This window comes from Salmo salar, chromosome 02, assembly GCF_965601325.2.
Source record: "Salmo salar chromosome 02, fSalSal1, whole genome shotgun sequence".
Lineage (NCBI taxonomy): Eukaryota > Metazoa > Chordata > Actinopteri > Salmoniformes > Salmonidae > Salmo > Salmo salar.
In genome coordinates, this window is record NC_138292.1 from 15,217,501 (window position 1) to 15,452,500 (window position 235,000).

General features: G+C 43.9%; 11 protein-coding genes and 1 non-coding gene across 20 annotated transcripts in view; 5 read left to right on the top strand and 7 right to left on the bottom strand.

Moving 5' to 3' along the window:
* LOC106585480 (collagen alpha-1(VI) chain) overlaps positions 1 to 28,124 on the top strand; it is a 59,856-nt gene extending 31,732 nt beyond the window's left edge. For 2 of the 3 annotated variants that reach the window (XM_082960176.1, XM_082960179.1), the window contains exons 17-34: positions 23 to 85; positions 226 to 279; positions 702 to 737; positions 1,430 to 1,555; positions 1,722 to 1,784; positions 1,889 to 1,951; positions 2,064 to 2,114; positions 2,262 to 2,297; positions 17,002 to 17,064; positions 17,219 to 17,284; positions 17,466 to 17,501; positions 18,039 to 18,075; positions 25,789 to 25,922; positions 26,008 to 26,114; positions 26,213 to 26,399; positions 26,599 to 26,770; positions 26,868 to 26,897; positions 27,055 to 28,124. In XM_082960176.1, coding sequence (XP_082816302.1) covers positions 23 to 85; positions 226 to 279; positions 702 to 737; positions 1,430 to 1,555; positions 1,722 to 1,784; positions 1,889 to 1,951; positions 2,064 to 2,114; positions 2,262 to 2,297; positions 17,002 to 17,064; positions 17,219 to 17,284; positions 17,466 to 17,501; positions 18,039 to 18,075; positions 25,789 to 25,922; positions 26,008 to 26,114; positions 26,213 to 26,399; positions 26,599 to 26,770; positions 26,868 to 26,897; positions 27,055 to 27,662 — 1,932 coding nt within the window. In that variant the 3' untranslated portion in view covers positions 27,663 to 28,124. The remainder of the gene's footprint in view (positions 1 to 22; positions 86 to 225; positions 280 to 701; positions 738 to 1,429; positions 1,556 to 1,721; positions 1,785 to 1,888; positions 1,952 to 2,063; positions 2,115 to 2,261; positions 2,298 to 17,001; positions 17,065 to 17,218; positions 17,285 to 17,465; positions 17,502 to 18,038; positions 18,076 to 25,788; positions 25,923 to 26,007; positions 26,115 to 26,212; positions 26,400 to 26,598; positions 26,771 to 26,867; positions 26,898 to 27,054) is intronic. The other variant, XM_082960177.1, reaches the window with a different exon arrangement.
* Positions 28,125 to 36,892: 8,768 nt separating this feature from the next.
* Positions 36,893 to 113,614, top strand: LOC106585489 (sodium bicarbonate cotransporter 3). Of its 5 annotated transcripts, XR_014380094.1 has the most exons (26): positions 36,893 to 37,038; positions 70,103 to 70,184; positions 80,161 to 80,304; positions 80,495 to 80,633; positions 80,898 to 81,058; positions 81,177 to 81,365; positions 85,994 to 86,103; positions 90,343 to 90,500; positions 90,678 to 90,765; positions 90,897 to 91,043; positions 91,216 to 91,316; positions 94,265 to 94,439; positions 94,564 to 94,697; positions 100,050 to 100,295; positions 102,279 to 102,384; positions 102,626 to 102,787; positions 102,954 to 103,067; positions 104,730 to 104,891; positions 106,241 to 106,492; positions 106,751 to 106,819; positions 107,153 to 107,326; positions 107,522 to 107,653; positions 107,738 to 107,820; positions 109,098 to 109,205; positions 110,061 to 112,096; positions 112,252 to 113,614. XR_014380094.1 is itself a non-coding variant. In XM_082960166.1 (25 exons), the coding sequence occupies exons 1-25, from the start codon at positions 36,994 to 36,996 to the stop codon at positions 110,140 to 110,142; spliced, it is 3,363 nt and encodes a 1,120-aa protein (XP_082816292.1). In that variant the 5' UTR covers positions 36,893 to 36,993; the 3' UTR covers positions 110,143 to 113,614. The 5 variants fall into 5 exon arrangements, 4 of the variants coding, with proteins under 4 accessions (XP_082816292.1, XP_082816295.1, XP_082816293.1 ...); XM_082960166.1 differs by having other exon boundaries at positions 110,061 to 113,614; XM_082960167.1 differs by lacking the exon at positions 36,893 to 37,038 and adding an exon at positions 43,148 to 43,379 and having other exon boundaries at positions 110,061 to 113,614.
* On the bottom strand, positions 98,318 to 99,588 carry LOC106585583 (complement C1q-like protein 4). The gene is made up of 4 exons (XM_082960202.1): positions 99,364 to 99,588; positions 99,166 to 99,216; positions 98,877 to 99,005; positions 98,318 to 98,812 (listed from the first exon to the last, which is right to left on the bottom strand). Exons 1-4 carry the CDS (start codon positions 99,416 to 99,418, stop codon positions 98,487 to 98,489), a joined length of 561 nt encoding a protein of 186 aa, XP_082816328.1. The 5' UTR covers positions 99,419 to 99,588; the 3' UTR covers positions 98,318 to 98,486.
* A 12,438-nt stretch (positions 113,615 to 126,052) lies between the features above and the next one.
* LOC106605966 (sialic acid-binding Ig-like lectin 15) lies at positions 126,053 to 127,728 on the bottom strand. Its single transcript, XM_014201990.3, has 3 exons — positions 127,556 to 127,728; positions 126,761 to 127,156; positions 126,053 to 126,562 (listed from the first exon to the last, which is right to left on the bottom strand). The coding sequence occupies exons 1-3, from the start codon at positions 127,608 to 127,610 to the stop codon at positions 126,141 to 126,143; spliced, it is 873 nt and encodes a 290-aa protein (XP_014057465.1). The 5' UTR covers positions 127,611 to 127,728; the 3' UTR covers positions 126,053 to 126,140.
* A 3,172-nt stretch (positions 127,729 to 130,900) lies between these two features.
* Positions 130,901 to 145,110, top strand: cklf7 (CKLF-like MARVEL transmembrane domain-containing protein 7). 2 transcript variants are annotated; one of them, XM_082958650.1, is made up of 10 exons: positions 130,901 to 131,026; positions 131,442 to 131,837; positions 131,956 to 132,309; positions 132,408 to 132,476; positions 133,032 to 133,076; positions 133,166 to 133,264; positions 133,372 to 133,410; positions 133,582 to 133,654; positions 134,651 to 134,700; positions 140,771 to 140,948. In XM_082958650.1, exons 1-8 carry the CDS (start codon positions 130,984 to 130,986, stop codon positions 133,644 to 133,646), a joined length of 1,110 nt encoding a protein of 369 aa, XP_082814776.1. In that variant the 5' UTR covers positions 130,901 to 130,983; the 3' UTR covers positions 133,647 to 133,654; positions 134,651 to 134,700; positions 140,771 to 140,948.
* A 5,738-nt stretch (positions 145,111 to 150,848) lies between these two features.
* LOC106586319 (CKLF-like MARVEL transmembrane domain-containing protein 6) lies at positions 150,849 to 159,141 on the bottom strand. Its single transcript, XM_014173492.3, has 5 exons — positions 158,990 to 159,141; positions 158,475 to 158,602; positions 152,961 to 153,137; positions 152,684 to 152,782; positions 150,849 to 152,469 (listed from the first exon to the last, which is right to left on the bottom strand). The coding sequence occupies exons 2-5, from the start codon at positions 158,595 to 158,597 to the stop codon at positions 152,305 to 152,307; spliced, it is 564 nt and encodes a 187-aa protein (XP_014028967.1). The 5' UTR covers positions 158,598 to 158,602; positions 158,990 to 159,141; the 3' UTR covers positions 150,849 to 152,304.
* A 12,266-nt stretch (positions 159,142 to 171,407) lies between these two features.
* Positions 171,408 to 185,812, bottom strand: LOC106586326 (cytoplasmic dynein 1 light intermediate chain 1). Its single transcript, XM_082960145.1, has 13 exons — positions 185,694 to 185,812; positions 185,445 to 185,518; positions 179,152 to 179,268; positions 178,756 to 178,986; positions 178,378 to 178,547; positions 178,029 to 178,122; positions 177,657 to 177,792; positions 177,403 to 177,514; positions 176,886 to 176,945; positions 176,641 to 176,685; positions 176,350 to 176,440; positions 174,449 to 174,559; positions 171,408 to 172,293 (listed from the first exon to the last, which is right to left on the bottom strand). Exons 1-13 carry the CDS (start codon positions 185,780 to 185,782, stop codon positions 172,214 to 172,216), a joined length of 1,410 nt encoding a protein of 469 aa, XP_082816271.1. The 5' UTR covers positions 185,783 to 185,812; the 3' UTR covers positions 171,408 to 172,213.
* A 1,301-nt stretch (positions 185,813 to 187,113) lies between these two features.
* On the bottom strand, positions 187,114 to 191,816 carry LOC106574261 (H-2 class II histocompatibility antigen, E-S beta chain). The gene is made up of 4 exons (XM_045719035.2): positions 191,015 to 191,816; positions 188,433 to 188,705; positions 188,025 to 188,306; positions 187,114 to 187,911 (listed from the first exon to the last, which is right to left on the bottom strand). The coding sequence occupies exons 1-4, from the start codon at positions 191,076 to 191,078 to the stop codon at positions 187,730 to 187,732; spliced, it is 801 nt and encodes a 266-aa protein (XP_045574991.1). The 5' UTR covers positions 191,079 to 191,816; the 3' UTR covers positions 187,114 to 187,729.
* Positions 191,817 to 192,095: 279 nt separating this feature from the next.
* LOC106574265 (H-2 class II histocompatibility antigen, A-Q alpha chain) lies at positions 192,096 to 193,913 on the bottom strand. The gene is made up of 4 exons (XM_014150051.3): positions 193,528 to 193,913; positions 193,187 to 193,450; positions 192,768 to 193,049; positions 192,096 to 192,578 (listed from the first exon to the last, which is right to left on the bottom strand). The coding sequence occupies exons 1-4, from the start codon at positions 193,583 to 193,585 to the stop codon at positions 192,448 to 192,450; spliced, it is 735 nt and encodes a 244-aa protein (XP_014005526.1). The 5' UTR covers positions 193,586 to 193,913; the 3' UTR covers positions 192,096 to 192,447.
* A 2,710-nt stretch (positions 193,914 to 196,623) lies between these two features.
* On the top strand, positions 196,624 to 196,696 carry trnat-ugu (transfer RNA threonine (anticodon UGU)). Its single transcript has one exon. It is a non-coding gene; the product is annotated as a tRNA-Thr (tRNA).
* Positions 196,697 to 197,214: 518 nt separating this feature from the next.
* LOC106596175 (INO80 complex subunit C) lies at positions 197,215 to 200,238 on the bottom strand. Its single transcript, XM_045719034.2, has 5 exons — positions 199,892 to 200,238; positions 198,799 to 198,915; positions 198,575 to 198,686; positions 198,294 to 198,361; positions 197,215 to 198,124 (listed from the first exon to the last, which is right to left on the bottom strand). The coding sequence occupies exons 1-5, from the start codon at positions 200,108 to 200,110 to the stop codon at positions 197,993 to 197,995; spliced, it is 648 nt and encodes a 215-aa protein (XP_045574990.1). The 5' UTR covers positions 200,111 to 200,238; the 3' UTR covers positions 197,215 to 197,992.
* A 19,699-nt stretch (positions 200,239 to 219,937) lies between these two features.
* LOC106594804 (polypeptide N-acetylgalactosaminyltransferase 1) overlaps positions 219,938 to 235,000 on the top strand; it is a 124,128-nt gene continuing 109,065 nt past the window's right edge. For both annotated transcript variants that reach the window (XM_082960198.1, XM_082960197.1), the window contains exon 1: positions 219,938 to 220,581. The gene's annotated coding sequence lies outside the window, so the exon portion shown is untranslated. The remainder of the gene's footprint in view (positions 220,582 to 235,000) is intronic.

Sequence of the window (235,000 nt, forward strand, 5' to 3'; positions counted from 1 at the left end):
TATTTTACCTTCCTGTCCACAGGGAGAGATGGGAACACCTGGGGAGCTAGGGGTTTCTGGAGTGTCTGGAGCCAACGGAGCCAAGGTAATCAATCAATTTATCAATTTATCAACTAATCAAATCAATCAATTAATCAATCAATAATTTGATCATTCAATCATCCATCCATCTATCACACAGGAGAGCTTTTCTGTGTGGCTGTATTGTTTCATCTGTGTCTGTAGGGGGAGCCTGGACCAATGGGAGGACCTGGAAATAAGGCTGACCGAGGAGACGAAGTAAAAACACCACTACCTCAATAACTCTATCGTCAATAAGTTGCAGATTTTGATAACTCTCATATGTATAGGTGTATTTTTTTATAGATGAATGGAAAAATGATGCCGTAACCAATACCGATTGGACAATGACATTTGAACATCTTGGCCATGTTCTGTTATAATCTCCACCCGGCACAGCCAGAAGAGTACTGGCCACCCCTCATAGCCTGGTTCCTCTCTAGGTTTCTTCCTAGGTTTTGGCATTTCTAGGGAGTTTTTCCTAGCCACCGTGCTTCTACACCTGCATTGCTTGCTGTTTGGGGTTTTAGGCTGGGTTTCTGTACAGCACTTTGAGATATCAGCTGATGTAAGAAGGGCTATATAAATACATTTGATTTGATTTGACATCAGGCACCTGTCCACCTTTCTGTGTTTTACAGGGGGACTTTGGACCGTCTGGAGCGCCAGGCACAGAGGTTTGGAACTCAGCTAGTTCTAGAATCAATGCAATACCAGGACCAGGACGAACACTGTCCACATAATCTGACACAGGAAGACACATATCTTACTAGATCACTGAACATCAGGGTTCCCCAACTGATGGCCCGTGGGCCGAATTTGGCCCGGGGGTGGTTTTATTTGACCCCCCAAGTTTTCTAAAAAATAAGTGACATCTTTTTATTGTTGGACACCAGGAAATCAGCTCCAAGGGAATTTAAGAAATCTGTTCCCAAGTATTCACACGCATAATAGAGAGAAACATGTGATTGAATACAAATGTAAGCAAGGCTTCTTGGGGTTAATTTGCAGTCCATTTGTAACTATGCTCCGGCCACCCGACAATCTGCTCAAGAAATCTAGTTGATGATCCCTGCTCTACATTGACTAAATGGCTGAATTAAATAGTTTTATCACTGTCAAAGAAAACACATTAGTATATAATGAATCAAAAAAGTTGGTTTAGCTTTTGTAAACACTTTATTCGATGTTTACATTATGGTAAAATGGCCTTGTTGACCAATGGGAAGTTGCTGTTTAGCTGAACATTGCTGTTCACATCCAAGCTGGTGACCTCTCTCTCTCTCTCTCTCTCTCTCTCTCTCTCTCTCTCTCTCTCTCTCTCTCTCTCTCCCCCTCTCCATCTCTCTTCCTATTTGTCTCTCTTAAGGGTGTAGGGGGAGAGAGGGGACGGAGAGGTGCTCCAGGAATAAGAGGTGGTCAAGGGGAGACGGGTGACCCAGGCTCTGCTGGAGCACAGGGTCATGAAGGTCAGGCTGGAGACGTGGGTTCACAAGTGAGTGTCCCTCACAGGCGTGTGATCATGTGTTCTTTCTTATATGGTTCCACCAACACCTTCTCGGGGAACAGGCTAGCTCTCTCATGGGCTATTGCTAAATACAGGTCGATGTTTTACCTCCAGTCATTGTCCCACCCCCTCTCTTCATTTCTTCCCCCGAAAGGGTCTGAGTGGAGTGTCTGGGCTCAAAGGGTACAGAGGAGAGCCGGGTTCTCACGGACCTGCGGTACGATGGCCAGTCATTTAATGATTTCAATGATGACACAGCTATACCACGTGGTAACACATGAAAACTACAATACATGTTTTGACCAGGGTCTCTCCCCCCAGGGTGTTAAGGGCCCCAGGGGGCCTCCAGGAGCACCGGGAGATGCAGGGCCCATTGGGAAAAGGGTGAGTGACTTCTGGGATATGGGAGAACAGAACGTTTGTATTGAAGAGGTAATCTGATTTATCATAAGGCTAATATTCTGAATACACAATATTATCTTGATTCTCTCTTCAGGGTGATGATGGAACACAGGGAGAAGGCCAACCTGGATATCCAGGGTTCCAGGTCTGTATTTCTTCAGCAGTGAATTTCTGAAAAGTAGGCATTCATGTTTTTATTCTTAGTTACAAGTATGATTTATCAACATTGTTTGGACCAAATGTCCATGGACCTCATTTGCCTATTTCAGATTTTTCTTTCATCTTCTTACAGGGATACCCTGGTCTGAGAGGACCTGCAGGTTTAAAGGTCTGTCTGTCTGTCTGTCTGTCTGTCTGTCTGTCTGTCTGTCTGTCTGTCTGTCTGTCTGTCTGTCTGTCTGTCTGTCTGTCTGTCTGTCTGTCTGTCTGTCTGTCTGTCTGTCTGTCTGTCTGTCTGTCTGTCTGTCACTGGGAGGGAAGCTAACAGTCTAATGCCTAATTACCCTGAATCCTTCATAGTTTTGTAGCCTTACGTTGGGCCCACAAAGTGAAGAGCTTCAGTATGTATGTGAGAGCACTACAGTAATTGTATAAGGTTAAGTTCACATCAGGTAAAGCTGAATCCCAATTATTCTTTTTTTTCAACTTTAGACTGGATCAGGGTTTGGAACCAAATTATTTTCCAATCCTTTCATTCTGAACAGAAACACTATTCTTTTTGTTCCATTCCACTGTTATGTCCAGAAAAATAAAGATATGAACCGGTTGTCACGACTCCTACCGAAGGTGGCTCCTCTCCCTGTTCGGGTGGTGCTCGGCGGTCGTCGTCACCGGCCTACTAGCTGCCACTGATCCCTTTTTCCTTTTCTGTTTGTTTTGTCTAATCAGTATCACCTGCTTCTTGTCTAGTGTGTTAGTTGGGCTATTTAAGCCGGTAGGCCCGCCTGCTCTTTGTGCGGGCTTAACTTATTTTCCCATTGTGTTTCTGTGTGGGATTCTCCTGTTGTTTTGGGCATTGTATTTTGTGCGCGGCACGCTTGTTCATTGTGCGTAATAAAGCGCCTACCTGTACGTTCTGTCTCCTGCGCCTGACACCGCACCCACTACGCCCAGACCGTTACACCGGTTTAGTTTAGTAGATTACTTTGTCAATCAGTGTGGATAGAGCATGCAAACTAGTTGTTTACATGCATGGTGGACAGGCAACTGTAGCCTATGGCGACTGAAATTTTGCAGGTGGCGAGAGAGCGAGAGAAGGTTGAGGAGGAGCTTGAAGCGCTGGGCATCTTGTTATGACATGTGTTATCTGAATTAGGTCCACAGAATTATACCTAGGAAGAGGAGCTTCTATGGAGGAACTTTGAATGTCCTTTGAGCTAACAAGCTTGTGTGTGCAGAGCGGCAGCAGAATTAAAAACACGTTTCCTTTTTGTAGTTAACATATCCATTGTGAAACGGGATAACTTGGCCTATAGAATCCTTAACTAGTATTGTAAAAGTTAATTATTCTCCAGCTAATTAAATCTCTCTCCCTATCTTCTGAATCATGCTTGTAACGTCAGTACAGTATCCTATGGTAACGTCAGTACAGTAGCCTATGGTAACGTCAGTACAGTAGCCTATGGTAACGTCAGTACAGTAGCCTATGGTAACGTCAGTACAGTAGCCTATGGTAACGTCAGTACAGTAGCCTATGGTTACGTCAGTACAGTAGCCTATGGTTACGTCAGTACAGTAGCCCATGGTAACGTCAGTACAGTAGCCTAAACACACACACACACACTGGTAAGGATTTTCAGCTTGCAGGTAGACACTGGAAGAAGTTTCTGAGTGACAGAGGGAGGACTTTGCATTTGTGGGACTAGAAAAAAATGCCTGGAACATAAAATAAAGTTATTAACCGGTTCCCATGCTTTTAAAATAACAATTCTGTTCTGGAACAGTATCGATCACTTTCACTCCCGGTTCCGTTTCTGTTCCTTGAAAATGTTTTCGGTTCTATTCCCTGAACTGGTTCCAACTCCTTGTCTGGACCAATAAATTTGGATTGCACCACTAGCCATTGACATCCAAACAACACCTTGGCTTTTATCAACAGCCAGACCAGTATAAGTGTCTTTGAGGAAACAGTGACTCTGGCATATGTATAAAGTGAAACAACTCTCCAATTACTCGAGCTGTGTTAAACTTTTTAGTCAAAGTTTCAAAGAGCAGGCATGGCGCTTGTCGTGGAAATTTCAGCACTGAGAGAGACTTGGACAATTATTCAAACACTCATCTTTATTCAACATCGATTAATTATTGCAATAATGAAACCGTCGACCGCACATCCTAAGTTGTGTTGCCAAGAGCTTAACCTTTACAGAAATGCAGAGTTGTGTGTGTATATATAGTAGACCTAAAAATGCTGTCATGGCTGGCTCCACCCTTCCCATTCAGACTAAGGGCCATCCTAAGCCACTCTGGGTTCATCTCCTGGTCATCTGCCTCTGGTGTTGTTTTAACCCCACCTTGTCTCAGTTTCCCAGATGCCAGGATACTTAGGAATACTGAGGCCTTTGTTCTGCTCCTCCAGGCTATCTCTATCCCGGCTAAACATACACCATATATTGTCTATGGAATGCAGGTGTCACGACTTCCACAAGTCGTTTCCTCTCCTTGTTCGGGCGGTGTTCGGCGGTCGGCGTCACCGGTCTTCTTGCATCGTAGATCCACTTTTAATTTTCCATTTGTTTTATCTACACACCTGGTTTCCATTTCCCTCATTATTTGTTGTGTATTTAACCCTCTGTTCCCCCCATGTCTTTGTGTGGGATTGTTTGTTGTAAGTGCTTGTGCACTTGTTTACTGGTGCGCGTCGGGTTTTTGTACCCATATTCTGTTGTACTTTTATGCCGTTGGTTTTTGGATTAAACTGCTCCGGCTACTATCTAGTTCTGCTCTCCTGCGTCTGACTTCCCTGCCACCAGTTATGCACTCCTTTACAACAGGCTCAATCAGACCGGAGACATATGTCTCATATGCACCACTAATCATAAGAATAGGAATGTGGCTGTTGGTTTTTATCACTGAGATATCCATCAATTATCAGCTCAAGCTATCTCTAGTAAAACCATAAGCCCAGATTAGCTGCAGGGTGCTAGAGTGGAGACCATAAAACACAACATTAGCAGGACAGAAATATGTTACTATTTGTTAAGTAAATAATTGTTAATTATCCAACAAATGAGGTAAATACGTGAAGTTTTTCTCAGGCTCATTTGTCCATGCCCATTTCATTATGAAGCAATGGGAACTTCAGTCTTCGCAGCAGCCCATTAAACTCAAGAAACTGTCTGACACGTGATGGTCCTGCCAGTACTACTCACTGTGGGCAGTGCAAAAAACCCTCCCAGCCATCATTGCAACCGTAAAGGACATTAAGTCGCTTCGAATTTTTAAATTTCAATTACTATACAAAATTCTTGCAACTAATAGAATGTTATATATATGGGGGATACAATCTTCCCAGCTCTGCAGATTCTGCTGTGCGGAGGCAGAGTCATTAGATCATTTATTTTGGTATTGTCCATATGTAGCTCGTTTTTGATCACAGATCCAGGAATGGCTGAAGAATTGCAACATTTGCCTAGAACTAACGCTGCAGATAGCAATACTGGGTGATTTGAAAAGCCATAGTCAATCAATAATATAATAATTATTTTAGCAAAAATGTTTATTTTTAATTTACAATCTGTAGAAGCTATGAGAATAGAAAGGTTCAATTGTTTTGTGAAACATCACAGCACAGTTGAAAAATATATGGCAAATAGAAATCCGAAATGGATGATGTTGAGAGATAGATGGGAGGGGTTGAATGGAGCTGAAAGGTGGGACTAATAACAAGATAAACATTGTAAAACATATGGGGTCTGTAAAATGTATATAGGTTCAGAACTTTTGTGAAATAGCACAGTTACAAATAGAAATCAAACTGGATGGACATCAGAAATAGAGGAAGGACTAAAAACAAACAAAAAAGAACTACCGTAATTTCCGGACTATAAGCCGCAACTTTTTTCCCACGCTTAAACAATGACGCGGCTAATATATGGATTTTTTCCGCTTTAAATTTTTTGTTCTCCAAAAAAACACATTCTGTGACGTGCTCAGTTTTTTGGCGGCATGAAGCTTTCATTAGACCAATGAAATTGCCGAACGGGTTAAGGTCAAACAACTTTTTTTGTTTACTGTTTAGATTAAATCGAGCGCTCTCAAACTTCCCATCATTCTGATTACGGTAGTCATTTTGTCACCCTCATCATGGCAAAGACACGAAGAAATGCATATGATGCAGCTTTCAAGTTGAAGGCGATTGATCTGGCTGTTGGAAAAGGAAATAGAGCTGCTGCACGGGAGCTTGGTCTTAATGAGTCGATTATAAGACGTTGGAAACAGCAGCGTGAGGAATTGACTCAGTGCAAAAAGACAACTAAAGCTTACTGCTAATTTTTTTTGTTGTTGTTACAAGCCGTGTTTCGTTAAAGCCTATTTATTTCTGTTACAAGCCGTGTTTCGTTAAAGCCTGTGTAAAGTTCATTTGTTTCAATGTACCGGTAAGCACCTGCGGCTTATAGACGTGTGGCTTATTTATGTTCAAAATAAAATATTTAAAAAAATCAGTGGTGCGGCTTATATTCAGGTGCACTCAATAGTCCGGAAATTACGGTATTGTAAAATAGACTGTGTCTGTAAAATGTGTATAAGATGAATAAATTGAAAGTAAAAGCAAAAGTGTTTAGTAGTTTACTCCAATTGGGGGGGATCAGTGGTAGGGTTTGCGGGGAATAATAATAAAGGTATATTCTTTAAAAAAGTATGTATGTCTATATATGTGTATATGTACGCATGCGTGTATGGATATATATTTTTACCCAAAAAATATAAGGGGGATTGGAAATGATGCAGACAATTACATTGATGGAAGCAATATTCTTTCCGCAATATTAAGCTGATCCTAAAAATGTTTTTTAAATTAAAATTTAAAAAAAGGACATTAAGTCGCAGCCAAATTCACGCAGATCGACTGACGCGCGGTCATTACTCACACTCATTGATGCTCAATTCATCCTCCACCGTATCCTGTTTGAGGATCTGTTCTGCACAGCAAAGTTCATGTCTGACACTCTACAGTCCCCTGATCTTTTGCCCGAGACTGCCACTGACCTCGCACACTCCGTCATCACGAGCTTTAAAGAAATGCGCACGGAGGACTCTTGGAGAGCCATATGGAGCAAGGCAGAGGCCCTGTGCGCAAAAGTCGATCTCGCCGTTCAACCGCCGCTGCCCCCACAAGAGAAAAGACAATCCCAACATCCTCGCCATCTACAGGACTTTATAGTTGAAGCTCCAATTCAAACCGAGCATCCATCCATGTCCTCTCCAGATTAACTCCGAACGTCCACGTTCTACCCTGTCATTGACCGACTGGTGAACGAAATGACCCAACACTTTTCCACAGAAGCAGGTACAGTTCTCATGGGAATGTCAGCTCTCAACCCCAAGCATGCCAGATTCCTTCAAAAGGAGAGCCTTGTGCCCATGGCACAGCACTATGGAATCAGAGAGGACAATCTGCTGGCGGAGGTGCACCAAGTGCGCCGGCTCTTGGAAAGAAAAAAAGAACAGGGGTCGAAACAGTTAGCAGCACACTGGAGTTCCTGTCCATGCTTAAACCTGCCAAAGACTCCTTCGTGGACATCTATAAACTTGTATGCATATCTGTCACACTGCCAGTAACCTCCGAGTTATGTGAGTGCAGTTTTTCCTGCATGCGGCATGTAAAAACCTACATGAGAAACAAAATGGCAAACCCTCGACTCAGCAACCTTGCCTGCCTGTCCATACACGCAGAAAAAAACAAGGCTCTGTATGTCCAGAAGATTATAGACTAACTTGTACTAAACCACAACAACAGACGCATCGTCCTTCTATAAAACAACACTTGGTGAGTAACTGAAAGGCCTTTTAATTGACAGAGCGCGCCTGTCCGGTGGTGGGAACATGATTCAATCACACTGATCTGGATCTGGATGGAACAAGAAGACACCTGCATATTGTCGGCCAAACAAGGGGGTTGGGGGCAGCAGAGAAGGCACAACAGAGTTGATAAATATTAACAATTGATATGCTAAACCTTTGCACATGAACGCTCACTCATTCGGGAACAATTGCAATCAATATATATTTACGCTCAGTGTGTCGTCGGGATCTCTGTTGAAAATTTTGTTTCTGTTGGAGAGTCTGTCCGTGTTCTATCTCTCTCGGTTAGAATGGATCTTTCAAAGCGACATTCATTCATGTCGTTATAGAATGGATGTTTCGTCGGTCTTCGCGTTCAATGATACCGAATTTCTAGCTGCAGACTATTAATTAATATCAAAGACTTGTTATTATTCTGTCGGTTTCGATAGTCTAAAAGTTTAACCATGTGGTATGGTTAAACTTCAGTAGAGGGATGCATGGTCAAACCTTGGCTCTCTCTTCTGAGGTAAGCTGGTCTGGTGAAAGAAATTCTGGGTGGGGGTTTTATACTGAACATAGAAAAGCCTGTCACATGACGCCTTGTCCTGTCTGTGTCCCTGGGGGCGTGCCGATGACTTAGTTAAGCTTTTGAACAGAAATACAATTCTCTCACATTAACATCAGTACATAGCATCTCAACATATTCCAAATAGCTTTATCCTTATTAATACATTTGATACAACCATTTAGATGTAAGTCCCATAGCTGAGGCTATTATATAAACATTATTATGGTAATATGGCTGATATTGTCTCTCATGGGTTTCATAAAATTGTACCAAGCAGACCAGTTCGTAGCTGGATTCTTTACCGATCTTTTATACCTTCTCCAGAACATAAATGTCGTTCGGTTCTCCAATTCTGTGAGGTGGAAGAATCCTTTGTTCTCTCCATGAAAACACCCTGTCTCTTTACTGTGGCCTGTTAGGCAGGACATTCCCTTTGGAATTTACGACCGCCTTCACACAGCCTTGTGTCAGAAGTATAGAGGTCGGGGGATGGTGCATAGAAAACCCAGAGGGCAACGTCATGACACTACATTTATATTGAATGTGCTGTGTGCCATATCTGCTTTTATTGAAGAAACGAGAACTCTGAAGTCATGAAAATCGACTATTTTCTTAGCATCCCCCACGTATTGGTCAAGCTCCCCCTTAGCACCGGGAGAGAAAATCCTGGCGCCATGCCTGTCAAAGAGAGATTCAAGTGATCTTGAATCATGTCCTACTGGTACTTAATGAACCACAGGATCGTGATTGCGCCGACAGAGATGGTCGCCTCGCTTGTATTATTTCTTACACTGTTACCCCAGGAAATCTTAAGTCTTATTACATATAACCGGGAAGAACTATTGGATATAAGAGCAATGTCAACTTACCCACATTACGACTAGGAATACGACTTTCGCGAAGTGGATCCTCTGTTTGGACCACCACCCAGGACAATGGATTGGATCCCAGTAGGCAACCCAAAACAATGGCGCCGCAGAAGGGGCAGACGGAGCGGTCTTCTGGTCAGGCTCCGTAGACGCGCACATCGCTCACCGCTCCCGAGTATACTACTCGCCAATGTCCAGTCTCTTGACAACAAGGTAGACGAAATTCGAGCAAGGGTTGCCTTCCAGAGAGACATCAGAGATTGTAACATTCTCTGTTTCACGGAAACATGGTTCACTCGGGATACGTTATCAGAGTCAGTACAGCCACCCGGTCTCTTCACACATCGCGCCGACAGAAACAAACATGTCTCTGGTAAGAAGAAGGGCAGGGGTGTATGCCTTATGATTAACGAGTCGTGCAGGGGCGGAAATCCCGGGGAGGACGGGGGGGACACGACCCCCCCCCATCCTGGGAAAAATATGATGATGTAAGTTAGTGCTTCAAAGTCCCTGTGATAAGGTTAGCGATAAACTGAAGTCCAAACTGAACAGAACTACACTCTCTTCTACCATTGTCTTAAATATATTTAATGGTCTCGTTGCAAAAGCTAAATTGTCGCAAGGGAACTTTTATTTATTTATTTTATTTCACCTTTATTTAACCCGGGTAGCAAAGATTATAGCAAACACCACTGAAACTGAATTGGTGCTCGCTCACTTTGCAAATTCAGCTATTGTTGGAAGCCAGCCAATATGAAACAAACGATTAAAATGACAAAAGGTTGCAGCATATGTTGTGTAAATGGTGAACTCATACAGCTGTCAACTCTTGTCATTTTAATCCGTTTCACATTTGCTAGCTACCTTTTAGATCGAAGCCCATATAGAATGATTGAAGATGATAGAAGCCCATCTCCTACTGTAAATAACCTACACACTGTGTGTGTAGCCAGCCAGCCAGCCAGGTAGAAAAATGGCAGAAAAATAAAAGACGGACATCAGAGTATTTTTCAATACACCAAAATGCATAGTAAGAACCCTAGTAGCCTAATATCTCAGACTAGTTGATAAAATGTTCATAAGAAAGAAATGAAATTCTAATGGAAATGTTTCACAATGATGTCATTAGGCAGAGCAGGCAACAGATGGCACACAGACAGCAGAGTTGGGGACATATATGCAGGGACAGACTGGCAGAGACAGGGACTCTCAGGTAAGTTTGTTGAGTCTTTGTTTGGCAACATTATGAAAGGTTCTCAATTTTTTTTACTTGTAAAATAGGAACATAATTGGAAAATGCCATGGATACCCCCACTCTCAACTTAAACTGGTGACTGAACTAAGATTTGTTAAAGGCAATGGTATTGCTGTTGTGATTAGTTGTGTAGTTTTGGGTACCGGTAGTTAGGAGTACGGCAAACACCTTATTTCTTTGGTTCCTCAATATACATTTACCATATTACAATGTAGGCTATGTGTTACAGCACTACTTTTGGTGTCCCCCTCAGGAATTGCTCTTGAGAAAAGTTAATGTAATTGTCCCCTCCAAAGTGGATATCAGATTTTCGCCCCTGGAGTCGTGGTGTGATCATAACAACATACAGGAACTCAAGTCCTTTTGTTCACCTGACGTAGAATTCTTTACAATCAAATGCCGACCGCATTATCTACCAAGAGAATTCTCTTCGATTATAATCACAGCCAAGCAGACACCTCGACGGCCCTGAAAGAACTTCATTGGACTCTTTGTAAACTGGAAACCACATATCCTGAGGCTGCATTTATTGTAGTTGGGTATTTTAACAAAGCTAATCTGAAAACAAGGCTCCCTAAATTTTATCAGCATATCGAATGCGCGAACCAGGCTGAAAAAATTCTGGATCATTGCTACTCCAACTTCCGCGACGCATACAAAGCTCTCCTTCGCCCTCCTTTCGGCAAATCTGATCACGACTCAATTTTGTTGCTCCCAGCCTATAGACAGAAACTAAAACAGGAAACGCCCGTGCTCAGGTCTGTTCAACGCTGGTCCGACCAATCTGATTCCACGCTTCAAGATTGCTTCGACTACGTGGACTGGGATATGTTCCGGATAGCCTCAGACAACAACATTGATGTATACGCTGATTCGATGAGCGAGTTTATTAGCAAGTTGTCACGTCCTGACCAGGGTTATTTGTTATTGTAGTTTGGTCAGGACGTGGCAGGGGGTGTTTGTTTTATGTGGTTCGGGCTATGTATTTAGGTAGAGGGGTGTTTGGTTTATGTGGTTCGTGGTTTGTTAGTCTATGTTCTATGTTAGTGTATTTCTATGTTCTGTCTAGTCTATTGTAGTTCTATGTTTAGTTAATTGGGGTTGGACCTTCAATTGGAGGCAGCTGGTTATCGTTGCCTCTGATTGAAGGTCCTATAATTAGGAGTTTGTTTGTCATGGGATTTTGTGGGAGATTGTTTCTTGTTTTGCGTTATGCCTGACAAGACTGTCTAGTTCGTTTGTTTTTGTATACGTTGTATGTGTTTTCCTTCTTCACTCAAAAAAAAGATGAGTATACATTTTCCCGCTGTGTTTTGGTCTACACCCTACGACACCCGTGACACAAGTGCATCGGTGATGATGTACCCACGGTGACTATTAAAACCTTCCCCAACCAGAAACCGTGGATTGATGGCAGCATTCACGCAAAACTGAAAGCGCAAACCACTGCTTTTAATCCTGGCAAGGCGACCTGGAAACATGACCGAATAGAAACAGTGTAGCTATTCCCTCCGCAAGGCAATCAAACAAGCTAAGCGTCAGTATAGAGACAAAGTAGAGTCGCAATTCAACGGCTCAGACACAAAACATATTTGGCTGGGTCTACAGTCAATCACGGATGACAAAAAGAAAACCAGCCCCGTCGCGGACACCGATGTCTTGCTCCCAGACAAACTAAACAACTTCTTTCCTCGCTTTGAGGACAATACAGTGTCACTGACACGGCCCTCTACCAAAACCTGCGGGCTCTCCTTCACCGCAGCCAATGTGAGTAAAACATTTAAATGTGTTAACCCCTGCAAGGCTGCCGGCCCAGACGGCATCCCTAGCCGTGTCCTCAGAGCATGCGCAGACCAGCTGGCTGGTGTGTTTACGGACATATTCAATCAATCCCTATCCCAGTCTGCTGTTCCCACATGCTTCAAGAGGGCCATCATTGTTCCTGTTCCCAAGAAAACTATGGTAACTGAGCTAAATGACTATCGCCCCATAGCGCTCACTTCCGTCATCATGAAGTCCTTTGAGAGACTAGTCAAGGACCATATTACCTCCACCCTACCTGACTCCCTAGACCCACTCCAATTTGCTTACCGCCCCAATAGATCCACAGACGACGCAATCACAATCACACTGAACACTGCCCTAACCCATTTCGACAAGAGGAATACCTATGTAAGAATGCTGTTCACCCTGGGTCTCAAACCCGCCCTGTGCAACTGGGTCCTGGACTTTCTGACAGGCCTCCCCAGGTGGTTAGGGTAGGAAACAACATCTCCACCCCGTTGATCCTCAACACTGGGTCTCCACAAGGGTGCGTTCTCAGCCCTCTCCTGTACTCCCTGTTCACCCATGACTGCGTGGCCATGCACACCCTCCGACTCAATCATCAAGTTTGCAGACGACACTACAGTGGTAGGCTTGATTACCAACAATGACGAGACGGCCTACAGGAAGGAGGTGAGGGCCCTCGGAGTGTGGTGTCAGGAAAATAACCTCATGCTCAACGTCAACAAAACAAAAGAGATGATCGTGGACTTCAGGAAACAGCAGATGGAGCACCCCCCTATCCACATCGATGGGACAGTAGTGGAGAAGGTGGAAAGTTTTAAGTTCCTCGGTGTACACATCACGGACAAACTGAAATGGTCCACCCACACAGACAGCATGGTGAAGAAGGCGCAACAGCGCCTCTTCAACCTCAGGAGGCTGAAGAAATTTGGGTTGTCAACAAAAACACTCATAAACTTTTACAGATACAGCCCGACAGGATGCTCTCGATTGTGTATCACCGCCTGGTACGGCAACTGCTCCGCCCACAACCGTATGGCTCTCCAGAGGGTAGTGAGGTCTGCACAACGCATCACCGTGGGCAAAGTACCTGCCCTCCAGGACACCTACACCACCCGATGTCACAGGAAGGCCAAAAAGATCATCAAGGACAACAACCACCCGAGCCACTGCCTGTTCAACCCGCTATCATCCAGAAGGCAAGGTCAGTACAGGTGCATCAAATCTGGGACCGAGAGACTGAAAAACAGCTTCTATCTCAAGGCCATCAGACTGTTAATGTAACGGCCGTCGAAGGGAGTAGACCAAGGCGCAGCGTGTTTAGTGCTCATCTTGAAGTTTAATGAAGAAATAGAACACTTACAAAAGAAACAAAATGACAGCCAACAGTTCCGTCAGTATTCCAAACTACTAAACGGAAAACAACCACCCACAAAATCCAAAGGAAAACAGGCTGCCTAAGTATGGCTCCCAATCAGAGACAATGATCTACAGCTGTCCCTGATTGAGAACCATACCCGGCCAAAACAAAGAAATACAAAACATAGAAAAAAGGACATAGAATGCCCACCCTAGTCACACCCTGGCCTAACCAAAATAGAGAATAAAACCCTCTCTTTGGCCAGGGCGTGACAGTACCCACCCCCCAAAGGTGCGGACTCCGGCCGCAAAACCTAAACCTATAGGGAAGGGTCCGGGTGGGCATCTATCCGCGGTGGTGGCTCAGGGGCGGGACGCAGACCCCGCTCCACCATTGGCTCACCCCACTTAGGTGGCGCCTCTGGATTGAGGACCCTCGCCGCCAACCCCGGACTGGGGACCCTCACAGCGGGCCCCGGACAGGCGGGCGACTCTGGGAGCTCCAGACTGGCGGGCGACTCTGGGAGCTCCAGACTGGCGGGCGACTCTGGGAGCTCCAGACTGGCGGGCGACTCTGGGAGCTCCAGACTGGCGGGCGACTCTGGGAGCTCCGGACTGGCGGGCGACTCTGGCAGCTCCGGACTGGCGGGCGACTCAGGCACCGGATGCGCCAGCCTGGGGAGACATGCAGGAGGCCTGGCTCTGGGAGCAGGTACAGGACTCACCAGACTGGGGAAACATGCAGGAGGCCTAGCTCTGGGAGCAGGCACAGGATTCAACAGACTTGGGAGAAATGCAGGAGGCCTGGCTCTGGGAGCAGGCACAGGACTCACCAGACTGGGGAGACATGCAGGAGGCCTGGCTCTGGGCGCAGGCACAGGATAGACCGGGTCCTGGAGACGCACTGGTGGTCTGGAGCGCACGGCCTGCACAACCCATCCTGGCTGCATTGTCACTGTAGCCCGGCACGGGCGAAGCACTGGCACAGGGCGAACTGGGCTGTGCTGGAGGTTGAGGGCTGCCGTGCGTAGAGCAGGCGCAGGGTAGGCTGGACCTAGGAGACACACTGGTGGCCAGATATGTTGAGCAGGCATACTCCTTCCTGGCTGGATGTCCACTCTAGCACGGCACTTGCGGGGGGCTGGTATCGACCGCACCAGACTGTGCGTGCGGATGGGCGAGACCGTGCGCACTTCCACATAGCACGGTGCTCTCCACGTCAACCGCTCCCCACGATAAGCACAGGGAGTTGGCTCAGGTCTATTGCCTGACTCTGCCAATCTCCCCGTGTGCCCCCCCCCCCCAAACCTTTTTGGGGCTGCCTCTCGTGCCTGCCTTGTTGATTTGCCTGTTCCTCCCAGTATCGCCGTTCCGCTTTAGCTGCCTCGATCTCCCACTGCGGACGGCGATACTCCCCAGGCGTTGTCCAGCGTCCTGCCCCATCCAGGATCTCCTCCCAGGTCCAATCCTCCTGTCCACGCTGCTTGGTCTTCTTGTGGTGGGTGGTTCTGTAATGGCCGTCGAAGGGAGTAGACCAAGGCGCAGCGTGTTTAGTGCTCATCTTGAAGTTTAATGAAGAAATAGAACACTTACAAAAGAAACAAAATGACAGCCAACAGTTCCGTCAGGATTCCAAACTAATAAACGGAAAACAACCACCCACAAAACCCAAAGGAAAACAGGCTGCCTAAGTATGGCTCCCAATCAGAGACAACGATCTACAGCTGTCCCTGATTGAGAACCATACCCGGCCAAAACAAAGAAATACAAAACATAGAAAAAAGGACATAGAATGCCCACCCTAGTCACACCCTGGCCTAACCAAAATAGAGAATAAAACCCTCTCTATGGCCAGGGCGTGACAGTTAAACAGCCATGACTAACATTGAGTGGCTGCTGCCAACATACTGACTCAAATCTCTAGCCACTTTAATAATTAAACATTGGATGTAATAAATGTATCACTAATCACTTTAAACAATGCCACTTTATATAATGTTTACATACCCTATATTACTCATCTCATATGTATATACTGTACTCTATTCCATCTACTGCATCTTGCCTATGCCGATTGGCCATCGCCCATCCATATATTTATATGTACATATTCTTATTCATTCCCTTACAATTGTGTGTATAAGGTAGTTATTGTGAAATTGTTGGATTACTTGTTAGATATTACTGCATGGTCGGAACTAGAAGCACAAGCATTTCGCTACACTCGCATTAACACCTGCTAACTGTCACAGCGGTCGATGAAAGGGGACCAAGGCGCAGAATGTAGAGTGCTCATTCTTACTTTATTTTATGAGAACACTTAAACAAAAGAACAACACGACAGCCAACAGTTCCATAAGGTACTCAGACAAAACGGAAAACAACTACCCACAACCCTAAAGGAAAAACAGGCTGCCTAAGTATGGCTTCCAATCAGAGACAACGAAAGACACCTGCCTCTGATTGGAAACCATACCCGGCCAAACATGAAAACCAACACATAGAAAATGATAACTAGAACAAACCCACATAGAAACAGAAAAACCAAAATACCTACATAACAACCCCCCCCCCCCCTGCCACGCACTGACCACTCTACTATGGCAAATGACCTCTTTCACTGGTCAGGACGTGACACTAACCATGTGTATGTGACCAATCAAATTTTATACGATTTGGATACAAGAGAAATTTGGAAGTTTTTGTTCTGGACTTCACTCCACTTATGGAGAGACACATAACACACTGACTTGTCACCTACACTGTCTGTAATACACAGTCATCCTCAGGCATGTGTTGCAGACGTACAGTTATTATTTCAGAGTTAAAAAAACAGCTGGTTAGCAGTGAGAAGTTGCTGAGAACTTCTTGAGAACTTCCACTGAAATTCTCAGGAGAGAAATGAAAGGAAAGGAAAGGAAATGAGAGAGAGAGAGTAAAAACAAAACCCACAGCATGACAACAGATGCCTCTTACAAAGGGAAAATTCACTTCAGCTGGTTTCCACTATAATTACATACATCAATCACTTTAGATTGTTTTTTCATAATGTGATTATTGATGAGCTGGGACTTTCCTGAGAATTTTTGTGGAAGTTCTCAAGAAGTTCTCAGCAACTTCTAACCATCTCTCTCTCTCTCTCTCTGTCTCTCTCTCTCTCTCTCTCTGTCTCTCTCTGTCTCTCTCATAGGGAATCAGGGGATTCCCAGGGCTGAAGGGTGATGTCGGCCTGCCAGGTGATCGCGGTGATGATGTAAGTTGACCTTAGATTAAAGAGTTCAGCACTGTCCACTGCCACCAAAGGGCCAAACCAGGTGCATTGTAATCTCCGTATGATATAAATTGCCTAGCCTAGCATAGCTTATACCTATTTGCTCAGTCATACGCCTTCCATATTGATTCCACAGAACGACCAGCCAGGTCGGGGAGGCCTCCAGGGGCCAAAAGGATACCCTGGTCTCACAGGAGAGAATGTAAGTTCCACAACAACATTGAGTTCACAGTAAATATTATGGAACCACAGCTCTGAATACATAGTTAACATATTTTTCTACTTTTATTATGACCAATGCTGTATGAATATGTTAAGTAGTACCTACTAAGTACCAACGAAAATCTGCTATCTGACTCATGGCTTCCTGTCCTTCCCTACAGGGATCACCAGGCCCAGTGGGCCATCCGGGGGCAGACGTGAGTAACTCTTAAATAATGGAGCAATTGTGGGTGATGGGAAGGAGCCAAATTCCAACACACTTTTCATCACTGTTTGTGTGTAATGGGGGAGTGCAGGAATAAGAGTTGAGGAAGGTTGGGGCTTGGAGCTCGTAGGGATGGGAGAGTGTACGGTGGGCTGGTTTGATGACGTTGGTCAGAGGTAAAAAAGTGACCTCCTCTGTTCCTCAGTCATAGTGTGTGTGTATTAAACTTTGTCATCGTGATTTGTGTCAAAAAGGTCAGCAGTCAATACTGCTTACACTGAATGACAACTGTGTATATTTCACTCCTGTACATAACAGTCACAGACACACACACGCATGTATGCACGCACACACACACACACACACGCATGTACGCACGCACGCGCGCGCACACACACACGCATGTACGTACACACACACGCATGCATGCACGCACGCACGCACACACACACGCACACACATACATGGAAATGGACAGTCACAAGATTCTCCTAAATCTCCCTGTAATGCATTTATCTTCCTGTCTCAGGAATGTGAGATCCTGGAGGTCATTCAGAAACTCTGCTGTAAGTATATTGAGTGCTCAAAATTCAGTCATACTGGTTATTTTCCAGATTAACGTACTGCTGTGCCAAACATGTTCCTTTAGTGAAACAAATTTTACTCAACATAGATTTAGAAGACGTATCAGTGAGCCTGAACACAGTCCCAACCTCTACTGTTAAAAATGTACCCTGCACTGTCTCCTCTGAAGGCTAAAAGACGACTAATACACGACTAATACACAGTTTATCTTCCTAGCTAAACAGTTCATTTGAAGCAGCATTTATCCTGGGTTGAGTTTGGGACAAACTTTGTGAAAGAGATGCAAGTGTACACACACACAATCACTTAAACACACATGCAGGCAGGAAGGCACGCACACACACTCGAACACACTCACTTACACACACATATGCAGGCACACACACACTCAGGGACACATGCAATTGTGGAGGCAGTTGTGGATGTAATGTAGCTATAATAACTCTGTATTTCAGTGTTTGTTGTGTATGTTTGGAATGCAAGTGTTTTTACAGTTTTTTACAATTGCTAACAAGAGTTGACCTATACTTAAGATTATTTTTCTAAACTCTTAAGACAGCAACACACCTACATCACTGTCACAGTTGTCGTCGGGAAAGGAGGACCAAGGCGCAGCGGGAATGTGGATACTCATATCTTTTTAATAAAACACGCAAAGCATCCACAGGGAAAAACAATACTCACGACACGAACAATGTGGCAGGCTAAACAAAGCAGTGCTCACAAACAACTTCCCACAAACTACTAACAAACACACACCCCTATATAGGACTCTCAATCAGAGGCAACTAGAAACACCTGCCTCCAATTGAGAGTCCAGCACCCAACCCTAAACATAGAAAACCTAACTAGACAAAAATGCAGCAATACAACCTAGAACATACAACCTAGAACATACATCCAAAAACCCAGGAACACATAAATCAAACACCCCTCACAACACACACAAAAACCACCACCATACAAAAACAAACATCCCTCTGTCACGTCGTAACCAAAATACTAAACCACTACTCCCTCTGCGGGTCAGGACGTGACAGTACCTCCCCCTAAAGGTGCAGACCCCGGAATGCACCTTAAAAAAGAAAACACAAAAATCCCCAATACCCCAACAAAACCAAAAAGCAATACCCCCTAAACAATAAGGGAGGGAAGGGAGGGTGGCTGCCGTCAACGACGGCACTGTGCTACACCCTCCCTCCCCAACCCACCTATCCTGGAGGTGGCTCTGGTTCCGGCCTCCTGCCCTCCAGGTTATAGGCAGACTCATTGGGGTCCGGGTCGTAGAGAGACCCCTTCGGTTCTGGGCAGACGGGCCGCTCCGGCTGATCTGGGCAGACGGGCCGCTCCGGCTGATCCGGGCAGACGGGCCGATCCGGGCAGACGGGCCGATCCGGGCAGACGGGCCGCTCCGGCCGGATCCGGGCAGACGGGCCGCTCCGGCCGGATCCGGGCAGACGGGCCGCTCCGGCCGGATCCGGGCGGCTCCGGCGGCTCCGGGCAGGCGGGCGGCTCCTGACTGGCGGGCGGCTCCTGACTGGCGGCTCCTGACTGGCGGGCGGCTCCGGCGGCTCTGGTGGCTCCTGACTGGCGAGCAGCTCTGGCGGCTCCTGACTGGCGAGGCTGGGCTGACGCACTAGATGCCTGATGCGTGGGGTTGGTACTGGACGTGCCAGCCTGGAGACACGCACCTCAAGGCTAGTGCGTGTAGCGGGAAACACTGGACCGTAGAGGCGCACTGGCGGTCTCGAGCGCAGAGTTGGCATCACCCCTTCAGGCTGGATGCCCACTCTCCCCTGGCACATGCGGGGCGCTGGTACTGCGCGTACCGGCCTGAAAATACCAGGCCTCACCATAACAACTACCCCAAAGCACGGGACCTGTCCAGTCTGTTTCTGTCCAACAAGGGTACGGGGAGCTGGCCTGGGTCTCCAACCTCACCCCGCCAAACTGCCCTTGTGCCCCCCCAAAAATGTTTTATTGGGGCTGCCTCTCGGGCTCCCTTATCCGCCGTGTTCCCCAGTCCTTGCCAGAATTCCTCCGCTGCTTGGTCCTGGTATGGTGGGAAGTTCTGTCACAGTTGTCGTCGGGAAAGGAGGACCAAGGCGCAGCAGGAATGTGGATACTCATATCTTTTTAATAAAACACGCAAAGCATCCACAGGGAAAAACAATAAACAATACTCACGACACGAACAGTGTGGCAGGCTAAACAAAGCAGTGCTCACAAACAACTTCCCACAAACTACTAACAAACACACACCCCTATATAGGACTCTCAATCAGAGGCAACTAGAAACACCTGCCTCCAATTGAAAGTCCAGCACCCAACCCTAAACATAGAAAACCTAACTAGACAAAAATGCAGCAATACAACCTAGAACATACATCCAAAAACCCAGGAACACATAAATCAAACACCCCTCACAACACACACAAAAACCACCACCATACAAAAACAAACATCCCTGTGTCACATCCTAACCAAAATACTAAACCACTACTCCCTCTGCTGGTCAGGACGTGACAATCACACAATTAGCCAAATAGTACATTTTCTGCTCAAAACCACATTTTGTTAATTAAATAGCAACTCTACATTTCATAATGCAAAAAAAAATGTCTCTACTGTACATACACTAACTCTATCAAAACACGGCAAACCCGACTCAATACAGTATCTAATCATTTTGTGAAAACACTAGCACATGTTTTCTATCCAAGAGGAACGTGTAGTCAATCATAACACAATGACTTTCAAAATACTAACAGTTGATGGCATTACAAAAACTGCATTACTCTTCATGTTTCAGTTCTTACCTGCAGACATTAGACAATATGAAATCCATTGTTTTTTATAATTCAGTTTCCTTTTACTGTAAACCACTCTACATTTTTTGATTGAGTGTCGAATGTGTGCATTTTTGGCAACATACTATCTAAAAGTGAATGACTCATCTTTCATAGAATGTAAAGTAGAAAAAAATTGTAAGTGACAGAATTGCTGCAGTAAAAGCTTTATTAGCAACATGAAATTGTTGCCAGTGATCAACAAGAAATCCAACATACATGGCCTTTGGTTCCAAATGTGTAAAAATAAAACACAATTATAGTAAAAAAAAAAACTGTCACGTCCTGACCATAGAAAGCTGTTATTTTCTATGGTAGAGTAGGTCAGGGCGTGACAGGTTTTTTTTCTAGTTTCTTTATTTCTATGTTGGGCTTTTTTGGGATGATCCCCAATTAGAGGCAACTGGTCATCGTTGTCTCTAATTGGAGATCATACTTAAGTAGTTGTTTTTCCCACCAGGGTTTGTGGGAGATTGTTTTTGAGTTAGTGTATGTTGCACCGCTTCGTCACGGTTTGTTGTTTTTGTTCTTTAGTTTATTTGTGTATCTTGCATAGTTTCACAGTTCAATAAAATTATGTGGAACGATACACACACTGCACTTTGGTCCGCTCCTTCATATGACAAACGTGACAAAAACACTAAAATTCAGTCCTGTTCTAATCTATATGATCATTAGCATTTGGCCACATGTTCTCGTCCACATCACCTCTTATGTCGTCTCTCGCTATGCACCTTGGATAGAAACGCTTGGCATGCCTTATCCACCCCTGGCAGTCTTCAGCTGAGATGTCTCTGCAGCCGGCATCTATTGCATCCAGAAGGGACATTTGGTCATTTCAATTTGTAATTTTTTATTTAACCTTTATTTAACTAGGCAAGTCAGTTAAGAACAAATTCTTATTTACAATGACGGCCAACCAAAAGGCAAAAGGCCTCCTGCGGGGACGGGGGCTGGGATTAAAAAAATAAAATATTAATATAGGACAAAACACACATCATGACAAGAGAGACAACACAACACTACATAAAGAGAGCCCTAAGACAACGACATAGCAAGGCAGTAACACATGACAACATAGCATGGTAACAACAAAACATGACAACACAACATGGTAGCAGTGCAAAACATGGTACAAACGTTATTGGGCACAGACAACAGCACAAAGGGCAAGAAGGTAGAGACAACAATACATCACGCAAAGCAGCCTCAAATGTCAGTAAGAGTGTCCATGATTGAGTCTTTGAATGAAGAGATTGAGATAAAACTGTCCAGTTTGAGTGTTTGTTGCAGCTCGTTCCAGTCGCTAGCTGCAGCGAACTGAAAAGACGAGTGACACAGGGATGTGTGTGCTTTGGGGACCTTTAACAGAATGTGACTGGCAGAATGGGTGTTGTATGTGGAGGATGAGGGCTGCAGTAGATATCTCAGATGGGGGGGAGTGAGGCCTAAGAGGGTTTTATAAATAAGCATCAACCAGTGGGTCTTGCGACGGGTATACAGAGATGACCAGTTTACCGAGGAGTATAGAGTGCAGTGATGTGTCCTATAAGGAGCATTGGTGGCAAATCTGATGGCCGAATGGTAAAGCACATCTACCCACTCGAGAGCACCCTTACCTGCCGATCTATAAATGATGTCTCCGTAATCTAGGATGGGTTGGATGGTCATCTGAATCAGGGTTAGTTTGGCAGCTGGGGTGAAAGATGAGTTCCCAGTTCCTCGTCCAGAGCTTCCGGCGACAGTTCCTCGTCCAGAGCTTCCAGCGACAGTGCCCCGTCCAGAACTTCCGGCGACAGTTCCCCGTCCAGTGCTTCCGGCAATGTCCTACAGTCCAGAGCCTGCAGAGCAAGGCCCACAGTCCGGAGCCTGCAGATATGGCCCACAGTCTGGAGCCTGCAGAGACGGCCCACGGTCCGGAGCCTGCAGAGACGGCCCACAGTCCGGAACCGCCAGAGACGGCCCACAGTCCGGAACCGCCAGAGACGGCCCACAGTCCGGAACCGCCAGAGACGGCCCACAGTCCGGAACCGCCAGAGACGGCCCACAGTCCGGAACCGCCAGAGACGGCCCACAGTCCGGAACCGCCAGAGACGGCCCACAGTCCGGAACCGCCAGAGACGCACCTCAGCCCGGAACCGCCAGAGACGCACCTCAGCCCGAGGTCTCCGGCGACGCACCTCAGCCCGAGGTCTCCGGCGACGCACCTCAGCCCGAGGTCTCCGGCGACGCACCTCAGCCCAGAGCCTTCAGCAGTGGTCTACAGCCATGAGCCTTCAAGGGGGGTGGGCAGGTTAGAATGGGGACTAAATCCGGAGCCTGAGCCACCTCCGTAGTTGGAGGATTGGGGAGAGGGGGTGTAGCACGGGAGCCATCGGTGACGCTAGCCACCCTCCCTTCCCTCCCTTTAAGTTTGGGGTTATTTTTTTTATTTTTTTTTGTGTTTCGGTGCATCCGGGGTCTGCACCTTTGGGGGGGGGGGGTACTGTCACGTCCTGACCAGTAAAAGGGGTTGTTTGTTATTGTAGTTTGGTCAGGGCGTGGCAGGGGGTGTTTGTTTTGTGTGTTTCGGGGTTTTGGTGTATGTTCTATATTTTCTATGTGTTTCTCTGGGTTTTCTATTTCTATGTTGGGGTTTTGGAATGACCTCCAATTAGAGGCAGCTGGTTGTCGTTGCCTCTAATTGGAGGCCATATTTAAGTGGGTTAATTTTCTCTTGTGTTTGTGGGTGGTTGTTTCCATGTATAGTCTGAGCACCTTACAGGACTGTTTTTCATAGTTTGTTTGTATGAGTATTTTTTCCTTTCTTTAATAAAAGAAGATGAGCAATTTCACCGCTGCATATTAGTCCGATGATTTCTCCTCCTCAGACGACAAACTTTGTGACAAGAGTTTTGAAAATGTGACTACAGATTGGACAAAAGGATGTTAGCGATTGTAAAAAAAACATATGACTATTTTACACCATATTAAAGACAAAGAGTCTTATCTAACCACATTGTCCGATTTCAAAAAGGCTTTACAACGAAAGCAAAACATTAGATTATGTCAGGACAGTACCCAACCAGAAATAATCAGACACCCATTTTTCAAGCTAGCATATAATGTCACAAAAAGCACAGCTAAATGCAGCACTAACCTTTGATGATCTTCATCAGATTACACTCCTAGGACATTATGTTATACAATACATGCATGTTTTGTTCAATCAAGTTCATATTTATATCAAAAACCAGCTTTTTACATTAGCATGTGACATTCAGAACTAGCATACCCACCGAAAATTCCGGTGAATTTACTAAATTACTCACGATAAACGTTCACAAAAAACATAACAATTATTTAAAGAATTATAGATACAGAACTCCTTTATGCAATCGCTATGTCCGATTTTAAAATAGCTTTTCGGCGAAAGCACATTTTGCAAAATTCTGAGTAGATAGCTCACCATCACGGGCTAGCTATTTTGACACCCACCAAGTTTGGCACTCACCAAACTCAGATTTACTATAAGAAAAATTGGATTACCTTTGCTGTTCCTCGTCAGAGTGCACTCCCAGGACTTCTACTTCAACAACAAATGTTGGTTTGGTTCCAAATAATCCATAGTTATATCCAAATAGCTGCGTTTGTTCTTGCGTTCAAGACACTATCCGAAGGGTGACGCGCCGGCGCGTATCGTGACAAAAAAATTCAAAATATTCCATTACCGTACTTCGAAGCATGTCAAACGCTGTTTAAAATCAATTTTTATGCGATTTTTCTCGTAAAATAGCGATAATATTCCGACCGGGCGACGTTGTTTTCGTTCAAAGACTGAAAATGTAAAATGGACTCTTCACGTGCATGCGTGCGCCCGTTTCATTGTTCTCAGATCGACCACTATCCAAATGCGCTACTGTTTTTCAGACAGGGACTGCAGAGTCATCATTCTACGTTCTGGCGCCTTCTGAGAGCCTATGGAAGTCTTAGAAAATGTCACGTTACAGCAGAGATCCTCTGTTTTTGATAAAGAGGCTATAGAAGGCCAAGAAATGGTCAGAGAGAGCACTTCCTGTTTAGAATCTTCTCAGGTTTTGGCCTGCCATATGAGTTCTGTTATACTCACAGACACCATTCAAACAGTTTTAGAAACTTTAGGGTGTTTTCTATCCAAATCAAACAATTATATGCACATTCTAGTTTCTGGGCAGGAGTAATAACCAGATTAAATCGGGTACGTTTTTTATCCGGACGTGAAAATACTGCCCCCTATCCTAAACAGGTTAAGATATCAATCAGGGTGGATCTTGACTTAATGTCTTTGTTTTTCTCTTGTAGCATGCTGTGGTAAGTTCCTGGACCCATACAAAGTTTTAGCGCTTAACAGTTACACATGGCATTATTTTACATCCTTGCATGACCTTCAGTTTCAATTTTCAAGATTCAATTTCCCTCTGTATGCCAGTGAGAGACTCTGAGAGGCACCAAATTACATCCACAGCATGAATTGTAAAAAGTCACATAGATATACAGATGTACAATCTTAATTTGAGAATAATCCTGCAGCAACAGGGAATGTGAATTATAATGTGGATTATAGTTAACTGGGATTCTTCTGTAGGGGTTGATACATTTTTCATTAGGGCAAATCAAGTCTGACATTCTAAAGTGTAAATTACAAACTTTAGAAGCCTTTTTAAACCTCGAACACACTACAAGTTTGCATTTCCTGCTGTGCAGGACAATTTTCAGCAACAAAAGACTGATCAAATTAAGATCCTTCATCTGTACTATTCATATGGTGTATGATGCTCAGAATATATCATGATATTATTATAATGATAATGTAACTGGCATTCACAGTGTGTGAGTGTGGTCCGGTGAAGCTACTCTTTGTACTGGACAGTTCAGAGAGCGTTGGGCTGCAGAACTTCACCCTGGAAAAAGAGTTTATAATTCGAATCATTAACAAGATTACCAAGTTCAGCAAAGACAAGGTGGGTGAACATTTGTCCTGGCTTCCCTGGGTGAGAGAGGGGCCTTAACTAAATGTTGTTTCTCTGTGTGTGTTCCTGTTTGCAGAAGGAGCTAGGATCACGAGTGGGTGTAGTTCAGTACAGCCATGACGGCACCCGGGAGCTGGTATCTATGGAGGACCCCAAGATCACCACAGTAGCACAGCTCAAAAGGTCAGACCAGATAAGAGTCAAAAGTCCAAAGTACAGCAGTTACCTGATATCAGTTGACTGACTGACTAACTGTTGTGTTTGATGTCCCATACTTGCAGCTCGGTGAGAAACATGCGCTGGATTGCCGGTGGTACGTACACGGGAGAGGCGCTGGATTTTGCCCGGCAGGCATTTGGCAGCTCCCAGCTGGACCGAAAGGTGGCCGTAGTCTTGACGGACGGACGGTCGGACACTCGCCGGGATGCCAAACCGCTGTCCTCCCTCTGCTCTGTGCCCAATATAAGGGTGAGGGATGGCAATGGGACTGGGCAATGGGATGGGGAGAGTGGGCATTGGGCTGAAGGACATGTATAGGTTGGGGGTGAAGAGATGATGTCAGGACTAAGGGTCCATTTCATTAGACATAAAGAGAACCATCTCTCTTTCCTCCAAATCCGCCATTTTGTGTCAAAGCCTCAGTATGTCCTCCCTCTTGGCTCCTCAGGTGGTGGGCATTGGCATGGGTGACATCTTCAGACGGGCGTCATACGCCACCATGCTGGAGGAGATCACCTGTCTGGGCACAGCCTCACCTGGACTCTACCTGAAGATTACAGACCACGTGCAACTGCTGGAGGACTCCTTCTTCAACAACGTTACTGGCTATATCTGCCAAGGTAGACTGTGTACAGGCTAGCTCTAATTTACAATATCAGGAGCTAGCTACATGCTATGTTCCTATGCTCTCAACTAAGGTCTGGGTTGTGTTTACAGATAAGAAATGTCCTGATTACACCTGTCCAGGTAAGACTGCTCCTCTCCCTTGTTTTTATGGTCACAGTTTCCTATGGGTTACAATACGTTATTTATTTAGCATTCAGCCTAGTACTGCAATTTAAAGATTTTGTGGAATGTATCTGATCCCCAACTGCTGTTCTAAAATAGTCCACTCTTCCTCCAGCCAACTTCCAGGAAGCTACAGACATAGTCTTCATGTTGGATGGCTCCTCCAGTGTGGGCCAGGCCAACTTCTACAGAGCCAGAGAGTTTGTTGAGAACATGGCCGCCAGGCTGCTGTCACAGGACCGGGGAGGGCTGCTCCGCCTGTCCGTCATGCAGTACAGCGATGGGCAGCAGCAGAGAGTGGAGGTGCCCTTCACTGCCAGGTTTGAGGATGTGCTAACGGGGCTAGCAGCTACGCTCTACATGGACGGGGCCACCGACTTACCGGCTGCCCTGGCCTTCCTGACCTCCACCCTCCAGAGGGAGGGCCGCTCTGCTGTCCCCAGGAAAGTGGTGGTGTTCACGGATGGCAGGTCTGTGGCCTCTGCCCGGCCTGCTATCCCCGGAGCCGCTGCCGCCGCCCTGGCAGAGAACACACAGCTGCTGGCAGTCACTGTGGGCGAGGGCTTTGACGAGGCAGGCGTGTGCCAGCTGGTGACGGGACAGGCGAACGGGTTTGATTACCGCGTCGTGGATAGTCGTGTCCACCGAGTGGCTCTGTACAGTGACCTGGCCAGACGGGTGGTCATGCAGAGCCTGGCTAGAAAGCTCTCTAAAGCTCTCTGAAGCTCTCTAAAGCTCTCTGAAGTTCTCCAAAGCTCTCCGAAGCTCTCTAAAGCTCTCTGAAGCTCTGTAAAGCTATCTCAAGCTCTCTGAAGTTCTCTAAAGTTCTCTAAAGCTTTCTAAAGCGCTGTAAAGCTCTCTAAAGCTCCCTGAAGCTCTGTAAAGCTCTCTGGAGCCCTGTAAAGCTCTCTGGAGCTCTGTAAAGCTCTCTGAAGCTCTCCGAAGCTTTGTAAAGCTCTCTGAAGCTCTCTAACGCTCTTAAAGACCACCCTACTACTGAAATGTTTATGAATTGTCCGGTTGTGCCATGTATTAGGCCATTAAGAAATTAGATAGATATGGTGCACATTTTATACTTTTGTGTTTTCCTTCTGCCTTTGAGGGCCTCCTGCTTTTCTTGTGAAATAAAATGAATATGTTTGTCATAAGAAGCACTTGGGTAGATTAATAAACGTTACGGTGTAAGTTTGGTGATAAGATGAACAGTTTTCTTTTGCTCAAATTTGCTGGAGGTCTTGACAAATGAAATATTGGACAAACTAACTAGCTAATTCTGAATACAATACAATTTATTATTTTCAAATATATGCAGGGCCATTTAGTGAAAGAATTACCCAGACATGCCAATAAAATGCACTAGAGGGCAGTGTTTATGGAGTGTTGAGAAAAGAGGGCTGAGTAGATGAGCACTAACACATTTGGAAAATACTGCTATTCTGTTCTACATAGTGATTAGTAATAGTTGTAGTAAATAGTTGTAGAAGGACCTTTCACAGATCGGTCCAAAAAGACACTAGGCTTCCCCTCGTACTCCGTACTTATCTGAGGGCGTTGGGCTTCTGACCTCAGGATGTATCCAACTTCAGCACCATGGACATAGTTAGAAAATCAGCTGTTTGAAATCCCAGATGCCAATCAGTAAACTCATTAATTCCCTCATGAAATAGCATGTATTTAGTATATCTGGCTCCAACTGAGAATAATAAGAAGCAGGGATCATGAAAAAGTTGTATTGTATATAGCTATGTTTTGTTACTGTGAAAATTAATCTGTAATGAAAACAGGTATAATGATTTTAGTAACTGTAATGATCAGTGGGTTCCTCTATCTCAGAAAGCCACATCTGATTCTCACTGCTCTTCTTCTCTGTCTCCTCACTGCTCTTGTTCCTCAGCTCCTCACTGGTCTTCTCTGTCTCCTCACTGCTCTTGTTCCTCAGCTCCTCACTGCTCTTCTGTCTCCTCACTGCTCTTGTTCCTCAGCTCCTCACTGCTCTTCTCTGTCTCCTCACTGCTCTTGTTCCTCAGCTCTTCACTGCTCTTCTCTGTCTCCTCACTGCTCTTGTTCCTCAGCTCCTCACTGCTCTTCTCTGTCTCCTCACTGCTCTTGTTCCTCAGCTCCTCACTGCTCTTCTCTGTCTCCTCATTGCTCTTGTTCCTCAGCTCCTCTGCCACCCTAATTCCTGCTGAGAAGCAATTGACTTTCTTGGCTGTGGTCTCCAGAGAGATCACCTGGATCCTCTTCATGTCTTTCCTGCAGCGCAGCTCCTTCAGCTTCCTGTAGTAGACCCTGCAGTTGAAGCCCTCCATAAAGCCCAGGGTGATGTGTGTCTGCAGAGAGGACAGGCTGGGGTAGTACCACAAGCAGCTGGCACACTTATACAGCAGCTCCCCATTGAACTTCTCCAGGGCAGAGGAGGCTCTGAGGAAGCGGAAGTCCAGGTGGTCCGTGAACGACGGCTCCTTGGGCTCCACTGACCTACTGCCTCCCTTCCTCACCGTGTGTCTGTAGGAGATGTCTGCTGGCTTCAGGGGAGGGCAGAGAGTGTGAGGTGTTTTGGAGCCAAGTATACTAGGGGGTTCTGCTGCTTTTAATGCCTGAACGTGAGAAGGACTCCACTGGGTACCTGGTGTTAGAGAAAGAATAGGGTCCTGCTGTCACGCTATGGCAATCCTGATTCATATTTACTAAAGAATTATTCAAATGCTTTAGTTTAATTTATTAGGATCCCCATTAGCTAGCTACTGCACATGTAGCAGCTATTTTTCCTGGGGTCCACATAAAACGTACAAATACATTACAAAGTACACAACAGAAATAGACAAGAACAACATAATATATTACATTCAATTCAAAATATTTGTTTACAAATAAAATAAGAGTTTTATATAGGAAAGACACCAAGAGACAACAAAAATACTATCTACACACTATTTATATATCCATATTCATTCTTATATACAGTATAGTTAAATTACAATATCTCTTTTGAAAGAGGAGAGGCACTTTGATACAAGATGTTTTCAATATCTGTTTTTTAAAGCTGAACTTGCTTTTTGCCTGAGTAACCTCTGGTGGCAGAGCATTCCACAATGACATGGCTCTATACAAGCATTTTGCTACACCCGCAATAACATCTGCTAAGTATGTGTATGTGACCAACACAATTTGATTTGATTTGATACATCACTGAGTGATGCATTAAATCTGTTTTTTGTTTGGATACTGTGAAGATACACCATAAAGGTGTGTATGGTGGGGTTTGTATGTCTGTTTGAAGTATATGAAAAAATATTATACAAGAGCTTAGCCATTTTCAACACATAAATGTTTCTTAAGAAGACTAGAAGAGAAGTAGTCAATTTCTCCTCAACCCTCAACCATGAAAGACTATCATGGTATACATCTGCAAAGTGGTATTGTATAATGGTATCCATCTGCAGAGTGGTATTGTATAATGGTATCCATCTGCAGAGTGGTATTCTGTCATAGTATCCATCTGCAGAGTGGTATTCTGTCATGGTATCCATCTGCATAGTGGTATTCTATCATAGATCCATCTGCAGAGTGGTATTCTGTCATGGTATCCATCTGCAGAGTGGTATTCTATTATGCTATCCATCTGCAGAGTGGTATTCTGTCATGGTATCCATCTGCATAGTGGTATTCTATCATAGTATCCATCTGCAGAGTGGTATTCTGTCATGGTATCCATCTGCAGAGTGGTATTCTATTATGCTATCCATCTGCAGAGTGGTATTCTGTCATGGTATCCATCTGCATAGTGGTATTCTATCATAGTATCCATCTGCAGAGTGGTATTCTGTCATGGTATCCATCTGCAGAGTGGTATTCTATTATGCTATCCATCTGCAGAGTGGTATTCTGTCATGGTATCCATCTGCATAGTGGTATTCTATCATAGTATCCATCTGCATAGTGGTATTCTATTATGCTATCCATCTGCAGAGTGGTATTCTGTCATGGTATCCATCTGCATAGTGGTATTCTATTATGCTATCCATCTGCAGAGTGGTATTCAATCATGATACCCATCTGCAGAGTGGTATTCTATTATGCTATCCATCTGCAGAGTGGTATTCTATTATGCTATCCATCTGCAGAGTGGTATTCAATCATGATACCCATCTGCATAGTGGTATTCTATTATGCTATCCATCTGCAGAGTGGTATTCTATTATGCTATCCATCTGCAGAGTGGTATTCTATTATGCTATCCATCTGCAGAGTGGTATTCAATCATGATACCCATCTGCATAGTGGTATTCTATTATGCTATCCATCTGCAGAGTGGTATTCAATCATGATACCCATCTGCAGAGTGGTATTCTATTATGCTATCCATCTGCAGAGTGGTATTCTATTATGCTATCCATCTGCAGAGTGGTATTCTATTATGCTATCCATCTGCAGAGTGGTATTCAATCATGATACCCATCTGCATAGTGGTATTCTTGGATCACAAACCTATAAATAGGCAACCAAGACACATCACAAACATATTTGGCAAGATTACATTTTAGGACAGAAAATCAACCCTGTAATATCCTTTTCTGACATTAAATTGTAGTGTTGTGTAATCACACAATAGGATATATCCCGTTATCTAACCCGGAAACACGGAACAGAACATCAAATCAATTGTTGTTGATTTAACGCTGACAGCTTGGTCCACTTTCCAAGATTATTCAGGTTAAAATAGGACAGCCTGTTCACAACCCTATTGGTTTGGTGTGGAGGTTGTTTCAGACCCTAATCCACAGTCTAGAGTATAGATTATGGCTGTAGGCAGGAATCATGTACTGGTGACATTAAGAAGCAGTGGGCAGAGCGTTTTGTGTTAGAGGGACTGTCACACATTGTGACTCTTGTGAAGAAGCTACATAGCAGACAGACTAACAGAAACAGCACAGCAGATAGCACAGCATGGCAGCCTTTGTCTCGGTGAGTTCCTCTCTTCCAGGCATTTACACAACTTTGTTGACTCTCAATGCTTTGATACAAGCATTGTTTGCGAGTTGATCATTTGGGAGTGTGGTAGCAGATTGTTGAATTGTGCTAGGTAAAGAATGTATACCTTGTTTTATCGTTTCCATGGGTAATTTAAGGAATGTCTGATAGAAGAGGAAAATAATTTAGGGCTAGTCTTATAATTTAGCAATGTCTTTCTCTTTCCACAGAGACAACATATTACTGTAGGCTACTGTAACACTTTCTGAATGTATCATGTTTTTATGTATGACACAAATACTATGCATAGAACCAAAACATATAGTTATTATAAAAACACAAGTTATTGTCGCTAGTATTTTTATAAACTATGCAGAGAAAGAGTGAAACACTGTTCTCCATAGAAATGTCATAAGAACATTTGTGGGCAACATAATGTGATGATAGCCTTTAATCCAGTGTGCAACATACAATAGATTCAATTTACTTACTATGTTGTCTCACCTAGCTATCTTAAGACGAATGCACTATCTGTAAGTCGCTCTGGATAACAGAGTCTGCTAAATGATTAACTTGTCAAATAAATAAGGGTGTTCTGGTTTCGCAGTGGGGCTATGATGCGCTTGATGCTCTCCAGACTCTAGAGAGCTGTCCTGATATCCTATTGGTGGAGGGAAGTAATTGACAGTGGGCTAGGGCCAACATGTGTGTTATCACATCTGAATTTAGCCTTGTGTTCTTTATGGAGAGAGGCCTCTAGGGTCTTGGTTTACTTTTAACCAGGTCTACATGACTTTCATTATTACAGGGAGAAGCGTGGCCTGGTTTTAATTATTTGTTTATCATCCTCACCCACTTACTTTCCTCAACGTCCTTCTTTGAATCTCAGCATGTCTGTAACGCTGAATAGCTAACCCCTATGGCAGTGTCTTTTACATTGACCTCTGCCCTTATTTACCTCTCTCTCAGTTGGCCACGTGTCACCACTGCAGCATATCTTCTAGACATGGCCTTGCCTACAGGGAGTCCATGGCGGCTCTATCCAGGAACGTCATGGCTCCCAGTTACACCAGGAGGCATAGTTCACAGGCTAGAACCCTGCCACTGCGAGCTAGGGGAAGACTCATCACCCAAAGGCCTGTCGGAGAGGCCAAGCCTCGGCCTAGAGCTCCAAGGTAAACATCTTACTCTATTACCTAGTAATATAGAGATGTTTGGGGTTAATGGCGCATATTTTGAATTGTTGAATTTAATAGAACTCATTTACAGTGTATCTTTAATATCACCGTTTTTTGTTGTTGTCCGCAATTAAAATGGCATAAAACCTTTAAACTCTCTCTTCACAGGCCCAATCCTCCAGAGTTCATTGCCATATCTTCCTCCAAGCTGGCCGGCATGAAACATTTTGTATTTGTGCACCTAAGGAAGCTCTTTTCATTGGGTGACACCCAGAGGCGCAGAAAGAGTGGCCTGAAACTTTTCTCCTGAAGTATTGCAAATATAATTGGATGGTAAACATCAATGGGCTTGATGATCCACAAGGTGGCGCTCCAGTAATTCAGTAGGAAAAATAAGTGATGGAGGAGTCAGCAGGAAGATGCTCACTTGTCAAGACTAAGACATGCAGGGACTCAGACCTCCCTCACCTGAGAGAGATTGAAGTATGGTGACTTCTGGCAGTATGGTGACTGCAGGCCTATACCTTTGGCAGGAGTCTCTATGGCGACCAGTAGCCATGTGGGTGAGATGGTTCTGGATGGAATGCAAGGCAATATTTTTGCAACACTTTTTAGCTTTCTATATATTTATTGTTCTGAGGTATGATCTGCAAAATCAGACATACTATTTTATTTAGTCACATGGTACAACACTTGTATCAGTATCAACTTTTAATGTGATTAGGTTTTTGAAATATAATTGAAAGTCTGTAGAGTCATATGATATCGTTGCCTCCAGCTCAGGCCAAGAAGGAGCCATTGCATATCCTGTTTAACAGTAAGTTGTATTGGATCAAGTGTGAGCTTAATGACTGTATTATTATTGTTGTCAAATGTTTAATGCAATGTTATAAACATGTACAGCAGTATAATATACTCGCTTGTTTAGATATAATATACAGAAACTAATCTAATAAAGGCTTAAAAGCTATTTGGGTAAAAATAAGTTTTAAATGTTTCAAGTTTTGTTTCAAATTATTACTGAACCTATTCAGACAGGAGGGGGAGCCATAGGACAGATGCTAAAACATTGATTTGGCTCAACCAAAATGGTAAAGAGTCAATGTGCGGGGCCACAGGTTAGTCGAGGTAATTGAGGTAATATGTACATGTAGGTAGAGGTAAAGCGATAATAAATAGAGAGTAGCAGCAGCGCAAAAACGGGGGGGTCAATGCAAATAGGGGGGGTCAATGCAAATAGTCCAGGTAGCCATTTGATTAGCTGTTCAGGAGTCTTATGGCTTGGGGGTTGAAGCTGTTAAGAAGCCTTTTGGACCTAGGCTTGGCGCTCTGGCACCGCTTGCCGTGCAGTAGCAGAGAGAACAGTCTATGACTAGGGTGGCTGGACATTTTGGCAATTTTTAGGGCCTTCCTCTGACACCGCCTGGTATAGAGGTCCTGGATGGAAGGAAGCTTGGCCTCAGTGATGTACTGGCCATACGCATTACCCTCTGTAGTGCCTTGCAGTCGGAGGCCGAGCAGTTGCCATACCAGGCGGTGATGCAACCAGTCAGGATGCTCTCGATGGTGCAGCTGTAGAACATTTTGAGAATCTGAAGGCCCATGGCAAATCTTTTCAGTCTCCTGAGGGGGGAATAGGTGTTTCCGTGCCCTCTTCACCACTGTCTTGGTGTGTTTAGACCATTATACCAAGGAACTTGAAGCTCCCAACCTGCTCCACTACAGCCCTGTTGATGAGAATGGGCCATGCTTGGCCCTCCTTTTCTTGTAGTCCACGATCATCTCCTTTGTCTTGATCACGTTGAGGGAGAGGTTGTTATTCTGGCACCACTCTGCCAAGTCTCTGTCCTCCTCCCTATAGGCTGTCTCATATAGGCTGTTAACATACATGTTAAACCAGGGATGGTCTTCTGAGCCATGGCTGGCAGTTTTTCTTGTTTTACTTGTCCAATAGTACTACATATCTTCATTTTTATATGTTCAGAAATTACATTTAAAATTATATGTATTTTTACTAAAATGTTAAATTATTGTTTTAACTAGGGTCAACAGGTGGCTTAAATATACATTTTGATCCAACTAAGGTCACCTTTGATGTTCAGAGAGCTAGCAGGTATTAAGTCACCTCCAACCCCTAGTGAGCGTTTCTAATGCCACAGCATCACTTCCAGTAACTGGCTATAGAAATAACCTGAGACCAAATTAAGGGGATTACAATGTTTACAGACTCTGGACCTTTGGTCCCTAGAGGGTTGCCCTCCAGCATGTGGGGACCAGTCTTATTAATCACACACACACACACTTGTATTGCCATCCTGATTGATCATTGGGAATGCATGCGGCAGCGGACATCTACGTCTGACACGTCTGAAGTGGTTTCCATATCAGTGGTTAATGTAATGACATTCTTTTTCCTTATCTGGTGCAATGGAATGGAACCCTGTATCACAATATCTAAACTACTCTGTTTACAATGTCCACGAGATGATGATGATGATGATGATGATGATGATGAGGACTATGACAATGATGAGGATGACGATGATGACGATGATGATGGTGATGATGATGATGATGATCAACAGTAAACATGCATGTCTTTTCATGGGACTAAAAATGCTCATTTGACTTTTATATGTAGGCACTTACCTTTTAACTTTCTTAGAACAGCTGTGTTTACTCTGAGGTGACACAGCAATTGATTGTTTATTTGTAAGCCACTATGAGCAGATATTTCATAACAGAGTTAAAAAAAAAATGCTTTTCAATGAGTATTTCTCAAATACAAACCCTGTTTGACTATTCTAAAGAGATTCAAACTTAAACCTTGGGAACAATAATGATCTTGAAATATTGAGGTAATCTGTCAGAATTATGCTACCAACACAAACATCAGGGGGCAAACTCTACATGAATATGAATCATTTAATCTCTAATAAGCTCCTTACAGGCACCACATACATGTAGTTACTGATGACAGATTCCCACCATACGCACCTTGTTAGAGTGGCTTTAGGAAGCATACTTACAATAAATTCAACGACAATCTTGGAAAATCAAATCAAATCAAAGTTTATTTGTCACGTGCGCCGAATACAACCTTACAGTGAAATGCTTATTTACAGGCTCTAACCAATAGTGCAAAAAAGGTATTAGGTGAACAATAGGTAGGTAAATAAATAAAACAACAGTAAAAAGACAGGCTATATACAGTAGCGAGGCTTTAAAAGTAGCGAGGCTACATACAGACACCGGTTAGTCAGGCTGATTGAGGTAGTATGTACATGTAGATATGGTTAAAGTGACTATTACTTGTAATGTATATAAAGTGCTGTTCAGATTTTCAAAGGTGGGGTCAAGTGTCTCAGAAAACCAATAGGAGTTCACTATTTTGCTTACAATCATATGAACTCATGGGCCAAAAGGCTTGACAGTAAAACCAAAGATAGGCTATATAGCTAAATCAATAGCCTTGGCATGGATTTGGTAAAACAATGCTTTTGACCAAACAAGAAGAGCATTTGTGGTTATTTGCTGGCATAATTCCATTAATCTGGTGGAAGTTCACAGATACAGCATCATACTTTTAGCGCAAAGTAATGACCAGACAATCAACACAGCATCCTTGCTCTTTCACCAGCCCCTCCGGGATAGGCGTGTCGTACACGCCCATTTGTCTTTTCTACTCTTATCATTGGTCAAAGGAAACCGGCTGCTTGGATATGAAAGGAGAACATAAACTGCCAATCAAAATAGGGCGGGTTATGCTCAGTATGTAAAAATCGCTACGTTAGGTTAGTAAAAATGCCAGTCAGTCGAGTTAGTGTCGGTGACACGTCAAAAAGGGTATTTCGGTATTCGATATTCAAATTCTCCCAGAGGATAGGGGACAGAAATTTGGACAAATGGAAGAAGAGGCCAGTGAACAGATGCGACCCCTCTTGACATCCGTAAGTAACAAGTCGTGGTCACGTTTTTTGTTTTGTTCACCTTTTTTAAAGTTTCTGGAAATTACTTGTTAGCTTGGTGGCTAGCAGTTCAGTTGAGGGCGCATTTCTCAAGAGAAAGGAATGGGTACGAAATGGGGGTGGGGGTTCAGTTATGCTTTGCCACCAAGGCATATCGAGATGGAAGTAACAATAAACATGTAGTTAGCTAACTTACAATAGGAAACAACTTCATTGCTGTTACTTAATACGTGGTATAAACGTGAGAGATAGGTATGCAAATATGTTTTCCTTTGTAATTGTTGTTGGGTACCATGTGTGTGCCAGGAAGTAGCCTATATGTCGTCGGTCTCTAGCGATGATTCAGAGGCAAAGGGTGTTGAAACTGAGAGGAAAACCTTTTATTGTTAAGCGGACATGTGCGTGCGCCCGGGGTGGTCAGAGGGTATCACCTCGTGGACTCCCAATGTCTCATGTCTCCCCCCCCTCTCTACCGTAGCTACAGGACGTTTACTGTAGTTAAAACTTCTTATGGTACATTTCAATGTTTAAATCCATCGTTTCATCACTATTGGATCCCTGACCTCAAATGATTTTATTGAAGATACTGAGTTCTCTTGAAAGGCAGTTTACCATTGTGTCACATGGGGGTATTTCCCTGTTCTCCTCCTGACATTCGAGTTCAGCAGTGTCATATTCATTAATTGTTTTCTGTTGCAAAATGTTTTGCTACAGTGTGCCCTAACGAGTAAGACCCTGATGATAGTGTGCAGTTGGGAGAGATGGTGGTCCATATCCGGGCCAGAACTTTGTTGAGCTCTGTGCCCTTTTCTGTCCCCCTCTCAATATCAAGGCTCAATATTTCCCAGTCTCTGTCATGAGTCTGTCTGTGTGCGGTCATGAAGTTAACCTACCAAATGCTATCTATATTTACAGTTTTCTAACAGGGAACTAGCCTATTCCTTTAAGTCCTCTCCCTCTCTCTCAGCCTGTGTATGTTTATAGCTTGGCTGTATCACAAACTGAAAGCCTAGACAACACTACTGCATGAGTCCATGGCTAACAATACAGCTTGTAGTCCTAAAACCTGGAAATGAGCTACCTCTGGCTTGTTCATCCATGGGGAAAAATGAATGGCGAAACAATAGGATTTTGCAATAAAGGCAGAAAATAAGGTCTGAGGTTAATACAGGCTCAGGAGATCTGATGTGTTTTTTTTCTGAGATCATAGCAATCAGTTAACATGACCTTTATTAATGATGAAGCCTTTATGTGCTTTGTGTTTTAAATTTACATTAATTCACAGTGACATTAGCTGATGAAGATTCTCATAGAACAAAACATATAACATCTCCTTAACCTGTGTTTGCAACAGACCCTTCGGCGTTTATCCACAAACCCTCCAAAAACGCCATTCAATTCCCCTATAGGCTTTGTTGAACAAACCAATGGCAGAGTTAGTGCCCACAGAAAGATGCAATTACCATTTTTCTCAGTACAGCCACACATGGGCTATAGCCCAGAAAAGATCCCATCTGGAAACATAACCCCACTTGTACTAATTAAGCCTAGGCCTAGATCATAGGGTCTGTTGCAGACATGTCAAATCACTAATAAAGAACAGGACCAGACTTGTTATAAACCTACACATAGTCAACACTTGAGTAAAAAATACATAAAACAATATGTTTTATTTTCACATGGTGCAATTGCAGTGAAATGTGTTATCAGGGTCAGCCATAGTAGTACGGCACCCCTGGAGCAAATGTAGGTTAAGTGCCTTGCTCAAGGACATGTCTGACAGATTTTTTTCATCTTGTCCGCTCGGGTATTTGAACTAGCGAGCTTTTCGGTTGTGGGACCAACGCTCTAACCTAGCTGAGTGGGTGTGGTGGGGAATTATAATCCCATTTCCAACACTTTGCCATGTGAATGACGCAGCACCTTTTCTTAGATCATATATTCACCTGGTTTGAATATAGGTTGCTATTGGTACAGGCTGTTATATGGGCGGCAGGTAGCCTAGTGGTTAGAGCGTTGGGCTAGTAACCGAAAGGTTGCTAGATCGAATTCCTGAGCTGACTAGGTACAAATCTGTTGTTCTGCCCCTGAACTAGGCAGTTAACCCACTGTTCCTAGGCTGTCATTGTAAATTAGAATTTGTTCTTAACTGACTTGCCTAGTTAAATGAAGGTTAAATAAAAAAAATTGCAGACAGATAGTAAAACGATGCTGCCGAGTACAGGTAGTTTGTGAATGAGTATATAAATCCACTGTATTCTGCCTCCATGGTGATGCTTTCTGATTATGTTTGTGGGACGCTTCCTTGCTGTGTAGACTCTGGAGCGTCAAATCTTTCTTATTGCGTGTGGACCCTGACCTCTAAACAAAACACAACAACATGACAGCGTGTGTGGGGCATGTTATTTAGTATCACTGTGATTGTCTTTAAAGTTGAAGTGCTCAATGCTGTCACGTGCAAGACAAAGATCCATTACAGACGCTGTCTGGACTAGACATTGAATTATCAGACTAACTCTGTGAGATTTGAAGTAGTCTCCATCTCTTAACATTGTTGATATGCTGACTACCGTAATTTCCGGACTATTAAGCGCACCTGAATATAAGCCGCACCCACTGAATTTAAAAAATATATATTATTTTGAACATAAATAAGCCGCACATGTCTATAAGCCGCAGGTGCCTACCGGTACTTTGAAACAAATTAACTTTACACAGGCTTTAACGAAACACGGCTTGTAACAAAAATAAATAGGCTTTAACAAAACACGGCTTGTAACAAGAAATAAAAAAATGAGCAGTAAGCTTTAGTTGTCTTTTTGCACTGAGTCAATTCCTCACGCTGCTGTTTCCAACGTCTTATCATCGACTCATTAAGACCAAGCTCCCGTGCAGCAGCTCTATTTCCTTTTCCAACAGCCAGATCAATCGCCTTCAACTTGAAAGCTGCATCATATGCATTTCTCCGTGTCTTTGCCATGATGAGGGTGACAAAATGACTACCGTAATCAGAATGATGGGAAGTTTGAGAGCGCTCGATTTAATCTAAACAGTAAACAAAAAAGTTGTTTGACCTTAACCCGTTCGGCAATTTCATTGGTCTAATGAAAGCTTCATGCCGGCAAAAAACTGAGCACGTCACAATGTGTTTTTTTTGGAGAAAACAAATTTAAAGCGGGAAAAATCCATATATTAGCCGCGTCATTGTTTAAGCCGCGAGGTTCAAAGCGTGGGAAAAAAGTTGCGGCTTATAGTCCGGAATTTACGGTAGTTACTAGCAAATTACAAGGCACAAGGCTGCTTTATTGTAGTGGGCATAATCTGTGATTGCTAATTCTATACTACAAAATTGACCCTTTACACCTCTGATTTGGGTCAAAGGTGTTGATGTAAATGGTTGGGTAAGTAGGCACATGTCTAGCCCTTTCTAAAGGGAGCTTTGACACCGGGAAGCATCATTGTGTCTGTCTGGAGACTCAGCAGCTCTGGTGCTGGCAGGGCTGAGCAGACAAAGGCAGGGGTAAAGCCAGCTGACTGACACAGGCACACACTGGGAACGTCAGAACTCACTCCCACACACTGGGGACTGGTGGACACAGTCATGAGCTCAGCAGGTTGATGCCTTACTGCAGTCTGGTACCCTGGGCTCTGGGACTGGGACCTCCCCCTGCAGCTTGTGGCTGCTAACAGGACAATAGCAAGAACCTCCCCCCTCCTGGTTCAGCTACACTCCTGACTGCACTGGAGCTGCTCTATTCGTCACCATGAGAGAACAGAGAGCCAGAAGCCTTTGTGCATGTTTATGTCATAACATAGGCTACATGCTCAGTCACAGACAACTCATATTAGGGGTCAAGTCCTCTGTACTGAAAATGTATGCCATGAACCATTTGATAAGCATTTGTGTTCTTAGGCCACACTTCCATGTCAAGGAGCTAGCGAAATGTGAATGAGTTCTTAGTCCTGTCTGGAAATGGAATGATCATGACATCACCTGTTTACCATTTGAACACTTTGTTTTCCAAACCTTCCAAGTTCCAACCCCTTCTGTGAGGACAGCCAGGGGTTCATGAACTTTGATTTCTTGTCCAGTCTTTTCTGCCTGAGGGCCTCCAGGAAGGACACTAGAGCAGGGCTTTCCAACCCTGTTCCTGGAGAGCTACCCTCCTGTAGGTTTTTGCTCCAACCCTGTTCCTGGAGAGCTACCTTCCTGTAGGTTTTTGCTCCAACCCTGTTCCTGGAGAGCTACCTTCCTGTAGGTTTTTGCTCCAACCCTGTTCCTGGAGAGCTACCTTCCTGTAGGTTTTTGCTCCAACCCTGTTCCTGGAGAGCTACCTTCCTGTAGGTTTTTACTCCAACCCTGTTCCTGGAGAGCTACCTTCCTGTAGGTTTTTGCTCCAACCCTGTTCCTGGAGAGCTACCTTCCTGTAGGTTTTTGCTCCAACCCTGTTCCTGGAGAGCTACCTTCCTGTAGGTTTTTGCTCCAACCCTGTTCCTGGAGAGCTACCTTCCTGTAGGTTTTTACTCCAACCCTGTTCCTGGAGAGCTACCTTCCTGTAGGTTTTTACTCCAACCCTGTTCCTGGAGAGCTACCTTCCTGTAGGTTTTTACTCCAACCCTGTTCCTGGAGAGCTACCTTCCTGTAGGTTTTTGCTCCAACCCTGTTCCTGGAGAGCTACCTTCCTGTAGGTTTTTACTCCAACCCTGTTCCTGGAGAGCTACCTTCCTGTAGGTTTTTGCTCCAACCCTGTTCCTGGAGAGCTACCTTCCTGTAGGTTTTTGCTCCAACCCCAGTTGTAACTAACCTGATTCCTCTTATCAACCAGCTAATTATTAGACTCTCAGGTGTGCTAGACTAGGGTTGGAGTGAATCTACAGGACAGTGGGGTTGGAGAGCCCTGCTTTAGAGACCATACTGGGACAAATCAAAACCAAATGTTAGTCTACTAAAAGGTGATTTATGTAAAAAAAAAAAAAAAAAAAAGTTTTTTTCAGAGAAGTGAATGCACAGAATGAATTCTACAATCACATCTTTCCTATCAGATGTAAATTGGGTCTCTAATGGAATTTCTCTGACTCACACAGACCTGCCTCATTCAGGATGTCACTATGGTCGGAGGCCCCTTGACCTGTTATTACACTGTAGTAGAGGCCTGAAGGGGACATCTTTGTATTTTCAAGGTCTATTGAGTTATGCCTGGTGTATTAAGGTTAGGCTATGTTTCCCACAGTGGAGGCTGATCTCCATCTGTCTCATTTGGTTCTTCCTCTGACTGACTGTTTTCACTTCCCTGTTGAGTACAGTGAGTTATGCAAATTAGTCTTACTGACTTCCCTCTCTCGCAGACGGCATACAAACACTTAGAACGGAGTGGGAGATAGGTAGCAATTGTATGGTTTTCTGTACGACTCATCAGCAAGTGACTGAACCCGCTAGAAGATGATTCACACTATTTCTATTTTAATCATAAAAAAAAAAAATGCATTGGCAGTGTTTAGACAGGCAGCTAATTCTGATCGTTTTTCCACTAATTGGTCTTTTGAGTAATCAGATCAGCTCTGAAAACATATTTGAAAAGATCTGTGATTGGTCAAAAGACCAATTAGTGAAAAAAATATCAGAATTGGGCTGCCTGTGTGAACACAGCCATGTTCACCCATGGTGATATTTTTTGCTCCTTTCAAAACACCAAAAAGAGCTGACTGACTTTTTTCTGCATCGTGTTGAACATCTCCCTCACACAGACTGTGTGTCTGCCGGTCGGTAAGACCGTCCCTGCTATCAGGAACTGAATAATTAAGCTATTGAGACTGGACCCTGAGGAACTCCATCCCCCTCTCTCACGCTTTCTCTCCCTTTTGACTTCAAAAGCCCCCTAAAGCCCTCCTCTTTTCATCTACCTCTTTTAATGGCCAACCCCCACCTTTATCTCTCCCTCTCTCTGGTGTGTGTGTGTGCCAGACCGACAGCAATTGGTTGAAGGGAGACATTAGAAAAACACAGAGCCTGACTGGATTGGTTGCTGAGCGAGCAGCCGGTTAATAGAGTGCATCGGTCTGTCCCTTTTTTTTTCTTCCCCCCCCCCCCCCATGCACCTCTCACTCTTTCTTTCTCCACCTCTTCTTCACACTTGTGGGGTGGTCTTTGGGAGATACATGGCTATCTGGAGGCATAGATTCTGAAATGCACATAAGCACAGTGGAAGCTTAAAACCTAGGATACATTTACATTCCTACCCCTCCAGTAAGAACAGAAGTTACCCTGCCTGCGGTGATTCTTCCCCGTTATGGAGAAGGGGGAAGGAGAGCATGTGCTGCAGACGGTAAGTCTGTTTATATCTGTGAGGAGAGATGAAGAGTGATCGGGGCAGACAGGAAGTAAGAGGGGAAGATAAACAAGAGAGGTGGGTGGCAGTAGTGTGAAACGGAAAATAGTTTCTATTCAGTTTGGTAGGTTTTGCTACATCCTTGAGTCTGTTTCACTACCTTTTTTTATTTCACATTTTTGTGTGTGTGTGAACTATCCTTGTGGTACCAAGTCCTCACAAGGATAGTAAAACAAGGACATTTTGTCAGTCCCTATGAGGAAAAATGCTAATTTAGGGTTAGGCGTAGTGTTAAAGGTTAGTTAGGCATAGATTTAGGGAAAATAAGATTTTGCATGGGAATCAATTCTTTGGTCCCCACAAGGATAGCAATACCAAACTGTGTGGCCTCAATGTATTACTTTATAGGTCTAGATTGCAATCTACAAGTAGCCAGGAGTTTAGTGGGTTCATGTTGCGTTTGTATCCATTTCTTTTCAGCTGATTGTCCTAAAATGGAACAGGGGATTGAGTGAGAACAAGAGAGAAGCAGTTTGAGTAACTTGGCTGGTTTACTGACTAGCATGATACAGCACTTGTTTCACTGTGAATGGTTCAATGTGAGAGTTTGAAGATATTACAGTAGAGATGACAGGTTGTGTGTTTGCTCGCCATTTGTTCATATTCTGATATCTCAGCTGGCTTGGTGGTGATGGTGTTTTTCTTTGCAAGCCTGTATATCATTATCCTGATCAAAAGTAGGGTAAGTGGCGGGTTCACAGAATGTTCAGAAAACGTTCAGATTAGGCATCAGGAGACTGTCATCAGAAAATGGAAGGGAAAAGGAACACCTAGACAGTTGCACAACTGAATGCATTCAACCAAAATGTGTCTTCAGCATTTATCAGAGAGGTGTGGGGGGCTGCCTTAATCAACGCCCATGTCATCAGCGCCCGGGGAGCAGTTGTTGGTTAATTGCCTTGCTCAAGGGCAAAACGGCAGATTTTTTCCAGTTTGCTGGCTTAGGGATTCAAACCAGCAACCTTTTGGTTACTGGCCCAACACTCTTAACCATCAGCGTAGCAGTAGAGTAGAACGACTTTCATGTTTTCTTCCGCTGTTATTTTTCTCAGAGGGGTTTACACCTACAGTTTTGTGTATTGGCCTCTTCAGTGTAATTGCGATATGGGTGTGTTTAGGCCTATATGAGTCGTATATCACCCAGGCCTACCCAGAGTGGATTAAGTGTCAGCAATAGCAGCACCAGTGGGTTGTAGCCTGGAGACAGAGCTAAAGAAAGCCCCATGGGTTGTCCTCTTGACTACTTGACTGAAGCAGAATAGAGGGATGTTACAGGGGCCAGTATCTCATTCATAGGATGTTACATAAACTCATAATCTCTCATTCATAGGATGTTACATTCTCTCATTCATAGGATGTTACATTCTCTCATTCATAGGGCGCTACATACACTCATCTGTCATTCATAGGGCGCTACATACACATCTCTCATTCATAGGATGTTACATACACCTCTCAGCACGAGGGACTTTACATAACATACGGTAACCCATGGGCACTAAAGTGACGTTCATAGCAGCATGTCAAATTTGGTGTCAAGTGAAAGCTTAGTAATTTATTAAGTGAAGGTATATATTAATTGTTTGACCATTTTCCATCCTGAAAATGTGGAATAGGAAAAGGATCTGATTTCTGGTGAAACAGATGGAAAATGGGTCTTAGAAAACATCTACCAAGAAGTCTTAAAAAGGTATTAAAATACTGTGTGTGTGTTGCATTCAAAAACTATTCAGACCCCTTGACTTTTTCCACATTTTGTTACGTTACAGCCTTATTCTAAAATTGATTAAATATATATATATTTTTATCATCAATCTACACACAATACTCCATAATGACAAAGCGAAAACAGGTTTTTTGAAATTCTTGCAAATGTATTCAGACCCTTTGCTATGAGACTCGAAATTGAGCTCATGTCCATCCTGTTTCCATTGATATTTTTTATTGAACCTTTATTTGACTAGGCATCATCCTTGCTGTTTCTACAACTTGATTGGAGTCCACCTGTGGTAAATTCAATTGATTGGACATGATTTGGAAAGGCGCACACACCTGGTGTGTGTGTGTGTGCATATGTGGACACAACCTTTCAAATTAGTTGATTCGGCTATTTCAGCCACACTTGTTGCTGACGGGTGTATAAAATTGAGCACACAGCCATTCATTTCTCCATAGACAAACATTGGCATTAGAATGGCCTTATTGAAGACCTCAATGACTTTCAACGTGGCACTGTCATAAGATGCCACCTTTCCATCAAGTCAGTTTGTTACATTTTTGCCTTGCTAGAGCTGCCCTGGTCAACTGCAAGTGCTGTTATTGTGAAGTGGAAACGTCAAGGAGCAACAACGTCTCAGCCATGAAGTGGTAGGCCACACAAGCTCACGGAACGGGACCACCGAGTGCTGAAGCGCGCAGCGCATAAGAATTGTCTGTCCTCGGTTGCAACACTCACTACAAGTTCCAAACTGCCTCTGGAAGCAACATCAGCACAAGAACTGTTCCTCAGGCGCTTTATGAAATTGGTTTCCATGGCCGAGCAGCCACATACAAGCCTAAAATCATCATGCGTAATGCCAAGTGTCAGCTGGAGTGGTGTAAAGCTCGCCGCCATTGGACTCTGGAGCAGTGGAAATGCCTTCTCTGGAGTGATGGATCATGCTTCACCATCTGGCTGTTCAATGGACGAATCTGGGTTTGGCAGAGAACGCTACCTGCCCCAATGCATAGTGCTAACTGTAAAGTTTGAAGGATGAATAATGGTCTGGGGCTGTTTTTCATGGTTCTGGCTAGGCCCCTTAGGATTTCCCTTCACTGGAACTAACTAGAGGTCGACCAATTTTATGATTTTTCAACACTGATACCGATTTATTGGAGGACCAAAAAAGCCGATACCGATTAATCGGCCTATTTAAAATATACTGCTCAAAAAAATAAAGGGAACACTTAAACAACACATCCTAGATCTGAATGAAAGAAATAATCTTATTAAATACATTTTTCTTTACATAGTTGAATGTGCTGACAACAAAATCACACAAAAATAATCAATGGAAATCCAATTTATCAACCCATGGAGGTCTGGATTTGGAGTCACACTCAAAATTAAAGTGGAAAACCACACTATAGGCTGATCCAACTTTGATGTAATTTCCTTAAAACAAGTCAAAATGAGGCTCAGTAGTGTGTGTGGCCTCCACGTGCCTGTATGACCTCCCTACAACGCCTGGGCATGCTCCTGATGAGGTGGCGGATGGTCTCCTGAGGGATCTCCTCCCAGACCTGGACTAGAGCATCCGCCAACTCCTGGACAGTCTGTGGTGCAACGTGGCATTGGTGGATGGAGCGAGACATGATGTGCTCAATTGGATTCAGGTCTGGGGAACGGGCGGGCCAGTCCATAGCATCAATGCCTTCCTCTTGCAGGAACTGCTGACACACTCCAGCCACATGAGGTCTAGCATTGTCTTGCATTAGGAGGAACCCAGGACCAACCGCACCAGCATATGGTCTCACAAGGGGTCTGAGGATCTCATCTCGGTACCTAATGGCAGTCAGGCTACCTCTGGAGAGCACATGGAGGGCTGTGTGGACCCCCCAAAAAATGCCACCCCACACCATGACTGACCCACCGCAAAACCGGTCATGCTGGAGGATGTTGCAGGCAGCAGAACGTTCTCCACGGCGTCTCCAGACTCTGTCACGTCTGTCACGTGCTCAGTGTGAACCTGCTTTCATCTGTGAAGAGCACAGGGCGCCAGTGGCGAATTTGCCAATCTTGGTGTTCTCTGGCAAATGCCAAACGTCCTGCACGGTGTTGGGTGGTAAGCACAACCCCCACCTGTGGACGTCGGGCCCTCATACCACCCTCATGGAGTCTGTTTATGACCGTTTGAGCAGACACATGCACATTTGTGGCCTGCTGGAGGTCATTTTGCAGGGCTCTGGCAGTGCTTCTCCTGCTCCTCCTTGCATAAAGACGGAGGTAGCGGTCCTGCTGCTGGGTTGTTGCCCTCCTACGGCCTCCTCCACGTCTCCTGATGTACTGGCCTGTCTCCTGGTAGCGCCGCCATGCTCTGGACACTACGCTGACAGACACAGCAAACCTTCTTGCCACAGCTCGCATTGATGTGCCATGCTGGATGAGCTGCACTACCTGAGCCACTTGTGTGGGTTGTAGACTCCGTCTCATGCTACCACTAGAGTGAAAGCACCGCCAGCATTCAAAAGTGACCAAAACATCAGCCAGGAAGCATAGGAACTGAGAAGTGGTCTGTGGTCCCCACCTGCAGAACCACTCCTTTATTGGGGGTGTCTTGCTAATTGCCTATAATTTCCACCTGTTGTCTATACCATTTGCACAACAGCATGTGAAATGTATTGTCAATCAGTGTTGCTTCCTAAGTGGACAGTTTGATTTCACAGAAGTGTGATTGACTTGGAGTTACATTGTGTTGTTTAAGTGTTCCCTTTATTTTTTTGAGCAATATATATATTTTTAAATGTAAATGTTTTTTAACAAAAGTATATATATTTTTAACAATTTTTTTTTTTACATTTAAATATATATATATATTTGTAATAATGACAATTACAACAATACTGAATGAACACTTATTTTATCTTAAAATAATACATCAGTAAAATCAATTTAGCTTCAAATAAATAATGAAACATGTTCAATTTGGTTTAAATAATGCAAAAACAAAGTGTTGGCGAGAAAGAAAGTGCAATATGTGCCATGTAAGAAAACTAACGTTTAAGTGCCTTGCTCAGAACATGGGAACATATGAAAGCTGGTGGTTCCTTTTTAAAATGAGTCTTCAATATTCCCAGGTAAGATGTTTTAGGCTGTAGTTATTATAGGACTATTTCTCTCTATACGATTTGTATTTCATATACCTTTGACTATTGGATGGTCTTATAGGCACTTTAGTATTGCCAGTGTAACAGTATAGCTTCCGTCCCGCTCCTCGCTCCTACCTGGGCTCGAACCAGGAACACATCATGCATTAACATCTGTATTAAAGGCGCAGCGTCCTATTTTCAAATGTTCTCAATTACACTTTAGAAACAAATGCATGCAATTACTCCAATGCAATTATATAGAATAGAGTAATGACTTGCATTGCTAAATTATACTACACAGCTTTTTAATACGTCTTAACAACCCAAAAAAGCCTAGTACTAGCTGAAATATAGAGAACATGCCAAGCTATAGGCCCTGCATGACCTCAATGTATGGAACTGCACCATGTCCAGGACAGTATAAATTCTGGTCGGGACAGTAGATTTTTGACCAACGGAAAAAAGTAAATGTTGGACTCTGGCCACGGAGTGGTGGCGCATAGGCAGTTTACTGTGCTTTGATTGACGAACAAGAAGCTTGACTAGTTTATAAAAGTTGACGAACTAACTGAGTAAAGTTGATCTTGTGTATATCCCTGCCATTTATAAATCCTATAACATAGTTATATATCCATGGTATTGCATCGGGACAAGTCAACTAAAGATGTTGTTTTTATTATCGATATGAAGTCCATCAGGACTTGCCAGGCAGTGACGTTAAAGTGAGTGACTCGTCAGTATCCTAACAAATTGCATTGTTAAGAGCGCTGCTCATTTGTCTCCCTAATTTGCATACTGGTATGCTTTTTTGCGATGTATGTTCAGATAAATGATGAATACATTAGATAGTGAATCCTCCTCACTGCAGGAACAATAGGTAGGCTAGTGGAGAAATGGCCTCACTCTAGTCCAAATGATGATAAAGAAAACGGATTAAATTGTTTTAAAAGTGAATGATACCTATATGGTATTTTCTAAGATATTCATTATAGGTCTACTGATTTTGTGTCAACGATGGAGTAGTCGACTGCTGCTTTCCACTGCCCATGTTTAACACCTGTTTCATTCTCCAATCATACCTGTATTGAAGATAGCTGGGAATTTTCTAAAAACCTGTTTTCGCTGTGTGTTAATATATAACAAAATGTGGAAAGTCGAGGGGTCTGAATACTTTCCGAATGTGCAGTATATCCCCCACATGTCAATTGCTCATGCTGACTAACCTTCACACACAATACCCACCCCCAACAGACACCAGTTAGTCACCCACACCAACCTCTCCTTACTAATAACTATGCTTTTCTCCAATTTAGACTTCAAACTTAACAATCAATCAACTAAGCCTCCAGAATACAGAGAACTACAGAAGATGTAGCCTACTTCTAATACGCCAACTATGACAAAACACAGACCATGTTTATGCCTTGCTTCAGTATATTTATTTTCTCGTCATGGAAAGATTTAGCAAAGGTGACTTACACTAGTTCCTTGTGCTGAGCTTGATGTTGATGCCCCTCCTGTTGTTGATGGGATTGGACGATGTAAATAGAACACACAGTACATTCGGAAAATATTCAGACTAGAGGTCGACCGATTATGATTTTTCAACGCCGATACCGATTATTGGCGGGCCGCCCAAGGCCGATACCGATTAATCGGCCTAATTTTTTTTTTTTTTTTTTTTTATTATTATTATTTTTTTTAAATTTATTATTATTATTATTATTATTATTATTTTATTTTTTATTTATTTGTAATAATGACAATTACAACAATACTGAATGAACACTTATTTTAACTTAATATAATACATCAATAAAATCAATTTAGCCTCAAATAAATAATGAAACATGTTCAATTTGGTTTAAATAATGCAAAACCAAAGTGTTGGAGAAGAAAGTAAAAGTGCAATATGTGCCATGTAAAAAAGCTAACGTTTAAGTTCCTTGCTCAGAACATGAGAACATATGAAAGCTGGTGGTTCCTTTTTAAAATGAGTCTTCAATATTCCCAGGTAAGATGTTTTAGGTTGTAGTTATTATAGGACTATTTCTCTCTATACGATTTGTATTTCATATACCTTTGACTATTGGATGTTCTTATAGGCACTTTAGTATTGCCAGTGTAACAGTATAGCTTCCGTCTCCCTCCTCGCTCGAACCAGGAACACATCGACAACAGCCACCCTCGAAGCAGCGTTACCCATGTTAGAGGAAGGGGGAAAAACTACTCCAAGTCTCAGAGCGAGTGACGTTTGAAACGCTATTAGCGCGCACCTGGCCAACTAGCTAGCCATTTCATATCGGTTACACCAGCCTAATTTTGGGAGTTGACAGGCTTGAAGTCATAAACAGCGCAATGCATTGCGAAGGGCTGCTGGCAAAACGCACGAAAGTGCTATTTTGAATGAATGCTTACGAGCCTGCTGCTGCCTACCACCGCTCAGTCAGACTGCTCTATCAAATCATAGACTTAATTATAACATAATAACACACAGAAACACGAGCCTTAGGTCATTAATATGGTCGAATCCGGAAACTATCATCTCAAAAACAAAACGTTATTCCTGTTACATTGCACAACCTTCAGTGTTATGTCATAATTACGTAAAATTCTGGCAAACGAGCCAGGCGGCCCAAACTGTTGCATATACCCTGACTGCGTGCAATGAACGCAAAATGACACAATTTCACCTGGTTTATATTGCCTGCTAACCTGGATTTCTTTTAGCTAAATATGCAGGTTTAAAAATATAATTCTGTGTATTGATTTTAAGAAAGGCATTGATGTTTATGGTTAGGTACAGTCGTGCAACGATTGTGCTTTTTTCGCAAATGCGCTTTTGTTAAATCATCCCCCGTTTGGCGAAGTCGGCTGTCTTTGTTAGGAAGAAATAGTCTTCACAGTTCGCAACGAGCCAGGCGGCCCAAACTGCTGCATATACCCTGACTCTGTTTGCAAGAGAAGTGACACAATTTCCCTAGTTAAAAGAAATTCATGTTAGCAGGCAATATTAACTAAATATGCAGGTTTAAAAATATATACTTGTGTATTGATTTTAAGAAAGGCATTGATGTTTCTGGTTGGAGCAACGTGTACTTACGCAATTATATGCAACGCAGGACAGGCTAGATAAACTAGTAATATCATCAACCATGTGTAGTTAACTAGTGATTATGATTGTTTTTTATAAGATAAGTTTAATGCTAGCTAGCAACTTACCTTAGCTTCTTAGTGCATTCGCGTAACCTCGTGGAGTGCAATGTAAAGCAGGTGGTTAGAGCGTTGGACTAGTTAACCGTAAGGTTGCAAGATTGAATCCCTGAGCTGACAAGGTAAAAATCTGTCGTTCTGCCCCTGAACAAGGCAGTTAACCCACCGTTCCTAGGCCGTCATTGAAAATAAGAATGTGTTCTTAATACATTTAGTATAGTTTTATCTAAAAAGGATAACTTAATGTTTCACTTTTTATTCGATCTTGACCCAAAACGTATAGCAGGTGAATAGCACGCTATTTTCATGCTTAAGTTCAAGGTCAGAATACGCATAGAGAAAAGTGCATTAAATAGGGAATTGCATTCCATTTAAGCGCACTGAACTTCAGGTCGGAATGACTGCAATTGAATTGGCTACAATGGGAATTCATAGTAGTCACAAACCAATTGTGGGTCACCTGCTAGCTGTCCTCCCTTCCACTGGCATACTGTTATGTTTTTTTTCTTTGTCACGTGGTGGTCAAAGCAAGAGTGTGAAAAACCGTCTGGACAACCTCTCTCCCTCTCGTTAATGCCACCTCTCCCAGGCCCCCCCCCCCCCCCCCCCCCCCTTTCAATTTAATGTAACCAGCCGTCTCGCCCGCTGCGGACCGACGCCGATGGACGTTGAAAAGTAGTTTTTAAATTTGGTCAGTCTGAATCTGTCTGTCTGTTACTGTATAAACATGTGAAGAGTACAATTTACTGTATTGAACTACACTGTGTACAAAACATTATGAACACCTGCTCTTTACATGAGACTGACCAGGTGAAAGCTATGATCCCTTATTGATGTCACTTAATAAATCCACGTCAATCAGTGTAGAAGAAGGGGAGGAGACAGGTTTAAAGAATTTTGTTAAGCCTTGAGACAATTGAGACGTGGATTGTGTATGTGTGCCATACAGAGGGTGAATGGCCAAGACAAAATATTTAAGTGCCTTTGAATGGGGTATGGTAGTAGGTGCCAGGCACACCAGTTTGTGTCAAGAACTACAAGGTTGCTGGGTATTTCACGCTCAACAGTTTCACGTGTGTATCAACAATGGTCCACCACCCAAAGTACATCCAGCCAATTTGACACGACTGTGGGAAGCTTTGGCGTCAACATGGGCCAGCATCCCTGTGGAACGCTTTGGACACCTTGTAGAGTCCATTCCCCAACGAACTGTTCTGAGGGCAAAAAGGGGGTGCAACTCAATATTATGAAGGTGTTCTTAATGTTTTGTACACTAAGGTGTGTATACTGTACTGAACTATGCTGTGCTGTAGTGTGATGGCCAAACTTGGCCGTCTATGATTGGTGCAGATTTGGGCCGGACCAACCAAATTTGGTCTTGTTTGGGGGCAGAGTTTATTAGAATAATAGCCAGTGTGTACAATAATACCCAAACATGCTAAGGAGGATACTACATGTTTCTACTTTTGGGTACCTATTAAGGATACATCACCATGAAGAGAATGACAATTTATAATTATACATTTCTGTATAGATCAGGGACTCATGATGTTATTCCACTTCACTTACTGTAGTTGAAACTCAATGTATCATCATAGCTGACAGCCCATTCTTTCTGCAGACATCTTTGAATATTAATTCTGAGTGGATATTTAACGTGAGTTTTTGCAAAACGTGGTAAAATAAAGATTTTACCGTCATTCTGTTACCAAACATTTGCACAATTTTTCTCGAGTAAATGTGTTTTTTGTAAAATTTTCAGTGGAGATTAGGGATGTAACGGTACAGGTATTCTTACCAAACCGTTCGGTCCGCACTGTTAACCCCAATTAATACATTTAAAAAAATGTATTAATAAGTCAATTGAGTAAATCTGAGCTCAAAACGTTTCAGGCTCTTCCAAAACAACTAGAGCCTATATGCATGTTGTAATCAAAATTCAAATCTTAATTGTTGGGGTCGATCTTAAACCTGAATCCTCTGTTTAAATCTCCAGTTTGGGAACATTTTGGCTGTAAACGTTAAAGGTAAAATAATAAAACGTTAACAGTATCTCGCCACGCTTAACAAGAATAGCCTAGCTGCCAACACCTCATGTTGACAAATGTATGCCTACATCACCCCAGTACACTGGAGCAAGATGGAAATAAACCACAACACAACATCGCTTCCCTTCTGCATTCAAGCAGCCCTTGGCAGCTGACTGACCAGGCTAAATAAATTAGAAGAGCCATAGGTAGGTTATGTTTATATTTTTTGTCTTCGGTTTATAGCTGTGGATATGCACCCATTCTTGGTGTTTGAGAATGGGGGGTTTCAGCACCTTGTCCTTGAACCATGTTTACGAACTTCTTTTTTTTTTTTTTTTTACTCATTTCAGCAAACGGGTAGGCCGAGTACCCTCTCTGTAGAAACAAGCCAAAGTTTTCAATGAATTGGCCAATGCATCCTGTGTTGCGCTTACTTAACAGTGACAGCCCATCACATTACCCCGGAAAGGGTGCTTATCTGGCACTAATGGAGGCAGTGACATGGTGCATTTTGTAACCAAGATGGAAATGAAAATTTGCCACATACGACTGAGGAAAAATACACTTAAATGGCGCCGGACAAGAGGGCAGACGTTTTACGTGCCCCCAACGTGTTTCTTATTAAAAAAAATGTATTTTTATTTGCATTGTTTAACTTCATTTTTTTTAAACTTATTTTGTACATAATGTTGCAGCTATCGTCTCTTATGGCCAGAAGTTATTTTCGGTCATCAGGACTGCGATTACTCAACACTGACTAGCAGAATGCTTTTTTTTCCCTTTAACAAGTCTGACGAACCCGCCGTGAACGATATACTGCTTTCTTGGGAACAGACCCAGATCCCCGTGATTTGTGTGAAGAGGCAGAGAAAAAGGGGCCAGAGGGCGGGCTGCCTTCTGAGAATTCGAAGGCGATCGAATAAACCCCTACTTCCTTCCATTCTGCTAGCAAATGCGCAATCTTTGGACAATAAAATGGATGACCTACGCAGAAGATTAAACTACCAACGGGACATTCAAAACTGTAATATCTTATGCTTCAGAGTCGTGGCTGAAAGACGACACTATCAACATACAGCTGGCTGGTTAACCGCTGCAGGATAGAACAGCGGCGTCTGGTAACACCAGGGGCGACAGACTATTTTTGTAAATAACAGCTGGTGCACGATATCTAAGGAAGTCTCGAGCTATTGCTCGCCTGAGGTAGAGAATCTCATGATAAGCTATAGACCACACTATCTACCTAGAGACTTCATCTGTATCGTAGTTGTTTACATACCACCACAGTCAGAGGCTTTGAATGCGCTGTATTCCGCCATAAGCAAACAAGAAAACTCTCACCCAGAGGCTGCGCTCCTAGTAGCCAGGGACTTCAATGCAGGGAAACTTACATACATTTTACCAAATTTCTATTAGCATGTTAAATGTGCAACCAGAGGGAAAAAACTCAGGACCACCTTTACTCCACACACAGAGACGCAGACAAAGCTCACCCTCCATTTGGCAAATCTGACCATAATTCTATCGTCCTGATTGCTGCTTACAAGCAAAAATTAAAGCAGGAAGCACCAGTGACTAGATCAATTAAAAAAGTGGTCAGATGAAGCAGATGCTAAGCTACAGGGCTGTTTTGCTAGCGCAGACTGGAATATGTTCTGGGATTCCTCCGATGGCATGGAGTACCACATCAGTCATTGGCTTCATCAATAAGTGCATCGATAACGTTGTCCCCACAGTGACCGTACGTACATACCAGAAGCCATAGATTACAGGCAACATCCGCACTGAGCTAAAGGCTAGAGCTGCCGCTTTCAAGGAGCGGGACTCTAATCTGGAAACATAAGAAATCCTGCTATGCCCTCTGACGAACCATCAAACAGGCAAAGCGTCAACACAGAACTAAGATCGACTCGTACTACACCGGCTCTGACGCTCGTCGGATGTGGCAGAGCTTGCAAACATTAGACTACAAAGGGAAACACAGCCGAGCGCTGCCCGGTGATACGAGCCTACCAGACGAGCTAAATGTGAGTAAGACCTTTAAACAGGTCAGCGTTCACAAGGCCGCAGGGCCAGACGGATTATCAGGATGTGTACTGCGCGCATGTGCTGACCAACTGGCAAGTGTCTTCACTGTCATTTTCAACCTCTCCCTGTCCGAGTCTGTAATACCAACATGTTTTATGCAGACCACCGTAGTGCCTGTGCCCAAGAACGCTAAGGTAACCTGCCTAAATGACTACCGACCTATAGCACTCACATCTGTAGCCATGACGTGCTTTGAAAGGCTGGTCATGGCTCATGTCAACACCATCATCCCAGAAACCCCAAACCCCCTCCAATTTGCATACCGCCCCAACAGATCCACAGATGATGCAATCTCTATTGCACTCCACAATGCCCTTTCCCACCTGGACAAAAGGAACACCTATGTGAGAATGCTATTCATTGACTGCAGCTCAGCGTTCAACACCATAGTGCCCTCAAAGCTCATCACTAAGCTAAAGACCCTGGGACTAAACAGCTCCCTCTGCAACTGTATCCTGGACTTCCTGACGGGCCACCCCCAGGTGGTAAGGGTAGGTAACAACACATCCGCCATGCTGATCCTTAACACAGGGGCCCTTCATGGGTGCGTGCTCAGTCCCCTCCTGTACTCCCTGTTCACTCATGACTGCACGACTCCAACACCATCATTAAGTTTGCCAATGACACAACAGTGGTAGGCCTGATCACCGACAACGACGAGACGGCCTATAGGGAGGAGGTCAGAGATCTGGCTGTGTGGTGCCAGGACAACAACCTCTCCCTCAACGTGATCAAAACAAAGGAGATGATTGTGGAAAAACAGGACCGAGCACGCCCCCATTCTCATCGACGGTGCTGCAGTGGAGCAGGTTGAGAGCTTCAAGTTTCTTGGTGTCTACATCACCAACAAACTAACATGGTCCAAGCACACCAAGACAGTCATGAAGAGGGCACGACAAAACCTATTTCCCTCAGGAGACTGAAAAGATTTCGCATGGGTCCTCAGATCCTCAAAAGGTACAGCTGCACCATCAAGAGCATCCTGACTGGTTGCATCACTGCCTGGTATGGCAACTGCTCGGCCTCCGACCACAACGTACTACAGAGTCGAACGGCCCAGTACATCAGAGGCCAAGCTTCCTGCCATCCAGGACCTCTATACCAGGCGGTGTCAGAGAAAGGTCCTAAAAATTGTCAGACTCCAGCCACCCTAGTCATAGACTGTTCTATCTGCTAAAGCACGGCAAGTGGTACCGGAGCGCCAAGTCTAGGTCCAAGAGGCTTCTTTACAGCTTCTACCCCCAAGCCATAAGACTCCTGAACACCTAATCAAATCAAATGTATTTATATAGCCCTTCTTACATCCGCTGATATCTCAAAGTGCTGTACAGAAACCCAGCCTAAAACCCCAAACAGCAAGCAATGCAGGTGTAGAAGCACAGTGTCTAGGAAAAACTCCCTAGAAAGGCCAAAACCTAGAGAGGAACCAGGCTATGAGGGGTGGCCAGTCCTCTTCTGGCTGTGCCGGGTGGAGATTATAACAGCACATGGCCTAGATGTTCATAAATGACCAGCATTGTCAAATAATAATATTCATAGTAGTTGTCGAGGGTGCAACAAGTCAGTAACACAAGAGTAAGTGTCAGTTGGCTTTTTCATAGCCGATCTTTGAGAGTATCTCTACCGCTCCTGCTGTCTCTAGAGAGTTGAAAACAGCAGATCTGGGACAGGTAGCACGTCCGGTGAATAGGTCAGGGTTCCAGCAGGTCTGGGACAACAGGTCTGGGACAGGTAGCACGTCCGGTGAACAGGTAAGGGTTCCATAGCTGCAGGCAGAACAGTTGGAACTGGAGCAGCAGCACGGCCAGGTGAACTGGGGACAGCAAGGCGTCATCAAGCCAGGTAGTCCTGAGGCATGGTCCTAGGGCTCAGGTCACCGAGAGAGAGAAAGAAAGAAAGAAAGAGAATTAGAGAGAGCAAATTTTAAATTCACACAGGACACCGGAAAAGACAAGAGAAATACTCCAGATGTGAGACTGACCCTAGCCCCCCGACACATCAACTACTGCAGCATAAATACTGGAGGATGAGACAGGAGGGGTCAGGAGACACTGTGGCCCCATCCGATGAAACCCCCGGACAGGGCCAAACAGGTAGGATAAAACCCCACCCACTTTGCCAAAGCACAGCCTCCACACCACTGGAGGGATATCTCCAACCACCAACATACCATCCCAGGACAAGGCCGAGTATAGCCCACAAAGATCTCCGCCACGGCACAGCCCAAGGGGGGGCACCAACCCAGACAGGAAGACCACGTCAGTGACTCAACCCACTCAAGTGACGCACCCCTCCCAGGGACGGCATGGAAGAACACCAGTAAGCCAGTGACTCAGCCCCCGTAATAGGGGTAGAGGCAGATCATCCCAGTGGAAAGAGGGGAAACCGGCCAGGCAGAGACAGCAAGGGCGGTTCGTTGCTCCAGCCTTTCCGTTCACCTTCACACCCCTGGGCCAGACTACACTTAATCATAGGACCTACTGAAGAGATGTGTCTTCAGTAAAGACTTAAAGGTTGAGACTGAGTCTGCGTCTCTCACATGGGTAGGCAGACTATTCCATAAAAATTGAGCTCTATAGGAGAAAGCCCTGCCTCCAGCTGTTTGCTTAGAAATTCTAGGAACAATTAGGTGGCCCGCGTCTTGTGACCGTAGCGTACGTGTAGGTATGTACGGCAGGACCAAATCGGAAAGATGGGTAGGAGCAAGCTCATGTAATGCTTTGTAGGTTAGCAGTAAAACCTTGAAATCAGCCCTTGCCTTAACAGGAAGCCAGTGTAGGGAGGCTAGCACTGGAGTAATATGATCAAATTGTTTGGTTCTAGTCAGGATTCTAGCAGCCGTATTTAGCGCAAACTGAAGTTTATTTAGTGCTTTATCCGGGTAGCCGGAAAGTAGAGCATTGCAGTAGTCCAACCTAGAAGTAACAAAGGCATGGATTAATTTTTCTGCGTCATTTTTGGACAGAAAGTTTCAGATGTTTGCAATGTTACGTAGATGGAAAAAAAGCTGTCCTTGAAACAGTCTTGATATGTTCTTCAAAAGAGAGATCAGGGTCCAGAGTAACGCTGAGGTCCTTCACAGTTTTATTTGAGACGACTGTACAACCATCCAGATTAATTGTCAGATTCAACAGAAGATCTCTTTGTTTCTTGGGACCTAGAACAAGCATCTCTGTTTTGTCCGAGTTTTAAAAGTAGAAAGTTTGCAGCCATCCACTTCCTTATGTCTGAGACACAGGCTTCTAGCGAGGGCAATTTTGGGGCTTCACCATGTTTCATTGAAATGTACAGCTGTGTGTCACCCGCATAGCAGTGAAATTTAACATTGTTTTCGAATGACATCCCCAAAAGGTAAAATATATAGTGAAAACAATAGTGGTCCTAAAACGGAACCTTGATGAACACCGAAATTTACAGTTGATTTGTCAGAGGACAAACCATTCACAGAGACAAACTGATATCTTTTCGACAGATAAGACCTAAACCAGGCCAGAACTTGTCCATGTAGACCAATTTGGGTTTCCAATCTCTCCAAAAGAATGTGGTGATCGATGGTATCAAAAGCAGCACTAAGATCTAGGAGCACGAGGACAGACGCAGAACCTCGGTCTGACGTCATTAAAAGGTCATTTACCACCTTCACAAGTGCAGTCTCAGTGCTATGATGGGGTCTAAAACCAGACTGAAGCGTTTCGTCTACATTGTTTGTCTTCAGGAAGGCAGTGAGTTGCTGCGCAACGGCTTTTTCAAATTTTTTTGAGAGGAATGGAAGATTCGATATAGGCCGATAGTATTTTATAATTTCTGGGTCAAGATTTGGCTTTTTCAAGAGGGGCTTTATTACTGCCACTTTTAATGAGTTTGGTACATATCCGGTGGATAGAGAGCCGTTTATTATGTTCAACATAGGAGGGCCAAGCACAGAAAGCAGCTCTTTCAGTAGTTTAGTTGGAATAGGGTCCAGTATGCAGCTTGATGGTTTAGAGGCCATGATTATTTTCATCATTGTGTCAAGAGATATAGTACTAAACCACTTTAGTGTCTCCCTTGATCCTAGGTCCAGGCAGGGTTGTGCAGACTCAGGACAACGGAGCTTTGGAGGAATACGCAGATTTAAAGAGGAGTCCGTAATTTGCTTTCTAATGATCATGATCTTTTCCTCAAAGAAGTTAATGAATTCATCACTGCTGAAGTGAAAGCCATCCTCTCTTGGGGAATGCTGCTTTTTAGTTAACTTTGCGACAGTATAAAAAATAATTTTTGGATTGTTCTTATTTTCCTCAATTAAGTTGGAAAAATAGGATGCTCGAGCAGCAGTGAGGGCTCTTCGATACTGCACGGTACTGTCTTTCCAAGCTAGTCGGAAGACTTCCAGTTTGGTGTGGCGCCATTTCCGTTCCAATTTTCTGTAAGCTTGCTTCAGAGCTCGTGTATTTTCTGTATACCAGGGAGCTCGTTTCTTATGACAAATGTTTTTAGGGGTGCAACTGCATCTAGGGTATTGCGCAAGGTTAAATTGAGTTCCTCGGTTAGGTGGTTAACTGATTTTTGTCCTTGGGTAGGCAGAGGGAGTCTGGAAAGGCATCAAGGAATCTTTGGGTTGTCTGAGAATTTATAGCACGACTTTTAATGCTTCTTGGTTGGGGTCTGAGCAGATTATTTGTTGCGATTTGCGAACGTAATAAAATGGTGGTCCGATAGTCCAGGGTTATGAGGAAAAACATTAAGATCCACAACATTTATTCCATGGGACAAAACTAGGTCCAGAGTATGACTGTGGCAGTGAGTAGGTCCAGAGACAAGTTGGACAAAACCCACTGAGTCGATGATGGCTCCGAAAGCCTTTTGGAGTGGGTCTGTGGACTTTTCCATGTGAATGTTAAAGTCACCAAAAATTAGAATATTATCTGCTATGACTACAAGATCCGATAGGAATTCAGGGAACTCAGTGAGGAACGTTGTATATGGCCCAGGAGGCCTGGAAACAGTAGCTATAAAAAGTGATTGAGTAGGCTGCATAGATTTCATGACTAGAAGCTCAAAAGATGAAAACGTCGTTGTTGTTTTTTTTTGGGGGTAAATTTAAATTTGCTATCATAAATGTTAGCAACACCTCCGCCTTTGCGGGATGCGCGGGGGATATGGTCACTAATGTAACCTGGGGGTGAGGCCTCATTTAACACAGTAAATTCATCAGGCTTAAGCCATGTTTCAGTCAGGCCAATCACATCAAGATGATGATCAGTGATTAGTTCATTGACTATAACTGCCTTGGAAGTGAGGGATCTAACATTAAGTAACCCAATTTTGAGATGTGAGTTATCACAATCTCTTTCAATAATGGCAGGAATGGAGGAGGTCTTTATACTAGTGAGATTGCTAAAGCGAACACCGCCATTTTTAATTTTGCCCAACCTAGATCGAGGCACAGACACGGTCTCAATGGGGAAAGCTGAGCTGACTACGCTGACTGTGCTAGTGGCAGACTCCACTAAGCTGGCAGGCTGGCTAACAGCCTGCTGCCTGGCCTGCACCCTATTTCATTGTGGAGCTAGAGGAGTTAGAGCCCTGTCTATGTTCGTAGATAAGATGAGAGCACCCCTCCAGCTAGGATGGAGTCCGTCACTCCTCAACAGGCCAGGCTTGGTCCTGTTTGTGGGTGAGTCCCAGAAAGAGGGCCAATTATCTACAAATTCTATCTTTTGGGAGGGGCAGAAAACAGTTTTCAACCAGCGATTGAGTTGTGAGACTCTGCTGTAGAGCTCATCACTCCCCCTAACTGGGAGGGGGCCAGAGACAATTAATCGATGCCGACACATCTTTCTAGCTGATTTACACGCTGAAGCTATGTTGCGCTTGGTGACCTCTGACTGTTTCATCCTAACATCGTTGGTGCCGACGTGGATAACAATATCTCTATACTCTCTACACTCGCCAGTTTTAGCTTTAGCCAGCACCGTCTTTAGATTAGCCTTAACATCGGTAGCCCTGCCCCCTGGTAAACAGTGTATGATCGCTGGATGATTCGTTTTAAGTCTACTACTGCGGGTAATCGAGTCGCCAATGACTAGGGTTTTCAATTTGTCAGAGCTAATGATGGGAGCCTTCGGCGTCTCAGACCCCACAACGGGAGGAGCAGAGACCAGAGAAGTTTCGGCCTCCGACTCCGACTCGCTTAATGGGGAGTACCGGTTGAACGTTTCTGTCGGCTGAATAAGCGACACCGGTTGAGCTTTCCTACAGCATTTCCTTCCAGAAGCCATGAGAAAGTTGTCCGGCTGCGGGGACCGTGCGAGGGGATTTATATTAACGTTACTATCTGTACTTGCTGGTGGCACAGACGCTGTTTCATCCTTTCCTACACTGAAATTGCCCTTGCCTAACGATTGCGTCTGAAGCTGGGCTTGCAGCACAGCTATCCTCGCCGTAAGGCGATCGTTCTCCTGTATATTATGAGTACAGCGACAGCAATTAGAAGGCATCATGTTAATGTTACTTAGCTTCGGCTGTTTGAAGTCCTGATGAACCATGTCCAGATAAAACCTCCGGGGTGAAAAAGTTGAATGAAAAAAGTTGAGTGAGGGAAAAAGTAAAAATATACGGTAATGAAAAAGTAAAAACCGTGAAGTAGCAAAGTAAGATCGGCAACAAAACGCACAGCAGCGTAAACAAGTCTGCAAGTTGTCTGCAATCAAATGGCTACCCAGTCTATTTGCGTTGCCCCCACTCCGCCTCTTTTACACTGCTGCTACACTCTGTTGTTATCATCTATGCATAGTCACTTTAATAACTCTACCTTCATGTACATATTACCTCAACTAACCGGTGCCCCCGCACATTGACTCTGTACCGGTAACCCCCCCCCCCCTGTATATAGTCTCGCTATTGTTCTTTTTCTGCTGCTCTTTAATTACTTGTTACTTTTATTTATTTTTCTTTTTTTAAACTGCATTGTTGGTTAGGGGCTCGTTAGTAAGCATTTGTTGTATTCGGCGCATGTGACTAGTAAAATTAGATTTGAATGGCCCTCCAACTGGTAATTACTAGTGCGAAACCAGTCTTTAATCCTGAGCACCCACTCACATACATACATTTTTGTCATTTAGCAGAAGCTCTTATCCAAAGCGACTTACACTAGTTGAGTCCATACATTTTTCTTATTTTTCTCCCACATGGTGACCTCTGACGTCACCCAGTAAGGAAATGGCCTCTAACAGCATTTTTTGGCAGTTTAATAGATTGCTTTTTATAATTTTTTATAGTTTGGTTACAATAATGATAGCTGTACTTTTAGTTTATGGTTGACGCAGCTTGTTAGCCATTAGCCAATCAGCGTTTCTCAACAAGTTCAAATGACATGAATGTATTCAGCTGGTATTTCCAACATCACAACTGGTAAATTCCCCACCTCCCACATGGTTACAAACGCAGCATCAGAGTGGAAACTTGAGAGGCCCAACATAACAATCCTGTCACAAGAGACAATGCCAAGAACATTGTGAATGGCATTTCATTTTCCTGCTGTTCTGAAACCGATCCAAACCATGACCCTAAAACCGCAATACGTACCGAACCATGAGAACCCTTATTGGAAATTGTTAAAAGTAGTCCTTGTGCATAAAGTTGTATGGTTTGTTTAACTTTACAATCAATGTAATTTTGTTGGCATACTTTTAAAGTAACATCCGAGTCTCTGTGTCACCGTGGAATTACCCAGACTTGTCAGCCCTCCAGACATTATTCCCAGAAGAATGCTCTGCTTCCTGGGCCCTCGCCCTCCCATGGATTGTCTGACTGTTTGTTTTGTGCCACCATGGAGCATAAAAATGTTTTTTTTTTTTTTATGTGAGAAATTTTAAACCGATGAATAGAGTCGTCTGCCTTGATTGTCAAAGCCATCTGTTACCTTCTACATGGTTATATATATATATATATATATATATATGGGATTTTAATTTAACCTTCATTTAACTAGGCAAGTCAGTTAAGAACAAAATCTTATTTACAATGACTGCCTACCCCGGCCAAACCTGGACGACGCTGGGCCAATTGTGTGCCGCACTATGGAACTCCCAATCACAGCCGGATGTGATGCAGCCTGGATTCGAACCAGGGACTACAGTGACTCCTCTTGCACTGCGATGCAGTACCTTGGACGGCTCTGTGTTTGGATGACACAGCTGTCGGATCACAGGGCACATGAGGACACTTTGGATTCTGACGGTAGCTCACTGTAGCTTATTGCTTTCACTTTCTTCCTAGGGTTGGGTGGTATCCAGATGTCCATACCTTCATGCCATCCTGGGTTATATGGTATTACTGGTAGTGCACACAAGGGGCGCTATTAAAAACATTTACGTAGAAAAAGCCCCAAAACGTCACTTACCAGAATGCTAACAAGTACTAAGGACTTCTTATAGAGGATGCTAGGTAAGTGCTAATGAGCGCATGCAAACATTTACTACTAGGACAGACAACCCAGCTCATAAAGTTATGCAAGTATCTCAAAACACAGTTTTCAGCATGCACAAAACAAATGTTAGGGAGCAGGGATCTTAATCCCGGAGGAGATGTTCTCTGCTGCTCTTACCAAGAAGCTTGATCTTGCAAGCTAACATGTTAGCCACTTAGCTAACGTTAGCAAGTTAGCAAAACCCACCTGGAGAGAATTTATTTGGCACATATTAACTTAATAATTATATATTGCACCAGTCAAAAGTTTGGTCACACATACTCATTCCAGGGTTTTTTTTCCTTTATACTATTTTCTACATTGTAGAATAATAGTGAAGACATGCAATGAAAAACACATGGAATCATGTAGTAACCAAAAAAGTGTTATATTTTGTTTATTTGAGATTCTTCGACGTAGCAAGCGTCCATATGTGTTATTTCATACTTACTCTACAATGTACAAAATAGTAAAAATAATAAAATCCTTGAATGAGTAGGTGTCCAAACTTTTTTGACTGGTGGGATGTGTTTAGGCTGATTGGCAGACCCACTTTTTTTTTATTTGACTGGCTCGCTGGTGGTGTTGCTCAGTTTACAGTGCCTTCAGAAAGTATTCAGACCCCTCTTTCAACATTTTGTTACGTTACAGCCTAATTCTAAAATGTATTAAATTGTTTTTTTCCTAATCAATCTACACACAATAGCCCATAATGACAAAGCAGAAACAGGTATTTAGATGTTTTAGTTTATTTTTTGGTTATTTTTTATAAATTATCAATGACATTTACATAAGTATTCATACCCTTTACTCAGTACTTTGAAGCACCTTTGGCAGTGATTACAGCCTCGTCTTCTTGGGTATGACACTACAAGCTTGGCACACCTGTATTTTGGGAGTTTCTCCCATTCTTCTCTGCAGATCTGCTCAAGGTCTGTCAGGTTGGATGCGGAGCGTTCCTGCACAGCTATTTTCAGGTCTCTCCAGAGATGCTCAAGTCCGGGCTCTGGCTGGGCCACTCAAGGACATTCAGAGACATGTTCCGAAGCCACTCCTGAGCGCTGTGGAGCAGATTTTCATCAAGGATCTCTCTGTACTTTCCTCCGTTCATCTTTCCCAAATCATCAAATTTTATTGGTCACATACAGTGAGGGGGGGAAAAGTATTTGATCCCCTGCAGATTTTGTACGTTTGCCCACTGACAAAGAAATTATCAGTTTATAATTTTAATGGTAGGTTCATTTGAACAGTGAGAGACAGAAAAACAAAAAAAAATCCAGAAAAACGCTTGTCAAAAATGTTATAAATTGATTTGTATTTTAATGAGGGAAATAAGTATTTGACCCCCCTCTCAATCAAAGATTTCTGGCTCCCAGGTGTCTTTTATACAGGTAACGAGCTGAGATTAGGAGCACACTCTTAAAGGGAAAAGACACCTGTCCACAGAAGCAATCAGATTCCAAACTCTCCACCATGGCCAAGACCAAAGAGCTCTCCAAGGATGTCAGGGACAAGATTGTAGACCTACACAAGGCTGGAATGGGCTACAGGACCATCGCCAAGCAGCTTGGTGAGAAGGTGACAACAGTTGGTGCGATTATTCGCAAATGGAAGAAACACAAAGGAACTGTCAATCTCCCTCAGCCTGGGGCTCCATGCAAGATCTCACCAAGTGGAGTTGCAATAATAATGAGAACGGTGAGGAATCAGCCCAGAACTACACGGGAGGATCTTGTCAATGATCTCAAGGCAGCTGGGACCATAGTCACCAAGAAAACAATTGGTAACACTACGCCGTGAAGGACTGAAGTCCTGCAGCGCCCGCAAGGTCCCCCTGCTCAAGAATACATATACATGCCCGTCTGAAGTTTGCCAATGAACATCTGAATGATTCAGAGGACAACTGGGTGAAAGTGTTGTGGTCAGATAAGACCAAAATGGAGCTCTTTAGCATCAACTCAACTCTCCGTGTTTGGAGGAGGAGGAATGCTGCCTATGACCCCAAGAACACCATCCCCACCGTCAAACATGGAGGTGGAAACATTATGCTTTGTGGGTGTTTTTCTGCTAAGGGGACAGGACAACTTCACCGGATCAAAGGGACGATGGACTGGGCCATGTACCGTCAAATCCTGGGTGAGAACCTCCTTCCCTCAGCCAGGGCATTGAAAATGGGTCGTGGATGGGTAAAGTGACTAGTGATCCATTTATTAAAGTGTTCAGTGATTGGGTCTCAATGTAGGCAGCAGCCTCTGAGTGACTGCTGTTTAGCAGTCTGATGACCTTGAGATAGAAGCTCGATCCTGACTAGTCTCTGTCTCTGCTGCTGAAAAACGTCCCCACAGCATGATGCTGCCACCATCTTTCACCGTAGGGATGGTACCAGGTTTCCTCCAGACGTGACGCTTGGCTTTCAGGCCACAAGAGTTCAATCTTGGTTTCATCAGACTAGAGAATTTTGTTTCTCATGGTGAGTCCTTTAGGTGCCTTTTGGCAAACTCAAAGCGGGCCGTTGCGCCTTTTACTGAGGAGTGGCTTCCGTCTGGCCACTCTACCATAAAGTCCTGATTGGTGAAGTGCTGCAGAGATGGTTGTCCTTCTGGAATCCCATCTCGACAGAGGAACTCTAGAGCTCTGCCAGAGTGACCATTGGGTTCTTGGTCACCTCCCTGACCACCTCGCCTTTCCAAATCTTGTCCAATCCACTGAAGTTGTAGAAACATCTCAAGGATGATTAATGGAAACCGGATGCACTTGAGCTCAATTTCGAGTCTCATAGCAAAGGGCCTAATACTTATGTAAAATAAGATATTTATTTTATTTCTAAAAACCTGTTTTCGCTTTGTCATAATGGGGTATTGTGTGTAAATTGCTGAGATAAAAACGGAATTTAATCCATTTTAGAATAAGGCTTTAACGTAACAACATGTGGGATAAGTCAAGGTGTCTGAATACTTTCCGAAGGCGCTCTACATAAGTGCACACATTTTGATTCTGGCTACTGGTCTAGCAAACTAGCATAAAACACCCTAAATATCCCTCCACGTTGGATTTGATAGGTACAAAACAGTTAACAATATCCCATGTACAAATGCAACAATCTATATCTTCCCGACGAATGTCTTACTTTTTGGGTGCAGCAACCTACATTTAGTATAACCTAATGTTCCAAATCCCATGTAGCCTAGCTTTTTAACTGTAAAATAATTATGGATTGATTTATTAGCACCCCAAGTGTGGCACGTGGACTGATTTACATCTGACCTCCAGACCGGCTGCCCCCCCGTCACCCCACATGCTGTTTAATTTGTGTGGGTGCCCACCCACCCTTTTAAAGCAGCTCTCAGGACACGCCCACAGCTAAAAATAAGAAAACAACATATATTTGGACCATCCTCCTGAAAGCAGATGCGAATTGTGAACACGTGTACTTACACACATTCAAGGACTATTTGGGCACCCATCCAGACTGTCTGCTCAGACATGTAGGACTATTTGCGTTCACTGCCACCTCGATACCCCACTCCAACCACCCAGTCACCACCCAGTGATTGCAGCAGGACCTGGGTGCTCTTTAGTTGGAGGGGTTCTGCCACTCTGCGGAGTCTGCCAGCCATGGACTTCTGGGGAGATATTGTCAATTTGAAGACCACCACAACAGCCAAAGCTCCATGTGAGTGGTATGTGTGTGTTCTGGTCTGTATTGGGAATAGGCATGTGCTTTTTTTCATAGCAGTGTGGTTTTTAATACTGTTGAGTTTTTTTGAGAGCCTATTACTGTACCAGGGACGGAAGAGGTAGGAACCCAAATAACAAGTAAACTATCTCCAAAAGTTAAACCCACTGAATTACTCTGAAACCATCGTCTTTTAGCCATTTCAGTAGAAGCAGCACTTGCTAATTGGGTAGTTCTCTAGAAGTTCCTTCCATATGGTTTAGCTAGCAGGCCCAGCAACTGTACTAGCTAAATCAATAACTTTCCACTTCATGAACTTATTGCTTTATGTTCTAATGCAGCACATTCAAGCTTTAAAAACCATGAATGTAAAAGTGCCGTGGGGCAGAAGTTCAGAGTTGTACTGACTGGATTGTTAGTGCTTTGCAGAGCAGTAGCACTGGACCACATGGCTTATTTCATCATCAGGAGGTTGCCTGTGTGTCTAATTATATTTACAAGGCACACCTTGGTTCTAGAAAAAAGGTTGGCAGCCATTTTTAAACTCTGAACTCTGATGTAGTGCCCTGAAATAGTGCACCACTTCTAGAATAGCCATGAAAATGACAGGTCAGTCAGTGGCATCTATCATATGTGACAGGAGGCTGATCTGCCTAGAAAGTTAGTAAAACGTTGCCAACTGCCACTTAGTTTAATATGTCTGAGTTGGTCTCTAATAAATAGACCTAGAGTCTACTTCAATGAGTTCAATAAGTAGTAGACTAAACCTAATAAACCCAACAGGTTGGACTTACTTCTCTTGGGTTTATTGCTGTTACAGAACAATTGTCCCTTGTTAGGAGGAGTATGCAGAGTGATGTAGAGACCAAGAGGAAATGCAAGCTGGAGAGATGGATAACACAAACTTGTAAAGTATAAGTAACTAAAATCGAAACACTATGCGTCTGTGTCGTGTGGCTAAGACAGCCTGTCTTTGGAATCGAGGCGTGCTGGCTTGTGCCCAACACAAATATTTACCTCAGCGCTTACCCCCGCAGGTGCTGTCCAGCCGCCTAGGCTTTATTCAGCAGGGACATCCCTCTGAGTCATTCCCCTTGGCTATAGCGTTCAAAGGCCTTTCTCCTGTTTAGGCTGATACAGTAGGATACACTGTCTCTTATAATTAATCTAACCTAGTAGGTGTAAGAGAAACACCTGACACTAGATCCCCCTACATATTGGTCTTGACGAGAAGAAAAAAAAACTGTCAGGAGGTTCTCTTCTGCACTGTTCAACCAATCCAGTAAATATGGAGGGGTTAAGATGGAGTGTCACCTTGTTAACATCCAAAAGCTGAAGTCTCGTCACAGACTCTTTTTCCTTTTCCCCTGAAAAGCAGTGGTAATGGCATCTCCCATATCAACTGAACGATGACAGTTTGGAGTTGTTCTTGTACGTGGTGTAGTTGTATGGAAAATGCAGGGTCGTTCCCATGACTGTTTAAGAGGCTATCAGAATATACCTATGATTTCTTTGTTGGGTCCAGTCTTGAAGCAGATGAAACTCTACTATTATACTATTGCCTGTGTGGTCTTAGTGAGATGGCTGGATTAAGTAGTCCTATTGAATTTGACTGCTGTGTTAAAAGGTGTAACCTAATAGGAAGTGTAAGACCAAGAACAGGAAGTTAACTTCACACGGCTCCAACTGTCACCCAATGTGACCTGTATTACCCTCTTCCATTGTGTATCTCTGGTGCTGTGCTGCGTCGTCAATAGGAGTGACTACGTAGGCCCACGTTTTTTTTTAAAGTGCCTCATTATTTCCTTCCTACCCACTAGTGTCTAGGTTGTTGAACAATTCTTTCAATGCTTAAAGATGCACTATGAAGAAATCACTCCGCCATTTCCTGGTTGCTAAAATTCTAGTAGTTTGCCTAATTTCAGTTTGTGACAAAACAAGCAAGTATAGTGTAGAGAATCATTGTACCATCTAAACTGCTGTGAAAGATATATATTTTCCATAACCAAAAGTATTGTTTGCAGCTGGTGTGCAAAACCGAAAGCAAAAGACACAAAAACTAAACTGAACAGGAAGCATAGAGCACATGGACCATATCTACCGCTTCTTAGACTAGCTTTTAGTGAGAATGACAGATCTATAACTCACATTTCTATGTGAATTTTGTCAGGTCTCCCCAAAAGTTACATATTGCAGCTTTAAAACAACTTGTTCTTTGGGAACTATGAAGATTTAGGCTATTGAATTAATAAATATCCTTTCTCTCTGCATCTCCACCATATGTACATTCTGTTCTCCTTTTTGTGTTTTGTTTCAATCTGCCCACTGAATTTGTATTTCTCCTTGTCTCCAGGGGAACGATGATGAGGCGGTGGTGGACCTGGGGAAGACGAGCTCCACCATTCACACCAACTTTGAGAAAGAGGAGCTAGAGAGTAAGTCTGATTTTAGTGTTTATATATACACACAAAGTATCACATGGGCCCGGATCCTATTCATGTTGACAGTATACACTGAGTACACACGGAGCAGTATCAAGGAGGCCCATGTGTAATGCCATTGTTGTATGGCCATAGGACAGAGGGGATTCTACAAATGCATGCTCTCACTCTCATTCACACAGATGTGTTTTTACTCATGCACTGTAATATCATGAAAAATCCAGAGTCACGTTTGTCTGGCTTGGTCTGGTAATTGAGGTATGCATGACTTCCACCAACATTCCACTGAGCTCTGACTGCAGGGGAAAAGCCCTGGCACAATTTCCAGACTTTATAGGATCCACAATGGAATTGTAGCTGCATCCCCTCCCAAGAAACTGTGTTTGGGGAGACCAGGCTTTGTGAGGTGAACTTGAATACTAATAACTTGTAATCCCTGGTTAATGAGGTAGAGAACTGTGTAACTGTTACGGGTGTGTACTGGAGGCGAAGTCAGGTGCAGGAGAGCAGAGTGTAGTTAACCTCGCTAGGGTAGGGGGCAGTATTTGCACGGCCGGATTTAAAAAAAACGTACCCGATTTAATCTGGTTATTACTACTGCCCAGAAACTAGAATATGCATATACTTGTTTGATTTGGATAGAAAACACCCTAAAGTTTCTAAAACTGTTTGAATGGTGTCTGTGAGTATAACAGAACTCATATGGCAGGCAAAAACCTGAGAAGATTCCTTACAGGAAGTGCCCTCTGACCATTTCTTGGCCTTCTACACTCTCTTTATTGAAAACTGAGGATCTCTGCTGTAACGTGACACTTCCTACGGCTCCCATAGGCTCTCAGAAGGCGGCAGAACATTGAATGATGACTTTGCAGCCCATTGCTGAAAAACAGTAGCGCATTTGGATAGTGGTCGATCAGAGAACAATGAGACTGGGGGTGCGTGCACGAGACGACTCCATGTTTTTATTTTTTCATCTTTGAACGAAAACAGGGTTTCCCGGTCGGAATATTATCGCTTTTTTACAGCGGTTGACATGCTTCGAAGTACGGTAATGGAATATTTAGAATTTTTGTCACGAAACGCGTCGGGCGCGTCACCCTTCGGATAGTAAATCTGAGTTTGGTGAGTGCCAAACTTGGTGGGTGTCAAAATGGCTAGATGGCGAGCTATCTACTCAGAATATTGCAAAATGTGCTTTTGCCGAAAAGCTATTTTAAAATCGGATATAGCGATTGCATAAAGGAGTTCTGTATCTATAATTCTTTAAATAATTTATGTTTTTTTGTGAAGGTTTATCGTGAGTAATTTAGTAAATTCACCGGAAGTTTGCGGTGGGTATGCTAGTTCTGAACGTCACATGCTAATGTAAAAAGCTGGTTTTTGATATAAATATGAACTTGATTGAACAAAACATGCATGTATTGTATAACATAATGTCCTAGGAGTGTCATCTGATGAAGATCATCAAAGGTTAGTGCTGCATTTAGCTGTGGTTTGGGTTTATGTGACATTATATGCTAGCTTGAAAAATGGGTGTCTGATTATTTCTGGCTGGGTACTCTGCTGACATAATCTAATGTTTTGCTTTCGTTGTAAAGCCTTTTTGAAATCGGACAGTGTGGTTAGATTAACGAGAGTCTTGTCTTTAAAATGGTGTAAAATAGTCATATGTTTGAGAAATTGAAGTAGTAGCATTTCTAAGGTATTTGAATATCGCGCCACGGGATTCCACTGGCTGTTGAGTAGGTGGGACGATTTAACATGCACACTTTTAATTCCGGTCCAAACAACATGCCCAAAACACGGAACAATAAACAAAAGTCTGGCGCGTAACAATACACACAACATCAAAACAATTTCACACAAAGACATGGAGGGGAACAGAGGACTAAATGCATTCAGTGTGATTAGGGAATGAAAACCAGGTGTGTATGGAACAAAACAAAACAAATGGGAATATGAAAAAAGGAGCGGCGATGGCTAGAAAGCCGGTGACGCCGAATGCCACCCAAACAAGGAGAGGAGCCGACTTCGGCGGAAGTCATGACGGTACCCCTCCCCCCTTGACTCGCGGCTCCAGCGGTGCGCCGACACCGGCCTCGGGGACAACCCCGAGGGCGAGGCGCAGGGCAATCCGGCCGGCGACGGTGAAACTCCCGCAGTAGTTTGGGGTCCAAAACAACCGGAACCCAGCACCTCTCCTCCGGGCCGTACCCCTCCCACTCCACGAGGTACTGAAGGCCCCCTGCCTGATGCCTCGAATCCAGGATGGAACGAACAGAGTACGCCGGGACTCCCTTGATGTCCAGAGGGGGCGGAGGAACCTCCCGTACCTCAGATTCCTGGAGCGGACCAGCCACCACCGGCCTGAGGAGAGACACATGGAACAAGGGGTTAATACGGTAATCAGAGGGAAGCTGTAACCTGTAACACACCTCGTTCACCCTCCTCAGGACTTTGAATGGCCCCACAAACCGCGGACCCAGCTTCTGGCAGGGCAGGTGGAGGGGCAGGTTTCGGGTTGAGAGCCAGACCCGGTGCGAACACCGGGGCCTCAGTCCGCGCTGGTCTTTTGGCGTAGCGCGGCTCTCTGGAGGTGAACATGGGCGCCCTCCCATGTCTCCTCCGCGCGCCTGAACCAGTCGTCCACCGCAGGAGCCTCGGTCTGACCCTGATGCCACGCTGCCAGAACCGGCTGGTACCCCAATACGCACTGAGAGGGGGAGAAGTTAGTGGAGGAGTGGCGAAGCAAGTTCTGTGCCATCTCGGCCCAGGGCACGAACGCCGCCCACTCCCCCGGCCGGTCCTGGCAATAGGACCGCAGGAACCTGCCCACATCCTGGTTGACTGTCTCTACCTGCCCGGTACTCTTGGGGTGAAAACCCGAGGTGAGGCTGATCGAGACCCCCAGACGTTCCATGAATGCCTTCCAGACTCTCGCGTGAACTGGGGACCCCGATCGTAACTTGGAACCCCTGGTTAATGAGGTAGAGAACTGTGTAACTTGGAACCCCTGGTTAATGAGGTAGAGAACAGTGTAACCCTGGTTAATGAGGCAGAGAACAGTGCTGGAACCCGGTGGGTGGCGGAACCCTGGTTAATGAGGTAGAGAACAGCTGGCCCGGTTAATGAGGTAGAGAACAGTGTAACCCTGGTTAATGAGGTAGAGAACAGTATAACTTGGAACCCAGGTTAATGAGGTAGAGAACAGTGTAACCCTGGTTAATGATGTAGAGAACAGTGTAACAGTGTAACCCTGGTTAATGAGGTAGAGAACAGTGTAACCCTGGTTAATGAGGTAGAGAACAGGGTAACCCTGGTTAATGAGGTAGAGAAGAGTGTGAGAATGTAATGTGTTAGCTGCGCCCCCACCCCACCCTAGTTCCAGCTCTAACTACATTACTGTGGATTATCCTGCAGCTCTGGCCTCCACTAATTTAATAGTCTGCTCTTTCACTCCCCCCCTTCATTCTTTCTCACACTCACTCACTCATTCTCTGTAGAACACTACAACTCTTTCACTCATTCACATAATCACACAGTTGGTACAGGCAGACCCAACCTCCATGTTCCCCTTCTGCTACTCTGTCCCTCCTCTCTCCTAACCCCTCCATACTTCTCTAAAGTAATATTTACTTGTGTTTTGTTATACATCATGATCATGTTCCCCCTAAGCTGTGTGTGGGTGCTCCACTTCCCAGGACTGCCTTGCAGAAGAAATACCAGCCTGCGCAGAGACTCACGAGATTTAACTTCACTCTGCTAGTTTCCCTGTTAGTTTACACCAACGTTTCTCTCTACTGTAGGAATTGTGACCAAATCGACATTTTTAAATGCAACATAATGAAATAAACCTAACTATGCAAGACTGTCTGAGATTGTTTTAGGCAGATCGCATCAGAGGAGGATTCTATTCCATTGACCAGCACGAGTAGTCGTGAGTAGCTGCGCTTGTTTTGAGATCATAGCGAAGAGCCGCATGTAGCCACATGTGCACATTTGTTCATGTCCTTTGCTAATTAGTGTGTTGTTAGCCCAGTTATAGCAAATTCTGGTCAGCAATGGGGAGTGATAGGTGATTGCTTCCTACAAGAGCACAAAACATATTCACTTCTAGCCATCTTTGAAAAGCCAGTCAGGTAAAGAGTTTTTTTTTATCTTAAAGGGGCAGTGATGTATTTTGAGACGGGCTTGGATAAGCTACGTAGTTAGTAGGCAGATGGTAGCATACATTTTGTCTGACTCTGTAATAATGGTAATAATATGAGTTCTGTTATACTCACAGACATCATTCAAACAGTTTTAGAAACTTCAGAGTGTTTTCTATCCAAATCCACTAATAATATGCAAATATTTGACTCTGGGCCCAAGTATTAGGCAGTTTACTCTGGGCACGCTTTTCATCCAAAAAGGAAAATACTGCCCCCAATACCTTAAATTAATTTCCAGCGCTGCACAAGTCTCATGGAATGTAGGCTGACATGGACACCACCAGGGCGCACGAGGCTGCGCCCCCGGGCTGCTACTGTAGGCTGTATCATAGAACACCCACAGGGCGCACGTGGCGCTGCCCCCAGGGCGCTACTGTAGGCTGTATCATAGAACACCACACAGTGGCTGCTACTGTAGGCTGTATCATAGAACACCACACAGTGGCTGCTACTGTAGGCTGTATCATAGACACCCACAGTGGCTGCTACTGTAGGCTGTATCATAGACACCACCAGGGCGCACGAGGCGCTGCCCCCGGGCTGCTACTGTAGGCTGTATCATAGACACCACACAGTAGCTGCTACTGTAGGCTCTATCGTAGAACACCACACAGTGGCTGCTACTGTAGGCTCTATCGTAGAACACCACACAGTGGCTGCTACTGTAGGCTCTATCGTAGAACACCACACAGTGGCTGCTACTGTAGGCTCTATCGTAGAACACCACACAGTGGCTGCTACTGTAGGCTGTATCGTAGAACACCACACAGTGGCTGCTACTGTAGGCTGTATCGTAGAACACCACACAGTGGCTGCTACTGTAGGCTGTATCGTAGAACACCACACAGTGGCTGCTACTGTAGGCTGTATCGTAGAACACCACACAGTGGCTGCTACTGTAGGCTGTATCGTAGAACACCACACAGTGGCTGCTACTGTAGGCTGTATCGTAGAACACCACACAGTGGCTGCTACTGTAGGCTGTATCGTAGAACACCACACAGTGGCTGCTACTGTAGGCTGTATCGTAGAACACCACACAGTGGCTGCTACTGTAGGCTGTATCGTAGAACACCACACAGTGGCTGCTACTGTAGGCTGTATCATAGAACACCACACAGTGGCTGCTACTGTAGGCTGTATCATAGAACACCACACAGTGGCTGCTACTGTAGGCTGTATCATAGAACACCACACAGTGGCTGCTACTGTAGGCTCTATCATAGAACACCACACAGTGGCTGCTACTGTAGGCTGTATCATAGAACACCACACAGTGGCTGCTACTGTAGGCTGTATCATAGAACACCACACAGTGGCTGCTACTGTAGGCTGTATCGTAGACACCACAGTGGCTGCTACTGTAGGCTGTATCATAGAACACCACACAGTGGCTGCTACTCTAGGCTGTATCATAGACACCACAGTGGCTGCTACTGTAGGCTGTATCGTAGAACACCACACAGTGGCTGCTACTGTAGGCTCTATCATAGAACACCACACAGTGGCTGCTACTGTAGGCTGTATCATAGACACCACAGTGGCTGCTACTGTAGGCTGTATCGTAGAACACCACACAGTAGCTGCTACTCTAGGCTGTATCGTAGAACAGCTATTTCTATGTTAAAATGTTACGGGATGCCTTTTCCCCATAATGCTAGGGCACTGTGACGATGGTCCTATGTACTCTGTCACATAAATCTAAAACCTTTGATAAAGGACCAGACATGGTTTATGAGAAGAACATTTATTTATTGATGATATTGTGGGGCAGCGATGTTCTTTATGTTGGTCGATCATCCGTGAACGAGAAGTATCAAGCGTTTTGAGTTTGGCACGCCGGGATTGTTTTTTGTTGTCTCCTGATTTTTAATATAGGCTCTTTCTGGTCATACATTTGGTGATACCAAGTTCTAGATACAATGTGATAGTTTACAAATTAAAACGTGAAGGTAGATGGTCAGAAATGTGTATGATTACCTTGTATGTCCTCGTTTTGAAGAGGGTTCTGTTCATAGTTAATGAATGGTATGGGTGGCGCGGTAGGAGCTTAAACCCGGGTTGACGTACGTTTTTATATCCCAGATAGTATTTATGCTATGATGCGGTGTTTCCCAGCCCTAGTCCTCCAGGTCCCCCAACACTAAACGTTGTTGTAACCCTGGACAAACGCCTCATTCAGGTGTGCTTGTCCAGGGTTACAATAAGAGTGTACTGGAGGACCAGGCTGTATCCCAGCGTTGTCCGGGTTTGGCCGGGGTAGGCCGGCATTGTAAATAAGAATTTGTTCTTAACTGACTTGCCTAGTGTCGTGTCTTTGGGTTACCATTAAACGGAAGATATGTTTATCAATTAGCTCCCTGTAATTATTATCACGTGATTATACTGATTAATTGTAATTTACTAGGAGATCGGGGCACCAAGGAGAATATTCAGATTACAAAGCTATAATTTTCCTAATATAACTTTCCTGTACTATAATATTCTATTCTATTATAGTATAGGCAGATTATCTTCTGGTTTAATTGGTGTATTTACCTCTAGTCCAGTCTCATTCCCAAACGTCGTAAATTGTTGTATCTGCACGAACCCAGTCTTTACTAAAATCATCCATACATCAATTGTCTTAAAATCATTTATTTACTACACTAAGTAATTAACAGAAAAACATACAAACAGCAACTATCGTCACAGAGAATTGGTATAGTAATGTGCCCTTGTGGGCTAAACAGGCAGGTCGGCCTGTTGAACAATGGATCATAAAAGGTCAGCTGTGGCACACAGAGTTCATTAATATTAACAATTGACAATTGAAGGCTCACTCATTCGGGAACAATTGCAATCAATATATATTTACGCTCAGTGTGTCGTTCTGATTCTTGTTGGAGAGTAGTTCTGATGGAGAGTCTCTCTCTCGGTTAGAATGGATCTTTCAGAGCGACATTCATTAATGTCGTCATCGAATGGTTGTTTCGTTGGTCTTCGCGTTCGATGATATAATTTACTTAGCTGCAGACTAATAATTAATATCAAAGACTTGTTCTTATTCTGTCGGTATCAATAGTCTAAAAGTTAACCACGTGGTATGGTTCACTTTCAGTAGAGGAATTAGATGGTAGAACCTATGTGGCCACGGAGTGTAGGCCTGGTCTGAGGAAATGTAAATCAGGGGGTGTTTTATAGTGCCCATAGAACAGCTTGTCAAATGACGCCTGGTCCTGTATGGGTCCCTGGGGGCGTGCCTATGACTGAGTTAGATTTGGTTACAGAAATACAATTCTATCACATTACATCAGTACATAGCATCTCAATGTCTTACAAAAGCTTTATCCTTATTAATACATTCCATACACCCATATGATGCAAGTCTTAAGCTAAGTCTATTATATAAACAGTTTTATGGTAATATGGCTATATTGTCTCTTCTGAGTATCACAAAATTGTACCAAGCGGATCAGTTCGTAGCTGGATTCTTCACCAATCTTCCATACCTTCTCCAGAACACAAAATGTCGCTTGGCTCTCCAATTCTATGAGTTGGAAGAATTTCCTGTGTCTCTCTATGGGCCATGTGGCCAGAGACTCTCCTGGAATTTTAGAGTTTTTACGACCCTTTACACACAGGGTCGATTGGGTGCAAAAGGGAGGGGTCAACTGTCCTCCCTGTACCAAAAGAGGCCAACGTCATGACACTAGTTAAATAAAGGTTACACATAAGAAGCCTGTCCTCTCATTGTTTGTGGGACAGGACAGGGGACAGGTCATCTTGCTGCCGGGTTTTGTTTGAAGAGCTCTATTTGATCCAGTTTATTATTTTCTAAATACTTGTACATTTTGTCGGCTGTTATTATCTTCACTTGCAAATAAAAAGTCACTCTGGGCAAGAAATAATGTTCTTCCTTGTTGCCTCCTCACTGTAAAATCCTACCGCCAGGTCTCACAGCCACTCTGGTAGGACTGCATTATGATCCAATGGGCACGGTAGTTTAACCGTGGCCATGTAGGCTAACTTAAAGCGGGTACAGCCTCTGTGTTCACAGTAAACGCATAACTGAAATTTGCTCAGTGCCGGAAATAATTTGAGGCAGGGAACATTGATCATGAGCCTGCCTAAGAGCCTAGTCTCACAAGTCAGACGATTGTTTCTGAAATGTGAAAGACAGGAAATAGTGAGTTTTGGTCTCTAACTACTGGTTGTCTATAGTGGGAGGTAACAGGTGTTGACGTCAAACTGTATTGGTCACGTGCTACGTAGACCAGGTTTAGACTAACAGTGAAATGTTTAATTACAGGCCCTTCCTAACCACACAGAGAAAATAATAATAGAAAAGTAAAAGACGTAATAATAAATCCACAGTGAGTAACGTTAACTTGTCTATATTCAAGGGGCACCAGTTGTGAGTAGATATGCACGGGTACGGGGTAGGCCTACATAGTAATTGATGTGCACTGTGTCTCAGTGGAGACCTTGGCAGCCTGCAGGAGACCTGACCCCAGCCAGCGGCAGTGTTATGAAGACAATTGTTTATCTACTGGCTGTGTGCGTGCGTGGCCCAGGGACTCCTCCTACTGCGCAGAACATTACAGCTGACAACCCAGAGGTGCTAATGGAAACCACAGAGGAAAACCTCTGACCTGAATGTTATTTATTCCTAGGAACGCCCAGAGATACAATAAAGATGTTAGCTGGAAGCCTGGAACAATAACGATTTTAGTTATATTATTAGGGTTGTTGTCTGTCTGTCATCCATGTAAATGGAAGGAACTAAGTACTTTTAGACAGGAAACCCTGCAGGGGTATCAGCTGAGTATCACAGACCTTTCTTAGCTGATCCAGACACCAGAGAGGAACTGGGGGGATTAGGTAGTGTTTCTCTCTATGCTATGCTTCCTATGCTAGGCTCACAGCTCACCTTTAAGTGTGGCACCCATAGCATGGGACAATTTATTTAGGGAGGTCACAACTTAAGTCTTCAGAGATTTATCACTGCTAAAAACTCCCCATGGCTCATAATAGGGAAAGCATTTGAAGACACAGGCCCCCACTCACAAATACTAGGTTTTTAGTGTGATTTATATATTTTTAATTCCCCCATTGAGCTTAGTGGGCTATGCCATATTACATGTATGTGACAGGGGTGTGATGAAGACCCACCATGCTGTAGTCCTCCCTCCTGGTCCATTTATCTGCTCTGTCCAGACTGACGTCAGTAGTATGCCATCCAGAACGGTTTAACGCTCCCAGCTCTCAAAAGATAAAGTGTGTTTATAAGCACAAAGAGCAGGCTACATGTCCTTCTCCTTTCCCCATGTCCTGACAACGAGCAGCGGGTCTTAGGCAGTGACGTCCTTTCTATCCATTCTTAGCTGCTGTCAGAACGGCACGTAACTCGTCCATTCATTTAACGCTTCAGGTATGGCCACTTGACACGGTAGAAATTGAGAGGAGGATAAGAGGGAAGGTTTACCATTGTGTGTGACGTACGTAAACAACAGACAGGAAGACGTGTGTGTGATGGTAACTAAAGGGTGGCTGCAGTGTATGAAAACAACTGCATTTGTCTCATGCCATTTTGGGCCTGTAAAGAAAGGCGGTCTAAAGATTGTAGAATGCTGAAATCAGACAATATGAATTACGAAGAACCGTATTGACAATTCAGATTTTTAAATGCACAGTGTATATACCCAGCCCAACTGCAGATAAGACTATTATACATGATAGACCGTGATTGACCATGTCTCTCTCTACCCTGTTTCCAGGTCACAGAGCGGTCTATGTGGGTGTCCATGTTCCTCTGGGCAGAGAGACCAAACGGAGGCACCACCGCCACCGCGGCCACAGACACCACCGCAAGAGGAGAGACCGCTCGGACCGTGAAGATGGACGAGAGTCTCCTTCCTATGGTAGCTAAGACCAGTTCACTCTCCCACCTTAACGTCTGCTTCATTCACTGTCCTCAGATCAGCTCTATTGCCATATCTCCATTCTCCAGCCCTGTTTCCTATACCAAACCTTTTACTGGCCTTTTTCCACTAATATTCCCCTTGGTTGTACTACATTACCCATCTTCCACCTGTACCCCCTGTGTTTCAGACACCCCATCCCAGCGGGTCCAGTTCATCCTGGGGACAGAGGATGATGATGAAGAGCACATGCCCCACGACCTGTTCACTGAGCTGGACGAGCTGTTCTTCCGGGACGGACATGTCTACGAGTGGAGGGAGACAGCCAGGCACGACGCACACCCTTCCTCACTACTCCTAGTGGATGTTTCCTCATCCAACCACATCAACAACTCCTTTAATCGGGGGGGGGGGGGGGGGGGGGGGTGTGTGTGTGTGTGTGTGGTGTGTGGTGTGTGTGTGTGGTGTGTGTGTGTGTGTGTGTGTGTGTGTGTGTGTGTGTGTGTGTGTGTGTGTGTGTGTGTGTGTGTGTGTGTGTGTGTGTGTGTGTGTGTGTGTGTGTGTGTGTGTGGTGTGTGTGTGTGTGTGTGTAGGTGGTTGAAGTTTGAGGAAGACGTGGAGGATGGAGGGGAGCGTTGGAGTAAGCCCTACGTAGCCACGCTGTCTCTACACAGCCTCTTCGAGCTCCGCAGCTGCATCCTCAACGGCACTGTCATGTTGGACATGAGAGCTAACACTATTGAGGAGATCGCAGGTGAGTGTGTATGTATGTCTCTGCGGACATTTTACTGTGTGTGTGCGTGAGTCTGAAAGTTGAATAAAGCATGTAACTGTTGAATAAAGCATGCAGTCTACCCTGTACACCCCCATAGACATGGTGATAGACAGCATGGTGGCGTCAGCTCAGCTGGAGGAGGGGTTGAGGCAGAAGGTGAGGGAGGCCATGTTGAAGAGACACCACCACCAGAACGAGAAGAAGCTCAGCAACCGCATCCCTCTGGTGCGCTCCTTCGCTGACATCGGCAAGAAACAATCTGACCCACACCTGCTTGAGAGAAACGGTGAGGGCCCTCGCTGCACCTCGCCTTTTTCCTCTTCTGCTCTTTATCCCCTCATTTCAACTCTTCTATAAAAGAATGGTTTATTTACACCCTTTTTTACTGCAGTTTAGCCGTGTTTTGACAGATTGAATGTATGTACTTTGCACATGTTCTTTTATGAAGTGGGTTGGGTCTTTTTAAAGAAGTGTCAATTGGCTGAGGTAATTGAGTGACAAGACGATGGGCAAGATCTGATTGGTGCATGGGCCTTTTACTGGCATGTGATTTTCCCATCATGACTGTTCTTGAACACTGCAGTGATGAGTCTGAGTTTGTTTTGTGCACTGGATTGTGTTTTCTCCTGGAAAGATGGTTTTGTGAATAGGTTTTTGTGTTGAACTGTTGTAATAGGCTAATAGTTAATAACTTAAAACCAAAGTAAATCTGTGCACATACCATCATGTAGAAATTAAATCACAGTTGAAGATTATTGGTCAGCTTCCCCTTGGTTGTGATTGGTCCGTTTGAATGACCTATAGTATATCCTTATTAAAGTGTGATGTAACCGCGGCATTTATTGCGTTTCTGTAACATTGTTGCAAAAGGTTGCTAAACAATGTTTTTGTGTGTGTTCTGAACATGTCTGCTGCTGTTTGTGTGCAGTTGGCATTATGACAGATGTTAATTGATCTCGACTTAATCTCTCCTAGTTTACTGCGGCTCCATGTACGTTGTGCAAATGTTCCATGTGACGTTTTGGGATGTACTGAATATGCCCCTGCTCTTTGTCTTTGACTTCCAATAACAAGACACTTCCAAGGCCTGGGCTTCGTAGCATGAAGAACATCGTTCCCAACACACATTTAGGATTTCTACCCTTCTTGATTTATTTTTCCCTCTTTCCTTTTTCCATCCTGTCTTCTCTCCTTTCCCAACTACCCTTGCCCCCTCCATAGGAAGTCTATCCACCTCCCGCCCCTCCCTCCTCAAGGGAGTCCAGGGGGTCTCAGTTCCTCAGCCGCTTCCTGCTCAGCGCCAGCGCCCCCTCCTCCCCCCTTAGCACCCCCCAGAACACCCCGCCCTAGCCAGATGCAGATCCCCCACCCCTCCCTGCCTGTCCCCCACCCCTCCTCTGACCCAGACCCACCCCTCCCTGCCTGTCCTCCACCTCTCTGACTGACCCAGACCTAGACCCAGAGATTGGGTTAGCAGCTGGTGAGGGTAGGAGCTGGAGTATCCCCAGTGTGGTGGTCCATGCTCCAGATGTGGAGGAACTGAGGCTCCAGTCCTGTCTAGTCAAGGACCACAAGGAGGAGTCTGAGGGTGCAGACCCTGCCCGCCTGGTGCAGCTCCTCCCCCCACCTCCATCAGGTTAAATATCCTGCAAATAGCATGAAACCCTCCCTCCACACCTTCTTCACCTTACATTATCTGACCCCTCTCGGTCCTTAACATTGTATGTGTCTGTCTGTGTACGTGATTACTTGTGAAGCACTTAGAGTACATTTCATCAAAATAAAACCAGATGTTTTAGGCTTAGTTCTAGTGAAACACGGCAATTCTGGTCTTCATTTCCACAGTTAGTTGCAAAAGGGCTATATTTTGTTATTTTGATTTACTATTAATCTCATTCATCCCAGCGGTTACATCACACCTTCTGAAGGTTCCTCTACGTCATCTCAAGGGAGTGGTTCGGTATGAAATACACTCCCTTCTGGATGTGCTTGGTGGTACCACCTCGGCTTACTATAAAAACAGGTGCCTTATTTGGCAATGGTCTTGGTAAGTGGAGTGTGCCAATATATATTTTGCATGACGCTTCCTTGACTAGACTACTGACGTTACACAAAATTCTTGACCAAATTCAACGTTTTTGCTTACCGTTTCATGCATCTTTTACGAAGAAAAAAAAACATGTAGGCTATGAGGATTATACGTTTATTTGTAGCTACATCCATTGTTACAAGAAATAGATGACAATGGCTCATAGTTCAATGGTTGTGAGTTCTAATCCCACATGGGGCAGAGATGTGTACAGTTGAAGTCATTAAAACTCGTTTTTCAACCAGTCCACACATTTCTTATTAACAAACTATAGTTTTGGAAGGTCGGTTAGGACATCTACTTTGTGCATGATTATTTCACTTATAATTCACTGTACCACAGTTCCAGTGGGTCAGAAATTTACATACACTAAGTTGACTGCCTTTAAACAGAAAATTCCAGAAAATGATGTCATGGATTTAGAAGCATCTGATAGGCTAATTGACATAATTTGAGTCAATTGGAGGTGTACCTGTGGATATATTTCAAGGCCTACCTTCAAACGCAGTGCCTCTTTGCTTGACATCATGGGAAAATCAAAAGAAATCAGCCAAGACCTCAGAAAATAATTTGAAGACCTCCACAAGTCTGGTTCATCCTTGGGAGCAATTTCCAAATGCCTGAAGGTACCACATTCATCTGTACAAACAATAGTATGCAAGTATAAACACCATGGGACCACGCAGCCATCATACTGCTCAGGAAGGAGATGCGTTCTGTCTCCTAGAGATGAACGTACTTTGGTGCGAAAAGTGCAAATCAATCCCAGAACAACAGCAAAGGACCTTGTGAAGATGCTGGAGGAAACGGGTACAAAGGTATCTATATCCACAGTAAAACGAGTCCTATATTGACATAACCTGAGAGGCCACTCAGCAAGGAAGAAGCCACTGCTCCAAAAAAGCCAGACTCCAGTTTGCAACAGCACATAGGGACAAAGATTGTACTTTTTGGAGAAATGTCCTCTGGTCTGATGAAACAAAAATAGGCTGTTTGGCCATAATGACCATTGTTATGTTTGGAGGAAAAAGGGGGGTGCTTGCAAGCCGAAGAACACCATCCCAACTGTGAAGCACAGGGGTGGCAGCATCATGTTGTGGGGGTGCTTTGCTGCAGCAGGGACAGGTGCACTTCACCAAATAGATGACATCATGAGGAGGAAAATGATGTGGATATATTGAAGCAACATCAAGACATCAGTCAGGAAGTTAAAGCTTGATTGCAAATGGGTCTTCCAAATGGACAATGACCCCAAGCATACTTCCAAAGTTGTGGCAAAATGGCTTAAGGACAACATCAAGTTGTTCCATCAAGTTCATATTTATATTTAAAAAAAAAAAAAACATTTTACATTGGGGCGTGACGTTCAGAAAATGTATTCACCCCAAAATTTCCGGTGAATGGGCACCATAATTTACAGAAATACTCATCATAAACGTTGACAAAATATATAACAATTAATTAAAGAAGTATAGCTGAACTATTCCTTTATGCAACCGCTTTGTCAGATTTCAAAATAACTTTACGGAGAAAAGCACATTGTTCAATATTCTGAGTACTGAGCCCCAAGCTATTCAGTTAGCCGTCCAGCCACGGCATCCACAAAACGCTGAAATATGTTACAAATATTATCTTACCTTTGCTGATCTTCGGCTGAATGCACTCGGAAGGTGTCCCACTTCCACAAGAAATGTTCGATAAAGTCCATAATTTATGTCGAAATAAATCCGTTTTGATGGCGCGTCCAGATCACCATTCCAAAATGCATCTATCCACCGTCGACGAAAAGTTATAAAGTTCCCTCAGCGTTTGTAGAAACATGTCAAACCATGGTTCACAATCAATCTTTTAGGGTGTTTTTAACGTAGAATTTCGATAATATTCCAACCGGACAATAGCAGATTAATTACAGAATAAAAATGGCTAGCCCTGCAAGAGCGCGCACGAGGTAAGTCAATGACCCCAGCCCGACCACTTACTGTTCCGGGTATTATTCAATCAAATTGCATTGTAGAAGCCTCAAACAAGGTTCTAATGACTGTTGACATCTAGTGGAAGCCTTAGGAAGTGCAATATGACATCACAGACACTGTAGTTTAGATAGAACATCATTTGAAATGACTACAACAATGTGAGGTCAAACTTCCTGGTTGGATTTCTCAGGTTTTTGACTGCCATATGAGTTCTGTTATACTCACAGACATCATTCAAACTGTTTTAGAAACTTCAGAGTGTTTTCTATCCAAATCTACTAATAATATGCATATCCTACCTTCTGAGTCGGAGGCAGTTTAATTTGGGTACGTTTTTCATCCGGCCGTGAAAATACTGCCCCCTATAGTGAGGAGGTTAAATGTGCTGTCTAACTGGACCATGTGGTGTATCTTGGCTGACTGATTCAGTAAGAAGCAGGGGATTGATGCAGACAGGCAGGGCCCCATTGGAGCACATTCCACCACTAATCTCCCTCTGAAACCTTTCTGTCCAACTCCAGCCTCCGTAGGGTTGTTCCTGTAAACACAGAGGATGTCTATGGGTGTCTACCTAATTGACCCCCCCACTGTTTAGTTATTTCTACCATCTCTAATGACTTTGTTGTGATACGTGGAGTTTCTCACCCAGCATGTACAGAGCAGCTGCATGTCTGAACAAACTCTCAAACTCAGAGTCACACATACATAGCCCCCCCGCTCTCCTTCTCAGACACATAATTGTGTATGTCTACAAATTGTACCAATTCCCCATTCATAACGGCCATACACACAGTTCATTTTTACTGTTCAATTGACCACTGGTTTCTTCTACCCCTTCCTCCCCTTGGGCAGGCCTCCTGGCGTCCCCCCAATCAGCTCCTGGGAACCTGGAGAACAGTAAACCGAGTGAGAGCCGCATCAGTGGAGGAAGCAGAGAGAACAGCACTGTGGACTTCAGCAAGGTAACGTCTCTCCTCCCACTGCTGAGCAGTGTGTAGACCCACGGTCACGAGGACAGACAAGTAGAGCTCAGCTACCCGACATTATACATTGGGTTAGGGCCTTTTTTTATCATTAACTATGGTACAGTCAGGGCTCGTGTATCACTAAATTGATCACAAACATTTTGAAGCTGCCATTTGCTCATGCTCTGCTGTGCAATAGTCATATCTGACAACGATCATAACATGGTGTCAGAAGTGCTTCAACCTCATCAAATATAAGACAGGAGAGATTATTTCACAGAAAATAATGTTCCTTGAGTTTTGTTAGTGACAAAGTAGCTAACTGCTCTGTCATGTCTCGTCATTGAGCAGCCCTAGCAGAGCCGTTGCTATGGATACTCCCTCAGAGCCGCCATGAGCAGAGTGCATGCAGAGCGAGCTGCGCGCAGGGTGAGAGTGACAGAGCAGCTAATGGATTTACTAATGGAGGAAGTTATTTTTGGTTTCGGTCAGGGACGGGGCTTTAATTTGGTTGAAGCAATCGGGCCTGGGTAGGACCTGAACGTCACAGCATAGGTAGGGCTCGGGCTTAAAATTCATGCCTATGCAGGGCTCTACAGAGAAGTCAATATGGCAGCCGCTGGCTTCAAAGCCTCTGATTGGCCAATTCATAGCATCAGAAATCCAGGGTTTATACAGTGCATTCAATAAGATTTCAGATCCCTTGACTTTTTCCACATTTTGTTACGTTACAACCTTATTCTACAGTGAAATTATTTATTTTTTTAAATCCCTCAATCTACACACAGTACCCCATAATGACAAAGCAAAAACAGGTTTTTAGAAATAAAATAATAACTGAAATCACATTTTACATAAGTATTCAGACCCTTTACTCGGTACTTTGTTGAAGCACTTTTGGCATTGATTACAGCCTCAAGTCTTCTTGGGTATGACACTGCAGATCCTCTCAAGCTCTATTTTCAGAGATGTTCGATCGGGTTCAAATCGGGGCTCTGGGTGGGCCACTCAAGGACATTCAGAGACTTGTCCCGAAGCCACTCCTACATTGTCTTGGCTGTGTGCTTAGGGTCGTTGTCCTCTTGGAAGGTGAACCGTCACCCCAGTTCGAGGTCCCGAGCGCTTTTCGAGCAGGTTTTCATCAAAGATTTATTTCCTTTGATCCCAACTAGTCTCCCAGTCCCTGCCTCTGAAAAACATCCCCACAGCATGATGCTGCCACCACCATGCTTCACCGTAGGGGATGGTTCCAGGTTTCTTCCAGACGTGACACTTGGCATTCAGGCTAAAGAGTTCAATCTTGGTTTCATCAGACCAGAGAATCTTGTTTCTCTTTGTTTGAGAGTCATTTAGTTGTCTTTTGGCAAACTCCAAGTGGACTGTCATGCCTTTTACTGAGGAGTGGCTTCTGTCTGGCCACTCTACGATAAAGGCCTGATTTGGTGGAGTGCTGCAGACATGGGAGAACCTTCCAGAAGGACAACCATCTCCACAGAGGAACTCTGGAGCTCTGTCAGAGTGACCATCGGGTTCTTGGACCAAGGCGATTGCTCAGTTTTGGCCGGGCGGCCAGCTCTAGGAAGAGTCTTGGTTCCAAACTCCTTCCATTTAAGAATGATGGAGGCCACTGTGTTCTTGTGGACCTTCAATGCTGCAGAAATATTTTGGTACCCTTCCCCAGATCTGTGTCTCAACACAATCCTGTCTCGGAGCTCTACAGACAATTCCTTCGACCTCATTGCTTGGTTTTTGCTCTGACCTGCACTGCCAACTGTGGGACCTTATATAGACAGGTGTGTGCCTTTCCAAATCATGTCCAATCAATTGAATTTACCACAGGTGGACTCCAATCAAGTTGTAGAAACATTTCAAAGATGAATTTCTAAAAACCTGTTTTCGCGTGGTCATTTTGGGGTATTGTGTGTAGATTGAGGTAAATAATGAATTAAACGTGACAAGTGGAAAAAGTCAAGGGGTCAGATATACAATGCATTCGGAAAGTATTCAATCTCATTTGAAATAACACATGGTGGTCCTGGATACTGAACAAAGGGACTGGTTTCTGCTCCTTGGGGGACTGATGGGTATGAGAACAGTGTATTATGAGGATGATGTTATAAAAAGACATCATGGATCCAGATTGGACCCTAGCTGAGTGAGCTGAGCTTGTGGTGTGATCTGAATGAAGTTGTGCCCCTGTTTGTCCCGCCCTCAGCAGACTTGCCACTGTAGTTGTGGTTCCCGGGGCGGGGGTGCCAGGAGGCCTGCAGTAAGTCCTCTCTCCTGTCAATCACTGGCCCTGGCCAATCAGTGCTGTTGTGTTGTCCCTGGCTGATCCATGAGACTGCGTTGTACCGTGACGTGACTGTACGTGGCATGTTACCTGCCAGTGCCGTGTGTGTGTGTGACTGCAGTGTTGTGACTTTTGATCTGTCTGTAGTGGTCTGACCGTGGTTCAGAGAATCTGATGTTTTCATTATCTTTTTTTTGTGCAGCAGTACGGCTGTCAGCAGCACAGATATAGTTCCAGCAGCAACCACACATATTCTATGTGATTTATTATTTATTAGGTGTCCTGTTTGATGTCATCGCTTCTGAAGGAAGCATCCATAGTATAGTGTAAGTGGGTAGGGTCCATGGTGTAGGGGTAGTGGGTAGGGTCCATGGTGTAGGGGTAGTGGGTAGGGTCCACGGTGTAGGGGTAGTGGGTAGGGTCCACGGTGTAGGGGTAGTGGGTAGGGTCCACGTGGGTAGTGGGTAGGGTCCACGGTGTAGGGGTAGTGGGTAGGGTCCACGGTGTAGGGGTAGTGGGTAGGGTCCACGGGGTAGTGGGTAGGGTCCACGGGGTAGTGGGTAGGGTCCACGGGGTAGTGGGTAGGGTCCACGGGGTAGTGGGTAGGGTCCACGGGGTAGTGGGTAGTGGGGTAGCGTCCACGGGGTAGGGGGAGTGGGTAGCGTCCACTGGGTAGTGGGTAGGGCCCCCAGGGTAGGGTCCACTGGGTAGTGGGTAGGGTCAACGGGGTAGGGAGTAGTGGGTAGGGTCCACGGGTAGGGGGTAGTGGGTAGGGTCCACGGGGGGTAGTGGGTAGGGTGCACGGGGTAGGGTGCACGGGGTAGGGTCACGGGGTAGGGTCCACGGGGTAGGGTCCACGGGGTAGTGGGTGGGTCCACGGGGTAGTCGCTAGCGTCCACGGTGCGGGGGTAGTTTGTGGGTAGCGTCCACGGTGTAGGGGATCAGGTACCCCGTCTCCTTAACTCCTGATCTATACACACATCCTCAGTAACTGACCATGTTACCAAAACACACGTCTTATATTTTTCCACAGTTTATAACTGTTGAGAATTTTGTAGAAATTTGGCAAACACATAATGTAGGGTTGGTACGGCCTGAAATCTTGGAAATGTCCTGGAATTTGACAATGTTTTAGAAAATGATCAAATCTGAAAAGAATAATTTTTTTTGTATTTTATTTGGGCACATATATTTTTTATCAATCACATAAAAATCAGCCAGGATCGGAACATGACACTTCAGTGCATCTGTGTGTCATCACCTGCATGTGTACCAGTGGGCCATTGCTCAAGGCCTATAAAATATGATAGAAAACAGTAGGTAGCCAATTCAAATCCTGTAGCCTGGCTAGTTCTCTCTCTCTCTCTCTCCTCTCTCTCTCCTCGCTCTCGCTCTCGCTCTCTCTCGTTTCCTCTATATGATCTTTGATATATTGAATGAGCTAATTATTGGATAAAACCTTAGCAACATTTCCACCAAATATGTTTTACATCAAGGGAGGTCAACCATCCTCCAGGAGAGCTAATGAGTGAAGGCTTTTATTCCATGTATTATTTTAGTCCTCTAGCAAAACATATATTTTAGAAATGAGCTGCTCGACCGGACCTTGATAAACTGACTGCAACGTGTTCAAACAGGGCTGTATCAAAAGCCTGCACACCCATCAGCTCTCCAGACTGAGGGTTGACCACATGTGTTTATACAGTTGCCTAACAGGGATTCTACTTTGTGGGGGGTTAAGTGCCTTGCACAACGACAGGAGATGGTAGACTACATGGGATCAGAGGGCAGCCTCCAAGTGTTGATACCACATTTCTGGTTTAAAGTCCTGAAATTCAATCTGTCTAAATGTGTATGAACCCTGCATGGCCAATACAATTCAACTTCAGGAACATCCAAGAAGGTATTCTTCCTGTTTAACCCTGTGACCTTCAACCTCCCAGGTGGACATGAACTTCATGAAGAAGATCCCTCCGGGCGCGGAGGCTTCCAACGTGCTGGTGGGAGAGGTGGAATTCCTGGAGCGACCAATCATAGCCTTCATCAGGCTGTCCCCCGCCGTGCTGCTCACTGGTCTCACTGAGGTGCCCGTACCCACCAGGTAACAGTGTGTACATGCACTTATCTGAATCGTATGACAGGCATTTAGTTATTTTGACTGTGAAGGAGTTATGGCAATAGACGACAATTTTGGAAAAATCTATTGTGTGTTGAGGGGGGTGTGCGGTGGTGTGTGCTTGGATGGACTCTGATTCTATCCTGCTCTCCTATTGCTCAGGTTCCTGTTCCTGCTGCTGGGTCCGTTTGGGAAGGGTCCTCAGTACCACGAGATCGGCCGCTCCATCGCCACGCTGATGACAGACGAGGTGAGGAGCACTACAACACAGCTCTGGATTGGTCTAATTTCAACCTTGGCCAATCACCGATTGGTCCCATGCTGTGACGTCAGAAGCAGTGACATGTCGTTTGAGAGACTGCTGTTGTCGTCCTGTGCCAGGTCTTCCATGATGTAGCATACAAGGCCAAAGACCGGAACGATCTGCTGTCGGGGATAGATGAGTTTCTGGACCAGGTGACCGTCCTACCCCCAGGAGAGTGGGACCCTACGATACGAATCGAGCCCCCCAAGAGTGTCCCGTCTCAGGTGAGGGATCTGGACGAAGATGTTGGTTGGCTGCTATTGAACGTGTGAGACATGCTGATGGGTAATATTGTAAGAGAACCGCTGTGGACACGGTGTGTGTCCAGTACGGATGGTTAGAATGTTGAGGGCTGTGCAGTAACCTGGCCTGTGGGGGGCTTTTCTCTCTACACAGGACAAGAGGAAGATGCCCTCATTGCCCAACGGCTCTGCCCATAATGAGTCCTTCAAGGAAGACCAGCACCAAGCAGGACCAGAGCTACAGAGGACAGGGAGGTGGGTCTCTCTCTCACACACAAACACACACAATGGGTTTTCTTTAATCCCTTTTGATGAAAAGGAGCTGCCAGACTGAGTGGTCACCTTGGCAGCTCATTATAAAAGCATTATAAACATGAAGAGAGCTGTTCACTAGAGGTCTGGAAAGTCTTTCATGTGTCTGATGTAGAAGCTGAAGAGGTCTAATGCAGCCTTTCATCTAGCAGCACTTCACCAGTACTCCACCACCCCACACACACCGTCTACACACCAGTACTCCACCACCCCACACACACCGTCTACACACCAGTACTACACCACCACACACACACCGTCTACACACCAGTACTCCACCACCCCACACACACCGTCTACACACCAGTACTCCACCACCCCACACACACCGTCTACACACCAGTACTCCACCACCCCACACACACCGTCTACACACCAGTACTCCACCACCACCACACACACCGTCTACACACCAGTACTCCACCACCCCACACACACACCGTCTACACACCAGTACTCCACCACCACACACACACACCGTCTACACACCAGTACTCCACCACCCCACACACACCGTCTACACACCAGTACTCCACCACTCCACACACACACCGTCTACACACCAGTACTCCACCACTCCACACACACACCGTCTACACACCAGTACTCCACCACTCCACACACACACCGTCTACACACCAGTACTCCACCACTCCACACACACACCGTCTACACACCAGTACTCCACCACCACACACACACACCGTCTACACACCAGTACTCCACCACCACACACACACACCGTCTACACACCAGTACTCCACCACCCACACACACACCGTCTACACACCAGTACTCCACCACCCACACACACACCGTCTACACACCAGTACTCCACCACCCACACACACACCGTCTACACACCAGTACTCCACCACCACACACACACCGTCTACACACCAGTACTCCACCACCCACACACACACCGTCTACACACCAGTACTCCACCACCCCACACACACACCGTCTACACACCAGTACTCCACCACCCCACACACACACCGTCTACACACCAGTACTCCACCACCCCACACACACACCGTCTACACACCAGTACTCCACCACCCCACACACACACCGTCTACACACCAGTACTCCACCACCCCGCACACACACACCGTCTACACACCAGTACTCCACCACCCCACACACACACCGTCTACACACCAGTACTCCACCACCCCACACACACACCGTCTACACACCAGTACTCCACCACCCCACACACACACCGTCTACACACCAGTACTCCACCACCCCACACACACACCGTCTACACACCAGTACTCCACCACCCCACACACACACCGTCTACACACCAGTACTCCACCACCCCACACACACACCGTCTACACACCAGTACTCCACCACCCCACGCACACACACCGTCTACACACCAGTACTCCACCACCCCACACGCACACACCGTCTACACACCAGTACTCCACCACCCCACACACACACACCGTCTACACACCAGTACTCCACCACCCCACACACCAGTACTCCACCACCCCACACACACCGTCTACACATCAAGCCAGAGCTAGCCATGAAACAGGGTTAAACAGTCAGACCGTTCACTCTCCAATAATACTGAGACCACACCATAGTGTATGTCTAGTTCATGAAAAAGATCAGAAATATACTAGATTTCTTTCTGAATCCTTACTTTTACTACCGTAATTTCCAGACTATTGAGCACACCTGAATATAAGCCGCACCCACTGAATTTAAAAAATATATATTATTTTGAACATAAATAAGCCGCACATGTCTATAAGCCGCAGGTGCCTACCGGTACATTGAAACAAATTAACTTTACACAGGCTTTAACGAAACACGGCTTGTAACAAAAATAAATAGGCTTTAACGAAACACGGCTTGTAACAAGAAATAAAAAAATGAGCAGTAAGCTTTAGTTGTCTTTTTGCACTGAGTCAATTCCTCACACTGCTGTTTCCAACGTCTTATCATCGACTCATTAAGACCAAGCTCCCGTGCAGCAGCTCTATTTCCTTTTCCAACAGCCAGATCAATCGCCTTCAACTTGAAAGCTGCATCATATGCATTTCTCAGTGTCTTTGCCATGTTGAGGGTGACAAAATGACTACCGTAATCAGAATGATGGGAAGTTTGAGAGCGCTCGATTTAATCTAAACAGTAAACAAAAAAGTTGTTTGACCTTAACCCGTTCGGCAATTTCATTGGTCTAATGAAAGCTTCATGCCGGCAAAAAACTGAGCACGTCACAATGTGTTTTTTTTGGAGAAAACAAATTTAAAGCGGGAAAAATCCATATATTAGCCGCGTCATTGTTTAAGCCGCGAGGTTCAAAGCGTGGGGAAAAAGTAGCGGCTTATAGTCCGGAAATTACGGTAACTGGTCTTCAGTTGTGCTTATTTCATGGGAACTACTAAGTAGAGTTGTATTGTGCAGCAGTTACTGTGTAATGGCATTCTGCTCAGTGAAGAAGTTAGATAGTTAATAACTATGGCATTAAGGGTGACATCACTTTAAAGAGACTATGTAGGCTTTGGACATGCTGTTCTTGACCCCTCTCTGAAACATGACCTGTACAGGAGCTGTGTGTGTGTGTGTGTGTGTGTGACGATCATTTATGTCTCCTCAGCTGGCACGGTTTCCATTGTCGGGCTATATTCCAACTGCCTACTACACTTAGTCTGTCCAGTTTGAGTTGGCTCTGATTTAGAGTTGTCCCCAATGTTAAAATTAGGCTCTGATTTAGAGTTGTCCCCAATACTAAAGGTGCAGAGATGATATCACATCTCTCTAGCAATTAAACTATTATTAAAACTCCCTCACTGGCTTCCCTGCTCTCTTACGTCTTCCCTCTCTCTCTCCCTCCCTCCCTCTCTCTCCTCTGTCAGGATCTTTGGGGGTCTGGTGATGGATGTAAGGAGGAAAGCTCCGTTCCTGTGGAGCGATATTAGGGATGCTCTGAGCCTGCAGTGCCTGGCCTCTGTACTGTTCCTCTACTGCGCCTGCATGTCCCCTGTCATCACTTTCGGAGGCCTGCTGGGTGAGGCCACCAAGGGAAACATCGTGAGTGATGTCACCAGAAACTAATGGGAAATATTGTGTATTTGTCTATAGTTATTGATGACTTTGCAATAGAAATGTGTAATTGCTCACCGTCTTTGCCTAATCTCCCATCACTCTCACCCAGAGTGCGATCGAGTCGTTGTTCGGGGCGTCTCTGACGGGCGTGGCCTTCTCCATGTTTGCGGGCCAGCCACTCACCATCCTGGGCAGCACCGGACCAGTCCTGGTCTTTGAGAAGATCCTCTTCAAATTCTGCAGGTGAGTGTGCAGGCTACTGCTGGAGCCGTGTCCCAACTGTCTCAAACACCTCCTCAGGGTTCGTATGGTCATGAAAATCCAAGAATTTGATTTAACTAGGCAAGTAAGTTAAGAACAAATTCTTATTTACAATGATGGCCAAACCCTAACCCGGACGACACTGGGCCAATTGTGCGCCGGCCTGTGGGACTCCCAATCACGTCCGGTTGTGATACATCATGGAATCGAACCAGGGTCTGTAGTGACGCCTCTAGCACTGAGATGCAGTGCCTTAGACCGCTGCACCACTCAGGAGCCTAATAAAAGTTGTGTAATTTTTAAATTGTGTTTTCCAGGCCTGCAAAAGTTTTGGAAAATGATAAATTCTCAAAACGTTTTTGAAAAGTCATGGAAATTAATTTAATAATTTCTGTTAATGTAATTTTTTTTAGGTGCCGTTTTAAAATATTTTATCAATCAAATAAAAATCTATATATCAGCCAGGATCAGAATGACACTAGCATGTTGGTGTTTGCGAGCATCATCTGCATAGTGCTAGACTAGTGGGCCGTTGCTGAAGAAGAGCGAGACAGTCGGACATTACAGCAGCAGGTAGGCCTAGCCAATAAAATATGATAGAACAAATTAACTAGGGAGCCAATTCAAAACATGTCTTCTATCCTCTGGTTAACTGTTTAGCTATTATTAGTCTGTATGAATGTTTTCGTTATCTCCCCAAAAACGTTCCACCGATTCTCGCGAATAAGGCCATACAAAGTTAATTAACTTTTTTGAACAATTCATGATTCATTTAAACAATTCCAGTTTGGCTAAATAAATGATTCACTTTGCTATTGTATTAGTTGGGATTTGGTTCAATCGTGGTGAATTGGATCATCTGAATTAAAGTAATTATTTGTGAATAGTGAACATTAATTTTAGAAAATATATTAGATGTAGTTTGTCTTTTAGATTGTGGCTGCAAAACTTCCTGTTGATTTGGGCATCCAATGTATGGAACAGCCTGCAAAGTAAACACTTCTTCTAAGATAAATATGACTAAACGGCTGAATAAAATATTTGTAGCCTACCATTGCCATTTGATCTTTTGATATATTGAATTAACAAATGATTTCAAAAGGCATAACACTTATTTGGTTGTAATGTTGCAATGTTTTACATCAAGGGAGGTCAACCATCCTCCAGGATAGCTAATGAGAGTGCAGGCTTTTATTCCAGTCCCCCTCTAACAAACCATTAGAAATAAAATGCTCCATTGGACCTTGATAAATTGGCTCTGATGTGTTTGAGCAGGGCTTGATCAAAAGCCTGCACTACCAGTGGCTCTCCTGTCCTAAGGGTTGACCACATGTTTTATACAGTTTCCTAATAGGTATTCTAAACTCAGCAAAAAAAGAAACGTCCTCTCACTGTCAACTGAGTTTATTTTCAGCAAACTTAATATGTGTATGAACATAACAAGATTCAACAACTAAGACATGAACTGAACAAGTTCCACAGACATGTGACTAACAGAAATGGAATAATGTGTCCATGAACAAAGGGCGGGTCAAAATCAAAAGTAACAGTCAGTATCTGGTGTGGCCACCAGCTGCATTAAGTACTGCAGTGCATCTCCTCCTCATGGGCTGCACCAGATTTGCTAGTTCTTGCTGTGAGATGTTACCCCACTCTTCCACCAAGGCACCTGCAAGTTCCTGGACATTTCTGGGGGGAATGGCCCTAGCCCTCACCCTCCAATCCAACAGGTCCCAGAAGTGCTCAATGGGATTGAGATCCGGGCTCTTCGCTGGCCATGGCAGAACACTGAAAATTCCTGTCTTGCAGGAAATCACGCACAGAACAAGCAGTATGGCTGGTGGCATTGTCATGCTGGAGGGTCATGTCAAGATGAGCCTGCAGGAAGGGTACCACAGCGTTGAGATTGCCTGCAATGACAACAAGTTCAGTACGATGATGCTGTGACACCGCCCCAGACCATGACGGACCCTCCACCTCCAAATCGATCCAGCTCCAGAGTACAGGCCTCGGTGTAACGCTCATTCCTTCGACGATAAATGCGAATCCGACCATCACCCCTGGTGAGACAAAACCGCGACTCGTCAGTGAAGAGCACTTTTTGCCAGTCCTGTCTGGTCCAGCAACAGTGGGTTTGTGCCCATAGGCGATGTTGTTGCCGGTGAGGACCTGCCTTACAACAGGCCTACAAGCCCTCAGTCCAGCCTCCCTCAGCCTATTGCGGACAGTCTGAACACTGATTGTGTGTTCCTGGTGTAACTCGGGCAGTTGTTGTTGCCATCCTGTCCCACAGGTGTGATGTTCGGAAATACAGATCCTGTGCAGGTGTTGTTACACATGGTCTGCCACTGCGAGGAGGATCAGCTGTCCGTCCTGTCTCCCTGTAGCGCTGTCTAAGGCGTCTCACAGTACGGACATTGCAATTTATTGCCCTGGCCACATCTGCAGTTCCTCATGCCTCCTTGCAGCATGCCTAAGGCACGTTCACGCAGATGAGCAGGGACCCTGGGCATCTTTCTTTTGGTGTTTTTCAGTGTCAGTAGAAAGGCCTCTTTAGTGTCCTAAATTTTCATAACTGTGACCTTAATTGCCTACCGTCTGTAAGCTGTCAGTGTCTTAACGACCATTCCACAGGTGCATGTTCATTAATTGTTTATGGTTCATTGAACAAGCATGGGAAACAGTGTTTAAACCCTTTACAATGAAGATCTGTGAAGTTATTTGGATTTTTACAAATTATCTTTGAAAGACAGGGTCCTGAAAAAGGGACGTTTTCTTTTTTTGCTGAGTTTACTTTGTGGGGGGGTTAAGTGCCTTGCTTAACGACAGGAGATGGTACATGGGATCAGGGAGCAGCCTCCCAGTATTGCCACATTACGCTGACGACAGGAGATTGTATATGGGATCAGAGACTGACTTTTTTATACATAGAGACGCCACCAATTGTTGGTTGATGAACATGTTAAAAGTCATGGAGACGTCATGGAAAAGTCATGAAATTCCATGTGTCATAATATGAACCCTGCCACTTTCTCGTCTCCTTTCCTTCCTCAAACACCTCCTTCTCTTGTCACCTTTCCTTTTCTTGTCTCCTTTCCCTCCTAAGAACACCTTCTCTTGTCTCCTTTCCTTCCTTCGTCTGGAAGGATTTGATGAGCAATATGATGGGAACCTATACAGCCCAGCACGAACATCAGATTTAAAGGTGGTCTACAACTTGAAAACCTGTTCACATTGTAAAGGTACAGGGCTGGTGGCCAGACTACTGTAAACCAGATCTGGAAATGGTGTTACTATAGCGCTATCTGCTAGTAAAGTGAAGACTGACACCTACACTCAACTAAAACAGAAGAGGACCATCGTCTGTAATCAAGTTGTGGTATATTATGGTATTAGCCCCAAGTACTAAAGGACAAAAGATCATGTCAAGGGTTAAGATAAATGATCTTTAATCTACTGGACAATAACTGATGTTCCCACTGGAGGTAAGAGGTATAAGCTAAACACCCAGTCTAATATGCAGAATATTTTATTTAACCTTTATTTAACTAAGCAAGTCAGTTAAGAACAAATTCTTATTTATAATGATGGAATAAGCAGCCTTTCACCTCAACGTTATTTTTAATTCAGTCAATGATTTAACAACAGTTGAAAACAATGCTACTGTGTATGTACACCTCTGTCTCTGGGGAAGAGGAGGGATGTAGGTCTGTCTCTGGTTGCTGTGTCATGGGGAAGAGGAGGGATGTAGGTCTGTCTCTGGTTGCTGTGTCATGGGGAAGAGGAGGGATGTAGGTCTGTCTCTGGTTGCTGTGTCATGGGGAAGAGGAGGAAGCCGCTGAAGGTGCTGTGGTGGTTGGCGTTGTCCAAGACCTGGGTGTTGGCCCACAGCATCATTTGCAGACTGTCTCCCTCCTCCAGCAACAGAGTGGCTCCGTTAGACGCCGTGTCGCTGCCCTCGCCGGACGGACTCTCGTGAGCGGCCAGAATGACTTTGCCACCGTTCTTATACAGCATGGAGCTCAAGGTGACGTCTGTAGGAGCGTTGGCCGTGAACCGGATGTAGTAGACTCCACGAACCGGAGCCGTGAATTCACCTGAGAGGACAGGGTTGTTTTTAACAGGGGAAGAATGAGGAGAGGGTTAAAGTGTGTGTGTTACCTGTCTCTACGTTGTATGCACCACCAACATTTGTCAAGACCTCTCTGTAGACCAGCTTTTTGTTAAAGTCTCCTGCCTTTTGGAGTCCATTGCCTCCCAGTGATGCTGCGAACGCCACCTTAGGAATGTCTGTGGAATGCACATTTCATTCATTTATCAACACACATCAATATTACAGATCACACACCAGTGGTTGCCATGTAATTGTCTACGCATCTGCGTGTGTGCAGCCTCACCACATTCTTATCAGTTACCACACTCCACACAACAGATGATGCATCATTCTCACCTTTCAGTGCCTGCAGCTCTTTCTCCATGGATTCCATTCTCTCTCTCATAGCTAGAAACAAGGAGAATACACTTTCACTGTAGTAACATCTATCTTTATACGCACACCCACTCTCTTCCACTGCACATGCACAGTGGCAATTCAGGCTTACACACAACCTAAATTGTCACAGCATAATATTTCCCAGGTCCATCTTACCGAACACGCTGGCTGTTAGGTCAGACTTGGACTTCAGCTCTGCCACAGTGTCCATGATCTGTCTGAACGTGGAGGGGTTGTCCTGGTCCCCCCAGGTGGGCTAAGCTGTGACCCACAGAGACAGGCGGGCCAGGGCCAGCAGTGGAAGGCTGCAGGGTGCCATTATCGCTCGCCTCTGTGTGTGATCAACAGGGTCGCAGAGAGAAGAGGAAGAATGTAACATGGCCCACACTCTCCTGAGCTCTTATAGAGACAGACAAACACCCACTCTCTGTCATACACACACACACACACACACACACACACAGATGTTGCAAGCAAACAGGAATTCTCTGAGTCATTGCTTTTTCTAAACCTAGTTCTTCTATAATGTAAATAGTGTATGTCCCCCCCCCAGTCTGTAAATCCAGACCTTGTATACCTGGTCAGGGTTCAAGTAGTGACCTGGTCTAGTATTGCTGAGTCAGGCCAAAATGACTTTTCAGGATTAGGGTTGTCTTATTCAGTTTTAGGATTCCTACTTCTGTAAGTTTGAAATTATTTATCCTTTTTGTGACATATCAGGGTTGTATAGGACCAATGCCAGTACTTTAAGTTGTCCATATAAGTTTAGAATTGTGTGTGTGTGTGTGTGTGTGTGTGTGTGTTGTCTCCCTAACCCTCTGTCCCCATCTCCCCTTGTCCAGTGACTACGACCTGTCCTACCTGTCCTTGAGGACCAGCATCGGCTTGTGGACGGCCTTTCTGTGCCTCGTCCTGGTTGCCACGGACGCCAGCTCCCTGGTCTGTTACATCACCCGCTTCACAGAGGAAGCCTTCGCAGCGCTCATCTGCATCATCTTCATCTACGAGGCCCTGGAGAAGCTGGTTCACCTGGGGGAACTCTACCCCATCAACATGAACAACAAGCTGGACAACCTCACCTTCTACATGTAAGAACGCTGAGCTACGACCTCACCTTCTACATGTAAGAACGCTGAGCTACGACCTCACCTTCTACATGTTAGAACGCTGAGCTACGACCTCACCTTCTACATGTTAGAACGCTGAGCTACGACCTCACCTTCTACATGTTAGAACGCTGAGCTACGACCTCACCTTCTACATGTTAGAACGCTGAGCTACGACCTCACCTTCTACATGTTAGAACGCTGAGCTACGACCTCACCTTCTACATGTTAGAACGCTGAGCTACGACCTCACCTTCTACATGTTAGAACGCTGAGCTACGACCTCACCTTCTACATGTTAGAACGCTGAGCTACGACCTCACCTTCTACATGTTAGAACGCTGAGCTACGACCTCACCTTCTACATGTTAGAACGCTGAGCTACGACCTCACCTTCTACATGTTAGAACGCTGAGCTACGACCTCACCTTCTACATGTTAGAACGCTGAGCTACGACCTCACCTTCTACATGTAAGAACGCTGAGCTACGACCTCACCTTCTACATGTAAGAACGCTGAGCTACGACCTCACCTTCTACATGTAAGAACGCTGAGCTACGACCTCACCTTCTACATGTTAGAACGCTGAGCTACGACCTCACCTTCTACATGTAAGAACGCTGAGCTACGACCTCACCTTCTACATGTAAGAATGCTGAGCTACTACCTCACCTTCTACATGTTAGAACGCTGAGCTACGACCTCACCTTCTACATGTTAGAACGCTGAGCTACGACCTCACCTTCTACATGTTAGAACGCTGAGCTACGACCTCACCTTCTACATGTTAGAACGCTGAGCTACGACCTCACCTTCTACATGTAAGAACGCTGAGCTACGACCTCACCTTCTACATGTTAGAACGCTGAGCTACGACCTCACCTTCTACATGTTAGAACGCTGAGCTACGACCTCACCTTCTACATGTTAGAACGCTGAGCTACGACCTCACCTTCTACATGTAAGAACGCTGAGCTACGACCTCACCTTCTACATGTAAGAATGCTGAGCTACGACCTCACCTTCTACATGTTAGAACGCTGAGCTACGACCTCACCTTCTACATGTTAGAACGCTGAGCTACGACCTCACCTTCTACATGTTAGAACGCTGAGCTACGACCTCACCTTCTACATGTTAGAACGCTGAGCTACGACCTCACCTTCTACATGTAAGAACGCTGAGCTACGACCTCACCTTCTACATGTTAGAACGCTGAGCTACGACCTCACCTTCTACATGTTAGAACGCTGAGCTACGACCTCACCTTCTACATGTTAGAACGCTGAGCTACGACCTCACCTTCTACATGTAAGAACGCTGAGCTACGACCTCACCTTCTACATGTTAGAACGCTGAGCTACGACCTTCTACATAGTTCAAAGGAAGTGTACTCTGCACATCCAAACTACCTCATGTGTTTTAGTTAGGTCAGTTGTGGGAGAGTTAGGTCAGTTGTGGGAGAGTTAGGTCAGTTGTGGCAGGTGGGAGAGTTAGGTCAGTTGTGGCAGGTGGGAGAGTTAGGTCAGTTGTGGCAGGTGGGAGAGTTAGGTCAGTTGTGGTAGGTGGGAGAGTTAGGTCAGTTGTGGTAGGTGGGAGAGTTAGGTCAGTTGTGGCAGGTGGGAGAGTTAGGTCAGTTGTGGCAGGTGGGAGAGTTAGGTCAGTTGTGGCAGGTGGGAGAGTTAGGTCAGTTGTGGGAGAGTTAGGTCAGTTGTGGGAGAGTTAGGTCAGTTGTGGGAGAGTTAGGTCAGTTGTGGGAGAGTTAGGTCAGTTGTGGGAGAGTTAGGTCAGTTGTAGGAGGTGGGAGAGTTAGGTCAGTTGTGGGAGAGTTAGGTCAGTTGTGGGAGAGTTAGGTCAGTTGTGGGAGAGTTAGGTCAGTTGTGGGAGAGTTAGGTCAGTTGTGGGAGAGTTAGGTCAGTTGTAGTTGGTGAACGATGTCGGTTAATGTTCAGTCTCTGTCTCAGATGTCAATGTTCTCCGCCGGTTAACGCCACGCCTGAGATCCAGCAGGTCTGGAACCACAGCGGGGTCGCACCAGAATCCATATCTTGGACCCAACTGGATGTCAATGTAAGTTGTGTCTGTGTTTTTCCGTGTGTCTGTGTTTGCGTGTGTTTTTCCGTGTGTTTTTCCGTGTGTCTGTTTGCGTGTGCGTGCTTATGGGGCGTCCATGGTACCTTCTTATTGTTGTAATCTGTCTCGTACTGTTTTTCCATTTCAATAGTATAATTATATTGATTTCATGCATGGACATAAAGTTGATTTTGATTTTGACAACCCTCAACTGTCCTTCCCCCGGTCTGTGTTGTAGGATTGTTCTAGGCTGCGTGGGGAGTTTGTTGGGCCAGCTTGCGGCCACCATGGTCCCTACATCCCTGACGTCCTCTTCTGGTCCGTCATCCTCTTCTTCACCACCTTCTTCCTCTCCTCCTTCCTCAAGCAGTTCAAGACCAAGCTCTACTTTCCCACCAAGGTTTGGCATTAGAGTAGGAGTGATGTGTCTGTCAGGGTTGTGTACTAGTGAGTTTAGGTCCTACCACTCTGCTCTCTCCCTTGGTTTGATCCTCTATACTTGAACTTTTACCTCTTTTCTTTTCAGCTGTGCACTCCTTCTCACTCTCTGTCCTTCTGTGTTCCAGGTACGGTCGACCATCAGTGACTTTGCGGTCTTCCTGACCATCATGATCATGGTCCTGGTGGACTACCTGGTGGGCATTCCCTCCCCCAAACTGAATGTGCCTGACCGCTTTCAGGTACAGATTGGTTTCAAACAGTTAACTCAGAATTTCGTTTAGTTTGAGCCTTTTAAATTGTTTAACGTTAAAAAAAGTCTAAATGATTATATCTGAATACATTACTATTATTAGTGTGTTAAGTGACACCGCAAACAATGGACATTATGCGAGAATTGTAAAAATCTGTTTGACTAAATGTCAATAATGTGGTCATCAAAATACATATTAAATCATTTGAAAACATTAACGAGGCTATTGTTAACCTTGTCTAAAAATCACAATACTGAATGTGACATTACGGGGTATAAATCCAAATGTAAGGCAAGTGCCATGCTAAGAACGTTCAGATCACACCGAAATCGGTGTGTTCATATTTGCTCTTGGCGGAAGGTATTCCTCAACCAATCAGAGTACGATCGATGGGACATTGTATTGCTAAGAAGTGTTGGAAAGTCCTGAGGGTTTCATGTTCATCAGATGTCTTTTCACTGAAATATCAGGTGAAACGTTTTTCCCTCGCTTCTGTCGTTCAGGTGTTTTCAGAGAAACGGGAAAAAACACAGCCTGTTACAAAGTAGAGCTTCATAGCTACGTTCATGGGTTGTCAGGGATTGGTCCAAATTCCCGTTTCGCCACCCCCATTTACATGGTGGGTGCTCGCTTGCTAGCTGTGTGGGAGTGGCTGACGCAGTTTGCTGAGGCAATAAGCCAGGCGAGAGGCTCTGCAGCACTGATTGTCAATGGATTTGATTGAATGAGATCAGGGTATGGAAAATATGAACTCATTTATTTTGTCAACTTCCAGTTATAAAGAGAAACCTGGATAGCACTGCCCTATTTTAGAGTATTATCAACCTACTATTTGAGACACTGGTTTACTGTGTGTGTTGTGACCTACTGGTTTACTGTGTGGGTTGTGGCCTACTGGTTTACTGTGTGGGTTGTGGCCTACCGGTTTACTGTGTGTGTTGTGACCTACCGGTTTACTGTGTGTGTTGTGGCCTACTGGTTTACTGTGTGTGTTGTGGCCTACTGGTTTACTGTGTGTGTTGTGGCCTACTGGTTTACTGTGTGTGTTGTGGCCTACTGGTTTACTGTGTGTGTTGTGGCCTACTGGTTTACTGTGTGTGTTGTGGCCTACTGGTTTACTGTGTGTGTTGTGGCCTACTGGTTTACTGTGTGTGTTGTGGCCTACTGGTTTACTGTGTGTGTTGTGGCCTACTGGTTTACTGTGTGTGTTGTGGCCTACTGGTTTACTGTGTGTGTTGTGGCCTACTGGTTTACTGTGTGTGTTGTGGCCTACTGGTTTACTGTGTGTGTTGTGGCCTACTGGTTTACTGTGTGTGTTGTGGCCTACTGGTTTACTGTGTGTGTTGTGGCCTACCGGTTTACTGTGTGTGTTGTGGCCTACCGGTTTACTGTGTGTGTTGTGGCCTACCGGTTTACTGTGTGGGTTGTGGCCTACCGGTTTACTGTGTGGGTTGTGACCTACCGGTTTACTGTGTGGGTTGTGACCTACCGGTTTACTGTGTGGGTTGTGGCCTACCGGTTTACTGTGTGGGTTGTGGCCTACTGGTTTACTGTGTGTGTTGTGGCCTACCGGTTTACTGTGTGGGTTGTGGCCTACCGGTTTACTGTGTGTGTTGTGACGTTCTTTCCTGACCGTGCCTGCTCCTCTAGCCCACGTCTGAGAACCGTGGCTGGCTGATCTCCCCGCTGGGGACCAACCCCTGGTGGACCATGCTGGCTGCAGCCATCCCTGCCCTGCTCTGCACCATCCTCATCTTCATGGACCAACAGATCACCGCTGTCATCATCAACAGGAAGGAGCACAAACTCAAGGTGAGAGACACACTGGAAGACTGATATCTAGAGAGAGAGGTTGTGACATAGAGGAAGACAGGCTGATATCTAGAGAGAGAGGTTGTGACATAGAGGAAGTCAGGCTGATATCTAGAGAGAGGTTGTGACATAGAGGAAGTCAGGCTGATATCTAGAGAGAGAGGTTGTGACATAGAGGAAGTCAGGCTGATATCTAGAGAGAGAGGTTGTGACATAGAGGAAGTCAGGCTGATATCTAGAGAGAGAGGTTGTGACAGAGGAAGACAGGATGATATATATAGAGAGAGGTTGTGACAGAGGAAGACAGGATGATATATATAGAGAGAGGTTGTGACAGAGGAAGACAGGCTGATATCTAGAGAGAGGTTGTGACATAGAGGAAGACAGGCTGATATCTAGAGAGAGAGGTTGTGACATAGAGGAAGACAGGCTGATATCTAGAGAGAGAGGTTGTGACATAGAGGAAGACAGGATGATATCTAGAGAGAGAGGTTGTGACATAGAAGTAGTCAAGATGTCTCCCCTTCCCTGGTTGGCCTCTCTCCTGACTGTCTCCCCTTCCCTGGTTGGCCCCTCTCCTGACTGTCTCCCCTTCCCTGGTTGGCCCCTCTCCTGACTGTCTCCCCTTCCCTGGTTGGCCTCTCTCCTGACTGTCTCCCCTGGTTGCCCTCTCTCCTGACTGTCTCCCCTTCCCTGGTTGGCCCCTCTCCTGACTGTCTCCCCTGGTTGGCCTCTCTCCTGACTGTCTCCCCTTCCCTGGTTGGCCCCTCTCCTGACTGTCTCCCCTTCCCTGGTTGGCCCCTCTCCTGACTGTCTCCCCTTCCCTGGTTGGCCCCTCTCCTGACTGTCTCCCCTTCCCTGGTTGGCCCCTCTCCTGACTGTCTCCCCTTCCCTGGTTGGCCCCTCTCCTGACTCTCACCCCTTCCCTGGTTGGCCCCTCTCCTGACTGTCTCCCCTTCCCTGGTTGGCCCCTCTCCTGACTGTCTCCCCTTCCCTGGTTGGCCCCTCTCCTGACTGTCTCCCCTTCCCTGGTTGGCCCCTCTCCTGACTCTCACCCCTTCCCTGGTTGGCCCCTCTCCTGACTCTCACCCCTTCCCTGGTTGGCCCCTCTCCTGACTCTCACCCCTTCCCTGGTTGGCCTCTCTCCTGACTCTCACCCCTTCCCTGGTTGGCCCCTCTCCTCACTCTCACCCCTTCCCTGGTTGGCCCCTCTCCTCACTCTCACCCCTTCCCTGGTTGGCCCCTCTCCTCACTCTCACCCCTTCCCTGGTTGGCCCCTCTCCTCACTGACTCTCACCCCCTCCCTGGTTGGCCTCTCTCCTGACGGACTGTCTCACCCCCCCCATCAGAAAGGCTGTGGCTACCACCTGGATCTTCTGGTGGTGTCTGTGATGCTGGGGGTGTGCTCCATCATGGGCCTGCCCTGGTTCGTAGCAGCCACCGTGCTCTCCATCTCCCACGTCAACAGTCTGAAGCTGGAGTCAGAGTGCTCGGCCCCCGGGGAACAGCCCAAGTTCCTGGGGATCAGAGAGCAGAGGGTCACCAGCTTCATGATCTTCATCCTCATGGGCTGCTCTGTCTTCATGACCTCTGTGCTCAAGGTGAGATGAGACTCTGTTATAGACTGGTAGGATGTTCCAAATCAACAAGAGACGCTCTTATAGGATAGCAGGCTGGTGCCCAATTTCTTGATCAGATCCTCAACATCCTTTCACTGTTTTGGAACATCACTTCTTTTTGATACCAGAGTGATGAGGAAAGGGAACACCCCAGTGGTTTGTGGGTAAAGAAATGAGAAAAGGGTGAGGACGATGATTAAATGACTAAAGTACCTTCTGTCCCCTGTGTTGTTATTCTAGTTCATCCCTATGCCAGTCCTCTACGGGGTGTTTCTCTACATGGGTGTGTCCTCACTCAAAGGCATCCAGGTCAGTCTGTGTGGTGTGTTATGTCATGTGATCAGTGAGGTAGGTTTACACTGCAGTGTTGCCCCCCCCCCCCCCCCCCCCACACACACACACACACACACACACACGCTCAACGGTACATCTGAACCACAGGAGGTTTGTGGCACCTAATTAAAGAGAACAGACTAGTGGTAATGGCTGGAGCGGAATAAGTGGAATGGTATCAAACACATGTTTTCCAGGTGTTTCATGCAATTCCATTTGCTCAGTTTCAGACGTTATTAAGCGCCGTCCTCCCCTCAGCAGCCTCCTGTGGTCTGAACATGGTTGTGTTGTGGTTGTCCTCTCCTGTAGTTCTTTGACCGTATCAAGCTGTTCTGCATGCCAGCCAAGCACCAGCCGGACCTGATCTACCTGCGCTACGTTCCCCTGTGGAAGGTCCATGTGTTCACCCTGGTGCAGCTCACCTGCCTGGTGCTGCTGTGGGTCATCAAGGCATCCGCCGCCGCCGTCGTCTTCCCCATGATGGTAAGAATACGGATATGCTGTTAGTATGGCGCTAGAAATACACTTCACAGGCAATTTCTTACAGAAACAGAAGTATGAACTGAAGACAGAGAATACGTCAAGCAAAGAGATGGCACAGAATTGGATTGTCAGGATGATGCCATTTTAATGAAGAGCTAAAAGTACAAGTCACTGATTTTGTTTTGGTGTCTCTAGGTGTTGGCCCTGGTGTTCATACGGAAGCTGCTGGACCTATGTTTCACCAACAGGGAGCTGAGCTGGCTGGACGACCTGATGCCTGAGAGCAAGAAGAAGAAGGAGGACGACAAGAAGAAGAAAGCCAAGGAGGTGCGCGTCCAACTGTTCTCACAGACTACTGCAGAGAGCTGTGACAGTCCCACTGACACTTTCCCTCTGTTTCCATGGTTACAGGAGGCCCAGCGCATGCTGGAAGTGGAAGAGGGCATAGCACACCCCTACGACGGGCCGGGCATCCTCAAGACCCTCAAAGTCAGGTTAGTGGTTGGGGACAATTTTGATGCAGTATATCAATGTCCATTATACTTGGAGGAAGTCACGGCCCATTCACCATAGCCCATCAGTGCTGTTCCTCGCGGGTTCTGTAATGCATTGTGAAGTACTTTGGAGAACTATGGACTAGTATATTCATGTTACAGGGAAGAGTAACCCCTTTTGAAGCACTGACCCGTCTCTCCCAAAGCAGGTGTGACAGCAGTGTTGAGTTGGACATGCCACACGATGCAGAGGAGAGAGCAGGGGTTGGTCTCTCAGGCCTGCTCTAGTCTCACCATGCACCCCTCATACAGCTGCTCTCCTACCTGGTTGATTAGCTGCCCTGACCTCCTCGGACCGGTTTCATTCCACACCGCTGTTTCCTCCCCTCTGAAGGGCCTATGGAAGTGGACAGCCTTGTGGAATGAAATATAGCTCTTGTGTTTGATTTGTTGTTGAACATGACCCCCCCCCCCCCGACCCTCAGCCCCATAACAACCAGAAAAACAACCAATCACAGACTGTCCTTGCAATCAAGCGACTATTTCATCCAACTATTATATTTGAAGTAATACTAAATAGCTAATTTCCCTTAGTATTGCAATTTATAATGGTTATGATAGTTTTCTAAGGGTCCTCTGTAATACTGTATCTTGACTGCTGCCAATCAAAGATCATTTGAGTTTGTTTCAGAAATGAGACCTTGAAAATGTGTGTTTGTGTACGCCAGCTGAGTGTGTTGTGGTGTGTGTTTGTGTACGCCAGCTGAGTGTGTTGTGGTGTGTGTTTGTGTACGCCAGCTGAGTGTGTTTGTGTACGCCAGCTGAGTGTGTTGTGGGGTGTGTTTGTGTACGCCAGCTGAGTGTGTTGTGGGGTGTGTTTGTGTACGCCAGCTGAGTGTGTTGTGGGGTGTGTTTGTGTACGCCAGCTGAGTGTGTTGTGGGGTGTGTTTGTGTACGCCAGCTGAGTGTGTTGTGGGGTGTGTTTGTGTACGCCAGCTGAGTGTGTTGTGGGGTGTGTTTGTGTACGCCAGCTGAGTGTGTTGTGGTGTGTGTTTGTGTACGCCAGCTGAGTGTGTTGTGGTGTGTGTTTGTGTACGCCAGCTAAGTGTGTTGTGGTGTGTGTTTGTGTACGCCAGCTGAGTGTGTTGTGGTGTGTGTTTGTGTACGCCAGCTGAGTGTGTTGTGGTGTGTGTTTGTGTACGCCAGCTGAGTGTGTTGTGGTTTGTGTTTGTGTACGCCAGCTGAGTGTGTTGTGGTGTGTGTTTGTTCCCCTGCAGTTTGGACCCCTCTATGGTAAACATTTCTGATGAAATGGCCAAAACCGCCAATTGGAAGTCTGTCTCCATGAACTCTGACAGTGCCAAAGCTCTGAAACATAGTGGCAGGTAGCTATAACTCCTTCTCAGTATGATTCAGGTGTTCATCCTTCCTCTTCCTGTCTGGCTGCTGGGGCCAAACCCAGAAACATGCTCCCATCCCTCTCAGAAAATCACACCCTGATAATCATTTTGACTAAATATTTAAATAAAAATAAAAAAACTTTTCTATTTAAATATTTTGAAAATGCATTCTGAAACTATTTAAAAATGTGCATGAAATTAATGTATGTCAATATGTGTCTTAATCACATGCTTTTAAGTGTGGGGGAATATTGATGAATCCTTGTATAAGGCTATTATTGCTTACTCTCAAGATTGAGGGCCAGAGAAGGCAGCAAGTGTTCCCTTTTGGAATCCAGCCTCGTGTTCTATGCCTCCACCCTATCGTCCTATATAGTCCAGAAGTTGAACCCATACCTTTTTGTGCTTGACAGTATATTAACCTTTGAATAACCTTTCAATGAACTAAGAGCGTAAAGGCTAATTATAACACCCCTCTCCCACAATGGAGATACTATGAAGCACCAACTTGCAAATCAATAGTACTGGATGCATGGCAAATATCTTAGAACTGCCAATATTTTCAAAGACATCAAAGATGAGAGCATTTGGGTATGTTCAGTCTTGCAATGTTGCATTTAAACATTTTGCAACATTGCACGTTGTGTGGCAAAGGGGTGGTGAGTGAGTTCTTACTCTCTGTATTGGGTTGTCATTTGTTGAATGAGTTTGGAGGATTTAACTTACTGAAATTCAAGTTTAATTCGTTAATTGTAAACAGCTATATTTAGATATAATTAGCATTTTTCAATGAATGAACTGACGTTCGGTGGTGATGATGGTGTTATTCTCTGTTCCCAGCCAGGCGAAGGTGTCCTGTGTGAAGATAAACTTGGAGAATGACCAGGGGGAGAAGTATGGGGATGCTGAGACCTCCTTATGAAGGAGGGACGGGAGGAGCAGGGAGAGTGCCACGTCAGCCCCTAGCCCACCAGGTGGCGTTGTCCTCCCACACAGCAGGGGGCAGTGTCCTTCATGGCCCTGTCCATTGCCCTAACAGCTGCTACCATACCAATGCCAAGGGGCACACAGACACAACCAGCGCTACTTACCCATGTTTCTTTAGTTCTTATTGGGAAATTAGTCTTAATTTTATCATCGTTTTAAGGTGAAAAAAACATTGGCTTTAGATTCAGGTGTGCCTTTTTTAAGGAACCACTTGGTCTTCTTGGAATGACTTTAATCAGGCTTTTTACCAACATATCCATAGTCTGTCTCTGTGATATGGTGTACAGTCTGTCCTCGTAACACTTACTTCAAGGGCAATGCATTATGGATGCATGTAGTGGCCTCTATCGCCCTTAGTGCATTATATTAGAAGAGTTGCTGTAAGCATTTCAAACTTGTCAAGACTGTCTCCAGGTGGTTCATAGGAAGCAGTAGGCCTAACAGCAGTCTAAGCAACCCGGGTGGCTTGACCACAACAACAGCTACTACTCACAGCACTCTATCTGGCTCACTCTGAACAATAGACACTTTCTGCTTGAGAAAGCAGGGGATGCTCAACAAAAGGTCCAAATACATTTAGAGCACATATTATATTTAATTGTGTGTGGGTGTGTGCACACATGGGTGCGTGTACAAGTGTAAGAACCTTAAGAGCAGCTTAAGATGGCTTTTCACAATATCAGAGTCATGTGTACGATGTGCTGTTGATTCAGATTATCAGTCACAGAAGGTTGAAAGGCTGAAGATGTTCTGTCAAAGTGAACATGACAGACCACAGCATAGCCCATAGTTTGCAGAATATTTCTTGAATTAATTGGCAAACATCTCTTACTAATCTTAAACAATCCCAAATTGGAAACGGACTATAATAAGATGAAGTTTCAAAAACAAAATGTTCTCGATTGAGCGGTCTTATTATTTTGGAGTAATGGTGAGGGTATTGCCTGCCTGCCGTGTCCATGTCCATACATACATAATGGTGGACTTGAAAGGAAGAAAATATGTATAGAGTAAGTCTATAGAGGTTTCTAAAAGTGATGCCTTCTTCAGGGCAGGTTTAAAGCTGTTCAATAGTGTGACTGTACATGGCTGTGGTAGCCTGGGTTTAATCTAGTGTAGTGGAAGCCTTACCAGAGCTGTAGCCTCCCCTTGGTTATGATAACGAGGGGAAACCCACTTTTATCCATTTAAACGCTTTACATCCAATGGAATATTTTCTGTTATGGGGTATATATTTTAGATTGTCTATATATATATTTTTTATCATTGTTATTATCTATATCGTTACAAAATGTAATGCATTTAATTTATTTTGAATTGGTCAACGTTGCAGAGTATGGGAGGGAGGAGGGAGTAGGAGGCGGGGGCAGGGTCGTTGTTTGTTGCTGGCCGGTAATTAATGTTCTTTATATCTGTGCACTTTAGATACGCCTGCCGCACAACGAGAGGGGTGGGCAGGCTATATGTACCTTTTTATATACATGTATCTATTTAGATCAGTCTCAGGAACCAATGGGCTCAATGAGGCCCTTGTCTCTCTCTCACCTTCTCTCTGTCAGTCTCTCTTCTTTCTCCCTGGCACTCTCTTTCTGTGTCTGTTGTCTCTCTCTCTCTCTCTCCCTCTCTCTGTGTTGTCTCTCTCCCTCTCTCTGTGTTGTCTCTCTCCCTCCCTCTGTTGTCTTTCTCGCTCTCTGTGTGTTGTCTCTCTCGCTCTCTGTCTGTCTCTGTGTGTTGTCTCTCACTTTCACTCTGTTGCCCTCTCGCTCACTGACTGACTCCCTCATTGTCAATTCACTAGTGTTGCTAGAAGATGTTGCTGTGTGTTTCTCTGCCCCTCCCTTTCAGCTGTAAACCCCTTTTTCCTATTTGACACTGGACAACACTGATAGGTGGGTTTCTCTGTGCTCTTCTTTTATTGGCTATTCTGTTGTAGGCTGTTTTGTAAAAAAAAAAAAAAAAGATCTTAAGTCATTTTGTCCCGTGGATTTAGTGTTAATGAATAGTAATACTTTTGGTTGATTATCCAATATGTTTACTGTTACAGGAGTCCTACTGGGAAAGGCATCAGTCTGCTGTTCATGGCTCTGTGATTGAGTTGAATTCATCAGTTTGAATTATGTGATTGAGTTAGTTTTATTTAAATCTATAGTGTTACACAAATTTGGAATGAAGGTTATGAAACATTGGGTGTAAGTCGTACGGGGGGCAAGAATTTGTTTTGACATCAATAAAGAGGAGACTCCTCAAGTTCAATAATTGACTGACCGCTTCCATCTGAACACCTTGATGAAAACAAAAAGTCATTTCAAGAAAAAGTGCATCTGTTTTAACAGCTGTTTTGCCCTCTGGGTCAATTATGGGCCCCATACGTATGAATGTTGGAAATTAACATATGTACTTGTTCCTTCTGACTTTGTGCTTACCAGTGGTGTAAAGTACTTAAGTAAAAATACTTTTAAATATTACTTAAGTCATTTTTTGGGTTATCTGTACTTTACTTTACTAGTTATATTTTTTACAACTTTTACTTCACTACATTCCTAAAGAAAATAATGTACTTTTTACTCCATACATTTTCCCTGACACCCAAAAGTACTTTTGAATGCTTAGCAGGACAGAAAAGGGTTAAATTCACACTCTTATCAAGAGAACATCCCTACTGCCTCTGCTCTGGCGGACTCACTAAACAGAAATTCTTTATTTGAAATTATGTCTGAGTGTTGGAGTGTGCCCTGGCTATCAGTAAATGTAAAAAAACAAGAATTGTACCGTCTGGTTTGCTTAATATAAGGAATTTTAATTTAGTCTTACTTTTGCTTTGATACTTTAGCGTTTACTTTTGATACTTTAAGTATATTTTAAAACCAAATACTTTTAGACTTTTACTCAAGTAGTATTTTACTGGGTGACTTTTACTTGTCATTTTCTATTAATAAGGTAACTTTACTTTTACTCAAGTATGACATTTGGGTACTTTTTCCCATCACTGGCGCTGCCTTGGTGTGCATTATCTCTTGGTAGTTGAGTACTTAAGCAGGCTGGGACTAGGAAACGTGGTCTACTGGGGAGCTTGTTAAGAGCAGTCCAAGGTGCCTTTTTCTCAGTATCTTCCCTACGCTGTACAACAATAGAACACAGAATAAATTGTCATAGTACTGCTATGTGAAACTCCGAAACCAGTGACGATCACTGAGGACAGGCGATCTTTCAGCACCGTGTGACTAGACATTTCAGTCCCCTATAAAGTGGATTGGATTGGCCTCATGTTGCCATTAGGTTTGATATCAGTGAAGTTTTTAATTAATTGTTCTTAAACTGTACATAACAGATAACGCAAATGAAAGATTACATTTTTTTGTAATGGAAATGAGGTTGTTGACAGAAAGCAATAAAGTTACTACATTGTAGCTGTATTGGTTGGCCTCAATCTTTGACAAGTTGTTGTAGCTACATTGCTTGGTGATGAACAGAAGTAGTATTGTATCACTGATCTGCTAGTACACTAAAATGCATACAAAACATACTGCTCACACTACAGACAGTCACTATTTTGATTTAAAGGGGCAATCTGCTTCATCCATTTTTAGACTTTTTAAAATGAATATCCATTGAGTCTTGAATATACAGTGCATTCAGAAAGTATTCAGACCCCTTGACTTTTTCCACATTTTGTTACATTACAGCCTTATTGTAAAATTGATTAAATTGTTTTTTCCCTCATCAATCTACACATAATGACAATGCAAAAACAGGTTTAGAAATGTTTGCAAATGTATTACCAATAAAAAAAACGAATCACATTTTACAAAAGTATTCAGACCCTTGACTCAGTACTTTGTTGAAGCACCTTTGGCAGCGATTACAGCCTCGAGTCTTCTTGGGTATGACGCTACAAGCTTGGCACACCTGTATTTGGGGAGTTTCTGAGGAGCGTTGCTGCACAGCTATTTTCCGGTCTCCAGAGATGTTCTATCGGGTTCAAATCAAGACTCTGGCTGGGCCACTCAAGGACCTTGAGACTTGTCCCGAAGCCACTCCTGCATTGTCTTGGCTGTGTGCTTAGGGTCGTTGTCCTGTTGGAAGGTGAACCCCAGTCTGAGGTCCTGAGCGCTCTGGAGCAGGTTTTCATCAAGCATCTCTGTACTTTGCTCTGTACATCTTTCCCTCAATTGTGACTAGTCTCTCAGTCCCTCCATAATATGCTCATTTATTACTCCAGTGTTAATCTGCTAAATTGTAATTATTCGCTCCTATGGCCTATTTATTGCCTACCTCCTCAACTAGCCTACCTGGTTAAATAAAGGTGAAATAAAAAATCCCCACAGCATGATGCTGCCACCACCATGCTTCACTGTAAGGATTGGTATTTGCCAGGTAATGAGCGGTGCCTGGTTTCCTCCAGACGTGACGCTTCATCAGACCAGAGAATCTTGTTTCTCATAGTCGGAGTCCTTTAGGTGCCTTTTGGCAAACTCCAAGCGGACTGTCATACTGAGGAGTGTCTTCTGTCTGGCCACTCTACCTTAAAAGCCTGATTGGTGAAGTGCTGCAGAAATGGTTGTCCTTCTGGAAGGTTCTCCCATCTCCACAGAGGAACTCTGGAGCTCTATCAGAGTGACCTTTGGGTTCTTGGTCATCTCCCTGAACAAGGCTCTTCTCCCCCAATTGCTCAGTTTGGCCTGGCGGCCAGCTCTAGGAAGAGTCTTGGTGATTTCAAACTTCTTCCATTTTTAGAATGATGGAGGCCACTGTGTTCTTGGGGACCTTCAATACTGCAGAAATGTTTTGGTACCCTTCCCCAGATCTGTGCATCGACACAATCCTGTCTCGAAGCTACAGGTGTGTGTGCGTGTTTGTGTGTGTGTGTGTGTGTGTGTGTGTGTGTGCCTTTCCAAATCATGTCCAATTCATTGTATTTACAGTCAGCTGCTAGTCGCCGGCCGAGGCAACCCGACCTCATGGCTTAGTTTTTGCTCTGACATGCACTGTCAACTGTGGGACATTTTATATAGACGTGTGTGTGTGTGTGTGCCTTTCCAAATCATGTCCAATTAATTGAATTTACAATACCACAGGTGGACTCCAAGTTGTAGAAACATCTAAAGGATGATTAATGGAAACAGGATGCACCTGAGCTCAATTTTGAGTCTCATAGCAAAGGGTCTAAGTACTTACGTAAATAAGGTATTTGTTTTTTATTTTTAATACATTTGCAAAAAAGTCTACAAAACTGTTTTCGCTTTGTCATTATGGATTAAAACATTGAATCAATTTTAGAGTAAGTCTAACAAAATGTGAAAAAGTTAAGTGATCTGAATACTTTCTGAATGCACTGTAACTTATAAATGCCTCAGAACAATACGAGGACAAATCATGACGTCAGTAATCTTCAGGTCAGAAAGTTGGCGCGCTAGAAAGAGGCCCTAGTTCCCGAGTTGGAATTCCGAGTTGGATGATCTTTCAAATCGATATTTCCCCGTCGGAGCTCATTCTTTCCCAGAGTTCCCTGTTGTTTTGAACGTGGCATTCATCATTTTATTATTTTAAATGTTTTACTTTTAAATATATCCATTGAGTCTTGAAGAATATAACTTATAAATACTTTGAACTTAGTTCAGTTGATGATCCCCATCAGAACCCGAAAGCTTGTTTTATTCCTTAGTAAACAATATAAATGTAACCATGTTATAGCCTCAAAACATGGTAAAACTATTATTTTGATGTCATGGATGGTCAGTACTGGTATCATTGCTCTCTCCATGAATTTGAGTGGTAACATTTATCCAGCCCCACCCCTCAGTGGCAGGTGTCCGCTTTGTTGTTGTTGGAGCTGCAGATTGCCACTTTAAAATGAAGCAGCAGTCGATGTTGAGTCCCTCTATTCTAGTGACTACATCTGGTCCCCTTATCAATACCAGACTCAGATTTAAGTGTTCAGATATTTCAGATGACTGTTCAGTTTGGTTTGTGCTTCTTCTACGGAAATCATGTGCACAATGATTTGAAAGCTAATTTACTATTCAAAGTGACTGTTTTTGGTACACTGTAGACACACACACACACGTTTGGTGTTGATAAGAAACCCCTTTAAAATAAAGCCCAATCACCCCCATGTTATACTATATTATAAACTGGGTGGTTCAAGCCCTGAATGCTGATTTGTCTGAAAGCCGTGGTATACCACAGGTATGACAAAAGTTGTATTTTTACATCTAATTATGTTGGTAGCCAGTTTATAATAGCAATAAGGCACCTCGGGGGTTTGAGGTATATATCCAATATACCACGGCTAAGGGCTGTATCCAGGCACTCTGCGTGGCCATGTACCATTCATATTAGGGGTCGGCCGATTATGATTTTTCAATACCGATTTATTGGAGGACCGACAAAAGCCAATGCCTATTTATTTATTTATTTATTTATTTATTATTATATATATATATATAATGCTTCTCCAACACTGTGTTTTTGCATTATTATTTGCATTATACACTGCTCAAAAAAATAAAGGGAACACATAAACAACACAATGTAACTCCAAGTCAATCACACTTCTGTGAAATCAAACTGTCCACTTAGGAAGCAACACTGATTGATAAACATTTCATATGCTGTTGTGCAAATGGAATAGACAACAGGTGGAAATTATAGGCAATTAGCAAGACACCCCCAATAAAGGAGTGGTTCTGCAGGTGGTGACCACAGACCACTTCTCAGTTCCTATGCTTCCTGGCTGATGTTTTGGTCACTTGAATGCTGGTGGTGCTTTCACTCTAGTGGTAGCATGAGATGGAGTCTACAACCCACACAAGTGGCTCAGGTAGTGCAGCTCATCCAGGATGGCACATCAATGCGAGCTGTGGCAAGAAGGTTTGCTGTGTCTGTCAGCATAGTGTCCAGAGCATGGAAGCGCTACCAGGAGACAGGCCAGTACATCAGGAGACGTGGAGGAGGCCGTAGGAGGGCAACAACCCAGCAGCAGGACCGCGACCTCCGCCTTTGTGCAAGGAGGAGCAGGAGAAGCACTGCCAGAGCCCTGCAAAATGACCTCCAGCAGGCCACAAATGTGCATGTGTCTGCTCAAACGGTCATAAACAGACTCCATGAGGGTGGTATGAGGGCCCGACGTCCACAGGTGGGGGTTGTGCTTACAGCCCAACACCGTGCAGGACGTTTGGCATTTGCCAGAGAACACCAAGATTGGCAAATTCGCCACTGGCGCCCTGTGCTCTTCACAGATGAAAGCAGGTTCACACTGAGCACGTGACAGACGTGACAGAGTCTGGAGACGCCGTGGAGAACGTTCTGCTTCCTGCAACATCCTCCAGCATGACCGGTTTGGCGGTGGGTCAGTCATGGTGTGGGGTGGCATTTCTTTGGGGGGCCGCACAGCCCTCCATGTGCTCGCCAGAGGTAGCCTGACTGCCATTAGGTACCGAGATGAGATCCTCAGACCCCTTGTGAGACCATATGCTGGTGCGGTTGGCCCTGGGTTCCTCCTAATGCAAGACAATGCTAGACCTCATGTGGCTGGAGTGTCAGCAGTTCCTGCAAGAGGAAGGCATTGATGCTATGGACTGGCCTGCCCGTTCCCCAGACCTGAATCCAATTGAGCACATCTGGGACATCATGTCTCACTCCATCCACCAACGCCATGTTGCACCACAGACTGTCCAGGAGTTGGCGGATGCTTTAGTCCAGGTCTGGGAGGAGATCCCTCAGGAGACCATCCGCCACCTCATCAGGAGCATGCCCAACTATGTAAAGAAAAAAGTATTTAATAACATTATTTCTTTCATTCAGATCTAGGATGTGTTATTTTAGTGTTCCCTTTATTTTTTTGAGCAGTGTATATATACTGCTCAAAAAAATAAAGGGAACACTTAAATAATCAAACATTTTAAAGAAGTGGGGTCAACTCCGTTTCATTTTCAGTCATTTAAAATCATTTAAAGCTGAATTTTGACATTACTTTTAAAGATATACAATTCAACACCAGAGTGCCGACATGTAGTAATGGCAACAAGCTATTAAATGGAATTGGATGTGTCATAGTGCAGGTGCTATGACCATTTACTTAACCTTTCCTTTGTCACCTTTCACCCTCACATCCCAGTCTTCCAGGCCTCTGTCTGCTTCCATGCAAAGAGTTGTCAAGAGTTTGACTGTCAAATGTGTCAGTGTTTCCAAGGAGGAAAAAGCAAGACAGAGTCTAACTAGAGTCAGTTAACTGAGGGAAGGTGAAGAGTGTTTCTGCCCCAAGGTAAGAGGATACGGACTGTCTTTAAGCTTCTACAAATGTAGCATACCAATGTTTGATAGCTTTTTTAAATAACTCAATCTTATTAAATAACTATTCTGTATAATAAGTCACTCTGGATAAGAGTGTCTGCTAAATGACTTAAATGTAAATGTAAAATGTATAAATAATCTGTAATAATGCTTAAATAAAAAAAAACAATTAAGAGAGGTAATACATGGAAAGTAATGAACAAGAGTGCTGTTTATGAAAAATGTATTTCTGAAGAGATCCCCAGGGCCAGCTCTAGGCATAAGCAACATAAGCAGGTGCTTACGGGCTCCGAACTCAGGGTCTCAACTTAATGTTGAGAGTTACAATAGTAGAATACACAAGGTGCAAACTTGAAATTTGGTTGTGCATCAGCAGTTTTTTACTTGTTTTGTCATTCACTGACAGTCACTCAATTAGCCACGTCAGGTAACAATTTTAGATTGGAAAGTTGGTCTAGCCAGTTATATAAACTTGTAGTAATCATGGCCGAATACCAACCGGGCACGCAGGGCACATTATCAGGGGTCCTGACCACCAGGGGGCCCCATTGATTTTGTTAGTCACTCTCACTCAGATATCATTAACATGGCATAAGTCATGGAAAAATGTGTAGAATTGCAGAAAATTAGCTTTAAAACTGGAAAATGTCTCTCTTCCCCATGGCAAAATGTGTAGAATTGCAGTAAATGTACTTTAAAGCGTACATGTTTCTCTCCGCCGTCAAAAGGGGGGCCACTAAAACTATTTTGCTCGATTGGAGATACCCAAATATACACAGTGTACAAGTATTAGGACATCCAGACAACTTGACACAACTGTGGGAAGCGTTGTAATCAACATAGTCCAGCATCCCTGTGGAACGCTTTCGACGTCTTGTAGAGTCCATGCCCGACGAATTGAGGCTGTTCTGAGGGCAAAGGGGGTGCAATTCAATATAATGTTTTGTACACTCAGTGTATTTACTGTATTAACTTTAGTAAAAATCTGTATAATAGCCTGAGGAAGGAGTAAGGCTGGAATTCACTTGTCACAGATTTAGGCTCAATCGTTTTCACTCAAAGTATTTATGCTATTGCCTATTTATGTTGAAACTAGCCTTATCCATCAACTTTGGCTACACACCTTTCTCAAATGACAGGACCTGTCAGAGATGCAAATGACTTGTCCTCACAGACCTGCCATGGCAACAACAGGAGTTGGCCTGTAGGCCTCCTATTTCCAATGTTGTCTTTGCCAAAGCATATGGTCAAATTTGGGCTAAGGGAAATTGGTTGATATGTAAACAACCCACAGTGTGCCTAACCAAAGCTGCTACCTAAACATACAGTACCTAAACAACCACAACCAACGGCCACATAAATATTAGATGACAGGACTGTTTTGCTATGTTTCTGAAATTGTAACAAATTAAAAAAAATATTTGCCTTCACAGCCCAGTTACCTGCCAACCTCCACGACCCATCTGACACCATCCCTGCTCCCATCTGGCTTTAGCGGCCATGGCCCTCGTCACAACCATGGGAGTGGTGCCAGACCAATCCAACTCAGTATCTCTCTGCACGACTGTGACCTGTTTTATGACCTTTTACAAAGTGACTCTGTCATTAGAGATGCTGTAAATGCTGAAGAAAATACAAACTGGGTTCATCTCAATATATAAATCTCCTCATCTCCTTTGAAAAACTGGCTGAACAGGGTGGAAGCAAATTCATCCACCATATAGCTTTCACCTATCCTGACAATATACAGTACCAGTCCAAAGTTTGGACACACCTACTCATTCAAGGGTTTTTCTTTATTTTTACTATTTTCTACATTGTAGAATGTAGTGAAGACATCAAAACTATGAAATAACGCATGTAATCATGTAGTAACCAAAAAAGTGTTAAACAAATCAAAATATATTTTATATTTGAGATTCTTCAGAGTACCAACCCTTTGCCTTGATGACAGCTTTGCACACTCTTGGCATTCTCTCAACCAGATTCACTTGGAATGCTTTTCCAACAGTCTTGAAGGAGTTCCCACATATGCTGAGCACTTGTTGGCTGCTTTTCCTTCACTCTTTGGTCCAACTCATCCCAAACCATCTCAATTGGGTTGAGGTTGGGTGATTGTGGAGGCCAGGTCATCTGATGCAGCACTCCATCACTCTGCTTCTTGGTCAAATAGTCCTTACACAGCCTGGAGGTGTGTTGGTTCATTGTTCTGTTGAAAAACAAATGATAGTCCCACTAAGCGCAAACCAGATGGGATGGCGTATCGCTGCAGAATGCTGTGGTAGCCATGCTGGTTGTGTGCCTTGAATTCTAAATAAATCACTGACAGTGTCACCAGCAACGCACCCCCACACCATCAAACCTCCTCCTCCATGCTTCACGGTGGAAACTACACATGTGGAGATCACACGTTCACCTACTCTGCATCTCACAAAGACACTGCGTTTGGAACCCATAATCTCAAATTTGGACTCATCAGACCAAAGGACCCTGGGACTAAACACCTCCCTATGCAACTGGATCATGGACATCTTGATGGGCTTCCCCCAAGTGGTAAGGGTAAGCAACAACACGTCTGCCACACTGATCCTCAACACTGGAGCCCCTCAGGGGTGCGCGCTTAGTCCCCTCCTGTACTCCCTGTTCACCCACAACTGCGTGACCAAACACGACACCAACACCATCATTACGTTTGCTGACGACACGACAGTGGTAGGCCTGATTACCAACAGAATGAGACAGCCTATAGGGAGGAGGTCAGAGACCTGGCAGTGTGGTGCCAGGACAACAACCTCTCCCTCAATGTGAGCAAGACAAAGGAGCTGATCGTGGACTACAGGAATAGGCGGGCCGAACAGGCCCCAATTAACATTGATGGGGCTGAAGTGGAGCGGGTCGAGAGTTAAGTTACTTGGTGTCCACATCACCAACAAACTATCATGGTCCAAACACACCAAGACAGTTGTGAAGAGGGCACGAAACACCTTTTCCCCCTCAGGTCCCCAGATCCTCAAAACGTTCTACAGCTGCACCATTGAGAGCATCCTGACCAGTTGCATTACCGCCTGGTATGGCAACTGCTCGGCATCTGACCGTAAGGCGCTACAGAGGGTATTGCGTATGGCCCAGTACACCACTGGGGCAAAGCTTCCTTCCATCCAGGACCTATATACTAGGCAGTGTCAGAGGAAAGCCCCCAAAAAATGTCAGACTCCAGTTACCTAAGTCATAGACTGTTCTCTCGGCTACCGCACGGCAAGCGGTATCAGAGCGCCAAGTCTAGGACCAAAAGGCTCCTTAACAGCTTCTACCCCTCAAGCCATAGGACTGCTGAACAATTAATCAAATGGCCACCTGGACTATTTACATTGACACTCCCCTTGGTACCGGTACCCCCTGTATATAACCTTGTTATTATTTTTTTGTGTTACTTTTTATTATTTTTTTTACTTTAGTTTATTTGGTAAGTATTTTCTTAACTCTTTCTTGAACTGCATTGTTGTTTCAGGGATTGTAAGTAAGCATTTCACGGTTCCTGTTGTATTCGGCGCATATGACAAAATAAAGTTTTATTTTATTTTTGTCAGAATTCCACCAGTCTAATGTCCATTGTTCATGTTTCTTTCCCCAAGCAAGTCTCTTCTTATTATTGGTGTGCTTTAGTAGTGGTTTCTCTACAGCAATTGGACCAGGAAGGCCTGATTCACGCAGTCTCCTCTGAACAGTTGATGTTGAGATGTGTCTGTTACTTGAACTCTGTCAAGCATTTATTTGGGCTGAAATTTCTGAGGCTGGTAGCTCTAATGAACTTATCCTCTGCAGCAGAGGTAACTCTGGGTCTTCCATTCCTGTGGCGGTCCTCATGAGAGCCAGTTTCGTCATAGCGTTTGATGGTTTTTGTGACTGCACTTGAAGAAACGTTCAAAGTTATTGACATTTTCCGTATTGACTGACCTTCATGTCTTAAAGTAATGATGGACTGTCATTTCTCTTTGCTTATTTGAGCTGTTCTTGCCATAATATGGACTTGGTCTTTTACCAAATAGGGCTATCTTCTTTATACCATCCCTACCTTGTCACAACACAACTGATTGGCTAAAACGCATTAAGAAGGAAAGAAATTCCATGAAGCACACCTGTTAATTGAAATGCATTCCAGGTGAAGCTGGTTGAGAGAATGTCAAGTGTGCAAAGCTGTCAAGGCAAAGGGTGGTTACTTTGAAGAATCTCAAATATAAAATATTTTGATTTGTTTAACACATTTTTGGTTACTTCATGATTCCATATGTGTTATTTCATAGTTTTGATGTCTTCACTATTATTCTACAATGTAGAAAATAAACCCTTGAATGAGTACAGTAGGTGTCCAAATCTTTGACGGGTACTGAAGCTTTCACCTATCCTGTCCTTTCAGATTACTGGAGATGAAGGAAAGGAGAATAGGAGAGGAAGCCACTTAACACTATTGAGATGAGCCCGTTGTGTTGAATGAAAAGAAAACAGGCTGATCAGGCCTGTAGTATGTCCCCCTCTGCTGGTGTGACACTAGTAGTATTGGAGCGTTGTCCACCTCTGTCATCAACAGCACATAGTCACCTAAAATACAATTTCCTTTATTAGTTAAACAGTATGGAACACAGACTCTTAAGTCTGTTGACATGTTTGAGTATTTTTGTTGATTAAATAATCTTATCCTGGAGCAGAATTGTTTTGTTTGCATATGAAAATGGATGTTTTAGCAGTTTCTACCCCTCTTAAGCGTCCACAGCACTCTCTTTTCCTAATAGCTTTGGCAAAGAGCTCATCACTGCATTCCCGGAGAACATCGCCTTTTACCATCCCACTCAGCCTTACAACAGAATTGTAATCACAGCACTACACAGTGACACCACGGTAATTGTGAAAATGAAGGAACTGGGTTCCACAGATACCAGGAACCTGAATGCAGCACAGGAAGTTGTGATTCAGGCAAGTTGGATAAGGCTCAAGAGGTCAAAGTTCTCTAACAACACAATCCATGTGACCAGCAACAACGACATCATTGTCCTTGCCATCAGCCAAAGAGGTGAAAGCATCCAGACCACGGTAGTCCCACCGGTGGAGAGCTTGGGTACAGAGTACCATGTCCCCCCTATACCTGAGATGACGCATCCTCAGCCTCAAATAGACCCAGGGAACCATTTGTTTAGGCTCATCATCATAAACAATATAGAAACTAACGAGGTCACCATCTCAGGGCCAGCAGGTGAGAACGAGACTGTCTCACTCCAGCTGTTCCAACTGGTTCAACTCTGGCTGAATAGATCGCTGCCAGAGCCACACGTGTTGGCCGACCACCCCGTGGCGGTTCTGTACAGCCACCCATGCGCTGCCACAACTAACTGCACCTGTAGTTTTCTATTCAGCCCTCTGTACCCCGTCACAGCGTGGGGGTCAGAATACCTCGTGCACCCCTCTTTGGAGAATGGAGCTTTGAATGAAACTACCTTTCTGCTGACGACCAACCAAAGTGTGAGTTTACTCAGCGGACCCCCCACAGAGCCCCTCCAACTGCAGTCTTCCCACGAGCTGCCCTTCTATCCCTTCCTCCCTGGTGGCTCCTCCCTGGTCAAGACCTCCAGTCTTGTCTCCCTGACCCTCCACAGGCCAGGCCTACTACTCAGCCTCATCCCAACGCATAGCTTCTCCTCCTGCTACCTCCTCCACTCCCTCAACGCCATGAAGAACCAGGCCCTGTTAGTAGCCCCCACAGCCCAGACAGAGGGGGTGCATCAGGGGAACACAGCCCTGGATGTCACATGGACTCCCATGATGGGGACCGAGTACTCCTGGGCACTCGTTGACTTTGGGACAGAATACAGGAAACATGTCATCTGGCATAGTTCCTCCGAAATGGCTGCTTACTACTTGGGAGAGACAAACGGCATGGTTTTGGGGAATTCGGCTGCCAGCATCAGCACAGATCCAGGTATGGTGTTGTAGAGGTTTCATAGAGTTGTATTGCTGTGAATTATACATATCATTCATGTCTGTTGTATGCCAGTTTTTTTATAGGAATATATTGATTACTCTCTCGTGTGTGTGTGTGTGTGTGTGTGTGTGCTTGTATGCACAGATTCTAAGGGCTGTTTGCTGAGGCCAGAGGTTGTGACACTTGGGGACGAGCAGGGTGGCTGGCCCGAGTCTCTGAAGTACTGCCAAGATCAGGGCTACAGTCTGGTCAGCCTGAACACAGAAGAATTTCTACTTCAAGTGACCAATAAACTGAGGGAGTCTGAGACCCAGATTCAGGGACAGACGCAGGGTCAGGTGTGGATAGGCCTCCGTCAGAGCTCATTGACAGGACAGTGGTACTGGCTGAGCAAGGCTGCTGTGTCCTTCAGCCACTGGGCCCAGGACGAGCCAGGGACCCCCATACAGGGCCAGTGTGCCATGATGACACTGGACCCCCAGGGAAACTATACCTGGAGCGACCAGAGCTGCTGTGAAGCTCTCCCAGCCGTCTGCTACAGAGAGCCACTACACTTCCCCCTTCAGTAGAGCTCTATACTTGACCACGTCCCTTTCCGTAGGACCCTTCATTCATTATACTCACTAGATTCAAGCTCCTTTGTGAAGGGCATTTCATAAGATATAGTCTCTAAACAGCTATACTGTATGTCTCGATCCAGAATGATTGAAACTGACTGTCTGGTGTTTTTCTATATTTGGAGTTGAGGCATATATCTGGATAAAGTCATTCTGATGTCTCTGATCTAGAACTTCTTGACAAATAAGACTGTTTTTACTTGTTATTCATATTACAGGTCCAAACCTGATTGTATCAAATCTATGAAATATAGCGTCTTTTTTTATCTACTGTAGTCTTGTGTAAAGTCTTTGAAAAGGTGAAACATGTGAATTGAAATACTGAGGAGTTAACTAGATAAATGTTTTCCTTTTGCACATGTTATAGACTGGTTGGTTGTTTAGCAGCAAAACCGACACGTGCGCAATTATGGGGCGAAACACGTGGTTGGCTTAGACTATTGACAACATGTAAACTATATTTCATCTCCAAATGTTTATAAAAAACAAATACATTTGCACAATGAGCATTTGTCTCTCAAATACATTGTTACAGTTATTGGTTAGCTAGATAGCTAATTGTAGCCGTATTAGCATAGATGTGAAATCAGTCAAAACGCCTCAACAAGACATGGTATCAAGAACAAGATAAAAACTTACTCAAACGAGACACCTAAAGTACTATTCCCCACATGGCAGCTTGTTATATTACCTTAAATGACATTAGATGTGGCATATTTGTATAAGAAGCTATGCTTGTGCTGTATTCTTTAAACCACCATAACCACCATTAAAACACCATCCTCCCCTTTAAATGTACAGCGCTTTTGTGTGTTGCCTCCATTTTGAGGCTTGACAAATAGTTAGATGATCACAACATTTCAACCAATGAGTTAGATTCATAAACAATAAACTAATAATTTACACTCTATTCATTACATATAAACCCTTGGTAGGGAATGAGGTGGGATCTAATTACATGCAAATAGGTCCACAATGTATTGTTTATTGAAGGCAAACGGAAAAATGTATGAGAAGTTAAAACATTTGTATGTGTGTATGCGTATAGAAACATCATTTGAACCAGCATCTGAGCCAGGCTGGGCCTCCTCCCTGCGGCAGCCAGACTACCATCCCCAGCAGCAGGAGCACCTTGAACCCCAGGGAGAGGGAGAGCAGGAGCAGCAGCGGAGGGGCCTCCCCAGAGACCTGCACCTGCCTGGGGGGCAGCATGTACAGGGTGGCCTGGTCCTTCCCCAGGGGGTTGGAGGCACTACATGTGTACTGCTGCCCAGGGAGGACGTCCCGGAGCTGGCTGGTGGTGTGATGTTGCTCGAGGGACTCCTGGGAGAGGGGCGAGATGTCGAACCCTTCCATGTGCTCGTCAGGCCCCAGCCACTGGACGTCAGGTAGGGGAGAGCCCTGGACACGACACTGAGCCCTGTAGCCAGCTTCCTCACTGCCCTCCACTGACAGTCCCAGGATTCGTGGGGCAGCTAACCATGAAAGCCATGGCAAACACAGACACCCCAAATCAATACAATCATATCCATGAAATACGCATAAATCCATCTACAATTAGACAAACAAACAAACCCATACAGAGTTGACATATTAGATCACTTTCAAGGTCTAAAACAAACTGTGTAGTACTACATTCTACAGTGTACTCATCATATACAGAATCCCCCTACCCTCCACTCTAAGCCGTGTGCCCATCTTATCCTCGTAGCTGGCGTGTGCGTGTCCGGGGACCTCCACACGGCAGTAGTAGCGTCCGTTGTCCTGCAGGGCGGCGCTGTTGATGCGCAGGGAGAGGTCGTGCTCTCGGGGGTTCCCCTCCAGGCGATAACGTTGGTCCTGCTGGGGGTCTGGCTGGCAGGTCCTGGCCCCGGTGGGAGAGGAGCAGTGGTACAGCACCGTAGAGCCCTGGCCGTGGCCCAGCCGCCACACCACCTGCAGGGAGGAGTGCAGCGTGTGGTGGGGGTGGGTGAAGGAGCAAGGCAGCACCACCGGGTAGCCCTCCATGGCACGCACCTCCGCCTGAACCTTCATGGACCAGCCGTCATCGTTCGAAGCAGCGCCCAGGGCTGGATGTGTCATAATACATGTTATTAATGCTCAGGACAGATGGAGAGCTGGAGCTGATATATGATACTTTAAATTGCACAGTGATACACAGTTTGTATTACTGTGCAATTTAAAGTATGTTTAATCAAACTTCAACTATGGTTTTAAAAACACATTTTGAAAACTGGAATCGTTCTGTATTCCTGTAAGCAAAATGTCAATCTGATAGTGGTGTCCAAATCGGTCATGCTTTGAAAATGAGGAAGTTCACTTTGATCTAACTTTGCTTTCTGTTTTCCATTTCCTTCTGATAAAAACAGTGCAAAATTATATCACTGAATAGTGTGACCCCACAGTTTGTCTGACAAATATTTGATCCACATATGCTGTAGTCGCGAGTCCATCTGTAACCTACTTACCTTCCATGAAACACAATAGGAGATTCACCATTCTGCAGAGTGACCGGGTGTCCATGCTTGAGACTGCTGTGTTAAGGATAGCATATGCAGCGAGGATTCTATGTTTGTCTCCTCACCTGACTCACTGTTTCTCAGACACTGTCCCGTGGCTGCCAGTCATTCCAGTACAGATCATATGAGATTCTATAGCGTATTTCCCTCATCTAACACACTGTCCTATACACAAAAATTATTCACACCCCTTGACTTTTTCCACATTTTGTTGTGTTACAAAGTGGGATTAAAATGGATTTCATTGTTGGTCAACGATCTACACAAAATACTCTGTCAAAGTGGAAGAATAATTATGAAAAAATGTATTCATAAAAATAAATAAACACTAATATATCTGATTTGATAAGTATTCAAGCCTGAGTTAATACATGTTAGAATCACCTTTGGCAGCGATTAAAGGTGTGAGTTTTTCTGGGTTTGAGTCTTTCTCTCTAAGAGCTTTGCACCCCTGGATTGAACAATATGTGCACATTTTATTATTTTTTGAAATCTTTAAGTTCTGTCAAGTTGGTTGTTGATCATTGCTAGACAGCCATTTTCAAGTCGCCATACATTTTCAAGATGATTTCAGTCAAAACTTTAACTAGGCCACTCAGGAACATTCACTGTCGTCTTGGTAAGCAACTCCAGTGTATATTTTGTCTTGTGTTTTAGGTTATTGTCCTGCTGAAAGGTGAATTTGTCTCCCGGTGTCTGGTGGAAAGGAGTTTAGAAAGGATTTTGCCTATGTTTAACTCTCTTCGTTTTCTTTTGTTTTTTTTTATCATAACTTCCTTGTCCTCAAAACATGATGCCGCCACCACCATGATTGATAATATGAGGAGTGGGACTCAGTAATGTGTTGTGTTGGATTTTCCCCAAACATAATACTTTGTATTCAGGACAAAGTCAATTTCTTTGCCACATTTTTTTGCTGTTTTACTTTAGAGCCTTATTGCAAACAGGATGCATGTTTTGAAATATTTTTAATCTGTACAGGCTTCCTTTTCACTCTGTCAATTAGGTTAGTATTGAGGAGTAACTACAATGTTGTTGATCCATCCTCAGTTTTCTCCTATCAAATAGTTTTCTCCTATTTTATTATTATCTATATGTTTACCTTTATTTAACTAGGCAAGTCAGTTAAGAATTTTTTTTAATTTATAATGACGGCCTACACCGGCCAAACCTGGACGACGCTGGGACAATTGTGTGCCGCCCTATGGGACTCCCAATTACGGGCCACTTTAATAATGGAACACTAGTCTATTTAATAATGTATACATACTGCTTTACTCATTTCACATGTATATACTGTATTCTATTCTACTGTATTTTAGTCTATGCCACTCTGACATTGCTCGTCTTAATATTTATACATTTCTTAATTCCATTCTTTTACTTTTAGATTTGTAGTTGTAAATGAGAACTTGTTCTCAACTGGCCTACCTGGTTAAATAAATGTGAGAAAAAAATAAAACAATTTGTGTGTATTGTGAATTCTTAGATACTACTGCACTGTTGGAGCTAGGAACACAAGCATTTCGCTACACCCACAATAACATCGGCTAAATATGTGTATGTGACCAATACAATTTTATTTGATGTAAACTCTAACTGTTTTAAAATCACCTTTGGCCTCATGGTGAAATCCATGAGCGGTTTCCTTCCTCTCTGGCGACTGAGTTAGGAAGGACGTCTGTATCTTTGTAGTGACTGGGTGTATTGATACACCATCCACAGTGTATTTAATAACTTCACCATGCTCAAAGGGATATTCAATGTCTGCTTTTTATTTTATTTATACCCATCTACCAATAGGTGCCCTTCTTTGCAAGGCATTGGAAAACCTCCCTGGTCTTTGTGGTTGAATCTGTTTTTGAAATTCACTGCTCAACTGAGTGACCTTACAGATAATTGTATGTGTGGGGTACAGAGATGAGGTAGTCATTCAGAAATCATGTTCAACACTATTATTGCACACAGAGCAAAGTATTATGTGACTTGTTCAGCACATTTTTACTCCTGAATTGATTTAGGCTTGCCATAACAAAGGGATTGAACACTTATTGACTCAAGATATTTCAGCTTTTCATTAAAAAAAAATACTGAACAAAAATATAAACGCAACATGCCGCAATTTCAAAGATTTTACAGAATTACAGTTCATGTAAGGGAATTGGTCAATTGAAATAAATTCATTAAGCCCTAATCTATGGATTTCACATGACTGGGAATACAGATACTGTATGCATCTGTTGGTCACAGATACCTTAAATAAAAACTAGGGGCGTGGATCAGAAAACCAGTCAATATCTGGTGTGACCACCATTTGCCTCATGCAGCACGACACATCTCCTTCACATAGAGTTGATCAGGTTGTTGATTGTGGCCTGTGGAATGTTGTCCCACTCCTCTTCCACGGCTGTGGGAAGTTACTGGATATTGGCGGGAACTGGAACATGCTATCGTACACGTTGATCCAGAGAATCCCAAACATGGTCAATGGATGACATGTCAGGTGAGTATGCAGGCCATGGAAGAACTGGGAAATGTTCAGCTTCCAGGAATTGTGTTCAGATCCTTGCAACATGGGGCCGTGCATTATGCTGAAACATGAGGTGATGGCGGAGGATGAATGGCACCACAATGGGCCTCAGGATCTCATCACGGTATCTCTGTGCATTCAAATTGTCATCAATAAAATGCAATTGTATTCTCCGTCCATAGCTTATGTCTGCCCATACCATAACCCCACCGCCACCATCGGGCACTCTGTTCACTAACAGGGATGTAAACAAATTTGTGCGTATGGAACATTTCTGGGATCTTTGATTGCTGCTCATGAAACATGGGACCAGCACTTTATATATTGCGTTTTATATTGTTATTCAGTGTCATTTGTAAAAATTTCTAAAAACATACTTCCACTTTGACATCATGGAGTATTGTGTAATCAATTTTAAATTCAGGCTGTAACACATCAAAATGTGGAACAAGTAAAATGGTGTGAATACTTTCTGAAGGTGCTGTAGGGCTATTATATTGCTCAATTCTCACTAGACTAAACTGAGGTCCTCTATTGTTCCAGTCGTAATGCTTTCTATAATAGATACCAAGTAAAGAGGCTCAGGAAACATATCTTAAATTCACATAATAGGCCTAAAGAAATGATACACTTCCATTTTTAATGCACTTAGGCTCAGCCAAGCCCTCATACTTGTTTCACAGTAAGCACTTTTGGAGCTAAACAGGAAATGGCTATTCTCATGTTGTACATTTCACAACTCTGTTTCCTGATTTGAGGCATTGTGTTGGTAGAAATTCCTCTCTGTGACTTGACTTTCTTTCTCTCCAGTGCTAGTGGGATACGTATATATTTGATTACCTTTAGGATGTTGCAGGCTCAACTCTTCTCTCTCTTCTCTGTCATTACAGGTAGGCCAAACTCCAGGTTTAGCTATTTCTATTCAGATTGTTTTTCATTTTGGTGAAACATTCCTATTTAAGCTTTAGCATTGTTGAATCATTTGGGAATAAAGGAATTAAGGTAATTATCCCTCTTTAGTGTTGTAATATTGATGAGTTTATGTTTATACAGTATCATAAGAGATGATTTGTTGATCCTTTTGGGTAGTGACTTGTGTGTTTAAATAAAGTACAACAGAATATCAACAAGGAGCAATAGACTGCCAGTTGAACCAATTAGAATACAATATATTGCCAGTTGAACCAATTAGAATACAAGTTTTAAAAACCACTTGAGACCATCAGAAAAAACAAACATGAAATATCCTTAATATGGTTGATTTCTCTAATTTCTCTAATTGTGAACTAATATTCCTCCCACTAGGCACCTTCTCACAGCCGTGGTCCATGACAGTTCCCCCTGTAGTGAATAGCACCATAGGAGGAGATGTGGTCCTACCCTGTTCCTTCACCCACCCCAAGCAACAAGACTACCCCAAAGACATCACAGTTCAGTGGATCACCAGACAATTCCATGATAAGCCCTTCTTCCAATGCAAGGTGACAAATGTTACTACAGGTGGAATGAATGAATGCTCAGTTCCAGAGTCATACCAACGCTTCTCAGTCAAAGGAGACCCTAAGCAGAGGGATCTCTCTCTCCTCATCAGAGATCTGGCGGTCACAGACAATGGAGTATACTTCTGCAGAGTGGAGCTGGACTATTACTGGGGTGATGGGAAGTGGCAGACTGCCAGCGGCACACAGCTCAATATCATTGGTAACGGTCTCACTACGTTGTCAGCAATAAAATCTTTTTTATTGAGGGTCTGGTGGTCTAGGAATATGACACTTTTTAACACAATGATACTCATGCAAGGTTTGTGCTTTGTCCCTAGCTAAGGCCCAGATTCTCAGCCTGTCTTGGGTAGAGGCGTCCCTCGGACCAGGCAACGGGAGCCTCAGGTGTGTAGTTGAGGGGAACCCCCCATCCACCATCACCTGGTTCTCCTCCTCTAAGGGCAACATAGACCCAGGTGTCAGCACCATAGGAACCCACCCATTTCAGTGGACCAGTTCAATCCCCTTCTTCACCCAGGAAGTGTACACCTGCAGGGCAGAGAACAGCCTGGGGAGGGCAGAGAGACGGTTCCCCCCTGGACCCACTGCGCTGACCGTAGCCCTCTCTGTGTGTGGGGTCCTGCTTCTCCTGCTGCTCCTTGGCATGGCTTTATTTTACCTGGGAAAAAGAGGTGGGTGATCTCTGTAAAAAAAAAAAAAATACTAGTTTAGATATGATATTTTTGGTGTATTTACAGATTCATATACTATCTCTGGTCTTTTCCAAAAGGATACCTGAGCTTCTGCAATTCAGAAAAGATTAAGCAGCAATCTGAGTTGTGCACAGATCCTGCTATAGGTAAGGGGTCTTACTCTTTTCTAGACAATCTGAGTCTTTGAATAGTATTTCTGATCAGTAATCATTTTTCCTCATATGAAAGGGCAGAGTTTGAGTTGAAAGCCAGTTTAAGTGGTAGGCTATTCAGTACATTTTTACATTTATGTCATTTAGCAGACGCTCTATCCAGAGTGACTTACAGGAGCAATTAGGGTTAAGTGCCTTGCTCAAGGGCACATCGGCAGATGTTTCACCTAGTTTGCTCAGGGATTCGAACTGGCCCAACACTCTTAACCCGCTAGACTACCTGCTGCCCCATTATTCACTATCTCCCTATGTACCACTCCATCAGCTTTACTTGTCTACGGCCCACTCATTGTCTGTGTATTCTACACCCTCTTCTCCCGTATCCTTCAATCCCTGCCTGCTGTCCCAACTACACCTCTGTAGAAGTGGGCAAAAAGATTGGGTTCAGTGTCGAGTCTGAGCATAGCTCTTCATGTCCTCTCATTCAGTCATAAACTTTGTGCGCCACAGCAGTTTACATTTGTACATTTTACTTCCCTGTTTCTAAAGCTGTGGTCAGTGAAACCTCTATCTACGCCAATGTCTCAGAAATGGGTGAGTGGACAAGACCGTAAAGGATTTGCTGATGGTTCAGATCTGTAATGTGTCACATAGTTTCTTACTGTCGTTCTCTGCACAAACAGAAAGCCCACAGTCGTTGTATAAACATGATTCACCAGAAGATGGCAACATGGAGCTAAATCTGGTATACTCAGACGTTCAATTGAATACCACCACTCAATGTAGGTATTCAATTATTGCAATTTTGGGTCATGAATTCCATAGGTATACCACTAAGTACCAGAACCAGCTCAGATAAGCTTGTGAAATTGCCCTCTTTTCTTTTAAGCACCCCAAAGAAGCTCTCGTGTCCCCATACCAGATGAAGGTGAATTATTTTTAGTGCTTTTCTTGAAGTGACACAAGAAAGTCTAAGATTGCATAATACAGTTGAGACAGCACTGTCCTTAACATGACATGACATAACATGATATAACGCCAACCCTTCACTTTCATTGTCATTCCATTATTCTGATTATGCTGACCATTGTCATTTCAGGTGTCCACTATGCTATTGTGAAGCTAGGGTGGGTGAACTGCCGAGGCACAACAGAGAGAATGTAACTCTAGAGGTATGTCATAATGAAACTGACCTCCCTCATTCTGACAGACATTTCCCAAGACACCTTCAAAAGTAATCAACAAGAGTTTGGCAGTCAATCTTATTGCCATTGTTCACAACATTGGGACAACTTGGTAGATTCCGTTTTTATATTGTTATTCTTATGGAGGTGCAACTACATAATTGCCCTACAAGTGTTATCGTAACTGTATTGTTATTGTAATTGTCAAAAATGTTACTCAATAACAATTGTTATTGTTCTGTAGCGCCATTACAACATTATACTTCTGGGTTTCCTTTTAAACACACATCACATGAACCCAAAGCGGAACTCCAGTGCAGTCATTCACCTCAACCACCACAGAACCAGCTGATGCTATCTGGGCAAAACCTGAGTGTAGCTGTAGTTGTGTGGTCAACCACCGGCTCTGCAAGGAACTCTGGACTCAAACTACTGAAGGGTTTTCTCATATTGGTGTAGAATAATAATCATCATAATATTCAGAATAATACATAGTATTTATATAGCATTTTTCAAGGACGCAAAGTCGCTTGGGTCCATGTCCATGTTCTTACCATGTGGTGCATCACTAAACGAAACTAAACGTCCCTGCAGAACCATGAAGCAGAAAGAGTGTGGTGCATTTGTACATGTAAATGTATTGGTTTCCTTTGGCTGCAGTGTTTGTGATGTTCTCAAAGTGTCATGGAGGATGTAGCTCCTCTGGACCACATGCAGAGTAACTCATTCAGGTTCTTCAGATTGTACAGCTGATGCATAAGACTGTTTGGCTCGCCATGGTAATGTCCTTTTAGGGTGTGGTTTGGTTCCCATATCTGGCTTCACTTGCTCATAGGGAGACTAGGCCTACTGGTATGCACAGCCAGAGTGTGTGTGTGTGTGTGTGTGTGTGTGTGTGTGTGTGTGTGTGTGTGTGTGTGTGTGTGTGTGTGCGCCTTTATGTGGTAAGGTTTTCTAAGCACTCTTTCCCATTCTGCTCTGTAGCCGTCGCGGGACGTGGTGACAGAGAAGAGCATCCTGCCATCATCTCCATGGTAACAGCTGTTTATGGATGGGGGCTGCCAGAAACAAAACCCTACTGCTGTAAAGCATTGAAATATGAAAAACTCCTTCCTGATGGGGTTCAGTCTTACTTCATTTCTATCCATTTTGTTATGTAGCTTGATTGACATGGGCCTAACATCTGTGCTTAGTTGGTTATTTTTTGTAAGTGTCTGTGGGTGCCTAGGAACAGTGGGTTAACTGGCTTGTTCAGGGGCAGAACGACATAATGATGATGTTTAAACCATGAAGATGTAAATACTACACTACACTGAATCTATTTTAGCATGGCATGGGGTAGTCCCATTAGTGCAGTCCCCTTGGGATAGGATGGAGGGCCTATAGTTTAACACCTGTTGACCCCACATGGTTACCAATTCAACCGCAAAACCTACATTAGGTCTGACCTTAAAGTAATGTGAGCATCTTGCTTGCTTGTGCATTGTGGGTGGAAAAATGCTTCAATTAACCTGGGACAAATACAATTCAGCTGTCGATAGAGTAGGAGGTCGAATAGGTATGGGTCTATGGTGCAGGCTACAATGATATAGGGCCGAAAGTGTCATTAACAATAGAAGGAATAGGTTTGATGAACTTCAAACATATTCACATTGATTGCCACGTGCTTAATCAACTTCTACAGATCAACTTCAACCATCATGTGAACACTATTTAGGTGGAGACTGTAAATGCTTCATTATTTACATCCATAACACACGCGGTGACGCTGCCAGTAGCATGCGGCTAGAAATGAGACCCAATTGTGCGTGAGTGATTTGCGGACAATACGTATTTTGATAGCACTTTCTCTTCCAGTCAGTCATTTTATGTCCATGGGCGAGTTCGTTTTTCTTTGCCCGGTGTGTCGGGTGCGGGGACTTTACACATTTTAGTCCATTCCATTGGTCCTTAAATACATTCACCACTCACCTGGGGCCATGCAAAACGAACTGGCCCATTGAGTAAAAGCAACATTGTAGCTGTTGAAGTTGAAAAATGCTACTGTTTACTGGAAACCCCACCCCAACTGAACCTCACCCTGGATGAAATATGGTTTCCACGAGTTACCACAGCCGCAAAGTCTAAATTGACTATCGTAAAAAAAAACTACTAATTGTGCTTTTTGGTCTTAATTTAAGGTTACGGTTAGGCATACGGTTAGCAGTGGGGTTAGGATTAGGTTTAAAATCACATTTTAAGAAGATTTGTAGAAACAGGCGGGGTTTATGACTTTGTGGCTGTGGTAACTAGTAACGACCATGAAGTAGACGGAGCACAGTAGTAGCAGCTGCCTGTGTTTCCTGGGCCACGATAAACTGTAGTCTAGACTATTTACACTGTATTTTATTTATACATATCAAAATGTCTCATACTGTTGTTACTACCACTACCACGACGACATCGTCTTCAGGCGAAGGGTTCTTGAACTTGGGCTATACTCGCTCTGTACAAGGATTACTGAAAATCGCCCAAGTGGTAAGAGCTTTTGATCAGATGTTCTGCACAGAATTATACAATTTTTTTGTACGTTATTATTTTTTATGTTGGGGTTGGGTTGTATTTTATATTGCTTACTGTCTGCTGTCTGCTGTCTTCGTGATCTTTAATCCAAAACGTGGAGAATGCACTCAAAAGCTGAGGATAAAGGGGAGCGAGGTGCGTAACAGAAACTCTGATTCATTCGTATGCTACTAGCAGAAGTGGAAAAAGTACCCAATTGTTGTAAAAGTAAAGATACCTTAATAGAAAATGACTCAAGTAAAAGTGAAATTCACCCAGTGATATATTATTTGAATAAAATCTAAAAGTATTTGGTTTAAACTATACAAAAGTATCAACAGTAGATGTAATCGCTAAAATATACTTAAGTATCAAAAGTAAATGTCTAAATCATTTCAAATTCCTTATTAAGCAATCCACACGGCATCATTTTCATGTTTTCTTTATTTACTGATAGCCAGGGGCATGCTCTTACACTCAGACATAATTTATAATGAGGCATGTGTTGAGTCAAGTCTGCCAGATCAGAGGCAGTAGGGATGACCAGGGATGTTCTCTTGATAAGTGTGTGAATTAGACAATTTTCCTGCCCTGCTAAGCATTCAAAATGTAACGAGTACTTTTGGGTGTCAGGGAAAATGTATGGAGTAAAAAGTACATTATTTTCTTTAGGAATGTAGTAAAGTAAAAGCTGTCAAAAATATAAATAGTAAAGTACAGATACCCCAAAAAACTACTTAAGTAGTACTTTAAAGTATTTTTACTTAAGTACCTTACACCACTGTCTACTAGGTGGCTTTCTCTGATGGTTAGGCTACGACTAGGCTACTACACAAAACATTAACATGCAAACATGAATTAGGCCAATACCAGTGGAAACCAATAGCCTTTATAACCTGAATTAGGCCTATACCAGTGGAAACCAATAGCCTTTATAACCTGAATTAGGCCTATACCAGTGGAAACCAATAGCCTTTATAACCTGAATTAGGCCTATACCAGTGGAAACCAATAGCCTTTATAACCTGAATTAGGCCTATACCAGTGGAAACCAATAGCCTTTATAACCTGAATAGGCCTATACCAGTGGAAACCAATAGCCTTTAAACTAAAGTTAGTGGACTACTAAAATATTTGAATTAACTGAGACAAGAATCTGTCAGATTGAGCTGTGCATTAACTCTCCATGAGGCAAGTGCGCAGGTGATACCGGCCACAGTCAGATCAACATCCAGTTTTGATTGAGATGTACAGTAATTGTTTGATATATTGGAAGTCTAGGCAGATTAGAGTTTTGTTGTTGTTGATTTCTGTAATGCAGGAACTTGTCCCACTGTGTATGGTGATGTCATATTGCTGTCTACCTTCAAATAAATGAATGCTTATCATTATCTTCAGAATGTCAGAATTTCGTAATTAATGTCACTTTATTACACCTTCATAACAAAGGTTGTGAAATCAGGGAAATCACACCTTCATAACAACGGTTGTGAAATCAGGGGAGAACGAACGTTGTCTGTTCTCCCCTCTTTATGTCTGTGTTTGCACAGTAGAATACAGTGGTTTGCATCTTAATCTTCACTACTTTTCTGTTACAGGCTTGCTTATTTATAGTCATCACAGGAATGATGGTGGTGTTTCAGAGGAAAAATGGAGGAAGCTGGTTATGGGTGTTATTTCCTGTTTACAGAAGTGTTTAGTTGCTAATGGCGTTCAGCCTATCCCATGTGGTTTAATAATGTCAATGATGTTCCATATACCCTGCAACTGCACTACAATATGAAGCAATAAAGCATGTTTAACAGCATGTGAACGGGAAAATTGTGAACCTTGAACATTAGCCATGTGAGAGCTGGTGTCACGTCCTGACCAGTGAAGGGGTTATTTGTTCTTATAGTTTGGTCAGGACGTGGCAGGGGGTATTTGTTTTATGTGGTTCAGGGTGTGTTTGAGTATGTGTTCATGTAGAGGGGTATTTGATTTATTAGTCCGGGGTTTTTTGGTTAGTTCTATGTTGTTAGTTCTATGTCTGTGCTAGGGTATTGTATTTCTAGGTTTAGGTAATGGGGATTGTCTATCGTTGCCTCTGATTGAAGGTCCTATATTTAGGAGTCTGTTTGTTTTGGTTTTGTGGGAGATTGTTCTTTGTATTGCTGTGTGAGCCTACAAGACTGTTTGTCGTCAGTTTATCGTTTTTCGTGTTTGTTTTGGTTTAATAAAAATGAGCATTACATTTTACATTTTAGTCATTTAGCAGACGCTCTTATCCAGAACGACTTACAGTAGTGAATGCATACATTTCATACATTTTTTTTCTCCGTACTGGTCCCCCGTGGGAATCGAACCCACAACCCTGGCGTTGCAAACACCATGCTCTACCAACTGAGCCAGACGGTCACGTACCCGCTGCGCCTTGGTCCATCTATTACGACAATCGTGACAGCTGGGTTGTGTTGAAAACTAGATTCTGGATCTGGACCAATCTACTGTTAGCAGAATTTTTATTTTTTATTTTATTTCACCTTTATTTAACCAGGTAAGCTAGTTGAGAACAAGTTCTCATTTACAACTGCGACCTGGCCAAGATAAAGCAAAGCAGTAAGACACAAACAACAACACAGAGTTACACATGGAATAAACAAGCGTACAGTCAATAACACAATAGAAAAAAGAAAGTCTATATACAGTGTGTGCAAATGGCATGAGGAGGTAAGGCAATAAATAGGCCATAGGAGCGAAGTAATTACATTTTAGCAGATTAACACTGGAGTGATAAATGAGCAGATGATGATGTGCAAGTAGAGATACTGGTGTGCAAAAGAGCAGAAAAGTAAATAAAAACAATATGGGGATGAGGTAGGTAGATTGGGTGGGCTATTTACAGATGGACTATGTACAGCTGCAGCGATCGGATAGCTGCTCAGATAGCTGATGTTTAAAGTTAGTGAGGGAAATAAAAGTCTCCAGTTTCAGTGATTTTTGCAATTCGTTCCAGTCACTGGCAGCAGAGAACTGTAAGGAAAGGCGGCCAAATGAGGTGTTGGCTTTGGGGACGACCAGTGAGATATACCTGCTGGAGCGTGTGCTACGGGTGGGTGTTGTTATCGTGACCAGTGAGCTGAGATAAGGCAGGGCTTTACCTAGCATAGACTTATAGATGACCTGGAGCCAGTGGGTCTGGTGACGAATATGTAGCGAGGGCCAGCCAACGAGAGCATACAGGTCTCAGTGGTGAGTAGTATATGGGGCTTTGGTGACAAAACGGATGGCACTGTGATAGACTGCATCCAGTTTGCTGAGTAGAGTATTGGAAGCTATTTTGTAGATGACATCGCCAAAGTCGAAGATCGGTAGGATAGTCAGTTTTACTAGGGTAAGCGTGAGTGAAGGAGGCGGCGTGAGTGAAGGAGGCTTTGTTGCGAAATAGAAAGTCGACTCTAGATTTGATTTTGGATTGGAGATGCTTAATGTGAGTCTGGAAGGAGAGTTTACAGTCTAGCCAGACACCTAGGTATTTGTAGTTGTCCACATATTCTAGGTCAGAATCATCCAGAGTAGTGATGCTAGTCGGGCGGGCGGGTGTGGGCAGTGAACGGTTGAAGAGCATGCATTTGGTTTTACTATTCTTTAAGAGCAGTTGGAGGCCATGGAAGGAGAGTTGTATGGCATTGAAGCTCGTTTAGAGGTTAGTTAACACAGTGTCCAAAGAAGGGCCAGATGTATACAGAATGGTGTCATCTACATGCAGGTGGATCAGGGAATCACCTGCAGCAAGAGCGACATCATTGATGTGTACAGAGAAAAGAGTCAGCCCGAGAATTGAACACTGTGGCATCCCCATAGAGACTGCCAGAGGTCCGGACAACAGGCCCTCTGATTTGACACACAGAACTCTATCTGAGAAGTAGTTGGTGAACCAGGCGAGGCAGTCATTTGAGAAACCAAGGCTATTGAGTCTGCCGATAAGAATACGGTGATTGACAGAGTCGAAAGCCTTGGCCAGGTCGATGAAGACGGCTGCACAGTACTGTCTTTTATCGATAGCGGTTATGATATCGTTTAGTACCTTGAGCGTGGCTGAGGTGCACCTGTGACCAGCTTGGAAACCAGATTGCATAGTGGAGAAGGTACTACGGGATTCGAAATGGTCAGTGATCTGTTTATTAACTTGAGGGGCGGAGCTGTTGGCCTCGGTTGGGGTAGCCAGGAGGAAAGCATGGCCAGCCGTAGAGAAATGCTTATTGAAATTTTCGATTATCATGGATTTATCAGTGGTGACCGTGTTACCACAGTGTCCCAAAACCTTTTGGAGTTAGAGCTACAGGATGCAAATTTCTGTTTGAAAAAGCTAGCTTTTGCTTTCCTGACTGCGTGTATTGGTTCCTGACTTCCCTGAACAGTTGCATATCGCGGGGACTATTCGATGCTATTGCAGTCCGCTATTGCAGACTAAGATACATTTTTAACACAGGAGTTGCAGTGTTGATATGGTGCCAAAATGCTCCACGGTTGGAAACATACTGGGACATGGAAACAAATTGCTATTTGTCTGTGTGTTTGCAGGTAGCCCTCCTCATTGCGTTCCTGTGTGTACACTGTGCACGAGGTTCGACTGATTTCTCAGCCTTTCGGTACTTTGAGGTGGTGACGCTATGGTTCCTCATAGCCTTCCTCATCTTCTACCTCATGTACGTGTTCAGACTGCAGAGTAAGATCCCCTGTATCAACTGGACAATGACGGTGAGTGTCCCGGCAAATGACACGCCTATACACACACACATTTAAATTTTTTACATTTGAGTTATTTAGCAGACTCTTATCCAGAGAGACTTACAGTAGTGTGCATAATCTTTTAAAACTTTTTTTTTACTTTTTCCACAGACGCGCGTTCCAACACTTATCTATACCATTCATTGTTTCAGGAGTTACTGCATTATGGCGTTGGGACCATCCTGGTCTTCATTGCCTCTATTGTTGCAGCTGTTAAGAGTGGAGGTGTGTCTGAACTAGAAGCTGGTTCGGTGAGTAACATAGCAGATGCTTTCCTGTTTTCTGGTGCTCCATTCCAGAGCTGAAGAATGTTCATTCATTTTATCTATCTTAGTATCTCAGTATTTAGCTGAAGATAATTGAGAGGCCCTGTTTGCAAAAATTGAACCTTATATCTAAGCTCTCCATAGTTTATTTCTGTTTGTTATGTGGTGAGTGTGTGGGAATTCACTTTAAAGCAGGCCAAATGGTTATTAAAGGGGAGTGGAAACACTAGGCTTTAGAACACCAGTAAACTGGAACTGTAAATCACCATATTGGCATTGCTGCATCACTGGCAGGATTTCCCAAAAAAGACTGAATCTGAAAACTGTCTGAAAGACCATGAACTCTGCGTGCATTAATGAGCAAAATTTGCTGGTTTCAAACCATATCCGAAAATGTTATACATATTTTGAAAGCTGAGAAACAGCCCTTATAAATTATATTACATACAATAGCACCACATCAATCAAATGGTAATCAGTTAAGAAAAATCTGATAGGAAAATCTATGTTTTTCCCCCAAACAACTGCCAATCAGAATAGTAATATGTTCTACTATGAATGAGTTCCAGACGTTTTAGTGAACGGTGGTATTTTACTAGAATTCTATGGAATGTTCTGTTATCAAACACTTTCTTATATGGATTGTATATTAAACATAAATGTGAACCAAAACATATTACAAATGGCATTTAGTCTTACATATGATAAGGAAAGACATACACAAGTAATATAATATGAATAAATCAAGAACCTTATTGAAAAAACTGAGGGGAATACATCGTCTCACTCAAGCCTGAAAACAAAGTGCAAGTCACATCGAAAATTGGAATTACAAAATATGATAAGAATAAGGAACATTATAACAATAATTGGCTTTGACAACTTCAATTTCTTCTGCACATACATTCCACTAGGCTTATAGCCTTATACAGGAAGAGTCAGAATGGGAACAAATTAAAAGCATGCAAGAGAACTGACCAGCCAGTAGTTCAGATTGTCACTGAAGACTAGGAGTCCCTTTACTAGTTAGTGCCTATGTCTGCAATGAGTCACACTCACTGGAGTACCACAACCTAAAATAATTGATCCATTTACATTTTAGTCATTTAGCAGACGCTCTTATCCAGAGCGACTTACAGTAGTGAATGCATACATTTCATACATATTTTTTTCTTTTTTCGTACTGCCCCCCCGTGGGAATCGAACCCACAACCCTGGCGTTGCAAACGCCATGCTCTACCAACTGATCCCCCTACAATGCATAACTACTTGCCCTTGCATTCTGGTGCAACACAAACAAACCATGTCATAATCTCCTTTCTATCTTTCCTGTAACAAATCCAACAATTTCTAGAGTTGTCCTCCAGTACAATGAAGTTCATCTAGGCTGTGAGGGTGTGGTTGTCCCTTGGCCCTGTCTGCAGCCTAAGCAGCATGTTGTCCAGTCTCTACAGCCCCTGTCTCCCTTGGCCCTGTCTGCAGCCTAAGCAGCATGTTGTCCAGTCTCTACAGCCCCTGTCTTCCTTGGCCCTGTCTGCAGCCTAAGCAGCATGTTGTCCAGTCTCTACAGCCCCTGTCTTCCTTGGCCCTGTCTGCAGCCTAAGCAGCATGTTGTCCAGTCTCTACAGCCCCTGTCTTCCTTGGCCCTGTCTGCAGCCTAAGCAGCATGTTGTCCAGTCTCTACAGCCCCTGTCTTCCTTGGCCCTGTCTGCAGCCTAAGCAGCATGTTGTCCAGTCTCTACAGCCCCTGTCTTCCTTGGCCCTGTCTGCAGCCTAAGCAGCATGTTGTCCAGTCTCTACAGCCCCTGTCTCCCTTGGCCCTGTCTGCAGCCTAAGCAGCATGTTGTCCAGTCTCTACAGCCCCTGTCTTCCTTGACACTGTCTAGCTAGCTAGCTGCAAATTGAATCAGACACTAGCCAGTTGATTTTAGCGCTTAGCTAATGCCAATGACAAATGCTCTTCAAATTACCAATATGAGCATTTTATTTTTTACAGTTAGTGAACACAACATTCACATGGAAAAGGACAAGACGAACGAAGCTAAATCAACAAAATAGCTAGCTAGTTGCCTCAGCTTGGCTGACTGTCTACTTGGCTTGTTATCAAATTAATTTAATTTCACAGACTCATCTTATCAATAAAAAAAAAATACTCTAAAATGTAAATGTTATAATTACCAACATAAAAGTGCATTCTATACAGTTTCTTGCCTTAATATTTTTGTCCTGTCTCAATGACAAAGCTATCAAAGTTGTGAGAAACTTTTCAGGTCCAGTGGAGACAAGGCGTCTCCTGGTGTCAGCATTGGCGTCAGTCGTTACTATAGCAATTCAAGATGGCGCTACTCGAATAAACGTTGTTCAATATCAAAATCCCAATTGAGCTGTTTCTATGTTAAATGCACATGTTTAGTATTAGTGGATGGAATACATCTCTTAATTTTACTTCCTAAAGTGTTTCCATTCACCTTTAAGGAGTTCACCCCATCCTGTCAAGTAAAGTTTTGAGATCTAAAAAGTCAGTTAATCATTCTCCTAAAATGTTTTTTTCCTCTTACACTTGTAACCAGCTTGGGGACTTACAGCTGTCCCCTCAATGCTTGACAGATGACCAACTGTAGGGTTTTATAGGAGGATAATGAGGCATCTTTCTTGTTGACCTTTACAGGCATTTGGCTTCATCGCCACATTCCTACTGGCTGTCAGCATATGGACATCCTATAAGGTCACATGTGGCTCCCAGCCAACCAGTAAGTCTGAAATTCTTTGAAATCCTTATTGGGTTTTCCCTCAGTTGCCTAGCAACATGTACCGAGCCTTTGAAAGACAGACGCTCAACTGAAAAGGAATTCAATTATAACCTGTAATCATATCATGAAATAGTTCCTCTTTTTACACTGGTGAATGATATCACTTTGCTACAGTGGAGCTTTCTTTTGCAATGCAGATCAGGAGTTATTTCCGTTCTATTTCCTGTGCTGCCGGCTATTACGTAGTGCTGTTACAAGGGCTAGGAAGGGCTTTTTGTTGTTAGTTGACTCAACTTTGGTTAACTAGTGTTTCCTCTTTCCCCATCACTCTTCCTCTATCTCTAACTGTAGGTGCTTCTGTGTAAAACGGATCTATCATTTCTTCCCCTGAAGTACCAAGATGACTTCATTGTCAGTGTGCTGTGCGACAGTAACTTCTTACCCCAACAACTGGCCCGGGGCCCATTAAACAATCAGAACTTCAGTTTAGCCCGAGACTGGTTTCACTTCAGGATAGTTACAAGTTAGCCAGTTAACTTTGTTAAACACTCTATTTTGTACAGTTTACAAAGAAAGCTTAAAGTAATTTCTCTTTCTTTGAGATACACCATCCTGATGACTGGTCAGTTGTTAGGGATAAGAAGTCACCTGTGTGTGCTTTGAAGAGCAGGCAGCTGTTGTTTCATATAAGTGCCTCCATAGTGTTTAAACTAAGGGCTAGGCTGAGAGCCAGACCAAACCACCCCTCCATCTTGAATGGTCGCTATTTGAATGCTTTGAAATCAAGAGGACATAAGCTGTTTTTCAGTGTTGCCCAGAAGCTTTTTAGAGTTAGATATGTCAATGCCACCCCTGTTTACATTATTTATTTGAGAGCAAATTTTTATGATGATAAAGTTTTGTGCTTTTATGTTCACGCTTACTACTGTATGTCTGTCACGGTATTATAGGCTGCTTATGAGAAGAATATAATCATAAAAATGTCAACCTTTATACAGCCTCACACTATCACGTGTATTTAAACATCTCTTCTTTATCTGATGTGTTTGAGTTTGTATATGGGTTTATATTTCAAACATGCTTTTGTTTGACTGAAGTAAAAGGGAAACTCAACAGCATCCATGTCTCTGAATCCTTGTTTGTTGAAAATAAGACATTGAGACCAGTGGAGGCTCCTTAGAGGAGGAAGGGGAGGACCATCCTCAGTGAATTTCATAAAAATAGTGAAACATTAAGTTATCCTTTTTAGATAAAAACTATAAATATATTCACGTCACCCCAAAAATGTATTAAAACACACTGTTTTGCAATGAAGGTCTACAGTAGCCTCAACAGCACTCTGTAGGGTAGCACTATAGTATAGCCGGAGGACAGCTAGTTTCCATCCTCCTCTGGGTACATTGACTTTAATACAAAACATAGGAGGCTTGTGGTTCTCACCCCCTTCCATAGACTTACATAGTAATTACTTCATCTTCTGGAGGAAGACCTCCAACCTATCAGAGCTCTTGCAGCATGAACTGACATGTTGTCCGCCAAATCAAAGGATAAGAGTATGAATCTAGTACCGCAAGCATAAACTACAGCTAGCGAGCACTGCTGTGAGTAGTTGACTCAAAGAAAAAGACAATAGTTGAGCAGTTTTGAACAATTAAATTCTTAAATAAAGGAGACGCAAGAGCGAGCTAGCTATATTTCATATTTTTTTCACTTAGCTTGCGAATGCAGCTAGCTAGTTTAGCCTACTCAAACACCCGGCTCAAACAGAGAGGTGCTATGTTACCTAGCTGGCTATCCAACACTGGAACTCTTCCAAGTCAAGGTAAGCTTTTGGTTTTATTAATTTATTGCCAATGGGGCCCACAGGTGTAACTGCTAAACTGCTTGCTAACTGTACACTGTTCTGCATGATTGTAGCAGGTTTACTAATGTGTTAGTTCTAGCAGTTGTGTAAAGTACTTAAGTAAAAATACTAATAAGTGTTTTTTGGGGGTATCTCTGTGCTTTAATATTTATATTTTTGACAACTTTTACTTCACTACATACCTAAAGACAATTATGTACTTTTTACTCCATACATTTTCCCTGACACCCAAAAGTACTCGTTACATTTTGAATGCTTAGCAGGACAGGAAAACTGTCCAATTCACACACTTATCAAGAGAACATCCCTGGTCATCCCTACTGCCTCTGATCTGGCAGACTTGACTCAACACATGCCTCGTTTATAAATTATGTCTGTTAGAGCATGCCTCTGGTTATCAGTAAAAAAAAAAAATCAACATGAAAAATGATGCAGTCTGGTTTGCTTTATAAGGAATTTGAAATTATTTATACTTTTACTTTTGATACTTAAGTATATTTTAGCAATTACATTTACTTTTGATAATTATATTTAAAACCAAATACTTTTAGACTTTTACTTAAGTAGTATCTTTACTTTTACTCAAGTATGAAAATTGGGTACTTTCTCCATCACTAAGTTATAGTAGCTATGTTGACTTGACGTTAGCTAATATGGTGACAACGATGTAGGCTGTGTGTAGTGGTTATGATATGAAGGTTTGGCTTGGAAAGGTTTTTTCGCCTGGTCACAGACAGCTGATATGTTGTGCACAGAACTAAAAAAAAAGCGAAGGAAAAAGGTGAGAGGTGAGCGCGTAGATGCGAGAAGGAATTGTCCAACGATCACAGGGATCATGGGGTTTATATGTGGCTGCTATGAAAGTGAACTGTGTTTGTATGTTAACAGGGGTGTATTTATTCTGGATTTTTGTTGTCCAGTATAAACTCTTGGACTAATGATTACACCTCAGATCAGCTAGATGCAGGCAAGATTGTGCAAGGCGGTATTGAATGTGACAATGTCTGTCACCTTGATTACTCAAATTTCTCTCGACCTGTGCACCTACAGTACTTTGTAAACTTCCATTCATAGGCTAGGTTGTAGCAACCTCATGATTGGTATAGGGAACATTAGAGTATCACGTAGTAGCCTAAACCTATCGATGTTACATTGAGCTGGAAAATGAATGACAGTCATCCAATGTGCTGTAATAGAAAAAAGGCCATGCTCATAAAAAACAATTGCATCCTCCCTCATCTTAAACGGCACCGACCGCCACTGGTTGAGAAGTTGTTGAACATAAAGCGTTTTCTCTCAGAGTGGTAGATACGAATAGTAGAACCGGATCCTTGACCTTCATGCGCATTACTGTTTCTTATAGTATACTGTTTGTGTATATACACTACCGTTCAAAAGTTTGCAAAGAAAAAGCCATATCTCAGACTGGCCAATAAAAGATTAAGATGGGAAAAAGAACACGGACACTGGACAGAGATATGGCTTTTTCTTTGCAACTCTGCCTAGAAGGCCAGCATCCCGGAGTCGCCTCTTCACTGTTGACGTTGAGACGGGTGTTTTGCAGGTACTATTTAATGAAGCTGCCAGTTGAGGACTTGGGAGGCGTCTGTTTCTCAAACTAGACAATCTAATGTACTTGTCCTCTTGCTCAGTTATGCACCGGGGCCTCCCAGTCCTCTTTCTATTCTGGTTAGAGCCAGTTTGTGCTGTTCTGTGAAGGAGTAGTAGACAACGTTGTGCGAGATCTTCAGTTTCTTGGCAATTTCTCTCATGGAATAGCCTTCATTTCCCAGAACAAGAATAGACTGACGAGTTTCAGTAGAAAGGTATTTGTTTCTGGACATTTTGAGCCTATAATCGAACCCACAAATGCTGATTCTCCAGATACTCAACTAATCTAAAGGCCAGTTTTATTGCTTCTTTAATCAGGACAACAGTTTTCAGCTCTGCTAACATAATTGCAAAAGGGTTTTCTAATGATCAATTAGCCTTTTAAAATGATAACACAATGTGCCATTGGAACACAGTGATGGTTGCTGATAATGGGCCTCTGTACGCCTATATTCCATTAAAAATCTGTTGTTTCCAGCTACAATAGTCATTTACAACATTAACAATGTCTGCACTATATTTCTGATCAATGTGATGTGATTTTAATGGACAAAAAAAAAGGGCTTTTCTTTCAAAAACAAGGACATTTAAGTGACCCCAAACGAACAGTAGTGTGTATATATACCCAATGCCCCCTTCCCCTATTCAAGTGTACAAAATTCCCAGCTGAAAATGTCCATACACTTCCATTAATGACCTGGGAAAGGTCCAAGACATTCCTGTGTTGCCGGGTGGGACATGGCCTAAACACAGGGAAATACTGATTAGTACCACCTCCTCACTGTTCCTGGTGGAGGCAAGGGAATTCACTTTAAAAGTACACACTCTTAGAAAAAAAGGGAACCCCTTTTGGTTCCAGGTAGAACTCTTTTGGGTTACATGTAGAACCCTCTGTGGAAAGGGTTGTACACTCTTTTTTTTAAAAGAGGATGGATGGTATTATTACAGTTATGTTGTTGACAAAATCATGTCTTCCCGAGTTTCAGGCTTATGTATGTGTTCATGTAAATGGTGGAGATATTCTTGATATTTTAAACTGCTGCTGCCCAAACTTTTCTGGTCTGATATCAACCTACTCTATTGGCACAGAGAGGCCTGGTGCAGAGAAACCTGCCAGGAATATGGCAGCAGAGACATGTGTGAGAATCAGAGACATCAGTACCACTACCCCCATGCAATATGGTGTCCATTGTTGGCCTGTTGATCAAACCCTCCATGAAAGCTCTGTTTGGTTTCAGCTACATACACGTCAGGAGAAGGCAGCCTAGTCCAGTCTAAGAAGGGAGAAGGAAAGGCGGATGGGAGGGAGGGAGCAGTGGAAGAAGTGAGATGTCTGTGGAAATGTTGTTTGGGTTTGAGATGGGAGGGGAGGCTAGTAGGGAGAACATTACTCACACTGTGCTGGCTCTAGCAGCCCTGCTCTCCCTGGGGCCCCATTTGTTTACTTTCAGCAGCCCAAAGTAGCAGCTTCATGTTCACCAACTGCATTTATTCTGACATGTTGCTCTATAGCTCCATCTGCCTCACAATATAAGCTGAGGAAATAAATTCATCTTATTTCATGTTATTCACAGTTTCATTAGTGGAGGTAATTTACATAAGCATGAGCTGGGGATAAAATCCATGGCACGACTGGTCTCAACCCACCCATATAATACAGAATCTCTGTAGTGAAAAATCTGTCAATGTGCCCTTGAGCAAGGCACTTAACCATAATTGCTCCTGTAAGTCGTTCTGGGTAAGAGCGTCTGCTAAATTACTAAAATGAAAAAAATTAAGTAAAAGGACACTATTTACTTTTTTTATATACAAAAATGAAAACTGCATTAAAATGATAGGCTTTGGATTTAGAATAGCAAAAATGACCTCTGGGATGATCATTTTATGAATATCTTTGTGGTTGACCACTCCTTAAAAACGGTTTATATTATGGTTCACATTCCCTAAAAGCAATTCCTGTTGAGCTACTGATGGTTGTCTCGTGAGTAACATGTGCCCCCTTGTGGACTAACTGAATTCACATGCAGGTTGAGGGGTTGGACCTGTACAACACTACGATCTCTGATACAGTAGAATTATTACAAGGGCTAAATAACAACAGATATCTGTACATATCCTCTGTGCAATATAAGCTCTTAACCAGTAATCCCATGAAACTAAATACTTCAGAAAAGTGATGGCATTTATTGCATGACGAATTATTGACACAATAGATGTTTTTTAAATTACAAAAATGAAGGCATAAAACATTGGCGCAAAACATTGAGTATATATTGCTATCTATGAATATTACTAGTCAGTGTTAAGGCACAGGTTTAGATAAGGGCTATGTATATGCCCAATTCCAAGTCAAACATTCAACCCTTACACCTAGTTATTTAATGTACTGTGTATCTGATAGGTTTAGGAATAGGGCACTAGTATCACATTTCTTTCATCGACAACACCACATAAACAACATTAACCTTTTACAGTATTTGTCCTGAGAAATCTTATTGTACTGTACTTGGATGGGAATGTCTTGCCTGTCAGAGGTCACTGATTATAACAGCAGTCGCTTCAATACTAATGTCTTATTCCAATACTAGAAAAAAGGCGTATTATAGATGTCTACCCTATTACTTTCTACTATTACCTAAGACATTTCAGATCAGCTGCTGGATGAATCCAGCATATCATTTGTTTCACTGTTGATTGACTGATTGCATTTTTTAAAGAAATCTGGATTTCTGACACTATCCAAAATCACATGCTACTTATCAAGTAAGTAAACTCATTGGCCAATCAAATGTGTATGAACTTTTTGGGGGAAAAGAGGTGTCCATCAGTACAATCCCAGAATATTCTCTGAAACGAACGTTTCAAAACTATTCATCTACAACCTGGGGGTTAAAGGTAGAGTCAGTGAAATGACGTTGCACAAGCAACACTACAGATATTTCAACGAGAACGATGCAAGACTTCACACACAGTATCTGCCCAGGTTCACTTAAACCTCTTACAATGTGGTAGCCACGGGAACAAAACAGCTGAGAGGTTTAGACTTGCACGCCAACGCTCTTAGTTGTTGTGGAAATTGACCCACTATGCTGTTCACTTTGTGCATCTACGTCATATCGCTAACGTTACCTTAGCTGTTGACTAAAATATGAACATTGAGGTCTCATTCTAACCTGAAAGTAACTTAATTCATTACACACAAGGTCACATGACTGAACAGAAGAAAAACTGAAAGAAGAAAATCCATCCAGGACAATAAATAGTTCAATCATCCCTGACCCCTGACCCCTCCCTCCCTCCCTCCCTGACCCCTCCCTCCCCTCCCTCCCTCCAAGTTTACTAATGAAATAAAGAAAAACACATACAATTAAAATACAAACTGTGGTTCAAAAGGCATTTAAAAACATTAGATATGGTCAGTTACAGTTTCATTGATTGCTATATTTAAAATGTATCTATATGGTATGAACACCAATAAGGAACGTGGAGTTGGACTCATAGAAATACTTACTTGCATGGACTGAAATTTTAAAACCATAGAAATCAATGACTTGGCGATACTTGTGAGAAATAGGTCTAAAATAAAATGACATAGGGGCCCATTAATTAAAAAAGTACTGTAGTTTCTGGCATTACTGTTCCCTTTCCTTACTAAAGAGTTTGAATTTAATCATATTGTCATTCCTTAACTGGCTAATAAATGATGTCGACTTAAAACGATTTCTTCCAGTTAAATAATGTAACTGTACTTTCCGAAATGGATATGAATGTGTTGTGTTTGACTGTAAATAACTGGATAAATATTGTTTAACTCCTAACCCATTTTTTAGAGAGAGATTAGATACAGCATTTTCCATAGTTGGAGGCATCTTGATAAATATTAGAGACTCAATTGCAAGTACAGATAGATGCTAATCCTAGTAACACTGAGAAATGCAGTAATGACAGTCAGTGGTAAGGCAATACAGTGATCTTAAAATCTCATTAAACTCTATTCCAGGACTCTCCAGCCCTGTTCCTGGAGAGATACAGTCCTGTAGGTTTTAACTCCAGCCCTGTTCCTGGAGAGATACAGTCCTGTAGGTTTTAACTCCAGCCCTGTTCCTGGAGAGCTACCATCCTGTAGGTTTTAACTCCAACCCTGTTCCTGGAGAGCTACCATCCTGTAGGTTTTTAACTCCAACCCTGTTCCTGGAGAGCTACCCTCCTGTAGGTTTAAACTCCAGCCCTGTTCCTGGAGAGCTACCGTCCTGTAGGTTATAACTCCAACCCTAATCTATCACACCTGATTCTAATAATTACATGGTTATAAGCTGAATCAGGTTAGTTACAACTGGGGTTGGAGTGAAAGCCTACAGGAGGATAGATCTCCAGGAACAGAGTTGGAGTGATAACCTACAGGAGGATAGATCTCCAGGAACAGGGTTGGAGTGATAACCTACAGGAGGATAGATCTCCAGGAACAGGGTTGGAGTGATAACCTACAGGAGGATAGATCTCCAGGAACAGGGTTAGAGTGATAACCTACAGGAGGATAGATCTCCAGGAACAGGGTTGGAGAGCGTTGGTTTATTTTTATCAATGAGTGGTCCCATTCCAAGCAGGTCCATGGTCCAAGGAAACAGAATGTATACAGCACAGGCCATGGCTCCTACAAAAATGGTCCCACTGCTGAGAATAAAAGCTCTGAATAAGATGTTAAAACTACTGGAGATTTCTTTCCTTCCTTTAAGCAGATATAAGGTGGCCCTCTGATAGTCTTATTGTGTTGCTTGTTTGCGTGTGTAAATGTGGGACAAAGAGATACCAGTGTTACTCGTTTAGGTATCCTTGGGCCTAGTCTGCTTCGTTCTGTTCCCTGTTGAGTTTCTCAGCCTCTGCCACGGGGGCCCCGCCGTTGCTTGCTGCTTGCTGGTTGGTCTTTTTAAAAGGAAAACCCCTGGTCTTCACAAACCAGCCAGCATCCACCAGGAATGCCACAGTGGCCAGGAAGCCAAATGCCTGAAGATAAATAGTAATAAGTTATTACTAAGTATTAACATTAGTAAAACATCTTGTGACAAACAGAAAGAAACGACACTAAACAGTTTGACAAAATAGTTCTCCTTTCAATCTAAACCCAGCTTGGTTTGGGCTGACATTTTGTCTTCATTTGAAAAAACAGTAACCAGGATCCTGAGGTATGAGGACAGTCTGAGTAAAGATGTTCATTTACCACAGCAGCATTCTCCAGGTCAGTTCCACCATTATCTGAGGCAAACACAATGGAGGCGATGAGGAAGAATGCAGCCATCAAAGCTGTGTACACAAAGTCCTGCAAGAGACAAGTCAGCATGGTTATACACCACCATACATTTAAATGGGAATACAAGTATCCTCACACACACACACAGTCTTATGAATGATAAACATACACGTTAGGCAGGTCAGTGGGCCTCATTTATCAACATATGTGCACAAAATGTGTACATTCATACACACTGAGTACTCACCAGGGAGGGCCAGCAGCTGATGCCCACTCTCTTGTGCAGGGTGGTAGCGAGGAGGATGAGGAGGAGAGTTGTGAAGAGGAAGGCTGTGCAGCTGACAAACTCAAAGAAGTACAGCGAAGAGCAGCTCATACATTTCGTCACTACCTCTTCAAGAATGAAGGCCACAAACGACAGGAGCTGAGGACACACAAGTCAAAACTAACTGATCATGTACTACCCCAGTCTCAACAACAGATGGCACTGTAGTACTACCAGAGCTAAATGGGAAGTTGTGTTTTCTGTCTCAGATATAGAACAGGTTAGAGGTAATTTAGTGTCGTCGAACATGCTTATGTATGGCTTGAGTACTGATGAACTCAGTATTACGTCTTCTGACATCAGTAGAGTTGACTCAAGAATTGAGTGACTATCATAGCCCTATGTAAATGAGGGTATATGAAAATGTCTAAATAGTTCATGCGAAGTTCAGAGTTGGGCTTGGAGGAAGGGACAACTCTAATGTAATCTTCACAATGAGAGGATTCTTCTGGTGTGACCATCACAGTACTCTTAAAGCTCATCACAGCGTGATGGAAGCACCACATACTGGCTCTATTCATAATCGCACCACACAAAATAGCTTTTTCATGTTGCCATTATAACGGTGACCAGCTAAAGGATCCACCCCTTTACAACAGCCACAGACCCCATTTTGATTTCTCAATAGTCACTATTAATAAAGATTCCTAAGAAAGGCCACAAGGCCAGCAAAACCACACTTTAACTGACTCACACGGTTCCTGACTTTGTTTTTGTTTCCTTATCGATTGTTTGGAAGGAACAGGCCAGATAGCATACTGCGCTGAGGATCTGTCCCCCCGCCAGATGGCATACTGCGCTGAGGATCTGTCCCCACGCCAGATGGCATACTGCGCTGAGGATCTGTCCCCACGCCAGATGGCATACTGCGCTGAGGATCTGTCCCCACGCCAGATAGCATACTGCGCTGAGGATCTGTCCCCACGCCAGATAGCATACTGCGCTGAGGATCTGTCCCCACGCCAGATGGCATACTGCGCTGAGGATCTGTCCCCCCGCCAGATAGCATACTGCGCTGAGGATCTGTCCCCACGCCAGATGGCATACTGCGCTGAGGATCTGTCCCCACGCCAGATGGCATACTGCGCTGAGGATCTGTCCCCACGCCAGATGGCATACTGCGCTGAGGATCTGTCCCCCCGCCAGATAGCATACTGCGCTGAGGATCTGTCCCCACGCCAGATGGCATACTGCGCTGAGGATCTGTCCCCACGCCAGATGGCATACTGCGCTGAGGATCTGTCCCCACGCCAGATGGCATACTGCGCTGAGGATCTGTCCCCACGCCAGATGGCATACTGCGCTGAGGATCTGTCCCCCCGCCAGATAGCATACTGCGCTGAGGATCTGTCCCCACGCCAGATAGCATACTGCGCTGAGGATCTGTCCCCACGCCAGATAGCATACTGCGCTGAGGATCTGTCCCCACGCCAGATGGCATACTGCGCTGAGGATCTGTCCTCACACTATTCAGCTAGACAGTGCTAAATGGGTACCTAAAACTAAACGATAGACAGCAAACATGTTCTCTGTAATACAGTGCTGAGCATAATGTGCCATATGTGTATCTATAAAAACAGTAGCTTAAACTGTACAGTATGTAGGCCTTTGTTCCATATTACAAGGTAAAATGCACCATGGTCTGTCTCCCCAGCCCTGGTGTTACTGAAGCCACAGCTCTATATCTGCAGCTTCATTACATGACCAGACAGACAGTCTGACGGCAACACTGTAATAAAGACTGGGCCTCCTACTCAAGACATCTTCTGCAGCACCTTTAACACTTTCTTTACGGTCTGTTGTGTGTGTTTAACTATTCTTGTGGGGACCAGTTAAATAAAGATTAAACCAAATTTTTTTTTTTTTTTAAGTACCCACAAGAAGAGTAAATAAACAACCATTTTGACCAACTGGGGACATTTTGTTTGTCCCCACAAGGTCAAATGCTATTTCTAGGGGGTTTAGGGTTAAGGTTCGAAATAGTGGTTAGGTTTTCTGGGATAAGGTTAGGGTATGAGTACGGGTTAGGTTTTTGGGATAAGGTTAGGGTATGAGTACGGGTTAGGTTTTTGGGATAAGGTTAGGGTATGAGTACGGGTTAGGTTTTTGGGATAAGGTTAGGGTATGAGTACGGGTTAGGTTTTTGGGATAAGGTTAGGGTATGAGTACGGGTTAGGTTTTTGGGATAAGGTTAGGGTATGAGTACGGGTTAGGTTTTTGGGATAAGGTTAGGGTATGAGTACGGGTTAGGTTTTTGGGATAAGGTTAGGGTATGAGTACGGGTTAGGTTTTTGGGATAAGGTTAGGGTATGAGTACGGGTTAGGTTTTTGGGATAAGGTTAGGGTATGAGTACGGGTTAGGTTTTTGGGATAAGGTTAGGGTATGAGCACGGGTTAGGTTTTTGGGATAAGGTTAGGGTATGAGTACGGGTTAGGGAAAATGGGATTTTGAATAGCACTGAATTGTGTGTTCCCACAAGGTTAGCTGTGCAAGACTGTGTGTGCGTGTGTGTTCTCCACAATCTTCTATGAACACACAACTCTAGCAAAGTGTTGTGTTGCAAGAGAAAGAGCAGAGTTAAAAAGCATTAGAATCCAGGGTTCCTTGTGGCTTTAAGCAGGAAATGCTTTAAATTACATTTAAATCCACAGATATTTATGTGCAATGAGCTTGCCACGCATTCTTGAAATGTTGATCAAATTTGGAGGAATCCATTGTTTCCTCACACACACACAGTAAGAAGGTCAAACAGCAAGGCTTAAAATAACCCTGGTAATGACATTTTGCATCTGGCTGCTAATTTCATTTGCAGTGCATCGCTAGATGGTATTGCTAACACCAGACTCTGATTAGCTTGACTAAGGACCCAGTGATCTGAGGAAGACAGAGCTGTGTCATCACTGTCTGTCTCCAGACTGCGCTTCCACAAGAGACAAACTCTGAATCAACTCTGACTGCTTCAGAAGGAGATGCAAAACACCCAAAAAATTGCCTGGACTAAGAGCTCAATCACAAACTATGGCAACTAGTAAACCTCCACCTCTAACCTGCTTACTCACAGGCCAACCTAAAACTACAAGAGGTGCCCTCACCCAAATAAGCCCTCCCTCTGCCCGGAAAGAGTTTGTTTCAAGATCTTGTTAACTGGGGAGAAATACAAGATAGCAGCCATAAAGCATGTGATTTGAATTCAATTGAAGATGACATTTCACTGCAGTTAGGAAGGCAGTGAAATAGTTGAAGCCTTGACATTGGGGTCTAGAAATAAGAGTAAGCCATTGATGATATCCAGTTCAAATGTAGACATTTCACAGCTCTGCCACTTGTGATGACCAGCGGGACACAGAAAGGGGTCAAACATGAGTCAACAGCAGTCTGCTGTAGTATCCTCATCCAATTCAACAGAATTGCTTTTAAAGACACCCCCAGCCAGAACATATGCGCGCCACACACACGCTGACTTAAGCACGGCTGCTCTTTCATATAGGCAAACGGGGAGGCATTTAAATCGTCTAAAATGGTTTCCGACCCAGTCTCCTCTTTAATATGTGAGCTAGGTGATATGTCCAATTGGAGTGCTGTTCTAGACAGGCTATATAGAGCTAAAGATACAGGATCTGATTTCAGCAGCTCCATAGTGACAGATTTGGACTCTGAAATCTGAAAAACCACTTTGCCGTCTTAGGCCTGACGATCAGTTAAAGGTTCCTGAGGTTCATCTCTCTGCTGACAAATACCCCAGGCCATCATGAAGGGGATGTGGGAGGACTGGGAGTGGTCTGATGGGTGCATCATCACTGTTGCAACTGTTCTGTAGATTGGTCTGACTTTCACATTTCAAGGAATAGTCAAGAAAAACAGCTGACAATGGTCACACCCTAAGAAAGCTACAAAGGTTATGATTTATAAACTTGCCTGTTAATTGTGGGATAAACAGCCCACAGTTTCTGGGAGCCGGATCCAGTTACATACAAAACAATGAAATGGTAGCGTTTGAAAATCTGCATATTCTATTTATTACACGCAGACTATCCACACAGGTGTTTATACTTAGACATTTTACATACAAACTTGTTCATCTGGTCTTATATCTGGAGCACAAAGTAAACATGTGATGACACCACTAGATAAAAGTCATATTGTCACCAGAGTTGATCTAACCCTGTTTTACTACTTGGTGCCATCAGAACAGATAGGAAGACAACCTTCTGGTCTCCCCTCTGAAATACACTGAGCAAAAATATAAAAAGCAACATGCAACCATTTCAAAGATGTTACTGAGTTACAGTTCATACAAGGGAATCAGTCAATTGAAATAAATGCATTAGGGTCTAATCTATGGATTTCACTTGACTGGGAATACAGATATGCAGCTGTTGGTCACAGATACTTTTAAAGGTAGGGGTGTGGATCAGAAAACCAGTCTGTATCTGGTGTGACCACCATTTGCCTCATGCAGTGTGACATCTCCTTCAAATCGAGTTGGCCAGGCTGTTGATTGTGGCCGGCGGAATATTGTCCCACTGCTCTTCAATAGCTGTGCGAAGTTGCTGGATATTGGCGGTAACATGAACACGGTGTCGTACATGTCGATCCAGAGCATCCCAAACGTGCTCAATGGGTGACATCTGGCGATGGAATAACGGACATTTTCAGCTTGCAGGAATTATGTACAGATCCTTGCGACATGGGGCCGTGCGTTATCATACTAAAACATGAGGTGATGGCGACGGATGAATGGCACGACAATGGGCCTCAGGATCTCGTCACGGTGTCTCTGTGCATTCACATTGTTCATGGTCCGCAGCTTATGCCTGCCCATACCATAACCCCCACCCCCACCACTCGCCCAGACAACGCCATATACATGGTCTGTGGTTGTGAGGCCGGTTGGACGTACTGCCAAATTCTCTAAAACCATGTTGAACATTCAATTCTCTAGCAACAGCTCTGGTGGACATTCCTGCAGTCAGGAATGTCCACCAGAGTCAGTCAGCATGCCAATTGCACACTCCCTCAGAACTTGAGACATCTGTGCAATTGTGTTGTGTTACAAAACTGCACATTTTAGAGTGGCCTTTTATTGACCCCAGCACAAGGTGCACCTGTGTAATGACCATGCCATTTAACCAGCTTCTTGATATGCCACACCTGTCAGTTGGATCGATTATCTTGGAAAAGGAGAAATGCTCACTAACAGGGATGTAAACAAATTTGTGCCAAAAATGTTAGAGAAATAAGCTTTTTGTGCATAAGGAAAATGCCTGGGATATTTTATTTCAGCTCATGAAACATGGGACCAACACTTTACATGTTGCATACATTTTTTTGTTTAGTGTACTTTCATGTTATGCTTGGATTAAGACTTGCCCAGCACAGTGGAACATTAACAATAACAGTATCATAACAATAACTATGATAAGAATATTACTTACCACTTCAACCACCTTTATCAAACATCTGACTTTATCCAAATTATCTGTTGGTACAATTAACCACTTTTTGGATATGGTCTCTGAAACTGTTGTTGGACTGTAGACGGGTTCCGCAGCAGCCATGGTGACTGAAATGAATAGATTTGAAGAAAAAAGTACAACTTCAATAAGACTGCAACTATGTACTTCATGTTAGTGTAGGCCTATCATGTATTAACAGTATCAGACCAGCGGCAAACTACAGAGCGAAAGCGAAAGCGTGGCATTTTGTTAACTTCAAAAGACACGATGGAAGAAATAACTTGGTGTTAAATTTAGGGTAGCCTGTCACTGGGCATTTTACAAGTATCGACTGATACTGACTCTATGTAGTCGAAAATTCATCGCCTCCGCACTCATATCAAACACTCACATAAGTGAGAACATACAGCTAACAAAGATGAAATCAAATTGAAAGGAAAAACTAATAAAGGCTATAGCCTAAGCAACAAAAAAAGTATAAACGATGGACTCACGCGTCAAGTTTGGAGCAACCAACTGAATAGGTATGGCTTTGCGATAGATATCGTATTTCCACGACTTTCCAATGATGCCCTTTGTTGTTGCGTTCTTGTTTAAAACCTGGACCCACACTTCCGCAAATGAACGGCTTGTCTACACCCCTGTCGTTAACAGAGGAGTATGGGGGGTGATAAGTGCCAGAATTAAACTAAGGCAACTGTACCACCGTGTGGCTGTTTCCTACCATTGAACGTCTGACTGACATTACATGATACCAACGCCTTAATAATATCTGCGATATATAGTATTTCACATTGTAATACACTACCCCTACATGCCATTGTATTATAGGATATATACATATTTTACATTGTAATAAACTACTCCTACATGCCATTCTGTGCTGGAGCTATGGGTTTATTTTTCCACTGACACTAGGCCTACACATTCACACTCGAACTGAATTGAATGGGGGATGCATAAGTACTTTTCACTGAAAAAGGAAAACGAGGTACAACATACAACTTCGATCAAAGACCTAAAATCATGCCTGACAACACCAATGAAATCATAACGGTATCCTAATATAGTCTGGATACAGGAGTAGCCTATTCTACAATAATGTAACTGTATATACTAGTATTATTTATGAAATTGATCAATGAAATTGTAAATGTGGGTGGGTACGCTACTTCAATCAGCGTCACTGCAGCTGTTTTACCCACCACCCACACTGTTCTCTCTCCACAAGCAACCACATCCTCTTCTCCTGTTCAACTAATTTGCCGACACACTGGAAAGGACTGTACATACAGTACCAGTCAAAAGTTTGGACAGACCTACTAATTCAAGGGTTTTTCTTTATTTTACTATTTTCTACATTGTAGAATAATAGTGAAGACATCAAAACTATGAAATAACACACATTGAATCATGTAGTAACCAAAAAAAGTGTTAAACAAATCAAAATATATTTTATATTTGAGATTCATCAAAGTAGCCACCCTTTGCTTTGATGAAAGCTTTGCACACTCTTGGCACATGAGAAGATGGCAAAGGAGATAGTGATGAGAGTGAGAGCATACAGTATGAAAATAAAGACCCCTTGGGATCTAAAGTGAGTGTGGGGTGCCTCTTGTCTCCTTTTTGTCAATTTGAGGATACTACAGTCACCCCTGGTGGAGGTTCTTGGAACACTGCTATTTAAGTCTGAGCAGAGGTTGCCGAAAACCTTCAAAGGTGGTGGTGCTAAGCTGCGTGTTATCTTGAATACCAGGCAGATGTTTGAGTACAGAATTAAATTGTGTAAACTTATTAAGTACACTCCTTTAGAAAGGGGTTCCAACAGGGATCTTTTGCAGTCACCAAAAGAGAACCCTTTTTGGTTATAGGTAGAAGTATTTTTGGTTCCATGTAGAACCTGCTGCGGAATGGAGCCCAAAAGGGTTATACCTAGGCACAGACGGGTTTCTACCTGGAACCAAAAAGGGTTATCCTATGGGGACAGTGGAAGAATCCTTTTAGGTTGTAGATATCACCTTTTTGAGTGTAGGTTCTGTTTTTTGTAAAAATAAATGCAACAGGCCCTGTGCGTCTCTGGAGGATCTAGCAAGATAGCGAATGAATGCATCACCTACTCAGTATGACTATAATGAACATGCCTAATTTGCACCATTATGCAATTATTAAGAGACTAGATACAAAAAACTAATCTTGGCAACCAATGTTCTAGCATTAATGAATTGAGGCAGGCAGATCAGAGATGTCAAGGTGGTATCCAATAATATGCTATAGTATGTGTATAGTGTAAATAACAACTACCAATAGACCTTCTAAATTAGAAGCATTTAGTCAATGAAATAATTACACTCTAAACGAGGAATGAAGTTACTCTATTTAACTAATAGCATGAAATAATTGACAAAAAAATTACAGTGTACATGAAATACATTATACATTACATAATAACACAAAGTATATGACTACCACCAATAGGCTAAAACAACGTGGTAACACGTGTCTTCAGTTCAGAATAGGCTCTAAGAGAAAACACAATGTGTGTCTGATACACACAGGAGCTTGGTAGCAAGTTCTCAAAGTATGAACAAATTCACTGTCCTTTTAACCAAATTCAAGCAGAAACGGATACCCAACCTGAATTCACATTTCTTTGCACTTTTGACTGCTTAAAACAAAAGACAGGAAAACAGCCAGATTCAAATCTAATCAACTCAATGTAAATGATAGGAGTGCATCCTAGTGTCGCTCCCTCTTTGAACTATCCGCTGCCCGACGAACAAAATAACACTCCCTGTAACAATATATCCCATAGCACTTACAGTACAATCAAATATATACACACGTGTAGCTCTTTGTGAACTCTTGAAAATTCAAACATGACAATTTAATTCACATAGTAACATTAATTTAGTTCATTCACGTTTTCATCGGTCTTCACACCTCTCCTGGCATCAGTGACCCCAGGACTTCCACGGGAACGCCAGCCAGTCAGGAGTATTATCACCATCTCATCCTTCCACTACAGTAGTCATTTATGGAAAACAAATGAAAAATTAAAGGGCCTGTCATGCCAAATACTGTTCCCCTGCAAAAGAAAAAAGGTCTTTGGGTTTCAAGGACTTCACTGCCGAAACATTGCAAAGAATACTGGCTGAAGATGCTTTTCTTTCTCAGGCCCCAGAGCCTGTAGGGATGGGTGTTGGCAGTTGAATCTGAATAAAGGATTATGTTGGGTTTTGTTTTTGTTTACTTGTATTTTGTTAAGTATTTGGGCTGATATACAGCCAGGGCAGTGGATGGCGGCATGCGCCTGTGACATTTGTTTGCAAACCACCATAGTATCAAAGAAGAAGACTCCATATGTAGTCTGACATAAATGTTTTCTTTACCATATATTTGGCTTTATATAACAAAATATTGTTAAATAGGAGAAAAAAAATTAAGCTGCTTTTGGATTGAAATTGCTGTAACGTTACTTATTTACTTACATCAGTCTCACTAGTCAGCTAGCTAGCTAGCCAGACAGTTTTGTTTAGCTAACATTAACTAGCTAGCTAACAGTTTTTGTAGCTTTCTGTTTATATGTAGCTTGCACTTCAATGGAATCCCTCAAGGAGATGTTATTTGATCTTTCCAACCAGGTGAAGTACTATGAAGGCACCACTGATCTTGACAAGAGGCGCAACATTCGTAGGGGGCAGAAATTCACTATTCAGGGTAACGTAAAGCGGTTAACTTCTATTACATAACTGGAAGGATTTAGCTATGAACAACCATTTTTCAACAACCATTTTCCATCTAGGTAGTTGGTCATCTAGAAGTTGCTAGTTCTATATCTGTCATATTGAGCTATCTAGCTATAAGTTAACCCTGATCAATCAAATGGATAGGTCTTACCAATTATGGTCATTCCAACTGCCCTTAACTAGGTGTCTTTGCTAGACAGACACACAGACAGAGATGGGGAGAGAGGGATAAAGAAAGGATGAAAGTGAGTGAAAGAGAGAGGTGGGAAGAGAGTGAAAGACAGAGAGAGATGGGGGAGAGAGAAACAAAGAAAGACAGTCGTGCAAAATTACTTGGACTTGAGTATTTCAACAACTCTTGTCTTCAAACTTGTTAGGCAATCACATGTACCTATGGGGGAAGGATGGCCAGCCACACAGGAGGGTGATTTTCACTGAGGAGAAGGAGGCCATGCTGACCGAGATGCATGTTGGCCATTTCAGAGTGAAGCGCCTGATTGCCAAAATCAACATACGCTTCTTTTGGCATGGGATTGTCAAGGATGTGGACAGCTGGGCAAGTAAAACAACCTTTTGTTTATCGATCACATTCAATTATATCTGAAATTATTATGATTTCAATGAATGTCATATCAGAGAGAACACAATGTTTCAATTTGTCACCTTGTGCTTAAAGGTCTAGCCTGACAGAAGTTTGAGAGGGTGAAGCCTGGCATAAGAGTTGAAGCCCATCAGTTGTTTTACCATGGCACATGATCGGTAAGTGTCACAGTACAAATTTTGCCCTGATAAGTTGCTTTGTAATGGTTGCTTTATTTGACCAAAGCAGAGTTCAATATTATAGATTGTGTATCATACCCTTACAAATATGAAAATCTGCATACTGAACGACAGATACGGGTAAGAATGAAGTAATCTTCTCTCTAAGACTTTATATGTTAGGGGTTGACTTCATCGGACCCTTAACGAAATACAGGAATGGCAACAGCTGGTGTCTGACGGCGACCGATTATTTTACCAAGTGGGGGGAGGCAATACCCATTCAGGTCTGTTAAGGAGGAGACCATGCTTAACTCTAAATTCCCTTCTGTAACCCATTTAAAAAGGGTGCTTGGAACCAAAAATGTATTTTCTTTGTATGATACCCATCAAGGACAAGACTGGCGAGGCCACCTCCAAGGTGATGATGGACATCTTCAACACCTACGGTTCTCCTGAGGTCATCTTGACTGACCAATGTCGTGAACTCTGAAACAAGGTACTATTAGTATTTGTTTTTCCATTGTACATAATCAGACATTTCAATATCTTCCATTGTCAGTAGATCTCCCTTTCCTACCCCTCCTCTAGGTTTGGATGAACAGACCAACCACACCCTCAAGACTGCCATGGGCAAGTCCCTTGACGGGTTCCAGGAATGGTGGGAGGACAACCTGAAGGTCATTCTCTTTGCAATTCGAGCCCTGCTTTTAACCATAAGACATCTCCACAGAAACGTATAGCCTAACGATTGCATGGTGACAGTGATTGTGTCTGTTAAACCGGTAAACTGGAAATTCTGGGGGAAAAAACTAGTTCAAGTCATGATATCAGGGATTTTCAGGTCAGAGAAAGATGCCAGAGTTTCTGAATTGGAATTCCGAGTTGGATGACCGTTCAAAACTATTTTTCCCAGTCTGAGCTTGCTTTTTTCCCCGAGTTCCCAGTTGTCTTGAACACACTGAAGTCGGTAGTCAGAGATTGCAAAGTTCTGAGTTTTTTTTTATGTGCCACTAGAGACCTAGGCTACCTCTTATTTCTGAATAGGGCTACCTCCAACAAAGAAGCGCTTATGTCTGTATTGATGTGAGAAATAGGCATATCTTCACAGTAATGGTGGCTGGCTGCGATATCAACAAGCCTAATCATTTTTGTATTGAGGTGATATTCAATTGACAAATTTCAATTGAAATTGATTAGATTACTCTGGCAATGAAAAATATTTAGATGTAAGGCGTTCATGGTGAGATCTTTAATAATAAAGTAAACAGACACTTATCCTGTTAGGGCTAGGGGGCAGTATTGACACGGCTGGATAAAAAACGTACCCGATTTAATCTGGTTACTACTCCTGCCCAGTAAATAGAATATGCATATAATTATTGGCTTTGGATAGAAAACACTCCAAAGTTTCTAAAACTGTTTGAATGGTGTCTGTGAGTATAACAGAACTCAAATGGCAGGTCAAAACCTGAGAAGATTCTGTACAGAAAGTACCCTGTCTGACCATTTCTTGGCCTTCTTTGCCATCTCTATCCATTACAAAGGATCTCTGCTGTTACGTGACACTTCCTATGGCTCACATGGGCTCTCAGAAGGCGGCAAAAAGCTGAATCGTGGCTTTGCAGGCTCTGGTTGAAAAAAAGTAGCGCGTTTGGGTAGTGGCTGGTTACAGTACTGTGAGACTCAGGCTCGTGCCCGCGTCGACCGAATGCTTTGTTTTCTTTCCTCTGTTTACCTAAACGCAGATTCCCAGTCGGAATATTATCGCTTTTTTACGAGAAAAATGCCATAAAAATGGATTTTAAACAGCGGTTGACATGCTTCGAAGTACGGTAATGGAATATTTAGAATTTTTTTGTCACGAATTGCGCCATGCTCGTAACCCTGATTTACCATTTTGGATAGTGTCTGGAACGCACGAACAAAACGCCGCTATTTGGATATAACGATGGATTATTTTGGACCAAACCAACATTTGTTATTGAAGTAGCAGTCCTGGGAGTGCATTCTGACGAAGACAACAAAGGTAATCAAACTTTTGTAATAGTAAATCTGACTTTGGTCAGGGCTAAACTTGGTGGGTGTCTAAATGGCTAGCCGTGATGGCTGGGCTATCTACTGAGAATATTGCAAAATGTGCTTTCACCGAAAAGCTATTTTAAAATCGGACATATCGAGTGCATAGAGGAGTTCTGTATCTATAATTCTTAAAATAATTGTTATGCTTTTTGTGAACGTTTATCGTGAGTAATTTAGTAAATTGTTAATAAATTCCCCGGAAGTTTGCGGGGGGTATGGCTAGTTCTGAACGTCACATGCTAATGTAAAAAGCTGGTTTTTGATATAATTATGAACTTGATTGAACAAAACATGCATGTATTGTATAACATAATGTCCTAGGAGTGTCATCTGATGAAGATCATCAAAGGTTAGTGCTGCATTTAGCTGTCTTCTGGGTTTTTGTGACATTATATGCTAGCTTGAAAAATGGGTGTCTGATTATTTCTGGCTGGGTACTCTGCTGACAATCTAATGTTTTGCTTTCGCTGTAAAGCCTTTTTAAAATCGGACAGTGTGGTTAGATTAACGAGAGTCTTGTCTTTAAAATGCTGTAAAATAGTCATATGTTTGAGAAATTGAAGTAATAGCATTTCTAAGGTATTTGAAAATCGCGCCACGGGATTCAACTGGCTGTTGCGTAGGTGGGACGAATTCGTCCCGCCTAGCCCAGAGAGGTTAAACTAACACATGATGCGTAACACATGTAGACATTTAAGGCGCTCATGGTAAGATCGTTCATAATAAACTTACAAGCAAACTGACACGTGACGTGTCAGTGCCACATTACATGACGTGAACACTACGTCTACATGATGTGTACGTGTCACGTGACATGAACATGAAGTGAACACGTCGGCAGTTTGACTTCTTAGACAAAAACTGTCTCCATTGACAGTCCATGTTAATTCATGGCAGTATTTTATGGCTTCGTGAGAGGTATCAGCAGCATCACAAGGCTTAATTCTGGCACTTATCACCCCCCATAGTAAAGTAGTCTAGCCTAGATAGACTACAGTCTAGTCTTCATACAGGATACTGTGACGCAACAATATTGTGAAACAAGTCAAAAGGCAACAATTAGATGTGCATTCCGCCACCTACTGTGAAGGTGGATAATAAGGATCCCAAAAAGGAAAACATTTGGGTAAAAATAAATAAAATATCATACAAACTATCAAAAAAGAAATTAACTAAACAAAATCAACATGCTTTTCTGTAAAAAACTAATTCTAATCAGGTCCCAACACAGCCTCAGAAGCCTCCGGTGAGGGCGGGACATTTCCTAGCGACAAAAGTCCTTGTAATGCTTCTGCTGTGAAGTCTTGGAGCCCCAAAAACTTCTCGGCGATCCGCTGGCAGCCCTGATCCTTCACACCTCAACCTCCTTCACCCTAACAGGGCACTCAAGGAAGTCCAGAGTATGATCCCCACCACAGTTGCAACATTTTCCATTCACAGATTCTTCAATATCATACTTCTTCCGTGCCCATATCCTTTACAATTTCCACACTGTAATGGTTTGGACACAAATGTTCTCACCACATACCTCACATACCCAAGCTTCACATATTCAGGTAGAGTCTCCTCAAACAACAGTAATATCGACAGGCTTTTCTCCTTCCTTCCATTTACCATACGGGTCAAGCTTCCATTCTTTGATGTCACTTTTCCATTCATTATTACACACTTTACTTGCCGTACTTTTGGATTCAAGCACAGTCACCATTTCCTCCTGCTGTCCTACATCAGACTCACGAGCTCATTCCCCTTCCGTATCAAGGCTCCCCCTTGCATCCCTTGAACAGAAATAAAGCATTCAGAATACAACTCTTCTTCGTCTTCTGGATTTTATATGGTGGTTGGCAACCAACTTTAAGGTGCATTACTGGCACCAACTGGACTGGAGTGTGGACCAGAGACAGTGGTCTAAACCCTACCCAATAATCTCATCTCCCTAAGGAAACAAAATACATAATTAAATACTACATCCCCTGAAGATTTCCCCAGCAGTTCACTTAATCCTGACTCTTCAGCCCCATTACTCCTCAAATCTAATAACAATCGCTCCCTTTCTCTCACATATTTCTGGCACTGAAATAGAACATGTTCCACTGTCTCCATCTCCTCCTGACAATGATCACACCTCCCAGTCAGATGCTTCTGACTGGGAGGTGGAGGACTACCTGGCCTGATGACTCCTTGCTGTCCCCAGTCCACATGGTCATGCTGCTGCTCTGGTTTCGGCTGTTCTGCCTGCGGCTGTGGAGCCATGGCCTGTTCACTGGACGTGCTGCCTTGTCCTGGACCTGCTGTTTTCGACTGTCTCTCTCTACTGCCATCTCTAACTCTGAATGATCGGCTATGAAAAGCCAACTGACATTTACTCCTGAGGTGCTGACCTGTTGCACCCTCTACAACCACTGTGATTATTATTATCTGACCCTGCTGGTCATCTATGAACGTTTGAACATCTTGGCCATGTTCTGTTATAATCTCCACCAGGCACAGCCAGAAGAGGACTGGCCACCCCTCAGTGCCTGGTTTCTCTCTTGGTTTATTCCTAGGTTCCGGCCTTTCTAGGGAGTTTTTCCTAGCCACTGTGCTTCTACATCTGCATCGCTTGCTGTTTGGGGTTTTAGGCTGGGTTTCTGTACAGCACTTTGTGGCATCGGCTGATGTAATTTTATCTCAACATTAGGATGTTTAAGATCCTGCTTTGTTATAACATCCACCACCTCATTCCCCTCTATCCCAAGTGAGTTGCTACCCAGAGGAAGATCACAAATACCCCATCTGTTTCACCCTATACAAGCACTGCAAAACCTCACCCGTGCTGCACAGGAGTCAGAGCAGATGACACCTCCTTCACCCACTCTGCAGCAATAATATGGCCAACAACTCCATGTGTAAACAGATAAATTATCCGTTGCTCTTTTCGTCACAGCCACCTTAAACTCAGGAACACTAAAAGCTGCTCCTCTCCTTCCTGTTTTAGGGTCCTTTGATCCATCTGTGAATATATTCAAGAAAGCATAGCATTGTGTTCTTAAATGTTCACTTACAACTGAATCTACTCCTTCCTCAACATCTCTTACCCTCCCAAGCAACCCTAGATCTATCATTGACTGAAGGAGAAACCAAGGTGGGATAGCAGGAAGAACCAGAGGGGCTAAACTCCCTCCCAAACAACCCCATCTCTCTTGCCATGCAATTGCCTATCCAACCAAAGTTGTATTCAGATTTCTGTTCATGTTACCAGCACTCTAGGAGCACCTTTTTTGTAGGGTGTGTAACCGTATGTCCTTGTAGATTTACCCAATATGTCATGGCTAGCTGTTGTTTTCATAACTTTAACAGCATCTCTCCCAAATCTACCTGCATCGCTGCCCCCGGGGAGGTCCTAAGGGCTCCACGACATATTCTTAGGGCTTGAGCCTGGATAACATCTAGCTTTTCTAAAGATGTCTGAGCTGCTGATCCATATGCTACACTCCCATAATCCACTGATGACCTTAACAGCGCTATATATATATCATTCAACACCATTCTATCTGTCACTCCATTCCTGACATGCAACGCATCACACAAATGACATGCTCCGCCCATGTCATTTGAGTGTCAAGCCAGACCCCCAGGAACCTAAACCCCTCCCACCCTCTCCAGAGGGCCATTCAATGTATCCCCCACCATCCCTCTCTGATCCAGGACCCCCGGATGTTCTCCTCTAACCCCCAATCTCCCACCCTGCCCCTCTTCTGTCAGATTATTTGAGTTGTGCACCTTCACAAATGCCTGGGCTAACATCTCCCCCTTTTCAGCACAGGGAGATCCCAATCTCTTCTGACCCCACTCATCCTCTTAATCATCCCCCATACCTCTCCCACAGCAGTGGTCCTGCCTTTGTTTCCACACAACTGGCGCCAATGCTCCCTCTTAGCTGTCCTAATGATCCTCCTTACTACTGCTTGTGCTTGTTTATAGCTGATTCTTCCTCCCTCAATCCTACATTCAACAGGACAGGATAGTGATCCGTACTCCCTGTAGATTCCTCCTAAACCTCCCAACTACATCTACCTGCCATTCAACTGGAGAATAAAGTAAGATCCAGAGCAGATTCAATTCCAGTTACTGGGTCAATCCTGGTTCCCCGGCCGTCAATAAGACTCACAAGGCCTTTCTCATCCAGTAGTTCCTCCAACACTTGTCTGTCTCCTATCAGTCTGTAACCCTCCCCAGAGTGTACTATGAGCATTAAAATCCCCCACCACATTACCTGTCTCCTATCTTTACCTTCTACATTTCCAAGGGCCAGCAACTCTTACACAGCTTGTAAAAGTTGACTATTACCATATTCACCCCTCCCTCCCAACCACACCTCTACCACAACATACTCCTGTCCCACACACCTATATGGGATCCCCTGCATTACAAAAGGTATCACACTCCCCTATGTTTACAGACAGCAACATAACCTTGTAATACAACATCTAGATGAGGTTTTAGCCATGTCTCCTGGAGACTATCACATCAGGTTGGCTGGTAACTCCTCAACAAACTGTTTGAACTCTTGCCCATTCACCATCAAACTTCTGGCGTTCCAGTGAAGGATTAACACCATAATGAAAATTAACCAATACATGATTCCTGGCTGGACTGATTCTCAATCTTATTGAGGTCATCCTGTACATTTTCCCCTGTCAGTCCTGTGATCCCAAGATGCCTCACTGCCTGCTCCACTATGATCTGTATCGGCTTAGTCATTGATTGTCATTTTCTGTGCAATTGATTGCTGCTGTCACAAATGTAACAACCTTCCTCATGTCTCCTACCAGTCTTGTGTTCTCCCCCATTCTGCTCTCTACATCAGGCCCAACCTGCATCCCAATCTGCCCTGGAATACCTGCTCTCTACATCAGGCCCAACCTACATCCCAATCTGCCCTGGAATACCTGCTCTCTACATCAGGCCCAACCTGCATCCCTATCTGCCCTGGAATACCTGCTCTCTACATCAGGCCCAACCTGCATCCCAATCTGCCCTGGAATACCTGCTCTCTACATCAGGCCCAACCTGCTTCCCAATCTGCCCTGGAATACCTGCTCTCTACATCAGGCCCAACCTGCATCCCAATCTGCCCTGGAATACCTGCTCTCTACATCAGGCCCAACCTGCATCCCAATCTGCCCTGGAATACCTGCTCTCTACATCAGGCCCAACCTGCATCCCAATCTGCCCTGGAATACCTGCTCTCTACATCAGGCCCAACCTGCATCCCAATCTGCCCTGGAATACCTGCTCTCTACATCAGGCCCAACCTGCATCCCAATCTGCCCTGGAATACCTGCTCTCTACATCAGGCCCAACCTGCATCCCAATCTGCCCTGGAATACCTGCTCTCTACATCAGGCCCAACCTGCATCCCAATCTGCCCTGGAATACCTGCTCTCCTCAGTGCCTCGATTGTTTCTGCGTGAACTACCTTCACTGCTTCTGCATACGAGATGTTACGCTCACACTTCCACCTGTCTTTACACCACTGAACAACCCCCATACGCCACACTATGGGCGCCCCCCCCCCCCCCCACAGTTATAGCACTTTAACTGGACCCCGTCTCCACATACAGTATGTATGTCCTCCCCCACACCTTGCACATCATCTCCTTTTGCCTTTACACACCACAGCCACATGCCCAAACCTTTGACAGTTACAGCAACGCAATGGTGTCAGAACATATGTTCACACATAGTAACTCATATACCCAACCCTAACTGTCCCTGGCAATACCAATAGTAGCACTGACAAGCTATCCACCTTGTTCCATCTCATGTTCCATCTCATGTCATCTGGAGGTGCTTTGCCTCAATAAGAGAGCCTACCTTCAAGTGGTCCTTTATTTCTTGCATGTTAACACTTTCTGGAACTCCTGTAATAACTCCCTTCACCCACTGCCGTCCAGTTTGATCCAGCATGCTACTGTCAACCACATGTTTACATACCTGCTCATACTGTTTAACATTGAAACACACCAAACTTCCATCACAAAGAACTTTAGCAGACACAACCTCTCCTACTTCCTCACTCAATCCTAACCTCCAATCACAGCCCAGTGTTGCTCAACCACCTCCACTGGATTTCATCAAGATCTTCTCCCTATTTGAAACTGAACGACGATGATTTTCTTAGCACCCCGTTCCGCGACCTCCTCGTCTCCTTTTCGTCTTTCAGACTTCCCGGCCAGTACCAGGATACGACTCAATAATAGTGGTGGAAGTCATACAATACCATTGGCTATTGCACCATGCAAGAGGTACCATAGGCATAAAGAAACAGAACAAAGCAGAGTTCTGATTAGTAATACAGCTTTATTGAATGATGGCAGATTTAACAGTTGAATAGTTAATGACAACTTGACTACTTTAAGATTGTGATAGATGATTCCCCTATGCCAATAAACCCTCCAGTGGTCTGCCTATTACCCTAATCCAAACCAAGCAAATGAACACAAGTAAAAAGAAAATACCAATTCATTTCCCTGGTTTTAGAGCATCATCCTTGACTCTGGATTCTTGAGTTCTAACAGAACCCTTGATTATGACCATTATAAGCACTAAAACACTATTTCAGTCATTCTGCCTGATTGTACAGCAGTCTTCATCCATCAGCGTGCCAGTGCATTATGACATCATGTAACAATGGAACTGGTGTCTACCAAAGACCCATCTCCACAAATGGAAAACATCAATCTCCTCCACTTTGAAAACATCCTCGCAGACAGCCACAGTGTTCAGAGTGACATCAAGGATGTGCATTTGTCACAGTGGCTTCAAGACCACACGCAAGACATCCGGTTCATCTCATTTTAATGTTGCTCTAAAATAAAGCAACGAGTCAGACTTACTCAATTTCCCGTGAGCTTATCTTCTATGTAATACATTGATGGTTTTCAGTAAGTCCATGTCATTTTGCTTTGGTGGTGTTTCAACGGGTTGGCATGCAAGGCTCGGTCTCACGGCAACCGCTCCAAGACCGCTCTGTTCTGTTTCCAGTCCAGCTTCTGATCCATCTGACAGTCGAGGGTCTAAAGAGGGAGAGGACCCAGCGAGTGTGTGTGCGTGTGGGGTGGCAGGGAGGGTTAGGGGTTGGGGGGTTCAGGACTCCTCCATGTCGGCCGGGGGTGAGGAGGTTGGGGAGGATGCCTCTGGCTCACCGTCTAGTCCCACCTTTGACGCTGGAAGAGTTTACAAAATATGTGTAAGTGTTAAAAATACACTTTCACCCAATTACTAGTATTGGGACAAAGATCAGTCTGCAGTTGTACTCTCTTTGTGGCAGCATTTGAATATGACAAATAAAACACATATTTGAAACAAACTATACATCAAATTCTGAAAACAATGAAATGAGTTGTAACCAACTACTAAGGCCTTGAAGACCCAGATACATGTCTACAACCAGAGAGGATATGGAGGACGTGAGCTCTGTGCTGTCCGTTAGTGGCAGACCTGTCTGACATCTGGGGAGCCGATGGAGCACCCAGCCACTCATTTGGGCCAGGCAGGCTCTCAGTGTGCGCAGGCATTCAAATAAGGCAACACGAGGGCAGGGAAACAGGCCGTTCGGTCTAATTGACCAAGTACAACATAAAATAAGGGTTTGTTCAATGGTAATATGGCAGAGTGAGCATGCTCTGTGAATATGAACGCATGCAGGAGAGTTACATGATACACCGACCTTAGCGGGGCCAGCATCCACTAACACACACACACACACACACACACACACAGGCAAGGGGCTCTAAAATACAATCCATATTGAGACCTCAGTTATGATCAGTTGATCTACCATCCACATCATTAGACAATTCTAGATTACGTCATGATTATTAAAAGAAGGTGGACTGAAAACCAGCATAAACAAAAAAAGGGGTCATTTTGGACAGAACTATTAACTACTTTAAAAAAAGGGGCCAATCTATACTGAACAAAAATATAAAACGCAACATGTAAAGAGTTGGAATGTCCACCAGCCCACGTGTAACCACGCCAGCCCACGTGTAACCACGCCAGCCCACGTGTAACCACGCCAGCCCACGTGTAACCACGCCAGCCCAGGACCTGCACATGTGAGGCTGGTTGGACGTACAGACACATTGGCCTGCGTACTCACCAGACATGTCACCCATTGAGCATGTTTGGGATGCTCTGAATCAACATGTACAACACCGTGTTCCAGGTCCCGCCAATATCCAACAACTTCACACAGCCATTGAAGAGGAGTGGGACAACATTCCACAGGCCACAATCAACAACCTGATCAACTCTATGCGAAGGAGATGTCACGCTGCATGAGGCAAATGGTGGTCACACCAGATACTGACTGGTTCTGATCCACGTCGCTACTTAAAGGCATCTGTGACCAACAGACGTACATCTATATTCCCAGTCATGTGAAATCCATAGGTTAGGGCCTAATTTATTTATTTCAATTGCCTGATTTCCTTATATGAACTGTAACTCAGTAAAATCTTTTAAATTGTTGCATTTATATATTTTGTTCCGTGTAAGTTTGGTACATCCATCCATCTCTGAACTTGTGTTGATATGTAGCCATTTGTAATGGGAATATTTCAGATGAATAAAGTTCATATTACCACAATACTTATTTATATTTATATGTTCTCCCTTTATGTAATACACATGATTTACACGTTTTATTTGGGACACTCATTGTGTATGGGTTGCTGGTCACTAGACTTGATACTGAATGTTATGGATTGTGCTCATATCTGTTGATAGTGATTGATGCCAGACTGGAGGTACAAGGACACTGATTGTTATTGTATTCTGTGATTCTGTAGCACTAGCAGATGATGCGGTGACTTCCTACAAGACTCTCGGCGGGTGTTCACAGAACACTGGTGTTGTGAGATTAGAACATAGGGCCTGCTTAGAGAAGGCCAGTTGGAAATGTTCCATGCTGGAGGTTGTCTCCCTGTTGCAACTTGTATTAAATCGGATTGATTTCTGATTGATTTGATCAATGACTGCTCACCTTCTGGTTCCCATGGAAATTCTCTATTACACCAACAACTCTTGAAGAATATAACTTGTAAATGCCTCATGAGCTTAGTTACTGAGGTTTAGAACCGCTGGTAAAGACAATGGAAGGAGTGAGAGTCTAATAAAGGAGAGATCAGGGGGACAGAACACACACGTGCACAGTGCACCTAAACAACCAGTGAGATGACAGAATGGATGTTTTATATTTCAAGTCCTGTCTTTCTGTGGAAATTTGGGGAAGAATACCTGTCACTGTGCTCCTTAGAACTTTACTAGAAGGTGTATGACAAAAGAGTTACAGATCTTCCATGTGTGGAGCAGTACCTGACTTCCGGACTGTTCTGGGCGTGTTGTTGGCCCCACCCCCTTCCCCGGTCTTCTTGCTCAACAGACTGTTGAAGAAGTTAGCCAGCACGCCCTCGCTGGTCTGCCCGCCTAATGGCACAGCGAAAACAAAGAGACAAAACATCACAGTTACTCAGCGAACTTGCACAGGCAAGGTTGGCAGGAATTGTTTAAAAAAATAACAGTTAGGCTAACGGTATATTCCCTATGTACAAAATATACAGCGCATTCAGAAAGTATTCAGACCCCTGTTCCACATTTTGTTACGTTAAAGCCTTATTTTAAATAGGCTTGAATAAAAAAAATCCTCATCAATCTACACACAACATCCCATAATAACAAAGTGAAAACTGGTTTTTAGAATTTTTCGCAAATGTAATCAACATAAAATACAGAAATACCTTATTTACATAGGTATTCATACCCTTTGCTATGAGACTCGAAATTGAGCTCAGGTGCTTCTTGTTTCCATTGATCATCCTTGAGAAGTTTCTACAACTTGATTGGAGTCCACCTGTGGTAAATTTAATTGATGATTGGACATGATTTGGAAAGGCACACACCTGTCTATATAAGGTCCCACAGTTGACAGTGCATGTCAGAGAAAAAAACCAAGCCATGAGGTCGAAGGAATTGTCCGTAGAGCTCCGAGACAAGATTGTGTCGAGGCACAGATCTGGGGAAGGGTACCAAAAGATTTCTGCAGCATTGAAGGTCCCAGAAGAACACAGTGGCATCTATCATTCTTAAACGGAAGAAGTTTGGAACCACCAAGACTCTTGCTAGAGCTGGCCGCCAGACCAAACTGAGCAATCAGGGGAGAAGGGCCTTAGTCAGGGAGGTGACCAAGAACCCGATTGTGACTGACAGAGCTCCAGAGTTCCTCTGTGGAGATGGTAGAGTGGCCAGACGGAAGCCACTCCTCAGTAAAAAGGCACATGACAGCCCACTTGGAGTTTGCCAAAAGGCACCTAAAGGACTCTCAGACCATGAGGAACAAGATTCTCTGATCTGATGAAACTAAGATTGAATTCTTTGGCCTGAATGCCAAGTGTCACATCTGGAGGAATCCTGGTACCATACCTACAGTGAAGCATGGCGGTGGCAGTATCATGCTGTGGGGTTGTTTTTCAACAGCAGGGACAGAGAGACTAGTCAGGATAAAGGGAAAGATGAACGGAGAAAAGTACAGAGAAATCCTTGATGAAAACCTGCTCCAGAGTGCTCAGGACCTCAGACTGGGGCGAAGGTTCACCTTCCAACAGGACAACAACCCTAAGCACACAGCCAAGACAAATGCAGGAGTGGCTTTGGGACAAGTCTCTGATTCCACTCAAGGACACTCCTTATGTCCTTGAGTGGCCCAGCCAGAGCCCGGACATGAACTCTATCGAACATCTCTGAAGATACCTAAAAATAGCTGTGCAGCAACACTCCCCATCCAACCTGAAGGAACTTGAAAGGATCTGCAGAGAAGAATGGGAGAAACTCCCCAAATACAGGTGTGCCAAGCTTGTAGCGTCATACCCAAGAAGACTCAAGGCTGTAATCGCTGCCAAAGGTGCTTCAACAAAGTACTGAGTAAAGGGTCTGAATACTTATGTAAATGTGCTAGTTCCATTTTATTTATCTAAATTGGCAAAAACTTCTACAAACATTTTTTTGTTTTGTCATTGTGGGGTATTGTGTGTAGATGAATTAGGATTTAATTATTTTTTAAAACCCATTTTAGAATTAGGCTGCAACGTAACAAAATGTGTAAAAAGTCAAGGGTCTGAATACTTTCCAAATGCACAGTAGGTGCAAACTTTATACTGGTGCCAAAGCTAATCTTTGTCATTTTAGTAGAATGAGTTATCGGGGATCTATGGTCTCAGTACCTGGTTGCATGGGCATCACATTGGCCACGTTTGCTGTTGCCGAGCGGTTTGACACCCGAGGAGAGCCAGTGGGTGCTCTGTTTGTGGTGTCCTGAGATGAAAAGGAGGAGGAATGAAGGAGGGATGATACAGGAACAGTAGAGAGAAGAAGAGAGAGGATGAGAAAGGAGGGGAGAGAAGGAGAAGAGACAGGAAAGGAAGAAGGAGTAGAGGATCATTAATTGCATATATCAGAAGATTTACATGAACTCTTTAGGTCCTTTACAGTAGCATGTTTCCCCAGACACTTACCACTGGTCTGCCTGCTGCCGCTGGGGGCTGCTTAGACAACAGGGTCTGTTAATAGACAACACAGAGCATGTCAGTGAGAGTCCAGATAGAGTCTGAAGCCCTTAATACAACTAACCTAATTCATATGGCAACTGGCAGAAATAAACTTATCACAGCTAATGTCAGATTAACATTATGCAATATTATCAAAGTAATGTTTTGGGTCATACCAGCTGTACAAATATATAGTGCACATTCTCACTTACCTGAAGCTTTAGGAGAAACACTTGGTCATCCTCCACACCTAGTTCCTTTTCATGTACAAACTGCACAAAAAAACTAAACATTATAAACAAACACTTTCTCCACAAAATGACATGCAAGTCATCCTAATGTGTTAGTTTAGTGTACATCCGATTAAGTACATATTTGCCTGGCCTTGGCACTGTAATCTGAGTGCAGGCAGGCTCATCCTGGTAATCTGATGTTATTTGAGATTATGGTACTCATCCCAGGGCCCATTAAAGTCCAGAGGCGAGGACTGGAGAGAGAGCAAACACCCAGAATCCCCCAGTCCACCCAGGCACAGCACCAACCCTGCATGCCAGTAGTAACCTCTGACCCTGATCAGGGCTAAGGATTTTGGATTCAGTCACAATTTCAATCAACTCCAAGATACTACCCCTAGAGTGTAGTTCAGTTAAAAGGTCTGTTCAATTACACTTGTTTCTAATACTTAATGTCTGTGCCAAAAACAAGGAGAAGATCTGGGAGTGACATTACCTTTCTAACAGGAGGCTGGACGATAACCTCCTCAAACTTGTCTTCCCTTTTCAACGACTGAAAGTTTTCATATAAAATGGAAACCTTTTTTTCATTATCCCATCCTGATGGGCTGGAAGACAATGAACCACAAAAGCATAATATAATATAAATATATATATATATAAATAAAAATAAATAACTAATGTCATTGTCAACAGCACATGAGAAAAAGTCTAAATGTTTCATAAGTGAGAACACTGAGTCACACTTACATGAATACTGAGTCTTTGTCCACCACCTGGGCCGGCAGGTCAAAGGGAAACCCGTATAATCTATGGACCAGGTATTTATACAATAGGTCTATGTTTTTGTTTTCCTTCATTGACGTGCATAGCAGCGCTGCACCATCTGAGAGGCCACTACATCAAGGATAGTATTATTGCTAGAATGGCCAACGATATCTTAAAGACCCCTTTACTAGCGAGCTAAGAAAAACCATGCTCACTTCACACAAGAAAGAAAATCCTGAAACTGGTGCCTGCACATTGTTAGTACATCTAAGAAAATATGAAAATATATTAGTTTGAAAGAATAACGCCAGCGGAATGCCAACTCTTAGATCAGTCTGTGAGGCAGAAGGATACACTGCAAGCAGAAGTGTCGGATGTGAGACTGGATGAAGTCAAAGTGTTCTTCCCGGTAGTCATGCTCTTTCTCTAGACTGAGAAACGTGTCACACTGCAAAGGAGGGAAGTGAAGAGAGGGAAAGAGAATACTGAGAGAGAGAGAAGGTAAGCCACACAAGACAAGAATGAAAAAGAAATTGAAAGCGGAGGAAATGAGAAAGTGTAAAACAAAATGACAGATTTTCCATCCTTTATACACATGTATGAATAAAGTAACCATACCAACGCCACAAAGTATCCTTTGATAAGTTGAGTTAACAAGGCAACTGAATTTATTTCCCTAATGCCAGAGGTTTGCCCACCATACCTTTGTACACACCACCATAACAGGCACGCCCAGGTTGTGTGTGAGTGTGTTCTCTCCCAAGGGGAGCACCACACACTCCTCCTCAGCCTCCCCAGCCACGGGGTTCCTCCTCTTGGGAGAGGCGCTGTGGTCGCCCCCTGGCTCTGTGTACTCCTGGAACTGTCGGACCACTAGCGGTAGGGGAGAGGGTGGAAGAGATTCCGTTTTAGAGTGCTATTTTACCCTTTATAATTCAAACTCAGAACAATTCATCTCGATTAACTTTATAGTTTACATCTCATGGCTAATCAAAGTTTTAAAGAAATACTGTTGAAGTAGTTATTTCAGTCTTTAATGTTATAAAGTAAGAACGTCTCTCTCTCAGATTCATAGGCATACATCTCTGTTCCATGTCCCTCAGTGTCTCTGGGTTGACTCTGAGCTTGTCGATGTGTTCTCGTAGCACACTGGCCCACTTCTGCAGAGAGTCCAGCACCGTCCACGGCCTGGACATGTCCACTACCAGCAGGGCCATAGTGTCGGCCAGGTTCTCCCCACACACAGCAAACTGCTGGAGGCCTTTGTGGTACAGGTCACCGTCCAGAATCCATGCGTTACACATAGCATGATCTGCACAGACACACACACAGTTTGGGGTCAAATCACACCAAAAAGGAGAAATTGTTCCAGGCTATCCTATTGATCGCTACTGACCCATCATACACTGAAGCCAGAGTTATATTATAAACTAAAACAAATCTTGTATTCTCATTATGTCCAAAAAGACACACTTACCATCGATGTCATCATCGTGAACGTTAAAGTACAGGTACTCCAGTCCTCTGCCTTTCATGTATTCTTCAACTCCCTGCAGTTTGGCTATGAGAGTGGTCTTACCTGCCCCCGTCTCACCTGTAGCATACATGAAACACAGACTTGCAGGTAAACTGCATGCTAAGCAAAATCATTCAAATCTGTTATAGACTACTGTAGGCTACATTAGGCCTGTAGGTCAGTTGCCTGCTGTGGCCACTGCTCTAGGCCTATACAAGTATATCATTTTGCATCAATGCAGCTATAGCTCACAAAATCAGTTAGGCCTATATGCAGGGCCAATACAATACCTTCAGAAAATATTCATACCCCTTCACCTTTTTCCATATTTTGTGTCACAAAGTGGGATTAAAATGGATGTAATTGACATTTTTTTGTAAACGATCTACACAAAATATTCTGTAATGTCAAAGTGGAAAATACTAACATTTGTCAAATAAAATATATATATATATAAATAAATGAAACTCTTGATTAGATGTATTGACTCAGCGGGTTGAATATATGTTAGAATCACCTTTGGCAGCGATTACAGCAGTGAGCGAATCTTTCACACCTGGATTGCACAACATTTGCACATAACTATTTTTTCTGTCAAGTTGATTGTTGATAATTTCTAGACAGCCATTTTCAAGTCTTGCCATAAATGTTTTTAAGTCAATACTGTAACTAGGCCACTCAGGAACATTCAATGTCATCTTGGTAAGCAACTCCAGTGTATATTTGGCCTTGTGTTTTAGGTTATTGTCCTGCTGAAAGGTGACCATCTCCCAGTGTCTGCTGGAAAGGAGACTGAACCAGGTTTTCCTCCAGGATTTTGCCACTGCTTAGCTCTATTACATTTATCTTTATCATAAAAAAAACTCCCTAGTCCTTGCCAATGACAAGCATACCCATAACATGATGCAGCCACTGCTATGCTTGAAAATATGAAGAGTGGTACTCAGTGTTGTGTTGGATTTGCCCCAAACAGTGCATTATTGCAAACAGAATGCATGTTTTGGAATATTGTTATTCTGTACAGGCTCCCTTTTTTCACTCTGTCAATTAGGTTAGTATTATGGAGTAACTTCAATGTTGTTGATGCCAATGTTGACTGTTTTAAAGTCAACATTGGCCTCATGCTGAAATCCCTGACCGGTTTCCTTCTAATGATGTGCAGTTTGCAAACAATCTGTTATTTTTGAACAACTCTTTTTACTGACTTGAGAGTCATGATATGTTTTCTGAGTGACTCGTTCATTTAAAAAGGCATAAATTGGCTCCTAGTTGTTCGTTTGACCTTCTAGTGCTGGCCGCAATTAGTCAGTCCTACAGCAGGATTAACCTGTTTGGGATAGGGGGCAGGATTTTCACGGCCGGATAAAAAAACGTACCCAATTTAATCTGGTTAGTACTCCTGCCCAGAAACTAGAATATGCATATAAGTAGATTTGGATAGAAAACACTAAAGTTTCTAAAACTGTTTGAATGGTGTCTGTGAGTATAACAGAACTCATATGGCAGGCCAAAACCTGAGAAGATTCCATACAGGAAGTGCCCTGTCTGACAATTTGTTGTCCTTCTAGGGCATCTCTATCAAAAATACAGCATCTCTGCTGTAACGTGACATTTTCTAAGGCTTCCATTGGCTCTCAGAAGGCATCAGAAAGCGGAATGACGTCTCTGCAGTCTCTGGGCGAAAAAAAGCAGGAGTTTTCGTGAGTGGTCAGGCAGGGAACAATGACAGTGGAGTGCGCATGCACGAGACGACTCCATGTTTTTCTTTCAGTCTATGAATGAATAGAACGTCGCCCGGTTGGAATATTATCGCTATTTTACGAGAAAAATAGCAGAAAAAAAATATTTTAAACAGCGTTTGACATAATTCGAAGTACGGTAATGGAATATTTCGAGAAAAAAATTGTCACGAAATGCGCCCGCGCGTCACCCTTCGGATACTGACATGAACGCACGAACAAAACAGAGCTATTTGGATATAACTATGGATTATTTGGAACCAAAACAACATTTGTTGTTGAAGTAGAAGTCCTGGGAGTGCATTCTGATGAAGAACAGCAAAGGTAATCCAATTTTTCTTATAGTAAATCTGAGTTTAGTGAGCACCAAACTTGGTGGGTGTCAAATTAGCTAGCCTCTGATGGCCGAGCTATCTACTCAGAATATTGCAAAATGTGCTTTCGCCGAAAAGCTATTTTAAAATCTGACGCCGCGATTGCATAAAGGAGTTCTGTATCTATAATTCTTAAAATAATTATGTTTTTTGTAAACATTTATCGTGAGTAATTTAGTAAATTCACCGGAAGTTTGCAGTGGGTATGCTAGTTCTGAACATCACATGCTAATGTAAAAAGCTGTTTTTTTTATATAAATATGAACTTGATTGAACAAAACATGCATGTATTGTATAACATAATGTCCTAGGAGTGTCATCTGATGAAGATCAAAGGTTAGTGCTGCATTTAGCTGTGGTTTTGGTTTTTGTGACCTATATGCTTGCTTTGAAAATGGCTGTGTGATTTATTTTGGCATTCTGACATAATCTAATGTTTTGCTTTCGCTGTAAAGACTTTTTGAAATCGGACAATGTGGTTAGATTAACGAGTCTTGTCTTTAAAATAGTGTAAAATAGTCATATGTTGAGAAATTTAAGTTATAGCATTTTTAAGGTATTTGTTTTTCGCGCCACGCTCTACCATTGGATATTGGTGGGAACGTCTGTCCCTAACAGGTTTTAAGAGCCAATTCATGCTTGATCCAAAATGTGGTTGGAGGCGCTGTATGGATGGTTTGACACAATTGCGGAGACTTCGGAGGCACACAGAGACCAAATTGAGCTCCATACCGCGTCGCTGTGCACCTCCCAAATCTTTCCAACAATTGTTTACAGACAGATTATTTCACTGTATCACAATTCCAGTGGGTAAGAAGTTTACATACACTAAGTTGACTGTGCCTTTAAACAGCTTGGAAAATTCCAGAAAATTATGTCATGGCTTTAGAAGCTTCTGATAGGCTAATTGACATCATTTGAGTCAATTGGAGGTGTACCTGTGGATGTATTTCAAGGCCTACCTTCAAACTCAGTGCCTCTTTGCTTGACATCATGGGAAAATCAAAAGAAACCAGCCAAGACCTCAGAAAACAAATTGTAGACCTCCACAAGTGTGGTTCATCCTTGGGAGCAATTTCCAAATGCCTGAAGGTACCCCGTTCATCTGTACAAACAATAGTATGCAAGTATAAACACCATGGAACCCCGCAGCCGTCATACCGCTCAGGAAGGAGACGCATTCTGTATCCTAGAGATGAACGTACCTTGGTGCGAAAAGTGCAAATCAATCCCAGAACAACAGCAAAAGATCTTGTGAAGATGCTGGAGAAAACAGGTACAAAAGTATCTATATTCATAGTAAAACGAGTCCTATATCAACATAACCTGAAAGGCCGCTCAGCAAAGAAGAAGCCACTGCTCCAAAACCACCATAAAAAAGCGAGACTACGGTTTGCAACTGCACATGGGGACAAAGATTGTACTTTTTGGAGAAATGTCCTCTGGTCTGATGAAACAAAAATAGAACTGTTTGGCCATAATGACCATCATTATGTTTGGAGGAAAAAGGGGGAGGCTTGCAAGCCGAAGAACACCATCCCAACCGTGAAGCACGGGGGTGGCAGCATCATGTTGTGGGGGTGCTTTGCTGCAGGAGAGACAGGTGCACTTCACCAAATAGATGACATCATGAGGAAGGAAAATGATGTGGACATATTGAAGCAACATCTCAAGACATCAGTCAGGAAGTTAAAGCTTGGTCACAAATGAGTCTTCCAAATGGACAATGACCCCAAGCATACTTCCAAAGTTGTGGCAAATTGGCTTAAGGACAACAAAGTCAAGGTATTGGGGTGGCCATCACAAAGCCCTGACCTCAATCACATAGAAAATTTGTGGGCAGAACTGAAAAAGCGTGTGCGAGCAAGGAGGCCTACAAACCTGACTAAGTTACACCAGCTCTGTCAGGAGGAATGGGCCAAAATTCACCCAACTTATTGTGGGAAGCTTGTGGAAGGCTACCCGAAACGTTTGACCCAAGTAAAAACAATTAAAAGGCAATGCTACCAAATACTAATTGAGTATGTAAACTTCTGACCCACTGGGAATGTGATAAAAGCTGAAATAAATCACTCTCTACTATTATTCTCACATTTCACATTCTTAAAATAAAGTGGTGATCCTAACTGACCTAAAACAGGGAATTTTTACTTGGATTAAAATGTCAGGAATTGTGAAAAACTGCGTTTAAATGTCTTTGGCTAAGGTGTATGGAAACTTCCGACTTCAACTGTAGCTCCGCATTGACATGATTGTTTGACGATAGGCGAGGGTGGGAGGTCCTGTATAAACACAAACTCACTTCCTTGACAACATCCTTCACAACAGCTCTGTGCTGCTTGGCCTCTGACTTCTGCAGAGGCCGTGTCATCGTAAATGCTGCATGGCCAATGCAGACGTCGGAATGACCAAGCAGCGCCTTTCATACACGCTCCTCCGGCTCAGCAGCTCCAGAGACGTGCCCCAACTGTCCGTCATATTTGCACAGGGAAATACATCATGAGCATAGAGAAGACAGACATGTCTAGAACTGATAATTGGTCGTATGGTGCAAGAATGACTGCATTTAATTGATTTAATGTTAAGATGGACACAGCTTAGTAGAACCAAACCATACACAGCCTCTGCTCAGCAAACTCCAACTTGAGAACGAATCGTTTGGTTGGCTGCAGTTCGTGAACGACTGAACTCTCACGGCAGTCAAGCAATGCATTCCGCCAAGAGTCGTTCACAATCTAGTCCGGTAGCAGCCACAGCTAGATGGACCTCGTTTCAAATGTATCCAGAAATAATGGCATTTGTATGCCTAGCAATTAACAAAATGTACATTGTTTAAAAGCACACATTTACAAGTCTCAGTCACAAATGACAGCTCCAATAAGCCCCCTACTGTGAATGACAGTCTTCAGTTCATCGTTTGCCGTAGAGCTGTTGTTATGGATGTGAGTTTGTGTATACACAGGATTTATCGCCCTCACCTACCGTCGACCAATCACGTCAATGCGGAGCCATCCACATTATTTACAAAATCTGAGAGGAGCACGGCGATGCGGTACCGAGCTCACCCTCTGGAATTTCCGTATTTGAGTCACACCATCCATTGGGCGCCTCCGACCATATTTTGGGTCAAGCATAAATTGGATCTTACTGACTCAAATGAACAAAATGAGTCAAAAGATTCATTCATTTGACTGAACGAGTCAAAGATCTGAGTGAGTAAAAAGAGCCGAATTTACCATCACTGAGTTAGGAAGGACGCCTGTATCTTTGTAGTGACTGGGTGTATTGATACATCATCCAGTAATGAAGAACTTCACCATGTTTCAAGGGGATATTCAATGTCTGCTTTCGGGATAGGAAAACCTCCATGGTCTTTGTGTTTGAATCTGTTTGAAATTCACTGCTCGACAGACGGATAATTGTAGGTGTGGGTTAGAGATTCAAAAATCATGTTAAACACTTTGCACACATGCAACTTATTATGTGACTTGTTAAGCAAATTTTTACACCAAAACTTATTGACTCAAGACATTTCAGCTTTTCATTTTTGATACATTTCAAAAAACATAATTCCACTGTTACATTATGGGGTATTGTGTTTAGGCCAGTGACCAACACATTTCAATTTAATCCATTTTAAATTCAGGCTGTAACAACAAAATGTGGAAAAAGTCAAGGGGTGTGAATACTTTCTGAAGGCCCTGTATACCACTAGTCGACCAGATAAATATATGTAATCTCATTTGCTTGTTGAGGGATTTATTTTACAGATTAAACTAGCAGGTGTTGAATATAAATCACTCGTTCAATGTGATCTGATCAGATCTGACCTTCTGCAGAAATTGCCATTTTCAGTCGTCTATGAAACACTGTCCATATTTTGTTGGACAATTATAGGCCGCGCTGTTATAAATGCATTCATTCAACAATAGCCTGCCATAATTCAGTTAATAATCAATTGGTTCTCAAACCTCGCAAGAATGGTCCAATACTGTCTGTTATTGACATTGTAATGGAATACAGAACGCGTGGTGAGGCACTCCTTGTCTAGCATCCCGCACACTCTGGAGGAGCGGAGAGAGCAGGTGGTCCAGCCCGTGCCAATATTACACAATGAAAGCAGAAAATTAAATAGACTTACCCATAATAAGAACATTTTTCCCTGACGGCAATTTTGACCGTGAACGCGTCGATACCTCACTCAAAATAGAGGACCTGCAAGAGAGACAATGACATCAGACAAATACCAAGCACCCGTATCCCTGCCATTCAGATGCGCTACTCCCTAGAACCAGATCTTTCAAACCCTAAAACCATTCAAAGTGGCTCTGACAGGCGAGCCAAGTCTTTCTTAAGCCATATTATTGTACAGTTCAGGATCAATATTCACCATAAATTCTGGCCATCCTCGTCGCTGGTTTGATTTTCTATAGAATTTAGTGTGTTTGCAGTTGACATAATTCTCACTGTCGAAGCCATCTTCTATCAACCTTGAATGGATTAAGTGCCCGGATGTTTGAATTGGCATAATAAAGGGCGCGTTCCAGATCCCTCATTTATAAGCGCTGCGGTCATGGCAAGTTCAAATTTGAAACAAGGAAGCCACGCAGAATCACTGATCTAAAAATAATCAACTTGCAGCAAACCTGTGCAGCACCATGCACAGAGTGAAAAAGACATTTTAAACACGGGTATGTGCAAAATGATAAATTATTAAATGATGCAGTCATACAATCTGTGTCTGCTCGGAATGGGAAAAGTTGCATTGATATATTTTTTAAAATATACATTTTACTTTCAAGTTGTCTTCCAACTTGTATTTAATCTTTTTTGCAGTCACGCTTTGTAGATGAGCATACTCACAACGTCTGGACTGTAGAAAGGATCAGGAACCACATGATAATAAGATACAGCAATCTTATGGGAGCAAACTGTGACTGCAAAAAAAGATGACCTGGAACACAAACCAATCCTCTGGCACGGAGTGTCTGCTGGTGCTAGACCTCTGTGTCCTAGCCTCCTTTCCTGTGACCTAGCCTAACCTCTTTTCCTATGTCCTAGCCTAGCCTCCTTTCCGGTGTCCTAGCCTAGCCTCCTTTCCTGTGTCTTAGTCTCCTTTCCTTGATTTGCACTGATCTGAAAGCAAAGGATGAGTGAAAACAATATGGAGGATGTTTACTTTCAAATGGCTTTCATTACATTGTATTTTTTTTTTTTGCACAAGTGTCCATGAAGGAAGAGAAAGCATGAGAGGAAGTAATTTGACTTATAGCCTTATATAGCCTTTCACTAATATAGACATTTATAAACTGGGTAGTTTGGCTTCTGGATGCTGATTGGCTGAAAGCCGTGGAATATCAGACAGTATGATTGCTTTCCACTGCTTAGACGTTGCATGCAACAACCAATGGTTGCACGCCACGTCATCGACTGTCGACTGTGTCCATCGACTTGTGTCATCGACTGACAGATTGCTATAACATATGTGGTTAGCTGAAAGGTAAAATACCTAGGTGTTGTAAGATCTGGCATCGTCTAAGCAGTGGAACGTGACTTGATCTACGGGTATGATGCAACATTTCTTATTTACAGTAATATTTATGTTGGTAACTGGTTTATAATAACAATAAGGCGCCTTGGAAGTTTGTGGTATATGGCCAATATGTCACTGCTAAGGGCTGTATCCAGGCACTCAGCGTTGTGTCGTACAAAAGAACAGCCCTTTGGCATGGTATATTGGCTGTATACCACACCTCCTTGGACCTTATTGGTTAAATATAGCCTACCCCTTGCGAATCTATCAACAAATGCCCAAACAAATGAAAACTGCAAAATAAGACTACTTTAATAAAAGACAAAGCCAAGTTAACAATAACATCAGTTGCCAATTGAAACAAGAATTAGAATCGAAACCTAAGGACGAACAATTCCATAAACCAATCTTGTTTGTCACATCTGAAAATACCTTACAAAATCATATCATAGATCTAACGTCTCAGACGCACAGGATGTGGACATAGATTTGATCACGTTGGCCACTCGGTGGTAAACTCTTGATCTGAATGTCGTGATTGTGATCCCTATAGAAGGGCCTTGGGAGTTTCTGGCTGCAACCTCTCCTCTCCTCCAATGCAAAAGGCCTGGGAGACAGAGGACATTATGCTTGGAATGATTAAGTGGTAGTCTGGGTACCAGTCTTTTTAGCTGACATTCCACTACTTGACCTCCTTGGCATATGTCACGGAAAAGGCTACGAGGAGTGGAATGTTAGCTAAAAAGACTGGTACCCAGACTAATTAAGTGGGTTCAGATCACAACCTTCAGAAGGCAGACTGGTGTGAACCACTATATGGTGCCATAACTTTCTGGCAGCGCCATGGTCGGCACCAACACTCGTAATCCTGAGAGAGAATGAAACAGATAAAGTTACATTTCAAATTTGGACTTGAAAAGTATTTGGTTGTTTTGACATAGAATAGCCGGTGTCTCCTCACCAGTAGATTTCTTCCTGTAGTAGATCAGTCCAGCTGCTATAAAGACCACCCCCAGCAGCAGTCCACAGGCCCCGATCACCATCTTATTCCTCTCAGGCCCAAGCAGGGAGGGGTCTGTAATTACACAAACAATTAAGACATACATCTTATAATAAATAGACTTATAAAGCCTCCCTCCCAAACACTCGTATCTCATTCAGACACTCCAAGTCCACACACCCACTTACCCCAGTCATACAGTTTGGGCTCAGTGAGGCTGAAGTGCTCCACCATACAGGGGATTCTCTCTCCAGGTGTGGGAGTGTACTCCAGGTGCGAGTGGATCTGGTAGGTCCAGTCCCCATTGACCAGCTCCTCTGTGGAAGTCACATTTGAGGTCACTTCCTGTCCGTTCTTCAGCCACATCACTCTGATGGGTTTGGAGTAGAAGTCGTAGGCACTGCACACGAGCATAGCCGGGTGTCTGGTACTGAACGGCTCCACTGATCTCAGGCTGATGTAGGGCTCAACTGGAGAGGGAAGAACATACTGGGTTCTTCAGGGCTTGCCTCGTGCTCTTTTCATGATGTTCATCTATCTCATCTAGTATGTACTCCTCCTTATCACTACCATTGAGTATGTACTCATACACTTACCTGCCTTATCTAGTAAGTACCCATATACCACAGGAACGTTGCTGCTGCAGTATTTCTTCATTTCTTCTCTCCTGTCGGCCAGAAAAGCAGGGCCTTTGCAGGCCGTTTCAGTGAAGTTCTTCATCCATTGTGTGTAGACCGTACATTTCTCTGTTGTGCTGTTGTATTGTCCCAGTAACTTCTTGTTGCCGTAGACCTGCAGCAGATACTCAATATCTCGGGGATCCTCGGAGCTGAACCAACACCTCATCTCAAAGTGTCCAAAATAGCCATCTGTCAAATAAGCAGTTACAAACAAGATGATATCTGGAGGTCTCGTTTCTCTTCTTTCATAATATCATCTGATCAACAGACCAGAGAAAACAAATACATTCTGTGGATTTCACTCTTTACGCATCTTTGACTATAGAAATATTATAAGATGGAATAATTCTTTATTAAAATACAAACATGTTTAGTGCACAATTTCATCAGTGCACGATTACAAGAACGCAGAGGATGACACACTTTGGCCACTAAATACTTAAATCAAGGGTGAAATGGTAGTGTAGATATTGGAGGGGGGACGGGGGGTCATCCCCTGCAATGTCTTTGGACATTTTAAAATGCATTTCCTGCGATTCTACACAGCTTGACATGACTCTCTTGAGGGTTATTTTGAGGGATATATAGAGGGGTATTTTGAAAACACAGTATAAGTGGAAAGCTGAAGGCCCCTCCCCCAAAATAAAAAATAAATATAATTTTTAGGGAAAACAATTTTGGGGGGGGAAACAGCTAAGAGAAAAATTTGCAGGTTTATACTGCTATTCTACACATTTTGTCATGAATCAGAGACGATTTTGAAGTTTGAAAGGTAATTTCTTGTAATTCTACACATTTTGACATGGGGCAGAGAAAAACAAATGCTCTTTTATAGCTCATCTCATGCTATTCTTCAGATTTTTCCCTTCAGTTTTAAAGCAGGTTTCCTGCTACTCTACACATTTTGACATGAGGCTGAGAGAAAATGTTGCCATTTTAAAGTAACTGTCCAGTGAAAATCTCACTTTTAAAAGTGAATATTCTGTTAACTCATACTGTTAACTCGTATTTGTGGCCAAAGCATAAATTGGAGGGGAAAAAAACAAAAACCACCTCAAACAGACGGTTAAAAAATGCTTGCCATTTCCTCATAGACGATGATGTCATCCTCCTGGGGTACTGTATGGAAAACGATTTCACAATTATTGTAATTAATTATATATCATATTTCATAGAAATCTGGAAACACTGGACAGTTATTTTAAAAGTAAAATTTGGGCATAAACCACAGCAAAAACAACAGCTTTAAACTGTATAACTGATCAACCCACCATCATACGAGGTCATGTAATGCTTAAAAACCCCAAAAATGGATGAATAAGATATTTGGCTACAGAAGTGCCATTTCTTACCAATCTCTACAGCTTCCGTCCAAAAACAAATCCTGTGAAATTATATCAATACATACTGGAGTTACTGGCTAGCTACAAGCGGCTAGCTTAGCTAACGAACTAGCTAAGTCGGTCACGGCACACATGACCACAATGACAGCGATGAACCAGCGAAGGCACACCCCATTTCTGTTGGACCATTTTTCGTACCCAAAGTTGACCTTTAAAGCCAGTTTCCTGCAATTCTACACATTTTGCCATTGTTTATGACGTGTTCATCCTTTTTTTATTTTAAAGAAATGACATGTCCCCCCCATCCCCCATGGCAATTTTGCCTATTACTTCAACAGTGGTGTAAAGTACTTAAGTAAAAATAATTAAAAGTACTACTTAAGTAGTTTTGGGGCTCCCTGTACTTTACTATTATTTTTTTTTGACAACTTTTACTTTCACTTCAATACATTCCTAAAGAAAATAATGTACTTTTCACCCCATACATTTTCCCTGACACCCAAAATGATTTGTTACATTTTGAATGCTTAGCAGGACAGGAAAATGGTCCAATTCACGCACTTGTCAAGAGAACACATGGTCATCTACTGCCTCTGATCTGGCAGACTCACTAAACACAAATGCGTAATTTGTAAATGATGTCTGAGTGTTGGAGTGCACCCCTGGATATCTGTCCATTTTAAAAAAAGGAAAATGATGCCATCTGCTTTGCATAATATAAGGAATTTGAAACAATTTATACTTTTACTTTTGATATTTAAGCATATTTTCGAAATTACATTTACTTTGATACTTAAGTATATTTAGAACCAAATACTTTGACTTTTACTGAAGTAGGATTTTACTAGGTGACTTTTACTTGAGTAACTTTCTATTAAAAAGGCATCTATATTTTTACTAATGTATCACAATTGGGTACTTTTTCCACCACTGGACTTCAATCACTTCAGTCTCTCTGTACAGAGACCATAAACAACAGGATTAATGTTGATTATCTCACCACTACAAGTGTCTATAATGGCAGTCATTCTGCAAAGCTCAAGACGATAACTGAGACTTTGGACTGACTTTGTGTATCTTGATCAATTCAAAGTCATTCTGTGGTTCCTGTCAAACCTGATCACATCTATAGGACAGGAGCAGATTTTTATTCACCTACTCCAGACAGAGAGGAGAAGAGAAGCAGTAGGTGGATGGACGAGAGATTCAGCACAGACATGTTTACTTCTCAGAGCGAGAACAGAGTTAGATACCTCCTATGTCTCTATGTGGTTAATGTTGGCCTGTGTCTATAACGGAACAGAATGAGGAATCAGATTGGATGGACCAATGTCAGTCTAGTAGCGAAACAGCTCAAGTCTTTCAGGAAGTAATTTGTTATATCGCGATACTCTCTCTCTAAGCATATCACAAAGCACTGTAATTCATGACTGATGTGTAACTACATTACCAGCTAAAATACTGTATTCAGATTAGATTCTTTAGAAAAACTAGATTACTTCTTGAATTACTTTTAAATTCAGAAAGGATGTTTGTGAAAAAATACATTGACACTTTGTTTTCTCTGACATTCAATTCAGCGTTGAACAATTGCACAAGTTTAAGTTTGTCCGCCTGAGCGAGTCTGACCACAAGTCAGAGACCACTATGACACACCAAATGTGTTGGATGGTTCCTTTGTCTTTTTCTAACACCTCTTTAAAGGGAAAGTAATGCAAAAGTAACTGAACGTAATCTGTTAGTTTGGGTAATTCAAAAGTTGCGCTACGGATTACAATTTGACACTTAACTAGTAACAGATTACATTTAGAAAGTAACTACCCAACCCTGTTTATGATTATTGATTTGACACCAGGCAAAGTTCTATACCAGTTATTGCATACAATAAAACTCTTATTCCTGTCACTGTGTAAATATTAACCAACCTACTACTTTAGTCTTGTTTGGGTTTCTATGGTATTGGTCCCACAATAGCTCAGACATGCTCTCCCATTCTCACTCACAGTTTCAGTACATTGTATAAATACTTCCTCCTGTTTACCACACAACTGATAGTTAGTAAATGGTGAAATGACATTCAAGTTTGTGATCATGTAAGTATTGATGACGGAGGGGGAATTACCCACTTGCAGTGTACAATGTAAGACGGGAACAATTAATGAATGTGATCCATTCATGTGTCTATTGTTGAACGTCTCAGGTTGGGTGCATATTTATGATACCTTTGTTCCAAAAAAATATTTCATATTTTATTGACAGGAAAACATTTGAACAGTTAGAGTAGTTAATATTATTTGCACTGGTGTACCACACACCCCCTGCACCCCCCAAAAAGAAAAGGTGGTCAGGCCCCCCCTACCCAGATAACATATGAACATGTCATAAGCCATGGCAAAAATGTTTAAAATGACAGGAAATTAGCTGCTAAACTTCAACATTTTCTCTCAGCCTCATGGCAAAATGTGTAAAATTGTACAAAGTTAGCGGTTTCCCCCCCTCAAAAAAGATGAAACTGCGGTACGCCACTAATTCTTTGTCCCATTGTTTACCTAAAACTGCAAGAGGATTTTTTACATTTATGTCACAATTCAGTTGAACTGTTGTCCTTTGACGTACAGGAATGTTCCGGTAGCCACTCCCAACAGTCCCAGAGTCAGGCCCACTCCACAGAATACAGCAGGACCAGCACTGGACCCACTCACCTCACGTACCTCATACTCTGGGGGACAAGAGGAGAGCGGTGCCATCAAAACATTGAAGAAATACATCTTTCAACTATTATATATTGCAGTGGTAATAGTTCATGAGGAAACATTACCCTGAGTTTCAGATTTTCTTATATCTGAGAGGTTTCTAAAGACCCAAGATAATTTAATAAAATACCCCATTTAGAGAAACAGTTGCTCACCCCAGAACCTGGTTTTGGGGTCCTCCAAGGCTGTGTGCTTCACAGTGCAGCCATAGACGTCCCCCTCCTGTGGAGTGAAACTCAGGCTGGAGAACTGGTGGAACGTTCCATCTTCATTAGGATAGTACCGACTGAGAGACGTTCCCTCAGTCACCTCCAGGCCATTCTTGGTCCAGTTGACTTTGACAGGCGGGGGGTAGAAATGATTGGCAAAGCAGATAAGGGTGTTCTCCACCCCCAGCTCCTCCTCAGCCCTGGGGTAGATGGTGCTCTCAGGGGCATCTGGGGGGGAATACAACCACTAGCTTTAAAAATCACTCACTGTAATACATAGGCATTTTTGTTACTTATTATTTCACCAAAAATGTCACTTTTCATCTTTGTTTTAATTATTGTCAAAAAGTTGATTTGCTCTTTACCTTTTACCTCAGGTGGACTCTTTTCTTCAAATATCCAAAGAGCCAAGGCATCCCGACACAATCGTCTGCCTTTAACGGCATTCTTGTAGAAGTTACGAACAGTGGAGCTTGAGAATGGCCCCAGGAACTCAGGCAATGTCCAAACTTCCTGTCCACTCTGGAAGTCAGCATATACCACTTCCTCCCCATCCAGCTGAAGCTCTGCCTCCGCCTTCACCTTTGTCTTCTCAAGACACCCCAGCACATAGACGGTCTCATGAGGAACTGGAAACCCAAACAGATAACATAAGTTCAGTTGAGTGATAAATACACCAAATCATTAAAATCAATAAAATACTTACTTTCTGCCGAAGTGCAGACGACCGCAGTGAGAACAACAATAGCCACAGAGAGGTTCATCTCTCAGTTCGTGAGCGTGTGGGAGAACTCTGCCGAGAATAAGGCACTGACAACTCCAGTGCTGGTCCCGCCTCTCGTTTACTTTAGTCTCATCTACAGATACTACTGCTAAACATGCATTACCTAGACTAGAACCAATCAGAACATTTATTTCACTCTTACTGTATCCAGGAAGAAACAGTTTACAGACCAGAGGCCTCATTTATAAAACTGGGCGGAGGATTCACGTCAAAAGGTGGCGTAGGGACGAAACACAGAAAGTGATTATGCACAAAAATATTCTGATTTAATACGTACGCACGTCCCACGCCAGTTTCCCTTTATAAATCACAATAAACTCGAAATTTGGCGCACGTGAGTGAGCGTCTTGTTCCACCCTTTTAACGCACATAGTTGCCTATAAATAGTCAGTGAAACGCCTCTGATATTTCTCCATAACGACAAATCCCGACAGAAAGGAGAAAAGTAACATGTCACCCAGTGTGAAGTGGAAGTTATTGTAGGGGAGGTTAAAGCAAGACAAAAATATGGTTTGGTGGACACATTGTGGGCATTGCAAATGCCAAAAAGGCGTTAGCGGCAGCATGTGGCGGACGCTGTGAATGCTGCTGGCTCAGAAATTAAAAAGTGGTCCGTCAAAAGTGGAGGCCAAAAGGCGCATAGCCTTACAAAGTGTTTGTGCCACGGGCGGCGGAAAGGGGACACCGGAGCTCAACCCCCTTGATGAGCGACTTGCCGGTATTATATGGGCCCACCTCTTGAGTAGTGACGGGGTGGGACACGGACATGCAAGACGCACCGGATGATCCAGGTATGTAATTAGTATTCACTCGTTTGAAAAGAGTAAACCAGATGCATTCAAGTTGTTTACACATTCTATTGTTTTTAGTCGCTGCGTGTTCCAGCGGGGTCGGTGGTGCTGCTGCTGAGCAGGAGCTGAGTGTTCCAGCGGGGTCGGTGGTGCTGCTGCTGAGCAGGAGCTGAGTGTTCCAGCGGGGTCGGTGGTGCTGCTGCTGAGCAGGAGCTGAGTGTTCCAGCGGGGTCGGTGGTGCTGCTGCTGAGCAGGAGCTGAGTGTTCCAGCGGGGTCGGTGGTGCTGCTGCTGAGCAGGAGCTGAGTGTTCCAGCGGGGTCGGTGGTGCTGCTGCTGAGCAGGAGCTGAGTGTTCCAGCGGGGTCGGTGGTGCTGCTGAGCAGGAGCTGAGTGCGCCCAGCCCCGGCGTCTCCACAGCACCTTGTGCGTCACAGCCCTCCAGCGGCCGTGTCCTCAGATGCAGTCCTGCCAACGCAGAGAGACACCATCGACGCTATCAACGAGGTTGCCAAGGAGTTGAAGTGCAGGCACGGCTTTGTTTCTGCGGGTGCTTCTCTGTAAAGCTGGGCCCACTACAGCACAGAGATCCAAGAGAACAGCTCTCGGCAATCCTAACCGGCTCATAAAGCACTCCTCATCATTGGCCAGTAAATCTTGCTGGTCTCTGAAAAGTCGCGCTCTCTGAATTCTTCCATTCGCCACATCTCCCAACAGTGCCAAAGCAGCTTTTGTGCGTCATTACGCATTGTAATTGCATGAGTTTTAATACCCACCCATTTGATAGTCAAAGCTACCCAATTGCGTAACACCTTCAGGCGTGGTAATTACCCTGATTGACAATGACAGGGCCATTATCACATTGACAGTTCCGCGCAACGAACATGTGATAATATATGAAACGGTGCACTCGTATCTGCCCGGCTATTGCATCGTAAACGTCGTAAATCAGTTATAACATAATTTGTCCTCCTGTTCACCTTAGTATTTATTAGAATACATTTCATAACATGCATTAATTGTTTAATAATTACAGATCCAATTAAATATGATTCCCGATTAAACTGGACAACATGAGGGGTTCTTTTGCAAAAACATATCTCCGTTTGTATTTATCCTAAATCGTGTTTTGTGTGTGTGTGTGTGAACTCCAGGGAACTCTTCATATCATACGTGAGAGGTAATATTTCGATTTATTTTACACAATGGTATCAATTTCAAAGCGTTTCTCGAGTTTCATCCTTCTGCCATCGGAGTCGCAGTTTCTAATTTCTCCAGTTTATGTGCGTACATATGGGCCAGTGTCCCAAAGTTTGCTTAGAAAGTGATGTACTCCTTCTTTTGTGCCAAGCGACGTTTATAAATGAGGCCCCAGGAGAGTAGAGGACTCCTCTGGTGAACTAAGCACTATATTTAAGCAATAAGGCACAAGGGGGTGTGGCATATGGCCAATATACCACGGCTTAGAGCTGTTCTTACGCACGACACAAAGTGGAGTGCCTGGATACAGCCCTTAGCCGTGGTATATTGGCCATATCCCACAACCACCAAGGTGCCTTATTGCTATTATAAACTGGTTACCAACGTAGCTCGAGCAGTAAAAAATACATGTTTTATCATACCAGTGGTATATGGTCTGATATACCACGGCTGTCAGTCAATCAGCATTCAGGACTTGAACAACAGTTTATAATCCTGTTTTAAACACTTTATACCACCAGGAGGCACTGTCACATCTACTGTATTTTTCTATTTAGAACTTAGAAGGCAGGATAAATCCAGTCTTCTATTGGCTTTTTGATAAACCCTTTGAAATCTTGTTTTTTTTCCTGGCCCAGTCAAGAATTTCATCCTCAAAGCTTTCTGTGAATGGTCAAACAGTTCACAGTTCAAACTAGACTGGACGATAACAGATCTACACAGAAAGACACAAGCAGAGATCCAGTACAAGCATAATCTTGTCTCTCTGGGTAGCTCGGTGTAATCTTCTTTCTGCCAAACTCATTGATGAGCCTAAACCCTGTCTTGGGTCTTAGTATATCTCAATGTGGTACTCACTTGATATCATTTAAAATGGCTGTTCTGAAGGCTTTGTGGGATGATACCGGCAGCTATCGTTACTTGTGTTTATACAAGGAGTCTGACATATTACTGAGGTGTGGCATCTGTATTGTAGCCAGTAGGGATGTGGTAATTAAATAGCCGAGTCTCTGAGTTGCTATACAAGTAAGGCTCCATAGCTCAGTGGTTAGAGCACTGGTCTTGTAAACCAGGGGTCGCGAGTTCAATTCTCGCTGGGGCCTGACATATTTTGGCCACGCTGATTTGTGACCCTGAGGCCAGTAGCACCTGTTGTCACACGGCAGCCATTGGACTGTTGCTCTCTCAAACTAACCCTGCCCCGGAAAACACGTTAGGAACTCTCTAACTCATCTCCCGTCTTGCTCCCAAGCCAAAAAAGAACTGCATCCTAAAGAGAAAGTCATCTTTTAAAACTGTCAAACCTCCTTACAGCAGGTGGTAGTACAGAGTGATTACAGAATGTGGCACAACTAGTTTGTTCAGTAAGGATGATAAGTATTTTGTTTTTTAAATAAATTAAAAACAGGTAACAATATGTTGAGTGTTGCGGTGTTATCTTACAGAGGGCAGATAAAACAAGTAGCAACACTATCATCATACAGCAACATGACAAACACAGAAATATGATTTCACACAGTAGCAAGCAGCAATCATCATGACAGGCAACATGACAAACACTAGAAATATGTATTTCAGACAGATCAAGGAGCCAACTCATAGGATCTGTGTAGACAGTTAGCCACTTGCTTGATTTTCCTGTAGACAGTAGCCAACTCATAAGATCTGTGTAGACAGTAGCCAACTCATAAGATCTGTGTAGACAGTAGCCAACTCATAAGATCTGTGTAGACAGTAGCCAACTCATAAGATCTGTGTAGACAGTAGCCAACTCATAAGATCTGTGTAGACAGTAGCCAACTCATAAGATCTGTGTAGACAGTAGCCAACTCATAAGATCTGTGTAGACAGTAGCCAACTCATAAGATCTGTGTAGACAGTAGCCAACTCATAAGATCTGTGTAGACAGTAGCCAACTCATAAGATCTGTGTAGACAGTAGCCAACTCATAAGATCTGTGTAGACAGTAGCCAACTCATAAGATCTGTGTAGACAGTAGCCAACTCATAAGATCTGTGTAGACAGTAGCCAACTCAGATCTGTGTAGACAGTAGCCAACTCAGATCTGTGTAGACAGTAGCCAAATCATAAGATCTGTGTAGACAGTAGCCAAATCAAAAGGTCTGTGCAGACATCCCCATCATGACGTCAGCCAGATTGGGAATGATACAGTCTCTCGACACTAGAGGCACTTGTTGTCGAAAGGGGGCCCAAGGTGTCCTTGGGTCCCCCTCTCTGTAACGGTCCCTGTTGGTCCCTCTCCCCGAGAGTCTCAGACACCTCCTAGACAGTGGAAACTGATCAAAGGTCAATGTTGCATTGTTCCCCCTAATGGTCAATGTCCCTCCCAGGCCAGGACAGACACTGGCTGAACTCCCATCTCCCAGCAGGCCTTGCGGTCAGGGTACAATGCAGGTGGCCTTGCGTAGCGCCAGGTAACCGGTGACGGCGTCAGTGGGGAGCAGGCGCAGGAAGGAGAACTCCTCAGATGACGTGAACCTCAGCTTGGTCTGGGGGTCAGTGTAGTTCGCCTGACACATGGACACATAGCATAATGCAGAGTGAGTGTGTGTGTAGTTCACCTGACACATACAAAATGACAACAGCTCATAAGGTGTCCATAAACATGTGTGAAGACTGTGTGTGTGTGTGTGTGTGTGTGTGTGTGTGTGTGTGTGTGTGAGAGAGAGAGTTACTCACAGGGAGTCCAGAGATGTCTGAGTATTTCTTGGCTGGCTTCAGGGAGGGAGGGGCATCGATGCTGTAGTCTGAACACAGCAGGCTCAAAGGTCAAACTCAGGCAATCAGAGAAAGCTCAGAAAGAATCAGGTCAGGTGTAACACTGCGCAGAGAAGCAGCTTATTGTTACACGGCCTTCTGTTAAAATCCCCAAAATGAGTATTCATTTTCACTGGAAACATCTTTCAAAGCAGAAACATTGACCAAAAACATCTTTCACACACAAAGTCAAACCCACTCACAATTGGGGTCATTGATCTTCCAGGGTAGAGTCCGTTCCACTGCCAGGATCTGTTTCAGGTTTTTCCAGGTCCGGTTCTTTTTTCCTGCTGCAGCTCCCCCTATCCCTGAATGCTGTAGAGTAAAAAGGGGGGAGAGAGGAGTGAGGCGAAGACAAGTGAGGGAAAGACAGAAAATGCTCTATCAACCAGTTATCATTTCACAAGTGTCCCCCCAGTCTGCTCACCACAAATATCGGGTCTTTGAAGGGCAGGGGTTTGGCTGCTGGTTCCGTTGTGGCTGGACCTACAGCGTCAGACACACCCACTGCCTTCCCCTCAGACACCGCCTCCACTGCAGTCACCTACAGGGTCAGTTTAGCAGAATACAACGTTTTGGAACGTTTAGATAGAAATATGCTATGTTTATACAACATGCCTCTCTGACATGGAAAATAAGTGATCACGTAGGCTCTATTCATGGCATTTCTATCTGCAACGTTGTTTGGCAACTGAACTTGGCCCAGGGGACAGCTCAGCTGTTACATAACTAGCTAGATCAACCAGTTTGGACAAAGTGCGGCCAGCATTACAACCATTATGTAATCTCCCTACTTTTCACATTTTTTGAGTGATCTTTGGTGTTTAGAAAAACAAAAGAGATTAGAGTTTTAGTTTTCACTGGGACTGATCTGGAGATGATGAACACAAGGTTAAAAAGTGGTGAAGTGAGGCTTTAACCAGGCACCTTAGTCATGGACTGTTCTCTCTGCTACCTCAAGTCTAGGTCCAAAAGGCTTCTTAACAGCTTCTACCCCCAATCCATAAGACTCCTGAACAGCTAATCAAAGGGCTACCCAGACCCCTCTTTTATGCTGCTGCTACTCTCTGTTTATTACCTATACATAGTCACTTTAACTCTACCTACATGTACATATTACCTCAACTAACAGGTGCCCCCACACATTGACTCTGTACCGGTACCCCCTGTATATTGTTACTTGTTATTTTTTTTATTTTTTTTGATATTGTTATTTTACTGCTGCTGTTTAATTATTTGTTACTTTTATTTTCTATTTTTTTTACTTAACTTAAAGCATTGTTGGTTAAGGGCTTGTAAGTAATAATTTCACTGTAAGGTCTACACCAATTGTATTCGGCGCATGTGACAAATACAATTTGATTGAACTGTATTTTTTTGTAATGGGAGGACCCCTTACCAGGACCAACAAAATGATTGGTACTGTATCATCGAAATCAGATCAACATTTTAATTGGTCTGTCTATTCCTCTGCGTATGTAGTAGCTAGCTAGCTAGCTAGCTAGCTTCGAGGAAACTACCTGTGCCTGTGTCTGGTTTGCGATGGCCTGAAATTTCTTCTTCTTGCCGTTGTTCCCACTGGCCAGTACAGCAGCAGAGGTGGCGGTGTTAGCAGGTCTCTTCTTACCGCGGAGCCCGGCCAGGCTAGAAACCAACACCAACGTCTGAGTTTTACCTGCTGGCGAAGCCGCTACCCTGACGGCCCCTTCTACACCCGGGCTATGGTTCGGAGAAGCCATTTCTCTGTAAATGATTTACGCAAAAAAAGCTGTTAAAATGTTCATAAACACATGTTCTATTGTCATTGAAAATATTTTTCGCGTAATCCGTACCGCGGATAATCACTTCCGGGTCAAAACTAATTCTAAAGGCCTTCTTCTTTAAGGTTTTATGGCAGACTACAACCTACTAGTGCTTTTTGCCGCCATCTACTGTTTGGCTGTTTGTCAGTCTACTATTCTGCATTGTGAATTCATTACGCTGTGAAGAATTTCCCTACCAACTAACCCAACACCCATTAAAACCTCACCACCACCACCACCACCACCACAGGACCCTATCTGATCCTACACCAGGCCAACAGCCTGGGAGGACAGGACACTATCACTAACAGTTTGTAACTCTTCTGCAGTACAATCACGTCAGTGGATGCTGCTGAGGGGAGAACGTCCGGAACATAGCAAATGGAATAGCATCAAACACCTGGAAACCATGTGTCCTCCCCAATTAAGGTGCCACCAACCTCCTGTGAATCAAGTACACCAAAATACTTATCTGCAGCTGCCAACACAACATCTATCCTCTGTGATTTAGGTTCCATTCCTGTGGTACAGGAATGGAACGTACAGTTGAAGCTCATTTACTGTAGTCTTCTTCTACACAATTGTTTAACTCTAAAATGCTATTTGGAGAACAGTTAAAACAAACAAAAATGTCCCCCAGACATTATCACCACAATATTAGGTTTATGACTCAGTCTCATCATCCATAGCCTACATTGACTTAGCCTACTTGTGCAACATGAAATAGATGCATAAAACACGCTAAGGCCGACTTCAAATACCGACATCAATGTGAAAGTAACCGGAGCATAAAACAGCTGACTGCGAACGCAAACTATGCCAGATAAATCCTACACATGCATTGAAATAAAATGCATGAATTACTTAGGCCTACAATCGACAAGGACGCATAAAGACAAACAAAATCGACCAAGGAATGAAGAAAAATCTACACATTAAGCCGGCGCCTGTGATTCAGCACCGCTGAATGGACAGCGCCTTGGTCAGGTCGACATAGTGGAGCTCCGTGGGGTGTGACTGAATAGACAGCGTCTCTGTCCAGTAGCCAACTAGAATTAGGCTATTCACTTTAGACATTTTCTGGGAACAGTTGAGTAGCCTACAACGCTTATATGAAAATCAGAATTACCACATAGATCTTTAGAAGTTGTAGGATCAATTGTAAATTGTAACATATGAAAAAGGTTGCAGACCCCCTGCTATAGGCTATATGAAGTCATGCTTGTGGAACGGAGCATACAGTGTACAATGACAGCTCCCACCAAATGTGTTGCTCTGCATTCAGAGATGTTCCTTATCATGTGTGCGCCCAGCTAATGTTTGTATTGGCCTGTCTGCATTATTCACCAGGGAAGGGAAACATTCTGCGAATACTGAAGCTTTGCATCAACAAGGTGTTTCTGAGAATATTAAAATGTGTCAACGAACGAACAAGGCGGCTTGGATCATATTGAAACATTTTGTATCAACAAGACTACTCTGAGAATACTAATACTGCAACATCATAGGCAACACGGAGGCGGCCCGCAAACATTTCCCCCCGGGCCAGCTTGTCTCCGTCTTATATTATTGTGTGGCCTACGCAGCATCTGGGTGTTCATTATATCCAACAAAAACAACCCCACATCTACACTATAGCTAAATAACTTAGTAATATTTCATTAAGTTTTGCCAGCAAGATTGATCTGTTAGAATATTCAGGAAGATGGTCAAGCAAGACTGATAGTTAGTGCTAAATACAGCTGCTAGAATCCTGACTAGAACCAAAAAATTTGATCATATTACTCCAGTGCTAGCCTCCCTACACTGGCTTCCTGTTAAGGCAAGGGCTGATTTCAAGGTTTTACTGCTAACCTACAAAGCATTACATGGGCTTGCTCCTACCTATCTTTCCAATTTGGTCCTGCCGTACATACCTACACGTACGCTACGGTCACAAGACGCAGGCCTCCTAATTGTCCCTAGAATTTCTAAGCAAACGGCTGGAGGTAGGGCTTTCTCCTATAGAGCTCCATTTTTATGGAATGGTCTGCCTACCAATGTGAGAGACGCAGACTCAGTCTCAACCTTTAAGTCTTTACTGAAGACTTATCTCTTCAGTAGGTCCTATGATTAAGTATAGTCTGGCCCAGGAGTGTGAAGGTGAACGGAAAGGCTGGAGCAACGAACCGCCCTTGCTGTCTCTGCCTTGCCGGTTCCCCTCTTTCCACTGGGATTCTCTGCCTCTAACCCTTTTACAGGGGCTGAGTCACTGGCCTACTGGTGTTCTTCCATGCCGTCCATGGGAGGGGTGCGTCACTTGAGTGGGTTGAGTCACTGACGTGGTCTTCCTGTCTGGGTTGCACTAGCCTACTGGGTGAATAAATTAAAATAACAATTAGCCGTACAGCTATCACAACTGATATTTTTAAATAGCAACAAAACAGCTTTTGGTTTCGAATGTTCACCAAAAACGATGGCTCCCCACCTCCCAATTAAATGAACCTCTGGCTATCAGATTACAACAAGGCTTACAAGGCCAAGTTCAAATGCTAATGTCAAATTCAAAGCAATTGGTGCACTGCCTAAACAGCTGACAGTGCCATTTGCTTTGCCTGTCTCTACACACTGCTTTCTAAAAGTGGGAAGAGACAACTGGGAAGTTGGGGAAAAAACAATCTCAGCCTGAGAAAAATAGTTTTGAATGGTCCAAATCAGAATTCCAAGTCGGAAACAGGCATCTTTCTAGAGCTCCGACTTTCCGGCCTGAAGATCACTGACGTCATGATTTGACCTTCGAGTTCCCAGTTACCTTAAAAGCACCAACTATCCCCCCAACAAAGAACTACCCACCACCCCATCCCACTACTTTCACACTAAACGATCCTACATCAGGCCTGGGAGGATGGAACCCCTTCTTTCAAGACTCCATGTAGATCTTCTGCACTAAAATCTATCACACCCAAATATTTATCCCTGCTGCAACTACCACATCTGTCTTCTGTGATTTCCACACCATCAGCGTAGAGCAGTTGATCACAATGGCTATAAATGCAAGAAATCCAACCTTACTAAAACTCATCCTCTCTGGATCTCTCTCTTCAGGCTTACTCACTGGGGGGCTCCCAGTCAAATCACTCACCCTTGGGCTCTTCCCCCCAACTCAAACTCTGGCAATCTCAACCCTTTTCTCTCTCACAGGGCACTTTGGATCCCCAGCTGCATGGGAACATACAGTCCCTTCCAAAAGTATTCATCCCCCTTGGCGTTTTTCCTATTTTGATGTATTACAACCTGTAATTTAAATAGATTTTTATTTGGATTTCATGCAATGGACATACACAAAATAGTCCAAATGGGTGAGGTTAAATACAATTTTTTACTTGTTTAAATTTTTCTTAAAAAACGGAAAAGTGGTGCGTGCATATTTATTCACCCCCTTTACTATGAAGTCCCTAAATATGATCTGGTGCAATCAATTACCTTCAGAAGTCACATAATTAGTTAAATAATGTCCACCTGTGTGCAATCTAAGTGTCACATGATCTGTCACATGATCTCAGTATATATACACCTGTTCTGAAAGGCCCCAGAGTCTGCAACACCACTAAGCAAGGGTAACCACCAAGCAAGCAGTACCATGAAGACCAAGGAGCTCTGCAAACAGGTCAGGGACAAAGGTGTGGAGAAGTACAGATCAGGGTTGGGTTATAAAAAAATATCTGAAACTTTGAACATTCCACTGAACACCATTAAATCCATTATTAAAAAATTAAAAGAATATGGCACCACAACAAACCTGCCAAGAGAGGACCGCCCACCAAAACTCACAGACCAGGCAAGGAGGGCATTAATCAGAGAGGCAACAAAGAGACCAAAGATAACCCTGAAGGAGCAGCAAAGCTCCACAGCGGAGATTCGAGTATCTGTTCATAGGACCACTTTAAGCCATACACCCCCACAGAGCTGGGCTTTACGGAAGAGTGGCCAGAAAAAAAAGGAGTTTAAAGAAAAAAATAAGCAAACGTTTGGTGTTCGCCAAAAGGCATGTGGGAGACTCCCCAAACATATGGAAGAAGGTACTCTGGTCAGATGAGACTAAAATTGAGCGCAAACCCAACACCTCGCATCCCCCCGAGAACACCATCCCCACAGTGAAGCATGGTGGTGGCAGCATCATGCTGTGGGGATGTTTTTCATTGGCAGGGACTGGGAAACTGGTCAGAATTGAAGGAATGATGGATGGCGGTAAATACAGGGAAATTGTTGAGGGAAACCTGTTTCAGTCTTCCAGAGATTTGAGACTGGGATGGAGGTTCACCTTCCAGCAGGAAAATGACCCTAAGCATACTGCTAAAGCAACACTCGAGTGGTTTAAGGGGAAACATTTAAATGTATTGGAATTGCCTGGTCAAAGCCCAGACCTCAATCCAATTGAGAATCTGTGGAATGACTTAAAGATTTCTGTACACCAGCGGAACCCATCCAACTTGAAGGAGCTGGAGCAGTTTTGCCTTGAAGAATGGGCAAAATTCCCAGTAGCTAGATGTGCCAAGCTCATAGATACATACCCCAAGAGACTTCCAGCTGTAATTGCTGCAAAAGGTGGCTCTACAAAGTATTGACTTTTGGGGGGATGAATAGTTATGCACACTCAAGTTTTCAGTTTTTTTTGTCTTATTTCTTATTTCTTTCACAATAAAATATATTTTGCATCTTCAAAGTGGTAGGCATGTTGTGTAAATCAAATGATACAAACCCCCCCAAAAATCCATTTTAATTCCAGGTTGTAAGGCAACAAGATAGGAAAAATGCCAAGGGGGTGAATACTTTCGCAAGCCACTGTAGGACCTCACAGAATAACAACTATAACCTAACCTGATCAGGCAGAACCTCTATGTCAACGCTCAACAAGACAGACTGGGTATTCTCAGTCTCGCCATTACCACCGGGTTTACGTTTCACCAAACACCAGGAATATTATTTTTCATTTGATCCACCTTTACACTCAACGCTACCCCACTGATCACTCCTTTGAGCAGCGCCCTGCTCCGGAGAGGAAAGCACGACACCCAGATACGCGCAGCGCCAGCTGCCTGTGGGCGGAGGATGCACAAAAAAATCGAAACAATTCCACTTCTCTAAACTTTCACAATGTAACCGCTCCCAATTTGTCTTTAACCCAGCCTGAAACAATGTACGGGTCGGGGAAAAAGCAGGAATCCACTTTAAAAAAAATATCTCACTCCTACCAGTCCAAAATCCTCTCTGATAGGTCTCCCATGTCGCTGCAGGTACTTCACCCCGGTCTGGATCAACTTTAGAGCGCTCACTACTGCCCAAAAGACTAAAGGTTCTCAAGAAGGAAAGTAGATTTATAGGTCATTTTACTTGGTTTGTATTCAGGAGACGAAAGTAGGCAACTGTGAGAGGAAGGTTTGTACTCCGGAGACGTTGGCTGGTATTTTGAGCAGAACATCCCAAATAACACAAATACACTTGATTGCTATAACTTATTTCAAACATCTTATTGAGAAATTATCATGCAGATATAGTAATGAGGAAAACAACATATCTCAATGGGCAAAAGTGCTACTATTAAATAACATTGTGTAATAAGACATTTGTCAGATTTGAATTATTTAATTTCTTTCGGTCTTTCAAAAGTTTCTTCAAGTGCAGTTGCAAAAACCATCAAGCGATATGATGAAACTGGCTCTCGTGAGGACCGTGTAATGGCTTTGGTAGTCACGTTTGCAGGAATGAGGCGCAGGAAGCAACGAACACAGGGAGTGGTGTTTTTAATAACACTTTGAAGAAAAAACAAAGTTCCCAAACACAGGGGAATAAATACAATGTGCGACAATGCCAAGCCGACACGAACAAGACAGTCGACATACAACAATTAATCCCGTACAACAAGGAGCGGGCCAGCTAAACTAAATAGCCCCCCTCATAATGGCCTGATGTGGTACTAAAGGCGGTTTTCCACTCGTCTCCCTTCTTGATACGCACCAGATTATACGCGCTCCTGAGATCCAGTTTTGTGAAGAACTGTGCTCCGTGAAATGATTCCACCGCCGTAGCGATGAGAGGTAGTGGGTAACTAAACCCCACCGTGATAGCGTTTAGACCTCTGTAATCCATGCACGGACGCAGACCTCCCTCCTTTTTCTTCACAAAAAAGAAACTCGAGGAAGCGGGTGAGATGGAGGGCCGAATGTACCCCTGTCCCAGGGATTCCGTGACATATGCCTCCATAGCCGCCGTCTCCTCCTGTGACAAGGGGTACACGTGACTCCTGGGAAGCGCAGCGTTAACCTGGAGATCTATCGCACAATCCCCCTGTCGATGAGGCGGTAATTTAGTCTCCCTCTTTTTACAAAAAGCGATCGCCAAATCGGCGTATTCAGGGGGAATGCGCACGGTGGACACCTGGTCTGGACTTTCCACCGACGTGGCACCTATGGAAACTCCTAGACACCTCCCTGAACACTCCTCTGACCACCCCTGGAGAACCCCCTGTTTCCAAGAAATACGGGGATTGTGACCAGCCAGCCAGGGGACCCCCAGCACCACCGGAAACGCAGGTGAATCAATAAGGAAAAAAGGAATGCGTTCCTTATGATTCCCCTGCGTTACCATGTCCAGTGGCACCGTAGACTCCCTGACTAGCCCTGACCCTAATGGTCGGCTATCTAGGGAGTGCACGGGGAAAGGGGATTCTATCGGCACCCGCGGAATGCCCAGCTTAATGGCAAGTCCACGGTCCATAAAGTTCCCAGCTGCGCCTGAATCGACTAGCGCCCTATGCTGGGAAGAGGGAAAATTTTTTGTAAACAAAACAGGTAAAAACACGTGACCAACAGGGGGTTCTGGGTGAATCTGGTGCTGACTCACCTGAGGTGACCGAGAAGTGTTCTGCCTGCCCTCTCAACTCCCAGACTGGCTCCTCCAGCACCGGTCGGCCGTGTGTCCTCTCCGACCACAGCTGGTGCAGGAGGAGCCACCTCCTCCGGTGCCCCTTGGCACGGCCCCCCCCTACCTCCATAGGGGTAGGGGCGGGGGTGCACGGGGGTGGAACGGGCAGGACCCTCTCCGAACGCCCGCGGGCAGCCAGCAAATTGTCCAGACATATGGACATGTCTATCAGCTCATCCAGGGACAGAGCTGTGTCCCGACAGGCCAGCTCCCTGCGGACGTCCGCCCGGAGACTGCAGCGGTAGTGGTCTATGAGGGCCCTGTTGTTCCACCCCACCCCAGCAGCCAAGGTCCTGAACTCCAGCGTGAAGTCCTGAGCACTCCTCGTCTCCTGCCTGAGGTGGAACAGCCGTTCACCCGCCGCTCTTCCTTCCGGAGGGTGGTCGAACACGGCCCGAAAGCGGCGGGTGAACTCTGGGTAGTGGTCCCTCGCCGAGTCTGGACCGTTCCAGACCGCATTAGCCCACTCCAGAGCTCGGCCCGTCAGGCAGGAAACGAGGGCACTCACGCTCTCCTCTCCCGTGGGAGCAGGTCTGACGGTGGCCAGGTACAGCTCAAGCTGGAGCAAAAACCCCTAGCACCCAGCCGCCGCCCCATCGTACTCCCTCGGGAGCGCCAAATGAAGCGCGCCAGAGCCAGACGTCGTGGGAGGCGAAGATGGCTGTATCGGGGGAGGTGGAGGTGGAGAGAGGATACCACTTCTCTCCTATCGGTCCATCCTCTCCATCATCTGGTCCATTGCCGATCCGATGCGGTGTAGGACCGTCGTGTGGTGGAGCACGCGTTCCTCCATCGATGGCAGAGGAGTGCCCGCTGCTCCCGCTGATTCCATGCCTTTATGAGGGTGCGGGATTCTGTAACGGCTTTGGTAGTCGCGTTTGCAGGAATGAGGCGCAGGAAGCAACGAACACAGGGAGTGGTGTTTTTAATAACACTTTGAAGAAAAAACAAAGTTCTCAAACTCAGGGGAATAAATACAATGTGCGACAATGCCAAGCCGACACGAACAAGACAGTCGACATACAACAATCAATCCCGCACAACAAGCAGCGGGCCAGCTAAACTAAATAGCCCCTCTAATGGCTAATTGACCACAGGTGTCTAAAATAAAAAAAGGGAAAAGCAAAAGGGAATCGGTGGCAGCTAATAGGCCGGTGACGACGACCGCCGAGCGCCACCCGAGCAGGAGGGGGCGCCACCGTCGGTGGGAATCGTGACAGACCGGCACAGGAAAGTAAGACCCAGAGTTACCTCTGCTGCAGAGGATAAGTTCATTAGAGTTACCAGCCTCAGAAATTGTAGGCCAAATAAATGCTTCACAGAGTTCAAGTAACAGACACATCTCAACATCAACTGTTCAGAGGAGACTGTGTGAATTAGGCCTTCAGGGTCAAATTGCTGCAAAGAAACCACTATTAAAGGACACCAATCATAATAAGAGACTTGCTTGGGCCAAGAAACATGAGCAATGGACATTAGACCGGTGGAAATATGTTGTTTGGTCTGGAGTCCTAATTTGAGATTTTTGGTTCCAACCACCATGTCTTTGTGAGACACAGTGTAGGTGAATGGATGAGCTCCACATGTGTAGTTCCCACTGTGAAGCATGAAGGAGGAGGTGTGATGGTGTGAGGGTGTTTTGCTGGTTACATTGTCTGTGATTTATTTAGAATTCTAGGCACACAACAGCATTCTGCAGCGATAAGCCATCCCATCTGGTTTGAGCTTAGTGGGACTATCATTTGTTTTTCAACAGGACAATGACCCTACACACCTCCAGGCTGGGTAAGGGCTATTTGACCAAGAAGGAGAGTGATGGAGTGCTGCATCAGATGACCTGGCCTCCACAGCCACCCACCCTCAACCCAATTGAGATAGTTTGGGATGAGTTGTACCGCAGAGTGAAGGAAAAGCAGCCAACAAGTGCTCAGCATATGTGGGAACTCCTTCAAGACTGATGGAAAAGTATTCCAGGTGAAGCTGGTTGAAAGAATGCCAAGAGTGTGCAAAGCTGCCACCAAGGCAAATGGTGGCTACTTTGAAGAATCTCCAATTTAAAATATATTTAGATTTGTTTAACACTTTTCTGGTTACTACATAATTCCATATGTGTTATTTCAACAGATGAATCATGAAAAGACCAGTGTTGAATATTGTGTTTTATCAATGTGAGTGGCAGAGGTGGAGTCTGGCAAATTAGGTGAGAGGTGGAGAGACAATCAACACACTGTGCTGGCAGCTGTCTAAGAGTAAACAGCTCTGGTGGGAAATGTTTCCTACTGAAAATTAGATTCATTATTCCACCTGGCAGAGGGAGTGTGGTCTGAAGGCAAACAATGTTGACGTGTTTGGTTATTTTTAATTATAGAGAGAGGGGGGGAGCTATAATGCACTCCTCCAATAAAGCCCTAGTCTCTTTTTCACACACACATATACACTCCTCGGTTGGAGTTTAACACTAAAGCTGTGTGGTTTTCCATTACAAAGATGAACTGTGTTAGTCCATGTCTAGTCAGGCGTATGCTGTGCTGGTGATGTTCCATAGAACCCTCAGTGTTCTCTGGTAGTGTTCTCCCTCCTCTCCTGCCTCATGCAAAAACCATCAGCTCCTGAGAGGGGAGTAGGAATTACATTTGGGCTAAGCAGTGGGCACCTGTATCCCATGAGTCAAAAACCTTGGTCCAGTCCACTTTTCAGGGCATATACAGTACAAGTGTAATTTGAAATGCCCGTGGAGAAGCCTATTGTAGAAATAGATGGATATTCAGAAAACCACCATGTTATTCTGTTTGTTCCATTGTTGTTCCTTTAATGACATTAAAATGAAAATGCCATTCCTTTGCCACTTGTCAGCCGGTTATTGCCATGCAAAAGACTGCCGGTCTCATAGTAATTGACTGTTAATTAATTTAAACACATTTAGCAAACACATGATCTCCCCATATACAAGCTGCTGATGTCTGCTTTTGGAACATCTACATTTTAAAAAGTATAATAAATCAATTGAATATACAACATCACAATAAATCCATTCTTTATTTTAGGCAGGTCTAAAGAAACAGAAGGACAGAATATGAGTTGACCTATCTGGCTATGTGCCATGCCATAGGCTGTAGGCTTGTTCATTTAGCAGACAAGACATGCTTATACGTCCCATGCCATTATGTTATATTATATGATTTTAAAGTAAGGACATTATAATTGAACTTAGCTGAATAAAATATAAATACTTTTTTTCCCATTCAGAGCTAAAGTGCACCTATGAAGTGGCTATGTTGACTATGTATCATTTGAAACAGGTCCTATATGCTAGTTATTTGGTAACTTTAGTTGTGAATGATACAAACCTTAGAATGTCTTACAAATCAAAAGGTGGTGCTCTGTTCTTAGCATCAGGCAGCACTAGCTGTTCTCTCCAGCTCTCATCAAGTGATAATTATTTCACCCATCAGACTATTTTTAATTTAATTTAGTCTAATATGTAAAATTAGTTTAGATTTAGAATGGCCCATTATCAAATGGGCAGGAACAGGGGCAAGAGGAAAAATACATATCATCTGTATGCACTCCAATAGCAAATGGAGGCTACAGGTTCATCTCATGTTGGGTAGGCTACACCGGTTATTTTGCCACGCAACAGGTGATATTGCACACAAACTCTGTATGTCATGGGCTCTCCAACCCTGTTCCTGCAGCTACCCAGTGCTTCATTTGGGAAACCAAGTTAAATCTGTTCGGGAACATGATAGTAACATGTTTTCCCAACTAAACATATTTCATTGACAGCCCCTCTCTGCGTGCTGGAGAAAGGAATGAAGGAGAGAGGGGAGGAGATGGAAACGCATTGGTGAGATATTCTGTAGCTGAAGGTCATGCCTATTGATTATATAAAACATATTTAAAAAATGCCCTATTACTAGGCTATTAAAAATCAAATAGAAATTCACTATAATGTAGTCTCACTCTGAATTTGTTTAATATAGACTAGACAAATTATGTACCATAGATATCTTAAATCATCTTTTTTCTGCCGTCTGTAATATGTGGCTAGGCTATGTATTGTATAATGGCACAATCCTTTCTTAAATTCAGGTATTTATTTTATATAGGCCTATGCATAATTCTCTAATATTCAAATAGGGGTTTGAATGAATCATCACCTTAGAAAGCGCTGTCCATTTCGTTGTGTTAGGCTTTGAAACAACATCCACAACGATCATGTTTTCCACTCAGTTTCAACCTGTTGTTGAACTTCTTTCTTCAAATTGAGTTTTAAAAGCACATAGTGTTTTGGTGTGATTTTCCATTGCATTTGCATTGATGTCAGAGTGGTTGGAGGGACAGTAGAGCCCTGAGTACCAGGCCGTTAGCGACCTGATGATCGTTAGCGAGTTGGGTACTACTAACACATGTCCAGAGTGCATAAGAGGAGATCTCTCACTCTCTCTCTCTCTCTCACACACACACACACACACACACACACACACACACACACACACACACACACACACACACACACACACACACACACACACACACACACACACACACACACACACACACACACACACACACACACACACACACACACACCACACACACACACACAAAAGCAAATGGTCCTATTAGTAACTCAGGGAGACTAAGGCCTGTCCCCATTCTACACTGGTGTAGAGTTTCTAACCACCTCTGTGACATGATATATGTCTTAGTGTTCGTGAACATCTGAAAACATTCGGTAAGGTTATTATCTAATCTTCTTTGTCACTGCCTTCAGGCAGCAGAGGAGTTCCTCAGGCAATACTAATGTCAATAATCCCCTTTCTACTGTACCTAACAGGTACCTGGGGTTAATGTGCCAACACGGTAAAGAACAGAGCCAGGGCTGTGGTTACTACTGTATAATGATGGTGTTTACTAAGGACCGTGGTACTGTACATGGTAAAGAACAGAGTCAGGGCTGTGGTTACTACTGTATAATGATGGTGTTTACTAAGGACCGTGGTACTGTACACGGTAAAGAACAGAGTCAGGGCTGTGGTTACTACTGTATAATGATGGTGTTTACTAAGGACCGTGGTACTGTACACGGTAAAGAACAGAGTCAGGGCTGTGGTTACTACTGTATAATGATGGTGTTTACTAAGGACCGTGGTACTGTACACGGTAAAGAACAGAGTCAGGGCTGTGGTTACTACTGTATAATGACGGTGTTTACTAAGGACCGTGGTACTGTACACGGTAAAGAACAGAGTCAGGGCTGTGGTTACTACTGTATAATGACGGTGTTTACTAAGGACCGTGGTACTGTACACGGTAAAGAACAGAGCCAGGGCTGTGGTTACTACTGTATAATGATGGTGTTTACTAAGGACCGTGGTACTGTACACGGTAAAGAACAGAGCCAGGGCTGTGGTTACTACTGTATAATGATGGTGTTTACTAAGGACCGTGGTACTGTACACGGTAAAGAACAGAGTCAGGGCTGTGGTTACTACTGTATAATGACGGTGTTTACTAAGGACCGTGGTACTGTACACGGTAAAGAACAGAGCCAGGGCTGTGGTTACTACTGTATAATGATGGTGTTTACTAAGGACCGTGGTACTGTACACGGTAAAGAACAGAGTCAGGGCTGTGGTTACTACTGTATAATGATGGTGTTTACTAAGGACCGTGGTACTGTACACGGTAAAGAACAGAGTCAGGGCTGTGGTTACTACTGTGTAATGACGGTGTTTACTAAGGACCGTGGTACTGTACACGGTAAAGAACAGAGCCAGGGCTGTGGTTACTACTGTGTAATGACGGTGTTTACTAAGGACCGTGGTACTGTACACGGTAAAGAACAGAGCCAGGGCTGTGGTTACTACTGTGTAATGACGGTGTTTACTAAGGACCGTGGTACTGTACACGGTAAAGAACAGAGTCAGGGCTGTGGTTACTACTGTGTAATGACGGTGTTTACTAAGGACCGTGGTACTGTACACGGTAAAGAACAGAGTCAGGGCTGTGGTTACTACTGTATAATGACGGTGTTTACTAAGGACCGTGGTACTGTACACGGTAAAGAACAGAGTCAGGGCTGTGGTTACTACTGTATAATGACGGTGTTTACTAAGGACCGTGGTACTGTACACGGTAAAGAACAGAGTCAGGGCTGTGGTTACTACTGTATAATGACGGTGTTTACTAAGGACCGTGGTACTGTACACGGTAAAGAACAGAGTCAGGGCTGTGGTTACTACTGTATAATGACGGTGTTTACTAAGGACCGTGGTACTGTACACGGTAAAGAACAGAGTCAGGGCTGTGGTTACTACTGTATAATGACGGTGTTTACTAAGGACCGTGGTACTGTACACGGTAAAGAACAGAGTCAGGGCTGTGGTTACTACTGTATAATGACGGTGTTTACTAAGGACCGTGGTACTGTACACGGTAAAGAACAGAGTCAGGGCTGTGGTTACTACTGTATAATGATGGTGTTTACTAAGGACCGTGGTACTGTACACGGTAAAGAACAGAGTCAGGGCTGTGGTTACTACTGTATAATGATGGTGTTTACTAAGGACCGTGGTACTGTACACGGTAAAGAACAGAGTCAGGGCTGTGGTTACTACTGTATAATGACGGTGTTTACTAAGGACCGTGGTACTGTACACGGTAAAGAACAGAGTCAGGGCTGTGGTTACTACTGTATAATGACGGTGTTTACTAAGGACCGTGGTACTGTACACGGTAAAGAACAGAGTCAGGGCTGTGGTTACTACTGTATAATGACGGTGTTTACTAAGGACCGTGGTACTGTACACAGTAAAGAACAGAGTCAGGGCTGTGGTTACTACTGTGTAATGATGGTGTTTACTAAGGACCGTGGTACTGTACACGGTAAAGAACAGAGTCAGGACTGTGGTCACAAACATCTGTTACAGAGACTTGCCTGCAGGGGAGCCATCAGCTCACAGCAGCTCCCCCAGAGAAAGACCTGTCAGCATCCAGACGTAAAACACAGGATGAAGATAATATAATAATACATAATATATACATATTATAACATATACATGCCATTTTTATAGGCCAGATGTGCAGTAGGGTTTGTGTGTGTGAATGTGTGTGCACAACAGTGTTGCCTGTTGTGTATCTGTGAAGGAAGGAATCTGTTGAGACAGAGGAAGCCTCTGACATCTCATCCATATTACATCACCAGCAGGATGCTGCTACATGCTACACATAAATAAGGCATTGCTGGAGACTCTGGTGTAAACAGGCATCGATGTTTTACAAACAAGGTTAAACTGTGAGCTGTAACTGTGGGGCACTGGACCCCCCAGCTTCCCTGTCTTTAACGGACACATCAACGGTCAGATAACTGACTTCAAGAGACTTTTACATCAGAGCCATCTTGTTTCTTGAGACCAATAAGCACTATGAGACCAATAAGCACTATGAGACCAATAAGCACTATGAGACCAATAGAGCCTCACTATGAGACCAATAAGCACTATGAGACCAATAAGCAATATGAGACCAATAACACTATGAGACCAATAAGCAATATGAGACCAATAACACTATGAGACCAATAAGCAATATGAGACCAATAAGCACTATGAGACCAATAAGCACTATGAGACCAATAAGCACTATGAGACCAATAAGCAATATGAGACCAATAAGCAATATGAGACCAATAAGCACTATGAGACCAATAAGCACTATGAGACCAATAAGCACTATGAGACCAATAAGCACTATGAGACCAATAAGCACTATGAGACCAATAAGCAATATGAGACCAATAAGCACTATGAGACCAATAAGCACTATGAGACCAATAAGCACTATGAGACCAATAAGCACTATGAGACCAATAAGCACATATGAGACCAATAAGCACTATGAGACCAATAAGCAATATGAGACCAATAAGCAATATGAGACCAATAAGCACTATGAGGCCAATAAGCACTATGAGACCAATAAGCACTATGAGACCAATAAGCAATATGAGACCAATAAGCAATATGAGACCAATAAGCACTATGAGACCAATAAGCACTATGAGACCAATAAGCACTATGAGACCAATAAGCACTATGAGACCAATAAGCACTATGAGACCAATAAGCAATATGAGACCAATAAGCACTATGAGACCAATAATCACTATGAGACCAATAAGCACTATGAGACCAATGAAGCACTATGAGACCAATAAGCAACTATGAGACCAATAAGCACTATGAGACCAATAAGCACTATGAGACCAATAAGCACTATGAGACCAATAAGCACTATGAGACCAATAAGCACTATGAGACCAATAAGCACTATGAGACCAATAAGCACTATGAGACCAATAAGCACTATGAGACCAATAAGCACTATGAGACCAATAAGCACTATGAGACCAATAAGCACTATGAGACCAATAAGCACTATGAGACCAATAAGCACTATGAGACCAATAAGCACTATGAGACCAATAAGCACTATGAGACCAATAAGCACTATGAGACCAATAAGCACTATGAGACCAATAACACTATGAGACCAATGAGCACTATGAGACCAATAAGCAATATGAGACCAATAAGCACTATGAGGCCAATAAGCAATATGAGACCAATGAGCACTATGAGACCAATAAGCACTATGAGACCAATAAGCAATATGAGACCAATAAGCAATATGAGACCAATAATCACTATGAGACCAATAAGCACTATGAGACCAATAAGCAATATGAGACCAATAAGCACTATGAGACCAATAAGCAATATGAGACCAATAAGCAATATGAGACCAATAACACTATGAGACCAATAAGCAATATGAGACCAATAACACTATGAGACCAATAACACTATGAGACCAATAACACTATGAGACCAATAAACAATATGAGACCAATAAGCACTATGAGACCAATAAGCACTATGAGACCAATAATCACTATGAGACCAATAAGCACTATGAGACCAATAAGCAATATGAGACCAATAACACTATGAGACCAATAAGCACTATGAGACCAATAAGCAATATGAGTCTGGAAGGAGAGTTTACAGTCTAACCAGACAGCTAGGTATTTGTAGTTGTCCACATATTCTAAGTCAGAACCGTCCAGAGTAGTGATGCTGGACGGGCGGGCGGGTGCGGGCAGTGATCAGTTGAAGATCATGCATTTAGTTTTACTTGCATTTAAGAGCAGTTGGAGGCCACGGAAGGAGTGTATGGCATTGAAGCTCGTTTGGAGGTTTGTTAACATAGTGTCCAAAGAAGGGCTAGAGGTATACAGAATGGTGTCATTGCCGTAGAAGTGGATCAGAGAACCACCAGCAGCAAAAGCGACATCATTGATGTATACAGAGAAAAGAGATGGAGAACACTGTGTTCTAGGGTTCTAGGGGAACTGTGTTCTAGGGGAACTTCAATGTTGCAAAAATGTTTTGGTACTCTTCCCCAGATCTGTGCCTTGACACAATCCTCTGAGCTCTACGGACAATTCCTTCGACTTCATAGCTTTGTTTTTGCTGTGACATGCACTGTCAACTGTGGGACCTTATATAGACAGGTGTGTGCCTTAAAAAATCATGTCCAATCAATTGAATTTACCACAGGTGGACTCCAATCAAGTTGTAGAAACATCTCAAACATGATCAATGGAAACAGCATGCACCTGAGCTCAATTTTGAGTCTCACAGCAAAGGATCTGAATACTTACAGTTTGTAAATAAGGTATTTAAGGAAGTGTTTTTTTTGCTTTGTCATTATGGGGTATTGTGTGTAGATATCTGAAGATTTGTATTTATTTTATCCATTTTAGAATAAGGCTGTAACGTAACAAAATGCGGAAAAGGTCAAGGGGTCTGAATACTTTTCGAAGACACGGCAGGCCAACAGTGAGTGTTGTGTCAGATATTATACATGTTTCCCTCATTAAATTACACTCTGGGCCTGACTATCAGCAAGTTCCATTCACCACGACTTATTAACTGGAGAAAATGAAGTCATTGATTCTGATTGCTTTTTCTCTCTCTCCCTCTCTCGCTCTCTCTGTCTCTCTCTCTCTCTGTCTCTCGCTCTCTGTGTGTCTGTGTGTCTGTCTGTCTGTCTTTCGCCCTCTCTCTGTCTCTCTTTCTCTCTCTCTGTCTCTTTCCCTCTCTTTCTCTCTGACTCTCTCTCTCTGACTCTCTCTCCCTCTCGTTCTCTCTGACTCTCTCTCTCTCTCTCTGACTCTCTCTCTGACTCTCTCTCTGATTCTCTCTCTCTGACTCTCTCTCTGACTCTCTCGCAATCTCACTGTCTGGTGGAGGTAATGCTTGAGCGTTCCCTGGCGCCTCCTCTCTTATTGGCATAGTAAATTATGAGGAAAGATACAGTGCCGTCTGGGAACACACTTAAACCATCCCAGATGAACTGATGAAGCAGGTAGTAAACGATCCACACTGACATCTTATTGATAGAATATTGTATAGAGGAAATGCAAAGTCCATAACAGTGACATTTCTGTGCTGTAAAAGCCAAGCCAATTCCCGACCACTCGTTTCTTATTCCATGCAAGCTATACACCTACCTATTTTCCCCTCCCCAAACTCATATTCTATGGCAATTAATCTCATCCATTTAAATAGGCAGTATAGGGTATAGCGATTGGTAGGTATTCCGTGCTGTATAGAAAAATATCACATTATTTACAGTGCAATCGGAAAGTATTCAAACCCCTTGATTTTTTTCCACATTTTGTTACTTTACAGCCTTATTCTAAAATGGATTAAATTCATATTTTTCCCCATCAATCTACACACAATACCCCACAATGATAAAGTGAAAACAGGTTCTGATTTTTTTGAAAATGTATAATTATTTTAAACAGAAATACCTTATTTACATAAGTATTCAGACCCTTTGTTATGAGACTCGAAATGGAGCTCAGGTACATCCTCTTTCCATTGATCATCCTTCAGATGTTTCTACAACTTGATTGGAGTCCACCTGTGGTAAATTCAATTGATTGAACATGATTTTTTAAGGCACACACCCGTCTCTATAAGGTCCCACAGTTGACAGTGCATGTCACAGCAAAAACAAAGCTATGAGGTCGAAGGAATTGTCCGTAGAGCTCAGAGGATTGTGTCGAGGCACAGATTTGGAGAAGGGTACCAAAACATTTCTGCAGCATTGAAGTTCCCCTAGAACACAGTTCCCATAGAACACAGTTCCCCTAGAACACAGTGGTCTCCATCATTCTTAAAAGGAAGACGTTTGGAACCACCAAGACACTTCCTAGAGTTGGCTGCCCGGGCCTTGGTCAGGGAGGGGACCAAGAACCCGATGGTCACTCTGACAGAGCTCCAGAGTTCCTCTGTGGAGATGGGAGAACTTTTCAGAATGACAACCATCTCTACAGCACTCCACCAATCAGGCCTTTATGGTAGAGTGGCCAGACGGAAGCCACTCCTCAGTAAAAGGCACATGACAGTGAGTTTGGAGTTTACCAAAAGGCACCTAAAGGACTCTCAGACCATGAGAAACAAGATTATCTGATGTGATGAAAGCAACATTGAACTCTTTGGCCTGAATGCCAAGCGTCACGTCTGGAGGAAACCTGGCACCATCCCTACGGTTGATCATGGTGGTGGCAGTATCATCATGTGGGGATGTTTTTCAACGGCAGGGACTGGGAGACTAGTCAGGATCGAGGAAAAGATAAACGAAGCAAAGTACAAAGAGATCCTTGAGAGCGCTCAGGACCTCAGACTGGGGCGAAGGTTCACCTTCCAACAGGACAACAACCCTAAGCACATAGACAAGACAACGCAGGAGTGGCTTCGGAACAAGTCTCTGAATGTCCTTGAGTGGCCCTGTCAGAGCCCAGAGTTGAACCGGACCGAACATCTCTGGAGAGACCTGAAAATAGCTGTGAAGCGACGCTCCCCGTCCAACCTGACAGAGTTTAAAGGATCTGCAGAGAAGAATGGGATAAACTTCCCAAATACAGGTGTGCCAAGCTTTTGGTGTCATACCCAAGAAGATTCGAGGCTGTAATTGCTGCCAAATGTGCTTCAACAAAGAACTGAGTGAAGTGTCTGAATACATATGTAAATGTGATATTTAAGTTTTTTAATTTTAATTAACCAAATTTGCAAAAATTTCTAAAAACATGTTTTTGCTTTGTCATTATGGGGTATTGTGTGAAGATTGATGATGAAAAAAGTGAGTTAATCAATTTTAGAATAAGGATTAATGTAAGAAAATGTGGGAAAAGTCAACGGGTCTGAATACTTTCCGAATGCACTGTACATTGTATGTCAACCAGGTGTTATTAAAATGTAATTCACATGCTATTCTTATTTACACCCAATGCCTTCAAGGAAAACCTATGAAACAGAGCACAACATTGAGAATTTTGCAATTTTCTTAGACTGGATAGAATGGGACTATAGCCAGTAAATGAACCAACTCCAACTAGGCCCCTGCCATGCAGGACTGTAGTGGAAATAGGAGATTGAACAATCTCCATAAATGGGTCGTGTAGATGGCGCTGCAGGATTTGAATTAGCCTATTCTTGAGAGGGGCAGGGCATTATTACATTGAGTTTGATGAATAGCAACAAAATAGGCCAATTTGTTCATCTGACCCAAGTAGCCTATTACAGCTAAAAAGTCGCATATGATTTTCTTAATAAGTCATCCTTATTAAATGTGTAAACCATTTAAAAGCCACCAGTATATTACGAATGACGTTACTGCAGTGTTGTAATTTTCTTCCGGGTTGGGCTGGAGAGGGAGGATGCTTTCATATCGGGATCACAGTCATTGGGTACGATGCTGCCTCTGGGTGCTCTGCAACCGACAGCCGCCCGACCGACTGCAGCAGGGGCTTTCTGAACCCGAGCCGAGTGCTGCCTACACACACAAGCTACCAGCTCTCATACTCCGCTATCACGTACTGACCTAACAGTATACGATGTTTTCAATGGACGCCGTTTCGCACGACATGTTTTAAGTCGCAGTTTTCGAACGTGGAAATGACCCCTTCTTGTCGGATTAATTTTTGAGGTACAACTGTGATCTCTTCATCACACATCGACTGGAGCAGAGTCAGCCACTCCATTTGTTTGCGCATGCGAACATCTCGTCGTTGGCAGTTAGCTTGGTAACGTTAGTCGATGTGTCTAGCTTTCTGGATGTTTAGTTTCCATAATACTGGATTTAGTTTTCAGTTGCCCTTGGCCTCGAGCTAGCTTTAGATTGTGTATCGTTTTAAACACCATTAGCTAGCTAAAGCTGGCTAGCTACGTGTTATAACAAGCAAGGGAGATTTTGTTCGTCAAAGCACATCTGACTGGTTCGTTGGGATACGGAATGCGACTCGCTAAATAACCAAACCTGGGCTACACAGGAGAAACCACATACATTTCTCCGTTTTCATTCAAAAGGTACGTATTTAAATGTTAGCAAATAATACCCGACATGTATTACTGTAAAAGTGGTGTTGAATTGTGTTATTTATGCTAAACTAGTCGGTAATTTCGCTAGCTAATCCATAACCAGCTAGCTGGCAAGCAAGCACTGCCGTTGTTGATGATTGACACAGCGTCTGGCCAGGTAACGGTAACTAACGGTCACATGGTCCGCTGGAGGAAGGCGGCTGGAGGAAGGCGGCTGGAGATGTTGTTGGACATCTGTAGACCACGACAGGAAATATATACCTGTCAGTGAAAAGCGGCTGTGTAATTTCAATATTCATGCTGTCATCAATTATTCTACTGAAATATGTCTGTTACTGTAGCAAGTAAAACATCTAATCTTTGCTTAAACTGTCCCCAAAATGTTTATTTTCTGTGAGCATTTGGATGGAATGGACTAACGACTCACAAATGCCCTTGTTATGATGATATATTGCTCTCAATAATGACGTATCACAAAACAGCATTGACCTGAAAGTAAGCCAAGGTTTAGGCCTAGTCACTAACACTTCATATAGCCTATCGGTAGTTGCTCCCCGTGACTGTTTTAATGTCAGTAGGCCTACTTAAAATAGCCTTGTAATGGAATGGTTTGGGTAGCTATTACACGAATGCAATAAGTAACAGACCCTATTCCAACCAACTCTAGTATAATGCAATCATCAAAAGTACTAGTGTAACAAATTAACATCTTTACAATAGTAATTACAGAGTTACTACACATGTTTAATAGCAACTAAATATGACTGTATGACTTCTTACCACCAGCTGTGAACTCTGAGTCAGTTGGAGACAGTCCAGAACTAGGCCTATAGCCATGCATGCCTCTCCCAGCTCCAGCTCGTGCTCTACAATAGGCCTGAAGTTGATTACATTTCACGTAACCTAATCCGGAAGGGACCTTTTATAGAGGCGCGTTAATGTATGTGGAGCCTGGGCCAGAGCAGGTCTATGTGTGAGTGTGTGTGTGTGTTTCTGTGTGAAAGACAGTGTTTGTCTTTGTATGCGAGCAGAGCGAGCCAGTGAGCGTGCACTCGCAGTGCTGTAATTATACATCTGATAGATAAGGAAATGGATTCACAATCAATCCTGTAACTCTCTGGCTGCAGATGAAGATGTAGGGGAATGAAATGAGTCTGTCATGTTTCTCCAGGGGCAGGAAGAGATGGTCATCCATTATTTATCCTCTGTGCCTGTGGATGAGGCCCAGGCTCTGTGGCTCTGGCTTGCACAATAGGAGAACATGTGCAGAACAGAGCAGCACTGCTGCTAGCTGGAGGGACATTATCTGGCCTTATCTGTTAGCATGGGCCCCCTGCTACCCAGAGCACAATGTGGCCAGAGGACATGGATGGCTGTGCACACTGAAACACAACACTGTGTTATTGCTTACAGCAGCAGAGAGCTGAGCTTGGAGTGAAGACTGCAGCTGAACCGCAAAGAGGGAGAGAGAATACAGTTGTCCTTTAGCAACAGTTGAAATGTAATGACAGTTGCACAAGCTCTCTCTCCCTCCCTTACACACACACACACACACACACACACACACACACACCCACACACACACACACACACACCCTTTCTCAAACCATGTGTGACTTCAGGCGTTTGATGTTCAAAGCCCCTCTAAATCCTCGGACTGGCGATGTTGTGCCATGTTTTGAATCCCCCCTCAGTGAGACTGAAAGTATTGTGTCATGTTTAGTACCTTTCTACAGTGGAAATGCTGTGGGTTAGCCAATAGCCAAGCCCTGTTTTAAGGCATTACTGTCCAGCATTCACAGGAAATGAATCATGTTCCTCAATTCAAGGCCGTGGAGTCTGCATGATGTGTTTCCTGTCCTGCTGCGTGTTCAGGTCCAGACCACAGCAGATGTGCTCCCCTATTTGGTGTGTGTGTGTGTCTGTGTGTGTTTCTGAGTCTGTTTGTGTGTTTCTCTAAGAAAGTGGATTTAGTGAGTGTGTGTAGTTTGGAGTTGCTCTGGTGGAACAATAGCTCTATTCTGCAGTGTCTCTCTGGAGGAAGGCAGCGTTGGTTCTCCCTGAGCTGTGCCAGTGAGGCAGGCTCAGACTCAAACTGGGTGACTGGGGTTGGGTAGGATTGGGTTTCCCCAGCCACCTGGAGCTCCCAGCACAAGAATGCCATTGTTCCCTCTGGTCCGTGGCCGGAACACAGAACCCTGCAGACTGGGGATGAGGAGTCACCCTATATCACCTGATATCTAAACCCTGTATCATTATAACTGACCCACAGAGACCTATATCACTGCAGCCTGTAGATTTGAGTCATTTAGCATACGGTCTTATCCGGAGCGACTTAGAGGAGCAATTAGGGTTAAGTGCCTTGCTCAAGGGCATCTCGGCAGATTTTTCACTTAGTCTGCTCGGGGATTCGAACCAGCGACTTTTCAGTTAATGTCCCGACGCTCTTAACCGCTAGGTTACCTACCATAATCTCAAATCAATAACTCAGACTGACCTTCATCACTGGCCCATGTAGCCTAGGCCTAATTTACCTCCCTGTGTCGAAGGCTGGGACAGGGGAACAACACTAGGAGTGGGATTAAGTTGGATCTAGACGCTGATCCAAGGTCGTGTTGTCTTTTCACATAATGGGTAAAGTTAGGATTTGGGGAAGGCAAGCTGATCCTAGATCTGTGCCTAAAGACAACTTCTATCCAGAACGGGATGAATTGGTTGGTTATCTATTTTATAGTTGGGAGGAAGAAGGATGTACTGTTTCCTGTTGATCCCCAGTATTGATCGATGCAACTGACATGACAATGAGATTATCTCAGATGGTCACACCACAACGCTACTGATGTTAGCTAATAAGATGATGTCATAATAACAACAACAGCATCACTCAGACACACATAGGTGGCTATACCTCTGATGGCTATGAGGAAAGCTGCTGCCAGAGAAAAAATACTCTCTCACTTCTTTCTCTATCCTTAACTCTTCTATCTCTCTCTCTCTTCATTGTTTTTTAAACATGTCGCGAGCTGCAATTTCTTTTCTAGCTTTCAAATAGGCATGTAGTTCTCCGCTCCTAACCCAACTCTTCCCCAGGTCCTTAGTGTACAAGAGAAAGTCGTTCACTATGTTTTCTGTCAACCTGGTCAAATAATGGTTCATAAACAACCAAAATATGTTTTATATTTTCCAAAATTATGTTTTCTCAGTTGTATTTTTCCTGGTTTTAGATTGTTGTGGTTTTTGACTCTCAAAATTACCATCGTTCATAGAGAAACAATGAAATTTGATCTTCTGTTAAATCACATCAGAAAACTTTTTTTTAGGTCTGGAAGAAAACGAACACATTTTTATTTTAGAGTGTAAATCCCCTTTAATTGCGCATCTATCGAGTGAGGAATGTGCTGAGGAATGTGCTGTCTAATGTGCCAGTCTAGCCATGGTTCTGTAAGCTACTGCTGCTGCTCTTTTCATGGTATGAAGTTTGAAAATAACAAATAATAGATAGAAATGATATACTTACTCATGATATACTTCTGCCAGGTAAGCCTACTTTGCAGGTAACATTATATCTAGAAAGTTTTGGGGAAAGTATTTCAGTCAACCCACAAGATGGTTATCACATCCACTGGCTACACAGAGTGATAGACAAACGCCTGCACCACACAGACAGACAGGGGCAATATTGCTGGAAATAAATAGGCAGATATTGTGTTAGGTTTGGCTTTTTAAGCCAATCGTGTCTAACCAGGGGTGGGATAATGTCAGTGTTGTGTTGATTAGATAGGAGCTGACTGCTTGCTGTGTTTAATACTTGGGAGATTTGTTAATGACAGTTTGCGGTGGAACATGTGAAAATTGCGTGTACTTTCAGAATTGTTTGGCAAGCTACTCATAGGTAGGCTCTCGATTGACCTGTTGGAGACTCCTGGTTTACAGAGACTCATGGTGAAATCTGGCTGATGCTGATCAGAACACACACACACACAGCCCTGTTTTACAAGATATTCATATTGAAACAACAGTTTTGACACAAGGAGGGTTTTTCTTGACCTTGAGGCTAGTCAGGCAAACATCAGCAAATAGCTTAACGATTCTCTATTTGATCAGTCAGTTTTTAGCTAATGTACTTTAAAAACACTCATCAAACTGGTTTTTGGATTTCAACATTGACTGACCTTCAGAACAGGAAGATGTGATGTCATAAATGAAACATACTCTGATTTTATTTTTCATGTTGAAAAGGTTCTGAATTTTAGAAGGGCCTTATTTATGAAGATTGTGTCTAGCATCTTTCAGAGACGTCTGTAGCATCTATGCTACCACAGGCTCTCCATAATCCTGGTGCAGTGTTGATCAGATACATTCACTCTACCAGTCTGCTTTATCATGTTCTTCTCTCTGATCTGATGGTCTGATAGAAACTGATATACTGCACACTCCTTACCTCTGAGGTTTTTTCCGGATGTTTGTCATAGTTAGATCAGAAAGCAGAGAGGCACTGATTGTAAACTCAGAGTGACCATGGAGAGAGAAGGAGCGAGATACAGAGAGAGGAGTGGGACAGAGGGGTGGCGTGAGAGAGAGAGAGAGCACCATGTTACTGTTTTTGCCTCTCAGGCTTTGTGTGTGTGTGTGTGTGTGTGTGTGTGTGTGTGTGTGTGTGTGTGTGTGTGTGTGTGTGTGTGCGTGCGTGCGTGCGTGCGTGCGTGCGTGCGTGCGTGCGTGCGTGCGTGCGTGCGTGCGTGCGTGCGTGTGTGTGTGTGTGTCCTCTGGCTGCTCATAGGGTCATATCAGGGATAGAATTTCACACAGAAGTGGGTCAGCCTGTGCCACTGGGGAGCCTTGCCAGCTCTCACACACACACACACACACACACACACACACACACACACACACACACACACACACACACACACACACACACACACACACACACACACACACACACACACACACACACACACACACACACACACTGAGTGTACAAAACATTAGGAACACCTGCTCTTTCCATGACATAGACTGACCAGGTGATTCCAGGTGAAAGCTATGATCCCTTATTGATGCCATTTCTTAAATCCACTTCTGTCCGTGTAGATGAAGAGGAGGAGACAGGTTAAAGAATGCTGTTTAAGCCTTGAGACATACAGTATAATGTGTATGTGTGCCTTTCAGAGGGTGAATGGGCAAGACAAATGATTTAAGTGCCTTTGAACTAGAACTGCAACGCTGCTGGGTTTTTCACACTCAACAGTTTCCTGTGTGTATCAAGAATGGTCCAGCATCCAAAGAACATCCAGCCAACTTGACATACAACTGTGGGAAGCATTGGAGTCAACATGGGCCAGCATCCCTGTGGAATGCTTTCAACACCTTGTAGAGTCCATTCCCCAACGAATTGAGGCTTTTCTGAGGGCGAAAGGGCGTGCGGCTCAATGTTTGGAAGATGTTCCTAATTCTTTGTACACACACACACACACACACACACACACACACACCACACACACACACACACACACACACACACACACACACACACACACACACACACACACACACACACACACACACACACACAGAGGCAGGAATCACCTATCACACTCTATGGTCCACACATACGTTCTGGCTGGGTAGTGTGTCTCTGCTGTGTGAGGTTGATAACTGGCCAAGGCTAACTAACACCATGTGGGAGGGTGTGATGCCACCAGGGAATCACTGTGAGATGGCTGTGTGTGTCTTACCATTTAAGACAGGAGAACCATAAACGTCGGGTTTTACAAACCTTTTTTTACAGCCCTGATTGGTCATCTGTAGCTCAGTAGGTAGAGCATGGTGCTTGCAATGCCAGGATAGTGAATTCCATGTATGCACACATTACTTTAAATTGCTTCAGATTGAAGCATCTGGTAAATGTAATTTTCTTATTTTGTTTGTGTGTGTGCCAGTGTCCGCCCGCCTTGGCCCCACCCCGGGGCACCAAGATGATGTATTTAACCAAGAGCTCGCCCCGCCTATACAATAGTCTTCTATAGTCAAGAGTTCACATGATGTTAGTCATGTTTTCCATTCTAGTAAAGCCTCTCAGTTACTTCTCTCGTATATGTTGTAATAGAACTCAGGAACACTCAAAGCTCTAAAGGGGGTGAAGAAGTCAGGAACCACTCAGAGCTCTAAAGGGAGTGTAGAAGTCAGGAACCACTCAGAGCTCTAAAGGGAGTGTAGAAGTCAGGAACCACTCAGAGCTCTAAAGGGAGTGTAGAAGTCAGGAACCAATCAGAGCTCTAAAGGGGGTGTAGAAGTCAGGAACCACTCAGAGCTCTAAAGGGAGTGTAGAAGTCAGGAACCACTCAGAGCTCTAAAGGGAGTGTAGAAGTCAGGAACCACTCAGAGCTCTAAAGGGAGTGTAGAAGTCAGGAACCACTCAGAGCTCTAAAGGGAGTGTAGAAGTCAGGAACCACTCAGAGCTCTAAAGGGAGTGTAGAAGTCAGGAACCACTCAGAGCTCTAAAGGGAGTGTAGAAGTCAGGAACCAATCAGAGCTCTAAAGGGGGTGTAGAAGTCAGGAACCACTCAGAGCTCTAAAGGGGGTGTAAAAGTCAGGAACCACTCAGAGCTCTTAAGGGAGTGTAGAAGTCAGGAACCACTCAGAGCTCTAAAGGGAGTGTAGAAGTCAGGAACCACTCAGAGCTCTAAAGGGAGTGTAGAAGTCAGGAACCACTCAGAGCTCTAAAGGGAGTGTAGAGGTCAGGAACCACTCAGAGCTCTAAAGGGAGTGTAAAGCCTCGTGATGTTTATGGTGCTCCTCTCTTAAATGGTGGAATAGAATGTTTATGATGGAGAGACTCAGGACATAATGGTAGACTAGTGGTTCATGTTTAGGGTGAGGTCAGACAGAGGTTGGCAGTGTGTTCTATGTACCAGTCAGATGGACAGTGTTTCTAGTCTATTGTTTCTCTCTGGGTTTCCCAGAGCTTCAAGAAAAGCTGTTCCCCCTTTTATCCAAAATGACTGATTCAGTTGTTCATCCAGTTTTTCTGCAGTTTGTTTTTCAGCTGTTTGTGTTGTTCTGCAGATTAGTATTCAGATGACGTTGTGCCAGATATCTTCTGGTCCTCTCTGCCTCCTAATAGACAGAGAGGCAGAGCCTCCAGTGTCCTCAACAGTGATAGACAGAGTGAAAAGGAGAAGTCTGGGCCTAGTTTCATCCCCCTCCCCTCCTGACAATGTGTGCTGTGGTCGTGTGTATGTGTAGATTTGTGTGTATTAGGTAGTTGGTGGGGAATTGTTAGATTACTTGTTAGATATTTCTGCACTGTTGGAACTAGAAGCACAAGCATTTCGCTACACTCGCATTAACATCTGCTAACCATGTGTATGTGACCAATAATTTGATCGGATTTGAGATGATGTAAATACATTTGACTGGTCATGCTTACCGGTCTATAGGTTACTTTACATAATTTAGTGGAATTAAATTGGCGCGTGTGTACAGTATAGTCATATCTTATTTATCATACGCGTACATCATACAGATACAGAGCCTTTGAGTGGAAATCTGTCAGACAACGCAAGAGCTGCTGCTTCTGCATCTTGTGCTGCTTCCAAGATAACTGGGAACTCCTTACCTCTTCATACGATCAAGACAACTGGGAACTCCTTACCTCTTCATACGATCAAAACAACTGGGAACTCCTTACCTCTTCATACGATCAAGACAACTGGGAACTTCTTACCTCTTCATACGATCAAGACAACTGGGAACTCCTTACCTCTTCATACGATCAAGACAACTGGGAACTCCTTACCTCTTCATACGATCAAAACAACTGGGAACTCCTTACCTCTTCATACGATCAAGACAACTGGGAACTCCTTACCTCTTCATACGATCAAGACAACTGGGAACTCCTTACCTCTTCATACGATCAAGACAACTGGGAACTCCTTACCTCTTCATACGATCAAGACAACTGGGAACTTCTTACCTCTTCATACGATCAAGACAACTGGGAACTCCTTACCTCTTCATACGATCAAGACAACTGGGAACTCCTTACCTCTTCATACGATCAAAACAACTGGGAACTCCTTACTCTTCATACGATCAAACAACTGGGAACTCCTTACCTCTTCATACGATCAAAACAACTGGGAACTCCTTACCTCTTCATACGATCAAGACAACTGGGAACTCCTTACCTCTTCATACGATCAAGACAACTGGGAACTCCTTACCTCTTCATACGATCAAGACAACTGGGAACTCCTTACCTCTTCATACGATCAAGACAACTGGGAACTCCTTACCTCTTCATACGATCAAGACAACTGGGAACTCCTTACCTCTTCATACGATCAAAACAACTGGGAACTCCTTACCTCTTCATACGATCAAAACAACTGGGAACTCCTTACCTCTTCATACGATCAAGACAACTGGGAACTCCTTACCTCTTCATACGATCAAGACAACTGGGAACTCCTTACCTCTTCATACGATCAAGACAATTCCTATTGCATGCTGCATATTTTAAATGCCCTCAAAAACAGATATTTATCTTGTTTCAGTCTTGGGAACGAGCTATATCTGTTCCTGTTGATCAGGCAACAGCTAGAGTTTTCACAAGAGGCTGTGTTTACATCGAAGGTAGAAGCAGGCCATTGGCTGCCTTCATCACCAGGGGTGTTTATGGGAGTTCTGATTGATTCCAAGTTTAACACTTTGGCAAATTTGTGTTGAAATATTCTTTATGAGAAAATGTGCAAGAATTGAAGGTGCCAACTGTTATAGTCATCATAAAATAGTTTTACAGTCGTATATAAAAAATCATCTCCTCCCTTGGCGGGGCTTCGGCCCACCACCCTATGTGTGCACTTCTCCTTCAGCATCTGTTTTAGCATGAGATACGACCCCCACAGGAAAGGCCTGGTTTCCATGGTGACACCCTCCCCTCAGAGGAAATGTAATGTGTCCAAATTCTGCTGACTCATTGAGTCAATCACATGCGCAATCACACACACACACACACGCACACACATACGCACACACGTCTCCAATCACATGCGCAATCACACACACACCACACACACACACCACACACACACACACACACACCACACACACACACACCACACACACACACACACACACACCACACACACACACACGTCTCCAATCACAAGAGTCTTCAGTCGGTCTGTCTGTGACTGATTGAGTGTGTCTCTGTGTGTCTCTGTCTGCTTTGTGAGTGAGTGTGTTTCATTGTCGTGTGTGCTGTGCGTATGGTGTGTGTGTGTTGGCTGGGTGCCCCAGTCAGAGCAGAGCTGGTTAAGTCAGGAAGGCCTGGAGTAGACAGGATTTAGAGGGATAACTGGGAGCAGAGCAGTACTACTCCACTCACCCTACAGACCAACAGAGGATAGCTTTCTATTGGACTGGCCTATTGTGGCCTAGCTTTCCTTTTCACACTGGCTCACATCTTTTTCACTTCTGTTATTTCACCCAGCCCACTGTTGTGTGAGGGGATGAGAGATGGGGAGACCGAGAGAGTAGAGACCCCTTCCCCTCTCTCTTTCCTTCACTCTCTCTCTCCTGATAAGCATATCTACCCTCAGCCGCTGGGCTAGAGAACAACAGGCCCTGTGTGTGTGTGTGTGTGTGTGTGTGTGTGTGTGTGTGTGTGTGTGTGTGTGTGTGTGTGTGTGAGATCAGTGGCAACCAGCCTCATGTGAGTCAGCAGCCACAGATCAGAATGACTTTTCTGGACGTCTCAACTCTCCTTCCTCTAGTGTTGGGAGGAGTTAGAACAGACCTCTAGTGTTGGGAGGAGTTAGAACAGACCTCTAGTGTTGGGAGGAGTTAGAACAGACCTCTAGAGTTGGGAGGAGTTAGAACAGACCTCTAGTGTTGGGAGGAGTTAGAACGGACCTCTAGTGTTGGGAGGAGTTAGAACGGACCTCTAGTGTTGGGAGGAGTTAGAACAGACCTCTAGTGTTGGGAGGAGTTAGAACAGACCTCTAGTGTTGGGAGGAGTTAGAACGGACCTCTAGTGTTGGGAGGAGTTAGAACGGACCTCTAGTGTTGGGAGGAGTTAGAACGGACCTCTAGTGTTGGGAGGAGTTAGAACGGACCTCTAGTGTTGGGGGGAGTTAGAACGGACCTCTAGTGTTGGGAGGAGTTAGAACGGACCTCTAGTGTTGGGAGGAGTTAGAACGGACCTCTAGTGTTGGGAGGAGTTAGAACGGACCTCTAGTGTTGGGGGGAGTTAGAACAGACCTCTAGTGTTGGGGGGAGTTAGAACGGACCTCTAGTGTTGGGAGGAGTTAGAACAGACCTCTAGTGTTGGGAGGAGTTAGAACAGACCTCTAGTGTTGGGAGGAGTTAGAACAGACCTCTAGTGTTGGGAGGAGTTAGAACAGACCTCTAGTGTTGGGAGGAGTTAGAACAGACCTCTAGTGTTGGGAGGAGTTAGAACGGACCTCTAGTGTTGGGAGGAGTTAGAACAGACCTCTAGTGTTGGGAGGAGTTAGAACAGACCTCTAGTGTTGGGAGGAGTTAGAACAGACCTCTAGTGTTGGGAGGAGTTAGAACAGACCTCTAGTGTTGGGAGGAGTTAGAACAGACCTCTAGTGTTGGGAGGAGTTAGAACAGACCACTAGTGTTGGGAGGAGTTAGAACAGACCTCTAGTGTTGGGAGGAGTTAGAACAGACCTCTAGTGTTGGGAGGAGTTAGAACAGACCTCTAGTGTTGGGAGGAGTTAGAACAGACCTCTAGTGTTGGGGGGAGTTAGAACGGACCTCTAGTGTTGGGGGGAGTTAGAACGGACCTCTAGTGTTGGGGGGAGTTAGAACGGACCTCTAGTGTTGGGAGGAGTTAGAACGGACCTCTAGTGTTGGGAGGAGTTAGAACGGACCTCTAGTGTTGGGAGGAGCTAGAACGGACCTCTAGTGTTGGGAGGAGTTAGAACGGACCTCTAGTGTTGGGAGGAGTTAGAACGGACCTCTAGTGTTGGGAGGAGTTAGAACGGACCTCTAGTGTTGGGAGGAGTTAGAACGGACCTCTAGTGTTGGGAGGAGTTAGAACAGACCTCTAGTGTTGGGAGGAGTTAGAACGGACCTCTAGTGTTGGGAGGAGTTAGAACAGACCTCTAGTGTTGGGAGGAGTTAGAACAGACCTCTAGTGTTGGGAGGAGTTAGAACAGACCTCTAGTGTTGGGAGGAGTTAGAACAGACCTCTAGTGTTGGGAGGAGTTAGAACAGACCTCTAGTGTTGGGAGGAGTTAGAACAGACCTCTAGTGTTGGGAGGAGTTAGAACAGACCTCTAGTGTTGGGAGGAGTTAGAACAGACCTCTAGTGTTGGGAGGAGTTAGAACAGACCTCTAGTGTTGGGAGGAGTTAGAACGGACCTCTAGTGTTGGGAGGAGTTAGAACAGACCTCTAGTGTTGTTAGAACAGACCTCTAGTGTTGGGAGGAGTTAGAACAGACCTCTAGTGTTGGGAGGAGTTAGAACAGACCTCTAGTGTTGGGAGGAGTTAGAACAGACCTCTAGTGTTGGGAGGAGTTAGAACAGACCTCTAGTGTTGGGAGGAGTTAGAACAGACCTCTAGTGTTGGGAGGAGTTAGAACAGACCTCTAGTGTTGGGAGGAGTTAGAACAGACCTCTAGTGTTGGGAGGAGTTAGAACGGACCTCTAGTGTTGGGAGGAGTTAGAACAGACCTCTAGTGTTGGGAGGAGTTAGAACAGACCTCTAGTGTTGGGAGGAGTTAGAACGGACCTCTAGTGTTGGGAGGAGTTAGAACGGACCTCTAGTGTTGGGAGGAGTTAGAACGGACCTCTAGTGTTGGGAGGAGTTAGAACGGACCTCTAGTGTTGGGAGGAGTTAGAACGGACCTCTAGTGTTGGGAGGAGTTAGAACGGACCTCTAGTGTTGGGAGGAGTTAGAACGGACCTCTAGTGTTGGGAGGAGTTAGAACGGACCTCTAGTGTTGGGAGGAGTTAGAACGGACCTCTAGTGTTGGGAGGAGTTAGAACAGACCTCTAGTGTTGGGAGGAGTTAGAACAGACCTCTAGTGTTGGGAGGAGTTAGAACAGACCTCTAGTGTTGGGAGGAGTTAGAACAGACCTCTAGTGTTGGGAGGAGTTAGAACAGACCTCTAGTGTTGGGAGGAGTTAGAACAGACCTCTAGTGTTGGGAGGAGTTAGAACAGACCTCTAGTGTTGGGAGGAGTTAGAACAGACCTCTAGTGTTGGGAGGAGTTAGAACAGACCTCTAGTGTTGGGAGGAGTTAGAACAGACCTCTAGTGTTGGGAGGAGTTAGAACAGACCTCTAGTGTTGGGAGGAGTTAGAACAGACCTCTAGTGTTGGGAGGAGTTAGAACAGACCTCTAGTGTTGGGAGGAGTTAGAACAGACCTCTAGTGTTGGGAGGAGTTAGAACAGACCTCTAGTGTTGGGAGGAGTTAGAACGGACCTCTAGTGTTGGGAGGAGTTAGAACAGACCTCTAGTGTTGGGAGGAGTTAGAACGGACCTCTAGTGTTGGGAGGAGTTAGAACAGACCTCTAGTGTTGGGAGGAGTTAGAACGGACCTCTAGTGTTGGGAGGAGTTAGAACGGACCTCTAGTGTTGGGAGGAGTTAGAACAGACCTCTAGTGTTGGGAGGAGTTAGAACAGACCTCTAGTGTTGGGAGGAGTTAGAACAGACCTCTAGTGTTGGGAGGAGTTAGAACAGACCTCTAGTGTTGGGAGGAGTTAGAACAGACCTCTAGTGTTGGGAGGAGTTAGAACAGACCTCTAGTGTTGGGAGGAGTTAGAACAGACCTCTAGTGTTGGGAGGAGTTAGAACAGACCTCTAGTGTTGGGAGGAGTTAGAACAGACCTCTAGTGTTGGGAGGAGTTAGAACAGACCTCTAGTGTTGGGAGGAGTTAGAACAGACCTCTAGTGTTGGGAGGAGTTAGAACAGACCTCTAGTGTTGGGAGGAGTTAGAACAGACCTCTAGTGTTGGGAGGAGTTAGAACAGACCTCTAGTGTTGGGAGGAGTTAGAACAGACCTCTAGTGTTGGGAGGAGTTAGAACAGACCTCTAGTGTTGGGAGGAGTTAGAACAGACCTCTAGTGTTGGGAGGAGTTAGAACAGACCTCTAGTGTTGGGAGGAGTTAGAACAGACCTCTAGTGTTGGGAGGAGTTAGAACAGACCTCTAGTGTTGGGAGGAGTTAGAACAGACCTCTAGTGTTGGGAGGAGTTAGAACAGACCTCTAGTGTTGGGAGGAGTTAGAACAGACCTCTAGTGTTGGGAGGAGTTAGAACAGACCTCTAGTGTTGGGAGGAGTTAGAACAGACCTCTAGTGTTGGGAGGAGTTAGAACGGACCTCTAGTGTTGGGAGGAGTTAGAACAGACCTCTAGTGTTGGGAGGAGTTAGAACAGACCTCTAGTGTTGGGAGGAGTTAGAACAGACCTCTAGTGTTGGGAGGAGTTAGAACGGACCTCTAGTGTTGGGAGGAGTTAGAACAGACCTCTAGTGTTGGGAGGAGTTAGAACAGACCTCTAGTGTTGGGAGGAGTTAGAACAGACCTCTAGTGTTGGGAGGAGTTAGAACAGACCTCTAGTGTTGGGAGGAGTTAGAACAGACCTCTAGTGTTGGGAGGAGTTAGAACAGACCTCTAGTGTTGGGAGGAGTTAGAACGGACCTCTAGTGTTGGGAGGAGTTAGAACGGACCTCTAGTGTTGGGAGGAGTTAGAACGGACCTCTAGTGTTGGGAGGAGTTAGAACGGACCTCTAGTGTTGGGAGGAGTTAGAACGGACCTCTAGTGTTGGGAGGAGTTAGAACAGACCTCTAGTGTTGGGAGGAGTTAGAACAGACCTCTAGTGTTGGGAGGAGTTAGAACGGACCTCTAGTGTTGGGAGGAGTTAGAACAGACCTCTAGTGTTGGGAGGAGTTAGAACAGACCTCTAGTGTTGGGAGGAGTTAGAACAGACCTCTAGTGTTGGGAGGAGTTAGAACAGACCTCTAGTGTTGGGAGGAGTTAGAACGGACCTCTAGTGTTGGGAGGAGTTAGAACGGACCTCTAGTGTTGGGAGGAGTTAGAACGGACCTCTAGTGTTGGGAGGAGTTAGAACAGACCTCTAGTGTTGGGAGGAGTTAGAACAGACCTCTAGTGTTGGGAGGAGTTAGAACAGACCTCTAGTGTTGGGAGGAGTTAGAACAGACCTCTAGTGTTGGGAGGAGTTAGAACAGACCTCTAGTGTTGGGAGGAGTTAGAACAGACCTCTAGTGTTGGGAGGAGTTAGAACAGACCTCTAGTGTTGGGAGGAGTTAGAACAGACCTCTAGTGTTGGGAGGAGTTAGAACAGACCTCTAGTGTTGGGAGGAGTTAGAACAGACCTCTAGTGTTGGGAGGAGTTAGAA

Bases quoted from the DNA above. Each gene is read 5' to 3' on its own strand.
- LOC106585489 (XM_082960166.1), top strand. From the start codon at position 36,994: ATGGAAGAAGAGGCCAGTGAACAGATGCGACCCCTCTTGACATCC. The intron at 107,327-107,521 runs GTAAGAATACGG...TGGTGTCTCTAG, and splicing joins CCGTCGTCTTCCCCATGATG to GTGTTGGCCCTGGTGTTCAT. The intron at 107,654-107,737 runs GTGCGCGTCCAA...CCATGGTTACAG, and splicing joins AGAAGAAGAAAGCCAAGGAG to GAGGCCCAGCGCATGCTGGA.
- LOC106596175 (XM_045719034.2), bottom strand. From the start codon at position 200,110: ATGGCTTCTCCGAACCATAGCCCGGGTGTAGAAGGGGCCGTCAGGGTA. The intron at 198,687-198,798 runs GTGAGCAGACTG...TTTACTCTACAG, and splicing joins TCAAAGACCCGATATTTGTG to CATTCAGGGATAGGGGGAGC. The intron at 198,362-198,574 runs GTGAGTGGGTTT...TGCTGTGTTCAG, and splicing joins GAAGATCAATGACCCCAATT to ACTACAGCATCGATGCCCCT.
- cklf7 (XM_082958650.1), top strand. From the start codon at position 130,984: ATGTTGCAGGCTCAACTCTTCTCTCTCTTCTCTGTCATTACAG. The intron at 133,077-133,165 runs GTGAGTGGACAA...CTGCACAAACAG, and splicing joins CGCCAATGTCTCAGAAATGG to AAAGCCCACAGTCGTTGTAT. The intron at 133,411-133,581 runs GTGAATTATTTT...TTGTCATTTCAG, and splicing joins TGTCCCCATACCAGATGAAG to GTGTCCACTATGCTATTGTG.
- LOC106574265 (XM_014150051.3), bottom strand. From the start codon at position 193,585: ATGAACCTCTCTGTGGCTATTGTTGTTCTCACTGCGGTCGTCTGCACT. The intron at 193,451-193,527 runs GTAAGTATTTTA...TTGGGTTTCCAG, and splicing joins CGTCTGCACTTCGGCAGAAA to TTCCTCATGAGACCGTCTAT. The intron at 193,050-193,186 runs GTAAAGAGCAAA...ATTCCCCCCCAG, and splicing joins GAGTCCACCTGAGGTAAAAG to ATGCCCCTGAGAGCACCATC.
- LOC106605966 (XM_014201990.3), bottom strand. From the start codon at position 127,610: ATGGACACCCGGTCACTCTGCAGAATGGTGAATCTCCTATTGTGTTTC. The intron at 127,157-127,555 runs GTAAGTAGGTTA...TGACACATCCAG, and splicing joins CCTATTGTGTTTCATGGAAG to CCCTGGGCGCTGCTTCGAAC. The intron at 126,563-126,760 runs GTAGGGGGATTC...TTTCATGGTTAG, and splicing joins CACACGGCTTAGAGTGGAGG to CTGCCCCACGAATCCTGGGA.
- LOC106586319 (XM_014173492.3), bottom strand. From the start codon at position 158,597: ATGGCTGCTGCGGAACCCGTCTACAGTCCAACAACAGTTTCAGAGACC. The intron at 153,138-158,474 runs GTAAGTAATATT...GTGTGTCCTCAG, and splicing joins TGATAAAGGTGGTTGAAGTG to CTCCTGTCGTTTGTGGCCTT. The intron at 152,783-152,960 runs GTGAGTACTCAG...TGTCTCTTGCAG, and splicing joins TCAGCTGCTGGCCCTCCCTG to GACTTTGTGTACACAGCTTT.
- LOC106586326 (XM_082960145.1), bottom strand. From the start codon at position 185,782: ATGGCTTCGACAGTGAGAATTATGTCAACTGCAAACACACTAAATTCT. The intron at 185,519-185,693 runs GTGAATATTGAT...TCTCTCTTGCAG, and splicing joins GAGGATGGCCAGAATTTATG to GTCCTCTATTTTGAGTGAGG. The intron at 178,987-179,151 runs GTAAGTGTGTCT...GTGTCTGTGCAG, and splicing joins TCACGATGATGACATCGATG to ATCATGCTATGTGTAACGCA.
- LOC106574261 (XM_045719035.2), bottom strand. From the start codon at position 191,078: ATGTCTGTGCTGAATCTCTCGTCCATCCACCTACTGCTTCTCTTCTCC. The intron at 188,706-191,014 runs GTGAATAAAAAT...CTTATTTGACAG, and splicing joins CTCCTCTCTGTCTGGAGTAG to ATGGCTATTTTGGACACTTT. The intron at 188,307-188,432 runs GTAAGTGTATGA...TTCCCTCTCCAG, and splicing joins GTACTTACTAGATAAGGCAG to TTGAGCCCTACATCAGCCTG.
- LOC106585583 (XM_082960202.1), bottom strand. From the start codon at position 99,418: ATGGACACTGTGGCAGAGCTGAAGTCCAAGTCTGACCTAACAGCCAGC. The intron at 99,217-99,363 runs GTAAGATGGACC...CCTTGTTTCTAG, and splicing joins CCTAACAGCCAGCGTGTTCG to CTATGAGAGAGAGAATGGAA. The intron at 98,813-98,876 runs GTAACACACACA...CTGTCCTCTCAG, and splicing joins TGCATACAACGTAGAGACAG to GTGAATTCACGGCTCCGGTT.